The sequence below is a fragment of the Homo sapiens genome, chromosome 20 (genome assembly GCF_000001405.40).
Source record: "Homo sapiens chromosome 20, GRCh38.p14 Primary Assembly".
Taxonomy (NCBI): Eukaryota; Metazoa; Chordata; class Mammalia; order Primates; family Hominidae; genus Homo; species Homo sapiens.
This window is the reverse complement of record NC_000020.11, coordinates 33977474-34185794: the sequence shown is the minus strand read 5'-3', so window position 1 is coordinate 34185794 and position 208321 is coordinate 33977474. Positions and strand designations below refer to the sequence as shown.

Below are 208321 nucleotides of genomic sequence, written 5' to 3'. Positions count from 1 at the left end.
ACCCTCTACATTTTAGAGGAAATCTGTTTACCTGCCTTACCTCTTGCTTAGTAGACAGGATGAGGCTTGGGTTGAAGAATATATTACTCGGGCAACTCTAGAAAGGACGTGGGGTGGATACTGTAGATAGTCACAGGGATTGGTGTTTCTCTTCCTCAAATCCTAGGTTGTAATGATAAGACCAAGTGATTCTTTGACTTCAAGAATGCTTGCAATGTTCATTTCTGGGACAAGTCTCTCAGTAGGCACGACCAGAACTCCTTGTTAACATAGCCCAGCCCAGAACCTTGAAGATGGCAATGATTTTAATCTTACAGTATGGGGTGGAATAAGCTCAGCCACATATATACATGGCTTTTATATACGGCTCTTAAGAGCATAAGTAGTTGTCACAAGAACATGACATTTCCAGATCTATATTATGGATAATAATTTACGTGACTATCAACTTTTGAAGCAGGAATCGTCTCTTCTTCACGTTTATTCTCTTAAGTACATATTGCTTTGCATGTTGAAGTTGTTCATTAAATCAAATTGAATTGATTCAGTATCAAAGGACATGAAACTGAAGGAAAAAATGGAACTTAAAATTGTTGATGAGCAAGATCCGGACTGACCAAAAGAACCGAGAAGAAACCAAAGCTGAGCACTATCTTTTTTTTTTTTTTTTTTTGAGACGGAGTCTCGCTCTGTCGCCCAGGCTGGAGTGCAGTGGCGCGATCTCGGCTCACTGCAAGCTCCGCCTCCCAGGTTCACGCCATTCTCCTGCCTCAGCCTCTCGAGTAGCTGGGACTACAGGCGCCCGCTACCACGCCCGGCTAATTTTTTGTATTTTTAGTAGAGACGGGGTTTCACCGTGTTAGCCAGGATGGTCTCGATCTCCTGACCTCCTGATCCGCCCGCCTCGGCCTCCCAAAGTGCTGGGATTACAGGCGTGAGCCACCGCGCCCGGCCGAGCACTATCTTTTCTATATACCGGGCTTTGTTCATATAACTTTTATCTATGGGCTTTCATTATCTTTTAGAAAGTTATCATTGCATTGGAAGACTAGCTTAGGAATGTGTTGTTAGTAGGATAGCTGGTTAGAATAAGGGCTGGAATAGATAGTTTTATTCCTAAAGCCATCCCTAGTTACCAGAAAGTGAGACTCTTCCTCACTGATTCCCTCCATGGAGTGGGTTAAGACAACAGTGTGCCACCAGCCATTATTTTCTTTTTCTCTTCATTTTTTTAGTAGAGATGGGGTCTCATTTTGTTGCCCAGACTGGTCTTTGAACTTCTGGCCTCAAGTAATCCTCTTCCTGCCTCTGTCCCCCGACCATGCCTGGCCCCACCCGCCATTGTATATTGCCACAGGGCTGAGACTTTGGCGGAAACCCGTCTGCCTGCTTTGCCTGGGAAAAGCACTGTCCCTTAGGAGAATTTAAGTTTTAAGTCAACTTAAGGTAACAACACAGTTGTTACCTCTGCTGTGTTTTGTCCTTGGGGCTTATAGGGTATTTGCTGCAGTAGTTCATTAGTTAAAATTCTCCTTTTCCTTTTCCCTGAAGGCTTGGTTTTGCTACTTTCAGGCTTATTGGTATGATAATGAGAGCTGAAATGTAAGTGTTCCAAACTAGGGGAGAGAGAAGTAGAGAAAGTGATTTACTCTTAGAATGGATTGGGGTGTTTATAAACTGTTTTTTTTTTGTTGTTGTTGTTTGAGACAGAGTTTAGCTATTGTCGCCTAGGCTGGAGTACAATAGCATGATCTCGGCTCACTGCAACCTCAGCCTCCCGGGTTCAAGCGATTCTCATGCCTCAGCACCCCAAGTAGCTGGGATTCCAGGCACCCGCCACCACATCTGGCTAATTTTTTTATTTTTAGTAGAAACGGGGTTTCACCATATTGGCGAGGCTGCTCTCCAACTGCTGACCTCAGGTGATCTGCCTGCCTTGGCCTCCCAAAGTGCTGGGATTACAGGCGTGAGCCACTGTGCCCAGCCCAGGGTGTTTATTCACTACCAGTGGTGTTGTTTCCTCTATTAGATTTTAACTCCTGAGTTCAAGGGCTGTGTCTTATTCACCTGTGTATCCCCACTGCCTAGGGGGTCTATGGTGGTTGTTCAATAAATGCTTACTGATTGATATATAAATCAAATATAAGCAACGTTCCAAAGAGTTACAGCTGTGAAATTGGTGGTACAGGTAATAAGCACTAGAGAAGCTCAGAAGAAGAAGTCATTGTGGGCCAGAATGGTCAGAGAAGGTTCTGCAGAAGGGGTAGAAATATTTCATGAAAGAATTTGACTCTCTGGACAGAGATGGAATGGAATATGGACAGTGCACAGACTTCCAAATCATTTAAACTCTGAGAGCCTCAGTTTCTCATTGATGCAAAAAGTGTTTTTAAAATGGGAACAGTAAACCTACATCATAAGCAAAGAGTAAATGAGATAGTTATATAAAGTAATTAGCACAGAATGTGATACACACAAAAGGATTTTCTTTCCTCTGTACTTTTTCTTTTACTGACCTGTATAGTCATCCCATTGGATTTGAAAGCTTTCCTGAGTCTTCTGGAGCTCCTGGTGCCATTTCCTTCATAGCTCCAGGAGCTCTCCAGACACCAGAGGAGATATTCCTAAGCCAGGGAGGCTTTGTTCACTCTCTATGGATAAATAAGATAGATAAGCACTCTAAATACTTTTTATTGTCTATCCTTGAGCACATATGACCATGTTGGGCATAGGGACTTTGGCTAGGCAAAACATTTCCAATTTTATCTTCATTTCTACTTCACAGAACTTTATTATTAGAAGAGCTCTGGTAGGGCTCAGTGGCTCACACCTATAATTTGAGCACTTTGGGAGGCCAAAGTGGGAGAATTACTTGAGGCCATGACTTTGAGACCAGCCTGGGCAACATAATGAGACCTGCCTCTACAATTAATAAATAAATTAGCCAGACGTGGTGGCACATGCTTGTGGTCCCAGCTAGTCTGGAGGCTGAGGTGGGGAGAATTGCTTGAGCCCAGTAAGTCAAAGCTGCAGTGAGCCATGATCATGCCACTGCACTCCAGCCTGGGTGACAGAGACAGACTTTGTTTAAAAAAAAAAAAAAAAGTTCTTGGAGATAATACAGTATATAACTTTTATTTTACATATTTTTAAAAAACCAAAACAAATTTAGCCTAAAGCAATTAAGTGATTAGTTAGTGGCAGAACTGTGAAGTATAGTTGGGTGTCTTTTGATGTCTTTCCCAGTGCTCTTTCCAATATATCAGGCTATTATATACTTCTATATGTTGGAAAGTCCCATTCACTTTTCACATTTCCATCAACATTGGCAACCCAGTTTTTCGGCGAAATTCAGAGACATCCTATATGGGACCTTTGGCTTGTTTACCAAAGGACGAGGAAGATCAAGTGATTGATACAAGTTGAGAATCACTAATCTGAAAATCTGAAATGTTCCAAAAGCTGATGCTTTGTAAGTGCTGACATGAAGCTCAAAGGAAAAGCTCACTGGAGCATTTTGGCTTTTGGATTTGGGATGTTCAATCAGTTCATTGAGTTAACCATTTCTCTAAGGAGTCCTGGTTCCATGAATAATTTTTTAGGCCAGGCACGGTGGCTCATGCCTGTAATCCCAGCACTTTGGGAGGCCGAGGTGGGCAGATCACTTGAGGTCAGTTTAAGATCATCCTGGCCAACGTGGTGAAACCCCGTTTCTACAAAAATTAGCTGGGCATGGTGGTGCACGCCTTTAATCCCAGCTACTCAGCAGGCTGAGGCAGGAGAATCGCTTGAACCTGGGAGGCAGAGGTTGCAGTGAGCTGAGATCATACCACTGTACTCCAGCCTGGGTGACAGAGCAAGATTCCGTCTTGGGGGAAAAAAAAAGTAAAAAAGAAAAAAGAAAGATCTCAATAAACATTAATTGATTATGAAGGTGTGGGAATCTGGGGGCACAAATGTCAATAAATGAAAGTTTTTTTTAGGGGGAACATTTTGTAATCATTGAGGCAGGAAAATAGGGTCTAGAGGCAGGGAACATAAGGCCAATTCCCACTTCAGCTAGGACAGGAAATATCCTCTCCATAGGGCATAGGCCAAGTAAATAGCTTTGTATCTTTACTTCATCCTCTCTATTTGCATAGGGCATACCTGAAGTAACCAATAGAATCCTCTAGAGGGTATTTAAACTCCCCAAAATTCTGTAATGGGGCCCTTGAGCCCCTACGCTCGTACCTGCTCCCACACTGTGGAGTGTGTACTTTCATTTTCAATAAATCCCTTCATTCCTTCCTTGCTTTGTTTGTGCATTTTGTCCAATTCTTTATTCAAGATGCCAAGAATCTAGACACCCTCTTAAATGTGACAATCATCTTAAATGTTACATTTTTTCCCCTAGGTACAACTCTCCTAGGTATAATAATCTTACCTGTTTCTTCTGCTGAGTGTTCATGTGTGAAATAAAAAATGAGTATAAGGAACACTTTATTGAACCTGAGGGTGCTCATGGACTGTCAATATAGGGGAGAAGATATTGCTCAGAAAAATTTAAACCCTGCAAAAAGTTTGCCGGGAATGTTAATTTGAAAGTGCCCCCACCATAGAATGAGAGAGCTTTAGTGAGGAGGGCAAACAGCATCATGTAAAGTGCCCAAGATTAAGGAGAAACAGCTGGATGGCACAAACTGTTTTAATTGTGTGGAAGATAATTGGCCCAACTGGTTTGTGAAATATTAGGAAACAAAGGCACACCAGAGAAAAACAAATAATGATGCAAAACTGCTGAAGCGCAACAATGAGATTCATTTCAACCTAAATTATGCCTTAAGGCACAGTCTCTGCAAACTAGGAAAGTATTTCTTTTTTTTTTTTTTTTGAGACAGAGTCTCGCTCCATCGCCAGGCTGGAATGCAGTGGCGCAGTCTTGGCTCACTGCAACCTCTGCCTCCTGGATTCAAATGATTCTCCTGCGTCAGCCTCCCAGGTAGCGCGGATTACAGGCATGTGTCACCATACCCAGCAAATTTTTGTATTTGTAGTAGAGATGGGATTTCACCATGTTGGCCAGGCTGGTCTTGAACTCCTGACCTTCTGATCCGCCCGCCTCGGCCTCCTAGAGTGCTGGGATTACAGATGTGAGCCACCGCGCACGGCCCAGAAAATATTTCGATTGAAGTTTTCTAAACCTGCTTTGGAGCTTTAGGAAGTTGTAAATATATCAGATTTTGAAAAATGGTCTCCAATAAAACTTCAGTTCTCTTCCTTATTAGAGGATTTTATATTGTCTTGTTGTTTGATCAAATTTTCTATAAAGGCTTTGTGAGTTATAAGGTCTCTGTGACAGCTACTCAACTCTACTTGTCCAAAAGCAGCCACAAAGGTTTGTAAACAAGTGGGCACGACTGTCCAGTAATACTTTATTTACGAAAAAACGGGGTGGGCCAGATTTGGCCTGCTTGCTGATGTAGTTTACCAACCCCTGATCTATCTGATCAAACCCAAATGCTTCACTCTGGCAGAACATTTCATCATTTGTCTCTGCCGAATCTTTCATTGTTTTCAACATTTAGTCTAGTTCCAGTCCAGATGTCCTCCCATCTCCCAAGTGGTCTGCTCATTCTTGCTTTCAGAACTTTGCATATGTGGATTCCTCATCAGCCTCTTCCCTACATTCCGCCTTTTCAAGTCCTACCCATCCTTTAAGTGTCTGACTATAGCTTCTTCATGATGCCTTTACGGGTAACTCCAACAAACATCCTTTCTCCTTTTTCTCAAGCTTTTGTGACTATCCATAACTCTTAGTATAGCAAAATATTTTGAACTCACTGTGGGGCCGTAATAAATCAATAAGTTAATGGAACCAGGAAGGAACCAGGCTGGTGGAATAGGGACTTAACCTGGTTTGTAATTCCTTTAAAGGGTGTGGAAAAACCGCAGCCACTATCTTGCAACTCCAGAAATGAAAGGCATGCTGGTTGCAAGATGGCTAAGAACAGCAGAGTGTTTCCCTTGGGCACCTGAAGAGGAAAGGCCTGGCAGTGAAAAATTACTGCCACGTATTCTTAGTATACAGCACAAGCTCACTTGTACATAGATCTCTCCAACACTGTCCTATAAAACCCTCTTGCCGGGCGTGGTGGCTCACACCTGTAATCCCAGCACTTTGGGAGGCAGAGGCGGGCAGATCATGAGGTCAGGAGTTAGAGACCAGCCTGGCCAATATGGTGAAACCCCGTCTCTACTAAAAATACAAAAATCAGCCAGGTATGGTGGCGAGTGCCTGTAGTCCCAGCTACTCAGGAGGCTGAGGCATAAGAGTCGCTTGAACCCAGGAGGTGGAGGTTGCAGTGAGCCGAGATCATGCCACTGCACTCCAGCCTGGGCGACAGACCCTGGGTGACTCCGTCTCAAAAAAAAAAACAAAACAAAAAACCCTGTCACATTTCTGCCTCTTGGCAGATAGCAGCTCTCTCACTACTGCCTGTTGCTGCTATAAAGCAGCATTCCCCTAATAAATTTCCTTCTGTTTTCTTTTGTACCTTTTTTTTTTTTTTTTTTTTTTTTTTTTTTTTGAGATGGAGTCTGTTTGTGTCGCCCAGGCTGGAGTGCAGTGGCACAATCTTGGCTCGTTGCAACCTCCCCCTCCCAGGTTTAAGCGGTTCTCCTGCCTCAGCCTCCCGAGTAGCTGGGATTACAGGTGCCCGCCACCACGCCCGGCTAATTTCCGTATTTTTAGTAGAGACGGGGTTTCACTGTGTTGGCCAGGATGGTCTCAATCTCCTGACCTCGTGATCCGCCCGCCTTGGCCTCCCAAAGTGCTGGGATTACAGGCATGAGCCACCGCGCCCAGCCGCTTCTGTTATTTTATTTCTGTCTTAGTAAATTCTTTTACTACCCAGGACTGTCACTGCACACGGCACTTATTTCAGGCACTTCAGTCAATTATAGTATGACAAAACACTAGCTTATATAGATCTCTGTCTTTTTATTTTTATTAAGAGACAGGGTCTCAACCGGGAGCGGTGGTTCACGCCTGTAATCCTAGCACTTTGGGAGGCTGAGACGGGCAGATCACAAGGTCAGGAGATCGAGACCATCCTGGCTAACACGGTGAAACCCCGTCTCTACTAAAAATACAAAAAATTAGCCGGGCGTGGTGGCAGGCGCCTGTACTCCCAGCTACTCGGGAGGCTGAGGCAGGAGAATCGCTTGAACCCGGAAGGCAGAGGTTGTGGTGAGCTGAGATCGGGCCACTGCACTCCAGCCTGGGCTACAGAGCAAGACTCTGTCTCCAAAAAAAAAAGGAGAGAGACAGGGTCTCACAGCCAGGTGTGGTGGCTCATGCCTGTAATACCAGCACTTTGGGAGGCCGAGGTGGGCAGATCACTTGAGGTCAGAAATTCAAAACTAGCCTGGCCAACATGGTGAAATCTCATCTCTACTAAAAATACAAAAGTTAGCCAGGTATGGTGGCACATGCCTGTTGTCCCGGCTACTTGGGAGGCTGAGGCAGGAGAATGACTTGAATCGGGAGGCTGAAATTGTGCCATTTGCACTCCAGCCTGGGCGACAGAGTGAGAGACTCCATCTCAAAAAAAAAAAAAAAAAGAGAGAGAGAGACAGGGTCTCACTCTATCATCCAGGCTGGAGTGCGGGGTGCAATCATGGCTCATTGCAGCTTTGAATTCCTGGGCTCAAGAGATCCTCCCATCTCAGCCTCCCAAGTAGTTAGGACTATAGGCATGAGCCAATTAGCCCAGCTATTTTATTTTATTTTTTTGTAGAGATGGGGTCTCGCCCAGGCTGGTCTGAAACTCCTGGCCTCAAGCTGGTCTTAGCCTCCCAAAGTGCTGGGAACCTGGCCTCTAATTGTCTTTTTCAGGCAAATCCTGACTGGATGGCAGAAACCCACTCAGAGCTAGATTTACTGTAAAGCTAATTTAGCTTTAAAGACCTTTGCTTGCTCAGTTTTCTGTACTTAATTTTGTATCTATAATTCTATATTCTCTTACTTAAAGAGGGCCTCCAAATTTGTACACGCTCCAGGGTCCATAAGCTCTGGGCTCACCACAAGGTCTTGTACAAAGTTGGTACAGCAGAGATTGCTAACCATCCCTCAATATCCATTTTCCTTGCTGGAATGCCAATCCTTCATGTTGTTGTGTAAGGAAGAAATACACATTTATCTTGTTTAAGTCACTGGTTTTTTTTGTTTTTTGTTTTTTTTTGGTCTCTCTGTAATAGCAGCTTAGATCTTGCATCATAAGCTGGCCACAGTAAGTGCTCAATAATATTTATTAAATTAAATGTGGCCATTAACTGCTGGGCATAGTTGCACTTGTAGTCCTAGCTACTAGGGAAGCTGAGGCAGGAGGATTGCTTGAGCCCAGGAGTTTGGGACCAGCCTGGGCAAGACCCCGCCTCTAAAATTAAAAAAATTTTTAAATGTTTTAAATGTGGCCATTAATTAGGAAATTGATGCAGACCTGCTATTCAGAATCATTCAGCTCCTCACCTTCCCAAAGAATTTTTGCTACGTTTGCATTTTATAGAATATAGATAGAAAGACAGGATATATTTACATCATAAAAGAATGTGTAGTTATAACTACATTTTCTCTTTTAGAGAGGCAATTTACTTTTGGAGCAACTATATAAGGCAAATTGGAGTAGCAGATTGTATAGGTGACCACTTACTTTGTTCGCTTGGGCACAGGTTATCAATACTTTGCTTACCAACTCCTAACTCGGCCCCCTGTTGTGTGGTAGGTGAATGGGCTTAATTGTACTATTCTCTCTACTTCTGTGTGAGACTAAAATTTTCCATAATAAAATGTTTAAAAATTACTTGGAACATCTGTAAAATATTTAGATTTCTAGGCTTCTCCCGTACCCCACCCTGCCATTTGGAGATTCTAAATTAGTAAATCTGACATGGGATTCAAGAAACTGCAATGTTAATAATCTCTATTTTTGTCCAGACCCAACCCCTGGGCCTCACCCTCAACCCCATCATGCAGTTGTTCCTCAGACCACTCTCTGATAAATAATCTAATAAAATGTCTCTTTCATTTCAAGCAACGCTTTGAAATGGAGATTTTTTCATTACAGATACTTGTTATTCTGTTAGATATTTTGCTTTGATTTTAAAATAATACCCCTGCAGAGAGATCCCTCTACCCTCCAAGAATGACTGAATATGTTAGCTGTAGATCTCTCCCACTGTTCTGAAGGTAAATTGCCAAGAAATTTGTCAACTGACACATTAGAATACATCTGATTCCCTGTACCTGTTAGAAACCTTTAGGTTCAAACCAGATTTTGGGCTATTTTAATGATCTTCGCTGTACTTCTAAAATGTGTATAACCTACTCTTGAGCACTCTTCATATTTTGCCCTCCTCCTTTACTCTTGTTTTGCTACATTTTCCGGTTCCCCTCCAGAGAAAACCCCATACTCAGAATCAAAGGCAGTGATCTGTCTAGAGAGTCTAGGCAGATGGTTTTTTATAAAAGGGAAGGAAGAGCCAGTAGGAGATATTGTAGGGTATGTTTAGGAGGAGGACAGGATATATTTTGTCCTGGTTTTCAGCTCTGATTTGAAGTCTTCAGCGGATCACAGTACACTGTTTTGAATGTGAGTGGTTATTCTATGTCACAGCCTTTTCCATTCTCCTCAAGCCTTCTTTGCAGCACATGACCTTGTCTCCTACTTTAGGAAGGAAACGAAACTGCCAGTAGTAAATTCCCTTAAGCTCTATCTCCTCCACTTCTTTCTTTCAACTCACTAAAAGAGGAGTCACTCCCTGTGTTCAAGCCCCACCCTTCTACTAGACCTCTTCGTTACACCTCTTTGCCCATCTTTTCTCTCTGTCTTTTTTTTTTTTTTTTTTTTTAAACGGAGTCTCGCTCTGTCGCCAGGCTGAAGTGCAGTGGCGCAATCTGGGCTCACTGCAACCTCTGACCTCTGCCACCCAGGTTCAAGTGATTCTCCTGCCTCAGCTTCCCAAGTGGCTGGGACTACAGGCACATGCCACCATGCCCAGCTAATTTTTGTATTGTTTAATAGAGACGGGGTTTTACCGTGTTGGCCAGCATGGTCTCAATCTCTTGACCTCGTGATCCTCCTGCCTCGGCCTCCCAAAGTGCTGGGATTACAGGCATGAGCCACCATGCCCGGCCTTCTCTCTTCTATATTTACCTTCTTTGTGGAAATAGAACACTTTGGCTAAGCTCTTCAGTCTTGTTTTTTCTATTGTTCTTTTCTCCCTTCCCTCCTCCTGCCTTCCACACCCCTTCTCAAATTCCACTCTATTTCCTTTTTCAGCCCAACACTGCAGTGAAAAAGAGACAGTCTGTCGTCTTCCAGGAGCTTAGAGATTAGTGGGGGCCACAGATTAATAAACCAAGGAAGAGAAGGACATTTCCAGACAGACAATAGCATATGTAAAGGCATAGAGGCCAGAGCAGTACAGCTCTTTCCACGAACTGTACCATGTGGTTAGAGGACTGGGAACAGATGTGGAGGATAGGGTGCCGAGATTGGAGAGAGTGAAAAGGGTCACATATGCCATGCTAACAAAGCTTTACTTGCAGTGCTAAGAGCCTGGATTTTAGTCAATGGTCAGTGAAGAGTTCTCTAACAGTGGTGAAGAGGAAAAGACTGGTGGGGAATTATATTAGAGGCAGGGCAATTAGTTGGAGATTATTGTAAAAGTTCAGCTAAGAAATGAAGAGGACCTAACCTAAGGCACTGGAGATGAAGAAGATTTTTTTCTTTAACAATAGCTTTAAGCAAATTGATTATAAAGTTCCTTGGTGTCATTTTCTTCATGCTTCCCATGTAGGGTTTGTTGAACTTCTTGGGTCTATGGGTTTATAGTTTTCATCAAATTTGAAAAATTTTGGGTCTTTATCTGCTCATTACTATTTGGTCATTATTTCTTTTTTTTCTGTACCCTCCCTTCTCCTTTGGGGTCTCTAATTACACATATATTAGGCCACCTGATGTTGTCTCAAGGCTCGCTGATGTGCTCTTTTTAAAGTCTTTTTTCTCTATGTGTTTCATTTCTTATTGTTTTTATAGCTATGTCTTCAAGTTATTTAGTCTTTCCTTTGGCAATGTTTAATTTGCTGTTAATCTTATCCATTGTATTTTTCATATCAAATACCATATTTTTCATCTCTAGAAGTTAGACTTAGATCTTTTAAAATAACTTCCATGACTCTACTTATCATTTTCAATCTTTCCTCTAGCTTCTTGAACATGTGGAATACAGTTATAAGAACTGTTTTAATGTCTCTGTCTACCAATTCTATCTTCTGTATAATTCTTGATCTGTTTTATTGATTTGATTTTTCTCCTCATTATGGATCACATTTTCCTGTTTCTTTGCAGGCCTGATAACTTTTTTTGAATGTCAGACATAGTGAATTTTATCTTGTTGGGGCTGGTACTCTGAGGATTGTTCCTTCTGCTCTTTTCTGGTGCTACTTTCTCCAGCCTCAGGTAGTTTCTTCAAACTTCTGTTCTGATCAGCACTAATTTCAGGAGGGGGACTAGAGAATAGGAAACAGGGGTAAAAGTCCAGGAAGTAAGTACGCTTAACTTTCTGAATTTCTCATATTGTTAGGCTAACAGAATTAAGTCTCGCTAGGATTCTTGGTAGATCTTAAGGAAATACTGCCATGCTGTAAAAGGACTGAAAAAAGATCAAACTTTAAGAATAGGTCACAGCCTATGATGAGAAGGGTCAAAAGTCAATTCATAAATAAATGACCCAGGAAGTCCCTGGATTGTTCTCTCTACTCTAGAGTCCTTTCTTTATTTGCACGACTAGGTGCTAACTTTGTTCCAGGTCTAAAACGTTTACCTCCTAATTCTAAGGGTGATGATCTTATCAACTCTAATCCTATCTTAAGGGACCAATTTGATTTTTGTATCTCACTGTATGAGTCAGAGAAAAAAGATTTTCTTTGTACATTTGAAAAGTTATTTGTGATTAAGACGTTACTGCTAAGCCCATATTTTTGATAACTCGCCAGGGATAGATTCTATTGACAATTATGAGTGTATGATGCCTTAATTTGTAACTTTTTTTTTTGAGATGGAGTCTCAAAGTCTCCCAGGCTGGAGTGCAGTGGCACGATCTGGGCTCACTGCAAGCTCCGCCTCCCGGTTTCACGCGATTCTCCTGCCTCAGCCTCCCAAGTAGCTGGGACTACAGGCGCCTGCCACCATGTCTGGCTAATTTTTTGTATTTTTAGTAGAGACGGGGTTTCACCGTGTTAGCCAGGATGGTCTCGATCTCCTGACCTCGTGATCCGCCTGCCTCGGCCTCCCAAAGTGCTGGGATTACAGGCAATGAGCCACTGCACCCAGCCAACTTTTTATTTAAGGATGAAAGTGTGGGAAAATGTAAGCTGTTCCTGGAATATGATGAATATACTTTTCAAATCAACACACTCTTTCAGAGACGTTTTTCTTTACATAGAAGAGCAACTAGGCAGCCCTAGCACATTTTAAGAAAAGGGTTTAATAGCAGAAGCTCCAAGACTACCCCAAAGTAGTCAGATTCCAGCAAATCTTAGGAGGGAGGACAAGCCAAGGCATCTTCAAACAACAAAAACTGTAAATCAAAAAAGTGTCTAAGACAGGTCTCAATTGATTTAGAGGTTTATTGTGCAAAGGCTGAGAACACACCCAGGAAAAAGAGAAACAACTTACTACAGATCTGTGGCTTGTGTTGTCCAAAGAGGGTTTTGAGGACTTCAGTATTTAAAGGGGACGGAGCAGGCAGGAGGGGAAAGAGGAACAGCCAATTTATCTGGCACTCAGTAAATCTGCATTTTCTGTAAGATAACAAATATAGAGTAGAGGAAGAAGTCAAATATGCATTTGTTTCAGGGTGGCCAGAGGGATGATTTCTATTTTATTTTTTATTTTTTTTATTTTTTTTTTTTGAGACGGAGTCTTGCTCTGTCGCCCGGGCTGGAGTGCAGTGGCGCGATCTCGGCTCACTGGAAGCTCCGCCTCCCGGGTTCACGCCATTCTCCTGCCTCAGCCTCCCCAGTACCTGGGACTACAGGCGCCCGCCACCATGCCCGGCTATTTTTTTTTGTATTTTTTAGTAGAGACGGGGTTTCAGCGTGTTAGCCAGGATGGTCTCGTTCTCCTGACCTCGTGATCCGCCCGCCTCGGCCTCCCAAAGTGCTGGGATTACAGGCGTGAGCCACCGCGCCCAGCCTGGGATGATTTCTGTTCTTGTCTTTGTCCTCTACCTGGGAAGATAAGCGGTTAATTTACATTATTAGGGTGAGGGATATCCCCACCTGGGGATATTGGTGGCTTCTACATTGAAGTTATCTGTTTAGAAACGAAAGCAAGGCAGTTTTTTGCATGACTCAGTTCCCGAGCTTAACTTTTCCCTTTGGCATAGTGAGTTTGGGGTTCCAATATTTTCTTTTCTTTTCACAAACCCAAGCTTTCTGTTGAGCCTTCTTTTTAGAGACCATGTTTGTCCTTTAATGCCTGCCTGACTTGGCTGTAGGAGAAAGGAGGAAACTGTCAACAGCTCCGTGTTACCCTGTAGGAGGCACAAGAACGTTTGACAAATGGTTTTCCTACTTTGAAGACTAGCTGTTCTCTCCTCAGATATTTTCCAGTCAAAGTAAATTTCTACATCCCTTTAAAGAGCCGCAGCTTTTCTATAATGGAGAAAACTGGTGCCAGCTTCCAGAGAGGAAAAAGCTTAAATCTTCTAAAATCAATTATATATCAGGAGAAACGACTATGGCCTGCACTTTGAAGTGTTCTATTTCTAGGCCTTCTCCCACTTGCTTAGAAACTTTACTCCATCCAAATCTCCCCTCCAAAGCAGATGTCAGTGAGAAAGAAGGGACACAGCACAAAGATATTTTTCTGATAGTAATTCCCAGATGTGAGCTGCCCAGAATGATGAAGTGCAGCCCTGCTGTCAAATCCCAGGGCAATCATGCTCTGAGTTCTCTTGACACATGCTTTCATGCAGTTTTAGCAAAAGAGGCCTAAACGGCCAGGCGCAGTGGCTCATGCCTGTAATCCTAGCACTTTAGGAGGCCGAGGTGGGTGGATTGCCTGAGCTCAGGAGTTTCAGACCAGCCTGGGCAACACAGTGAAACCCCGTCTCTACTAAAATACAAAAAAAAAAAAAAAATCAGCGACTGGGTGCGGTGGCTCATGCCTGTAATCCCAGCACTTTGGGAAGCCGAGGCGGGCGGATCACGAGGCCAGGAGTTCGAGACCAGCCTGGCCAACATAGTGAACCCCATCTCTACTAAAAAAAAAAAATACAAAACAAAAAAAAATTATCTGGGCGTGGCAGCGTGTGCCTGTAGTCCCAGCAACTCGGGAGGCTGAGGCAGGAGAATTGCTTGAACCCGAGAAGCAGAGGTTGCAGTGTGCCAAGATCGCGCCACTGCACTCCAGAGCCCGGGTGACACAGCAAGACTCCATCTCAAAAAGAAAAAAAAAGAAAAAGGCCTAAACTTATGAACAGGTGACAGAATTCTATCCTTTTGACCACTACACTCTCGTGCTAAAATGACCTTTTCCACCCAAATCAAACATGATTTGTGGATGGGCTGTGATCTAAGGTGAGGATAATTAAAATATAACTGAGTTTTAGGTTTTTGTCCTAATGTAGTCATCCTAATATTTCAATGAAGGTGATTGAGCAACACAATATATGCAGCTCTGTGCTTGTAGGTGACATGATGAGGCATTTTTAGAAAAAGCTGTAAGGAAAGCTTGACAGGCTGAGGATGGTGTGAACAGATGGACTAAGGTGTATGACGTGGAAGGGAATGGGTAGTCTGGACATTTTTTGCAGGCAGATTTCAAAGTGGTACTTTAGTAGTTGGGGTTCAAGAGGCTCTGAAGTGGGCATTTTTAACCCAGAAGTTAGGAATAACTGTGGAATGTAGCTTGGGAAATTGCTACTTCTACCATGGCTAGAAAAGTTACAGGTGGAATTCTAGTATGGGCTGGGAATAGACAAGGAAGTTATCTGTAAATAACTGTAAAAGCACGATCTATGTGTAAACCCATGCCAAACTGAAGTAATATGATTGTGTGTATAATTAATTGTCTATGGGTTAACTAATATTGCTATAAAGAAAATGAATTCAGGCTCTTTAAAAAATCTCCTTACTATTGGTCTAGGTAATTTAGATGGCAAAGGGATGTTGTTACAGGATGTCAGCTATGAAGGATTATGGTATTAATAGTCATTAAATGTTAACTAAAGTAGCAGCAAGTAGAACACCTGGGAAACATGGGCAGAGGGAGAGAAAGGATATGTAAAGGCAGAGGAAGGAAAGCCTGGGCTTTCCCCTCAGAGGAGTGGCTGGCTGTGGTCTAGAGGTGAGTGCTCATGCCAGAAAAAAGAAAGAAGCCAGCAGATACAGAGAAGACTGGGAAGGCATGCATTCCTCTGACCCTATTGGTTTTAGGGAGCAAGTTTGGCAGGCTTCAGTTTGTTCTGCCCTGGAAAGAAGGTGAATATGGAATTTTATGGTTTGGCTTTTTGATTTTTTTTTAAACCTCTGATTCCACTATCAGAAAAAATGTAAGTTACAAAAGATGGCTGAAATGCAAATATTAAAAGAATCAGGCTGGGCACGGTGGCTCACATCTGTAATCCTAGCACTTTGGGAGGCCGAGGCAGGCAGATCACCTGAGGTCAGGAGTTCGAGACCAGCCTGGGCAACATGGCGAAACCCTGTCTCTACTGAAAATACAAAAATTAGCTGAGCATGGTGGCGCATGCGTGTAATCCCAGCTATTCAGGAGGCTGAGGCAGGAGAAACACTTGAACCTAGGAGGCAGAGGTGGCAGTGAGCTAAGATCACGCCACTGCACTCCAGCCTGGATGACAGAGGGAAACTCTGTCTCAAAAAAAAAAAAAAAAAAGATACAAAATAAGGCCGGGTGCGGTGGCTCACGCCTGTAATCCCAGCACTTTGGGAGGGCAAGACGGGCAGATCACGAGGTAAGGAGATCGAGACCATCCTGGCTAACATGGTGAAACCCCCATCTCTACTAAACACACACACACACACAAAATTAGCCAGGCATGGTGGCACGCGCCTGTAGTGCCAGCTATTTGGGAGGCTGAGGCAGGAGAATTGCTTGAACCCGGGAGGCAGAGGTTGCAGTGAGCCGAGGTCACACCACTGCACTCCAGCCTGGGTGACAGAGCGAGACTCCATCTCAGAAAAAAAAAAAAAAAAAAAAAAGCCCAGCATGGTGGCTAATACCTGTAATCCCAGCACGTTGGGAGGCCAAGGCGGGTGGATCACGAGGTCAGGAGTTCGAGACCAGCCTGGCCAACATGGCGAAACCCCGTCTGTACTAAAAATATAAAAGTTAGCTGGGCGTGGTGGTGGGCGCCTATAATCCCAGCTACTTGGGAGGCTGAGGCAAGAGAATGGTATGAACCCAGGAGGCAGAGGTTGCAGTGAGCTAAGATTGTGCCATTGCACTCCAACCTGAGCGACAAGAGAAAGACTGTCTCAAAAACATGAATAAATACATAAAATAAAAAATAAATTAAAAAAAAAGAAGCAACCTCAAATGTAGATCATTAGTCAGTCACCTAGTGTAAAGATTTGTAGACAATACCTACCTTTTCCAGTTTTGTTGAAGAAACCTGGGAGTGAAGAAAGCTAGTGGTTCTTTAGAATCTGAATTTTTTTTTTGGGGGGACAGAGTCTCACTGTGTCTCCCAGTCTGGAGTGCAGTGGCGTGGTCTTGGCTCACTGCCAGCTCCGCCTCCTGGGTTCACACCATTCTTCTGCCTCAGCCTCCCAAGTAGCTAGGACTACAGGTGCCCGCCACCACACCTGGTTAATTTTTTGTATTTTTAGTAGAGACGGGGTTTCACTGTGTTAGCCAGGATGGTCTCGATCTGCTGACCTCGTGATCCGTTTTTATTTTATTTTATTTTATTTTTATTTTTTTGAGATGGAGTTTCTCTCTTGTTGCCCAGGCTGGAGTTCAATGGAGCATTCTCAGCTCACTGCAACCTCCACCTCCTGCGTTCAAGTGATGCTCCTGCCTCAGCCTCCGGAGTAGCTGGGATTACAGGCATGCGCCACCACGCCCGGCTACTTTTGTATTTTTAATAGAGACAGGGTTTCTCCATCTTGATTGGGCTGGTCTCGAACTCCCGATCTCAGGTGATCCACCTGCCTCAGCCTCCCAAAGTGCTGGGATTACAGGCATGAGCCATTGCACCCAGCCTAGAATCTGAATTTTAAGAAAGGATCAGCAGGGCATGTTGGCTTATGCCTATAATCCCAGCACTTTTGGGAGGCCAAGGTGGGATGATTGTTTGAGACTACCTTGGGCAACACAGTGAGACTCTGTTTCTACAAAAACAAACAAACAATTAGGCATGGTGGCACAAACCTGTGGTTCCAGCTACTGGGGAGGCTGAGGCGGGAAGACTGCTTGAGCCCAGGAGTTCAAGGCTGCAGTGAGCTATGATTGTACCACTGCACCCCAGCCTGGGTGACTAAACAAGACTCTGGGTCTCTAAAGAAGGGATCAGGGCCAGGCGCAGTGGCTCATGCCTGTAATCCCAGCACTTTGGGAGGCCGAGGCGGATGGATCACAAGGTCAGGAGATCGAGACCATCCTGGCTAACACGGTGAAACCCCGTCTCTACTAAAAATACAAAAAATTAGCCGAGCGTGGTGGTGGCGGGCGCCTGTAGTCCCAGCTACTCAGGAGGCTGAGGCAGGAGAATGGCGTGACCCCGGGAGGCGGAGGTTGCGGTGAGCCGAGACTGCGCCATTGCACTCCAGCCTGGGCGACAGAGCGAGACTCTGTCTCAAAAAAAAAAAAAAGAAGGGATCAGATCAGAAAAAGTGGATGCCTCATCATTGTCTACAACTGTATTTAAAACTTATTAGCCTGGTATTCAAAGCCTTCCATAAATTAGTCTTAACCCCTCCAACCTTATTTTCCTTTACTACCCAGTCTAGACCACTGATGAGTAACTTGTAGCCCACTAGCTTCCCAATCTAATTTCAGATTCAACCTTTCAGCTGGAAGAGTCCTAGGAATTTATTTAATCTGCTATGGGGAAAATTTTCTTGTCTTACTCTGGCTTGATATATTTCTTTGGTTGGAACTTCACCATCCTTTTGTGAAAGTGTAGGCTCCACAAGGGCAGGGACTGTGTCTGTCTGGCTCACTATGCATCTCCAGTGCCTAACACAGTGTCTGACACATAGTAGATACTCAATAAACATTTATTGAATGAATGAATAAAAGAATGCCCTAAAGGCCTGGAAGACTATAAAATTGGGATGGCCAGAGAGTGAGTTGGGGATAGGAAAAGAAGTATACTAGAAAGGCAGAACAAGGGCAAAGTCTGACGTAATCTTAAGGACGATACATTCTGGGCCAGGCACGATGGCTCAAGCGTGTAATCCCAGCACTCTGGTAGGCAGAGGCAGGCAGATTACTTGAGGTCAGGAGTTCGAGACCAGCCTGGCCAATATGGCGAAACCCCCATCTCCACTAAAAATACAAAAAAATTAGCCGGACATGGTGCCTGTAATCTTGGGAGGCTGAGGTAGGAGAATCGCTTGAACCTGGGAGGTGGAGGTTGCAGTGAGCTGAGATTGCACCACTGCACGCCAGCCTGGGCAACAGGGCAAGACCCATCTCAAACAAAACAAAACAAAAAGAATGAAGAATGATACCTTCTGTTTTGTTTGTATTGCTTTTAGAGACAGGGTCTTGCTCTGTTGCCCAGGCTGGAGTGCAATGGCATGATCATGGCTCAAGGCAGCTTTGAAATCCTGGCCTGGAGGGATCCTCCTGCGTTGGCCTCCCAAAGTGCTGGGATTAAAGGAGTAAGCCACCACGCCTGGCCCAAGGATGATGCATTTTTGAGGCCTACAGGTGAGACAGCTTTGTGGGAATTTGTGGACAGAGAAAACGGTCAGAGCTAAGAAAGGGGCAGAATTAGAACAGTATTCAAAGAGGACAAATGATGGCAGGAACCCGAAGGACAGATTAAGCTGGATGAGGCTGGAGTCAGGAAACTAAGTAAAGAACCTAACACAGTCCGTGGCCATAAGAATAGACCAGAGGTAACTCATCAGAGAGACAACACAGAGGTGAAATCTATTGTTCTTATAAAGGACAGAAGAGTCAAAGGTGGCTTTAAAGTGCCTGGCTGGCCAAGTGTGGTGGCTCACGCCTGTAATCCCAGCACTTTGGGAGGCTGAGGTAGGTGGATCATGAGGTCTGGAGTTCGAGACCAGCCTGGCCAACGTGGTGAAACCCTGTCTCTACTAAAAATACAAAAATTAGCCAGGCGTGGTAGTGTTTGCCTGTAATCCCAGCTACCCAGGAGGCTGAGGCAGGGGAATTGCTTGAACCTGGGAGGTGGAGGTTGCAGTGAGCCAAGATCGCACCACTGCACTCCAGCGTGGGCGACACAGCAAGACTCCGTCTCGGAAAAAAAATAAGAAATAAAGTGCCTGGCCTAGTAAACAGCCACAGAGGTGATGATGGCAGCAGGAGTGGCAATCACAGAAACAGGGGATGCTGGAACTAGACCGGTCACCAAATCACCAGAAAAATTAACACCATAAAAAACTATAGTAGAGTGTTAAGAAAATAAAAACAATTAAACTTTAAACACTCTACCTATGAGGGCATACTAGCTGGGTGTGGTGGCTCAAGCCTGTAATCCCAGAACTTTGGGAAGCTAAAGTGAGAGGATCCCTTGAGCCCAGGAGTTTGAGACCAGCCTGGTCAACATAGTGAGACCCTGTCTCTATAAAAAAAAATTAGCTGGGCAGGGTGGCACACCCTTGTAGTCTCAAATACCGGGGAGGCTGAGGCGGGAGGATCGCTTGAGCCTGGGAGGTCAAGACTGCAGTGATCCGTGGCTGTGCCACTGCACTCCAGCCTGGGCAACAGAGCAAGACTGTGTCTCAAAAACAAAAACAAAAACAAAAACAAAAAAAGGGAGAGCTATGAATGAGGACATACTGAATAAATATGCTGGATCCTTAAGTTCGATTTTTCTCCTCTCCTCAAATCTCTTTGTCCTCACTGGGGCAGAACTAGTCCTGGCCTCAGGGGTAGCTGTTTCAACTGTTAACAGTTGTTTGAGCCTGGACACCCAAGACACTTAACAATTAGTGTCAACTCTAAGCACTTGAGACACAAAAGAAGAATTTTTTTTTTTTTTTTTTTTTACCAAGTTTTGCCTGCATAGACTCCCGAGATCTGCCACATGAGCCTGCTTTGATGAACTCCACGATGAACTCTTTCCTGTCTCAGGGCTATAAACATGGCATTTCCTCTGCCTGGACTATTCTTCCCCCATTCTTCTCAGAACTAAATCTTACTTATCCTTCAGGTTTCAGTTTCAAAGTCATTTCCTCAGCAATCCCACATCTGAAGGATTTGAGTGAGGTATGGAATTTATAGAAATGCTAATTATTATATGTAATAACAAACTCAAGCCAAAATTTTCTGGAATCATTTGTTGTAACAACAGTATTACTAACAATATGTTGACATTCACTATGCATAAATTATATTAAACAGAATAGTTCTTCCTCAAGAGACAACAATGAGAAATGAAACATGAATACAAAGTCTGAAATAGGAGACACTTGGGAAAGTCTGTTTTTCCTTTTCTAGTGTCTTTTCTAGTTTTTGCTTTTTATTTTCATGTTCCTTCTGAGGCTCTCTTTCTCTTTTTTTTTTCCTTCTTTTGTCAATGTGCTCTCTTTCCTTTGTCTTAGTGATACTAAATCTGCCCCTACAAATTCTAGCATTTATTGAAATCAAACCAAATTTTTTTCTTTTCTGGTAATCAGATCCAAATAGCCCACAGAAGAGTCATGTTTTTCTCAGATGTTGATACAACTACTACCCAACCAGCTCCTGTGACCTAGGGATCCCTTCTAGAAGAAAGAGGTACTCTAAGGCTCACATCCAGGACTCATAGCAGGCAACTCAGTAAATCATAGCCACTATTGTTCTCTGTAACAAATATCTGCTTCCCACTCCCACCTACAGACATAAAAGTATCTTTTAGGGATACCAAGTGCAATAAATAACATGTGTACAGATATTTAAAATACTTTTCATGGGCTGGGTGAGGTGGCTCATTTTATCTCTCTGAACTTCCATTTTATGATATGTAAAGTGGAGATGATAATTTCTACCATGCAAGTTTGTTAACATAATTAAATGAGATCAGGCCAGGCACGGTGGCTCATGCCTGTTATCCCAGCACTTTGGGAGGCCGAGGTGGGAGGATCGCTTGAGCCCAGGAGTTCGAGACCAGCCTGGGCAACATAATGAGATTCCGTCTCTACAAAAAATTAGCTAGGTGTGGTGGTGAGCACTTGAAGTTCCAGCTACTCAGGAGGCTGAGGTGGGAGGATCACTTGAGCCTGGGAAGTTGAGGCTGCAGAGAGCCATGATCACGCCACTGCACTCCAGCAAGATCCTGTCTCAAAAAAATAAATAAATAAAAATAAAAAATAAAAGTAGTTTTCATTCATGATGTCATTTAATTCTGTTTTTTTTTCTTTCTTTTTTTTTTTTTTGAGACGGAGTTTTGCTCTTGTTGCCCAGGCTGGAGTGCAGTGGCGCAATCTCAGCTCACTGCAACCTCTGCCTCCTGGGTCCAGGCAATTCTCCTGCCTCAGCCTCCCAAGTAGCTGGAATTACAGGCGTGCACCACCACACCCGGCTAATTTTTGTATTTTTAGTAGAGACGGGGTTTCGCCATGTTGGCCAGGCTGTTCTTGAGCTCCTGACCTCAGGTGATCCACCCACCTTGGCCTCCCAACTTGCTGGGATAACAGGTGTGAGCCACCCTGCCTGCCTGATCTCATTTAATTATTTTGACAAACTTGCATGGTAGAAATTATCATCTCCATTTTACATATCATAAAATGGAAGTTCAGAGAGATAAAATGACTTTCCCAAGGTTATTCACCCAGTAATTCCAGAACGTAGAATCCAAGTAGGGCCCAATTCCATGTTTTGTGGATTTTTTGATATAGGAGTTAAAAAGAAATTATTTAGGCAGATAGTAAGGGTGAGGAAGTCCTCGGTAAGGTTTCCCTTTTAATAAAAAGCAGCCCCCAAATAATTTATTTTCCAACAAAACGCAGACTATAAAATCAAGCTGCAGACATAAGCAAGCTGGAAGCTTGCCTGGGTGAATGCTGGCAGCTGTGACAATAGGAAAAGCCTTTCTCCCTCTTCAAAGCAAATGTGCATAAACATCCTGTATGAAATAATTCATCCTAGTGGGAAGTCATCAACCGCTCATAAGCCACTCTATCTATAGGTGATTTATATTCTAATCAGGTGTCAGAGAGTAGGCTAATTCAGGCTTTTATCATTTATTTGCCTGGGAAATTCCAAAAGACTCTAACAAGCCTTCATACCTCTTCTCTTTTCCTCCTGCAGTCCATTCTCCACACTGTTACCAGTAATGTTTTCAAGTATAGATCTGTTCTTGCCCTTCTCTACTTAAAAGTCTTCAGGCTGGGCACGATGGCTCACACCTGTAATCCCAGCAATTTGGGAGGCTGCGGTGAGTGGATTACCTGAAGTCAGGGGTTCGAGACTAGCCTGACCAACATGGCAAAAGCCCATCTCTACTAAAAATGCAACAAAATTAGCCGGGCATGGTGGTGGTTGCCTGTAATCCCAGCTGCCTGGGAGGCTGAGGCAGGAGAATTGCTTGAACCTGGCAGGTGGTGGTTTTTCTAAGCCGAGATTGCACTACTGCACTCCAGCCTGGGGGAGAGCAAGACTCTGTATTAAAAAAAAAAAAAAAAAAAAAAAAGTCTTCCATGTGAACTAGCCACAGTGGCTCATGCCTGTAATCTCAGTGCTTTGGGAGGCCAAAGTGGGAGAATTGCTTGAGCCCAGGAGTTCAAGACCAGCCTGGGCAACACAGTGAGACTCCATCCCTACAAAAAAAATTTTTTTTTAAGTCTTCTATTCGGCCGGGTGCAGTGGCTCATGCCTGTAATCCCAGCACTTTGGGAAGCCAAAGTGGGCAGATCACGAGGTCAGGAGTTCGAGACCAGCCTGGCCAACATGGTGGAACCCCATCTCTACTAAAAATACAAAAATTAGCCAGGCGTGGTGGCACGTGCCTATAATCCCAGCTACTCAGGAGGCTAAGGCAGGATAATCGCTTGAACCCGGGAGGTGGAGGTTGCAGTGAGCCAAGATTGTGCCACTGCACTCCAGCCTGGGAGACAGAGCGAGACCCCATCTCAAAAAAAAAAAAAAAATTCTTCTATTCATCTTTCCAGGGAACATATCTGATTGGTCTTAAAAAACTAGACAATTATGTAAATGGTGGCTGGAACATCTATTTTTCTACAAAACTGAAAAAATGAACCTGGTTCTAGAAGAATATACAACAAAATAAAACATATGAAGTAGTGGAAAGAAAGTCTTTGATGGCTCCTCTTACGGGCTGAATTGTTTTCCCATAAAAATCCATATGTTGAGGCCTGGCATGGTTGTTCATCCCTGTAATCCCAGCATTTTGGGAGGCCAAGGCAGGTGGATCACTTGATGTTAGGAGTTCAAGACTGGCCGGGCATGGTGGCTCACACCTGTAATCTCAGCACTTTGGGAGGGGGATGTGGGCGGATCACGAGGTCAGGAGTTTGAGACTAGCCTGGCCAACATGGTGAAACCCCATCTCTACTAAAAACACAAAAAAATTAGCTGGGTGTGGTGGTGGGTGCCTGTAATCCCAGCTACTTGGGAGGCTGAGGCAGGAGAATTGCTTGAAATCAGAAGGTGGAGGTTGCAGTGAGCCGAGATCACACCACTGCACTCCAGCCTGGGCAACAACAGCAAAACTCCATCTCAAAAAAAAAAAAAAGGAGTTCAAGACCAGCCTGGACAACATGGTGAAACCCTGTCTCTGCTAAAAAGACAAATTAGCCGGGCGCGGTGGCACACACCTGTAATCCCAGCCACTTGGGAGGCTGAGGCAGGAGAATTGCTTGAACCCAGGAGGCAGAGGTTGCAGTGAGTTGAAATCATGCCATTGCACTCCAACCTGGGTGACAGTGAGACTCTGTCTCCAAAAAAAAAAAAAAAATTCATATGTTGAAGTTTGTTGAAGTTCTATGCCCTAGTACCTTAGAATGTGCCTGCATTTGGAGACATGGTCTTTAAAGAGGTAATTAAAGATGAGGCCATGGCCAGGTATGGTGGCTCATGCCTGTAATTCCAGAAATTTGAAAGGCCAAGGCTGGAGGATTGCTTGAAGCCAGGAATTTGAGACCACTTTGGGCATCATAGTGAGACCCCATCTCCAAAAAAAATTAGAAAAATTAGCAGGGCATGGTGGTGCACACTTGTAGTCCTAGCTACTTGGGAGGCTGGCATAGGAGGATCACTTAAGCCACTAAGTCCAAGGCTGCGGTGGGCTATGATTGCCTCACTGCACTTCAGCCTGGGAAAGAGAGTGAGACCCAGTCTCAAAGAAAAAAAAGGCCCTAATCCAATATGACTTGCATCTTTATAAGAAGAGGAAATTTGGCCACAGACACATAAAGAAGGAAGACCAGGTGAAGACACAGATACAGGGAGAACACGGCCGTGGGCAAACCAAGGAGAGAAGAGAGAGGCCTCAGAAGAAACCAAACCTGCCAACACCTTGATCTCAGACTTCTAGCTTTCAGAACTATGAGAAAATAGATTTCTGTTGTTTAAGTCACCCAGTCTGCAGTACTTTGTTATGGTAGCCCTAACAGACTGATACAATTTCCCAATGTCTACAACATAAAATGCAAACTTCTTCTTTTCTTTCTTTTTTTTTTTTTTTTTTTGAGACAGAGTCTTGCTTTGTCACCCAGGCTGGAGTGCAGTGGTGTGATCTCGGCTCACTGTAACCTCAGCCTCCCAGGTTCAAGTGATTCTTGTGCCTCAGCCTCCCGAGTAGCTGGGATTACAGGTGTGCACCACCACACCCGGCTAATTTTTTTTTATTTTTTTGTTTTTTGTTTTTGAGACAGAGTTTTGCTCTTGTTGCCCAGGCTGGAGTGCAGTGGCGTGATCTCAGCTCACTGCAACCTCTACCTCCTGGGTTCAAGCAATTCTCCTGCCTGAGCCTCCTGAATAGCTGGGGTTACAGGTGCCCACGACCACGCCCAGCTAATTATTTATATTTTTAGTAGAGATGGGGTTTCACCATGTTGGTCAGGCTGGTGTTGAACTCCTGACCTCAGGTGATCCACCCACCTCGGCCTCCCAAACTGCTAGGATTACAGGCATGAGCCACTGCGCCTGGCCAATTTTTGCATTTTTTAATTTTGTATTTTAATTTCAGCCGTATCTACTATGTCCATTCTCTTCTAACCTCTAGTTTCTTCTTTATTAGGTTTATTTCAGACTCCCAATTTTGTCTAAACATGAGTGTTCCTGTCTGGCATAAGTCTAATTTATGGAGGAGGCAGGGATTCTTTCTGTCTCCCCCACCCCATTTTCCCTTACTCATTGTTCTGATTTTCTCCTGCTGTAGAAGGGCTGCCTCTATACAACCAGTGCAGAAAATTGTGGTCAGGAGTTCAAGGCCAGCCTGTATAACCTCAAGTACACATTGTCCCATTTTAGCAACCCAAGAAGAAATTTTTTTTTTCTTTCTTTTGGGAAAAGACTCTAACTAACCTTTCTGGGTCATATGCCTGCTCCTTGGACCAATTACTGTTGCCAGGGGAATGAGGAACTATGATTGTCCGGGCCTGAGACAAATTCTTCATGCTGCCCTCCCCTCTACTCCTGGCCACACATACATATACTTTGGCTAGTGGTGATGGGGTAGTAGCATCTTCCTAGACAAATTTATTAGCTATACCATACGTTAAAGTGAGTGCTGACAAAGACTTGTATACAAATGTTCACAGCAGCCTTGTATAGCTAGAAACTGGAAATGACCCAAATGTCCATCGAAAGTTGACTAGATAAACAAAGTATGGTATATAAATCTTTTTACATTAATTTTTCAAATTACTTTTTTATTTTTTAATTTTTTTGGAGATTTAGTCTTGCTCTGACACCCAGGCTAGAGTGCAGTGCCATGATCATAGCTTAGTGCGGCCTCGAACTCCTGGGGTCAAGTGATCTTCCTGCCCCAGCCTCCCAAGCTGAAGGGGGCCTACTCCTGTCTCCCAAGGTGGAGACAAGAGACTGAGAAAAGAAATAAGACACGGAGACAAAGTATAGAGCAAGAAAAGTGGGCCCAGGGGACCAGCGCTCAGCAGGTGAGGACTTGCACCAGCACTGGTCTCTGAGTTCCCTCAGTATTTATTGATCACTATCTTTACTATCTCGGCCGGGGAATGTGGCATAACTATAGGGTAATGGTGGGGAGAGGGTCAGCAGAAAAACATGTGAGCAAAAGACTCTGTGTCATAAATAAGTTTAAGGAAAGGTGCTGTGCCTGGATGTGCACGTAGGCTAGATTTATGTTTAACTTTACATAAACACCTCAGGGCAGTAAAGAGTAACAGCAGTATTGCCGCCATGATGTCTCACCTCCAGCCATAAGGAGGTTTTCTCCTATCTCAGAATAGAATGTGTGGTCGGTTTTATACCAAGTCATTCCATTCCCAGGCATGTGCAGGAGACAGATGCCTTCCTCTTAACTGCACAGAGGCCTTCCTCTTTCACTAATCCTCTACAGCATAGACCCTTTACGGGTGTCAGGCTGGGGGGCTGTAAGGTCTTTCCCTTCCCACGAGGCCATATCTCAGGCTGTCTTAGTGAGGGGAAACCTGAACAATACCCAGGCTTTCTTGGGCAGGGGTCCCTGCAGCCTTCCGCAGTGCATTGTGTCTCTGGTTAATAGAGAATGGAGAATGGCGATGACTTTCACCAAGTATACTGCCTGCAAACGCATTTTTACCAAGGCACACCCTGCACAGCCCTAGATCCATTAAACCTTGATTGAATACAGCACACGTTTTTGTGAGCACAGGGTTGGGACAAGAGTTACAGATTAACAGCATCTCAAAGCAGAACAATTTTTCTTAGTACAGATCAAAATGGAGTTTCTTTATGTCTTCCTTTTTCTACATAGACACAGTAACGATCTGATCTTTCTTTTCCCCACACCAAGCAGCTGGGAATACAGGCAGAAGCCACCACACCCGGCTAATGTTTTGTTTTGTTTTGTTTTTTTGTAGAGACAGGGTCTCGCTATGTTGCCCAGACTGCTTTCAAAACTCTCCTGCCCTCAAATTGATCCTCCCACCTTAGCCTCCTGAGTTACTGTAATGCCACCATGCCCAGTATTTGTTATATAAGTCTAATTAAACCTTAGCAAAAAACAGAATGAACTAATGTACAACAACATGGGTAAACCTCAAAAACATCATGCTGAGGGAAAGAAGCCAGACACAAGAGTATATAGTATATTATTCCATTTAATTGAAACTTTAGGAAAGACAAATCTAATTTATAGTGACAGAAATCCATAACAATTGCCTTGATATGTGTGTGTGCACTGGGGGCGGGGGGTATGGGATTGACTGAGAAGAGGCACAAGCGGAGTTTCTGAGGTAATATTGTGTCTGGAATTGGTTCCTTCCGGTGGGTTCTTGGTCTCGCTGACTTTCAAGAATGAAGCTGCGGACCCTCGTGGTGAGTGTTACAGTTCTTAAAGATGTTGTGTCTGGAGTTTGTTCAGATGTTCAGATGTGTCCAGAGTTTCTTCCTTCTGGTGGGTTCGTGGTCTTGCTGACTTCAGAAGTGAAGCCACAGACCTTCGCAGTCAGTGTTACAGCTGTTAAAGGTGGCACGTCTGGAGTTGTTTGTTCTTCCCAGTGGGTTTGTGGTCTTGCTGACTTCTGGAATGGAACCACAGACCCTCGTGGTGAGTGTTACAGCTCATAAAGGTAGTGCTAACCCAAAGAGTGAGCAGCAGCAAGATTTATTGTGAAGAGTGAAAGAACAAAGCTTCCACACTGTGGAAGGGGACCCGAACGGGTTGCCACTGATGGCTCAGGTGGCCAGCTTTTATTCCCTTATTTGGCCCTGCCCATGTCCTGCTGATTGGTCCATTTTACAGAGCGCTCATTGGTTCATTTTACAGAGTGCTGACTGGTGCGTTTACAAACCTTTAGCTAGACAGAAAAGTTCTCCAAGTCCTCACTTGATGGAGGAAGTCCAGCTGGCTTCACCTCTCAATACCCCCTCTAAACAGGACAACCCAACTGCTGTTGGGAATTGGGCAATGACCACTCTAGCTACTTCCTGCTGGATAGGGGTGAAGAAGGGGCCCTGCAGTTGTAGTGTCCTCCAGAGGGGAACTCTTTAGGCCAGTGAAAGGGCCCGCAGATTGGTCCAGGGGTCCTTGGTAGAAGTTGTTAGTTGAGCTCATTCGGGATTCCATTTGTAAGACCATCTGTAGCTTGATGGCCTCGATCCTAGAGGAAACAAATTTGACAAGGAGGTTAAAAATACAGGGCCTGAAGGCAAGTAATAGCAAGATGGCTGCCACAGGACCTAGAAAGGGGAGAAGCCACGTTGCTGAACTCCAGAGGTTGGTGTAAGAGTTTGAAAGCCATTGTCTGATTTCAGAAACCTTTTCCTGTAAACGCTGGGTGGCATCTTGTACTATCCCTGACTGGTTAGTGTAAAAACAACACTCTTCCCCTAAGAAGGTGCAGAGTCCTCCTTTCTCAGCAGTGAGGAGGTCTAGGCCTCAGTGGTTTTGGAGAGTCAATGCTATCAAAGAGTCTATTTGGGATTGTAGAGTAAGGATAGATTTCGTTTTTTCTTGCAAACTGTCTGAGAAATCCTTTGACAGTGTGTGGTAGTAGGATAATACATGTTACACTGTTAACTTTTAGCAAACTTTACTTTAGTTGAAAACCTTGTAAGTTTGGGATTTTAATTTTTCTTTGCTATTAATAAAACCTTGTTCAGTTCATATTAACTCAGAATTGGTATAGATGGCTCCTTCCTGATTCTGTAAGTACTTTAAGGTTTGGCTGAGTGCAAACAGCTCACATATTTGAGCAGACCAATTATTAGGCAATTTTCCTAATTCTGCTTCTACAAGAGTTTCCTTATCACTTACTGAATACCCATTGTGTCTTTTTCCCTTAATCGCCTGGGAGGAAACATCTATCTCCTGTCCTGAAGGGAATTCCTCCTTGGTCTGGTCAGACCTTTGTATGGTAATTAATTAAGATTTAGATCCCCTGTTAGGAAACTTGCTGGGTTAAGGATTTTTGATAGGAAGGCTATGGCTTGTCAGTGGCCTCAGTGCTTTCGGGCTATACCCTTGTTTACACTAACAACAAGATGGTATTGGAGTGTTATAGGGTTACAGAGAAGGCCTTCAATTATCAATTATAGGTTTTAACTTTACCCTGGCTTTTAAAGGAATAGGGTACACTGTTTTTTCTTTACTACTTCTATCTCTTTCTCTCTCTTTGACTCCTTTGCCTCTTCCTCTATTTCCTTCTCTCTTTCTGTCTTCCCCCACCCCTTTTCTTTCTGACTCCCTCTTTGTCTTTATCACTTCATCTCTCTCTCTCACTTTCTGTCTCTGTCTCTCTCTGTCTCTCTCTTTAACTCTCTGTTGGTCTTTCCCTGCCCCTGCCAGCCACTTATGCTGTTGTTCTCCCCTTCTCCTTCCCTTTTGTTCTCCCCTCTCACTTCCCTTCGGCAGTGTAAGACTGCCACCTCTTTGGGGTTTTGCACTGCGTGCAGTAACTCCATCTGCCACCTCTTTGGGGTTTTGCACTGTGTGCAATAACTCCATGGTTTCCTTGTGATATTTAATGGGGGTTTCCCCAGAGGTTAGAAATTCCCTTTTTTCCATATTGCAGCATAGGCATGTAGGATTAGATAAGTATACTTACTATCTGTAGAAAAGTCTCCCAATTACAACTGAAGAGGTGGGAGAAATACCTGGTTACATGCTGTCCCAGGATTCCTCAGATGGTAACAGACCTTGAGGACAGCTGTCCGGGACAGGAGATTAACACTGAGAAAGCTGCGCCAGTGTCCAGGAAGAAGTCAATTTCCTGGCCCTTAATGGTTAAACATACCTGGGGCTCAGTGAGGGTGATGACATGAGCTGGCGCTTGCCCCAGGCACCCTCAGTCCTGTTGCTGGATCATCTGGTTGGGGGCTTCTCGCCCAGAGAACCTTTGTCCTCTGGGGCAGCGTGCCTTCCAGTGATTGCCTCGGCATAGTGGACATGGGTGAGGGGGCAGCTTGTTTCTTGTTGGACAATCTTTTTTAAGGTGTCCTTGCACACCACTGATAACAAGCCCTACTGGGTGATTGACCTGCTCCATTTTCTCTCCTTTCTGAACCACCAAGGTTTGTTTGTCTGAGGGCCATGACTAAGGCTGCAGCCTTTCTCTGATCTCGCTTTTCCTTTTTGGCCTGTTCCTCTTGGTCTCTATTATAGAACGCTGAGGTTGCCAGGTTTAATAATGCCTCCAGATTTTGTTCAGGGCCCAGGGCTCACTTTTGGAGTTTTCTCTTGATATCTGTGGCTGATTGGGTAATAAACTTATCTTTTAGGATCAATTGGCCCTCGAGTGAGTCAGGCGACAGGGGAGTATATTTTCTTAAGGCCTCTCATAGCCGCTTGAGGAAGGCAGAAGGATTTTCTTAGTTTCCCTGAGTTATGGTGGACATCATTGAATAATTCATGGGCTTTTTCCTAATTCTCCTTAATCCTTCTAGAACACAGGTCAACAGATGTTTACAACTCCAGTCCCCATGATCTGAGTTGAGGTCCCAGTGGGGATCCATACAGGGGACAGCTTGCTGACCGGTAGGGAATTTGTCCCTTTCTTCAGCTGTCATTCTATCATTTACTTGACTAAGATACCAGGTATCTCCAAACTCTCAGGCTGCAGCTAAAGCCACATTCTTTTCATTAAAGGCCAGGGTTTGATCTAACAATAGCATGACATCTCTCCAAGTGAGATCGAAGGTTTGCCCTAGACCCTGTAGGACATCTATATACCTATCAGGATCATCTGAAAACTTCCCCAGCTCTGCCTTGATCTGCTTTAAATCAGAGAGGGAGAAGGGGACATGTACCCAGGTTGGGCCAAATTCCCCTCCCCCTACAGCTTGAAGGGGACATAACTGATAGCCTGGAGGTTTTTGTGGTCCCTGGGAGATTTCTTTGATTGTTTCCTTCTTGGTGGGGGAGATTAGAGGAGGATTATCATTAATAGGAAGGGGAGTTATAGGGAGGCTAGGATACGGGGGTAAGCTGAGAGGTCTTCCTGTGGGATGTAAATTGCAAGCTTTGCATAGTTGTGTATTCTCCTTCAGTGAAAAGAAAGCTTGGACATAAGGTATTTCACTCCATTTGCTTTCCCTCCTACAGAAAAGGTCAAGCTGCAGGATAGTATTGTAATTTATACTTCCCTCAGGTGGCCATTTTTCCCCATCAGAGATAGAATATTGGGGCCAAGCCATAGTGCAGAAAAAATTGAGCCACCTCTTTTTCAGGATTTGCAGGTCGAATTGGTCCCAATGGCTTAGGATGCATTTCAAGGGTGAGCCTGTTGATGCCTGAGTGTTTCCCATCTGAAAGACAAAACCACCCATGGTTTTGGTTTGTTTGTTTCTCCCCCTGCCGAAGAACCCACAACGGTCCCTGGACCCTGCTGATCAGAATAGTTGCGCTCACCGACGCAGCAGCACAAACACTAGTTTTCCTCCTAGACCACAAGGAGGACCAAGGAAAGTCGGATTTACTGGCCCTTACCAATGCATTCTTAAAAACCTGCGCCCTTGCCTGTTCTCCTAGACCACAAAAAGGACCAAGAAAAATTGGATTTAGTGGCCCTTACTGACGCATTCTCAAAAACCTGTTAGAGTCCTAAGTGTTCTCCTGTTAGTATTGGGACTTTACCCCATCCTATAAAGATGTTATGCCCCAAAAATGAAGTGGAGGGCCATACTCTGAGGGAGGGAAGGGATCTCCAGGGTTGGAAGACTGATGCCTTTTGTCCTCACTTGAACAGGAAGGATATCATTTCTGAGGCTCCCCATATCCTAGCTTCAGGAATAGCTTTTGTTAGGCCTGCTAGTCTGAGGAGGGATACTAAAATTCCAGATAAGATAGTCCCCCGCCCCCAACGGGGCTTTGGGCAAAAATTGTGTCTTTCTGATTAGTGAGCCTGGGTGCCTAAAGAAGGGAATAGAGTCCTGTAGTTTATACTAGAGATCATTCTTATAGGAGAAACTAGAAAAGCACCAGAGACAAGGAGTGGTTTTTAGAAGTGGGACTAGCCTTGGAGAAGAGAGGTGAGAGGAAGTTTGTCTGACAAGCATTAGGACCCAGGAGGCAAGGGTCAGGATAGATATGATAGATGGGCGAGTCTCGCTTGGGTGACATGACTTTGAGAGTTCCACTCATGGCTGCAGTGTCAACCGACTTGTTGTTGGGACCCCAGAGCTGAATGGCTTTCCATTCTGTCAACCCTCAGCTCAGCCCGGAAGTACAGGGAAAGCGGCAGCTGGTTCCAGGCAAACCAACGCTCCCAACTATGAAGAGTTGGGGGTTGTTAGAGAGTGCTTTCCCAGAAAGCCTGACACCCATGTCTTTAGTCTGGTGGCCGCACTAGTCGCTTTTAACTGGTTGACAGGTGCCCAGTATTTAACCCCCAAATTCTAAGGAAAAATAGGACAGAATAGCAAGTGAAAGGGGTCCAAAGGTACTCACTGCTTGGTGACTGTCCTGGTGGAGTCACCAAAATGTGTCCCATCTGGGTTGTCAAAATGTGTCCGGAATTGGTTCCTTCTGGTGGGTTCTTGGTCTTGCTGACTTCAAGAATGAAGCTGCAGACCCTCGTGCTGAGTGTTATAGTTCTTAAAGATGGTGTGTCCGGAGTTTGTTCAGATGTTCAGATGTGTCCAGAGTTTCTTCCTTCCGGTGGGTTTGTGGTCTCGCTGACTTCAGAAGTGAAGCCGAAGGCCTTCACAGCGAGTGTTACAGCTCTTAAAGGTGGCACGTCCAGAGTTGTTTGTTCCTCCCATTGGGTTCATGGTCTTGCTGACTTCAGGAATGAAGCCACAGACCCTCATGGTGAGTGTTACAGCTCATAAAGTTAGTGCAGCCCCAAAGAGTGAGCAGCAGCAAGATTTATTGTGAAGAGTGAAAGAACAAAGCTCCCACACTTTGTTCGAGTTAATTAAAAAGAAAAAGAAAATTAAAGAGAAAAAGAAAAAATTCTATAAATTGTTGTTGGTTACCTAGATGTATAAATTTGTCAAAAGTCACACTGTGGAAGGGGACCCAAGCGGGTTGCCGCTGCTGGCTCGGGTGGCCAGCTTTTATTCCCTTATTTGGCCCCACCCACATCCTGCCGATTGGTCCATTTTACAGAGCGCTGATTAGTCCATTTTACAGAGTGCTGATTGGTCCGTTTTTACAGAGCGCTGACTTATGCATTTACAAACCTTTAGCTAGACACAGAGCACTGATTGGTACATTTTTACAGTGTGCTGATTGGTGTGTTTACAAATCTTTAGCTAGACACAGAGTGCTGATTGGTGCGTTTTTACAGAGTGCTGATTGGTGTGTTTACAAACCTTTAGCTAGACAAAAAAGTTCTCCAAGTCCCCACTCAACCCCACTTGACCCAGGAAGTCCAGCTGGCTTCACTTCTCAATATAAAATTCTAGGCCAGGCATGGTGGCTCATGCCTATAACTCCAGTGCTGTGGGAGGCCAAGGAAGGAGGATTGCCTGAGTGCAAGAGATTGAGGCTGAAGTGAGCTATCATTGCACCACTGAACTCCAGCCTGGATGACAGAGCAAGACTCTGCCTCTAAAAGCAAGAAAGAAAGAAAGAAAGAAGAAAGAAAGAAAGAAGGAAAGAAGGAAGGAAGGAAGGAAGGAAGGAAGGAAGGAAGGAAGGAAGGAAAGGAAGGAAGGAAGGAAGGAAGGAATTCTAAAGATTGATCCCATAAATATGTACAATTATTAGATATCAAAGAAAAAGTAAAAAGAAAAAGAAAAAATTCTATAAATTGTTGTTGGTTACCTAGATGTATAAATTTGTCAAAAGTCACCAAGACACACTTGAAATTGGTGCATTTTATTGTATATAGATTATCCTTGATAAAGGTAATTTTAAAACATATTTATATAAGTGAGTGCTGAGGCCAGGTGCTGTGGCTCACACCTGTAATGCCAACACTTTGGGAGGCTGAGGCGGGAGGATGACTTGAGGCCAGGAGTTTGAGACCAGCCTGGGCAACATGGTGAAATCCTGTCTCTATTAAAATTTCAAAAATTAGCCGGGTGTGGTGATGCATGCCTGTAATCTCAGCTACTTGGGAGGCTGAGGTGGGAGGATGGCTTCGGCCCAGGAGGCAGAGGTTGCAGTGAGCTGAGATTGTGCCACTGCATGCCAGCCTGAGTGACAGAGCCAGGCTCTGTCTCTAAATAAATAGAGGGCTGAGATATTGTGATAATAATCATAATACTGATCTTTCAGGATAAAGTCGAATCCCTCTTTAGTTGGACTTCTAACTGGTCCTGCTGCCCCATCTCTCACTGTGTCCCTTTCCTATAATATAGTTTGGCATAGCAAATTAATTGCAGTTCCCTAAAAATTCCAACCTGTTTTCCTGCCTCTGAGTCTTTACACATGCTGCTCCCTCTGCCCATCATAGTCTACCAGGCAAACAGCTCTTCTTTTAGGACTCAGCTCTAGCACCATCTGTCCTGCCTTTTTAGATTCCTTCAGGTAGAATGTACTAACCCCTCCTTTTCTTTGCGGCATACCCTGAACATTCGATTGCACGTAGGTGGGAAAGAAGTTTCTTCCACAGAAATAAGCTTAAGGGTGTTTGAAACATTTGAAAAATTGAGATTGTGCCAAAATTCCTTAAGTGTGTACTGTGTGTCTGAAACAGTGTGAGATGTTTTCATCTCCTGGTCGGGACTATTTGTTCAGCAACATTTTGCATTTCTCAAGCATCTCAAATATTATCCCACATTTTTTAAATTATGAAGAACTTTCCTGCTCTTCATAAACTCATATGTAATTCAAGGGAAGTATGTATTTCATGTGTATTAAACCCACATGTGTTTCAAGGGAAATTTAATCCCTGTTTGATTAATTCCCTCTGTCCGTCACGGTTTTACTTTTAAGAGCTATTTGATGTTCAAGAAGCCATTAGAACCCCCATAACGTCCATTTCCGAGAAAAGTGATGTGGGTAAAATTAAGCAAAACCAAATATTAACAAAATAGTTAAGTATTAAGCAGAATCCTAATGAGGAACATTACACTATCCTGTTTTTACTTTTCAGACTCCAATAAATCAGTGATGACTGGAGAGGCCCTCACATGTTTATTGCATATTTTATCCCAAGGGACTCTGAGGAGTTGAGAGAAGGAATAGTTTAACGCCATTCTGTTTCCAGCAATATTTCAGTCTAGATTTTCTGAAAACCCTCAGCCACAAGATGCCTAAAATTGAGGACTAAAATATCGTAAACATTATTTTAAATGCATATTGCTCTCCGAAGAAAGTAAAAGTCTAGGATTGATCTCTCTCTCTTCCTCTCTCTTTGTCTCTCTCTCTCTTTCCAGAGACTAAAAATAAAGAGGGATCTAGGCCAGGCACGGTGGCTCATGCCTGTAATCCCAGCACTTTGGGAGGCCAAGGTGGGTGGATCACCTGAGGTCAGGAATTTGAGACCAGTCTGGCCAACATGGTGAAACCCCATCTCTACTAAAGATACAAAAATTAGCCAGGCGTGGTAGAGTACACCTGTAGTCCCAGCTACTCAGGAAGCTGAGGCAGGAGAATCACTTTAACCCAGGAGGCAGAGGTTACAGTGAGCTGAGATCACGCCATTGCCATTGCACTACAGCCTGGGGGACGGAGAGAGACTCCATCTTAAGAAAAAAAAAAAAAGGCGCTAAAACTGGAAGATAAACACAAATTGATCCTAATCCTATAGATAAGGGAGTGGAGAAGATTGCTTATCTCAGAAATCAAGGACCTGGTATTCTGACAGACACACAGTAATAGAAAATGAAGCAGGATATTAGAACTCAAAAGTCCAGGGAAAACTTGGACCTTAGTCAAAAAATGAACTAGTTTTTCCACCATCATAGAGAAATAATGAGGAAGTATGCCTTGTTCTGCATAAAAAATTTTTAAAAAGGCTTCCTTAAGAATGTATAACCATAGGCCCACCCTCAGGTGGATTTGAGGATCATATTTACACTAACCACATGTTTTTAGAACCTTCAAGCCAAAAAATTAAAGTAAAAAATTAGTCCTACGTTGAGGTATTTGACAAGAGCAAATACTCAATCTCTCTGGAAAGACATAGCCCCAACCCAGATCACACAAAATTCACAGAAAAAGCCCTGCCAAACATAAGCTCTTAAAAATTATAAAATGTGGCCAGGCACAGTGGCTCACACCTGTAATCCCAGCACTTTGGGAGGCCAAGGCAGGCGGTTCACAAGGTCAGGAGTTCGAGACCAGCCTGGCCAACGTGGCAAAACCCCGTCTCTACTAAAAAAAAGTATAAAAATTAGCTGGGCATGGTGGTGGGCGTCTGTAATTCCAGCTACTCGGGAGGCTGAGGCAGGAGAATTTCTTGAACCTGGGAGGTGGAGGTTGCACTGAGCCAAGATCGCGCCACCGCACTCCAGCCTGGGCGACAGAGCGAGACTCCGTCTCAAAAAAAAAAAAAAAAAAAAAAAAAGAAAATTATAAAATGCCACCATCACTACTAGCACTACTAGCCACTCCAATCTTTCTTTCTTTTTTATTTATTTATATTTTTATCCTGGGTACTTGCAACCCAGGATAACTGGAAAAGACATTAGAAAAGGTATCCGTATCATAGTTTCAAAATTCTTTTCCATAATTTAAAATCTCAAAGTCATGCTCTGTTAAATTAAGTAATACATAATCATAAAACATCTGAGTCATTTCTAGGTAAGTTAAAATACTGAAACATTAATTATTAAACATAAGTTTAAGTTTATATACTTTGACTTTTATATGGTATGGAAATAACTAATATATTTAGATGTTAATAAACAAAAATTTAAGGCTAAAAATTACAAAATGTTTTTCATCTACAAATACTAGTATACAACAGTTCAAAATTACTTACTTCCCAGGTTTTTCACCAGAAATTAGGGTTACTAAGAGTTAAAATTATAGTTAATATATGTAATGAAAACTGCTAGATATAAAAGAAACAATTCTATATAGACAGCATATAAAGAAAGAAGGATGTGTTTCTTATTTTAAAAAAAGTTAAAAAGAGGCTGGGTGCAGTGCCTCACGCCTATAATCCCAGCACTTTGGAAAGCCGAGGTGGGTGGGTCACCTGAGGTCAGGAGTTTGAGACCAGCCTGGGCAACATGGTGAAACCCATCTCTACTAAAAATAGAAAAATTAGCTGCGTGTGGTGGTGCGTGCCTGTAATCCCAGCTACTCGAGAGGCTGAAGCAAGAGACTCGCTTGAACCCAGGAGGTGGAGGTTGCAGTGAGCAAGGTTGTGCCACTGCACTCCAGCCTGGGCAACAGAGCAAGACTCCATCCCAAAAAGAAAAATAAACAAATAAAAATTTTAAAAAGAGATAGAGTAATTTTTTCTTTCACATGACAAAATACCGTGTGTGGTCAAAATGATGAAGAAGAAAGAAAGTAAATTTTTGCCCTAAGCTAGAATACTCCCACCCCACAAAAGAAATGTACAAAACTGAAGGTTTAGACAAGTTGTAAATGGTTTGGGAAAGATTAGTCTGATGAAAGAAATTTTGTGTGTGATCAAGTTAGCTAAAATTAAAAGAAAATTATTTGTAAATTTTAGTAAAAATTGAACACTAATTCAAAAGCACACTGACACAAGGCCAGAGTTGGGGTCCCTATTTGAAGCAACAGGGCGTTCTTGAACATTGATTTGCTCTTTAAGAAAAATTGTAGGGCCAGGCGCGGTGGCTCATGCCTGTAATCCCAGCACTTTGGGAGGCCGAGGCAGGCGGATCACGAGGTCAGGAGATTGAGACCATCCTGGCTAACACTGTGAAACGCCATCTCTACTAAAAAAAAATACAAAAAATTAGCCAGGCGTGGTGGTGGGTGCCTGTAGTCCCAGCTACTTGGGAGGCTGAGGCAGGAGAATGTCATGAACCCAGGAGGTGAAGCTTGCAGTGAGCCGAGATCATGCTACTGCACTCCAGCCTGGGTGACAGAGTGAGACTGTCTCAATTAAAAACAAAACAAAGCAAAACAAAAATTGTAAAACGTTTTTCTTTACCTTCCTAGTAACTGGCCTAGGAAATAGAGATTCCATTTTGTGTTTCATCAATTTCTGTGCTTTGTGCCTTTAAGATCTTTTGTCACTTTGGTTTCATTTCATAGTGACCTGTGGCCTCATTTTGATCAAGCGTTTTAAACCTTTGATATTTGACAAGCTACTCAAAATTAAATTTCAATTTTTTTTTTAATTTTTATTTTTTGGCGATGGAGTCTCACTCTGTGGCCCAGGCTGGAGTGCAGTGGCGCAATCTCGGCTCACTGCAACCTCTGCTCCTGGGTTCAAGCGATTCTCCTGCCTCAGCCTCCCGAGTAGCTGGGACTACAGGCACGCACCACTGCGCCCAGCTAGTTTTTGTATTTTTTTTTTAAAAGACAGGGTTTCACCATGTTGGCCAGGCTGGTCCTGAACTCCTGACCTCGTGATCCGCCCGCCTCGGCCTCCTAAAGTGCTGGGATTACAGGCATGAGCCACCGCGCCTGGCTCAAATTTTAAAATCAATTATTTTTTACCCAGACGTAGACATAACAGGAACCCCTAAGGTCTGAGAAAGACATATTAGGCTTATTTGGTATGCTAAAATCACACAGGAAGCATTGTCACATTTTAAAATGGTGTTTAACTTTGAGTTGTATTTATATAAATGTATTATTAATATTAAATTAATATTAATAACACATTATATATGTTAATATTAATGTGTTTCCAAATCATATCATATTTCTAAATTCTGACATGTCTTAGTATATATTATCACAGTCATAATTATGGTTATTATATTAAATTGTTTTATGCCACACAAATAACCAAATTTCTTTGCCAATTGCATCTTTAATTATGGCTACCCTAAGTTTTTGTAGTCCACAGTTATTGTCTTTTTTTTTGAAACAGGGTTTCATGGCATGATCAGGACTCACTCTCACTGCAGTCTTGACCTCCTGGGCTCATACAATCATCCTGCCTCAGTCCCCTGAGTGGCTGGGACTACAGGTGTGCACCACTATAGCCAGCTAATTTTTAAAAAAAATTTTAGTAGAGATGAGGTCTCACTATGTTGCTTAGGCTGGTCTCGAACTCCTGAGCTCAAGCGATCCCCCTACTTTGGCCTACCAAAGTGCTGGGATTACAGGCGTGAAGCACTGTACCTGGCTCACATTGTCTTAAATCCTTCTTATAATAGGCCTAAGTACCTAGCTCCTCTTTATAGTTATTCTTGTCTGCATTAACAAATGTTTTACCAGTTCTCTAACCCAGATTTTGATCACATGACACGTCTAGGTTTTTGTTTTTGTTTTTCAGAGATGGGACTCACTATACTGCCCAGGCTGGTTTCAAACTCCTAGGCTCAAGTGATCCTCCAGCCTCAGTCTCCCAAAGTGCTAGGATTACGGGCATGAGCCACCACACTCAGCCTGCTTCCAGATCTTATCCATAGACTTAACCAGTACTACCAAACGTCAATAAGAGACACTGATAAGGATCTAACAGGTGCCTGCTTGTCCTTCTCACCCTGCTTGGTCCAAATTGTTTAAACTGGCCATAAGTCTCTCAGCCACGTGAGTCCCACTGAGGGACTAGATGGACCCACCCTAGCAACAATAAGGGACATAGCATAAGTTGGTCATCAGTGCTGCCTACAACAGGTTTCAACTAAAAGGAGGAAATGTTGAATTATGCCCCCAGTTAACAGACAAGATGGACTCCTTGTGGTTCAAAAGTAAAAGCAGACCCAAGAGGCCATGGCAGGGCAAGGGAGTGCTCATGTTCTCTGTGACCTTAGAAAGCACCGCAAAACCTGGTTTTCTGCAACCAAGTCAAAGAACAATGCCTGGAAACAACTATAGCTGGGAATTTCCCAACTGACCCCCAAGAGACCACCTGGTGCCAACCAACTAACCACCTGAAACAAGCCTATTAAGAGAGACTGGTGATTTTGGGCTTAAAGGCCATCCAATCAAGACTCTGTTCCTCATTCTCCTGATTACCCTCACCTACCATGCAGGTTTTGTGTATATAATCTCTAACTCTTCACCCACCCCAAAACTTCAGAGCACATTTTCAGTTTGCATGGAAGGCTACATCTCCTTAGTCTGCAGATTGCTTTGATAGATTGATTGATTGATTGGAGACTGAGTCCCGCTCTGTTGCCCAGGCTGGAGTGCAATGGCGTGATCTCAGCTCACTGCAACCTCCGCCTCCCGGGTTCAAGCGATTCTCCTGCCTCAGGCTCCCGAGTAGCTGGTGTCAGGCCTCTGAGCCCAGGCCAGGCCATCGCATCCCCTGTGACTTGCACGTATATATCCAGATGGCCTAAAGTAACTGAAGATCCACAAAAGAAGTAAAAACAGCCTTAACTGATGACATTCCACCATTGTGATTTGTTCCTGCCCCACCCTAACTGATCAATGTACTTTGTAATCTCCCCCACCCTTAAGAAGGTTCTTTGTAATTCTCCCCACCCTTGAGAATGTACTTTGTGAGATCCACCCCTGCCCACCAGAGAAAAACCCCCTTTGACTGTAATTTTCCATTACCTTCCCAAATGCTATAAAACGGCCTCACCCCTATCTCCCTTTGCTGACTCTCTTTTCGGACTCAGCCCGCCTGCACCCAGGTGAAATAAACAGCCATGTTGCTCACACAAAGCCTGTTTGGTGGTCTCTTCACACGGACGCGCATGAAAGCTGGGATTACAGGTGTGTGCCACCAGGCCTGGCTAAGTTTTATACTTTTAGTAGTGATGGGGTTTCACCATATTGGCCAGGCTGGTCTCGAACTCCCGACCTCAGGTGATCTACCTGCCTTGGCCTCCCAGTGCTGGGATTACAGGTGTGAGCCACAGCGCCTGGCCAGCAGATTGGTTTTAGAAAATAAAGTTCTCCTTTTTCCTCTGCAGAGTTCATGGTCTTTTATTAAACATGCATAATAAAAATTGTGGAGGACTTTCATTTTTTGTTTCTGGAATGTTTCATTTTTTTTTTAGCCATTATTTCCTTCGTAACCAGAAAATATAAATTTCTATTTAAAAATACTAGGTGCTTTTTTCTTCAAGATGGCAGATTAAAAGCTTTCAGCATGCATTAGCCACTTGGAAACAACAAAACAGCACATAAAGACCAACTATGAGAGCTTTAATTCAAGAAGGAAGACAGGAATTCACTGAAATGGTAAACAATAACCCAGACCCTGGGGAGGAGAAGGTGGACAAGCAGCCTCCGTGGTGGTGTTTGGCTGATAAATGTGAGTGAAGCTCCAGTATATGACAGGGGCAGTCGGTCTCCCTCTATGACTCACCTTTCCTCTACGGATCTGTGCAACCCAGGCCACGGAAAAACACTCGTTTCTCCCAAGCCCTGGGAGACAGAGAAAGGGAAAGATACTGGGAAAAGTGCAGACAGTTTCCCAGATCTGGGGCCAAGAGGAGGATGCCATTTTTATTTTTATTTTTATTTTTTGAGACGGAGTCTCGCTCTGTTGCCCAGGCTGGAGTGCAGTGGCACTATCTCGGCTCACTGCAAGCTCCGCCTCCTGGGTTCACGCCATTCTCCTGCCTCAGCCTCCCGAGTAGCTGGAACTACAGGGGCCCGCCACCACGCCCGGCTAATTTTTTGTATTTTTTTTTTAGTAGAGACGGGGTTTCACCGTGTTAGCCAGGATGGTCTCGATCTCCTGACCTCGTGATCCGCCCGCCTCGGCCTCCCAAAGTGCTGGGATTAGAGGATGCCATTTTTAATCCAGGCTCATACAAAGCCAGACATTGTTTGGCAACCTGGCAGTGGCAGCCACAGCAGGCATTTTAGTCTCACGCTAGAGATTAGAGTGCTTGCTCTGGAATGGGGGAAGGGCCCACAGCCAGAATTGGTCACTGAGTGTGAAGAGTGCCCCAGCCATAAACACTGAATTAGGCTGTCTCCCATCATAGGACTGGAGTGAGAGGAGAGTTGCTGAAGCTGAAGTTTCTCACCAGTGGTGAGACTTGCAGCTAGGGACAGCTTTGTGACCTGGAACCAGTCTGCATGTGTCATTGCTTAGTGCCCTAACCTGCTCCCTTGGTCAGTTGGGGTATAGTGTCCCACCAGCTCCAAGAAGCAGAAGAGAGGGGCAGACCCTACGCCCCTGGAGATCTAACCCTTGGTGCAGTCCATCCCTATGGGAGGGGGAACATGGCCTGCCAAAGCCCCCCTTGGGTCACAGGAAATGCAAGCTCAGCACCAGTTGCTGAAGGCAGTACCACCAAAGCCCATAAATAGACATAGAGAGAAGGTCATCTCTCTCCCCTTACCCTTGTCCTCAGTGCACTGTTGTGGACTTGACAGTGGCTGTTCCCAACAGGGCTGGGGAGCATGGGCTTACAGAAACCACTTCTTGGGCTTCTCCGGCAGCTTCACCTTCACTGAAGGTGAATACCCTGAAGGAAAGTGCTTTTTGTGATTGACTCTCCATTGCTTCCACCCGCACACCTCCCTGATGGCTCTTACTCTTAAACACCATCTACTGGACGGCAACTGAATTATACCACTGAACAAAAGTGCATGCATCACTACAACAAATAATGTTTCAGAAAGCCACTGCATGAACTTATCTACAACCAAGGAACCTGTACAGAACCTTGGCACCCTGAAAACACCCAGAAATAAAGCCAATCAATCATAGACAACATACACCACAGTCATGCCAACAAGGGAAAAAAAGAATAAAAAATCAAGAAGCCACCAGGTGCAGTGGCTCATGCCTGTAATCCATCCTAGCACTTTGGGAGGTCGAGGCAGGTGGATCACCTGAGGTCAGGAGTTTGAGACCAGCCTGACCAACATGGCGAAGCCCCATCTCTACTAAAAATACAAAAATTAACCGGGCATGGTGGCAGGTGCCTGTAATCCCAGCTACTCGGGAGGCTGAGGCAGGAGAATTGCTTGAACTGGGGGGGTGGGGGAGGGGGGCAGAGGTTGCAGTGAGCCGAGATCACACCACTTCATTCCAACCTGGGTGAAAGAGCAAAACTCTGTCTCAAAAAAATAATAATAAATAATAATAATAATCAAGAAGCCCCATCCAAATGATAGCAAATTCAAAAAAAGGAAGTGTCAGTTCCTTCAGATGAGAAGGAACCAGGGCAAGAACTCCAGGAAAACAAAAAGCCAAAGTGTTTAGCCAAAGGACCCCATTGTGTCTCAAGCAATGGATCCTAACAGATATAGAATTTAGAATATGAATGGCAAAGAAACTCAATAAGATCAAAGAGAAAGTTGAAATCCAACACAGGGAAGTCAGAAGAACTATCAAAGATTTGAAAGATAACACAGCTGTATTAAGAATGAATGAAGCAATTTCTCGAATTAAAAATTCACTAACAGAATTTCAAAATATAGCTAGAAGCCTTAACAACACACTATACTAAGTAGAAGAAAGAATTTCAGAGCTCAAAGACTGGTCCTTTGAATCAACCCAGTCAGACAAAAATAAAGATAAAAAAATTTAAAAAAAAATGAACAAAGCCATCAATAAATATGGGATTATATAAAGTGACCAAATTTATGACTTACTGGAATTTCTGAGAGAGAAGCACAAGTAAGCAACTTGAAAAATATATTCAAGGATATAATTCAGGAAAATTTTCCCAATCTGGCTAGAGAGTTCAATATGCAGATACAAGAAATCTAGAGAATTCCTGTGAGATAGTATGCAAGATGACCATCCTCAAGGTCCATAGTCATCAGAGTATCCAGGGTTAATGTGAAAGAAAAAATCTTAAAGGCAACTAGAGAAAAGCATCATATTAGACTAAAAATGAATTTCTCAGCAAAGACTTACAAACAAAAAGAGACTGGGGGCCCATTTTTAGGATTTTTTTTTTTTTCAGGTAGAGACAGGATCTTGCTCTGTTGCCCAGGCTAGAATACAGTTGTGCAATCATAGCTCACTGCAGCCTCAAACTCCTAGGCTCAAGTGATCCTCCTACGTCAGCTTCCTTAGTTGCTGGGATGACAGGTGCATGCCACAATGCCTGGCTAATCTTTTTTAACTCTTTGTAGAGACAGGGTCTCGCTTTGTTGCCCAGACTAGTTTTGAACTCCTGGCCTCAAGCAATCCTCTTCATAAATGAAGGAGAAATAAGGTCTTTCCCAGACAAATAATTGCTATGAGAATTTGTCACCACGAGACCAGTCCTACAAGAGATGCTTAAGGGAGTTCTAACTGCAGAAACTAAAGAATGATGCTTGCTACCACAAAAGCACATAGCCCACAGACTCTGTAAAGCAATTACACAATCAAGATTATAAAGCAATTAGATAACAACACTACAATGGCAACAAAACTTAACATATCAATATTAACCTTGAAGTAAATGGTCTAAGCACTCCACTTAAAAGACATAGAGTGGCAGCCAGGTGCAGTGGCTGATACCTGTAATCCCAGCACTTTGGGAGGCCAATGTGGGCGGATTATGAGGTCAGGAGATCGAGACCATCCTGGCTAACATGGTGAAACCCCGTCTCTACTAAAAATACAAAAATTAGCAAGGTGTGGTGGCACGCACCTATAGTCCCAGCTACTCAGGAGGCTGAGGCAGGAAAATCACTTGAACCCGGGAGGCGGAGGTTGCACTGAGCTGAGATCGTGCCATTGAACTCCAGCCTGGGCAACAAGAGCGAAGCTCTGTCTCAGAAAAAAAAAAAAAAAAAAAAAAAGATATAAACTGGCAAGTTGGATTAAAAAAAACAAGATCCATCCATTTCTTCTGTCTTTAAGAGATCCATCTCACATATAATGACACCTATAGGCTCAAAGTAAAGAGACAGAGAAAGATCTATCGTCCGAATGGAAATAACAAAAAAAGCATAAGGATCGCTATTCTTGTATCAGATAGAATAGACTTTAAATGAACAACAGTAAAAAAAGACAAAGAAGGCATCACATAATGATGAAGGGTTCAATTCAACAAGAAGACCTAACTATTCTAAATATATATGCACCCAACATTGGAGCAGCCAACTTTATAGAATAATTACTTCTAGACCTAAGAAAAAACTTAGACACACAATAATAGTAGGGGACTTCAACACACGTTTGATATTATTAGCCACATCACAAAGGCAGAAAACTAACAATTGTAATAGCAGGCACATCACGTGGCAAAAGGAGGGGAGAGAGACAGAAGTTACCACACAATGTTTTTTTTTTTTTTTTTCTTCCTGAGACGGAGTCTCACTCTGTCACCCAGGCTGGAGTGCAGTGGCGCAATCTCGGCTCACTGCAACGTCCACCTCCTGGGTTCAAGCAATTCTCCTGCCTCAGCCTCCCCAGTAGCTGAGATTACAGGTGCGTGCTGCCACACCCAGCTAATTTTTATATTTTTAGTAGAGACGGGTTTCACCATGTTGGTCAGGCTGGTCTCGAACTCTTGACCTCATGATCCGCCCACCTCGGTCTCCTAAAGTGCTGGGATTACAGGCATGAGCCACCACGGCCAGCCGGCGCCACACATTTTTAAATGACCGGATGTTGTGCTATTGTGAAGACAGCACCAAACCATGAGAGATCCAACCCCATGACCCAAACACCTCCCACCAGGCCCCACCTCCAGCACTGGGGATTACAATTCAATGTAAGATTTGGCCAGGGACAAATATCCAGACAATATCAGTATCTTACAGGAAATATGATAATTTACACCTTTTATTTTCTATCTTTCCCAATACTGTTATATCACAATATATTTTATTAAATCAATATTTCATGTTAACCTTATTATGACTCTCCTATACTAATGTGGTTTACTTCTGGATCAATTAGACATATTATGATCACATTTCCTTTCTCTCTCTTTCTCTCTCTCTCCCCCTCTTTCTTTCTCTCTTTTTCTCTCCTCTTTCTCTCTTTTTCTTTCAATGGGATCTCTCTCATTCAGGCTGGTCTGGAACTCCTGAACTCAAGTGATCCTCCTACCTCAGCCTCCTGAGCAGCTGGGGTTACAGGTGCATGCCACCGTGCCCAGCTACATTTCCTTTCTTACACGATTTTTGGTTTTTCTTGGAATTAACAATTGCCTCAGTTTTTGTTTGCCAAATTTTCTGTCATTATCACTAATTCTTCCAGAATTTCCAACATAAATGTAAAAATGCCTACATTATTTTCAACATAGTCAAACATGTCAGATACTCTATCAGGTTCACTGGAAACAACCCCTAGAGCACTTCTTTCTCCAGTCTCTCTAAGTCTGCATACAGCTGTCCTCTTGGGACTTCCTTCTGCTTCCTTCCTAGGTTGATCCCACTTCCTAAAACCTATTCCCTTTGTCTTTCTTTTTTATTGATACATAATATTGGTACATATTTATGGAGTACATATGATAGTTTTTTACGTACATAGAATGTATAATGACCAATTCAGGCTATTTAGGATATCCATCATCTTCAGCATTTATCATTTCTGTGTGTTCAGAACATTTCAAGTTGTCTCTTCTAGCTATTTTGGAATACATAATATACTGTTGTTTAACTATAGTCACTTTACTCTGCTATTAAAAATCAGAACATATTCTTTCTATCTAACTGTATGTTTGTACCTATTAACCAAACTCTCTTCCTCCCCACTCACACACCCACACCCCTTTTAGCCTCTGGTAACTAACATTTTACTCTCTACTTTCATGAGATCAACTTTTTTTAGGCTCCCACATGAGTGAGAATATGTCATATTCGCCTTTCTGTGTCTAGCTTATTTCACTTAACATAATGACCTCCAATTCCATCCATGTTGCTACAAATTACATAATTTATTTATTTATTTATTTATTTTTGAGACAGGGTCTCACTCTGTCACCCAGGCTGGAGTGCAGTGGCGTGATCATAGCTCACTGCAGCCTTGACCTCCCAGGCTCAAGCGATCCTCCCATTTCAGCCTTCCAAGTAGCTTGGACTACAGGCACTCCACCATGCCCAGCTAATTTTTGAATTTTTTTGTAGAGATGGGGTTTTGCCATGTTGCCCAGGCTGGTCTCGAACTCCTGAGCTCAAGTGATCCACCCACCTTGGCCTGCCAAAGTGCTGGGATTGCAGGCATGAGCCACCATGCCCAGCCTAATTCATTCTTCGCACCCTGCATTTTTTTTTTTTTTTTTTTGAGACGGAGTCTCACTCTGTTGCCCAGGCTGGAGTGCAGTGGCGCGATCTCGGCTCCTGCAAGCTCCGCCTCCCTGGTTCCCATGCCATTCTCCTGCCTCAGCCTCCCAAGTAGCTGGGACTACAGGTGCCCGCCACCATGCCCGGCTAATTTTTTGTATTTTTAGTAGAGACGGGGTTTCACCATGTTAGCCAAGATGGTCTCGATCTCCTGACCTCGTGATCCGCCCACCTCGGCCTCCCAAAGTGCCGGGATTACAGGCGTGAGCCACTGCGCCCTGTCTCCCCACCTTTTTTTTGAACGGGCTGTTGCTCTGTTGCCCAGGCTGGAGTGCAGTGGTGCAGTCATGGCACACGGCAGCCTTGAAATTCTAGGCTCAAGTGGTCCTCCTGACTCTGTCTCCTGAGTAGCTGGGACTAAAGGCACAAGCTGCCATGCTCAGCTAATTTTTTATTTTATTTTTTGTAGAGACGTGGTCTCACTGTGTTGCCCAGGCTGGTCTCGAACTCCTGGCCTCAAACAGTCCTCCCACCTTGATCTCCTAAAGTGCTGGGATTACAGGCATGAGCCAACATGCCCAGCTTTCAGTCTTTTTTACTGCCACATAATATTCCATTATGTATATATATCACATTTTCTTTCTCAGTCATCCACTGATGGACACAAAGTTGATTCAATATCTTTGCTATTGTGAATAGTGCTGCAATAAACATATGGGTGGAGCTATCCCTTGATATACTGATGTCCTTTCCTTTGGATAAATACTCAGTAGTGAGACTGCTACCTCGCATGGTAGTTCTACTTTTAGTTTTTTTGAGAAATCTCCATACTGTTTTCCATAATGGCTGTACTAATTTACATTCCCACCAACGGTGTGTAAGTTTCCTCTTCTCTGCATCCTGACCAGCAACTGTTTTTTTTTTTTTTTTTTTTTAATCTTTTTCATAGTAGCCATTCTAACTGGGGTGAGACAATATCTCATAGTGGTTTTGATTCCCCCCCCTCTTTTTTTTTTAGACAGAGTTTCTCTCTTGTTGCCCAGGCTGGAGTACAATGAGTACAATGGCACGATCTCAGCTCACTGCAACCTCTGCTTCCTGGGTTCAAGCGACTTTCCTGCCTCAGCCTCCTGAGTAGCTGGGAGTATAGGCGTGTACCACCACGCTGGCTAATTTTGTGTTTTTAATAGAGACGGGGTTTCACTATGTTGGCCAGGCTGGTCTTGAACTCCTGACCTCAGGCCCATCTTGGCCTCCCAAAGTGCTGGGATTACAGGCATGAGCCACCAAGCCTGGCCTTGATTTGCATTTCTATGATGATTAGTAATATTGAGCATTTTTTCATATACTTGATGGCCTTTGTACGTCTTCTTTTGAGAAATGTCTGTTCAGATCCTTTGCCCGCTTTTAAAAATGGAATTGTTTTTGCTGTTGAGTTGTTTGAGTTCCATGTATATTCTGGATATTAATCCCTTGTTAGATGAATGGTTTGCAAATATTTTGTACCATTCAACAGGTTGTTTCTTCATTCTGTTGTTTCCTTTGCTGTGCAGAAACTTTTTAGTTTAAAATAGTCCCATTTGTCTATTTTTGTTTTTGTAGCCTGTGCTTTTGAGGTCTTAGTCATAAAGTCTTTGCCTAGACCCATATCCTAGAGTGTTTCCCCATGTTTTCTTCTAGTAGTTCTACAGTTTGGAGTACATTTAAGTCTTTAATGCATTTTTGAAGGGAGGCTGCCCCTCCACACCTGTGGGTATTTCTCGCAAGATGGAGACGAGCGACTGAGAAAAGAAATAAGACACGGAGACAAAGTATAGAGGAAGAAAAGTGGGCCCAGGGGACCGGCACTCAGCAAGTGAGGACCTGCACTGGCACTGGTCTCTGGTTCCCTCCATATTTATTGATCACTATCTTTACTATCTCTGCGAGGGGAGTGTGGCGGGGCTATAGGGTGAAGGTGGGGAGAGGGTCAGCAGAGGAACATGTGAGCAAAGACTCTGTCATAAATAAGTTTAAGAAAAGGTGCTGTGCCTGGATGTGCACAATCGCTAGATTTATGTTTAAGCTTACATAAACAACTCAGTGCAGTAAAGAGTAACAGAGCAGTATTGCCGCCATGATGTCTCACCTCCAGCCATAAGGTGGTTTTCTCCTGTCTCAGAATAGAATATATGGTCGGTTTTATGCTGAGACATCCAATCCCAGGGACGTGCAGGAGACAGATGCCACGCTCTTATCTCAACCGCATAGAGGCCTTCCTCTTTCACTAATCCTCCTTAGCACAGACCCTTTACGGGTGTAGGGCTGGGGGGCTGTAAGTTCTTTCCCTTCCCATGAGGCCATATCTCAGGCTGTCTCAGTCGGGGGAAACCTGGACAATACCCAGGCTTTCTTGGGCAGGGGTCCCTGCAGACTTCCACAGTGCATTGTGTCCCTGGTTAACAGAGAATGGAGAATGGCGATGACTTTCACCAATATACTGCCTGCAAACACATTTTTAACAAAGCACATCCTGCACAGCCCTCCCTTAAACCTTGAGTCAATACAGCACATGTTTTTGCGAGCACAGGGTTGGGACAAGAGTTACAGATTAACAGCATCTCAAAGCAGAACAATTTTTCTTAGTACAGATCAAAATGGAGTTTCTTTTGTCTTCCTTTTCCTAGATAGACACAGTAACAATCTGATCTCTTTTTCTTTTCCTCACACTTCCCCCTTTTCTTTTGACAAAACCGCCATCTTCATTATGGCCTGTTCTTGATGGTTACTGTCTCTTCGGAGCTGCTGGTTACACCTGTAGACTAACAACAGACAGAATAGGCACACAAGGATTAATATGAAATTTACAATAGTGGAACTTCTGAGGGTTTTAACCCAAGTGACAGGGTTAAGATTTGTGAAGCCATCAGCAGCTCCTGCGATTGCCTAAGTTCCTGGTACGAAATGTAAATGGGCTTTTGATACTTTGAAAATTTGCTCTTTTAATTTTGAAATGTCTAAAGTAAGATTATCTTCTCTTCCCTGTAGATGGCGTCTAACCATGTCCCAGTGATGCTCAGACTCATTATAGGCTCGGGGTGTAATACAAAAATCTGATGTATTCCAGTCACAGTGTAACTGAAAACGATTTCCAAGCTCATGAGCTTATCTCCCATCCAAATGACAGTTTGTCTAAGATCATTAATTGGGTTCGACAATTTTTGATCAATACCAGATTGTGAATTCCACAATCTCATAGAATTTTTTTGCCAATTGTTAACAAAGCGTACTGTCTGAACAGAAGAGTGCAATGCAACTTCTGCCGCAGCAGCCGTAGCTGTGACTGCAATTAATCCCATAATCACTGCATCAAAGTAAAAATGAATCTTTTGAATCTATTTAGAACTCCTTTTAATACTTCAGTCAAAATATGGACAGATGGCGAAGCCTCCCACGGTCGGTCCATGGACACAGGAATCCACACGCCCTCTCTTGCTCTCACTAGTAGAATACGGTGCTGCCAATTAAAAGTCGAATCAATGCTAGTAAACAATCTACAATTTTCATAGGTTATAGTTTGGGAATCTGGTTTAATAACTATGTTTCCTACAATTAGCATATAAGGGGGTTTTACACAACTTTGCAAAGGAATTGTCAGACTGGAATTTAGGTCAATAGTATAAGATGGCTTACGGTCTTTTGTTCCTATAACTTGATTTCCAGACCAAATTCCAATGTGGTGCGAGGCCACATAAGCCTCCATAATTCTAGATGTTCAGGACCAATGACAGGACTTATTATCTTTGGTCTTGTAGCAGAGATTCCTTTTTCTGCCCATTCCCAAGGGTAGGGAGATTCTAACCTTTTGTACTTATTTTTATCTAAACCTTCTCTGAAGTCACTGTTCACAGCCGGACTCACATGTGCACTGGAACAAGATTGAGTTTGTCCTGTGCAACTGCGGTAGAATTGACCTCGAGATGCCCAATCTATAATAGTTCTGAATTCATTGTTTTGTAGTATCACCGCACTATCAGCCACACATTCTTCCCAAACTAAAACTTCTGGGCTTTTTGATCCTTTGGGAATTTCCTTGGGCCAAGGCTTCCCCTTAGACTTAGATTATAATGATCTTTAATAAGAAGGGTCCTGTAAATAATTTACCTGTGGCCTGAGTGACATTCCACTCACCATGTGATAAGTAAATCTACTGGTGGTACTGACAGTAGGTACTTCTACCAACCAATTTTGGGTTTCAGGCATTAAGCATCCTTGTGCCCTCCCTAGGCAAATAGGAGTATAACGATACTCAATTGAAATATTCATCATCATTCCTTCTTCCTCGAGTTGGGCAGGGCAACGATCCTCTATGGGGCCAGGTACCCATGCACTATTATTAACATATACTTCAATAGGATTATCCATCCATGTGACTGCCCGAATTAAGGGTGGGAAAGGCACATAGGCCCAGTAGGTATAATTAGCTGCAGCTGCTCCTGCAGACATGGGGTGACTTACCACTGTTGATACAATCATCAAAGCTGCAAGCAGCATACTCTCTGGAGTTTGTGTCACCCTTGTGTTCTCTAGGCTTTTTTCAGAGAACTGTGTCAGCTTTTTCTTTTTTTTTTTGTTTTTTTTTTTTTGTTTTTTTTTTTAATTTTTATTGATCATTCTTGGGTGTTTCTCACAGAGGGGGATTTGGCAGGGTCATAGGACAATAGTGGAGGGAAGGTCAGCAGATAAACAAGTGAACAAAGGTCTCTGGTTCTCCTAGGCAGCGGCCTTCCGCAGTGTTTGTGTCCCTGGGTACTTGAGATTAGGGAGTGGTGATGATTCTTAACGAGCATGCTGCCTTCAAGCATCTGTTTAACAAAGCACATCTTGCACCACCCTTAATCCATTTAACCATGAGTGGACGCAGCACATGTTTCAGAGAGCACAGGGTTGGGGGTAAGGTCACAGATCAACAGGATCCCAAGGCAGAATAATTTTTCTTAGTACAGAACAAAATGAAAAGTCTCCCATGTCTACCTCTTTCTACACAGACACCGCAACCATCCGATTTCTCAATCTTTTCCCCACCCTTCCCCCCTTTCTATTGCACAAAGCCGCCATTGTCATCCCGGCCCGCTCTCAATGAGCTGTTGGGCACACCTCTCAGACGGGGTGGTGGCCAGGCAGAGGGGCTCCCCACCTCCCAGCAGGGGCGGCCGGGCAGAGGCGTCCCTCACCTCCCGGACGGGGCGGCTGGCCGGGCAGGGGGCTGACCCCCTCACCTCCCTCCCGGACGGGGCGGCTGGCCGGGCAGAGGGGCTCCTCACTTCCCAGTAGGGGCGGCCGGGCAGAGGTGCCCCTCACCACCCGGACGGGGCAGCTGGCCGTGCGGGGGGCTGACCCCCCCACCTCCCTCCCGGACGGGGCGGCTGGCCGGGCGGGGGACTGACCCCCCCACCTCCCTCCCGGATGGGGCGGCTGGCCGGGCAGAGGGGCTCCTCACTTCCCAGTTGGGGCAGCCAGGCAGAGGCACCCCTCACCTCCCGGATGGGGCGACTGGCCGGGCGGGGGGCCGACCCCCCCACCTCCCTCCTGGACGGGGCGGCTGGCCTGGCGGGGGCTGACCCCCACCTCCCTCCCGGAGGGCCCCCCACCTCCCTCCCGGACGGGGCAGCTGCCGGGCGGAGGCGCTCCTCACTTCCCAGAAGGGGCGCCTGCCGGGTGGAGGGGCTCCTCACTTCTCAGATGGGGCACCTGCCGGGCGGAGGGGCTCCTCACTTCTCAGACGGGGCAGCCGGGCAGAGACGCTCCTCACCTCCCAGATGGGGTGGCGGCCGGGCAGAGGTGCTCCTCACATCCCAGACGGGGCAGCGGGGCAGAGACGCTCCCCACATCTCAGACGATGGGCGGCCGGGCAGAGACGCTCCTCACTTCCTAGATGGGATGGCGGCCGGGAAGAGGCGCTCCTCACTTCCCAGACTGGGCAGCCGGGCAGAGGGGCTCCTCACATCCCAGACGATGGACGGCCAGGCAGAGACGCTCCTCACTTCCCAGACGGGGTGGCGGCCGGGCAGAGGCTGCAATCTCCGCACTTTGGGAGGCTAAGGCAGGCGGCTGGGAGGTGGAGGTTGTAGCTAGCCGAGATCACGCCACTGCACTCCAGCCTGGGCAACATTGAGCACTGAGTGAACGAGACTCCGTCTGCAATCCCGGCACCTCGGGAGGCTGAGGCTAGCAGATCACTCGCGGTTAGGAGCTGGAGACCAGCCCGGCCAACCCAGCGAAACCCCGTCTCCACCAAAAAAATACGAAAACCAGTTAGGCGTGGCGGCGCGTGCCTGCAATCCCAGGCACTCAGCAGGCTGAGGCAGGAGAATCAGGCAGGGAGGTTGCAGTGAGCCGAGATGGCAGCAGTACAGTCCAGCTTCGGCTCGGCATCAGAGGGAGACCGTGGAAAGACAGGGAGAAGGAGACCGTGGGGAGAGGGAGATGGAGACAGAGATGGAGAGGGAGGGGGAGAGGGAGAGGGAAAGGGAGAGTTCTTTTTTGTTTAACCAATTGAGTTTTGAGTGTTCTATTAGTTCTTTCAACTATGGCCTATCCTTGGGAATTATAGGGAATTCCTGTTGTATGTGTAATTTTCCACTGATTTAAGAATTTTTGGAATGTTTTACTACAGTATCCTGGCCCATTGTCAGTTTTAATTTTTTCCAGAACTCCCATGAGAGCAAAACAATATAATAAATGTCTTTTAACATGGGAAGTACTTTCTCCTGTCTCGCAAGTTGCCCATACGAAATGTGAATAAGTATCAACTGTCACATGGACAAATGATAATTTTCCAAATGAAGATACATGTGTGACATCCGTTTGCCATAACGCATTAGGACATAGACCTCTGGGATTAACTCCCGCCTCTTGAGTGGGCAGGTGTAGGACTTGACTCTGGGTGCAATGTTGTACAATATTTTTTGCCTGTTTCCATGAGATATCAAATTTATTTTTAATCCTGCTGCATTTACATGAGTCAAAGCATGAAGTTCTTGTGCTTTTATGAATGCAGATGATACCAGTAAGTCAGCTTGTTCATTTGCTTTAGTTAAAGACCCTGGTAAATTAGTGTGTGCTTCAATGTGAGTAATACAAAATGGGAAATTTCTTTTTCTCACAGTTTGTTGTAATAAGTTGAACAGCTGGTTTAACTGATCATCAATACTATATTTGATTAGGGCTGTCTCAACATCCCTTGTAGCCTGTACTACATATGCAGAATCTGATACAATATTAATAGGCTGATTAAAATCTTGTAACACTGTAATGACTGTAACCAACTCTGCTCTTTGAGCCCAGTGATATTGAGTTTCGATGACTTGTTCTTTTGGCCCAATGTAAGCTGCTTTTTCATTGCTGGAACCATTAGTAAACACCGTCAGAGCATTTTCTAAAGGTTCATGTCTGGTAATTTTAGGTAAAATCCAAGTAGTCAATTTTAAAAACTGGAAGGTTTTTGTTTTTGGGTAATGATTGTCAATAATTCCCACAAAATCAGCAAGACCAGTCTGCCATGTACAAGAATTGATAAAGGCTTGTCTAACCTGTTCCTTGTTTAAAGGAACAATGATTTTGTCTGGGTCACTTCCACACAATTTTATTATTCATAACCTTGCCTGACCAATTAATGTAGCTATTTGATGCAATGTAAAAGTCTTAATTGTACTGTGAGGAAGGAATGACCACTCCACAAGATCAGTATTTTGAACAATGATGCCTGTCAGAGAATGTGCAGTAGCAAAAATCAAAAGTTGGAGTGGGACCAAGGGATCTATTCTATTTACTTGTGCTGACCAAATTTTTTCTTCAACTAATTCAATTTCTTTTGCTGCCTCTGGGGTCAATATTCTTTTACTATTTAAGTCCGGGTCCCCTCTTAAGATAGAGAACAAATTTGACATGGCATAAGTAGGAATGCCTAAAATTGGCCAAATCCAATTAATATCTCCTAGCAATTTTTGAAAGTCATTTAATGTTTTTAATGTGTCTTTTCTTATTTCTATTTTTTGTGGTTTAATTTTTCTATTTTTTACCTGCATCTATGTTAACTGGGATTGGCGGCCCTATTTTTGCGGATCTGTTGTTGTACCCCATCAATCCACCAGGTCTTAAATTGTAAAAATTGAGAAGGTGAGAGTGATGATTTGGCCAAAATTTCCCAGTCATAAGGAATAAGTCTATTTCCATGAGCAATGGAATCTAATAATGTTCTCATATAAGGAGAATTGGGTCCATACTGTTTTACTCCCTCTTTCATGTCTTTTAGCATTTTTATAGAAAAGGACTCATATCTGGCATCAGCTTGGGGAGGGCCCTTCTCCAGGTAGTATGGGCTCTAATATTACTTGAAATTAAAACGCCTCAGTATCTCTCCTTGTTTTCTTGCCTTCTCAATAATTTCATGTAATGCACCATCCTGTCCACTAGGTGGTGGTGTAGGATTAAGTCTCATAGTGGGCAGCTGAGGCTATATCGCCGTGCGTGCCCTGTGGTGCTGGAAACGTTCCTGGCTGTCCATACTGATTTTCTGGGGGGCGGCTGATACTGAAGTTCGGCTGGCGGTCAGTATTGATAGGGTACTGGCGGTTGGGTCTTACTTTCTACCAGCTGATATTGTGAATACTGTATCTGGATTGGCATTGCTGTGATAGAGACTATCCTTTTCTATCTGATATTCTCTTGGGGTTTGTACTTGTCTAACCTGCATTTGAGGTTGTAATGTTACGGGCATCTGAACTGTGGGAGGAGGAGTTGGCCATCGTGGGTTAGACTCTGATGGCCCCAATAGTTCTAGACCTTTTCCCCCCAATTTTGATGGTTCATAATATATTACCTCCTGTAATTGGTTGTAGTCAACATTTTCCGTTGACTGAGCCATTACACTCTTCTACCCTTTTTTTCTTTTTTTTTTTTTCGAGACGGAGTCTCGCTCTGTTGCCCAGGCTGGAGTGCAGTGGTGCCATCTCGGCTCACTGCAAGCTCCGCCTCCCAGGTTCACGCCATTCTCCTGCCTCAGCCTCCCGAGTAGCTGGGACTACAGACACCTGCCACGACGCCTGGCTAAGTTTTTGTATTTTTTTAGTAAAGACAGGGTTTCACTGTGTTAGCCAGGACGGTCTCGATCTCCTGACCTTGTGATCCATCCGCCTCGGCCTCCCACAGTGCTGGGATTACAGGTGTGAGCCACTGCGCCCAGCCAGACTCATCTACCTTTTTATACTGTGAACCTTGCGTTACTTTCTTGAATTCTGTCCCTGCCTCTTCCTCACAATCTATTACACAGCTTTCAGGGGCATCAGAAACTGAAACGCTATCTTCTTCTGTTTGAAATGATTCTAAACCTATTTTAATAATGGCCCAATCATTCCATACTGTAAGTGGGATGATTTTATCCTCCCTATTTGCTTGTTTTAATTCTTTGCCAATTTTTTCCCAGTCTTTTAGATCTAACGTTCCCTATTCTGGAAACCATAGGCAGAATTGTTCTATTGTTTGAAATAGCATGATTAGATTTCTGTGGAGGCTCTAACTCCCCCTCTTCTTAAAATAACTTTAATAAAGCTGAGATAAGAGGCATATTTGCTTTCAGTTTGACCCATTCTTACCCTGGGTTTCTCTGAGTGCACAAGCTTACCACAAGGCTGATCATGGAAGTCTTCGGGAATCTCTCGTCGATTTGTCTTCAATGATCACACTCTAGCGTATCTTCACCGTAGAGAAAGGAACCCACATTGGGCACCAGATGAAGAGGGCCTGCCCCTGCACACCTGTGGGTATTTCTCGCAAGGTGGAGACGAGAGACTGAGAAAAGGAAATAAGACATAGAGACAAAGTATAGCGGAAGAAAAATGGGCCCAGGGACCGGCGCTCAGCAAGTGAGGACCTGCACCAGCGCTGGTCTCTGAGTTCCCTCAGTATTTATTGATCACTATCTTTACTATCTCAGCAAGGGGAATGTGGCGGGGCTATAGGGTGAAGGTGGGGAGAGGATCAGCAGAAGACCATGTGAGCAAAGACTCTGTGTCATGAATAAGTTTAAGAAAAGGTGCTGTGCCTGGATGTGCACAATCGCTAGATTTATGTTTAAGCTTACATAAACACCTCAGTGCAGTAAAGAGTAACAGAGCAGTATTGCCGCCATGATGTCTCATCTCCAGCCATAAGGAGGTTTTCTCCTATCTCAGTAAATAGAATGTATGGTCGGGTTTTACACCGAGACATTCCATTCCCAGGGACGTGCAGGAGACAGATGCCACACTCTTATCTCTACCGCATAGAGGCCTTCCTATTTCACTAATCTCCTTAGCACAGACCCTTTACGGGTGTCGGGCTGGGGGGCTGTAAGGTCTTTCCCTCCCCACGAGGCCATATCTCAGGCTGTCTCAGTCCGGGGAAACCTGGACAATACCCAGGCTTTCTTGGGCAGGGGTCCCTGCGGCCTTCCACAGTGCATTGTGTCCCTGATTAATAGAGAATGGAGAATGGCGATGACTTTCACAAAGCATACTGCCTGCAAACACATTTTTTTTTTTTTTTGAGAAGGAGTGTTGCGCTGTCGCCCAGGCTGGAGTGCAGTGGCACGATCTCGGCTCACTGCAAGCTCTGCCTCCTGGGTTCATGCCATTCTCCTGCCTCAGCCTCCCGAGTAGCTGGGACTACAGGCGCCTACCACCACGCCCAGCTAATTTGTTGTATTTTTAGTAGAGACGGGATTTCACCGTGTTAGCCAGGATGGTCTTGATCTCCAGACCTCGTGATCTGCCCGCCTCAGCCTCCCAAAGTGCTGGGATTACAGGTGTGATTTTTTTTTTTTTTTTTTTTTTGAGACGGAGTCTTGCTCTGTCACCCAGGCTGGAGTGCAGTGGCTCAATCTCGGCTAACTGCAAGCTCCGCCTCCCAGGTTCATGCCATTCTCCTGCCTCAGCCTCCCGAGTAGCTGGGACTACAGGGGCCCGCCACCACGCCTGGCTAATCTTTTGTATTTTTAGTACAGACAGGGTTTCACCATATTAGCCAAGATGATCTCGATCTCCTGACCTCATGATCTGCCCGCCTCGGCCTCCCAAAGTGCTGGGATTACAGGCATGAGCCACTGCGCCTGGCTGCAAAAACATTTTTAACAAAGCACATCCTGCACAGCCCTAAATCCCTTAAAACTTGAGTCAATACAGCACATGTTTTTGTGAGCACAGGGTTGGGACAAGAGTTACAGATTAACAGCATCTCAAAGCAGAACAATTTTTCTTAGTACAGATCAAAATGGAGTTTCTTTTGTCTTACTTTTTCTAGATAGACACAGTAACAGTCTGATCGCTCTTTCTTTTCCCTATACATTTTGAGTTGATTTTTTGCGTATGGTGAGAGACAGGAGTTTAGTTTCATTCTTCTGGATATGGATATCCAGTTTTCCCAACAACATTTTTCCCCAATGTATGTGCTTGGTACCTTTGTCAAAAATCAATTGGCTGTACGTGGATTTATTTCTGGGTTCTCTTTTTGTTCCCTTGGTCTGTGTTTTTATATCAATACCATGCTGTTTTGGTTATTAGAGCCTTGCAGTATATTTTAAATTCAGGTGGTGTGATGCCTCTAGCTTTGTTCTTTTTGCTTAGGATTGCTTTGACTATTTGGACTTTTTGTTCCATACAAATTTTAGGATTTTTTTTCTGTCTTTCTTGTTTTACTAGAGCAAATCCTCCAGTGCTTTCCTAAGAAAAGTTATGTGGGGATGAGGGGTAAATTTCTGATCCTTGCATGCCTAAAAATATACTTATTTATTCCTCATACTTGACTGATAATATGGCTTAGTATAGGAGTTCTAGATTGAAAACGTATTTTCTCTCAGAATTTTGAAAGCCTCCCTATATCGTCTTCTAGCCACTAATGTTACTATGGACAAAAATGCTATTCCTATTACCTGCTCTTTCATAAGTAACCTGTTGCCCTTTCCCTGCCCCCTCCTCACCTCCTATCACCAAGATTTTTGATTTTCTCTTTATCCTTTGTGTTAAAAAATTTCATGATGATGTGCCATAATGTTTTTCCTTTGTTTTGTTTTCTTTCATTATGCTGGGCACTCAGCAGGCTCTGCCACTCTGGAAACTCAGTTTCTTTGATAATTTTCTTCCATTTCTTCTGTATTTCCAGAACTCCTGTTAATCTAATGGTCGACCTTATGGATTCATCCTCTAATTATCTTTTCTCTTTTATTTTTCCATTTGTATTTCTGTTCTACTTTCTGAGAGATTTCCTCAACTTTATATATTAAGACTTATATAAATTATTTATTTTTCTATTATTATTATTTGAGAACAGGTCTTGCTGTATTGCCCAGGCTGGAGTGCAGTGGCATGATCATAGCTCACTGCAGCCTCCATCTCCTGGGCTTGAGCAGCCCTCCTGACTCAGCCTCCTAAGTAGCTGGGACCACATGCATGAGCCACCACAGCTGGCTAATTTTTTTTCTTTTTTTATTATTTATTTATTTATTTATTTATTTATTATTTTTTTGAGATGGAGTCTCGCTCTGTTGCCCAGGCTGGAGTGCAGTAGTGTGATCTCGGCTCACTGCAAGCTCTGCCTCCTGGGTTCATGTCATTCTTCCGCCTCAGCCTCCCTAGTAGCTGGGACTACACGTGTTCGCCATCATGCCCGGCTAATTTTTTGTATTTTTAGTACAGATGGGGTTTCACCATGTTAGCCAGGATGGTCTCGATCTCCTGACCTCGTGATCCGCCCGCCTCGGCCTCCCAAAGTGCTGGGATTACAGGCGTGAGCCACTGAACCAAGCCTAATTTCTCTTTTTAAAAGAATGTTTAGCAGAGAAGAGGTCTATCTAATATTGCCCTGGTTGGTCTTGAACTCCTGGCTTTAAACAATCCTTCTACCTTGGCTTCTCAAAGTGCTGGGATTACAGGCATGAGCCATAATGCCCAGCCAATTTTTCTATTATATTTTTAATTCCCCAGAGCTGTTACTTACTCTATTTTTTTTAGAGCATTTTATCTTTGCTTTATGGATGCAGTATTTTCTATTATCTCTCATAGACTGCTTATTGTTTTTTAAAAATATTTTTCTGTTCTCTTCAGTTTCTGTTCCCTTTGAGTTTCTTTTTTCTCTATTTGATGCTGTCTTTCCTGGTGGAGGTTTATCTTAAATATCTGGTGACCCTTTGTTGTCTCTTCATATTTAAGAGTGAGTCACTAAGTATTTGGAAGCTCTGTGTTAACAGGAAGTTTATCTGTAGGATGATAAAGTGGGTACCTAGGTGTTTTGTTGGGGGACCTCAAATATCAGTATGTATAGATCTTTCCTCTGGGGTTAATTAATTAAAATTAATTCCCTGATATCTTGCCTGGAGAATACAAGCCTTGCTGTCAGCATTCCTGGAATAAATTTCAGCAGGAGGACTGAGTGCGCTTCACCATTCAGCATGTAGACAATTCATCTAATCTCTGTTTTCAGTCTGAAATCCTCCTACCTTAGCCTCCCTGCTATTATATCTTTAGCTGTGCCTGGTATCTCAGTGTCTGGAACTTCTCTACCTCAATTTTGTCCCAGGGGCTGCTAGGGAGATGAAAGGGTAGTTGTCTAAGTGAGTAGGATGGAGAAAAAGACCTGGCAGTTTCACTTCCTATAAAGGCTTTCAGCCAAACCCTCTCTCTTCTGCCTCTCACATCACCTCTGATCTGCTCTGTCCCAGTCCTGACATTCTAGTGTTCTGCAGTACGAATCTGTTTGTCCCTTGTTAGTATAACCCTCAGCAAACATTTAGAATTGTTTTCTCAGCTCAGCTATGGTTTTCCATCTTCCAAAAATTTGTTGATATCCTTAATCTGCTATTGATTTCTTTCTTATTCTCTTTGTCTGTAGACTGGTAAACCTAAAAATGTTAACTCACTGTCACTTCAGTGATTTGGGGAGTGAACAGGGATAAACATATGTGTTTAATCTGTCCAAGCATAAACAGAAGTGCAAGACTGTCAAGATGTCCACTCTTTGCTCCTATTAAAAAAAGTTAGAACCAGAAAATTCATAGATATGGCTGGGCGAGGTGGCTCACGCCTGTAATCCAGCACTTTGGGAGGCCAAGGCGAGTAGATCATGAGGTCAGGAGTTCAAGATCAGCCTGGCCAAGATGATATAACCCCATTTCTACTAAAAATACAAAAATTAGCCAGGCACAGTGGCAGGCGACTGTAATCCCTCCCAGCTACTTGGGAGGCTGAGGCAGAAGAATCGCTTGAAGCTGGGGGACAGAGGTTGCAGTGAGTCAAGATTGCACCACTGCACTCCAGCCTGGGCGACAGAGTAAGACTCCGTCTCCAAAAAAAAAAAAAAAAAAAAAAAGAAAATTCATAGGTAAAATATAGATAAAATTCTACTCTCATAGGCCAATGTGGAAAAAGTAGGAGTCTGAGAGTTGCGGTACATGTGTCCAAGCCCTGTTATTATCATTTACTGGTCTGAAGCTAGGTAAGTTAAATTTTCTGACCATCTGTTTCCTCATCTGTAAAGTGGTGATAATCATCCCTAGATAGTCTATCTTACTTGTAATGATGAAGTAAAATAATTGATATAAATATATAAACATCAAATATATATCATTTATCATAAACTCTATTAGAAGTAGGCACAGTTAAATATATTTTCAGAGGCACTGTAACATAGTAGAAATAATATGGGCTTCAGATTCACACAGACTTGGGCTCAAATTCCATCTCTGTTACTCACTGGGTTATGTTGGGTAAGTGACTGACACTCTCTGAGCCTTCATTAACCTGTTTATAAAATGGGTATAATACTTTTAACCTGACAAGGCTGTTGTTGAGTATTAAATGAGATAATGCATGTAACATCTATAGGGCCTGACACTTAGTAAGTACTCAACAGATATTAATTCTTCCATGTTGGCCCCTAATTTGAGACCAGCTTTTTTTTTTTTTTTCAGGCTTAATTCAGTTTGTTTTTCTTGTATAAAAACCCTATGCTGTAGCCACAGCTGGAGCCTGGGTCCTCTGCATGGAGACTCTGGTGTGGGTCTTGACGAGGTGGTCAGTGAATTCCTGATAGGGAGACTTGGTGAATATAGTCTCCTTCCAGAGGTCGAGGGTCAGGTAGCTGTAGGTCTTAGAGATGGTGTCAAAGGTGGCCTTGGCGAAGTTGCCAGGGTGGCAGTGCAGCCCCTGGCTGAGGTGTGGCAGTCATCAATACCAGCCATCATGAGGAGCTTCTTGGGCACAGGTGCGGAGACGATGCCAGTGCCCCTGGGTGCAGGGATGAGGTGCACCAGCACAGAGCCGCAGCGGCCTGTCACCTTGCAAGGGACGGTGTGGGCTTGTCCATCTTGTTCCCCCGTAGCCTCTGCGCACGGGGACAATGGAGTGCTTGGTCAGGATGACGGACCCGCGGATGGCAGTAGCCACCTCCTTGGAGCACTTAACGCACAGACCGACGTGGCCATTGTAGTCCCCGGTGGCAACAAACGCCTTGAACCTGGTGCGCTGGCCCGCGCGGGTCTGCTTCTGCACCGGCATAATCTTCAAACCCTCTTCCTTGAGAGAGGACCCCAGAAAAAAGTCAATGGTCTCAGATTCCTTGATGGGCAGGGAGAAGAGACATCCTCCAGGTACTTGATCTTCATGTCCTTGACCAGGTGGCCCAGCTTGGTGACGGGCATCTACTCCTTATCCTCGGCCTTGCCTCTGCGAGCTCCATGGCCTCGGCTCCGGCCCAGTCCACGGCCATGACCCTGGCCCCGGATGCCACCGCCGAAACCTCCGCGGAAGCCACCGCGGTTCCCCATCCCTCCCAGGGCTTGCGGGGGCCTCCGCCCGGCCTCCGCCCGGCCTCCACCCGACCTCCGCACCCCACGCCCTGCCGCCCCCTGCACAGGCGTCATCCGCCATTTGGGGATTTGTTGAAGAAGAGCTTTTTTATACTAACATGAAAATCCTGAGCTTGTATTTCATTAGTTCATGCTAAACTACATTGATAATTAGCATCTTAGATCATAAATAGTCCTCATAAAAGTTTATTTATTTGCTGTTTTCCCAGGACCAAATTATAAGGTGAATAGCCCAAATTAAAAGGATTCCTCATACAAGACCTTTGAAGTCAACTGGCTATTGCTGAGGCATCTTTAGCATTTCATTATGAAATAAGATGTGAAACTTGTAACAAATATCAAGAGATCAGAGGCTCTGGAATATTGAGAACAACTACAACTCAAAAAATTATTTTAAACGTTTGTTTTTTTTGGTTTTTATTTGATCCTCATACAAATCTAGACTCCACAGTCTTTTTTATCCTGTTTAAAGATGAATTAACAGAAACAATGAGTAAAGAAGCTTCCTTTACTCAACTTCCTTGAGTACTTCCTTGAGTTTCAAGGAAGTCTCAAATTCCTTGAGACTGATCTATCTGTGGAAAACAACCAAGAACTCCAACCTTGGTCTTTTGTCTCCCAGTTTAGTGCTCTCTTTTTAAAAAATATGGTAAAATACAAATACCATAAAATTTATCTTTTCAACTATTTTTAAGTATATTCACATTGCTGTACAACCAATTTCCAGAACTCTTTCCATCTTGCAAAACTGGAACTCTGTACCTATTAGACAACAACTCTCTCTTCCCCCCTCTCTCCCTAGCCCCTAGCAACCGCCATTCTACTTTCTCTTTCTATGAATTTGACTATTCTAGGTACCTCAAATAAATGGGATAACACAGTATTCGTCTTTTTGTGGCTAGCTTATTTCACTAAGCATAATGTTCTTGAGGTTCATCCATATTGTGGCATGTATCAGAATTTCCTTCCTTTTTAAGGCTGAATGATATTCTATTGTATGTACACACCATATTTTGATTACCCATTCATCCACTGATGGACACCCGGGGTGCTTCTCAGGTATGAATAATGCTGTTGTGAACATGGACATAAAAATATCTCTTTGAGACACTGCTTTCAGTTTTGTTTTGTTTTTTTTTTTTTTCTGAGACAGAGCTTCGCTCTTGTTGCCCAGGCTGGAGTGTGATGGCACGATCTCAGCTCACTGCAACCTCTGCCTCCTGGGCTCAAGTGTTTCTCCTGCCTCAGCCTCCTGAGTAGCTGGGATTACAGGCGCCGGCCACCATGTCTGGCTAATTTTTTGTATTTTTAGTAGAGATGGGGTTTTACCATGTTGACCATGGCTGGTCTCAAACTCCTGACCTCAGGTGATCCGCCCACGTCAGCCTCCCAAAGTGCTGGGATTACAGGTGTGAGCTACCATGCCCAGCCCTTTCAGGTTTTTTTTTTGTTTTTTTATTTTTATTTTTTAAATATACGTAGTAATTGAATTGTTAGATTATATGGTAATTCTGTTTAAAAATGTTTGAGGAACCACCATACTCTTTTCCATAGGGCTGCACCATTTTACAGTCCTGCCAACATACACAAGCGTTCCAGTTTTTCCACATCTTGATAATATGTGTCATTTTCTGGAGGTTTTTTTTTTAATTAATAGCAATTCTACTGGGTGTAAGGTAGTATCTCATTGTGGTTTTCTTAAGAGTTTTGAAGTCTTCTGTACAGATGGCAAGATACTAAGTAACCTTGGATAACATCATCAAAAAACATTCATATTCTTTTTTTTTTAATTGATTTTTTAAAAGAGAACAGGGTCTTGCTGTCACCCAGGGTGGAGTGCAGTGGTGTGATCATAACTCACTGCAGCCTCGAACTCCTGAGCCCAAGAGATTCTCTTGCCTCAGCCTCTTGATTAGTTGGGGCCACTGGCACATGCCACCATGCCCGGCTAATTTTTTTTTAATTACTTTTTTGTAGAGACAGGGTCTCACTATGCTGTCCAGGCTGGTCTCAAACTACTGGCCTCAAGCAATCCTCCTACTGTGGCCTCCCAAAGTGTTGGGATTACAGACATGAGCCACTGCACCCAGCCTCAACAAATGTTTACTGAGCTCCTAATAGGTGCTATGCACTGTGCTGGGTACTGGGGTTATAAGTCTCTTAAGAGCAAGGGAGAAAGATGGGCAATGAATAGTGACCAAGGTGCTGAGTGTATACAAGGTACACTTAATTACTTCTTACTGAAAGTCTGCTAATCTTTCAAGAAGACTATCAGGTGCTTTTATGGCTCACGCCTGTAATCCCAGCACACTGGGAGGCCGAGGTGGGAGAATCACTCGAGGCCAGGACTTTGAGACCAGCTGGGGCAACACAGTGAGACCCCCATCTCTACAATTTTTTTTTTTAATTAGCTGGGTGTGGAGGTACTTGCCTGTAGTCCTAGCTACTTGAGAGGATAAGGCAGGAGGATTGCCTGAGCCCAGAAGTTTGAGGCTGCAGTGAGCCATGATCATGCCACTGCACTCCAGCCTAGGTGACAAAGTGAGACCCTGTCTCAAAAAAGTGAAAACAAAAACTGATCACCTCCTTTTATAGTGAATCATAAAAGGAGTATGTAAAACATATTTATTTCCTATGCTCACATCCAATTATTCCAAACAGAATACAGCTGGGAGGTTTTCCCATCCTCTCTTGGGAAGGAGGCGACATTCAAGAAGTGAAGACTGGTGCAAGTTAGTAATTAGCACTTATACCTATCGCCCCATACGGGTGCCTGCATTCACAAACATGTGCTAGGTTTTGGGAAAGCAAAGAAATATGAGTAAGGTACAGATCCCACCCTCCAGGATCTCAAAGACAGCTACAACATAATATAAGAGCTGTAATAGAAAAAAGACAAGTAGAGAGAAAGGAATCATTTTTTTCCCTTGTACAGAAATCAAAGGCTTCTTTAAAAAAGTAAAGTCTAGATCTGGATCTTAAAGGATGACAGGAGTTCATCAGATTCCGGGAACAGGAGGGAAGGACGTTCTAGAGAGGGAACAGCATGGAAAAAATGAAATGGCACAGCATGTTTATGAAATATTAAATGATTTAGTATGACTGAAACAGCATACACAATGGAGAATGGTAAGAAGGGTAGACAGTAGCATGGTGAGAGGGGCTTGGAGGCAGACTGTGGAAATCTATTCTTCTGAAGGTAACAGAGAATTAACTGATTTTTAGGCAAGGGAGCAGCTTGATTAGTGTTTTTTTCCCGGCCCCAGGAAACTCGATGGGCTAGATGGAGGATGAACTGGAGTTACAAGAGAACCAAGAAAAAGATATGGGAGAAGGAGGTCAGGGACTAACCAAATAAGATCTCAAAGACCCTTGTTTTGTTCCACAGCAGTCATTGAGGATGACTTGTTGTGAAAAATACCCAGAGCTTTTTATTTGTTACAGAGACAGGGTCTCACTATATTGCCCAGGCTGCTCTCAAACTCCTGAGTTCAAGTGATCCTCCTGCCTCAGCCTCCCAAAGTGCTGGGATTACAGGCATGAGCCACCACGCCCAGCCATTCAAAGACTCCTGGAGTAGAGCACCAGAGCTGAGGAACTCACGTATTTGGCCTCCAAAACCAGAAATCTGATTTTCCTAAAGCATGTATCATGGAACAGATACTTGAGGATTGATTCACAATAACCAAATTCATAAGAGATTGTGGTATAAAGGATAATCCTAATTTACTAATGTACATTCATTCATTCATCAAATAGTTGTAAAGAACCTACTTTGTGCGAAGCATTATTCTAAGGAACTAGGGACACAGCTGTCATTAACAATTTCCTATCCTCACAGTTACAGTCTCTGTGGAATATAACATAGAATGTATGTTTCCAGTGAGTAAAATATTTGTTTGCTGTCTAGAGCATTTCCTTCCCAGTGCAAAGGAACCAAGGATTTTAAGTCACTAATGAAAATGTTATTTGGCAAATGATCTTCTGATCATTTGAAAAAAGAGATGGTATTAAGACCCATTTCATTCAGGTCACAGGTAAGGCCTGAGCTTATCTTCGCTCTAGAACAAGTATACCTCTCTAATGACTAGCTTTTAACCATGTTCTTTGGATTCATAATTTCTCTATCCTGAACACTGCTGAATGGAATAAGCCATCCTGGCTTATTCTTCTCCTTCTGGGTTCCAAGTAAACCATTTCAATTCTAACATATTCTTTCAGATATATTATAATACAACTGAGATTAATTACGTTAGCTTTGGTCATTTTTAGTATATATGATGAAATAAAGGCTCCAACCTCAACTATTTCATTGTAAGCAATGTAATTTTGGGGACTAATGGGTTTTCAACCATTAATTCAGTAAATATTTATCAAATATTTATTTATTATTTTTTTGAGACGGAGTCTCGCTCTGTTGCCCAGGCTGGAGTGCAGTGGCTGGATCTCTGCTCACTGCAACCTCCACCTCCCGGATTTAAGCAATTCTCCTGCCTCAGCCTCCCAAGGAGCTGGGATTACAGGTGCCCACCACCATGCCCAGCTAATTTTTGTATTTTTAGTAGAGACAGGGTTTCACCATGTTGGCCAGGCTGGTCACGAACTCCTGAACTCAGGTGATCCGCCCACCTCGGCCTCCCAAAGTGCTGGGATTACAGGCATAAGCCACGGCACCCAGCCACCAAATATTTATTAAGTGACTATGATGAGTCAGGCACTCTGCTAGGTGCTGGGAATATCAGAGTTAACAAGACAGATTTTTGTATTATGTTCAAGAAATTTGCATACATTCTAGTAGTGAAGTGAGATTAAGAAAACTACAAGTATACAACAGACAAATTAAACAAATTGTGGTGAGTGTTATGAAGGAACAAGAGAAAAGCTGCAGTATCCCAAAACTGATGACAATCACCTGGACCAGGTTAGTGGCAGTGGCGAGAGAAGAGATTGTATTTGAGATCTATTTTGGACATTGAATCAACAAGACAATAGTGAATTGAATGAAGAAGTGAGGGAAAGGAAGGAATCAAGGCTAACTCCTGGGTTTTGACTTAAGCAACTGGGTAAAGAGCAGTACTCTTAACTGAGATGAGGATGACTTGCTGTGGAAAATACCCAGATTTTCTATGTGGAAAATCTTGCATTTCCACAGAAAATCTGGCTATAATCCACACAGAAAATACCAATTTCTACGTGGATTATAATTTTTATCTTAATCATGTTTTCTGTAAGTTAAATATTACCCATGAGGATGTGTGACCTTGCTTACTAAATAAAAAGAGTATTGCACTAAGAATCATGAGATCTGGGTTCTAGTTCAAGTTCTGTCACTATTTAACTTTAAGTCACATTCTCTACAGGCCTGCTATTTTATGGGTCAAGTGGAGACTGTGGAATAGTTCAAAGCCAATGAAAACATATAATTAAGCATACAATTGAAGTACTATCATCATTAGCTTACTGTTGGGCAGTTGGAGATCTGGGGTGGTATTGAGCATGGCCCAGAATGAAAAGTCCAATAGTCTTGTTTCTGTATCTCTGCTTGGTGTGTGTGTGTGTGTGTGTATTCCATAACTTGGCTTCTGTATTTATAAAACAAAATTACAGTATTTCTCTCACAGGTATTGAGAAGAAAATCCATAAGTGTCTATATGCATTGCAGATTCCTGGAGGAAAGAAGTTATGAAAATATAAATTATTTGTGTTGTTAGTAGGATCAATCTCTTGGAAAACCAGGAAAAGTTTAGCTATCGTTGCTTTGTGACTTTTGCCAGGGAATCTTGGCTTTTCCTAGAAAAGAAATTGCTACCTTGGAGGAAGCCTGAAATCTCTGAAGGAAGTCTTCTTGCACATAGCCAGTTCAGGGAGATTACACCTGGTACCATGCTGTAAGGGAAAATAAATTTTTTCATAAAAGTGGTCAAGAGTATTTGCTAAACACAGCAGCATTTCCCAAACAGGGAGTGAAGGTACAACGAGGTCTCATTAAGACTTTCTTGGCTGGGTGTGGTGGCTCACGCCTATAATCCCAGCACTTTGTGAGGCTGAGGCCGGCAGATCACGAGGTCAGGAGATCGAGACCCGTCCTGGCTAACACAGTGAAACCCCATCTCTACTAAAAATACAAAAACAATTAGCCGGGCGTGGTGTCAGGCGCCTGTAGTTCCACCTACTCAGGAGGCTGAGGCAGGAGAATGGCGTGAACCCAGTGGGTGGAGCTTGCAGTGAGCCGAGATCGAGCCACTGCACTCCAGCCTGGGCGACAGAGCAATACTCCGTCTCAAGAAAAAAAAAAAAAGACTTTCTTAGTTCTCTTAGTGTCTTCGTTAGTGTGAACTAACAAGCTAACTTCCTTGGTGTGATCTGAGTAACTTAAGTTAGTGTGAACTAACTTCTTTGGTGTGATCTGAGTAACTTATTTTTTAATTAAAAAAAATTTTTTTTTTTGTAGAGATGGATCTATGTTGCCCAGGCTAGTCCCAAACTCCTGAGCTCGAGCGATCCTCCCACCTCGGCGTCCCAAAGTGCTGGGATTACAGGTGTGAGCTACCATGTCTGGCCCACAGATCATTTCATAAGCTCCTTTTCCACTTGTCTTCTTTCATTTTTCCATTTCATTTATTTTTCCTTTATCTGTCATTTTTGTAGTTGAACAGGCTTTTCCAAAACTTAGGCCACACTGTTTCCCTCTCTTCTCTTCAAGGCATCCCACTTAAAATGATTTGGGGACTGTCATGTACCAAATGTTTCTCTCTCAAAGATCCAAAAAATGATGTACACCAGTGGTTCTCAAACAGGGGTGATTCTGTCTCTCCCAGGGGATATTTGGGAGTGTCTGGAGACATTTTTGGTTGTCACAACTAGGGGGAGGGTGCCACTGGCATTTATTATATAGAGGCTGGGATGCTGCTAAACATCTTACAATGCACAGAACAACATCCCACAACAAAGAATTATCTGGCCTGACAAAGAATTGTCTGCCAATATGTCAATAATGCTGCCATTGAGTAACTCTGGTATGCACAAATATCAGTAGCTGAAAATGACTGAGGTTTGATGGCACTAGTCCAGGCTCCTTAGGGATTCAGATTCTCAAGGTGGTAAAGGGGCAGCCACTGGCATCAGATTGTCTGGACTTGGATTCCCAGGTTACCTGTTTTGCTGGCTGTATATGGCTTCTGACTAATTATTCAGTGCCACAAAAGCAGTTTCCTCATCTGGAAAAAGGGGCTAATAAACCATCCATCTCACTAAGATGTAAGCTCCTTGGAGGCAAGGAACTGCCATGCTTAGATTAGGGACTAATATCCAGTAGAGAGTACTAGGTGTCTGTGGATTATCTCACACAGTTGTGTTGAGACCTAAAGCAGCAAATATGATTAAGTAATGTGGAACACAGTGAAAAGAGATGCAGCCCGTGATAGCAGGAAGCCGGCTGGCACTATTAACTAGGATGTGCTGCCCTGTTGAACACTAACAATTTCAGAACACCAACATCAGACAAGGCCATTCTGTGAGCACGGCGGGTCCAAACAAAAACAAAACCACTCCACAATGATGTCTGAATATAAACAAACAAAAATAAACATTGTGCCAACCACAAAAAAATGACCAGATATAAGGCCGGGCACGGTGGATCACGCCTGTAATCCCAGCACTTTGGGAGGCCAAGGTGGGCGGATCACCTGAGGTCGGGAGTTCGAGACCAGCCTGATCAACATGGAGAAACCCCGTCTCAACTAAAAACACAAAATTAGCTGGGCATGGTGGTGCATGCCTGTAATCCCAGCTACTTGGGAGACTGAGGCAGGAGAATCGCTTGAACCCAGGAAGTGAGGTTGCGGTGAGTCGAGATCGTGCCATTGTACTCCAGCCTGGGCAACAAGAGCGAAATTCCGTCTCAAAAAACAAAACAAAACAAAACAAAAAAAACAGATATGCTCCTATCTCCTATCTCTATCCTTTTTTTTTTTTTTGAGACGGAGTCTCGCTCTGTCGCCCAGAGCTCTGTCGGCTGGAGTGCAGTGGTGCGATCTCGGCTCACTGCAATCTCTGCCTCCCGAGTTCAAGTGATTCTCCTGTCTCAGCCACCTGAGTAGCTGGGATTACAGGAGCACGCCACCATGCCCCGCTAATTTTTGTATTTTTAGTACAGATGGGGTTTCACCATGTTGGTCAGGCTGGTCTCGAACTCCTGATCTCGTGATCCGCCCACCTCGCCTCCCAAAGTGCTGGGATTACAGGTGTGAGCCACCGTGCCTGGCCTTTTTTATTACTACCATTATTTTGAGATGGAGTCTAGCTCTGTCGCCAGGCTGGAGTGCAGTGGCTTGATCTTGGCTCACTGCCACCTCCGCCTCCCGGGTTCAAGCAACTCTGCTGCCTCAGCCTCCTGAGTAGCTGGGACTACAGGCGCGCACCACCACGCCTAGCTAATTTTTGTATTTTTAGTAGAGATGGGCGTTCGCCATGTTGGCGAGGATGGTCTCGATCTCTTGACCTAGTGATTCGCCCGCCTTGGCTTCTCAAAGTGCTGGGATTACAGGCGTGAGCCACCGCGCCCAGCCAGTTCTACTTTCCTATTATGTAACAATTATAGGCTGGGAACAGTGGCTCACGCCTGTAATTCCAGCTACTCGGGAGGCTGAGGCAGGAGAATCGCTTGAATTCGGGAGGCAGAGCTTTTTTTTTTTTTTTTTTTTTTTAACCAATTGCAGCTTTAGCCTCACTTGGTTCTACCTTCCCTCCTTCCTTCCTTCCCTCCCTCCCTCCTGCTTTCTTTCTTTCTTTCTCTTCTTTTTGAGACGGAGTCTCACTCTGTCACCCAGGCTGGAGTGCAGTGGCGCAAACTCGGTTCACTGAAACCTCTGCCTCCCGAATTCAAGCGATTCTCTGCCTCAGTCTCCAGAGTAGCTGGGATTATGGGCGCCTACCACCACACGCGGCAAATTTCTGTATTTTTAGTCGGGACAATGTTTCGCCATGTTGGCCAGGTTGGTCTTGAACTCCTGACCTCAGGTGATTCGCCCGCCTTGGCCTCCCAAAGTGCTGGGATTACAGGCGTGAGCCACCACGCCCGGCCAGTTCTACTTTCTTATCATGTAAGAATTATAGGCCAGGCGAGCTGGCTCACGCCTGTAATTCCGGCTACTCGGGAGGCTGAGGCAGGAGAATCGCTTGAATTCAGGAGGCAGAGCCTGCAGTGAACCGAGATCGCGCCACTGCACTCCAGCCTGGGCAACAGAGCGAGTCTCAAAAAAAAAAAAAAAAAAAAAAAAGAATTATTAAATTACCCAATCATAGAATTACCCCCACCTCCTGACTGCATCTAATCCAGAGAGAAGCTCTGCTTCCTTAAACCCTGCCCAAACCCTGTAAATTCTTTCCAACACCCTCTTCCAAAGACGTCCCGGTGTTTCCCACGGCGTACTGCCCTACTTGCAAGACCATAAACTCCACTTTGTCCAGCTACAGGAGTGTTCTCGATGGTCTTTGGCTGGAGAGCACAGCCGCAGTGAGAGCTCCCTAAAGGGTCGCTGCTGTTGTTAGGTCTCAAGGGAAATTGCGTGGCGCACCCATTCAATCAGATTTCATAAACAAGTATTCTGAGGCTCCCCGACAGCTGCCTCTTGCGTGGTTGTTTCTCCTCAGGAGATGTTATCTCTCCCGGGGGAAGACCGGGAAGATACTTTGGTTTCTGACCTCCCAAGCAGAAAACCAGCCGTCAAATTTCTTACGAAGTAAAAACCCTTAGGGAGGTGGGCGCCTCTAGCTCCAACTCAGAATTTCTCAAACACCATGACGCCCGGGGGTCATGTGGGAAACTAAAGCTCCAGCGGGTTCATATGACTCAGTGTCTAACCCACTACCCTAACCCAGGAGGAAGGGACCCCAATTCACTCTACAAGCAGCGCAAAAGAATGCTCCAAAAGGCTGAGGCAATATCAACAACCGAATGTTCTTCCGGCTGCAGCTCGCTCAGACGCCGCGCACAGGTCGCTGGGCGGCTACAGCGCAAGCGCAACCCTCTTATAAATGGACTACAAGTCCCGGCATGCCTGGCGACGCGGCGTCGCCTGGTAACTCGCGCCACACGAAGCGCGCTAGGTTGGCTCTTCTGCGCGCCTGCGCCTTGGCGAGCTCTGCGCAGGCGCATTTCCAACGCTTGGAGGAGAGGGCGGGGTGTCGTTTCCTTTCGCTGATGCAAGAGCCTAGTGCGGTGGTGGGAGAGGTATCGGCAGGGGCAGCGCTGCCGCCGGGGCCTGGGGCTGACCCGTCTGACTTCCCGTCCGTGCCGAGCCCACTCGAGCCGCAGCCATGTCTGGGGACGAGGTGAGGATCTGAGCCCGGCGTAAGGGCTAAGGATTGAGGCGAGAAGCCTAACCCACTCCAGTGTGGGAGAACGGGCCTGCGGCCTAGCAGCCGGCCGCCGCCATGTGAGGCAGCCGCGCCTAGGCGGCCCGGAGCGGCAGAGCCGGCGAGGACTCCGGAGCCGCAGGCTTGGCCGCAGCCCGCTTTCCTCAGGGCGGCAGCGCTGAGGCGGACCTCCTGCCGTGGTTGGCGTTTCCGGAATGGAGAGCACACGTTGAGTCGTCCTCCCGGAAGGGGCTCGAATGCCCGGTTAATAACCCCGAACGAGACTGGGGCTGGCGATCCCTGCATTCCTTTCTGCTGGGCACTGCCGCCCCAGCTCGCCTCACTGGGTGCCGGGGGTGCCAGGGGTGCCGCGAGGAGCCTCTCTTGGCTTGGTATAACGCCCTCGTTAAAACTTTCTAGGCTATCTTGTCGGGGCCGGTATCCCGCCCTTGTTTGCCTTCCTAGCATTGTTTTTTAAAAAGACGAGGGGGTGATGGGGTTAGAACGAGAGAAAAAGATTCTGCAGCCTCAGGAAGTGACTGACCTTCCCGGAAAGTTTCCGGGCGAGCCCCTGAGCTTCCCTTAACAGAGGGCTACCGGCGACGTGAGCGGGAAGTGCGGGCTGTGAAACTGGCTGGATCTTTTTTTACCGTGGTACTTGGATCTCAGTGAATTTCCTCAAATCCCTTTCCCTCAGATTTATCCTAGTTGATATAACGTCTAACGACTTAAAATGAAGTTGATGTTAAGTACTCCCAGTAGGTATTGCTTAACATTGGGGGAGGCCCCGTAAGTTGTTGAGAATTTCCTCAGGCAATAGGAAGCCTTGATCACAAGGGCAAAGGAATGGTCGAGAAAGGCCAGTAAATGTGCTCACAGGAAGTAGAATAATCTCCAGTTTGATTAGAGTTAAGGGGTGAACACTTGCCAAGCAGGTAATGACTAGTTCATGGAGGGCTGTGAAGACGAAGTTAAGGAATTTGGAATATATTCTGGACGGGATTCCAGTCTCTTACTTGGTTCTCACAACAGTCCTGTAAAATAGGTCTATTGTTGTGCCCATTTTAGAGATGAAAAATTTGAGTGTTACAGAGTTGTATAATGCCCATGATCAAATACTAAGTGGCTAAACCAGTAGAATTCCAGATTGACTAGGATCTTAATGGGTTAGAGAAACTGAAAGTTTGTATATGGTCCTTGGCGGTTATAGACATTGCTCTAGGCTGCTGTATTTCAAAAGTTCTGAGAGTGGCAGTGTTTCACACTTGTTTTGTTTCTACTCATTTTTCAAACTTCTCATAACCTTTGGCAAATACAGTACTTACGTGTGCAAGATTCCATGGGGTGTTATTCTGTGTATGGGTCAACTAGATGACACACAAGGTAGAAATAGGACCATCAACGTAGTGACTTGGAGGGCTAGAGGGATCAGTGGGATTAGGCTTTGAAAGAAGTGGAATATGAATGCATTACTGCTGGATGAACAGAATTTTGTGAAGCAAAGATGGCAGAACCAGCATTTCGGCATAGGACTTTGGAAGCCAATAAAGTATTAGTTTGGCCACTTAGGGGTGCCGGTCCAACTGTATTTTACAGGAAACCAGGGCCGAGGGAGATTAACTTGTCCAAGATCATGCAGAAAGTTAGTAGGACAAGAACCCTGGTCTTTGGCTTCCATTCTGCCAGGTAGAAGTTAGGAGTAGAGAGGGGTATGAAGAATAGGGTATAGGGCCTGGTTCCTGTAGTGCTGTTGACTAGGTAAGTATTTTTAGGCCATTCCTTTAACATCTGGCTACTGTACAGACTTGTGAGGATCAGATAAAACTCTGTACTTGAAAATGATTTATAAACTGCCAAGGACTTTCCCAGAGTGGAAGTAATCCTGCCTGGTGGTCAGGCTAGACAATTAAAGAGGCTGCTATTAAAAAGTAATTTTCTGTTTTATTCATATTTCTGTTTTTTTTTTTTTTTTTTTGAGATGGAATTTCGCACTGTCGCTGGACTGGAGTGCAGTGGCGTGATCTCGGCTCACCGCAACCGCCTCCTGGGTTCAAGCAATTCTCCTGCCTCAGCCTCTCCTGAGTAGCTGGGATTACAGGCGCCTGCCACCATGCCCAGCTAATTTTTTTTTTGTATTTTTAGTAGAGACGGGGTCTCACTATGTTGGTCTTGAACTCCTGACCTTCTGATTCGCCTGCCTCAGCCTCCTGAAGTGCTGGGATTACAGGCGTGAACCACCATGCCCAGCCTTCTGTTTTTGTTTTTTTTTTTTCTTGATGTATAATTGAAATAAACTGCACACATTTATTTTTAAACCTGGTAATTAAGCCAGAAACTTGCCAAAACATAACGATTTTCAACCTAGTAGAACTATGATTTTTTTTGTTTGTTTTTGTTGTTTTGTTTTTTTAGAGACAGGGTCTCGCTCTTGTTTCCCAGGCTGGAGTGCGGTGGCACAATCATAGCTCACTGTGGCCTCTGTCACCTGGGCTCAGGGGATCCTCCTGCCTCAGCCTCGCAAGTAGCTGGGACTACACGTGCATGCTCTTGCACCCGCTAATTTTTTAATTTTTGTAGAAATGAGGTCTTGCTTTGTTGCCCAAGCTTGTCTTGAACTCCTGGCCTCAAACAGTCTTCCTGCCTCAGCCTCCCAACATGGAACCATGATCTTTAAAAAGCAGAATCCTAGAAATATGGCTGCTACCTGGTAAGGGAAAAGAAAAATCCCCTACTCAATAGGCATTCAGTAATTTTCAGACTATTTGTTAAAAGCAGCATCAATATTTAATACTTGCCTACTTGCTACTAGGTCCCATTCACAAGGAGTCAGAACATTGGGTTTTCATAAAATATGGTAAGGTGTTTTTGCAAAAAGAAGCTTTAAATTAAAAAAAAAAGTATTTGATTCAAAATGGGATGTGTGTTGTGTGAAGTTAATGAAACACAAAAGAATACAAAGAAAAACAGCAGAATCTAAGCCAGGCATGGTGGCATTCACATGTAATCTCAGCTACTCAGGAGGCTGAGGCCAGGAGTTCGAGGCTGCAGTGCGCTATAATTACAATTGAGAGTAGTCACTACATTTCAGCCTGGGCAACATAGTGAGACTCCCGTCCCTAAAAAAAAAAAAAAAAATCCCACAATCCTATCACACAGAGATGGCAACACTTAGCATTTGTTCTGGTCACCTTTGGAAGGAACTTTTAGATCAATGTCTTGCTTCTCTGTGGGTTCTTTTGTGACTCACACCTGCTTCTGGGTATAGTATGACTATAAAGTTGATTTCTTGGGTAAGGTATGATCTATGAGAGGAAGCTTCTAATTTGATGAGCATCAGGGTAATTTTAGCTGGTATACCTTTTCTTTGCCCTCTCCAATCAAACGTGAGAAGTTGAAAATAGAAAATTTATGCTTTTGAAGGCTTTGTTGTGAACCTAAAATATAACTCAAGTGATCTGTAGTTTTCCATATGTGCACTGTCAACAGCTATTTGCTTTTCAAATCCAAACTAGTTTCATAAAAGAAAACCAATTTGGAGTGTAGTCAGCTTATAATTTGGAAGCTAGACATGAAAGTCTTAAAAAGCCATTTTAGTCAAGACTAACATGGCCTCATTTTTGGGGAGGTCTGCTTTGGGTGCTGCTTCGGGATCCCTGGTCCTTATTTGTAAACTGTACTTCGCAGGATGGTATGAATAAAATAAGGCAATGAGTATGTATGTTAAGTATCCAGACAGTAATTGAGAGAGATGTTAATTATTTCAGTTTATGATTCCTGGATGTTTATTATCCTTTACAAGGCTACAACCAAACTGTTTAGCTGTAGACCATAAGGTTTTTCAGGGGATAAGAAGGCACTTGTGAGGCTGTCTTCTGGTGATATCAGGATCCTTGCCATCTTCAGTCTGTCTTGATGAATAATGGTTAAAAGGCAATTAATATTCTAGGGAACTTGATGCTTGAAAAAATGCAATAAATGGATGGTAATCCCTTCCAGAACCAAATTTATAGTGTCTAGAGTTTTGTCTGTCCTTTTGCCAAGTCTCCCTATTTCTAGAATGAAGATGAAATGTAGCTACTTCCCTGTATTATTGCAGTACTCCTTGCAGTGGGGGACTCTTTCCTCTTTGCTCTTCTATCTTGGTAGGGACACTTCTTTAAGTTGGCCAGATAATGTTCTTCAGACTGACTGCATTTCAGATTTAATTATTTATACAGTTGGATCCTTGTTAAGGGAGAAAAGACTAACTTTGAAAATGCTATGCAAATACCATACTTCTCTACTGGGCAAGGACAGTAACTGTATTACCTTATTACAGACTGTAGCTTGGTTTCAGTCTAGTTCCATTAATGATCTTGGGACATAAATAAGTTTATGTTATAATCAATTTTGGGAAGCTTTTGAGAGTTTTATATGTTTGGGAAATTAGAGCACCTGAATTGATGAAATTTCAGTGATAGGAATCAAGAGAAAACCATGCTTTATGAATGGTAAAGTATTATATAAATTACAATTGCTAATATTTATCGAGTACTTACGTACCAGGCACTATGGCAAGTGTTTTACATTTACATACTTCTTTAACCCTCCCAGTAACCTTGTGTGGTTTGTTGTCATTCTGCTACTTGTCTCCATTTTACACATGAGCCGTGGAATAACACAGGTACAAGCCAGAGTCAGAATTTAAATCTAGTCAGATGGGCTCCAGACTTGTGCTTTTAAACACTTTACTATTAACGCTGTCCACAGCAGATCACTGGGCAAAATGCTGAATTTAAGCATGGTATTAATAGAATATGGAGAGAGATTGGTAAGGGGTTCAGGAAAAAAATACTTGGGATTTGAATCAGGTTCTATTTGACTTCAAAGACCCTGCACTTTCTTTTTTTTTTTCGAGACCGAGTCTTGCTCTGTCACCCAGGCTGGAGGGCAGTGGCACGATCTCGGCTCACTGCAAGCTCCACTGCCCATGTTCACACCATTCTCCTGCCTCAGCCTCCCGAGTAGCTAGGACTACAGGCACCCGCCACCTTCTGCTAATTTTTTGTATTTTTAGTAGAGACGGGGTTTTACCATGTTAGCCAGGATGGTCTTGATCTCCTGACCTCATGATCCGCCCGCCTCGGCCTCCCAAAGTACTGGGATTACAGGCGTGAGCCACCGCACCCAGCCTCCTGCGCTTTCTACTCTATCAGGTGTCTGCCCTGTATGTTGTTTAAACTATTATGTCTAGATAACTTTTCTTTCTTCAAGTGATCAGTGCAAGCAGATAGTCTACAAATTATAAATTAGTTTTTCACCTACTCTATAGTGGACATTTAGATAAGAATAAGAGAATTTTGGGGCAAGGCATGGTCCTCACACCTGTAATCCTAACACTGGGAGGCTGAAGCTGGTGGATCATTTGAGCCCAGGAGTTCAAGACCAGCTTGGGGAGCATGGTGAAACCCCATCAATACTAAAAATACAAAAAATAGCTGGGTGTGGTGGTGCACTCCTGTAATTCCAGCTACTCAGGAAATTGAGGTGGGAGGATGGTGTGAGTCTGGGAGGTCAAGGTTGGATTCAGCTGAGATCATGCCACTGCACTCCAACCTGGGCAGCAGAGCCAGACCCTGTTTCATTTAAAAAAAAAAAAAAAAAAGAACCTTTAATGTTAAACAAAAAGCAGAGTGAAATGTTGTATAGAGGTTTCTCTTACTCAGAGATTTGCTATATGAAGAGTTGCTGATGGATTTCCTTGAAGATTTGTAGTTAAAAAAAATTTTGTTTTTTTAATCAGGTCAAAAGTCTCTCAAGTCTCTGTGTAACAGCCCCAAGTTACCAGCCTTGAATAAAACATTGATACCCCTGGCCAGGTGCGGTGGCTTACACCTGTAATTCCATTGCTTTGTGTGGCCGAGGTGGGAGGATTGTTTGTGCCTGGCAGTTTGTGACCACCTGGGACAACAGAGGGAGACCCCGTCTCTACAAAATAAAAAAATTAGCTGGGCATGGTAGCACATGCTTGTGGTCCCAGCTACTTGGGGAGCTAAGATGGTAGGATCACTTGAGTCCAGGAGGTTGAGGTTGCAGTGAGCTGTGATCATGCCACTGCACTCCATCCTGGGCAACAGTGAGACCCTGTTTCAAAGAAAAAACAATACAAAAAAATTTACACCCCGCTTAGGTATTGTTTTCCTATATCTGTAAAGTGAGGGGCATAGCATAGGTTGTTGCCAAAGTCCCTTCCCTAAATTCCATGATTCATTCAAATGTCCAAATTTGCTCATGAAAGTGAAAGTGAAGTATCTGTGATACTTTACAAATTGAAAGATGTGTACATGTTTCAGTTCACCTGATGTTTAATAGTAACAAGAAGGTTGGGTGGACAATTTATTTTATTTTTTGGTAAACTCCCCTTTGGTGTTTTAATGTATCACATACTCTTTTAAGAGTATGCCTTTTGAGGATAAAGCATATTTGGAATGTGAGCATCATTAAAAACAATCATTTGGTCCCTTTTTGTTTTTTGTCTTTTAAACAGATGATTTTTGATCCTACTATGAGCAAGAAGAAAAAGAAGAAGAAGAAGCCTTTTATGTTAGATGAGGAAGGGGATACCCAAACAGAGGAAACCCAGCCTTCAGAAACAAAAGAAGTGGAGCCAGAGCCAACTGAGGACAAGGATTTGGAAGCTGATGAAGAGGACACTAGGAAAAAAGGTGCGTGGTTGATGTGAGAGAGTTACTGTTGTCATAGAAGCCCTGGTTCTATGAGCGTTTTGGCTTTTGGATATGCAGCGACCTCTCAGCCTGACAAGGCTGTTCCAGTGAAGTCAAGGCCATCAGTAGTCTGTATGCAGTGGACCTTTTTAGATTTCTGATAGGCTTGTTGCAGGGATGTTTCCATTTAATTCACAAGTTGCAAAGATGAAACCTTGCTGTTCCAGAGCTGGTTTTCCAGTTGAACCCATCAGGTCTCTTCTCTGACTTTTTAATGGTAGTTGTATTTGAGTGTGGGCAGAAAGAAATGGTACTAAGATAGGCAGTTTTGTGTCTTAGCAAGTCTGAAAATGTATATGAGAGATTAAAATTATAGCCTAAAGTATTTGGGGTTAGACACCAGCTTTAGTTACTTACCCCTGTGCTGTAACATAGACATAATTTGACTGTTAGAGAGAAATGTTTCTATAAACATTGTATGTGTCTGTTGAATATAACACTGTGCCAGGATAGAGACAACTGACATTCACTGAGCATCTGCCCTGTGCTAAGTGTCTTCTACATGTTTAAAACAAATTTGGAAAGTAACTCATTCCTGTTGTAATAAGATAAAATGGATTTGTAAATAGTTTCTTGAAAAACTTTGTAGCAGAAGGATCCTAAAATATTTCTAGTTTATAACATGGCAGGTCAAATGGAAAACTTGTTGAACAGAACCTATTATTACTCATTAATGGTAGGTAAAATTTCACTGATAACTTGTATTTACTGCACAGCTGTATTTTAATGAATGTGAAATAATTTGTTAGGCCTTTTGATGATTAGTTGATTCAATAAAATGTTGAGCTAGACAGTAGAATTTAGGTGAACAAGGCATATACTCTTAGTATTGAGTAGGGAGATAGATAAGCAAGCTGGTAATAAGTACCTCAGTTGGAGTAAGCAGAAGATACTATCCAATCACTCTGGGGATACCTAACCCAGTTGTGGGGAAAGATGGATAAGCTTAGAGAAGGCTTTGGTGGAAGTAATTTAACCAAGATCCTGTGAGATGGAGGTAAGAGGGCCCACGGGAAGGTTTGTTGGTGAGAGACCGCACGTATATTGCAGTAGGAACTGAAAGTAGTTCAGTAGGGTTAGAACCAGGGATTGAAGTGAGGAAGGCAAGAAGCAGAAGTGGAAGATTTAAAGTTGGAGAGTTGGAAATTGTGTTAGAGCTCTGACTTTGTCTTGGGAACAGTGAAGAGTGATATGGTCAGATTACTAAATAAATATTCTCAACATGGTCCCCTAACCAGATTTTTCCTATAGATCTTTGAGATGACCTACCATTTTGTTTTTCAGAACCATAACTTTTGTGGCCGGGCGCGGTGGCTCACGCCTGTAATCCCAGCACTTTGGGAGGCTGAGGCAGGCGGATCATGAAGTCAGGAGAGCGAGACCATCCTGGCTAACGTGGTGAAACCCTGTCTCTACTTAAAAAAATACAAAAAATTTGCTGGGCATGGTGGCACATGCATGTAGTCCTAGCTACTCAGGAGGCTGAGGCAGGAGAACCGCTTGAACCCAGGAGGCAGAGGTTGCAGTGAGCTGAGATTGCGCCACTGCCCTCCAGCCTTGGCGACAGAGCAAGACTCCATCTCAAAAAAAAAAAAAAGAACCATAAGTTTTGTGATTGTGGAGGGACTAATTAATAGTCAGTCTTTTCTGGTGACTTGATTAATTGCTGAACTATGTTTGTGTAACTCATAATTTGATGCTTTGCCTTTTAGTTGTTAATAATTATGCCTTGGTCTTTTTAGATGCTTCTGATGATCTAGATGACTTGAACTTCTTTAATCAAAAGAAAAAGAAGAAAAAAACTAAAAAGATATTTGATATTGATGAAGCTGAAGAAGGTGTAAAGGTAGTATTGCTTTCTTGTTGAAGGTAAAATTTGACCTCTTGCAAGGTTGCTAATGGCTGATGTTTCCCTCTCTTTGACTCATCTCTTACTAGCTTTGCTTTTGTTATTAGCACTTAATTGCCACTGGTAGCGTCATTTTCTTGGGAGTGTGTCTGACTAGGTATCTTAAAGGGATTGTGGTTCAAGGAATTTAAATTTAGGTCTTACATATTGTATTGTGTGCCATTAAGATGATCACAAATGTCCCTTGTCCTTAACTATACTGAGATTTTTGGCTGTGGAGAACTATTTCTATGAGTGAGAAATCCTTCTGAGCAAATATTCCTTTGGTTTCTTAAACTTTTGGTAACATATTGAATATATACAAATTGATATGTGTACCTCTAAGCAGCAAAGAATGAACCACAGTGGTGGTTGGTAGCTGATGACAATGTGGCCTGTAGGCAAACCAGAGCACTCAGGCTAGTTTTATGGAGTTCTCTGATCTTGTGGATACTTGAGACCCTGTGAGTCTTATTACTGAATTGATTTCTAATACAAATATCTCAAAATTCTTTTGGACAGGGAGTAAGTAACAGGTGGGCAGGAAGGTGAATAGGAGGGAGGGTAGGTGGATGGATGAAAGGGGAAGGAGCTGAAGATCTGTTTTCCTCCCTAGAGTTACCATTTTAAAGACCCTGCCTAGGAATCACTTTAGCAGAATCCACATGTCTATTTATAAAACCCAAGATAATAGCAGTACACACACTCACTCACATAGAGCGCGCACACACACAACAGCAAACATACACCAAATATCTTGTGCCCTCTACTCAAAATTTTCTTTGATAAGTAGTTTATTTGCTCAAACTCAAGTGAATAAAGTACATCCCACATGTAGCAGGAAATGTATACAGTAATTCATTGGGTTTTAGAAATAATGTCATAATTTTATGACAGTTAATTCAGTAAATAAGTATGAGTGATTACAGCAAGTCAAGCTTTTGAAGTATTGTGTGGTAATTGCTAGAGTACTGAAATGAGTAAGATATTTTTCCTGTTTGCAGAGATATTTTGGTTCAAGGATAATTTAGAATCCTTGAGAACAAGCTGGTTTTATCTGGATTCATCTTGTTCTCTCCCTGTTTGGGGATTCTCTTTTCCTTCTACTATAGGGAAATTGAGAAAAATGCTCAGATTATAATCAGAAATGGGATTTAAATATCCTGGGTAACAGGGCGACATGTAGAGATGTGCTACAGAAAGTTTTGGTTAACAAGGCTTTGTTGGTTGATTCCTCCAGTAGCTTTTATTGGAAGATTAGTTCTAAATAAGTGCTTGAATACTATTTTTGAAGGCATAACATAAGAGGATGTTAGAGGTATCCTGGTCATCAGGCAAGGCACGGACATTCACTTGAAGGGTTTTTGAGGTCTTGGGCTACTCTCCCACCTGAATTTCCAGACCATCCGAGGGCTTTTGAAAAGCCTTGAAAAATGCTTTTTGCAGACTGGACGTGCTGTCTCATGCCTGTAATCCCAGCACTTTGGGAGGCCGAGGTGGGCAGATCACCTGAGGTCAGGAGTTCAAGACCAATCTGGCCAACATGGTGAAACCCCATCTCTACTAAAAATACAAAAATTAGCTGGGTGTGGTGGTGCACACCTGTAGTCCCAGCTACTTAGGAGGCTGTGGCAGGAGAATCGCTTGAACCCAGCAGGTAGAGGTTGCAGTAAGCTGAGATAGCGCCACTGCACTCCAGCCTGGGCAACAGAGCGAGACTCTGTCTCAAAAAAAAAAAAAAAAAGAAAAATACTTTTTGCTGTTCTCCACCTTCTGCTGTGTCTTGGTGTCAATATGGAAGTAGATCTTACTGGGATAAAATAATAATAGTATAGCACTAGAAGTTGGCTAGTGTATGCTAACTTATATTCAGCATTTCTAAGTTCTTATTTATTGACTTAGAGACTAGGTGAGTATCTGGTGTCCTGTTTGTATGGTATGTAGCTAATACCATGGGCAGATTTATTTATTTACTTATTTATTTGAGACAAAGTCTCACTCTGTCGCCCAGGCTGGAGTGCAGTGGCGCAATCTCGGTTCACTGCAACCTCCGTCTCCTGGGCTCAAGCGTCCCTCAGCTTCCTGAATAGCTGGGTTTACAGGCACCCGCCACCACGCTGGGCTATTTTTGTATTTTTGGTAGAGAGGGGTTTCACCATGTTGGCCAGGCTGGTCTCAAACTCTTGACCTTAGGTGATCCGCCTGCCTTGGCCTCCCAAAGTGCTGGGATGACAGGTGTGAGCCACTGCGCCTGGCTGGCAGATTGGTCTTGATAGCCACATGTGGCACTAAGACTACACAACTGGATTTGGGATCCCGAATCTGAGCTTTATTTACTCCCAGCTATTCCAACTTTTCTGCTGGTAAGATTTCTGAAATGACTGTAGCCATTGTCCCAGGTCAGGATGTAGGCACACACAAAATAGATATTAATGAATGAGTAAGGTTGACAGCACAGTTCAGGATAGGGAGCTGGATAAGCTGGTAGAAGGAAGGAGAAATCAGAAAGCTGGAAACTGAGACTGGCCTTTTCTGCTCTTCTGGGATGTTTATGACTCATTTCTAGGTTTTAATATGCCCTGTTTACATCCATGCCTCTGGCAACTAATCTTGGGGTCAAGCTTTACTTTGTTTCCATTCCATTCCATCACTTGATCCTAATTCCCCATGGCTTCTGCCTTTCCCTCTTTGATAATGTCATCTATTGGAGTGATGCCCAAAGACCACGCCACAGACTGGTGCCAGGCTGACTGTCATATAATAAAAAATAAATATTTGTTCTTTACGTTCTTGGCTCACAACTGCTAAAATCCTTGGAATCTCCGAAGTGATAACAGGGTCTTTGGTACGCTAATGAGATTTCTGAAATGACTGTAGCCATTGTCCCAGTTCAGGATGTAGGCACACACAAAATAGATACTAATTAATGAGTAAGGGATCCCTTATCTGGGGATCTCTAGATAGCTTTAGGATGGGGGCTGGTCACCAGAAGGACAAAGCTATGATTTTAGAGGGTTGGAACTTTCAGTGGTCCCCCTGCCACCTCCAGAGAGGGAAGGTGTGGAGATTGAGCTCAGTCACCAGTGGTTAATAATGTAATCAGTTGGCCAGGTGCAGTGGCTCACACCTATAATCCCAGCACTTTGGGAGGCCCGGGCCGGTGGATCACCTGAGGTCAGGAGTTTGAGACCAGCCTGGCCAATATGGTAAAACCCCGTTTCTACCAAAAATACAAAAATTAGCTAGGTGTGGTGGCGTGCGCCTCTAGTCCCAGCTACTCAGGAGGCTGAGGTAGAAGAACCACTTGAACCCGAGAGGCGGAGGTTGCAGTGAGCCGAGATCATGCCACTGCACTCCAGCCTGAGTTACAGAGTGATACTCAGTCTCAAAATAATAATAATAAGAAGTAAATAATGTAATCAATTGGTCATACCTTTGTAATGAAACCCCTAGACATGGGTTCGGAGAGCTAACATGCTGGTGAGCACAGCAAGGTGCTAGGAGGGTGATGTCCCTGGTGTGGCAGCTCCACGCCTGCCCTCCTTGCCACCCCTCAGCTCCCACCCCCATAACTTGTCCTATGCATTGCTTATGTTTGGCTGTTTGTGAGTTGTATCCTTTATAATAAATTGGCAGTAGTAAGTACTTTCCTGAGTTCTATGAGTCGTTTTGGCAAATTATTGACTCTTGATGGCGAATGTGGGAACTTCCGAGTTTATAGCCATGTTGGACAGAAGCAGGCAGCATGGGAACCCAATACGTGGTGACTGGCATCTGAAGTGAAGGCAGTCTTGAGGAACTGAGCCCTTAAACCTGTGAAATCTGATGATAACTCTGGATAGTGTGTGTCTGAAATAAACTGGAGGACACCTAACTGGCATTGGAGGGTTGGTGTGGAAAAACACATATTTGGTGTCACCCGGAAAAATCTTTCCCAATGACTATATCAAAATCACTTAGAAACTTCTTTAAAGTACTCCTGAACCCTGTTCCTGCTGAAGATCATCAATCCGATTTAAACTTTTAAATTTTCTCAAGTGATTCTTTTTTTTTTTTTTCTTTGAGACAGAGTTTCCCTCTTGTTGCCCAGGCTGGAGTGCGGTGGCACGATCTCAACTCACTGCAACCTCTGCTTCCTGGGTTCAAGCGATTCCTCTCAAGTAGCTGGGATTACAGGTGCCTGCCACCACATCCAGCTAATTTTTGTATCTTTAGTAGGTGTGGGGTTTTACCATGTTGGCCAGGCTGGTCTTGAACTCCTGACCTCAGGGATCCACCTGCCTCGACGTCCCAAAGTGCTGGGATTACAGGTGTGAGCCAAGACGCCTGGCCTCTGCCGTGATTCTGACAGTAGCCTGGTTTGGAAATAAGGACAATAATTATAAGATCCTAAGGCTGAAGAATAAAGAGATGAATGAGGGGGAAAGATCCCACAAGTGTCTTGAAGAATTCACAGTTCAAATGGCAGAGTCTCTGTGAGCCAGTTTGGTCCATTTCTGACAGGCGTTTCTTATCTGTAACTTCAATTTTGAATATGTGATTTTTTTCCCTGCCAAAATAATGTCAGCCCACGTCATTTTTAAAAAAGAACAGGCTGGGTGTGGTGGCTCATGCCTGTAATCCCAGCATTTTGGGAGGCCAGGGCGGGAGGATCTCTTGAGGCCAGGAGTTTGAGACTAGCCTGAGCAACAAAGCAAGACCTCCTCATCTCAACAGAAAATGTAATAAAATAAATAAAAAAGAATAGTCCCAGTATCAAATGTTCAGACTCATCTCACTTTCTTAGGATCTTAAGATTGAAAGTGATGTTCAAGAACCAACTGAACCAGAGGATGACCTTGACATTATGCTTGGCAATAAAAAGAAGAAAAAGAAGAATGTTAAGTTCCCAGATGAGGATGAAATACTAGAGAAAGATGAAGGTAATGCTGAGGACTCAGCAGCACATTTAGAGGTTACTCAAGCCTTTGGCCCTGGTCTCCTTGATGGGGGTGGAGGGTGCTTTTAAAATTTTTTTCTTGCCCCTTATTTCTACTGACTGATAATGGAAGCGAAAGGAAACAGTGTTTGGCTTGATAATGGCAGTTAAAGAATTTGTTAACTGTGATTACATTAAAAACATACTGATTCAGGCTTGGGAAAATTACTATAACCGGATTTTTTTTTTTTTTTTGAGACGGAGTCTCACTCTTGTCGCCCAGGCTGAAGTGCAATGACACGATCTTGGCTCACCACAATCTCTGCCTACCGGGTTCAAGCGATTCTCCCGCCTCAGCCTCCCGAGTAGCTGGGATTACAGGCATTCGCCACCACTCTCGGCTAATTTTGTATTTTTAGTAGAGATGGGAGTTTCTCCATGTTGGTCAGGCAGGTCTCGAACTCCCAACCTCAGGTGATCCGTCCGCCTCGGCCTCCCAAAGTGCTGGGATTACAGGTGTGAGCCACAGCGCCCGGCCCCGATTTTTTAATTAAAAAAATTTTTTAAACTCGTGTTTACAGTTTTATTAGTTTCTAAATGCTATAGGGTCTTTAGAGAACTTTTGTCAGTAGATGAGTTTTATGGATGTTGATGTTTCTTAAGTGCTCAAAACAGTTGGACTTTTTCCTCTAATTATTCCAATGCATTATTTTATCTTTGATTTGTTAAATTAAGAAACATTTCAGTATGTTATCAACTCCTAATTAGAGAGGTCTCTATTAAGGGCCTTTTTTGAAAGTCATAACATCCCTGTTTCTAAGGAAAAGGGTTGTGAGCTTTGGTTTCTTTATGCTTAAGGCTGTTGTGAATGCAGCTGTGGAAGGGAAGACAGATGTCTTTGAAACTCTTCATTTCTCTAGACCCACCCCACTTTTGTATTGTAGTAGGGCCCACCCCTCATTCTTAAAATCTTTTTTATCTGTAGCTCTAGAAGATGAAGACAACAAAAAAGATGATGGTATCTCATTCAGTAATCAGACAGGCCCTGCTTGGGCAGGCTCAGAAAGAGACTACACATACGAGGAGGTAAGACAAAATCTGTTGTGAAAAGGGGCTAAGCTATTCACTAGTGCTCAAAGAAGAGCAAGATAAATCTTATTGGAACGGCCGTTGAAGTAATGACTGATGGTGGAACAGATGCAGAGAGGTCACACAGCCAGTGCACAGCAATTCCTGGTGCGCACCCGTGGGGCAGCCTGCCCAGAGTGCAGCAGTCATTGTAGTACTACTCACTGTCCCCACCTGAATTTGTGGACTGCTGAGGGCATGCAGCCCTCTAGGAATTAGGAGGGCAGTGGTGAATTAGCTAATTTAGGGCCAGGGTAGTCTGGAGTTTGCTAGTTTGGGCTTTCCTGAATCTTACTTTTCCATGTATCATGTACTTTGCCATAGAAACAACAGAATGAGTGGTTGTTCATTCATTTCACTTTGGACAAGGAGTTGCTGAGCATCTATAATGAACCAAATGCTGGTTGGGGATGAACCTCTGCCCTCAAGGAGCTCCCAGACTTGTAGTAATGCATGTGTATATTTAATCAGAAGTGAAGTATTTGCTGTTAAGCAACATGACTCAAAGGGGAACTTTATACCCCTGCAGTTACTAAGCGTATTCATGAATACCACTTTATTTTTATAGCTGCTGAATCGAGTGTTCAACATCATGAGGGAAAAGAATCCAGATATGGTTGCTGGGGAGAAAAGGAAATTTGTCATGAAACCTCCACAAGTCGTCCGAGTAGGAACCAAGAAAACTTCTTTTGTCAACTTTACAGATATCTGTAAACTGTAAGTTGGTTAATGGAGTACCTTCATCCCAAATGCCAGATTCTCATTGCAGTTTTAAGAATGTTAAATGTCCTTATTGTCGACTTTATTATAGATGGAAAGAACACACAGGTGTAGGGGTTGAGGGAGTTCACCGTTCAAGCCTGTCATTTTCTTCAATTCATAAGTCTCAGGGCTGTTTTATTTTATTAAAGATAACGGTCTTGCTTTGTCGCCCAGGCTGGAATGCAGTGGAGTGGTCATGGCTCACTGCAGCCTCAATCTCCTGGGCTTCAGCAGTTCTCCTGCTTCAGCCTCCTAAGTAGCTGAGACTACAGGTGCACACCACCATGCCCGACCAATTTAAAAAAATTTTTTTTTTTTTTTGTAGAAACGTGGGTCTTGCTGTGTTGCCCAGGAGGGCTTGTTTTATTAGTGCATTCAGAGGTGAGAGAAATCAACTCATGCTGACCCACTGAGGATGGATCCTAACTAGATGTAGTGAAGAGTGAGGAGGCTCAATGTAGTTCTCAGGAGCCTTGGGAGCCCAGGGAGTGGAAAGGCTCATCAGTTGCTCTAGGATAGGCCTGCCAAGCAAGCAGTGAGCTCAGGGAAAGTGCCTGAATTTGGGTGCCTCTTCCTTGGATGATCATTGCCAGGACACAATTGATGAGATTGTATCTTTCTTAATTACCATCACATTCTATGCCAGAGTCAGCCCTGGGTTACTGTCTGGGAATGGCTTTTCTCTGAGCTCCTCAGCTGCATGTTTTCTGGCAGTTTCCTTAGGACCACTGAGTTTATCCACTCTTTGTTCTTTAATTTCCTAAGTGCTACATGCTTGTTGTAGAAAATATGGTAAACACAAAAGAGATAATATTCACTCAAAATTTTACCACCCAGAGATAACCACTTGTTGTCATTACTTACATATATTTAAATAGTTTAGATTTTTTTGGCTAATGACAATAGTAGTATATACTCATTGTAGAAAAATTAGAAGATAAAGACATGCTAAAGAAAATGGAAAATCATCTGCAAAGTCCACCATTAAGAGGTAGATAACTGCTGGGCGCAGTAGCTCACGCCTGTAATCCCACCACTTTGGGAGGCCGAGGTGGGCGGATCACAAGGTCAGGAGTTCGAGACCAGGCTGGCCAACATAGTGAAACCCCGGCTCTACTAAAAAATACAAAAAATAAGTCAGGCGTGGTGGCACGTGCCTGTAATCCCGCTACTCGGGAGGCTGAGGCAGGAGAATCACTTGAACCTGGGAGGCAGAGGTTGCAGTGAGCTGAGATTGTGCCATTGCACACTACAGCCTGGGCAATAGTGTGAGACTCTGTCAAAAAAAAAAAAAAAAAAAAGAGGTAGCTAACTTATCATAGTTTAATATTTTTCTGTTTAGCCAGTTTTATGTACATATTTTAAAAATAAATTGCTATCATACTGGTTTTTAACCTATTTTCTCAATATATTGTGAAAGTTTTACTCATGTCATTAGTCTGAGTAAGTGTTTTAAATAGCTACACAACATATTTTAACAGTTCCATAAGTTGGACGTGGCTGCTCCCAGGTTTTTATTATCAGAGGCAAAACTTCACCGAACATCTTTATACATGTATCTTTCCAGTAGCTCAGAATAGAATCTTAAGGCAAGATGAAATTGCTGAGTTAAAAGGAATGGATATTTTTATGGCAAACATTAGCACATTGCTTTCTAGCAAGGTCGTGCCAGTTCATACTCCCGCTAGCAATGTAGGAGCTTACCTATTTTATTATATTTTTACCAGTTCTCACCTATTGCATTTTGGGGAAAAAAGCTTAAAAATTGTTGTAGTTAGCACCTGCTTGTTGGAACAAGTTCAGTGCCACAGTATAGATTTAAAAAATGAAATGAAAATATTGAATGGCATTGCTCTATATTTGTGTTTTTTATTTTATATGTGTATGTACATTTTTTTTTTTTTGTATATTGAGATATTTCTAAAAGTAGAATACACCCTTGAATGGATTTATTTAACCACTCCTCTAGTTGGTGAATATTTAAGATGTTTCCATTTTTCTGTTGTGCTACCATGGAACCCTTCTAGACATACACTTTCTTTTAATGAAAATTTTACACATGAAATATATATGGATTAACATATATATTTATTAGCCTGTTTGATAACATCCAAGTATCCATCACCTAGGTTTGGTATATGTTGAACTTTTGACACATTTGCTTCAGATTTTTTTACTTCTTTAAAAAGAAGGTTTTATGCTATTTTATGATAGTCTCAAAAACAAAAGAAAAAGGTGGTTTTATAGTTATAATTAAGGCCACCTTTGTATCTTTTCCTGGCCCCTTTTTCCTTCCCAGAGGAAGTTGTTATTCTCTGAAGTCGGTGTTGATGTTTTCCATCCTTGTTTCTAGATGCTTACGCACATGTATGTAGTCATAAAATGTAATATGGTCTTATGGGCATTGAAGTGTAAACAAGTGCTATCTGGCTCAGTTCACATCTGTAATCCTGGCACTTTGGGAAGCTGAGACAGGAGGATCATTTGAGACCATGAGTTCCATACCAGTCTGGGCAACATAGTGAGACCCCATCTCTACACAAAAACTAAAGAATTAGACAGGCATGGTGGCACACACCTGTAGTCCTAGCTACTTGGGAGGCTGAGATGGGAGGATGGCTTGAGCTCAGGAGTTTGAGGTTACAGTGAGCTATGATCATCACTGCACTCCAGCCTGGGCAATAAAACAAGACCCTGTCTCTTAACAATAAAAAAAGTGGTGTCATATACTGTATCTTTATTTCAAAGTTTAAATAAATGGTGCAGTGAAATTCACTTAATAGCTAAATAATCACAGATCAAAACAATGAACAGATTTTTTAGAAGTTTGGTGAGATTTCCATGAGAGATAAGGTTTATATATTTTGATTTTCTTTTTAGATTACATCGTCAGCCCAAACATCTCCTTGCATTTTTGTTGGCTGAATTGGGTACAAGGTAAGAAACTGTATACATTTACATACAGTACTGCTGGACATTTCATAAGAACCTTTCTTGAAAAGGATATGTAACACACTTAGAGAAAATGTTCACCTGATTATTAGAGAAACTTTTAGGCCAGTGGAGGAGTGAAATCACTTCATTTCTGTGGGAGAGCTTGGCTGCTTAGGAATAGGGCACAGAGTTGACATCTGAACAGGCCTGCTGGTGTACCAACCAGAGGACCACAGAACTGCCATGTTTAGACTTTCCTGTTACTAACTGAAACTCTTGAGTCTTTTTATGGAGCAAATATTAGATTTTTAGAGGAATTGGTTTTCTTAAAGTCAGACTTTTTTTTCCTAAATTGGTAACAGGCTGTTGAAGAAATACAGCTAGTAAGTTGATGAGTGGCACTGGAGAAACCATTGAAACCAGGATCTGTGATGAAATAGGTACTTACCTGTCTTCAGGGCTCACCTTTTGAAGGCACTGAGCAAGTCATTCCCATTCAGGAAGGCCAAGATCTCATGGACCCCATGCCAATGAGTTTGACTACTATCTGGAAGCCTAATGTCCCTTTAAAAATAAGTAATGTAGAGTAGGTCATGATAATGATGACTAATGCATATTGAGCACCTCTTTTGTGCCAAGTGCTTTTTTGGGTGCCATCTCAATTAATCTTCACAATAGTTCTATGAAGTAGAAAGTAATATTCCTATCTTCACGTTCGGAAACAGGTTCAGTAAAGTGAAGTTGTAGTTGGTCACATAGCTAGTTAGTGGCACAGTCAAGATAGATACAATCAGGTCTATCTGTCCCTGCAGCTTGATCACCTAACAGGCTTGACACCTGTGCGTCACTGGCAGTACAGAGATAATTAAGGTGTTCTCTTCCTACTCTCTTTAAACTGTTGGGATTTGCTACACTTGGTGTGGGGTTAAGGGGTAATTTACTTGACCGTGGTGGATACGTAGGCTCTGTTGTAGAAGAATTGTGGGTTTTGTTGTTTTGTTTTGTTTTTTTGAGATGGAGTCTCGCTCTGTCACCCAGGCTGGAGTGCAGTGGCACAGTCTCGGCTCACTGCAAGCCTGCTTCCCGGGTTCATGCCATTCTCCTGCCTCAGCCTCCTGAGTAGCTGGGACTACAGGCGCCCGCCACCACGCCCAGCTAATTTTTTGTATTTTTAGTAGACGAGGTTTCACCGTGTTAGCCAGGATGGTCTCGATTTCCTGACCTTGTGATCCGCCTGCCTTGGTCTCCCAAAGTGCTGGGATTACAGGCGTGAGCCACCGCACCCAGCATGTTTTAAATATAAATTTGTTACCATCGTTATTTGTAACTTGCACAAACTAATGAGGGAGCAAAAGCTAGCATTGTTTTTTCTATTGTTAGAATAATCTAGAGGTTTTGTTAGAGGTGGGATAAACTATTATAACAAGTTGTGGCCAGTAAACTTATGGTCAATGGGTTAAATGGGTTTTCGAGAAAATTCCATTTATTTTGACAGTGAATGAAAAAGAATTTCTACATCAAGCATTGCAATCACTGTAGCCTGGAGATTAAGGGTTACAATCTGTGGAGGAGGAAATTTAACCCTGCTTGACTGAATTTTGTTGTTTCACTTTATGATTTATAATTTTGAATGAATGATAATATCTAGCCTAGAGCTTTGCTTTCTCAAAAGTGCCTGTCAACAGTTTCCTATCAGTTTATCATTAAGTACCATTGACAGTTTGTGGCTTGTGATTCAACTATCCTTTTTTTTTCTTCAAACAGCTTTATTGAGATAACAGCTTACAAATTTAAAGTGTATAATCCAGGAGAGTCCCACTCGGACGTCCGTCTCTCTCGCAAGACAGAGCTATTCTTTCTCTTTTGCCTATTAAACCTCCACCCTTGGACCCCCCCCCCCCAAAAAAATAAATATATATAAATAATATATACAATCCAATGGGGTTTTTTTTTTTTTTTGAGATGGAGTTGTGCTCTGTCGCCCAGGCTGGAGTGCAGTGGCGTGGATCTTGGCTCACTGCAACCTCTGCCTCCCAGGTTCAAGCAATTCTCCTGTCTCAGCCTCCCCAGTAGCTGGGACTATAGGCGCCCACCACCACGCCTGGCTAATTTTTTTGTATTTGTAGTAGAGACGGGGTTCCACCATATTGGTCAGGCTGGTCTCGAACACCTGACCTCAGGTGATCAACTCGCCTCAGCCTCCCAAAGTGCTGGGATTACAGGCGTGAGCCACCACACCTGGCCCCAATGGTTTTTAGTATGATCACATATTAAACTTAATATGTATAACTGCTACCACAATCAATTTTAGTATATTTTTATCAACTATACTTCTAACCATGCCTGAATCAAAATATTTGGTGCTTAGAATTTTAAAAAACAAACGTAGCCCCTTTCCTGTTTTTATATTTCTAGGTCTCTCCTTTGCCTTGCTTTGTACATGGTATGATGCAGTAAAAGATTTTTTCCTTTGTTGGATGGACTGTCACATACAATGAAGGAATCAGTTTGTTTTAGACTTAAAATCAATTATAAATCTGATTGTTATCACTGGAGATTTAATTGGATTTGATGTTAGTATGGGTACATCATTAGACGCAAACTATTTAATTAAAAATAAATTTTGAGGCTGGGTGTGGTGGCCTACACCTGTAATCCCAGCAGTTTGGGAGGCCATAGTGGGAGGATCACTTGAGTCCAGTAGTTTGAGACCAGCCTGGGCAACATAGGGAGACCCCTCCATCTCTACCAAAAAAAAAAAATTAGCAGGGCACAGTGGGGAGTGCCTGTAGTCCTAGCTACTTGCTAGGCTTAGGTGGGAGGATTGCTTGAGCCTGGGAGATTGAAGGTGCAGTGAGCCATGATCACGCCACTGCACTCCAGTCTGGGCGACAGAGTGTGAGACCCTGTCTCATAAATAAATAAATTTTGGGAAACCAAGTAGTATAGCACCAGTCCTAGAGTTTATCCTATGCTACTGAATATATTTTAAGTTCATTAAGTTTAAAGGTGCTGGAATTTGGTTCCTTTAGGAAAAAACAATAATAATGGAGATATTTTTGTTTTCTTTCATAGTGGTTCTATAGATGGTAATAACCAACTTGTAATCAAAGGAAGATTCCAACAGAAACAGATAGAAAATGTCTTGAGAAGATATATCAGTAAGTGTATAATTCATTTCATTAGATCACCCTGAAATGTTCTCATGAGGCTGCAGTGTTAGAGGAAGAGCCATTTGATTGCAGTGAGCTGGGAAAAGCTGGCCTTAAAAAGATCAGAGACAAAATGATAGTGAAAGGGAGGTGGCTCTTGCCTACTAACTAGGGGTATAGATAGAAAAGGATTTGGATTTTTAAAGAAAGCCCAGCTGATTGAAGCTGCTGGTTGATTGTAGGGCTGAAGGCCAAGTCAGAGAAACTTGCCTGTGATTCAGGCCTGGCCTTGGCCCCCTTTTGTTCCTAGTTATTTAAAATTGGCATGTCTGTCAACATGTTTGAGTGGCTCTCCTCTAGACAGAAACGAGAATAAGCAAGCTGGCAGGCTTCCTTGCATCCTGGGGCATTGAGTATCAGCCCATGTTTAGTGCCGGAAGCGCCACAGCAGACAGCTTGTGTTTTCTTACCCCTCGAATAGCTGCGCTTCCCTGGTCTGGGTGCCCAGCTAAATTCTCAGCCTGGGCTTGTGGAGTTCTTTGTAGATGTATTTAAGAAGGCAGAAACTTCTCTACCTCACTGCAGCCACCAGGTAATTCTGTGTGTTGCTTTATTTGCAGAGGAATATGTCACTTGTCACACATGCCGATCACCGGACACAATCCTGCAGAAGGACACACGACTCTATTTCCTACAGTGCGAAACTTGTCATTCTAGATGTTCTGTTGCCAGTATCAAAACCGGCTTCCAGGCTGTCACGGGCAAGCGAGCACAGCTCCGTGCCAAAGCTAACTAATTTGCTAATCACTGATTTTGCAAAGCTTGTTGTGGAGATGTGGCTGGACAGGTTTGCCATCAGAGTGGATATACCGTTGTATTAAAAACAAGATAAAAAAGCTGCCAAGATTTTTGGCGAGTGGTTGGTCTGAAGTCCTTGCAAGACGCTGATGCTCAAGCTGTTGACATACTCATTGCCTACTTTAACACCTGTCAGAGAAACGTGATATGGGGTAAGGAGGTGCTTTTTTAAAATCGTTCATAGACTTCTGTAAAATGCAAGATAAATTAAAGTTATTATAACAGTGATTCTTTCAATTTGGTTTGTCCTTCAGTTTTCTTTTCTATAAATGTGCTTGGTGAAATCAGCAAGAAACCAACCATATAAAACAGTGTGTGCCGGGCTCTGACTGAGAAACTGAACAATGGCAGGCGCTTCATCTGGGCAGCCATTTTTCTTCTCTGCTTCTCTTGAGATACATAGTTAAAGTAGACACGGCCTCCCACGCGAGTGTGGTGGGACCTTGAGACTTAGGAGGATTGCCTGTTTTCAGTGTCCAGGGAATGACTCCATAGATTTGAATTCTTTTCCGTATGTGGGGATGGTTGCTACTACCTCACCGCCAAGTCCTCCCCCAGCTGTTACCACATGAGGGAATACAAGGTGCTAGGTACCCTCCTTCCTCGTTGGCCACTAAGAGGTCTTAGAAACATAGCCTGTAAATGTGTCTTGTAACTGGCACACTAAAAAAGATCCTAGTTGAGCATCTCTCTTGGTGAGGAAGCGATGTGTGTGCGGTTCAGGAAACTCCTCCAAGAGGAGGAGGAGTCCAAACAGGGATGCCAGAGGAAGCTTTCCGTTTTCCTAGCCAACTTGTGTTCTGGGTTTGAAAAAGACCCACCACAAATGCTTTTTCTATTTTCTGATTTAAAAGTCGCTTTTGAATATGACCATGAGAAACCAAGAAATGCTGCTTGTGTGGTGCTCTGCTTCCTGAGGATTTGGCTGGAAGGGGATTCTCCGCTGGCACATGGGAGAAGGCCATCTTCTGTGTCGGTGCTGTGATCTGCCTTGTTCTCACTTGCTGAGGATAAGGGCATACACGCTGCTCCTCGCTTTCTTGTTGCCCGACTTCGTACTAAGCAGCTCAGGAGCAGTCACTCAGACCCAAATGTCTTGACTGTGTTGTTTTTAATCACTGTGACCCTTAAAGTACAGGCCAAGTGTTGTCAAACACCTTGGCTAAAACAGTGGAGGGTGATGGGTAAAGCAGTAGAGGGCCCTCAACCCACACACTGGCTGAAACTGCCACCAACTGCCACGATGAACCCAACTGCTGTTTATGCCCCCATTTTCCTTTTTTTGTATCTACACCCACACGATTCCCAATGTTGGATATTTCTACATGAATAAAGCAAGGATCAGTGCCTCTTATGTAATTAACGCTCCATTGCTTTTGTGTATGTATGTGTGTTTGGGTTATTCTTTACTTAGCGGGACCCTTTAGGAGAAGGAATGATACTCTTCAGTTTGGTGACAGGTTGACAAATAGACTGGTGATTTCAACCCGTTTTTAACTTCATTCTTGAAGCAGATTCTCAGGACTGATGCAGCCCCTGTAAGAGTCCAGTTGAGATAACTGACTAAATTGGATTGAAAACCCATGAAAAATAATGGGTTGCCCTATGTTACTCAGACACAGTAGCATCAACCTCTTCTGTCTCTACTGTCTCTCACCAAACACAGCTCAGCTGAAGGAACCTTGCAATGTGGTGACAAAGCAAAGGCAATCAAGAGCCCCTTTCTAGTTTTGGAAGGGAACCAGATCATCATTTCCAAAGTGTCTTAGGAAACAACGTTGAGGACCCTTCCTAATTATGAAAAGGAAAAGGAGGGGGGTTCCATGGTAAAGAAAAGTCAGAGTAGGCTGGGCGTGGTGGGGAGGCCGAGGTGGGCGGATCACAAGGTCAGCAGTTCACGACCAGCCTGGCCAACATGGTGAAACCCTGTCTCTACTAAAAAAAAAAAAAAAAAAATTAGTTGGGCATGGTGGCTGGCGCCTATAATCTCAGCTACTTGGGAGGCTGAGGCGGGAGAATTGCTTGAACCCAGGAGGCGGAGGTTGCAGTGAGGCGAGACCCTGCCACTGCACTCCAGCCTGGGCAACAGAACAAGTCTGTCTCAAAGAAAAAAAAAGTCAAGAGTAAGTAAGTGGGTTTCATAACTGCCTGACAAGTCTTTAATATGGTGATGTGCATTTTCTTTTGTTTTTTGAGATGGAGTCTCACTTTGTCACCCAGGCTGGAGTGCAGTGGCAAGATCTCGGGTCACTGCAACCTCCGCCTCCTGGGTTCAAGTGATTCTCCTGCCTCAGCCTCCCGAATAGCCAAGATTACAGGCACCCGCCACCTTACCAGCTAATTTTTTGTGTTTTTTAATGGAGACGGGGTTTCACCATGTTGGCCGGGCTGGTCTCAAACTCCTGACCTCAAGCAATCTGCCCGCCTTGGCTTCTCAAAGTGCTGGGATTACAGGCGTGAGCCACCGTGCCTGGCCAGTGCTGTGCATTTTCATCAGCATATAGAAGACATGCAGTTGCAGCTCTACTTTTTAGAAAACCTTGATTCCATGCCCCTCACTCCCACCTACAGGAAAGTTTGAAAAGCTTTTCCCGAGGTGTCTACCTGGCTCACTCCCACACTTCCTTGGGTCCCTGCCCACTATAAAGATGGTTTCTCCAGCACACCATAATGTTAAGTGTTGAGGGCAGACACTTTTGTTCACTCATGTATCCCCAATACTGACAGCAGGCAATGCCTAGAAAGTTGTAGGTGATACGTATTTGAATGTGTTTCTTTAAAGGGAGTATAAAATATGCAGAATTTTGCACACCTCTCCCCCCACCTGACAAACATAGGATAGGTTCTGCAGAAAAAGTGCTGGGCCAGACAGTCTGGAAGAAGTGCTGCTGTGGTATGTGAGGTCCCAGCTCCGCACCTGGGCTCCCCTTCCGGATCTTTGCCCTGACAATACTGAGGCTTCGCAATTGAACAGAACGTTAAATTTTGCAATGTGTTCTTAGAAGCTGGGCTTTGTAGCAGGTGAGGTGGTCTTTTTTAATTGGGAAGATGAGATTATAATTTAAAATGTTAAATTCCCATAATCCTACCACCATATAACTTTTTAGTATCCAGACCATTTTTCCAAGTTATTACAGGCTTCATAATTTTAAAAGACTACTTAAGAGTCCATCCACATTATGCCATAGTTTGTTAAGTCAGTACCCTAATGGCAAGTGCTTGCTCATTCTTGATAATGCTGAGCATGGTCTTTGAACAGTCCACATTGGCAGTCCCCAAATGCCACTGATTATTATCCTGTATTCTCAGCTGTAAAGTGGGAAAATGTCCACTTTAAAGAGGTAATGGTAAGATAGTATGTTTAACCCAGGCCTGCCTGGCACATAGAACTATTTTCCTTTTATTGGGCTGGAATTTCAGGATCAGAATTTCCTGAGCTCAGGAATTCAAGACCAGCCTGGGCAACATGGTGAAACCCCATCTGTACCAAAAATACAAAAAAATTAGGCAGGTATGGTGGCACATGCCTGTTGTCTCAGCTACTCAGGAGGCTGGGGTGGGAGGACTGCTTGAGCCTGGGAGACAGAGGTTGCAGTGAGCCGAGAGATTGTGCCACTGCATTCCAACCTGGGTGAGACCCTGATCTCAAAATACATTTTATGTGTGTGTGTGTGTGTGTGTGTGTATGTAATAATATAATAGATGGTAAGATCTGTGATGGAAGTAGCACGTGAGAGGGCAGTTCTAATTCAGGCCAAGAAAGTGTCTTTGAGCAGGCAACTTCTGAGCTGTTATAAAGGATAACAAGGGTTAGCCAGTGGGGGAAGACAGCATTTGAGGTAGAGATAACAGCATGTGTAAAGGCACAAGCCAGACAGCACAGGTCTTTCCACAATTTATTCCACGTGGCTTGAGACATGGAGGAGGCAGATTACGGGAGGGGAGGTGTTGAGAAGGGGTCAGTCATATCTTGGACATCTTAGGATGTCATGCTAAGGGGTGTGGATCTTACCCAATGGGATGGTGATAAAACGGATAGCCGAGTAGGAAGAGCAGCAGGGAGCCTAGTTAGAGGTTACTGCAAAAGTCCAATTAAGACACAGAAAGGACCTAAGATAACCAGGGAAAAATTAACACAGAGGGAAAAATTAATGGAGCAGTGGAGGAGGTTGACACGGGCAAGTGGGGGCTGGACAGGTCCTTGTGGACATCGAAGTACAGTTATTAGATGGGCATCTGTACCTACTCCCCTGGTGTTCTTGGGAGGAAAATGAGTTAGAGGTGAAGATTATGGAGCCATGAGTGGAGTCTGAAGCCACGGATGAAGTCATCCAGGGAGCAAGTACATAGAAAAGAGGGTAGACAGATGCAGGCATATGGGTAAGAGTCAGCAAGAGACGGAGTCTTGCTCTGTCGCCCAGGCTGGAGTGCAGTGGCGCGATCTTGGCTCACTGCAAGCTCCACCTCCCAGCTTCACACCATTCTCCTGCCTCAGCCTCCCAAGTAGCTGGGACTACAAGCGCCCGCCACCACACCCGGCTAATTTTTTTGTATTTTTAGTAGAGACGGGGTTTCGCCGTGTTAGCCAGGATGGTCTCGGTCTCCTGACCTCGTGATCTGCCCGCCTTGGCCTCCCAAAGTGTTGGGATTACAGGCGTGAGCCACCGCGCCCAGCAACAAAACCTATACTCTTAACCTAGCCCCCTGAGAAGCACAGCAAGCTACTGAACCTCTGTGGGCCTGTGTCCTGGTTATCTACTGATACAACAAATCACTCCAAAAGTTAGCATCTTCAAACAACGTTTTATTATCTCTCATGGTGCTGGGCTTTGAATGGCATCAGTGAGGCAGTTCTTACTTTGTTCTCAGACGGTGGCTGGGCTGGAGTCATCTTGAAGCCTTCCTCTCTCATGTCTGACATTTGATACTGCTGTCAGCTGAACATGTACACGTGGCCTCTCTGTGTGGCCTGGGCTGCTTCACAGCATGGTGGTTGGGTCCCAAGAGCTAGAGTCCCAAGAGATAATAAGTGGAAGCTGCTAGTGCTTCAGTCTGGGACTGGGAGACTGGCAGAGCACCACCACCATCATATGCTATTGATCGGTCACAGAGTTTAGATAAAGGCGAGGATAGGATAGAGATGCCACCTTTACTTGGGGCCATGCTTTTAAACCTCATCTACAAAATCTATAGAATAGACATAACCACACAGTGGATGCCTGTTTTTGTTAGCCAAGCCTTGCTCTCCTTTTGGGGATTCTCCCCTCTGTCCCTCTATTCTCACAGGCCCTATGGCCATGCTCTACCACTTCTTGGAACCTGCCCGAAAACCAGATTTTTTCCCCTTGAGTTGGGGTCTCGCTTTGTCACCCAGGCTGGAGTGCAGCGGCAGGATCATGGCTCACCGCAGCATTAACCTCCTAGGTGCAAATGATCTCCCACTGTAGTCCCCCAAGTAGCGGGGACTACAGGCACGTGTCACCATGCCTGGCTAACCGGATTCTCGATGGCAGCTTTTGAACCCAAGTCCCCATGTCTGAAGATCCCTGGACTTTACAATTTGTGAGCCAATAAACTTCCTCCCACTAAGCAGGACTGAATTCAGTTTCTGTAACTTGTAACCAGAAGTCCTTACTACACCTACTGAGGGTGGTTGTGGAGATTAAGTAAATGTAAAATGTGCTTTTTAACAGCAGGTGTTCAGGAAATGGTTTACTGTTATGGAGGAAGTTTATTATGAAGAATCTGGCTACTGGTGGAGGGATTTTGATTTGCCTAAAACCTCAATCAATCAATGATCTGGTTGGGATGAAAACCAAGGATGCCTGGCTCAGAATCTTTTGCTCTGCTTTGCCTTCTCTATTTCTGTGGTCTTGTCAGACAGGCCTACTGCATATAACATCCTATGGGGCAGGTTATGACCTTACGGGTCAACCTGGCCAGGGATGGCAAATACCTGACGCTCACGTGCCCACACTTGAATTCCATGCTCATAAGAGAAACTGCCAAACTATCATGTCAGTATTTCCAAACAGTCTGAAAATTGCTGCAGATCCTCAAAAGGCACTCCAGGCAGCTGCTACTAAAAGTTCTGAGTTGGCAAGTGAAATGAGTCCTGAGGTAGATTTTTTAAATATGGCCATATTTTGAAGCTCCTCCTGTTAAGAAGAATTTGGGCTTAGCCATGTGACTTACTTTGGCCAAAAGATACGTCATAGCAATATCCTCAAGAGCACTCGCATACTGGGCTTGTCTTCTCTTGCGGTTTTTGGAACTCAGCCATGATGTCTAGAATCCTGGGTCAGCCTGCTAGATGCTGGAACGTGTGGCCCAGTTGCCCAGCCAACCACCTGACAGGCGGGCGAGGCCATCTGAGACCAGCCAGTCCCCAGCTGATCTGCCAGCTCACTTCAGCCACACGAGGGCCCAGATGAGATAAGAACCACCACACTGAACACAGCCCAAACTGCCAAGCCACTCACTCAGGAGCTAATAAATGTTTATTAAGGCTACTAAATTTGGGGGTGGTTTGTTATACAACAGTCAGTAACTGAACAAAGGCCCATTTACTATCCCTGATCCAGATCAACCTCTCATTTTACAGCTGAGGAAACTGAGACCTGGTAAGGAAAAAGACTTGCCCAGGGTCATCAACCTGGCTGGCAGCAACAGGGGGAAAGTCCCAGGCCTCTTAGCTCACAATCCAGTATACCCACTGGCTGCTCTATTCTTTCAAGATGGCTGTGAGGATCACAAATGAGGCTTTCAATCTGAAAACATCTAAAGACTGATCCTTTAGGCAGAATCCGGTACCACATTTATCACCATCTCCTTCTGGAGTTTTCAGATGTTAGAAAAATGACAACTGTTGCGCAGCGGAATGGATGTTTTTGCTGCCCCGACTCAGAGGAAGGGCATGTGTATGCACTGTTAGAAGCCAACCTCCCACCCAAGGGCCTGGCTGTGTGCTTTCCCAGGGGCTGGAGCATCCAGGGGCTTTTCTGGAGTTCCAGGATGGGACTCTCGTTCTCCCTGTCCAGCATATGACCCGGTGCCAGCATGACCAGGCAAAGCCTTATGGGCCAAGGTGAGTAGAGCTGATGCCTGCTACCCTTGAAGGTATCTTCCCTGCTTTTCTCACGGTTCTCCAAGCCTGGCATACTAAGGAAGCCTATGGTCACAAGCCCATGATCAACCTGACCCTCAAGCTCTGAAACGTTGAGTTCCTCAGTAAAGCATGCTTGGGTAGGACCTGCAGCAGGCATATAGCACTAGGCTCTGGGGGCAGTGCCTAGTGCTATTGTGCCCTCAGTGTGAGGTTCATTCAGCTCTAAATCCCATTCTTTGGACTTTGCCCAAGTTCCAATCCAGGCTAGCAGCTGTCCCCCATGTTTCACAGATGGGGACACCAAGAGCTAAGGGCAGTAATGACTTGCCAGGGTATTGAAATGGGTCTGTTATAGCTGGCTCTCGCCTTCTGGGCAAGGAAAGATGTGGGTACATGGATGGGTGAAGTATGTTCCACTGAGAGCTCTTCAGGGAGATGAGGCACTCCTTGCAGACCTAGCCCCTTCCTCTGTACACCCTCTTCAGCTCTCCAAATAGAAGCCTTTTGATTTGACTAAGCTGGGCCAAGGCCCAGCCCAATTCCAAGGGGCCTGTTTCTCACCCCATGCCTGCATCTCATGGCCTCAGGGCCTCAGCCTCCACCATGGGCTCTTGACAAATCTCTACTCTCTCCCTGCTGCCCAGGGTCCATGGCAAGCAAATATATGGGGACCGTGATCCCCCTGGGGCAGCTAATACTCAGGCAATGGCCAAGCATGGATTGGGGCTTTTGGCTCAGGTATGAAGCCAGAACTCTGGCCACCTTGGGGCTGGCCTAGTCAGGCCCCAGCAGAGCTTGGGAATATCAAAGCACAGAGCTACACTGGGGCCTCAGAGTGCTCGCCTGCCCAGGATGACAGGCAGGAGGGCTGCTCAGTGAGAGAGACTTCCCGGTGGAGTTTGAGCACTGCCCAAAGCCTCCACCCTCTACCAAAACATGGAGCCAAAGCCCAGGAGGAAGCTTCCCTGGAGGCTGTAGACCGGGTTGGTTTGAAATGGGGAGTTTTCAATAAGGATTCCAGCAGATCTGCAAACTTTGATCAACACGTAAAGATGGAGGGAAAACCTAAAGCCCTTTTTGATGATGGGATTGAATTTTTCTGTGTTGGGGGAAGGCTTCCAGAGGAGAGAACAGGCAATTAAAGAGCAGTCGGAGGGTCTGGGAGACTTCTCAGAGGTGGCGACACCACAGCAGCAGCTTCGTCCTGAGCGGCTATTTCCCAGGTAGAGAAAGTAGGAGCAGGAGGAGTACGTGCCAGGCCTGGAACAAAGCCTATTTCTGGGTGCTGCCCTCCCACAGCTCCATACCAACGAGACCAGCCTAAGTGGCCACATATGAATCCCGCAGTTCACTGGACCAGGGTAGGTACTTGTAACCTATGAGTGATTAGGAAAAAAAATTACAGTGGCAGTCGATTCTCTCTTGGGAACTTGAACATGGGGAAAATGGATCCATTCATTGTGGGGAATGAAGGGGGAAGTAGGTGACATTAGCAGTACACAATGAGCATGTATAAGCAGCACACGTTTGAAGGAACCCGGCTGATTGTTAGAGAACAAATGTCTAGACGGGTGGCCCAAGACAGGGGCAGACAGGCTGCGTGTCTCCGGATGCAAACTTCCTACTGATTGCTGTCACTGGAGTACGCTCTATTCCTTGCTACCAAACCTGCCCGGAGTGTGAAGAACTTGTGTGTTTTGTGAGACTGAGATGTAGGGTTTGTGTCAGGGGCAGGAAAGGGGTGGTGACAAGAAACAGGAGAGGCTGGAGTAAGCAGGATCTTACACCCTACATTCAGGAGGTAGGGTTTTGTCCTGATGATGAAGAGTCAGTAAAGGGATTTTAGGCAGGGAAGGGATACGTTTCAGAAAGACTGCGTGGCTGCTGGGAGATGGTACAGGGCAGAGGCAGAAGACTGGGAGGCTGGTGGGAGGACAACGTCCAAATGAAAAAATTATAGTGTCCTAAGCCAGAAGAGAGAAGGTAGAGACTGGCAGACTCTAGAATCCTTTTAAGAGCTGGGAAAGACCAGACTTAGAAGCTGGGGAAAGAGATAAGGTCTTGACCTACTATGGGGTAAACCAAGTGGGTCACAACTGCTTGACACTTCAGCCAGCAAGATGCTCATGGGCCAGCATATCCAACCCTCCCCAGTGGCCCCACTGGCCATTTTAATCACCACTGAGGACACTAAGGTCCAGATGGATCAGTATTAGGCACCCTAGACCAGCTTTTTGGTTGGCAGAGGGGCCGGGATATCTTCATGAGAAAACACAAACCATCCCATCTCAGAACAGGTTGGGATCCAATCTCTTTATTGTCAGGGTCCCCTCCCTGTGGCCCCCCGCCAAACCTATAGAAAAAACCCAAGCCTGGGAGTGTCCTGGGGAGGGGAGGTAGTATGGGGAAACCCCTGTGCTCTACCCTCTGGCCTGGGCAGTGCAGACAGGGAGGGCTCATGGGGAAGGAGTAGGCCAGTAACTCCACCTGCAGAGGACATGGCACTGGCTGGGATGCGTTGGGGGAGGAGGCGCCTGCTGCCAGCTTTCCTCTGGTACCCGCTGGGGGGTGGCATCCAGGGTTGGGTGCCCGGCTTGAGGCCTGGGGCAGCGATGCCCTTCACCTGCTGGTGGCCATTGCTCCTGTCAGGCTGAGAAAGAGAGAGAGAGAAAGAAGAGACTAAGGCTGAGAGGAAGAGACCCTGTTGCTGATAAAAGGGGTAGGGAAGAAAGGGTGGAATGATGTCTGGAGACAGAGAGATTCTTGCACTCTGGCTGTGGCCTCATAATTTCCTGGCCATGTAACCTTGGGCAAGTCTCACCCGCTCTCTGAACCTCCATTTCCTCACCTGAGCCCATATAACTCACCTGTGAACTATTTTAACAAGCTTTGGAAAGCACCAGGCACAAAGGGGTGTAGCAGGATGGCTGGATATGGAGGTTTGTTTGCATCCCAGGCAAAACAAACCAAGAAGTTCCAAAAGAAGACTGCATATGTACAATTTTCTAAAGCTCTTCTGGAAGCCTTTGCTGGTGGGATATCTTACTACAGCATAAATGTGTCATCTATCCAGACACCTCCCTGGAAACACTAGTGTTTGAGACCTTCCTCCACCCAAGCCACCCCAAGGGAATGGGTCAGAGAGTAGTAGGCACAGCCAGGTGTGGCCTGGCTTTCCTTTAAGGTAGGGCAGAGTAGATGGTAAACAGTGGCCAGAGAGTGGGCTTTGAAGCCACACACCACTGGGCTGAAATCCAGGCTCCACCAACTACTACCTTATCTCCCTGCACCCTTTAGTGTCTGTTTCCACATCTATTATATTGGTACAATCATCAGCTTGTGGGATTGAAGATGAACTCAGAGAAAGCAGGTGCAGCTCCTGTCACACAGGGCATTTCCTCCCCATGAAAGAATCAAATCCCAGCCCCTAAGCCTGACACATACGGCCCTTCACAATCATCACCCTCTGACAATAAGCAGAGTCCTCTACCAACTAGGGGGGCACTGCAGCCACAGGAGGCTCTTGGCCTCACCACATACCAAGGACTGTCACAGCTCTGTATGGCTAAGGCCATTCCCCTGGTGTGGAACATTGCTCCCTCAATCACTAGCAGGCTCAGCTACACATCATCTCTTCCATGACCTGGCCTCGCTCTATTGTTATCCTGCTCACACTAGGTGGTAATGGCTTATGTCTTCCTCTACCAGACTAGGAGCTCCTCAAGGGCAGAGACAGGCAACATGGCTGAGTGTGCTGAGGGAAGGAACCCTTGCTAGGTGGGCCCGCCTGGCCCATCTACGGCACCTGCTTCCTCAGCATGGCAAGCCCCAAGCATGAAGGGGTGTGACGGGATGGCTAGATATGGAGGGGACTTCATTCTTGGGTATAGTCAGTGCTACTTGGCCAGGTATGCTTCGTGACACTTCCTGCCCAATCCAGGGAAAAGGCACAACCTCCACTTCACTGATTCCCCACCCTCTGCCCATCAGGACAGGACCCCTGTACCTGCTTACTGCAAGGCCCCATCATCCGCGTCTGTGTCCTGGCTGTGTTCCTGATAGGGAGGAGGTAAGAGAGACCACACATCACTCATTGCCAGCTCTGAGTCCTGCCCTGAGCCATTTGTCCAGAAAAACTTCATGGTCCAGAGGGCATCTAGAGGACACAGTCAGAAGACGCAGGAACAGCCAAGGGGAATGACTATGGGACCAGCCAACAAAGCTGGCTTGGGAACTTGGAAGGGTGGTCTGAGGACCCCACACAGGCCAGTGAAGGGTGTTCTGGGAGTGGCAGGAGCCCCATTTCTGTGCAGAGAGCCTGCACTGGAGAAGGCTGAAAGCCTTATAGACTGGTGAGCTCCCCATCTCTGGGGGCATCCAAGTCTTTGTTAGGGCCTTTATGGACACTGCTATGCCTGAGAAAATAAGATGAAGGATCAGGCTACGCTCAAAGGAGAGATGAGCTAGCATAAGGCAGACCTCCTAACCGTCATGGCCATGAGCCCATCTGTTCTCACGATAGAACCCAGCAGTGCTGAAAAGGAGAAAGCTGCAGATCCAGCAAGTCAGTCTGGACTCCAACCCTGGCTCAGTCCCTACGAGCTGATGCCCTGAGCATGCCACTCAGCCTTTCTGAGCCTCGATTTCCTCACAGGGTAAAATGTGGGAACAGAATACTCTGCATAGTACAGGGCTCTTGTTAAGGTTATGTGAAGTTAGAGAGTATGATCTGGGTCTTGGTGCTCAATGAGCGCTCATTAAGTAAATGAGCAGCAAGTGTACAACCCATATCCCACAGACTCAGAGTTTGGTCCACCCTCCCACTCAACATAAGCTCCTTGTCAAATGGCCTGCCGGCCTCAGCCTGAATAGTTCTAGTAACAGGCGGGGAGCTCACCCCCTTATGAGACAGCTTTTGCTTCATGCTTAAGCAGCAATGGCTTTTAGAAAAACCCACCTCCTGGCTGTGGCCTCCACAAGCCACCCCAGCCCTGCTCTGAAGCTCTGCAGGCCGTGTGTGCTCCCTTATGTCCGAATCTCCCATTCTCCAACTCATGTGGAAACCGGAGGCCAGAATGTGCCCGCATTTGGGGGAGGTCTGCCCTAGGCCTCAGTGGGACTTCTGATGGTGTCTGAGATAGGCAAGTGCCCCCTGCTCATTCTTCCCTCTTTCCCCCAGGACCAGAACCCCTGGGAAGGAGAGAACAGGAAGTTCACAGTGGGGGCAACCAGCTCAGGCTGCCCATTCCCCTGTTGGCCTCCTGAGAGTAGGAGCACAGTCGAGTCCCAGTCGTGCCCCTGGCCAGGCCCTCACCAGCTCTTCCTCGCTGTGTGTCAGGAGCCCTTCCTCATCGCCGTCGTCTCGGGTCCGTGCTTCCCCCTGGGGCAGGCCTGCCTCAGAAGTTGTGTTCTCTTGGGGGGCTGGTGGCCGGCTGCTGCCACCGCCACCGCCACCACCACTGCCACCGCCACCGCTGCCACCACCACCGCCGCCGCCGCCGGCGCCACCTCCATCACCCTTCTTCTTGCCATCTTGAGGGGAAGGGGTGGAGGAGGGGAGAATAAAACTCAGCCTGGGGTAGCTGTCTAGGGCAGCACCTTAGCGGAAGCTGGCCTCAGCATGGTGAGTGCAGGTGGTCCAGGATCTGCAGGGCCACCCTAGCTCCTCTCTCCCATGTACTATTTCCCCATGCTCTGCCCTGTGCCCTGGTCATGGAGGTGGGTGAGAATCCTCAGAGGCTGACCTGGATTGGCCTTTTGCTCCGCAGCGATCTGCTCCAAGCGGCTCAGCAGGGCATCGATATTGGACTTGATCTGTGTCAGCTCCGTCTTGATGGCCTGCAGCTCACTGCTCTTTACTGGGAGTGGAGGGGGGACAGGGCTGTCACCTAGGGGGCTGGAGGCTTGACACTAGCACAAAACCTCAGCCCTGTTCTTTCAACCAGGAAAGCAGTTATTTTTTGTTTTGTTTTGTTTTTTCCCTGCTTAGGAAAAAGGTCTCCTCCTTAGACTACCTGGCGTCCATCCCTACAGTGACAGCACACACTTCTGAACCTGGCTATCTTTTCTCCTGATCTCTCAACTCTGAAAGGGACCAAAGACAGACAGGAGCACAGGTGTGTATGTGTGGTGTGCTCTTCTGTGTGCACCTGAGCAAGAACATGTGTCTTTTGGAATCTGAATTCCTGGGTGATTAGTTAAGCAGCATGTGTGTACCAGAGTGAATGTGGAGTAATGGGCCTGGGTAGACCTGTCCTTATCCTTACTAGAGGAAAGATGGCACCATTTCTTCACTGGGCACCATATCCAGCACTGGACTCTCTGTGCCCAACACAACCCCTCCTCCTAAAACATCAGCTGTTTCCTCTTAGAAATGCATGAAAATACTTGGCTGTGTTAGAGCAGCAGAACTGTGGAAGACTTGTTGTTTTATCTATGTTCCAATGTAAAAAATGTGATTCTATTATTTTGCTAATGATAAAAATGCAAATTACTTAGGAATATGATACAGTCACTCACACTTGATCTTGGCTGAGCTGGTGGTGACAGCTGTGGAGCGGGCAAAGAGCTTGACAGGTACGTTAGTTTTGACACGCCGGACCAAAGGGACTGTGACCCGGGGTCGCTTCACAGGGACCGCCCTGGGCACTGGCACGGGCGACAGACGGCCCCGGTAGTCGAAGAGCCTGTGAGGGCAGATGGGCCAGAGGCTGCAGCATGGCTTGTGGCCACCAGGGCGGTATTGCAGCTCCGGCTACAAACGTGTGTGGCTGGTGAGGGGCTGGGAGGCCTGCACTACACACCTCTGCTGGCTCCTAGCAAGCCCTGGAGTGAAGAGGAAGGGCTTGCCGGACCCTGATGGCTGTTGGGATCCTCACTACCTCACTACAACCTCTCCAACCATCCAGGCCCAGTAAGGGCAGGCAAGGCATCAGGTGGTAGCAGTTATACCCCATTCAAAAGAGGAGACATCCCTAGGTCCCCTGGCACCCAGGCCTGCTCTATTACATGACCTGGCTTCTGCTTGGTCAACTGCCACCCCAACCTCTGCTCAGAGTTTGCAAATCTCAAAGCAGCACAAATCCCCAGCTAGGAATAGAGAGGTATGGGAGTGGGGGTCAACTGAGCCTACCTGAGCCTCAGTTTCCCCATATGCCAAATGAGGATGGCTATCCACATTCAGTGTCCACCCAAGGGCACAGCATGAAAGAATTCGGTTAAAAACACACTTTAGAACGTGTAATAGATGAAAGGTCAGGGTACTGAGACCCTCAATTCACGAACCCATGACCTCAGAGGCATAAGACTGAACTCTAAGCCCTTTCCTTACTTGACCTCCTTAATCACCACATCCTTCGTGCTCCATTCCAGAGACAAAGGCCAGGGGCTTGGTAGAGTATCAAGGTTGGGCAGCTCAATCAGACCCCCCCAGGGCTCCCAGGCTGTGCACTGCCCCCAACCAAAGTCATCTCCAAGCCCTCTCTAGGAGGGCTTCCTTTCCAGCTGACCAGGCAGAAACTCAGTAGGCTGAGAAGTGGTCTCTCTGACATCTGTTGCTGCCACCTTTTTCAGGGAATCGCAGCCCAGGGGGTAAACTTTGGGTCAATTTTCCTGACAACGGCCAGGAAACCTGCCATCACTGGGCAAAAGCCCCATTCCTTGGGGCTCCTTTGTTCAGGGAGCCCCTTCCTGGAGGTGGTGATGGCTGCAGATGGAGAGTCTCTGGGAATGGATCCGATCCCAGACCCTGCATTTCTGCCCCCAAGGGGAGGGAACGGCTCTGGCCTTGGTCAGAATCACTGAACCACAGAATCCCAGAGCTGGAGGAGCCTGGAGAGATCACTTGGTGCAAGCCCATTTCACAAACTGGGAAGGGAATTTGCCCAAGATCACATAATCCATTCAGTGGCAGAGCTGAGATTAGCATCTAAATCTTCTGACCCCCAGGCTAAGACACTTTCCACTACACCACACTGTCTCCTGAAACGACTCACAGGGGCGGGGTGGGGATGGGGGCGGACGACTCATGCTCAGAGAGGCACTGTTCTTCTTGGGCTGCCTGGGGTGGGCTAAGCTGGACAGAGGGAGAGAAGCAGGGAGGAGGAGAGATTTGAGTTAGTATCTACCATGATTTCTACTCAAGAATGTGGCTAGTGCTGTTGTAGTGGGAGCCCACAGCCTCTGGGCTGGAGTCTGGGTAGGGCTTGGGAGTGCAGGGTAGACCACAGCCCGCCAGGGACTAATTAGACTTCCAAATGGCTGCTGGCCTCTTGTCTCTAAATATAAACCCAAGAAGCTTAGACTGAGCTCTGGGGCTCCTACCAGCTGCTTGGGCACCTCACAGAGGGAAGGGCTCAAACTCCCTGCAACCAGCGCTGTACCCTGTTGTGTATTCCAACTAGCCACACTTACATAGCTCTTGGCTGTACGGTCTCCTTGAGCCTCACCCAAGGACAAGAAGGAAAAAGGGCAGTTAGCATGGCAGACAGTGTTGTATGGTGGTAGGAGCTCTGGCCTGAGCACCTGCAGCACAGGACCCCAGTCTCAGCTCTGCTACCGACTGGTGGAGCAACCCCAGGCAAACCTCTGGGTTTTGGTTCTCATTTGGAGAACTCAGTGGGCTGCACCAACAATCTCTCAAGACCCTTCCAGCTTGGCTGTTTCATGCCTGGGCACGCCCCTCCCCTGCTCACCTGTCGTAGAAGTCGTCCCGGTAGTAATCATAGTCAAAGATGTAGCCACTGGGGAAACAAAGGGGAGAGGGCTGGAGCTTAGGGACGGCCACTCAGCCCACTTTCCACAGGCCCTCATCTCCAGACACCTCCCCAAGTTCTAGATTCAGCACACTGTCACACCAGCATTTACTCCCTCTGTGGAAAGAGAGAGTCATCCCACCAGACAGACAGACAGTCAGACAGCCCCACCTGTATATGGCAGATGCTGCTCTCTTTAGCCCCTTGGGTCTGTCAGGCTTAGGCTCTCCAGCCATGTTGATGTCTGTGTGGAGGGAGAAGGCAGAGTTGGAATGCTAACATGACAGTGTGCCCACACACATCAACCTCATGCACACGCACAGCAATTCATGTGCTTACACGGTATACACATGGATTCTGCTCACTGATGGTGCCAACAAAGGTCTTCATACATCTAATCTTCAAACATTAGATTCATATCCAGGTATCACATGGATATGCCTGTTTATATGTCCATACACTTTCAGATCCATCCAGGCATGCTCATAAACATGTCCTCCCCCCCGCCCCACCACACACACACGTCGAATATTCCTATATGCATTCTCAAATACACTCATGTAAATGCGTAACACATCAGGTACATGGGAACGCATACACAGAGCCACACTCACACATACATTCACATATCCAGGTAAGAAACTCACACACAGGTAACGTGTATTCTCAAGTACACTCAGTATAGACAACTACCCACATGCAAATGAGCCAATGCACATTCACATGGATGTTCTACCAAACACCTTCATGCCTAGAATAGTCCTTACTACATGAAAAGGTCTCAATAAATACCTGGTAAATGAATATATGTATATCTGCTGACACATTCAAATATGTTCTCTCTCTCACACACACACACACACACACACACACACACTACATCTATACATACAAGGGTTGTGTCCACATATCTCCACATGTTCAGTCAATCCATATACTTCTTGTTCAGGAAAAAACACATACAGATACCCCTTTTCAAACATACACATATACACAGGAGTAAATGCACATGCATGAACACTGTACATACTTCAAGAGAGACCACTAGCATAGTCATATCACATGGACATGACACCAAAACCAAGCGTATTCACACTGTCCTTGTGCTCTCAGGCCCTCCTGCTCGCTCTCAGAAAGGGTTCTAACCTAAGTCATCTGTACCCGGTGTAACAGGCTGTTCTAGGCCACTCTGTTCTCTTTCTCTGGAGAATCTGCATTTTAACTGGAACTGTAAAGCCTGTCACTAAGAAGCTCTGAGAAAGCAGAGACAGGTCAGAAGTGTTTTCCAGAGGCTTCTAAAATTCTTCCCTATAGGGATTAATTTTATAACTATTTAAAACTTAAACATAGCTTATAAATTTATAAAATCTCAGAGCAGTGGTAGCGGTGAGAGAAAGAGAGAAGGGGGTTGAGAACTGGATAGTGATAGCAGCTATTCTAGAGAATACTAGGAGAATATAGTGAAGAGAGGCTTACCCAGGGTCTGCCCGGCCAGCACCCGCCCATTCTCTCCCAGCACAGCTGCCCGGGCATGGCGCTCATTGGAGTACTGAACAAAGGCATAGCCCTTGTGCACAGAACAGCCGGCCACACGGCCATACTTAGAGAAGATGGTCTCCACATCTGATTTCTTCACCAGAGCTGTGTTGAGGTTTCCAATGAAGACTCGAGAGTTGATGGACTTGGGGTCATTCTTGTTGGTTACATTGCTTGCCTGAAGCTTCAAGGACATGGTGCCCACCTGAAGAAAAAGAGCCTCGGTGAAGCTGGGTCCCTGGGCTGGGCTCAAGGACTGCCCACGGCCCATATCCTGGATAAATGAATTGCCTCTTACCTTCCTTAACCCTTATAGCATCCAGCCTACCTGTTCCTGCATCTTGTTTTCTTGTCATATTACCAAGAGTTGCCACATATTGGCTGCTGACCTCATGCCAGGTGCTTTACATACATTCCCTCATTTGTTACTCACATGATATGCAGAACCACAACATTTTACAAGGGAGAAATCTCACATTCAGAGAGACCACAATGTTAGTGAATGGCAGGGCTGGGATCTGACCCCCTGATCTGCTTGACTCTAATTCTTTTGAGTCTACTCCTTTAATGCTCATCTCAAATGTTATCCCATTCAGGATCTAAATTTGAAGATCTTCAATGTAGAACCATGGTCACATGGTATTTGCAAGTGATGTTTACTCTAGACCACCACCATATGATGAAAATTGCAGGGGCCGGGCATGGTGGCTCACAACTGTAATCCCAGCACTTTGGAGGCCGAGACGGGTGCATCACCTAAGGTCAGGAGTTCGAAACCAGCCTGGCCAACATGGCGAAACCCCGTCTCTACTAAAAATACAAAAAATTAGCCAGGCGTGGTGGCGGGTACCTGTAATCCCAGCTACTCGGGAGGCTGAGGCAGGAAAATTGCTTGAACCCAGGAGGTGGAGGTTGCAGTAAGCCACTGCACTCCAGCCTGGGCGACAGAGCCAGACTCTGTCTAAAAAAAAAAAAGAAAAGAAAAGAAAACTGCTTAGTCTGATCCAGACACAGACCTGTCTGAATTGCTACCAACCATTTTGAAAAGGGTATGCTAGCTAAGCCCGATAATGGTTTGAATTTGTGTCCCCGCCCAAATCTCATGTCTAATTGTAATCCCCAGTGCTGGAGGTGGGGCCTGGTGGGAGGTGACTGGATCATGGTGACTGAAATCATGCATTTCCCCCTTGGTGCTGCTCTCATGATAGTGAGTGACTGCTCGTGAGATCTGGTGTTTAGACGTGTGTAGCACCTCCCACTGTCTCTTTTCCTCCTGCCCTGGCCATATGAAGACGTGTCTACTTCCCCGTCGCCTTCCACTATGATTGTAAATTTCCTGAGGCCTCCCAAGAAGCAGAAGCCTGTACGGCCTGCAGAACTGTGAACCAATTAAACTTTTCATTATAAATTACCCAGTCTCAGGTATTTCTTTATAACAGTGCAAGAATGGACTAACACAAAGCCTCACCAGGCACTCGCTGTGGCTAAGGGTGGTATACAATACTGAATAATCCCAAGATCCCACAAGTTAATGTCATGATTACTCATATTTTACCAGAAACTGATTGACAAGTTCATTAACTTACTAGTAATGAGCATTCGAACACAGGTCAGTCTGTCACTAAAGTCTATTTCTTTCAACTTTATCATTTTGCTTCCCAGAGCTAAAGCCAATTTAGATACCACAGAAAGTCAGCACATTCACCTGAGAATTATTTTTAATAAATTTATTTTTTAGTTACCCATATTAATACTAACTCGTTCAAATTTTGTTCTGTTTGGCTTAGAGATGAGACTGCACCTACCCTTTGCTCTCTATATTCTGGCCAGGTCTTTTACCCCAAAGGGCTGTACAAATTTTTCCCGTACAGTTTACGGCTGGGCATAGGCTCCAAGAGGAAAGGGGAAAGGAGAGAAGCTCAATTTCAGTAGGAAAAGCCTCAAGTTAAGCCTTGGCAGTTCCCGGCCCAGTCTTCTGCTCATTGGTACAGGTTGATGCCACTCCCTTTTGGAACCCTCCTATCTCAGTAACCTAACCTTAAGGCCATTTCAGGTGATAAAAGACTCCAAATAGCATATATAAAAACTTTCATCAGTCTGCCAACCTATTTACCTAATATTTTGGGGGGACTTCTTTTCAGTGAACTGGAAAAGATACATCTGTATCTCTTATCCCACTAGGGGATAAGAGACTCTTTTTCTCTTAAATCCTCCCAGCCTGGAAGCTGGCACGTTCTGACCAGCAGGTGGTACTGTTTACAAGGGAATCATAGGCTGGACGTGAGCCCAACTTGGGAAGAAACTGCTCCCAGGGTTAGGCTTAAAGTGAACCCAATGGATATACTAGAGTCAGCAGTGCATTATCTCAGATAAAGGAAAGGGGCTGAGAGGGTCCCATCACTGCTACTGATGAAGGGGCTGGTGCCAGCTTTGGAACTGACTTGGAAAGAGACAGACTCTTGTTACTCAGTTTGCCTTTGGTTCCACTCATCTACACTTATCAGGCAGTGAGGGACACAAAGGTAGTAACACACTGTGCATACGAGGCAGGAAATGCTCAATACATGTTTTTCCCATGGGCTTGCCATTCCTCACAGTTCTCGCTGACAGTCCCTCTCCTACATGGATGACAAGCCATTCAAGGGTTAATTCCTTGTCTATCCACGGGTATACAAGAAGTTAATAGGGCCCCTGTGTGGGCATCAGATGATTCTCTCCTAGGTGGTTCAGCTCAAAGTGCTATAGTTTTGGCCTAGGGAGAAGCCACCTGCTTTGGCTAGAGGGAGTCAACCAAGCCTGGGGTGTGGATAGAGATACAAAGAGTGACCTCTACTGGGAGCCACAAGCACCACTGAGCAGGAAGCATTTGCTGAACAGCTGTTCGTGGTATTGTGACGAGATCAGGACTCACCTTGACTGGTGAGCCAAGTTTTTAAGGTTTGGCCCTGCCAGTCTTTTCTCTCATTCCTTGGGGTTTGGAATGATGTACATAAAAGGACTTTGCAAACCCTAAAGCCCTTCACAAGATCTTGTAATTACACTGGCTTGCACCTCTTTATTCCAATACTGCCATCTGCGAACCCCATTCTAGATGAGGGTAAAGGTCACAGTGGAACACATTCTGTATAATGCCAAGGAGGGGCAGCCAGAAGCCATGGCATATGAAGATCAGTTTTCTGATCTGTAGAGGAGAGACTTGGGAAGTGTATGTATGTGGTTGCAAATGCTGCTCTGGGTGAGAAATCTGCAGTTAAAAGGAGAAATGCTCACCTATGGCATGCGCTAGGTACCCAACCTCTTGAGCTCCTCGTCTAAACAGCCCCCTATCCACTTTCATGCCCTGTACACTCCTTTGGAAAGTGGGATGTGCTACAGTTGTGTGGACTCCCTCAGCCCAAGGAGACAGGTATCTGTGGGGGTGTGCAAAGGCTTGAGTGACCACACACATGTTGATGAGGCTCCTCTAAGTGAGGGATAGAGGTGGGAAAGGGAATGAAAAGGAGGTAGAGCCAGGCTAGGTCTCCCTGAACTGCCAGGTTCAAGTACAGAATCCTAATGAGTCCAAGAATTCTAAATTAAGACATGGTATTCCAGGTTGTTGGGAACATCACAATTTATTAGCTTCATTCAGAACCTTCAAATGTTTAAACATATGGTACATGGGTCTCTATTTGTACTCTTATTACTCTGCCCTGCAAATGTTATAGGGCAGGCCTGACAAAACTCGGGGCACAGTAAGTGTTCAATCAATGTTAGGGAGGGAGTGGTTAAACATATGTCCCAGGAGGTGGTCAGAAGGTCTAGCTGTGGGCTGCCTTAAGTGGTTAGGACCACTAGGGCAGAGGTCCCAGATACCATTTTCTAATCTTTCAACCAAACACCCACTTCCACAGACCAACTCAATCCCTCCCACCCAATTCTTCCTATGCTTTTCAAGGTACCCCCTAGCTTAGAGTGGCAGCCCTAGAAAATATTGACATCCATTCAGCAGGAGCTACTTCACTTGGTAAGCTATTTCCTGCCCTGGGCCAAGCTCTGCCTCACAGATTAGCTGTGTAATTGAGAGCAAGGTGTCTGCAGCCCCCAGGGGTCCTAGGTTTAGCAATGAGCTGAGGAGAGGTGGGTAGAAGGATTGTTCTTGGTGGCTGGGGGAAAGGAGAGAAGCAAATTTATTCCTAGAGACTTCTGCAATGTCAGATGAGCAGAGACCTGTGTGCACATGGAGCTTATAAATGCTCTTACTCGGAAGAACAGAAGAGAAGTTTTACCCACAGTAAAAACTTGGCCAGGATGCTACAGCTAGTGAGTAGCAGAGACAAGATTACCCCATGGGTCTTCTGACGCTAAGTCTAGGGTCCTTATATTCCATTTTTCATTTGGGGCTGGTAAGAGACAGGCCCCCAGGACACTGAGGAGCTGGGAGAGAGCACAGTGTCTCAAAAAAAAAAAAAAAAGAAAAAAGAAAAAAGCTACGTTTGAGAAAACTGGGGACTGGCTCCCCAATAAGTGCCTTCACCTTTACCTGCAGGAGAAACAATTGCTGCATAAAAGCTGGGCCTTTTAAGCTAATTAAAATCCACTAGTGAAACAGGCTTTGAAATGCAATTTACGGCTCAAAGGGATGGGCCTGCTTCTCCAGGCTAGTAAGAGTAGAAGAAATGTGGCAAAAACAAATTCAACAAAAAACAAGCCTGAACATGGAGAAAAGTGGCAGGGGTTTGCAAAGGTAGAAAAGCCCTAAAAGGTACCTCTGATCTTTGGGTAAATGAGACACCCAGAGAGCCGTCACAGTAACAACAGCCACTGGCTGGGCACAGTGGCTCACGCCCATAATCCCAGCACTTTGGGAGGCCAAGGCAGGTGGATCACTTGAGGTTAGGAGTTCAGGACCAGCCTAGCTAACATGGTGAAACCCCGTCTCTACTTTAAAAAAAAAAAAATTAGCCGGGCATGGTGGCAGATGTCTGTAATCCCAGCTACTTGGGAGGCTGAGGCAGGAGAACTGTTTGATCACCGCCACTGCACTCCAGCCTAGGCGACAGAGCGAGACTTTCCGTCAAAAAAAGAAAAAAAGAAAAGGACGGCCACTAATTACTGAATGCTGCACAGTATTACAGTATTTAACCCTCACAACAGCCCTGTGAGGAGGTGTTTGACATAGGGAAACTGAGATAGGTTCAGAGAAGCAAGGTAACTGGTTAATAGAGCAAAGCCAGAACTGGAATCAGGACCTCAAAAACAGGCACCTGCAGGGGCAAGATTGCACATGGCACAGGGATGCCTTGGGTTCTGACTTCCCTGGCAAGATTATGTTACCTTGAGTCAGCCACACACGCTCTCCTTGGTCCTCACCCTTTCCCTTTTCTACTACAATTCCTCACAGTTGTACAGAATTTTAGTGAACAAAGCCAGTTTATATCTCTTATGGTATGAATGTGCCTCCTCCACCAAATCTGTGTGTTGAAACCTAATCCCTAATGTGATGGTATTAGGAAGTGGGGCTTTGGGAGTGATGAGGTCCCAAAGGGAAGGGAAAGACCTCAAGAATGAGTTTAATACCTTTAAAAAAAAAAAGAGCCCCAGGCCAGGAAGTGGCTCACGCAAGTAATCCCAGCACTTTGGGAAGCCAAGATGGGAGGATCCTTTGAGGCCTGGAGTTGGAGACCAGCCTAGGCTACATCATGAGACCCCATCTCTACAAAATAAACAAATAAGAGGCCCAGAGAGCTACTTTGTGTCTTCTATCATGTGCGAACACAGTGAAAAGATGGTTGTCCATGAAACTGTAAGAGGGCTCTCACCAGACATCTGTTGCCCAGGCTGGAGTACAATGGCACGATCTTGGCTCACTGCAACCTCCGCTTCCCGGGTTCAAGCAATTCTTCTGCCTCAGCCTCCTGAGTAGCTGGTACTACAGGTGCCCGCCACCACAGCCAGCTAATTTTTGTATTTTTAGTAGAGACGGGGTTTCACCATGCTAGTCAGGCTGGTCTCGAACTCCTGATCCACCCTCCTTTGCTTCCCAAACTGCTGGGATTACAGGCATAAGCCACTGCACCCATCCCGCCCCATTTTATAAATGAAAAAAAAAAAAAAAAAAAGAGGATCAGCAAAGATAAGTGACTTACTTAAGGTCAACCAGCTGGTGAGGGGAGTGTAGCTAGGGGTCCTGAATCAAGGCTTCTTACTCGACACTCTCCATTCCACTGTCTCAATGGCTGTCTTAACACTCTAAAACTCTGCCATGTCACCCCTCATGTGCTCCAAATCCTATCAGATCAAGTCTAGTCTCAGGCACTCAGAGAACTCTGTAAATCCTCCCCAGCACTAAATCTCTTCCTCCTGAAATACTCATTTCAAGGGAGGAGCTGCTGCTTTAGGTCTTGATGCCCCCAATGCTATTTATAGTCTCTGTCTTGGTTCAGTCCTGCTGGACCCCTCTGGCCTTATTCTCCTGCATGGGGATGAGGGTCACAGCAGCCTGTGGCCAGCTCTCTGCCCTTAGATAACCCTGGGGACATCCGGGTGGTTCAGAAGGAAAACAGCTACTAGTGATGGGAAGACTATTTCTGGAGAAAGTCAAGCAATTAGACTCATCAGTGTCCAGGGCCTCCTTGGTCCAGAGGCTCCTGCTTTTACCAGGCGGCCAGGGATGACAGAACATCTATTAATCTCATTAAACTGGCCAAGCCCTGGTTCATTAGCAGTGCCCAAATGATTGTTACTGGCCAGACAGGACTAATTTCCCAAGGAATGCTCTTTAGTTCCTGACCATTCCCACTCTCATGAGTCAGCTCCCTGCATGTCAAACAGCAAAAGCTCCTGGATGGGTGAAGTGTAAGCAGTGCAGGCTACAGGTCCAGAAGGCTTGGCCTTGGCTCTGCTGTTCTTAGTCATGTGACCTGCAACAAGTCATTTAACTTCCCTAGGCCTTCTTGTCTTTAATCCGAAAACAGAAATAATCTCTTCCCTGATTACCTTTCAGGTCTGATACAAGAATCAAATAGGCTAATTGATGTGAAAGCGCTCTGTTGCATCTGTAATGTACTATCAAAGAATATGGATTATGCCAATTTCTATTATTACCCACTTCCTATCTCCTTCACTCACTTAACAAACATTTCTTGAGTGTCCTCCTCTGTGCTGGCACTGTGGAGATGCTGGGAAACACCGTGCTCACCAGTCTTCTGCTCTACTTGCTTTTCAAGAAGCCCCCTCTCTGGGAACCTGTTTTTTAAAAACGATTTCTTAGTAACAAAGGACAAATGCACATGAAATAGCAAAAATAGCTCAGGCCCTAGAGTCCGACAGGACTGAGTTCCAATCCGAGACCTATCACTTGAAACTGTAACTGTGGCCATATCCTTTCACTTGCTGGGCCTCAGAGTCCTCAACTGCAAAACGGAAATTATACCAACCTCCCAGAATTAGGATAAGAACTGGAGATAATATGAGTAAAGTGCTAGTATAATGGGTGGGACTAGCAGGTATTAAGAAACTGGATAACCCAAATGCTCTATGAAAACAGATGAACCTAGCCTGGCACTCTAGCTCCTCCACATCCCAGCCCTAAGATGGTATGTTCTTTACTATGTCATCTCCCTGTGCATCACACTTTGCCTGAGAGTAAGGGAGTTGGGGGTAGGGAGTAGGGAGCCTATGCATGCTCTCCCTTGTCCTAGTATCTGCAACCAAACCTAGAAACTTCACAAAGGTGTCCCTGCCCCATTCCTGTCAAACCACTACTGAATGGGGCTGGGAGAGGACGGAACCACCAGCCAAGAGGGGTTCCAGCTTTGCTGAGTCATTCTCACCCCTCAACTGTACTGCGCGGTCCTATACTACTGACATTGGTATCCATATCTAATGGGCCCTGAGAGGATACCCCAAAGCAGAAACAGAAGGCAGGCCTCAGTTATCTCCCCATAGCATGCTCTGGGTATATAATCCCACCCTCCCTGCATCTTGAACACTAACTCTACTCTTGTCTGTGGCCTTAGGCTGAGGCTTACCATCTGCGACAAGCTCCCCTTCATAGTTCCAGGAAGGGGACAAGTTAAGGAGGGATGGGTAGGTAACTTATGCCTATAATCCCCGATACTGAGTTAGAATTGAAGACCTACAAATGATTGTCAACCTCTTTATTTTTTGCCAAATAAGTCATCCAAACACAGACTTATCCATCTGATTGTAATTATAAATATCCAAACACGGAGCTAATTATGGGCCAGGTATTATCAAATAACTAACTAACCAATCATTTATTTATTTATTTATCCAGCGGTTGGTCTGGGACCTCAAGCAAATCCCAATCCAGCAGGCGACATCTACCATGGCCACAAGGCACACGTGCCCTGAGATGGTCTACTCCCCAAGCAAAGTAGTCTGAGAGATCAGAGAAGGGGTAGGAGCAGCACGGAAGGCTCTACCAAAAGGGAGAGTGTTTAAGAGGAATTCCCATTGGGTAGTGACACCAGAAGAGGCCTGGCAGGAGGGAGGAACAATATACAAAATGTATCCCTTTCTCCTCTTTGATCCCCTTATTCTCCTCTTCCTCCTGTACATAGAGCTGGAAATAGAAGTTTGAAATACAAGAATGTCTTCACTGCTGTCTCCTGCTTCCCTGGATAGATGCATACTTATTCTTGCCTTGAGGGAGAACAAAAAGGGAACATACAATTTAATATGTAGAACTTTATACCAGGCACTGAGTTGAAAGCTTTACAGGCATAATCTCTTGTAATCCTGATCACAATCTAATGAGATATGTAGTATCATCTGCACTCTACAGATACAACTGAGACTCAGAAACAGCTTAATTTGTCTACAGTCACATTAAGTTGCATGCTTTGGACCGAAAGACCCAAGGGCTTGTCTGATTCTAAAGCCTGTGTTATTCCCATTCCACTAGATTGCTCCCACTGAGCCCCCATCCACAGGAAGAATGGTCTTGGCTTTGCTGACATGCCATATGACCTAGGTTTTAAACCATGTGACCACAAAAGGTACTCCAGGCCCAAACATGTGATCATGATAACCATCATCAATACTTGTGGAGTACTTACATCCCAGGAACTGCACTAAGCCTTCTGCTATGAGATAGTGATGATACATGTTGTGACCATTTCACATACGATGAAACCAAAGCTTGGTGTCTGGTCTTGCTCAAGCCAGGAAATGACAGAGGTAGGATGAATATGTGCGAGACCAGAGCTGGTCTCATAATCTTGGCCCAGAATGGCTTCAAAACTGGGCATGCCCTGTATCTGCCTGGAGGTCAGTTTCTTCCTCTACCTCCTAACACTGATCCTTTGAGCATAAACTCACAGGGCCTAGCTGAAGGCATACTCTCAAGTCCAAGAGCCAATCAGCACTTGCTGTGAGCTTTGGGGATGGCCCCCGCCCCATTCCTATGCCTTAAGAGTTGGCTCCTCACACTGATAATGTGGCAAGATTAGTCACTGCTTGCTGTTGGTTGATTATAGCTATTCTGTTCTGTAAATGAAGTTTAAAAGTCATCAAAGGGTTTGTCAGCTGTGACTTATGAGCCTCTTTCCCACAGGGAAGTCAGGCAGTGACAAATGCCCCTCTTGTTTTGCCATCCATTACAAGTTGGAAGGTGCCATGTTCCAATTACTGGAAACCCCGATGGAGCTCAAGGAAAACCCTGCTCCAGGCTATGGCCATTACTCAGGCCTGGCAGGGCTGCCATAGGCCCAGGCCCAACTGGGTAGGAATGGAATAAGAGTGTTCTTCTGATTTTGTGAGCAGGCCCCTTCTACCCCTTAATTTGTGTTATCCCTGGTGGTTTATCCTAGTCACATTTCACAGACAAATAAAAACATAGGTATCATGTGGGCTGTCTGAAAGTATGCAGGATCAAGACTGCTTATGACAGGCAGACATAAGGAAATAAGGTCATGCTGTCCTATGAACTAGGTAGAAAATATGATGTTGAGGAAGGGTGGGGAAGGCAGAGAATAAAGTATGTAGGATGTTCAGAGAAAGTAGAGAGTAAAAGGAGCCTTACAGATCCTCTAGAGTAACCAATGGCCTCAGTACTGAATACTCATTATATGCCAGGCCTATCTAGCTAGGTGCTGTGGAACCAGAGATGAATAAAGTCCCTGGTTCCTAGGATATGCCAGGCCTATCTAGCTAGGTGCTGTGGAACCAGAGATGAATAAAGTCCCTGGTTCCTAGGATATGCTGCATGATCTAGGGAATAAAAACCTAGGTCATGTGGCATATCCTTGAGGGTAAATAAGAAAAATTAAGTCTCAGAGAAAGGGACTTGCCCAAGGTAACAAAGTAAGTTAGGGTCAGTGATAGAAAAAGAAAGCAGATCTTTACCATTAGTGATACAGAGAAAGTACAGTGACAAGGGAGCCCTCATGTGGAACAGGCTCCTTACACAGAACATGCCACATAACTCCCATTCAAATTCTACCTACTTGCTTACTTACCACACCTTTGACCTCTGGCAAGTCCTATAACCTATCCAAAGTTTCAGAAAACTTACTACAGAATTGTGGAGAAGATTAAATAATACACATACAGTGCATAGCAGTAGGCCAATCTTAAGTACTCAAAATATTATTTACCATCAAATAATCCCCAAAACAGTACTCTGAGGCAGGTATTATTAATCTCATAATCAAAAGACTTAGGTTATTTTTCACACTGTCACACTAACTAAATAAGTCAGTACTTCTCAAAACTATTTGTGGTGAAGAACCAGTTTTTTTCTTTTGTTTTGCTTTTTAAACTTCACTTTGAGTAACACAGCTCTAAGCCACTCTTGCCCAACTGTGAACTTCTATGAAACCAAAGCAAAGAAAACATGAAGTTTACTTCATTTCTTTCCAAGTCCTTCAGCCTGATTGTTTTTAGACATTGGTGTCAGACTAATTTACAAAAAACTATCCAATTTTTTTCCTTTTCTTGTCTCTCTCTTAAGAGAGAAGGGGATAGGGAGACTAAGGACTTGCCACCAAACACTTCTAATGGTGCTTTATCTTGGTCTCTGCTCTACGTCATGCTACATCCTGCAAGGGAAGACAATCTAGGCTTAATGGGGGGCTGGAACCACTTTCCTGAAGCCTGGGGGTATATTCCTGAAGAGTCTGGTATTCCAGACCCTCTCTCCATACTTTGACAAACACCAGGAAACCAGCCAGGAAGGTCAAAGGGAGAAGAAAAGGTTTTCTCATTTTCTGTCTTTTATCATGGCTGTTTACAAACCAGTCTTCTCTCTCCATCTAGGGAGCTGAGAGGAATGGACACCAGATTCATTCCTGAATGCTACTGTACTTACCTAAGACTATGACTGGGCAAATTGAGTAGCTCTTAACCAGTGCTCAAAGGCACAATTAGTGCACCTTCAATCTTCCATGTGCGTCGTCAAATTTTCATCAGTGTACAAAACTGCTTTTTGCTTTGAGCTTATGTAGTGTTTTCTTTCAGCATAACTCAGAGCTGAGTGGGTCATATGACACAGTATACAGAGAGGTAAAGCTTGCTGTGTGTAGGAGTTAAATACATGGCTTGACATCAAGCAGGAGCCAAAGCCTGAATCCTTACTCCTGTGTGACAGGACATGGAATGTCGTCAGGAGATACCTGAAACCAAATGCCTTCACTCTGTTACTGAACTGGCTGACATGACCTTTTGGGAAGTGTCTATCTTACCTGTAAGATGGAAATAGCAATACATATCTCTAGGGTTGTTAGAGGATAAAATAATTCATGTAAGCATTCAGAATAGTGTCCAGCACATCAGAAAGCATGCGAATATATTAGCTCCTGCTGCTACAGGTTAAGTATTCCTTATCCAAATGCTTGGGACAAGAAGCATTTCAGATTATAGATTTTGGAATATCTGCAGATACTTAACTGGCTGAGCATCCCTAATCTGAAATGCTCCAATGAGCGTTTCCTTTGAATGTGATGTTGGCACTCAGAAAGTTTCCAATTTTGGAGAATTTTGGATTTTCAACTTACGGATGCTCAACCTCAATTATTATTGTTGTTGTTGGAACCTGCAATAACTTTTCCATGTGAGTATAAAAGAGAAGGTGGTCAGTTCTAATGGAATATTAACCTAGAGCTGAACTGTGATCAAGGAAAAAAATACTATCACGGTGGATGCGATAAAGTCTCTTCAAGTGTCTCACCAAAACTCTAGTATTTGGAAATGTGCCTTGAACATAAAAGGAAAGACAAGAGTAGGTACTTATTAAGTGCTGAATGAATAAATAAATGAGCATATGGAACAATGCAGCTGCCAGAGCTCATAAGGAATACAACTTGAGAAATTAGGTGGAAGAGGACGCTAAGCAAAGGTTCCCACCAAGGCCTCCTTGTGCTTTGAGGACCCTCTAGAGCAGATTGGGCTCCCCTGCTGGGCAACAGGGCCCCAAGGGCTGATATTTCAAGAAGCCCTCAGTTGCTCACTATTTGGTATCTCTGATGGAACTCCTACATTCTGTGGCTGAGTAAGGGTGCAGAAGGCTGTGCCGTGGTAGTGCATCCTGTTCTCATCTCCCAACCTGTATGACAGGGAGGCTTAACTCCTACCACAACAGGCATAGCTCTAAGTTAAAATAGTAATGGGGGCTTATTAGCTTTGGATTTCTCCTTGCCTGTAGAGCGCTGGGGCCTGAATCCCGTGTCTACTAGCTGTATGACCTGGAAAGGCACTTGACTTTTCTGAGGTTCACAGTTCCCCACCTGTAAAATGGGGATAAAAATCCCTGTAACACAGGTTGTTGTGAGGGTCAAAGGAGATAACATGCTCTGTTACCTGACATGTGCCACGTAAGCATAGACAGGAATACTCCCAGGATGGACAGCTGCTGCAGGTCTTCCTAGACAGAGGCACCCAAGCAGGAAGCCAGCAGGCTGGAAGCAAGGGCTGGATGGTGCACAATTCAGCACTCCAGCCAAGTACTGTGTCCCTCAGGTATCAGGGCAGTTGATTAAAATCCTTTCATGCAGAATCAGTATTTTCCTCATTACAACAATCCTTCTCCTTGAACACACTGAGTGGCACCCCTCACAGCCCCAAAGGCTTGACCCTATAAGACAGCATATGCATCAACATATATCTTAAATTTCCCACATTCAGACAGGGGAAGGAAGGAACGGGTGACCTCTCTCCAGGGTGCTGATCCAAACATAACTTAGGGCTCTAAGCATCATCTCCCACAGTGTCACATGTTTGGTCTACAGGGGACCACTGAGAATGATGCCACAGTTGTAGCCACTCTGCCTTTGTCTCCCTGGTAACAACATTAACTCCACAAACATTACTAAGCATCTGCTTCCTGTGTGATCAATCAAGTGTGCCCCTGCCACCTCCTGTTTAAAATCCTTCAAGGGCTTCCCACCATAAAGAATCAAGTTCAAATCCTTTAATGTGGCTTACAAGACTCTTCATGAGTTAAGGCTACCAAATCTATACACAACAATCCTCTGAGTGGTTATATGTCATTCACTTTATAAATGAGTAAACCCTAGTGGGTTTAAATCCAGGATCAGCACTTACTAGTTGTGTGACCTTGGACATCTCATTAAACTCATTGAGCCAATGTTCTCTATTAGGCAAACCCTAGTGCAGAGAGTAAACCCTAGCGCAGAGAACATGCCTAAGGTCAGAGAGTGAACATGTCAATGTGAAATGGGTTCTTCCGAAGGGATGAGTATCATACTCCAAAGGATAGACTCAAGTTCAAAATCACCTTTTCTTGGATTAGTCATTGAGAAGTATGGGGATAGGGCATTGTATGGTTCAGGTGAACCGTTCCTTTCAGAGAGCAGCTTAGACACTGTCCCTTGTTTGAAGCTGCCACCCTGACCCCTCTCTCACTCCCACAGCAGCAGCATCATTAATAAACTTGGTGTAATGAACAAAATGTTCATTAGCATGTAATACGGTATACATATGCACGCTTATGTCCAAGATGCCCTGCTACCATAAGCTAAGCATCAAACGAAAGCCAACCAATGAACCCCTGCAACTTCACAAAAAACAGCCCTCAAAACGACAGGTATAACACACCCAATGCCTAGTGAACTTCTAAACTCATCAATTCAACTGATCATGACAGAAGCAGCTTTGGTATCTATGGTCTTTCCCCCTTGTCATTGTCTTAGAAAGAATTAACCCTTCCCGGCCCCCTTCCCCTCAAAAAGGAGGCACTACACTAAACAAGCTTCTACACTGCAACTGGTTAAAAGAAAAAAAAAAAGTTTCTCCAAAACTGTAATAGGTGTCTCAGCTGCAGGAGAAAGGGCATGGCTTTGGACAGAGACAGAACAAGGTTTAAATCCAGGATCAGCCACTTACTAGCTGTGTGACCTTGGACATCTCATTAAACTCCATGAACCAATGTTCTCTATTAGGCATATACATTTCCCCCACATACTGTTATTCACCACGCCCTCCTCATTTGGCCTCAATATTTTTAGAATGTAGCCCCCCTCTCTCCATTCTTATTACCATTCTTTAAATAATCCTCTACTGTCACCACAGCAATATTACCATATCATTTCTTTGTTTAAAATGGGTAAGATCAGAGGTTGTTTTTTTTTTTTTTTTTTTGAGACGGAGTCTCGCTCTGTCGCCCAGGCTGGAGTGCAGTGGCGCCATCTCGGCTCACTGTAAGCTCCGCCTCCCAGGTTCATGCCATTCTCCTGCCTCAGCCTCCAGAGTAGCTGGGACTACAGGCGCCCGCCACCATGCCCAGCTAATTTTTTGTATTTTCAGTAGAGACAGGGTTTCACCGTGTTAGCCAGGATGGTCTCGATCTCCTGACCTCGTGATCCGCCCGCCTCAGCCTCCCAAAGTGCTGGGATTACAGGCGTGAGCCACCACACCTGGCTGGTTTATTATTTTAAAATTCTTAACCAATAATTTGGGTAAGAATTTGTGCTATTATATTGAGTATGTTTATTATATGAAATTACCATATGAAATCATCTAACCCCCACCCCTCTATGGGACATAACTGTTAGCATGTTCATGTATTTCCTTCCAGTGTTTTTCTTGCACATTATGTTTGGATTACATGGTTAGATAACTCAACTCTGTAGCCTAATTTTTTCAATTAGCATTATAACACATTTATTATATATATTATAGCATATTTGTCCTTACTGCCGCATAGTTTTCGGTAAGCATCATTTTTTACACTACTGCTTTAAAAGCTCGTGGTTTTCCCTGAGTAGATTTATCATAGTTTAGATTGGTGGTCTTTTAGGCTTTTTCCAATTTCTCACTATTATAAACAATAGCATCTGAGGGAAAGCTTATTGTATAAACTAGACTATTTCCTTAGGACAGACTCCCAGAAGTGGAATGACTGGTCAAATATATGAACATTTTATTGGCTCTGGCAACACATTGCTTAACTGCTTTCCAAAAGAGTTACACCAATTTACACTGTTATCTCCAATGAATGCCACTTTCATGGCAACCTCGCAGCACCATGTATTACCATATTGGGCAGGTGGTGGGGTAGGGAGAGTAGAGGTGAATTAGTAGGGAAAATCAAATCCTCATTACTGTTTTCATGTACATGTGAAGATGTATAGTCTACTGTGTTTACTAGCTTTTGAGTCTACAAAGTTTTGAGTGCCATGAAGTTACTGTAGGTTCCTAGGTAGAGGAATAACATGCTAAAAAGATTTACTCATTTATCAAAAAATCATTTATTGTTCACCTATTACTGCCAGACACTGTATAAAACTACAGAGGTTAATAAAGTACAATCTCCCCCCTGGAAGAATTTATAGTCCAGTCAGTGGTGAAAACCTCAAGAAAACCAGAACCTATGTTTCATCTTGATGAGGTCTATGACAGGAGCAACTAGGAACTTGGAGGCATGTCAATTACCTAAGGGACAGAAAGAAAGGGAGACGACTCAGACAAGAAGAGTCAACAGTAAGTTCCAATCTTGTCCTGAAGGATGAGTTGAAGTTAACCCACACACAGGTAAGAGAGTACATTTAAGAGGAAATAGCATAAGGAAAGTTACAGAAGTTTGACAGAGATCCCACATTTAATGAATAATATGATGTATTGTGGTTTGCCCAGAGTCTAGGATGTAACAAGAAATGATGCCGATGATACTAGAGTGCCTAGCCGAGATCAGATCAGAAAGGGCTTTGTGGACACTGAAGAGTGAGCCATCACCCGTTCTGATGTTGTACGCAGCCCAGTGCTCAGTAAGGAGGCACTTGTAAGTCCCTATAGCTTCTGAGCATCTGAACCACCAATCCAACCCCTGAGCAGAGCATCCCATCTTGTGCCAAACCCTTTTTGTCTCATGTATTAGTCTCCTCTCCTCAAGCAACATAGAGATTTTTGGGCACATTGCTAGACATGTGATGGAAGCACCAATAGTGCCCATGGATCCATTAACTGGAGGTAATATATGCAATAAGACATACTGCTACTTTCTACATTAATAACAGTGACTTTAATGATGTCAAAGATATTAACAAGTTTATTATTTTAACAATCAATATAATAGCAAGGCATTCTTGCCCTGCTAGTTGTGGTATGAGCCGTTGGGCAGTGGGGTCTGATGTGCTGGCTAAGATCCACCTGAGGAGATTGTATTAAAATACTCTGTTTCAGTGTCATCTCTCCTCCCAGACTGACTGTGAATTCCTGGACAGCAGGGACCACAATCTATTTCATCTTGGCATCCCCACTGGCATCAGAACAGGCTCTAGCCCAGAGTGGGTGCTTAGGGAGTATCTGCTGAATTGAACTCCAGCAGAGCCACATACCACAGCCCCCATGCCCCACCCCTGCTTCCTTCCTTATCTATGCTGTTTAAGATACAAAGCGGCAGGCTGCACAGATGCTAAAGCCAGGAAAAGTTGGAGAGAGACAGGAAGGCAGTATCTTTGCAACAGCCCAATCCACCCCAGCATTTAGGAAAGAATGTAATATAAATGATCATTATATTAATTGCTTATTACATGGAAGATACATTGCTAAGTATTTAAATTCTCATCCTTACAACTCTTTGAGGTAAGAATTATATCAAGGTCACAATGGCTCTTTTTGGGGTTGTTTTAGGAAAATGACTCTGGAATCAGACTACCTGGGGTTCAAATCCCAGCTCTGCTATACGTTGGCTGTATGATCCTGGGTAAATGATTTAACCTCTCTGTGCCTGGTTTTCTCATTTGTAAAAATGGGAATAATATTACAGTACTTTCTCCATAAGGCTGTTGTGAGAATTCAATGAGATAATGTTAAGATAATGCAAGTTAAGTGCTCAGGAATTTTCTAAATGAAAATGGTATTACTATTGCCCCCATTTAACAGATAGCTCAAAATATCATACTCAACATTGAGTAAGGTTAAGAGGGAGACCGCTTCATCAATAAAGTACAACTGGAACCAATTTCTTTCTTTCTTTCTTTTTTTTTTTTTTGAGACAGTCTCATTCTGTCACCCAGGCTGGAGTGTGACCTCAGCTCACTGCAACCTCCACCTCCCAGGTTCAAGCGATTCTTGTGCCTCAGCCCCCCAAGTAGCTGGGATGCCAGGCATACACCATCACGCCTGGCTAATTTTTGTATTTTTAGTAGAGACAAAGTTTCACCACATTGGTCAGGCTGGTCTCGAACGCCTGACCTCAAGTGATCCACCTGCCTCAGCCTCCCGAAGTGCTGGGATTACAGGCTTGAGCCACCATGCCCAGCCTGCAACCAATTTCTGATCTGGCAGTGGTGGCTGGGGCCAGGAGTTTTCTGAGTACAAACCCACTGATGTGACGTCCCTGTAGAAAACTCTTCGGGAAAGCTTTTGTATCCCACCCCGTAGGCAGATCCAGCCACTCACTCCTCTGGACCCAGATACTCTCTGCTGACCTCTACTGCAACATCTGCTGCACTTTTGTATTTACACATCTGTCTCCCTCCATTAAATTCTGAACTCCTTGAAGGCAGAGACTATTTTATTAATCTTTGCAATCCCAGCCTCCAGCACTATACTAGCAACCAGTGAAATTTCTGCTAGTGAACAGGTGAAAGAATCCTAGGTGGGCGTTTTTCAGTAAATGGTTTCCCAAGGTACATGATACAACAACTCCTTAACAGTGAACCGTGTAGCTGATGTTTGTGAGATGAGCTCAAATTCCTCATCCATCAGCAGAATAGAAGGAGATGTAAGACACTGATGAGAAAGAAAATAAAGGAGAAGGCAGAGTGAGAAGCTGGGGGTCACTGGCATCATTGTTCAGTATACTACAGGGAGCAAAGGCAACAAAAGCTTGAGTCTGCAGCCCAGAGACTACTGAATCTGGGCTTTCTGTAGTGGGTAGTATGTATAAGGACAGCAGCAAAGGCCAGAAAATGCCATCCTTGTCAGCAATATCAATAGTGACAGAGATTCAGCCCTCCCTCTCTTTATTATCTGGTCACCCTGAGATGAAGCCCAACCACTGGCCCCACCAAGCTATCTTAATGGAAAGAATACTGGGCAAAGAGTTAGGAGACCATAAGTTAATCCCTGAGAATGTACTAAAATTTTCAATTAATAAATATTTCTTGGCTAGGCATGGTGGCTCACGCCTGTAATCCTAATACTTTGGGAGGCCAAAGCAGGAGGACTGCTTGAGCTCAGGAGTTCAAGACCAGTCTGGGCAATATAGTGGGAGCCTGTCTCTAAAAACAATTAAAAATTAGCCGGGCATGGTGGTACATGTTTATAGTCCCAGTTACTTGGGAGGCTGAGGTGGGAGGACTGCTTGAGCCCAGAAGGTTGGACCTGCAGTGAGCCATGACTGTGCCATTGCACTATAGCCTGGGTGACACAGCGAGGCCTTGTCTCAAAAAAAAAAAAAAAAAAAAAAAAAAAAAAAATTATTGAACATCTACTAAATGTTGGCCTTGCACTAGGCACTTGTGAAAAGGGTCTATCACTAATTTGCCGTCAAACCCTGGACAAGTCACCATCTCTTTTCTGAACCTTAACGTCCTCATATGATACATGGAAAAGAACCTCTATGTCACGGGATTGTGTTGTGATCAGATGTGCTTTGAACAATCTACCATATAAACTTGCAAATTTAAAGGTGATATTTTTGGGCTGGATGTGGTGGCTCACACCTGTAATCCCAGCACTTTGGGAGGCCGAGGCAGGCGGATCACCTGAGGTCAGGAGTTCGAGATCAGCCTGGCCAACAGAGTGAAAAAAAAAAAAAGTTTCTTTTTAAACTTGATTTGATCTTAACTAGAGGGCTTAGTAAAATGCAAGGATAGCCCCACTAAATGCCAAAGCCAACTTCCTCTGCCACTGTCTGGATAGAAATCCAGCAGAACATTCCTACCCCCTCAATTTTGTGATGGAGACGGTGACAGAGGAGCAGAAACTTACACATTCTCTTCAAACCCCTCTCAGGATCTTTTTTATATTACTGGTGTCAGAGCTTAGTTCTTAGTAGGAGCTGGACTGTGGGGACTGTGGGCCTACTGGATGAGTCCCCCAGATATAACTCAAATTTCTTACAGCAGGAAGAACAGAGTTCGACTTTGCACGGTAAGGGCACCTTTCCAGTTACTGAGATAATTACTTGACCCCTGGTCCTTCAACTGTTTGGAAACATCTGATGGCCATTAAGCCTGTTGTTTCCTCATTTTCCTGCCTACTGGGATAAACACATCAAAACAGAAAGCTTGATGCTCTAACAATGCTCTCTGATTAGTGGTTTGCAGGATCCTCTGTAATTTTAGGATTTGCTGGCTAGAAAAGGAACAATAGTGGAGTACAAATTATGGTGTGGCCTAGGAAAAAGTTAGGCACCCTGAGATTTAGACTTGGTTCTGCCATGGGCTGTAGACCTTGGTTAGAGACCTTAAGCTTCCCTCATCTTAAAAATTAAAGAACTGGACTGAGTCAGTTACATGAAATCTTCCACGGAAAACCAGGGTTCCTCAAGATGTTAATGAGAGTTCCTCAAAAAAGGGGCTCCAAGGTTAAATAAGAAGAGGAAATTTGGCATATTGCACTCTCAACTCGTTCCCAAGAGACACACACAATAAGGGTCTGCAAAGGCAGCGGTAAAGAAATTTACTTATTAGCATTATTCAATCTGATGTTTCCCAAATTATTAACATCTCTTCTGAGGAAGACACAATTTGAGGAAGACACACTGGGACAGATCTCTAGGGTCCCTGTCAGCTCTAACCTACTGTGATTTGCATCAGGAGTACTTAGCCAGTGCCTGGAGCACCCTGCTTCCCTTCTTATCCAGTTCTCTTAACCTAGTGAGGCATTTAAATGATACTCTGGTTAATGAGAATTTATTATATGTAGTCCATTTTACTGTAGTGAAAGTATCAGGCTGGGCGCAGTGGCTCACGCCTGTAATCCCAGCACTTTGGGAGGCCAAGGCACCTGGATCACGAGGTCAGGAGATGGAGACCATCCTGGCAAACACGGTGAAAACCCGTCTCTACTAAACAACAACAACAACAAAAAAAATTAGCCAGGTGTGGTGGCAGGCGCCTGTAGCCCCAGCTACTGGGGAGGCTGAGGCAGGAGAATGGCATGAACCCAGGGGGCGGAGCTTGCAGTGAGCGGAGATCACGCCACTGCACTCCAGCCTGGGCAACAGAGCGAGACTCTGTCTCAAAAACAAAAAAAAAGTATCAAATTTCAAAGACTCAGAGTGCAATATACTGAAAACGCTATCCTATGAGATAGGATACCTGCAGTTACTAAGCTCCTAACACATGTTCTGTACTGTGCTAGCATTTTCCATTAATTATATCATTAAATCCATACACAACCATAAGGAGTAGACATTGTTATCCTCGTATTACAGAGAAGGAAACTGAGCTCAGAGAGGCCAAGTAACTTGCCAAAGGTCACACAACTAGAAAGTGGCGAGCACCAGATTTCAAACCCAGGAGTACTCATTTTCCAAATCTTGGTTCTGTTTTGGGCTCTGCCACCATGACTATCAGATGGTCCCTAACTCTCTTTAAAGCTTCCTGGGCCTTAGTTTCCTCAACTGTCAAGTGGGAATAGTAATCCTTACACTGCTTCCCTCACAGAGTTGCTCTAAGGTTCAAAAGCAGTAACACGTATGAAAGGGGTCTGTAATATATAAAGATGTGAATATTAGGGGCATTTGAAACATCATGAATAAACGTTGCTATTTCTGTTCATGAATTTTAAGCTGTTTGTTCTTGCAAGGTTCCCAGTCATCCCTTCCCAAATAGTGCTCCTTAAAATTTTCATCAGGATTTTGAATAAACAGGAAATATGTCCATTTCTCTCAGTATTGATTACTCTCTAGGCTGTCTGACAGACTCACACTAAATTGCCAATCTGCTTCTTAGGAGTCAGGAGTGAAAACATCAGAGTGGGTGAGAGCCTGGTGGGAGGCCTGTGAGCTGGGAGTTATCTGAATAGAGATAGCATACTGGCTGTGGGGCTAGACTCCTCACCATCATCTTGGAACATGGCTGGGAAATAGGTCCAAAGGGTCATTTGGACAGCAGATCCCAGCAGCCTCTGTATGAGATCTGTCCAGGAGACTAACCCCATTATATGGGATGGCAAGAGGGGGAGGTGACTGGAAATGAGAAATGGGACCAGGCTGACCAGCTACACTCTCAGATAGAGACTACCCTGACAAGGGCCTAGGCACAGACACAGAAGTAGTTGGGTGCAGGGCTCTCAATTCATCCTTCAACCCTGCCTGATATCACATCCTCATAACCCACATTGCTGTGGCCATCTGCTCCCTCTAGTTTCTGGCAGATTAAGGCCAAAAACAACAGCAAAGCATTTTTGGATCAAGGTCCTGCCTGGGGACAGAGAAGTAAATAATACAAGTCCCTGTTCTTAAGTAAGGCACTAGACCAAGACGGTTTGAGCCTAACTAGAGGCTCTCTTGCATAGCAAAGTCTCTGGCACATGGGTTATATTCAAGAATTGTTTGAACCGAACTGAATCAAAGGAACCTACATTCTGCAAGTTAAGAGCACCTGTTTGGTGTCAGGAGCCCAAGACTTCTAGATTCAATCCTGGTTCTGACATGTACAATTCAGGGACTCTGGACCTCAGTTTGCCCATCTGTAAAGTGCACTTTGTCTACCCCACAAGTTGCTATGAGTAGCCAATGAAGTAGTGGCTCAGTAAATGGCACTCTGTAAATGGCATGAGATGGAACAGCAGGAGCTGATGGGAGCACGGGCGCACATGATCTTAAAAGTTTAGAGTCCAGCCTGAAGAAGACCTGAAATAAGCTCCTTTCTTTCTCCCCAGTCAGCTTAGATCTGCTTTTCAAACACAGCAGACATTCTCTGCATTTCTGGTGACTGTGAAAAGGGGAAGGGGATAATTTGCCACTAAGTAGGGGATAGAAAGAAAGGTTGCCATCTTTATACTTTTCAAAATAAGAGCACGGGATTTGGATTTATAATCCTAACTTTTGTTAATCAAAAGCTGTGAAACTATGAACAAGCCTCAACCTCTCTCAGTTTCCTCATCTGTACATTGTGGGGAAATTTCCTAAGTCATAAGATTGCAGTTAAGGTTCAATGAATTAATGATGTCAAAAGTGTTTTGAAATCCACAAAATGCCAAACAAACGCCAATCATTACAAAGTTGTCTGTCTTCTCATCAGTTTACCAGCTACATAGGACAGTGGTTATTTACCATTTGACAGGTGAGATCATCAAAGCCCAGAGAAAGTGCTTAAAGTAACACACAGCTCAATTCTGACTTCTTACAGCAGAGGTAACTGTTCCTTTACTACAGGGGTTCTTAATTAGCCTGCTTGCCTCATTAAACTGACAGATCTCTGAGGGAGGGGACTACATACATCTTACACATTTTTGTACCCCAGTGCCCATCATGGCACACCTAAAAGATGTGAAGTGTTACTAGAATGATGACTAACATATTGGTAGCAGAAACATATCTAGAACTCAGGACTCCTAATCCCAGATCCAGGGTTCTTTACAACCATACAGTGGCCCAAACCTCATAGACTCGGCTTGCCTTAACATCTCATCTCTTCCTCAATTCTCCACTCTAGCAAGATTCAACTTTCCCTTCAGAGCCTGGCTTTCATAGATGCCAAAGCCAGGCTCTGAAGGGAAAGCTGAATCTGGCTTTCATAGATGCCAGTTCCTCAGCCATAACCTTCCTCATCTCTCCTTGCTGAGCTAATTCCTATCCATCTCTCAGACTTGGAGGCCTTTCTAATCTCTCCTAATACTGGGTCAGGTATTTACTTTCCTCCATGGCTGTTTTGTTTATCACAGAGTCCTGGCACACAGAATGTGTTAAAAGTATCTGTTGAAGGCTGAATGAATGAAACACTGGGTGTAGAAATCCAAAGGTGATGCAGAGAAAATTTTTTTTTTTTTTTTTTGAGACGGAGTCTCGCTGTCTCCCAGGCTAGAGTGCAGTGGTGCGATCTCGGCTCACTGCAAGCTCTGCCTCCAGGGTTCACGCCATTCTCCTGCCTCAGCTTCCCGAGTAGCTGGGACTACAGGCGCCCGCCACCACGCCCGGCTAATTTTTTGTATTTTTAGTGGAGATGGAGTTTCACCGTGTTAGCCAGGATGGTCTTGATCTCCTGACCTCGTGATCCACCTGCCTCAGCCTCCCAAAGTGCTGGGATTACAGGCGTGAGCCACCACGCCCGGCCGCAGAGAAAATATTCTTGACCTGGAAGTCATGCAGCCTGACTGATTCTAATTCTAACTCCACTACTAATGCGTTTCGTGATCTTGAGCAAGTCCCAGTTCTTCTTTGGACCATCTATAAATGAGTTACACAGTATGATCTCAGAAGGTCCCTCCATTGTTAAAAGCATATGAGACTTAGACTCATGTGAAGTCCTAGGGATGAGGAGATTCCAAAGCCAGCTATATGCTCCATAGCATAGGAGACCCAACACTCTCATCCCCCCAGGAGCACGAGAGACACACGACTCTGCTGTCAGGAGCCTCCCAGCCCATTGGTTTACTTAATTCCTCTTGATGAAGTGCCAAGAATAAATCGTAGGTGAGCAGCAGAGCATTTTAACGAGTCCAGAGCCTAATGAATCTTTTCCTTCCTGTGTCAATTAGAATTTCAAAGCTAGGATCCCCAAGGACCAATTTATTGGGAACAGAGAGAAGAAGCCTTTTGTTCATCAGCAGCTGCCTGAGCTACCTGCTCTGCTCCTGTATCTCTGCTGTGTAACAATCCTGCTTACTCAGATATAACATCTGGCACAATAAAGCCTGGCCTGGAGGCTCCTTCTTGCCCAACATTTCTGGGGTCTGAACTTGAGGAAGGAAACAAGGGTCCAGGGTATTTCTGAGGGCAAAGGTGGGGTTGGGGGTTGGTCAGGGAATCAGAGCAGTGCTGACGTTGCTGCTATCTCCTAGGGATACTGGCCTTCAAAGAGCTAACAGCCACAGATCACCAGGCTACTCACCCAACTAAGTATCTGGTACTGTGTGGCACCTATTTACCTGTTATTTTAAATCCTCACAACCTCAAAAGCAGATATCAACCACATCATTTTAGAGAAAAGGAAAAAGAGGATCTGAGAGCTAAAGGATCAGCCTAAGGAACACAATTATTACAGTAAATGGCAGAGAAGGATTTGAACTCAGGTCTGTGCGACTCCGAAGACTAAAGCTCTATCAAACCAATACAACTCTGCCAGGAGCTGATGTCTTGAATGGCAGAGATGGCCCATGGTCAGCCATAGACACATTAGGCATTTGCCACCAACACACTGTCTTTTGCCCGGGCACATGCAAGAGTGGCTGCGCATCACCAGTCCTTCCATTCAATGGAGCTGGCAATCCTCCATCCCTAGAAGATAATCCAAGCAGAGTCACCATCAACACTGCCCCCTGCTCCTACCCCAGAAACCTTTTATTTGTGAGGAATTTCCAATTCTTGATCTAATGGCTCCCATGCACCCAGTTCTCCACCTCCCATACTGTCCGCTCTAAGTCACACAGGGCCAGCCCAGGTACTACTGCTCTGTATTCAACAAAGACACATTTTCCAAGGTCAGCAGATTAGCAAGTCAGGTTTCCAAATGTAACTAGTGTTGAATTTTAGGGCTCTAGTGTGAAAAACACATTAAGAATAGAGGTCAAGGCCAGGCATGGTGGCTCACACCTGTAATCCCCCCACTTTGGGAGGCCGAGGTGGGAGGATCACCTGAGGTCAGTAGTTCGAAACCAGCCTGACCAACATGGAGAAACCCCATCTCTACTAAAAATACAAAATTAGTCAGGCATGGTGGCACATGCCTATAATCCCAGCTACTCAGGAGGCTGAGGCAGGAGAATTGCTTCAACCCAAGAGGTGGAGGCTGCAGTGAGCCGAGGTCACACCATTGCACTCCAGCCTGGGCAACAAGAGCGAAACTCCATCTCAAAAAAAAAAAAAAAAAAAAAAAGAGTGGAGGTCCAGTGACTTGTCCAAGTTTACACAGCTAGAAAATCACAGAGCAACAACTGGAACACAGGTATATACTGAATCCTAACCTGGCCTCTATCTACACACAACAAGAATAACAAATATATAAAAAATGAGATCAGTGCTTTTTAAAAATTAACTTTTTATTTGGAGACAACTATGGAATCACTTGCAGTGGTAAGTCCTTTTAAAAGCACTGGACACTTAGCAAAGTGCCGGTCACACAGAAACCCTCCCAAGAAATGTTACCTATTAAGTATTACGAAAAAGGCAAAGGGCATTCAGAAGGCACCTTTGAGGAGGAGTGAATAAGAGTTTCTCTTTACCCAATGCTTAAAGTATGTACACATACAATACCTTAAATAATCCTTCCAATGACCCCATGAAGCAGGTGTTAATAGCCTCATTTACAAACAGGAAAACCACTCCCAGAAGTCAAGTTACTTGTCTAAGATTTCTTTGGTCCCAGCATGTGCCAAAGCTGGGATTCAAATCCAACTATATCCAACTCCAAACTTTATCCTCTTTCCACATTGCTTCTTTGGAGATAAGACTGGGGCTGGGCTTCAAAGACAAGCCTCCTGGATACAGACCTGTGGTTAAGAGCAGGCTGCCAGTTCAGGTGTGGAAATAATAGCATGAGCAAGGATGCAGAGTTAGCAACATGTCTTTGCAGAGGGTAGTAGTTCAAAGACACCGGCCTGAATCAAACAGTAAATTCACATGACAAAGACCAAACAAAAAGCTAAAGTGAGGGCAGGTGGCATGGGGTCCTGGAATGCTGCTAGCTGCTTGTGTCAATTACATGGGTCACAACTTGATTCCCTTCCGCTGGAAACTGTAAGAAAAGGGGAACGGCACACAGAAAATGAAGAGCCAGACACCAGACGGCAAGAGAACTGGGGAAAAGAAATCAAGTTTTACTCCTAACTAGGTAAGTAGCCTTGAGCAGGCCAATTTCCCTCTGTGGATTTCTAATACCAGGGATTTAACTAAAAGATGTCCAAGGACCACTCTAGCCATGACCTTCCAGAAATCACTCTATTACCAAATCATGTGAGCAAATGTAGGTCTGAGAAATGGGAGAGAGCTACATGAGGGAGAAGAAAATGAAGGTATTAAATGGGATTCAAGTTAATATTGGCCAAAAGACAGAAGATGGCAGAGAGCAAAGGAAGGGAGCCTGAACCAGAACGTTCCCAATCCTGGCCTGGCTCATAACTTGCTGTGTGATCCTGGCTACATGCCAACTTCATTTCCTCATCAGCCCAATGGACCTCGGGGCCCTATGTTCTGGCCTCAGCTGCCCACTCTCCAACCTTATCTCCTGCCTCTTTCCTCTTTACTGCTGCTACTCCAGCCACACTGGCTGCCTTCTAATTATTCTACAAACATGCTCTTGCATCAGGGCCTTTTCACCTGCCCTTCTCTCAGCTGGTAATGATCTTCCTCCTTAGAGAGGTCTACTCTGGCCACTTTTTAACATTTTACTCCTGCTTATCTTTCTTCATAATGCATATAGAATTACATAATTGATTTACTAATTTTTTCATTGTTTTCCCCATTAAAATAAGTTCTACGCTGGGCACAGTGGCTCATACCTGTAATCCCAACATTTTGGGAGGCCTCCGAGGCAGGAGGATCGCTTAAGCCCAAGATGTTGAGACCATCCTAGGCAACGTAGGGAGACCCTGGCTCTACAAAAAAAAATTTTTAATTAGCTAGGTGTGGTGGTGCATGCCTGTAGTCCCAGCTACTCAGGAGGCTGAGGTGGGAGGATTGCTTAAGCTCAGGTCAAGGCTGCAGTGAGCCACGATCATGCCACTGCACTCCAGCCTGGGTGACAGAGTGAAACCCTGTCTCAATAAATAAATAAATAACAAGTTCCATGAAGGCAGTCCTTGTTTTGTTCATTACTGTATCCCAGTTCTATGGGCAGTATCAGACATCTGTTGAATGGATAACTGAATGTATGTAAGTATAAACACTGTCCCTAAGGTCCCTTCCAATGCTGGCTTTCTGTGACTAACTTACGGGCTTGTGGAACTGGGGAACATCTCAGGAGCTCCAAGCCTAGGTAAGCTTAGGTCCAATCTGTCCTTCTGGCTTCAATTTTTGATATTTGCTTGGCCTCAATGGTTCTTCAAATGTTAACACACGTCAGGTGTGGTGGCTCACGCCTGTAATCCCAGCTTCGGGAGGCCGAGGCAGGCGGATCACCTGAGGTCGGCCGATCACCTAAAGTGAGGAGTTCAAGACCAGCCTGACCAACATGGAGAAACTCCGCCTCTACCAAAAATACGAAATTAGCCGGGTGTGGTGGTGCATGCCTGTAATCCCAGCTACTAGGGAGGCTGAGGCAGAAGAATCACTTGAACCTAGGAGGTTGCAGTGAGCCAAAATCACGCCATTGCCATTCCGGTCTGGGCAATAAGAGAAAAACCCCATCTCGGAAAAAAAAAAAAAGTAACGCACATACCAACACACAGCTACATACTCGTACAAATAGACAAATATATATCACCTAATTAATCAATTATTGTTGCATGCTATGTGTAAAACACAGTACATACACAATAGCCTCCAATATTATGTCCTTCAGAGTTTGACCCTAACTTACTTTGGTAACTTTAACCCTAACCACAGTCCTATTCCTGAACTCTTATACTCTGGCTACAATGGACTGTTTTCCCTTCTCTGAAACACCCACATAAGCTTCTGTGCCTCTGTCCTCACTGGTCTTTCTGCTTGGAAGTTACAGTCTCCCCTTCATAATTACCAAATGCCTCATCTTTGAAGTCCAACTCAAATATTACCTCTTCTGGGAGGTATTCCTTCATCTCTCAGGTAGTGGTCCCCTCCAAGCTCCTAAAGCACTCTCTCCAGGTTTCCATTCAGAGTGATTATCGCTCTAGCCTACTTACTTTACCTTCCTGTCCTTCTTCATCAACTACAGGCTCCAAAAGCCTTAACCATGTGTTTGGCTACTCCTTATTCCTAAGACTTACTTCTGTGCCGAGCACAAAGTTTTATCAAATTAAATCTTAACATGGCCCCACAACAAAGAATCCTTCCTAACCTTCATACTGTCCCAAAGATGGTTTCTCTAATATTCCTACCCACTAGTATGAACCCCCATGGAACAGGGTATGAGGAGACGATTGGAGAAAGGACTGGAAAGAAAAGGGCAAAAGTCTTTGCAGAACCTCAAATATCATTCTAAGAAGATTAGATTTTAGAGGTTTCATGAGCAAGGAAGTCACAGGAATAAGATCTGTGTCTTAAAAGCTATGGAGAGAGAAAAGGTTATATTTCAGGGTAAAGACTGGACATGGAGTGGCAAGTGAGTTGATAATTAAAACGCTGCCAGAGACAGATTATTAAGATCTGGCCTTGGGTGGTAGCAGTGGGGATGGAAAGATGGACAAAACATGTTCAGAGACAAAACCACATAATGAAAGCAGCTGCCTATTCTGAGTAGAACTGGCTCTGCACATAAAATAAACTTCCTCCAAATGGAACTCTGTAACCTCTTTGCATCCAAGATGGTCCTGAGGGTGAGACCACAAGGAAGAAAAGAGCCTCCTTGAGCAGGGGAAGAAAAAGAAGCAAGTCTAGGATTAGCAAAGGCCAAATCCCAGGCCACTGAGCAGGGCTGCAAGGAGAGTGAGCTCAAGATCTTGTTGATGGCTGCTGACTGCAGAAACCTTAGTAAAGAGGTCACATCTGTTCCCTGAGCAGAAAGCTGCCTTCCTGGGTTGGGATGGCTCTAGCTGGCTTTAACACAAGAGGTTCTGATCATTTTTAGTGATTGTATGTTAAGGAAAATTATCCAAAATTTGGAAGGCAAAAAGATGATTGTGTGACCACTTAAAAGTCATGTTAGACACATTGTTTACTATGAACTAAGTCATCTGACACTCTTGGGAAATGGAATTTTGTTATTCTTCACAAACGATTAGGGCCCAAATGTTTTAAAACTCTGCAGTAAGAGGTTAATGTGTAAAAAACTAAGAAGGTATATACCTTTAATACGCAGATAAAATATTTCCAAAGGTTATATTTTCATTAGGGTACTAACCAAAACAATTTTATTTCAGCAATCCTTCTTTCATTAACAATCTAAATCTGATTTCTCAGCTATTCTACTTCTGCTGGTTTCCACATTAATCAGTTAAACAAAACCTGACACATGCTCACTCTATGTATGAAAATTATGCCCTGACGAGGTACACACATTCACAAGCCTGCCTACCTCACAGGAACCAGATGTCATGAGGCAAGAGAAGCCTGACACCCAGGCACAGGATGCCAGTCAAGTGTTAGAAGTGGTCACTTAACGAAATGACATAATGACATACAGCTCAGGGTAGTAAAAAGGACACCAGGCAGAGAGTCAGGGCACCTGCCACTAATTCACTCTGTGACCTTGGCACATTACTCTCCTTTGCTGGGCTTCAATTTAACAATGATAAAATGGGAGAGTTGGTTCAGGTCAGTGTCGTTTTACGAACTGTGATCCTGGGAACCCTGGAAGTTTAAGGCAGCTGCCTCGGCGGGAGCGGGGATCGTCTTTGTTTGGTAAGGGTAGTGGGGAGGCTGAGCTACTAGGCCTCTTGCTGCTGCTTCAGCCAAAGCAGCTCTGTTTGGTTGTTTTTGTTTATGTTTGTTTTTTGAGACGGCATCTCGCTCTGTTGCCCAGGCTGGACTGCAGTGGCTTGATCTCCCCTCACTGCAACCTCCACCCGCCGGGATGGCAATCCCGCGCTCAAGCAATCCTCCCATCTCAGCCTCCTGAATAGCTGGGATTACAGACCCATGCCACCATGCCTAGCTAATTTTTGTATTTTAGTAGAGACAGGGTTTCACCATGTTGGCCAGGCTGGTCTCAAACTCCTCACCTCAAATGATCCACCCGCCTCAGCCTCCCAAAGTGCTGGCAATTACAGGCATGAGCCACTGCACCCAGCCAGAAGCTCTGTTCTGGATGTTACATGTTTTAAAAAAAGGGTTACTATGTAAACTTGATGATTGTCAATTAAGGTCCCTTCCCACTCTGATATCCTAAAATTCCATGATTTTATGGCAATTGATCCTGGGGAAAATACAGAAACAAAAAATATCTCCTATCACCCTGTGCCTAAAAATAACACCCTATAAGGGGTTGAAATAAGTCCCTAGCAATTGAGTATGAATGAGTGAGGAGGGGGACAAGAGGGCAGAGGAAGGCTGAGAAAAAGACAGAGACTAAGGGCCTGCTCCTTTTGCAAGTGGAGACTGGGTACGCCCAACGCCAGAGAGAAAACCCTCTCAGGGAAGACTTAGCCTCACTGGCATTATCAAGACTAAAGATTTGGACTCTAGCCCCTGGCTCTGTCACATAAAGGCAGATTCCTTCAGTTTCTTCACAGTACGGTTTCTTGAAGGTAAACTGCTTTGCAAACTGTTGAGTACAGATTTGAGAACCTATCAGAACAATCTTAGTCCTAAAATCTTTTGTGTGTGCATGTCTCCACTCCTGCCAGGTCCCTGGAGGAGACTTATCACGGTTGAGGAGTACAGACCCTTTCCCTTTCCTTCCCTGTACTTTGGAGTTGGTCATACAAGTAGGGGTTATTGCTTGAAATACTCTCTCTATTCAACTTTGAAAAGGACAAATATACTTTTCACTAGGGACTCTGTTCCATGATCACGATGGAAACATAGCTTCTAACTCAGTGCTTGGATCTCTGGGCTCTATATCTGAGTTCTAGAGAAGTTGGTTTGAGGCACAGAGTGCAGAAACTCTCAGGAAAATACACTGAAGGCATGGAAGACATTCCTATTACACTCAGGGCACCAAACGCCTATTCTTGGGTACTCCCAAACACTCTACCCTCCTGGAAGGGCCGTGGCCAGAGGACAGGGAGGCAGTATGATACTCAGGAAACAGCTTACCTTACAGCTTAGTCAATGGGGTCAGGACTCAGTTCAAACTCTAGCTCTTTCAGAGACTAGATATGTGGCTTCAGTAAATTCATTCACTTCACTGAGCCTCAGCTTTCCCCTTTGGAGCTATTAATAGCTTAATGAGTTATAAAGATTAAGGGAGATAATCTATTTAAAGTACCTGTCACAATACCTGGCACACAGTATGCACACAATAAATGTTACTTCTACTCAAGAGGGAAAGGACAAACTAGCAAAAGTCTGAACGTGATTCACATGATAGGTAGGGAAGACTCGGGGATGAACCCCAGCCAGCAGCAGATCAGAGCTGTGAGTGGCTCGGAATGGGAATAGGCTGATTTGGAGAGTCTGTTGTGCTATTCTAAGAGCATCTGGATCCTGTACCAGCCAAAGCAAATCAAACAGGAGTGCTTATGGAGCGCTTGTTTCTAAAACAAGTACGGGCTGTGTTATTGACACGTGCCACAGGGGAATTGAGAGGGCTGTTGGCGGAGATGTTAAAAAAGCTGACATGCTTTCAGTTCCAATCTTTGCTACCATATCCATATGGGCACAACTGACCTTGGCTCTAGAGGGGAAAAAAACTCTGGAATGAGACACAAGAGATCTGGATTCGGGTGTGAACCTGAACCTGAACAGGTGACTTCACCTCTTGGGCCTCAGTTTTTTCTTTCCTCTTCTAAATAATTCTCTGTGTGCTGAATCTATTATCATTATTGCACTTTTTTTTTTTTGAGATGGGGTCTCACTCTGTCGCCCAGGCTGGAGTGCAGTGGTGGGATCTCTGCTCACTGCAACCTCCGCCTCCTGGGTTCAAGCGATTCTCCTGCCTCAGCCTCCCAAGTAGCTAGGATTACTGGCACACGCCACCATGCCCAACTAATTTTTGTATTTTTAGTAGAGACGGGGTTTCACCACGTTGGCCAGGACGGTCTCAATCTCTTGACCTCGTGATCCTTCCTCCTTGGCCTCCCAAAGTGCTGGGATTACAGGCATGAGCCACCGCGCCCAGCCCATTATTGCACTTTTAAATGATGGTGATATGGTTCAGAAAGATTAAGCTAGTACTGGCAGGAATCTGAATTGGGGGTCATTTGTCAAGCCTGTAGTCTTTCTTCTCTGTTGCATTATCTCTCAATGTTAAATGAGGGAGTAGGATCAGGTGAACCAAGGCATTTCTAGATGCAAATTGAATGGCCTGAAATCATAGTTTCAGGAGCATTCTAAATACTCTAGGGCTAGACAAAGCCTGGCTGGTTAAAAAGCCTTCTCATAAATGAAATCCTCAGTACCAAAGGCAAAAGCTAGAGTACAAACACAAGAGCCAGAAAAAAGGGGCCAATGAAATTTCAGAAAGCCCTGAAGAGGCACTTGGAGAATACAATGCCTAACTCATTTTTACAGATGGGGATATGGAGGATGCAAAGAGAAATAGCTTGACTGGGAACACCCAATGAGTGGGTGATAGAGCACAATCTGGGTCCTATGTCTCATGGTCCCTCTCTCACACTTGCTAGCTACTCAGTTTCCAACCTTCTAGGCCATTATGATCTTCTCTTTGACATTTATTTTCCAAATGCTGGGTGACAGGCAGGTCACTGCCCCTGCAGCATACTCCCAGCCACTTCTAACACCTTACTATAGATAGCGGCTTTTTGTTTTTAACTGTTCCTGCTGCAGGCTTAAGCAGGACCGAAGTTGAGACTTCTCTTAGGTCCCTGTTGACTCTTTAATCTCCTTGGACCACAGACCAATGCGCCTTTGGAGACACAGAACAGGAAGAAACATCAGCAATTACAGACCAACTTTCTACCTCATTCCCTGTTTGTAGAACTGAGGAAAAAGAGGCCCAGGTATAAAATGCTTTCCCAGGTTTGAGTCAGTAGAACAAGGTTAAGAGCCTGGATCGCCACACTCTCCTACTTCAATCTGACACTCAACACATGGTATCAGAATTTATTCCAATCACTAGTGATTGAACGCCAAGCCAGGCCAGGTATTTTCTTCATCTACTAGCAACACAATCACTATATAAAGTAGGCATTATTATTCCCATTTTGTATATGAGCAAACTACAGCTCAGAGAAGTTAGTCACACAGAAAATAAATGTCAGATCAAGGACCCAAATCTTGGTATTAAGAATACACACAATGGTGGGAAAGATGCAGTTACTTCATCTTCCTAAAGACCAGTTATACCACAGATATCTTTTATCTTTTACCTCTTGCCCTATGTACTCAGAATTGTTGACTCTTGACAGTTTACGTTAATTGGGGATATGGGAGGTGGCAATGAGGGGAAGGATGGATAGTGGAGACTCAAATAATACAATGACAGATAATTCCAAAGAAGCAATTTCTGCTTTGTGTTAATGGGGTAAAGTAGCTTTTGAGCACCCCCCAATCTGTCCCATTCAATAAGACCCCTTTATTCATCTCTCACTCATCTCAAGGTTCTAGAACCACCAACGCTCACAGACCTTGGTTTCTTAAGCTGTTGTTATCCAGCTTAGATTTTGCTCTCTTGGCCATGTTCTCAGGCTCAGGACCCTGTCTCACTGCCACAGCCAAAATCCCTAGAACTGCCTTCCAGTTAATCTAACCTACAGGTCCCTCTCCTGTTTGGCTGTTCTTCTGCTCTGGCCTGCTGCTCCAAAGGGACAAAAGGATCTTCTTTAGTTTTAATGAAAACTGGGGAAGGAAGCAGGGGAACCCGGGACCTCATAGAGCCCAGAGCCCTTTGCATGCAATTCCTTTCCCCCAAGCAAGCTGGAGGTTATTGCTTTGCTATGACAGCAATCCTCAAGCAAGCCAGCTGTTTCTGGAACCAAAGTAATAAAATATGGCCAAAATCCTTGGGTGGAGAGTGAATAGGAACAGCTGTTTCTTACATGAGCTGCTCTGGCAGCCTCCCCCACAGATACCCGCTCCTGCATAGAATTCTCTAGGAGCCATCTGATGATTACACTGGCAGACAATGAGTCTCCTGCCCTTTCTAAGCTATCAGGTCCACTCTGGTCAAACATTCATCCCCATACCCTGAAGGACAATGATGCACTGCTACTGCTCCTAGACCTTCTCAGACTCTATCCCAGGTCCCTATCACTGTAATTACTAACATTAATAGTCTTGTACATTTGTACACTATCCAATGGTTTTATATAGCACTTATCTGAAATGTGCTTTACACAGTACGCTGGGTAGAAACTATTATTCCTTGTTTATAGATGAGGAAACTAAAGGCCACAAGTAAGTCACCAGCAAGCCAGGCATTGCTCAGAGCCCCTCCTATCTCAATGTTACCTATGGCATCTGCACTGTAAGCCTTATTTAATGGAATCAAATCTCTGCTTAGAATTTCAGTTGTAACAGGCAAAAGAGGTGTTCAGAATGGTCCCCCAAAAGCCACTGTGAAGCCTCTGAAGTCCATGAGGCGGGCAGCGGTCTCTTCTAGCTCTGTATCAGGCAACCTTCTGCAGAAGCCTGGGAGGCCCTGGCTTGCCATGTGTCACCTGACTTCCTGCTACACCACCCCCGTATGTCTTACTCAAAGCTCAGCCTGCCCAGTGCTGATTTGGGGCAGGCAGGAGCCAGGCTGCCGAGCACTATGGGTCTAGCCCTAGCACCCTCTCTACTGGTAACACATATACATTGTAGGCCACTTGTCTTCCCTATTGTTTCTGAATCAGGCCCCCTCTGAAGTTTGATACTTCTCCAGAGGCTACTGTATCAGAAGGAGCAAACTGATAGTCCACTGGTATAGTCAAGCCTGAAGAATTGTTTGGTTTGGGGTGTATCCTGCCTCAAAAATCAATGAACGAATCCTTAAGAAACTAGAAAAGAGCAAACTAGACCCAAAGCAGCAGAAATTAGAAAATAATAAAAACAATAAACAAAATAAATAAAACAGAAAATAATAAAAAATCAATGGAAAAGAAAAACAATGAAACCAAAAGTTGGTTCTTTGAAAACACCAGCAAAATCAACAAACCTGTATCTAGACTGACCAAGAAAAAAAAAGACACAAATTACCAACAAATTAGACAACTTGGGTGAAATGGAAACATTCCTAAAAATACACAAATTATCAAAAGTGACTCAAAAAGAAAGAGAAAATCTAAGTAGATTTAACAAGTAAGACATTTGAATTAGTAATTTTAAACTCTTCCAACAAAGACAAGCCCAGGCCCATGTGGCTTCACTGATGAATTCTATCAAACAATTAAAGAAGAAATAATACCAATCCTTTACAAACTCTTTCAGAAATCAGAGGAGGAGGGAACACATCAATTCATTCCATGAGGCCACCCTAATGCCAAAAGCAGATAAAGACCTAAGAAAACTACAGAACAATATTCCCCAGCAAATCAAATCTAACTCCATATAAAAAGGATTATACACTACAACCATGTGGGATTTATTCTAGGAATGTGAAGTTGATTTAATATCTGAAAATCAATTAATGTAATGTCAATGTAGAATAAAGAACAAAGACCATAAAATCAACAAAATCCAACAGTCATCCATAATGAAACCTCTCAATAAACTAGGAATAAAAGGGAACTTCCTTAGCCTGAAAGATGGAATACTTTCCTCCTAAAATTGGGAACAAAGTAAGGAAGGCTGTCTGCTCTTATCAATTCTATTCAACGCTGTACTAGAGATCCCAGCTGGTACAATTAGGCAGGGGAATTTTTTTTTTTTTAATGGATGTCAGATTATGTCATTCCTCTATTCAAAACTCTCCAATGTCTTCCTATTTAACTCAGAATAAAGCTCTCCATGATCTGGTCCCTGTCTACCCTTGTGACTTCTCCATATTCCTATCTCCCCCTTCGTTTACTCCATCTGTAGCCACACTGGCCTCCTTTCGTTCCTTAGAATCAAGAAGCACGCTCTATGCCTAGAAAGTTATTCCCCCAAAGATACACATAGCTCACTACTCCAGTTCTTGCATATTTCTGCACAAATTTTATTTTCTGAGAGGCCTTCTTTAATAATCCAGTGTCTCCCTATTCCCTTACCCTGCTATTTTTCTTCAGATTTATTCATTTATCTGCTTTCCTCTACTAGAACGTAAACTACAGAGAGAAAACTATTTTATTCACTGCTACACCTCAAACACTTGAAACTGTGCCTGGTATATGACAGACACTCCAATACTCACTGAATGAATGAATAAATGTGTATCTTTAAAAAGAAAAACGTATATAGGAGAATGAACAAAAAGGAGGAGTGGGGGACTACTAGCTCAAGAGGCTGAGGAGGACCAGGGTTTTAGGTCGTGGGGAAAGAGCCAATGTAGGATATCATAAAAAAACTTGGTTTTCTGAAGCCAGATTCTTCTGGGTTCTAAGCTTAGCTCTTCTGATCACTGCCTACACGTCCCTCTCTAACTCTCAAGTAATTTATAAAATAAGAATATCACCACCTACCTGCCAAGTTGCTATGAAAATGAAATATATTTATGTAGAGCATTCAGTATAGTGCCTGATAATATATAGTAGATACTATAAATAATTAACATTTTCTGATAACTCTAGCCTTCGAGAGGAACCCAAAACTACCACAGAAATTACCCAGCCCCACCCTCATCTTACTGAGGGACACCGATGTTTGTGGAGGTGCTGCTCCTAAATTAAGTGGCCTCCAGACTGTTTTTTTTTTTTTTTTTTTTTTTTTTTTTTTTTTTGAGATGGAGTCTCGCTCTGTCGCCCAGGCTGGAGTAGAGTGGCGCAATCTCAGCTCACTGCAAGCTCTGCCTCCCGGGTTCACACCATTCTTCTGCCTCAGCCTCCCAAGTAGCTGGGACTACAGACACCCGCCACCACACCTGGCTAATTTTTTGTATTTTTCAGTAGAGACGGGGTTTCACCGTGTTAGCCAGGATGGTCTCGATCTCCTGACCTTGTGATCCACCTGACTCGGCCTCCCAAAGTGCTGGGATTACAGGCGTGAGCCACCGCACCCGGCCCAGACTGTTGTTTTAACTTCTTCTTTCACCCCTCCCCTTTCAGTCAGCTTTCAGCTCTCACCCCTAGATGGTATTAATATAGCAGCTCTTCTCCCTTTTTTGATATTCTTCTTTTAATCTTATGGGGTTTTAGAAACCAAATGCTAAACTTGTTACAACAACACATAAAAATAAGAATAAATTAGCACTGTGCAAATACTTAAGGATGACAATGCTTTACTTCCCTCTTGTTTTTCAGTTGGACTCTGGAAAAATGAGGCTGTTAGATAAATAAGCTATTATATGGGTAGCTTATCATATATAAATGTATATATTACACACTTATTTACGTGGAATCATTCATATTTTAAAAGTTAATAGTGGAGCTTTTTCACAGGGCAGTTGTTACAGGAAGCATATAAGATCCAAGCTTGGCACCCAGGCCAGGGAAAGGCCAGAAGCTGTAGAACTTTAGATTAACAAGGCAAAAAGAAGTGGCAGCAAGAGCCTGGATATTCAGAGTAGGAGGGAAGGTAGGGGTCAAAACCCTCTGTGCACTCTCAGGCAGACAGAAGAACAGAATGTCCATTGTTAAAACACAGTGCGAAGAGAATGGCCCCCATCGTTGGTGAAGGGGGAGAACAAGATGGTAGAAAAACTGGAATGACCATGGCCTCCATAAAATGTGAGGCTACAGCACAAGAGCCTTTTTCACTAGCAGTAAGCAGAGGCAGGCAGGGAACCTAGGGCCAAAAGAGGAATAGCCTTCTTCAAGAGATGACAGCAGGGAACAAGGCAACATCTCAGTGGAGTGCTGACTCCTGTTGGGATGGGCTCTTGGGAACTGCTGTAGTATCCTATACCACGGTTCATGAGTGCACTCAAACCTGCACTCTGCAGCACACATATTGCAAATCGTGGCTGCCTGTGCTACCTGGCTTTGTCATCTCTGCCCTGGAATCCCTTTCCTTATGGAAAGACTAAGCTATGGGTAGGGCCCACAAAAGAAAGGAGAGGAGGAGAAGGGCACAGAAGAAGATTTACAGTGAAAATTTCCAAAGGAAAACCCTCCCGTTTACTTTTGGGGAATGGGGCGGCAAACAGGTCAGGGACTGGGACGCTACAGATACTGCTATATTTTGGATGGTGGACTCCTCCAAACCTCTTGCTGAAATCTGATCCCCAATGTTTAAGGCGGGACCTAATGGGAGGTTTGGATCGTTGGGGGCAGATCCCTCATGAATAGATTAATCCCCTCCCTGGAAGGAGGGTAGGGGAAGTGAGTGAATTCTCACTCTCTTTGTTCCAGTAAGAGATGGTTGTTAAGAAGAGCCTGGCATCTCCCCTCTCCCTTTCTTACCATCTGATTTCTACCCACAGCAGTTCCCTTTCCACCACAGTAGAAGCAGCCTAAGGCCCTCACTGGGTGCAGACACCCAATCTTGAACTTTTCCAGACATTCGAATTGTGAGACAAATAAACCTTTTCTCTTTATAAATTACTCAGCCTCAGGTACTCCTTTATAACAACATAAAACGAGCTAAGACAGACACTTAAAATGCTTTCTTCTCACTTTCTTGTTTCGTTCATGCTGCTTTACAATTCACAAAGTTTTCCAACTTGCATTTCTCATTTGATTCTCTGTAACATACCTGCATGGTAGGAGTACACACATGAGACGTGAGGGGACAGGGAGGCACTCCAACTTTACAAATAGGGAAATGAAGACTGTCCAAGGGCACATGTTGAGAGAGAAGATAAAAACCTAGGTTTCTCAACTTCAAGCCAGCACTCAGGTCCTTACCCTGTACTGGCCCAAGTGTTTATGAGATCCCATGTGTTACAGACGTATTCTTCTTCTTGTGGTCACTTTTAGCCTGGGCCTCTGCCTGCTTGAAGGTTCTTCCTATCTTTCAGTCTAGTAGTCCCCCTCACTAGAAATACCACTGCTCAGAGGGACCCCTAACTCCTACCTGCCCTGTTCAGCCCCTCAACTGAATCTCCTTTCTGAATCCCTAAGTAAGTAGGCCTTCTTGAACTTTATAAGAAAAATCAGAATTAGAGAGGGAGATTAACAGCCCAAGGAAGGTCAGGTCTGGAAGAACAATGGTATTTATGGTCAGACTGACCTGGGTTCTAACATCAACTTTATAGATTCCCAGGTGTAAACCCTGGGCAAATTATTTCAGTTCCTGAGCCTCAATTTCCTCATCTATAAAATGAGGTTTCAGAGCAGGCTGTGGTGGTACACATCTGTAATTCCAGCTACTCGGGAGGCTGAGGCAGGAGGACCACTTGAATCACACGAGCCCAGGAGTTTGAGACCAGCCTGGGCAACACAGTGAGACCTGTCTCCCAAAAACAAAAATAAAACCCCCCCCAACACACAAAAAGGGATTTTGTCTAGATTGAGATCAGTAACATAGTAAGTTCTTAATGCGTTGATTTTCCTTCCTTCTCACCATCTGTCAGCTTCCCCTGACATCCACTTCATAAAACCCTAATCACTCCACTCTCACCATTATTCATACGACATTTTGCAGAATGGAAGAAACTACAGGATTTTCTGGAGCTGACCTATGAGCTTGGCAGATCACAGTAAAAACTAAAGCTAAGAAAGTCTCTACGGGGCCGGGCGCGGTGGCTCACGCTTGTAATCCCAACACTTTGGAAGGCCGAGGCAGGCAGATCACCTGAGGTCGGGAGTTCGAGACCAGTCTGACCAACGTGGAGAAACCCCGTCTCTACTAAAAAATACAAAATTAGCCAGGCATGGCGGTGCATGCCTGTAATCCTAGCTACTCAGGAGGCTGAGGCAGGAGAATTGCTTGAACCCGGGAGGCGGAGGTTGCATTGAGCCGAGATCGTGCCATTGCACTGCAGTCTGGGCAACAAGAGCGAAACTCCATCTCAAAAAACAAGTCTCTAAGGGCTGTGAGGTCATGTTAAAGAGCTTGTGAGAGGACAGGTATAGCCGCCAGGTCCCAGGATAGCCCCCCACCTGCCACATCCCAGCAGAAAGCAGCTAGCAGAAGCAAGAAGGAAGCAGACCTGCTCTGCCTTATTCATGGCAAATGATCTCAGACATTCTTGTGGCAATTCTAGGAGAGCAGTCTCAACCCTCCCAGTTCAGAAGGTTACCTGTGCAACATCCAATCTTTTAGACATGGAGTAGGAAGATAATCACTTGTAAGTTATCTGTACTAAAGGTAAAAACAATCCCCAAACGAGTTACCCTCCATGTTGGCCCAAGCTTGCCCAGAGCTTTCCCAGGCAACCTCACTCACCAGTAACAATGATGAGCTTAGCCAGCTGTTTCCTCCTTTGGGTTACAGGGTCAGCACCACCTGCCTCTGGGAATAGGGCTCACCTACAATAGAGAGAGAAGTCCATTAGGGGTGCTGCTCAGAACAGGCAGCAGGCATTCAAAATTCCTGCCCTCACACATTTTGCATCCTAGCAAAAGACAGGTCAATTATTTACAGTATATAATTTCAAGTAGTGCTAAGTGCCATAAAGAAAAATAAGGCACGCCTGGCGCGGTGGCTCATGCCTGTAATCTCAGCACTTTGGGAGGCCGAGGGGGATGGATCACCTGAAGTCAGGAGTTCAAGACGAGCCCGGCCAACATGGTGAAACCCTGTCTCTACTAAAAATACAAAAAAAAAAAAAAAAAAAAATTAGCCAGGCATGGTGGTGGGCGCCTGTAACCCCAGCTACTTGGGAGGCTGAAGCAGGAGAATCGCTTGAACCTGGGAGGCGGAGGTTCCAGTGAGCGAGATCGTGCCACTGCACTACAGCCTGGGTGACAAGAGTGAGAATCCATCTCAAAAAAAGGGGGGGAGGAAGGGGAGGGAAGGGGAGGGAAAGGGAGAGGGAGGGAAGGGAAGCAAAGCAAGGTAAGGAAATAAAGAATGACAAAAGGTAAGGGTGAAGTCTATTTTAGATAAAATGGTCAGGGAGGGGCCTCTACAAAGGGTCACATCCAGAGAGATTTGAATGAAGTCTGGGGTAAGACATGAAAAGATCTGAGGGAAGAGTGTTCCAGGGAGAGAATAGCAAGTACAAAGGCCCTGAGGCCTTGGTATGTTTAAGGAACAAGAAGACTAATAATATAGCTAGAGTGGAGTCATAAGGAGAATGAGGTACATACAAGAGACACAAGAAGGAATTTGTTCTGTATTTTACATATGAGAAAACTAAGGCTCAGAGACTAGGTTACTTGCGCAAGATCAAAATAAGTCAAGTGGTAAAACTGGGAGTCAAACTCAGGTCTTCTGGACAACTCTAACTCTGTCTCACTTGTGGCCCAGGCTCCTCCAGGCTTAGATCACCTGGATTCTAGCTGAGACAAACTTTCAAGGACTCTGAGATTTATTTCACATTTCTGTGCTCAGCTCCCTCCTCTGCTGGGTGAGGATGGTGAAGAAGAGAAATCCCTATATATTCGTTCCCAGGAATGTGGAATGGAATAGAGCAGACTCTAGAATAAGAATAGCAGCACATACCAGGCACTGATGTAAACCTTTTATTTGTATTAACTCATTTAATCTTTACAACAATCTTGTAAGGTTGGTATGTTATTTTACTAATGGAGAAATTGAGGCACAGAGAAATTAAGTACATTTGCCCATTGCACAGCTAACAAGATGGTGGAGCTGGGATTTGAACCCAGAAGTCCAACTCCAGGGCTTGCCCTCTTAATCTCACATTATATATAACAATTCTCAAAAACAGAAGGCAGGAAACATGTTCTCTTGTTCTAGTTTACATGGCTCAGAGTTCCCCACCCATCTACACCCAAGCCTGACATCCTCTCCATATACTTGCAGTCCAGGCTTTTTACTGAATACAAGTTGAATGGCTCCTGAGTCCTTCAGCCAGGTGGTTCCAGAGGCTTCTCTAATCTCTAGCTACTGTAATCTCAAAGCTATAATAACAACGGCCATTTAATAGGCATTTACCGCACAGTTGGAAACAGACTAGGTACTGGCCTAAGCACTGTTTTATTTCAGAGGGAATGAAAGTTGCTCCAAGTCATGAGTGAAGGGATTGAGGGTGCGGGGGGCCTCCAGGTCTGGAACAAAGCAGCAAGCACAAGGAACCAAAGGATCTCTGCAGCTCTGGATCAAAAGACAAAGGCAGAGGCACCAGGGAGTCAAGAATGGACACCTCCAATCAACAAGTCAACCAACTCAATTCATCTTCTATTTCCCAGCCTCCATGATTCAGAGAATGGCATAACCATTCTCCGGGGTACTTAGACTCCAAATATTCATGCTCTCAACCCCTCTTTCTCTCTCTTCCCCATTCCCACAACTGCCAAATCCTTGTGGGTTTTTTTTTTCTCCCCCTCTAAGAGTTCTACATCCAAATCATCTCCCTCCCTCCCTCCCTCCCTCCCTCCCTCCCTTTCCTCCCTCCCTCCCTCCTTTCTTCCTTTCTTTATGTTTTGCAACAGAGTCTCACTCTGTCACCCAGGCTGGAATATCCTGGCGCGATCTTGGCTCACTGCAACCCCCGGCCCCCCGGGTTCAAGCGATTCTCCTGCCTCAGTCTCCTGAGTAGCTGCGATTACAGGTGCCGGCCACCATGCCCAGCTAATTTTGTATTTTTAGTAAAGACGGGGTTTCTTCATGTTAGTCAGGCTGGTCTCAAGCTCCCAACCTCAGGTGATCCACCTGCCTTGGCCTCTCAAAGAATTCTTTATTCCCTACTATGTCAACTTCCTCTTGGTTCAGGATCACATTATCTCTTGCTTGCACTGCTGGCATATTTCTTGAAACTTACTGACATTACAAAGGCAGACTTACAGGAGTCTCTTCCCTGGTCTCTGTTTCACTAGTCTCCCCTACCCCTCCTATTCCAATCCATTAGACCCACACAGCCAGACTAATGGTCCTAATGACACTTCCCTGCTCAAAAAAAGTCATGGCTCCCAGTCACCTCAGCCTTGCTCTTAGGTATGCCAGTATCTGGTCATCATCCGCCTTACTTCTACCGTGGGCTTTCCAGCTCTCATATTTTTGGTCCACACTGTTGTCTCACTGGAATTGCCCTTCTTCATTTACACACATTCAAACCCTTCTTAATTTTCAAGGCCTAGTGAATCTATGACGTAATCCTGAACCCTTTTCTTGCCACTCTCTCTGCCATGTTTTTTTTTTTTTTTTTTTTTTTTTTTTTGAGATGGAGTCTCTCGCTCTGTCACCCATGCTGGAGTGCAGTGACACGATCTAGGCTCACTGCAAGCTCCGCCTCCCGGGTTCACACCATTCTCCTGCCTCAGCCTCCTGAGTAGCTGGGACTACAGGTGCCTGCCACCACGCCTGGCTAATTTTTTGTATTTTTAGTACAGACGGGGTTTCACCGTGTTAGCCAGGATGGTCTCGATCTCCTGACCTCATGATCCGCCCGCCTCGGCCTCCCAAATCTGCCAAGTTCTTGAAACATCTCCGGCTTGTGGGTATATTCATTTCTGCACTCACCATCAGCTAAGGCCTCAGGAATACAGTACCCCTGTTCCCCTTCTTCCTTGTAGAAATTCCTACTACTTCTGAAGAATGGAGACCTAGTCAGTTATAAGATTTCTTTTTTTTTTTTTTTAAGATAGGGTCTTGCTCTGTTGCCCAGGCTGGAGTGCAGTAGTGCAATCTCAGCTCACTGCAACCTCCGCCTCCTGGTTTCAAGCGATTCTCCTGTCTCAGCCACTCAAGTAGCTAGGATTACAGGCACGTGCCACCACGTCTGGCTAATTTTTGTGTTTTTAGTGGAGACGGAGTTTCACCATGTTGGCCAGGCTAGTCTCCTGACCTCAAGTTATCTGCTTGCCTTGGCCTCCCAAAGTGCTGGGATCACAGGTGTGAGCCACCACGCCCAGCCAGTTATAAGATTTCTGTTTCTATTCCTCCTACTTAGTCTGGATCTACCTCCCAATAAGAGACCTGAGTTCTAATCTGCATCTCAGATTCCCCATCTGCAAAATGGGAATTCCTATACTGCCAACACAAGGATTTTATAATCACATGTTTTTATCAATGTGGTAACAGGTGAGGAAAAGGGCAGAGTTAGGATGGGAGAGTCCCAGCCAGGTCTTTTATGGTTCTTCTTGTAAGCTGAATAACAGAGTACATACATGAACCTTCTATCTAATTAGTCAAAAAATATTTCCTGATACTAGCTGTACTGGTTGGCTTTGCTGTGTAAACAGCTCTGAATAAGGGGTTATGGAGGATGCACAGATGATTGAGAACAGTCCTTATCCTTAGGCACTTGGCATTCAGGATGGGACTATGATGTCCCACAAAAAATTACTAATAATAGGCAGGATCTAACAGTTCAAAGAATGTTATGTATTGTGGAAGTGAAGAAACAAATCAGTCTGACCTGGGTTTGTCTCAGAAGCTTCACAGAAGAAGCAAAGATTTAAGCCAGGCCTTGATGCAAGGTGACAGAAAGACATGGGCTGCTACTATGCCTCAGGCACACGGCTGGGTGTTAAACTGTTAATCCTTATGATACCCTGTGAAGTAGGTGATGACATGTCCATTTTACAACCAAGGTAACTGAAGACAGGTGAGGCTAAGTGTGCCATTCAAGGTCAAACAGCTAGTAAGCAACAAAGCTAGCATTTGAACCCAGGTCTGCTTTACTTTACTCCAGAGCCTGTGTACTCTCATGATCTGCCTTACTTATTACACAGCAACATGAAAGAAGACCAGAAAAACTAAAGTTCTTTCTAACCTCAAAATTCAATCATTGAACGGGGGATGTGGAGGGAGTGGGGGTTGTGTGCTCACTGCTGCTATGTCTTCTCCGTAAGATTGTGACCTTATGGCAGGATTAGGGTCTTATGAACTGTCATATGGGTCTTGGGTCATGTAGGATTAGGGTCTTACGAACTACCTGCCAGGCTCTGTGTCAGCCTAAGTATCTGTGAGTAAATAAAGGAATAAACAAAACCTGCCCGGCAACTCTTATTCTGAGGACTAGAAGTCCAAAATCTCAAGCTCCATATTCAGAGTCTCAGCCCCAGTATGAATATCAACCGAATATCTACTAATCTGTTGGCTTAAGGTGTCCTTTTCCCATTCTTGTTTTCACAAGTCAAGGGAGATGTAAGGAGTGCAAAGGCAGGGAGCAGAGAAAAGAGGATGGGAAAGGGGTGAAGGGAGAACAGGTAAGGAAGGAGACACCTGAGCAGGTTTAAAATGTCTCAGGTTTAGAGGCCAAGGCGGGCGGATCACGAGATCAGGAGATAGAGACCATCCTGGCTAACACGGTGAAACCCCGTCTCTACTAAAAATACAAAAAAAAAAAAATTAGCTGGGCATGGCTGGCGGGCGCCTGTAGTCCCAGCTACTCAGGAGGCTGAGGCAGGAGAATGGCGTGAACCCGGGAGGCGGAGCTTGCAGTGAGCCGAGAACACGCCACTGCACTCCAGCATGGGCGACAGAGCGAGACTCCGCCTCAATAAATAAATAAATAAATAAATAAATAAATAAATAAATAAATAAAATGTCTGAGGTCTAGACTTTGGAAAAGATCTTTTTCCTTCCGATACCAGAACCAAGGACTTTTATTTAAAAGAGAAGCAGCAGGAATTCCTCTTTGTAAATGTTAAATGAAGGGAGTTTGCTTGTCCAAACTCCAAACTAAATGTGTCAATAGGAGGTAAAGTGAAACACTTATCGACAAGTTGCTCAGGGCTCCAACCCTCAGCCCTCACTATTGCCCTGCCCCAGCCCAACCTCTGCCAGGTTTAAGCTGAAGCCTGCAGAGGTCAGAAGACAAGCAGGTTCTTCCTCTTGTCACAGCTTCCTCCTCTACCAGCATTACTCCAGGCTAACAAGCCTTGGGAGTATATCGTTCCTTGTGGCTAAGGGGTTACTGACATCCTCTGGACCTTTCTCCAGTAGCTCCCCATCATGAAAGCTTTGTTGAAAAACCTTCCTTATCCCCACCCCCCACAAAAAAAAAAAAAAAAAAAAAACAACCAGGAATCTACTGCTGGAAGCTAGGGAAAGGAGCCAGGAAGTGAATGAAGAGTGAAAATTATGGGAAGCCTGGGTGTGGACATCAAAGGGTGGGGAATCAAGCAAACGGTCTGGGACAAGAGAAAGGGAGCATTCCCTGGGGACCGAAGACGATTTTAACAGAGGAAATAATCTCCTACATTTGTAAAACAATTTTTTTTTTTTTTTTTAAAATAGCATGTCCCTACAGAACTCTTGTTGTTTAGAATAAGCAAGCTCCAGGGCCTGCAGGAAGACTGACCGAAAGGTGTTGGGCCAGGTGAGGTGGCTCACGCCTGTTATCCCAGCACTTTGGGAAGCTGAGGTGGGCGGATCACCTGAGGTCAGGAGTTCGACACCAGCCTAGCTAACACGGCTAAACTCCGTCTCTACTAAAAATACAAAAATTAGCTGGGTGTGGTGTGGTGGTGCATGCCTGTAGTCCCAGCTACTCCAGAGGCTGAGGCAGAAAAACTTGAACCCGGGCAGCGGAGGATGCAGTGAGCTGTGTTTGCACTACTGCACTCCAGCCTGGGCAACAGACTGAGATTGTCTTAAAAAAAAAAAAGAGAGAGAGAGAGAGACGTGTTGCTGAAGGGTTATCTTCCTCAGGAGAGAGGAAGAGAAAGGGAAGCTGCGTTCTCTAGGCCTCTGGGGTGGCAACCAAGGCACCAGTGAGCAGCCACGGGAGATAATCTCAGCCTAATGGCTCCAGGCTCCCTCAGGCAGGGCTCCCCTGAAGGCAGCCTCCAACGCATTTCTGCTAGAGTCAGCACTTCAGGGCTCACAACCGACCACACACAGGGAGTAAAAGACTGGCACAGGGCAAAGGCACAGGGCAAATAGCCCTTGTCCCACAAGCCAACTTGCCAATCTATTTGACAGTTGGGTTCCAGCTCCCCCTAACCCCTCAGCCTCAAAACTGCCTCAACCCTTCTGTAAGGCTTGCTTATCCCAGCCTTTACTAAACCCCATGGTCTTGCAGTTCTCCCAGACTCCTCCCCTCACAAGGATACCTGACCTTGACTCTTGTGACTGGCTCTACTGTATGGTTGCCTATGCCCAGGCATAATAAAACTACTGGCTGTGTTGCTGTGGGGGTAAAAAAAATGACCTCACAACATAATAAAAAATGCAGCCAGGACACAAAATGGGTCAGTAAAACCCTCCCATACTCCCAAACAAAGACAGGTGTCAGGATGCCCAGTGTATCAAAAAGTAGGCCCTAGAGGACAGCTGGTTTCTTAATGACAGGTGACATTAGGGGTCTTGAGCCCAACCCATGTTCACGTATGAGAACATAATGCATGCCATAAATAGATGAAACTCAATCTAGGCAGTCTCCAAGCTGCCTGGAGGAACGTCCACAGAATACAACAGATGTGCAAGACAATCATTCTTGCCTCTGCATTTTCTGGGCAGCTAACAGCATTTCTCCTTTCTCAGCTGAAGCTATCTCTAGTTTTCCCCTCCTCCTTCCCTAGAAGATCCAACCCTGCAGGAATTATCAAGGGAGGCACGAGTAATTACTGTTTTCTTTTCTCCATGCTAATGAGACAGTTGGATGGTTCCCCTTCCCCCTCTTGAGCTGGAAGTGAGAATCTAAAGCTTTATAATCAGTAACCAACACACCAAAGCTCCGACCAGACACTGCTCTGTGCAACTGAGACTGTGTAGAAAATGGCTTTCATGCCCCTGATGAGACCAGAGTTGGAAGGGCTCAACCATTTTATAAAAAGGGAGGTAAGACCAGAGCAGGGAGGGGAATCTGTCCAAAGTCACAGAGGGAAGTCAGTGGCAGGGCCAGAACCAGTCTCCTTATTCCCAATCAGGCCACCTCTCACCTCACTCAGACCATGTTGGCCAGGCTGGTCTCGAACTCCTGATAATCTCAGGTGATCCGCCCGCCTTGGACTCCCAAAGTGCTGGGATTACAGGCGTGAGCCACCACACCCAGCCTGTCATTGGTTTTTGAATACCTATTCAAAAACTGATATGTAAGCTTGAAATTTGCAGTTCCAGCCTCCACACTGAGGTCCCCTCCAAAGTTATTCTATACTGTATTAAGTCTGAGTGAGGTGAGAGGTGGCCTGATTGGGAATAAGGAGACTGGTTCTGGCCCTATTATACCATAGACTGACTGTGGGGCTCTTGTGATACTCCAGCATATGATCAGTGCTGACCATAAGGCTTCACTTTCTAGAGTGCACAAAATTAGGTGCTTTATTCTATAAATGGGGTTAGCTCCACATGAGAGCCCCTGCCTTAGTCACCCGCTTAAGACTTCAGACCCCCACCCCCTCGAACTAAAGCCCAACTCAAAATCCAAGGACAGGCCTCCCCACCAATGGCCATTGTCCAGAGACTGCTTGCCAGCCTGGATGTCCACTTGGGTTTGCTGCTCTCTCCACCCCTCTGTAAGGAAGGCAGCATATAGTAGAAACAATTAGCAGATAGACCTAGGTTTAAGCCATGGCTCTCCCACCAAAACTGGGTATCCTTGGTGCTTTGACCACCGTTCACTTGCCTGTCTCTTCTACCACTCTTCCCTACTTGGGAGCAAGAAATATTCAGTTGTTTTCCTGTATCCACAATGAGTCAGTCACTGTCTACCAAATGATACTCTCTAAAACTTAAGTCCTCACATTTGTAAAATGGTGATTAAATCACCTACCTCAGAATAGTGAAGATAAATGAGGGGAAAAAATTACGTAAACTGCCTAGACTAGTGCCTGGCCCTTCTTCCTCTACTGTATCTTGGATTCCCAGGGCCAAAAGTTTGTCTGTACTGAACTACACAGCCCATCCTGGAGACATCATGCCTTGCTGACGGGGTCTGTTCCACTCTAGCAGTCAGACTGACTGCCAGTTCCTGGAACTCTACCAATAAAAACAGATACGACTACTCTCCTCACAGGTGAAGGTAGTGAATTTCAAGCAAATGATCTTTGAGCATATACTAATATTCTAGATTGAAAAGAGAGGGGAACTTTGGGGGAAAAAATGCTATGCTATGAAGCTGGAGGCTTAGAGAAGAAATCCCAAGTCCCAAAAAGTGGCTGAAGATAATCTGCACTGGAGCCTACAGAAGGGCCAGAGACATGAAATGAATTGCCTTTGGTCACATAGGAAGCTGAAGGCAGAAATGAGCTTAAAACTCACCACTGTGGTCTCCCTAGATGGTACTTTTTCCGTCCTTCAGGGCAGATGCACAGTGCTGAAGGAAAAAGGAAGTGAGGCATAGGAGGCTCAGTAGAGTGGCAGGGAGAGGCACATAGGGACATCAAGTGGCACTTACAAAGTTTCTGTTTGGTAAAGGTGACTGAGGGATAAAGCCAGCCTTTAGTTTCGTAGGGGCCTTATGTGCTCTGGCAGTTGAGGGGCAGAAACAAGTTCAAACTGGCCAGAACAAGTGTCAACAGTTATGGAGGGGAAAGGTATAGGGTGTCTCAAAGTATCATAAGCCCCTCCACCCACAACATCAGCTGCTTTGAGTGATCAAAACCTTCTGCCTACCCATCCCCAACTTCTCAACTCATACTATGATCCAGATTTTCTACGGTATCTGTCTTTTCCACTAGAGGGCCCTCAAACTTAAAAACTAGGGGTGAGGTATAAGGTATAGAGAAGAGAATAAGAGCTTTGTCCAGGCTGTGCATGGTGGCTCCCATCTATAAACCCAGCAGTTTGGCAGGCCGAGACAGGAGACCACCTGAGCCCAGGAGTTCGAGACCAGCATGGGCAGCCAAGTGAGACATTGTCTTTATTAAAAAAAAAAAAAAAGAAAGAAAGAAAGAAAGAAAAAAGGAAAGAAAGAGAAGGCTGAGTGTGGTGGCTCATGCCTGTAATCCCAGCACTTTGGGAGGCCAAGGTGGAAGGATCACTTTGGGAGGCCAGGAGTTGAGGACCAGCCTGGGCAACAGAGCAAGACCCGTCTCTATTTAAAAAAAAATTTTTTTTTAATAATAAAAAAACTTAAAAGAACAAATTAAAAAAAATTTTTTTAATAATAAAAAAATTTAAAAGAACAAATTTTTTAAAAAGAGTTCCGTCTCCTGAGGAAGATCTGACTGATGAGTCTTTTCTTTATTCTACTCACCATATTCTACTTATTATATTCACCCGAACTTCTGAGTTAAGTGACTGGCCCAAGGTCACGCAGCTAATAAAGGCAAATCAGGACTTGCCTGTGTATCAAGTATCCTTTTATGGCCATGACTGCTATGGTTTGAATGTGTCTCCTAAAGCTCATGTGTTGGAAACTTAATCCCCAAAGCAACAATGTTGAGACAGGGGACTCTGAGAGGCAACATTAGTGCATGAGGGCTCTGCCTTCATGAATGGATTAATGTCATTACTGCAGGAAAGTGTCTGCTATCTTGAGAGTGGGTTTATTATAAAAGTGAGTTCAGCCCTCCCACTCTCTCTCACCATGTGATGCCTTCTGCCAGGTTTTTATGCAGCAACGTGGCCCTCACCAGATGCGGGCGGCCCCTTGATCTTGGACTTCCCAGCCTCCAGAAGCATGAGCCAAACAAACTTCTATTGTTTGTAAATGACTCAGTCTATGGTATTCTGTTACAGCAGCACAAAATGGACTAAGACGGTGACTTTCAGCCTGGCACAGTGGCTCATGCCTGTAAATCCCAGCACTTTGGGAGGTCCAGGCAGGTAGATCACTTGAGGTCAGGAGTTCAAGACCAGCCTGGCCAACATGGCAAAACCCCATCTCTACTAACAATACAAAAATTAGCCAGGCGTGGTGGTGCACGCCTGTAATCCCAGCTACTTGGGAAGCTGAGGCACAAGAATCGCTTGAACCCCGGAGGCGGAGGTTGCAGTGAGCCAAGATTGCACCACTGCACTCCAGCCTGGGTGACTGAGTGAGACTCTGTCTCAAAAAAAATAAACTAATTAAAAAAAAAAAAGAAAAAGACAATGACTTTCAGCAAATTTGATTTTTATAGTTTTGAGCGGTAGGTAGGACAGGTGTTCTCTACTAAATCATGTCCCTTCTTCAAACACCTGCAATCCATTTCAGGCCTAGTTCTGACATTTATCTTCTCTTACAGAACTTGCATAACTACCTTCTTTCTTACAGGTCAGCAAACTTTTTCTGTATAGGATCAGATAGTAATTAGGCTTTGTGGGCTACCATAGTCTGCGTGGTATTCAACTCTGCCACTGTAGTGCAAAAGCAATCATGGATGAACAAATGAGTGTGGCTGTGTTCCAGTAAAACTTTACAAAAGAGGCAATGGGCTAGATTTGCCCCACCAGTTTGCTGACATGTTCTAACTAATCTGTCTCCAATCACCTGTTGACTAATCCATTATTCCTACCACAGTCCTGTAACCTCAGTGGATCCCCTTTGCCTACAGGATGGTTTAAACTCTACCCTTATTCATCCTCTACCACATCCTTTTCCTGCACACTGCACTCCAATCACACTGAGTTGTAATTTGGCAGCTTCTACCATTCCTCATGCTGTTCCCTAACATCCTCAATGACTTTCTCCATCCCTTTGCCAATATTATCTACTCAGAGACAAGTCCAAATGCCAACACCTGGGAGAAGTCTTTGCCAATGATTCCTCCCCTCACCCCCATGGGAGTTAATCCTTCCTCATGTTCCCTGACTAGCCTCCTTCCCAGGTAATCTGTCCAGCACATCCTCCACTTACATGTGTTACGGTGAACCTTCACATGCCTATCTAATTTACTGGGAGTTCTTGAAAAACAGGAACTGTGTTTCATATGTCTATACACTATTTTCAGAACCTGGTACACAGTGGGCACTCAAGCTTCCTTTTTTTTTGAGACAGAGTCTTGCTCTGTTGCCCAGGCTGGAATGCAGTGGCGGGATCTCGGCTCACTGCAAGCTCCGCCTCCCGGGTTCACGCCATTCTCCTGCCTCAGCCTCCCAAGTAGCTGGGACTACAGGCGCCCACCACTACGCCCGGCTAATTTTTTGTATTTTTAGTAGAGACGGGGTTTCACCGTTTTAGCCGGGATGGTCTCGATCTCCTGACCTCGTGATCCGCCCGCCTCGGCCTCCCAAAGTGCTGGGATTACAGGCGTGAGCCACCGCGCCCGGCCAAGCTTCCTATCTACCGAATAAAGCTTGCTCTGTCTTACATAATTTGTATGTGTATGGTTGTCCCTCACCCACCACTACCTCCCCACTCCCCCAGAATTCTAAGTTTCTCAAGAGCAGGGACTGTGTCTTACTCAACTCTGTGTCCCTTGCAGTACCTAACAGAGCACCCAGTGTCTGCCTACTGAACAGGCTTCTAAGCTGAGTAGATTACTAGAACATGGGGATCTTCGGTTCTAGCAGAAATGTGAGACGACCCACAGCATCAAAGAATCCTTCAGTCTGCTTTATGGGCTTGCCCCTACCTCCCATCCCATCATGTTTTCGGGTCTGGCCAGGTAACCACTTAAAGCAGAGGCCAAGACCAGGCATCTCACTAGGTTGCTCTCACCTGTGCTGAGTTAAAGGAACTGGAGCTATGTGAAGAGCAGAAGGATCCTTTTTTTTTTTCTTTTGAGACAGAGTCTCGCTGTGTCGCCCAGGCTGGAGTGCAAGATGCATGATCTCGACTCACTGCAACCTCCACCTCTCGGGTTCAAGCAATTCTCCTGCCTTAGTCTCCCGAGTAGCCGGGATTACAGGTGCCCACCACCAGGCCTGGCTAATTTTTAAAATATTTTTAGTAAAGACAGGGTTTCACCAACTTGGCCAGGCTGCTCTTGAACTCCTGACCTCAAGTGATCCACCCGCCTCGACCTCCTGAAGTGGTGGGATTACAGGCGTGAGCCACTGCGCCCGGCCGAGGGATCCTATTTTTAGACCTCCTTGTCCCTGGGCTCAAACTGTATCCTAAATACTAGCCCTAAACTGACCCCCAATCCGTATTTAGCCCTAGACCAGAAGACAGCCTTCTAACAAGTACAGATCCTTGGTTCCCCAAGGCAGGTGATTTCACTGAGGGAAAGGCTGCAGTTCAACCTCAACTGAAGAAAAAACTCAAAGGTATGTAGTAAGGATCATTAGGAGCTCCATCTCCGGATGCAAAGGAACCTCTATTGAGATTAGGGGTCCTGGGCAAACCTGTAGTCCACAAGTACAGCTATCCTACCTTGGGGCATTTGTGGGGTGGAAGACTAAATTGCTAATGGAAAAAACAAAACAAACACCAAAAGAAATTTTCTTCTAAACCCAGAACAGAACAACATTCCATCTGGGTAAGTGAGCTTGTCACAGGCAAGGGGTACTTAGCATATCTTCCATTCCAGGATTACGGCTGTCAAGTTTTAATTAGGGTAATTAGAGTTAAAAATGTAATTTCATTTCAGGGGTATTTTGAACAGATTCCATTAATTTCTTTCTGTAAAAGAACACAGAAAGGAGGGGCAGGCTGTGTGAAGCAGAAGATTTTGCCATGAGAGAAGCAAGGTTATTTGCCTGGGCCAGACGAACTTTCAAACCAATGCCAAGAACCACAACACCTCTGCAGGTCTGGCCCAGAGGACAGAGGACTGCTGCTCTTCAGGCTTCCTCCCTTCTCCCCCACAGAAGTCTAGAAATAAGTTTCAGTTGGTACTTGCTAATAAATCAATCTTCTCCTCCCTACCTGCTGCACCTGCATTACTGCCATCCAATGGCTACTACTACAACCTTAAATCTGGCAAAGGATAAGGGCTCAGAGCAGTCCATCTGTTTTGCTACACGTTAGGTACTGCTCTAATGCCCACCCCTTTACCAGTAATTCCTGGACACATCTTTATGCTTTTGTTTGTGCTGGTTCCCTGGTCTGGAGTGCCCTTCCTGGCTTAACTCTTACCCTTCATTCTTCCTTCAAAACACAGATCATAATTACATCCCCTAGGAGAACCCCCATTCATGCCTTTGGAATCTCAGAATTCCTTATAAACTCTTCTATCAAGGAACATACATTATACTGTGGTTTGTATCTTTGTCTGACTCTGATGCTAGATTGTGAGGTCATCTAAGAATCCCTAGCACTAGCACAAGCCCTGACACACAGGAGACACTCAACAAGTATCTGTTGAATGACCAACTATAGGAGGAATTTGGTCTGACCACACTGGCTGCTGAGCATGTTAAGCCTGCAGGTTCTCCAATGCATCCAGTTATGAATCCCTTCCCTCTCCTTGCACAAGGCCAGTTCAGAAACCTGACTCTGCACTCCGTAGAGGAGAAAACCTTCCCATTGATCCCAAATGATGATTGATCTCTCCCATTAGAGCCTGCTCACCCCTTAGGGAACTTGGAAAGGAGATGAGAAAGCAAGAGAAAGTAAAAGCAAGCAGAGCATCCCTCTCCACCCCCTGCACCTGCCTTACCACAGGTTTTAAAGAATTTCCTCCAGTCTTTGAACAGCTCCAGGGAGACAGCCTGAGCTCCCGTTCAGTCTGTAGAAGGGTAAGTAAGAGAGGGCCCTGGTAGAAAACAGTTCATCAGATTGGAATCGGTGTTGCAAATGCTCAGAAATGTATTAATAGCATAGTACAATAGAGATTATGCTATATGACAATGGGCAGCCAAGTCACTTCATTTTGACTTTTCTGAGCTTCAGTTTCCTTTCCTTCCTATGCCAGTAGGTTGCAAGGAGAAATAAACACAATGAGGCTCAGTATTTAACACTTAGTAGGTATTCAATAAGTGATTTTTCCATCTGAAGAGGGGGCCTATACGATGTACCTAGCATCACATTAGGTAAGAGTTTATAAAGGTGAGGAAAACACATCAAATAGGGATACAAGTTAACCATTTCCCCGTTTGTTCAGGGTAGCCCTGCCTGCTGGTCCCCAGGGGAGGTGGGCTACACCAGCAGAACTGTTGTATTGACAAGTGTAACCAGATCCATTTCACGGTAATCATTCTCCCTACCTAGGAGCACTGCTCCAGCCTCCTCCCAGGCTCCCCAGGCCTGGCTACAGGCCCATATTGATCCATTTCTAATTAGGAGCTGTGTCAGTGCTTCTGGCAGAAGGTCAGGGCCTGGGCTGCCTCGCTGGCCTCTGGCCAAATGCCCTAAAATGCCCCGCCCCAGGCAGACCCAGAGAACGGACACTATGAGGTAGAAAAAGATCCCAGACTAAACTCATCATAAAGCAGCATGAAATTTTAGAACTGAAAGGGTCCTTTATGAGTATAGGTTTTTAATATTTCAGTGGAGAAAGCTGATGTCCAGAAAAGAAACTTGTCCAAGGTGGTATCAGAAGATAATGCATATCTTTTTACTTCTAGTTCTTTCTCTAGATAAGTGTTTCCCAACCTGGCTACACAACAGAAGGACTCAAGGAATTCATTAAAAACATCAGTTTCTATGCCTGACCCCAGAGATTCTGATTTGGAACACATGCAGTAGCTTTGGCTTTCTTGTGCTAAGTATGGGGATCACCTTCCAATAGCAGTGAACTCAGGTTCAAACTCACCTTGGGTCATAAACAGTAACATTCAGAGGTAGCCCACTATTGTCTGATCCAGTCCTCCCCTACCCCCATCATTATACTAGCGGCCTGAATCCAAAGGATCTATCATAAATGGTTCCAACTTCCTAACAGTCTGCTAGCTTGGCTGTCAGCAAAGAACATTTCCTTTCAAAACTAGTCTGAAACTAAAATGTCTGTTATGAAGATACAGAAACCTAAGGGGTGGTGGTGACAGCACCTGGGTATAAAGAAATGTGGAGGATGCTGTGGTACTCGGTGTGTGGCATCTGGCACGGGCAGAGATTATGTGGGCATGTGTGGAGGGGAGGACTTGTGCGCAGATGTAAGGGAGTGAACAGTGTGGTGTCTGAGTTAGGCTTGCAGATACTTTGGTAGCACACACAATTCTGGGTATCTGGGTAGAAGACAGTGGGACAGGGGTGTAAGAGGGTAAATGTGTGCACATACGGGAGGAGGAGGAATAGATGGCTTGAAAGTGTAAGGGAGATACTTTGTGTATAGAAGAGAGGACATACATGCACATCAATTGTGTGTGTGTGTGTGTGTGCACATGTTGCAAAGCATTGAGCCTGTAGGGATGGGGAAAAGTAGGTGTCTGCCTCTGTGTGGCCTATACACCTGTATGCATGAGAAAACAGATCCATGAACATTCCTGACTCATCTAGCCCTGGCTTTGCCTGAAGGCTCCTACCACTCAAGGGCAAACCTATCTGCAGAAATTTCTCATTAAAATTGACATTTTGACAACTACGAAAAATAAAATGATAATGACACCCCCAGCACTGTGGGAGGTTAAAAAAAAAAAAGTCTATGCCAATAAAACACAAGAGACAGATGAGAAGCAATTATGCCTCAATTACTTCTCAGCTTCACAAGGGGAGGTGTTATTTGGAGTTAAACATTGTATGGCTGATTCACATCTCCACCCAAAGACTTGGATTTCTTGGGTTACCTAGGAAAAGTGCAAAAAAGAAGTAGGTAGAGAAAGGTAAATAAAGTTTTTTGCTTTTTTGTTTTTTTATGAAGGACTGGAGAAAGGGGGAGATTTAAAAAAAAAGGGGGAAATATTGAGAAGAAACAAAAAATAAAAGGCAAAAAGGACAAAAGAGGTAGGAAGAAGGGAAGGAAAGAATAGGAAGAAAAGTAAATATCCTTTAGGCTGGCCCACAGAGATTTAGCACACATTTGGCAGAAATTCTGAATAAGGGGGACAGGTGGATTAGTAGGTAGGGCCTGGCTTCCGTACTTCCTCATTACTTTTACTCCTACCATTCCTTCCATCTAGAATGTTCTTCCCACCATCTCTGCCAACTGAACTCCTGAATCTTTAAGGACAAGCTCAAATGCTACCAGCTTCTAGAAGCTTCCAAGATTTCTTCCAGTTAGTTCTCTCTCAAGAATTCCAGTAAATTTCCAGAGCACTTTGTCACATTTCTTTTTTTGACTTTGAAAAAATCTGATTTTATTTTCTGAATCATAAAGAAGTATTTCATGTTAAATTTAGACTGTTTAGCTTTCCACTGATATCTCAAGATACTTTCCAGATATTAACAGTACTCAGAACTGTGTAAAGGTTAACAACCAATACCATGTTTTAAAGAAAAAAGTTTAAATGTAAGACTAATGTCTTGGGGACATTACTAAATGTATTTCTAAGAAACCCTTCTCAAAGGTCAAAGTATTGGCAATTCTAATTTTAAAATTTTTAATTTTTAATTATTGGAAATTTAAGTAACAATAGTTTCAAGAGCTAAGAATCAGACTGCTTTTTAAAACAGAATTTTTTTTCCCTGAGGGATTCATACTTGACAACAACTCCAGTTAAACATAATACTCCACCCAAATCCCAAATTTAAATGCATTATTTCACCTTGGAATAGTAAAATTATAAAATGGAATTTCTAAATTATAATACATATACATAATCCACCACTTTAACTGTCACGTTTACCCGCAGAATTATGAAATCAAAAACAAACTCTACATTCAAGAGACAAATGATAAATGCTCTTTCATTGTTTTAAGCATCCATTCCATTCTTTGTTGTTTTCTACTCCCATATTTTAAAATTATGACCAAAGGACCAAAGGCCAAGTCAATCCCATTTCCCTGAATCCAACTGCCAGTAGGTACTGGCCCTACATACGCGTCCTTTAACAAGCCCCGTTCTCAAAAGGCTGGGGGTATTTATATAAGAACTTATTCCAAAGTGACTCTAAGATCCACGTTCCCAAGATCTAGTACGGGCTACTCATGTGTTCTGAGGCATGTCCAGCATGCACGCAAACTTAATCTGTTCAAATTGAGGTAAAACAGACAAAAAACACTTAATATTAACAGAAGCTACATAATTAAAACTAACCTTTTGCTGCTTATTTAAGCTAATTATGTATTCTTGCAAAACAGAGACCCTCAAGTCAATAATTTTTTATTTTAGTCACCCCCAAATTAAGCCTCTTCTTTAAAGCGCACTGTCATATTTCATCTGTAGCACTCAACACCAAACTATACTATAAGTATCAATGCATACACATTTCCATCATTCATTTTGTAAGTACTATTTGTGCCAAGCCTATTTCAGAGACACAAGGGAAATAGAGATAAGTAGCACACTATCCCCTGGCCTATACTGTCTCGATCCAATGAATGAGAGAGGATTTGGGTGTGACACAGCACTAGAGTACAACTACAGCAGTCCTAGAAGTCAAAGGGCCTGCTATAAATCCTGTATTTTATTTGATCAAAATTAATTCTGCTTCTGTAGTGATCAGGGAAAGCTTCCCTGAGGAAGTGGCATTGGAATTGATATGAAAGATAAACAGGAGTCTGTCAGGTAAAGGGGATAAGAAGATAAGGGGATTTCTACTTAGGGGAAATACAGATGCTGCTCAATTTACAACAGGGTTACATCCCAATAAGCCCCTTGTAAGCTGAAAATACTGTAAGTCGAAATGCCTTTTTTTTTTTTTTTTTTTTTTTGAGACAAGGTCTCGTTCTGATGCCTAAGCTGGAGTATAGTAACACAATCAAGGCTTACTACAGCCTCAACCTCCTAGGCTCAAGCGATCTTCCCACCCCAGCCTCCCAAGTAGCTGCTGAGACTACAGGAATGCCCCATTATGCGAGCTAGTTTTTTTTTTTATTTTGTTTGTTTGTTTGTTTTAAAAAAGAGATGAAGTCTATGTTGCCCAGGCTGGGAAAATGCATTTAATACACCTAACTTACCAAACACCCTAGTTTAGTTTAGCCTACCTTGAATATGCGCAGAACATTAACACTAGCCTTCAGGTGAGCAAAATCAACTAACACAAAGCCTATTTTATAATACAGTGTTGAATATCTCACATAATTTATTGAATACTTTACTGAAAGTGAAAACAGACTAGCTGTATGAGTAGTCCAAGTACCGTTTCTACTGAATGCATATCACTTTTGTAACCAACATAAAGTCAAAAAATCAGTAAGTCAAACTGTAAACCAGGGACTATCTGTAGTCAAAACAAAGTCATGATACAGCCTGGCACATCCAGGGAACCTTCTACTGGGCAGAAACACAGGGAAACAGTGGGTATTAAGCACTATGCTGCTGACAAAAGGCAGCAAAGTGATATGGCACCAGACTGCATGAGCCTTGCGGCCAAGGCCAGAGTTTAGATTTTATCCTTTATGACTTGGGGTGGGAATGGAGAAGAAGAGGGGACAGTTTCAAGATGTCTAGTCTCCCTATTTTAGATGCCCTACTTTTTACTGCAAGTCCCCTTTAAAAACACAGAAAACAGGTTCAATCCCAAGCTCTGCGCACTGCAGTAGCATTACAAGAATTTCTCAAGAAGGGCAACAGTGAGGAAAAAAACAAAGGATGGCGGGTGGGGGAGGATGCAGAAGAAAGGGTAAGTAGGGCTCAAAAAGAAAGGAGGCGGAGGAAAGGAAAAAGAAGAGAAAGAGAAGAGGCAAGCAAGGCACAACGAGGGATAGATCTATCTCGGCCCTGAGGCTTCTTTTTGCTGAGCTGTCTTCTACATCTTTCTAGGCAAAAAAAATAAAATAAGGTCAATCTGATGCTAGTGACAGAAATAGACCCTTTGCACCAAGAAGAGGCTCAGCACATTACCACCTGCCACGGCAACCTTCCGCCACCTCATGATGATAGGGCTGCACCAAGAAGCCTTAGCCCAGCTCTCCCAACCACCTCAGGCTATGGCAGAAGCCACTGCCCCATGGCCCAAGAGTGTGTGAGGCAGGAAAACCAAACAAAGGTCAGGAGTTTGAAGCGGGGCCTGCCCAGGACCCATAGCTGCTTCTTTTCTTTTTCTTTTTTTTTTTTTTTGAGACAGGGTCTCACTCTGTCGCCCAGGCTGAAGTGCAGTGGCGCAAGCTCGGCTTACTGCAGCCTCCGCCTCCTGGGTTCAAACGATTCTCATGCCTAAGCCTCCCAAGTAGCTGGGACTACAGGCGTGCGCCACTACACCCGGCTAATTTTTATATTTTTGGTAGAGATGGGGTTTCATCATGTTGGCCAGGCTAGTCTTGAACTCCTGACCTCAAGCGATCTGCCTGCCTTGGCCTCCCAAAGTGCTGGGATTACAGGCATGAACCACCGTGTCTGGCCCCATGGCTGCTTCTTAAGGGTCCTACAAGAAAGCTCTGGTTTCTTCTCTGGACCTTAGTTTCATCTGCAAAACAAGGGGAGTCAACGAGAAGGGATATGGTAGCCTGTGAGTTATAGAAGCTGTTTCCTACAGAGGATGTTTAATGTGGGAATTTGTTCTAATCAAGTCTCTAGCTTTATTCTTTCCACTCCTGCTTATGGTTAGTTTCAAATCTGAAGGAGCCAGACTCAGAATAGGAGATATCCCTGACACCACCACCTATCTTGGCCCCATCCAAAGTCTAGTTACTGCTCAGACCTGTATTTTATCTCATAGGTCACAAGCAGATGTTTAGGCCCAAGGATATGTTTTTGTCTGATATGTAAAAATTTACTTAAAAACCTCTGAGTTAACTGCCAACATTCAAAATCAGATCTCACTTTTAAAAAAATTAGATTTCTAGCTGCTCTTAAAAATGTCAGAGGTCTGGCGATGCCAGACCCACCCTGGGGTAGAAGTCAAAGGGCCTGCTATAATCCTGTAACTTATTTGATGCTTTCTCACTTTATCTCAAGAATTCATGCTAATTTATCATTCATTCCATAAAAATATTTAAAGTTAAAAGCAAACTTTAAATTACCAGTTATAATATTTAATCCAACTCTGAAAAAATAAGTATACTGACACTTCAGGAAGATGTATGTTTTATCCTGTGATTTCATGTATCATCTACTATGCAGCCATGTGTTCCAGTTTGAGAACCCCCCCCCCACCCAGTTTATTCATTCACTCAAAAAATACTTAGATCCTATGCCAGGCTCTGGGAAAACACTCATCAACAAGACAGACATGGTTTCCGCCTTCATAGAGCTCACAGTTCAGCCGAGATATAATGAAAAAAGTCATGCAGAATAGGAGGCACAGAGAGATACTAAGCTGAGGATCCAGAGTTTATTCCACAAACACAGCAATCCCTTAGGCAAGTTGCTTAACCTCTCCAGACCTATAAGAGGAAGAGGTTTAATCAGGCAGTTGCTGCTGAAAGGTCCTTTCAGCTAAAAATTCTACTTAGCATCACAAGAACTTAGCTTACTACGCTTTTTGAGTTCCTAACACTTACTAGCTTCCTCTCTTTATCTGGAAAATCAGGATCAGTTGTCATGGAAATTACCACAGTACTCCACATACTGGATGATGTTTCAGTAATCACAAGAAGTCAAAGGGAACCAGCAGGTGACTTTCTGGGTGATTCTTTTGCCTACTTTCAGGCCTGGTGCAGTGGCTCAGGCCTGTAATCCCAGCACTTTGGGAGGCCAAGGCGGGAGGATGGCTTGAGCCCAGGAGTTCAAGACCCCAGCCTAGTTTGTAAAAGAGCAAGACCCTATCCCTACAAAATAAAAAAATAAAAACAACAGGACATGGTGGTGCGTGCCTGTAGTCCCAGCTACTCAGGAGACTGAGGTGGGAGAACCACCTGAGCCCGGGAGGTAGAGGGTGCAGTGAGCTGAGATTACGCCACTGCATTCCAGTTTGGGCAACAGAGTGCCACTGGAAGAAAAAAAGACCAGGTACCAACTCATAAGTAAAACGGTTTTGATTCTGAATTAATGTCCATGGTTTCCTTCATGACACATCAGACTCACTTCCACTCTACCTTACAAATATATAATAGGGATTGCAAAAAATGCCAACTTGACAAGGACATGATCCACTGAGCCTTGACTAGTTTGCTGTCCATATGAAGTCCTAAGATAGGCCGAGACAGATTTATCAGCCAATAAGGGCACCAAAAGTTCCCAGTAAAATGAAGATAATTCACTTAGTCGCAGGGGATTCACCAGCACCTTAACTAGGTAAAGTCTCTTCAATATTAGAGTTCCTTCTAGAGCTGGGCTGGACCTTGGTGGCAAGCAGGTAGCAAAAATGAATTGACCAAGTGTTTCCCAAAAAAAGTGCTATACTCTGGTGATAAACGGCAACTGACACTGGGCTTGAGTATCAAAGAAACAACAGGAAATGGTGTGGCTTTGACAAACTTGAGAACAAATATGCTGTCTAAAGAAGCCAGTCAATAAGGAAGCAGAATGTGGAAAAAAGTAGAGAAATGAAGAACATGAAGTTGTAAACTCAAAGCTTCTGCCAAATTTGGCCGAAGCTCCAAAGAGTTGCCCAAAGATCCAAGCCATGTCTCTTTGCTTCAGTTTACAAGCTTCTAAAGCATGGACTAGCCAGTGTACAAGGAGTCACAATATAACAACCCTGGTAGAGGCTGGGGCGTGGTGGCTCACACCTATAATCCTGGCACTTTGGGAGGCTGAAGCGGGCAGATCACAAGGTCAGGAGTTCGAGATCAGCCTGGCCAAATTGGTGAAACTCTGTCTCTACTAAAAATACAAAATTAGCCAGGCATGGTGGCGCGCACCTGTAGTCCCAGCTAGTTGGGAGACTGAGACAGGAGAATTACTTGAACCCGGGAGGCAGAGGTTGCAGTGAGCTGAGATCATGCCACTGACTCCAGCTTGGGTGACAGAGCGAGACTCCGTCTCAAAAACAAAACAAAACAAAAAAAAACCACACACACACCAAAACAAAACAAAACAAATCCCTGGTAGAGGACTCAAGGAGAAGACAGGCCTACCCCCACTCTTATAAATGGAAAAATTGCTCATGGTCAGCGTCAGGCTCTAGCCTCTGCTACTTTCTCAAAAATCTTCCTCCTTTTTCATGAGAAACCAGTCACCTTCATAGCCCCATGCCAGGACCTCTCATCTCACACATACATACTATCTCCACTGAAAGGCAGTCCTAATCTCCCCAGGCTTTTATTCCACTCAAAATAAAAATAGAGGCTAGGTGCAATGGCTCACACATAATCCCAACACTTTCGGAGGCCAAGGTAGCAGAACTGCTTGAGCCAGGAGTGTGAGACCAGCCTGGGTAACAAAGTAATAACTCATCTCTACAAAAAAATTTAAAAAACACTTGGGTGTAGTGGCATGTCTCTGTCATTCCAGCTACTCAGGAGACTGAGGCGTGAGGATAGCTTAAGCCTAAGAGTTTGAGGCTGCAGTGAGCTATGATTGTGCCACTGCACTCCAGCCTGGGTAACAGAGCAAGACCCTGTCTCAATTTAAAAAACAATGACACCACTACTGCAGGCCAAACAAAATATGTACACAGGCCAGATACAGCCCAAGGGGCTACCAGTATGTGACCTCTGATCTAGAGGATAAGACTGAACAGATCTGGAACAGAAAGGATTTAAGAGTGCCCCAAGGACTTCCCAATGAGGATGAAAGTTCAGCAGCTTGGTTCCCCTAAATGGAATACCTTTAAAATTCTGCTCCCTGAACATCACAACTAAAAGTTCCTTGTCTTTGCAAAAGAGCAAAATTACCCCCATTACAGTCAGATGCCGTTGGGAGTGAACAGTACAACGCTAAATATATGTTCTCCCCTGATGCAGGATGGCATTCCCCATGCTTCATTCCATCATTATTCTATGTTCCCCAGATTCCTTCAGCATCTCCATAAAAGCAATAACACCTTTGCCAAACACAAGAGAAAAAAAAGAGTAGCTGCCCTTGAAATAGTAACTCAATCCAAAGAAAAGTTTATTGCTGGAAGAACTTTTATTTACCAAAACTTCCATACTAGACTTACAGCAGGGAGAATACAACAAAAATGGTTTGTAGGAAAAGGTACCAGGCAACAGTGAATAGCATGGCACAGAAAACAGCAAGACAGGATGACAGGGAGGCAGGAAACTCTTAAGGGAGATTAAGGATCCCATAGTCCCACAATGACCTTGTCTGAAATAGCATATGGTCTTGCAGTCCCTGATTGACTATATGCTCCTTGAAGACAGTCTTACTCATATGGGTATTATCCACACCATCTAGTACCACACCATAACATGGTAGGCACTCAAATGGTCACAAAGAAGCTAAGGCCCAGGGAACTTTTTTTTTTTTTTTTTTTTTGAGACGGAGTTTCGCTCTTATTGCCCAGGCTGGAGTGCAATGGTGCGATCTTGGCTCACTGCAACCTCTGCCACCTGGGTTCAAGTGATTCTCCTGCCTCAGCTTCCCAAGTAGCTGAGATTATAGGCGCCCACCACCACGCCCAGCTAATTTTTTGTATTTTAGTAGAGATGGGGTTTCACCATATTGGTCAGGCTGGTCTCGAACTCCTGACCTCAGGTGATCCACCCTCCTTGGCCTCCCGAAGTGCTGGGATTATAGGCGTGAGCCACTGCACCTGGCTTTTGTTTTGTTTTTTTTGAGATGGAGTCTCGCTCCGTCACCAAGGCTGGAGTGCAGTGGCATGATCTTGGCTCACTGCAACCTCTGCCTCCCAGGTTCAAGCGATTCTCCTGCCTCAGCCTCCTGAGTAGCTGGGACTACAGGCGCCCGCCACCATGCCCAGCTAATTTTTTGTATTTTTAGTAGAGACGGACTTTCACCATGTTGGCCAGGATGGTCTTGATCTCTTGACCTCGTGATCCGCCTGCCTTGGCCTCCCAAAGTGCTGGGATTACAGGTGTGCCCGGCTGACCCAGAGAACTTAAAATGATTTGCCTAAGCTCACAGAGTGGTTTAGTGATGAAGGAACAAAAGCTTTGCAGACAAGTAGGCCTGTGTTCAAATCCAGGCGGGGCCTTGGACAAGCCACCCGACCTCTCTCAGTCTGTTTTCTTACCTACAAAATAAGAACAATACCTATTTTTGCAGGGTTGTCATGAGGGTTAAGAGAAATTGTCCTTAACCAACAACTTACAGAAAATACAGAGGACAAAGAGACACAGAAAACACACCATAGGAATGCAATGAGCAAAATCCAGAACATGGAAAAATCTATAGAAAAAAACATCCAGCTTCTTCAACAAATAATGGGGGGGATAACTACACTCATGCATCACTTAGCAACGGGGATACATTCTGAGAAATGCATCATTAGGCGATTTCATCCCTGTGCAAACACCAGTGTGCACTTACACAGTCCTGGGTGGTATAGCCTACTACACACCTAGACTATATAGCATAGGCTGTATAGTTGCTCCTAGGCTACAAACCTATACAGCATGTTACTGTGTTGAATACTGTAGGCAACTGTAACATAATGATAAGGATTTGTGCACCTAAATATACAATGGGTACAGTAAAAAAAAAATGGTATTACAATCATATTAGACCACTGTCATATCTGTGGCCCATCACTGGCTGAAACATCTCTATGCAGCATGTGACTGTAGGAGGGACCATACAAATTAAACGAGACTTGAAGACTTAAGAACCATGTGTGGACTTTATATGAATCCTGAATCAAACTATCAAAATAAGGTTGTGACATTTACAAAACAATCGAACATTTGAACACGATCATCTGGATTTTGATTTTACTGAGGAACTGTTACACTTTATAAAGATGGTAATGGCATTATAATTGTTTTTAGAAGTCATCTTTTAGAGACACACTGTGAAATATTTAAGGACAAAATATGATAGCTGAGATTTTCTTCAAAGCACAAAATGAAGAAAAGTAGGTAGGGGTATAAATGAAACAAGACTGACAATGAATTGCTAACTGTTGAAGCCAAGTGATGGGTAAATCATATTTCATTAACCTATTCGATTTTGTGTATGTTTGAAATTTTCCATATTAAAAATAAAGAGGAATTGGTTAGGTTTCAATCCTAGCCAACTCCATCTATCATATCAGCAGCGTGACCACGGCATATCTTTCTTTTGTTTGTTTATAGCATCTTTATTCATAATTGACAAAATTTGGAAGCAACCAATGACACCTTCAATAGGTGGATAAACTGTGGCACATCCAGACAATGAAATATTATTCAGCATTAAACAGAAATGAGCTATCAAAACATAAAAAGACATGGAAGAAACTTAAATGGATATTACTAAGTGAAAGAGGCAAATCTGAAAAGGCTACATACTGTATGATTCCAACTGTATGACGTTCTGCAAAGACGTATCTGTGAAGACTATAAAAAGACCAGTGGTTGCCCACGGCATATCTCTTAACCTCCCTTTGTCTCAGTTTCCAATCTGTATGATCACGATCAATACAACCTACTTCTTAGGGTTGAGGTGAGAATGAAATAATATTTTATATGTATAAAAGGCTTCGCACATAGTAACCTTCAGTAAATATTAGCTCTATTAGTATAAACAAAAGGTACCAAGTATGATATCTCAACACAGTGGACACTCAATATCACTAATATGCAAGGCTGTGTTAACATTTAAAACCCAGGTCAGATTTTTTTTTTTTTTGAGAAAGAGTCTCACTCTGTCACCAGGCTGGAGCGCAGTGGCACGATCTTGGCTCATTACAACCTCCAACTCCCTGGTTCAAGTGATTCTCCTGCTTCAGCCTCCCCAGTAGCTGGGATTACAGGCACGCGCCACCACGCCCAGCTAATTTTGCTATTTTTAGTAGAGACGGGGTTTCACTACTCCGTCAGGATGGTCTCGATCTCCTGACCTCATGATCTGCCTGCCTCAGCCTCCCAAAGTGTCAGGATTACAGGCCATGAGCCACTGCACCCAGCCCATCAGATTTTTAAATCAACTACTCGACTAGTCTCCTCGAGAGGGGGCCTAGAAATTCTCTAGTGAATGTCCCTAGTGGCATCTCTAGCACCCTGTCTATCTTGACAAACACCCCGCGACCTGACACAGGATCAGAAGCTGACTAATGTTTAACATGAAAATGCTGCTCTCTGGAAGGAGGCAGGGCCACCCTATTTTCCCCAACCAGGTAATTTAAGGTACATTTTCTAATATTTGCTGACAGAACAAAGAGGAAAGGCTCTAAGACATGATCAATGTTCATGCCAACCTTCAAAGTGATTTGGTAAAACTACACAAAATAAACACCCAGCTAGGGTCCACCGGCAGGATAAAAGCTGACAAAGAAATGGCAATTTTTCCCTGAGCAAATATACAACTAATAGATGAGCTCTGAGAGACTAAGTTCTTTAGGTTTTAGTATTCCCTCCCCAACCATTTTAAGAAGAAAAACTCTCTTTTGATATACTTCAGGTATGACTGTTTACTGGATTAATTTCTTTCTTGAAATGATGTAAGTATAAGCAAAGAGCTCATTCTCATCCTTTTATCCAGTTTAAATACAAATTGGCTTCATAACGACATGACCTTGTTCTGCTCTGAGAGGCTATGAGAAGGTATCACCCATCTCCAAAGTGTGGGACACTTCCACCACCTGCTCATTAGCAGGAATATGGATACTACTCGGTCTAGTCATTCATCTGTGCCTCTACTCAAGTTGTTCCCATTGCACAGAATGTTCTCCATCTCTGCAGCCTAATCACCTGTGACCATTCTTTCTGGAAAAGGGGGGAAGGGAAGCACATCGGTTGAGAAAAGATAACTGGGTGTTGCTTCTGCATAGTATGGGAGATAAGGTACAGACATGGCAATATTGATTGGTATTTCATAATCTGTAAGTACAACCAGACAGAATATTAGAAATTAAAATGGTCCTGGACAACAGATGGTCATTATCCTTATCCTACAAAGTCCAGCACAAATACTCACTGGTCCACAAATGTTCCTTGGGAACTCCCCCTCTGCCCCTCCTCCATGTACAAAGGAAGCAATCTCTTCCCCTTCTGAACTTCCCAATCATTGTACCCCTTTATGGTACTTGCTATGTGAGAATTCATAGTATGGTTCTTAAAATTCATATCTATAACTACTAACCAGAATGGCTTCAAATGAAAAAGATAGACAATGCCAAGTATTTACAACAACACAGAACAACAGCAATTTTCTCATCACTAACCATGTAACCTGGTAGACCTTTTAAAACTGTTTGGAGGCCGGGCACGGTGGCTCACGCCTGTAATCCCAGCACTTTGGGAGGCGGAGGCGGGCGGATCACGAGGTCAGGAGATCGAGACCATCCCGGCTAAAACGGTGAAACCCTGTCTCTACTAAAAATACAAAAAATTAGCCAGGCGTAGTGGCGGGCGCCTGTAGTCCCAGCTACTTGGGAGGCTGAGGCAGGAGAATGGCGTGAACCCGGGAGGCGGAGCTTGCAGTGAGCCGAGATCCCGCCACTGCACTCCAGCCTGGGCGACAGAGCGAGACTCCGTCTCAAAAAAAAAAAAAAAAAAAAAAACTGTTTGGCATATTTACCAAAGGTAAACATATGCCTAACCTAGGACTTACAGTATGAGGTTAGAGAACACTTACTCACTGTTCCCGCTGAACAGTTCACCTCCAGTCTTTTGCTCCATCATTGCCCCTGTCCAGATGCTTTCATCACACTTTTTCCCAATCCCAGAGACCAGCTGAGATCACTCTCCCTGCTCCCTACAAAGAGATCGATCTCCCCTCTTAAGGAAAATTCTGCCACTTACCTATTACCACTGACAAATGACTGATGGATTCTTCACATATAAATTGTCTCATGTGATTTTACAACGTTCTAATTTGCTCCTCACAATACCATTGTGAGGAAGGCAAGATATGGAGTGTTAACCCCACTTCACAGATGAGAAAATGGAACTTCAAAGAGAGAGAAGATGACATCTCCAGTTTACATGGCCTTATTATTCCAGACCCCACAGGCAATGCTAAATTGTTGGAAGAAATCGGGAGCACAACACAGCATCCCAAGTAATATTTCTCTCTGAAGGGTAGGAAAGAGGGAAGAGCCCTTCAAAACCAGGAGAGCCTCAATGTGCCCACCATTTCCATTTACTAGGGCTCCTTGCTGCAAAGTGTTCAAAGGCGGCTGGCAGTGGCAATGGGCTTCACGAACTACAATATAAACACAATTATCAAATCACAGACTGATCAAATGCCAGAAACCACACCTCAGATAATTCCACCTGCATACAAAATAGAGCTATTTTATTTCAAAATAGAGCATAATAAAACTTAAAATAATTCAACATGAAACTTAATTTTCTTCATTTCTACATAAGAAGCGAGACAATACCAAATCTTCCTGAAGCCAGCCAGAGAACTGTGTGGGTGTCCAGATGCAGATATCTGGACACCTAAACCTGAAAGGAAATGTTGTCCCCTACTCTAATATTCTTGACTTTACACACTGGGTGTTGGACACCTTAGCAACAGAGGATAAATATCTGTAAAAAACAGAAGGGAGAGAAGGGAATGCCAAAAAAATAAAGTCTACACACTGGAAGTCAGATTATCAAACTGGTCTCCTTGTCTACTGATACAGCCACCAATTATGTTATTTTCCGTTTGAACCCTCAATCCAAATATATGAGCCAGGGCGGCAGGCTGGATTTGCTTTACTTATCTGTCTTCCTCTCAAGACTGAAAGTAATTTGTGGACAGGAATTATGTCTTGTTGGTTTTTATGTTTTCCATAAGAAGAACATATAGGAGGTACTCCAAATTCCTGGAACGAATGGTTGAGATTAGGGATGGAAGGCTGTTGGGACTCCCAAGCATAAATAATCATGCCACGGCAACTAAGTAACTTCCTCTGAACCCTAATTTTAGTAAGGGTTGATTTTAATTGGTGTAAGAATCAATTAGGGTGAATCTTTAAAGTCTGAAGAGAAGTTATTCTTGTGCTCAACTGATTCACGCACAGCCCTCATTATTACTTTGGCAGCAGCACCATTCCTCAGTACCACCTTACAGGTATCCGCAAAAACAAAATTCCAAAGCCTTAAATTAATGCTTCAGGTAAAAAGGAAACGACGTGGTCAGGCGCGGCTGCTCACGCCTGTAATCCCAGCACTTTGAGAGGCCGAGGTGGGCAGATCACCAGGTCAGGAGATCGAGACCATCCTGGCGAACACTGTGAAACCCCGTCTCTACTAAAAATACAAAAAAATTAGCCGGGCGTGGTGGTGGGCACCTGCAGTCCCAGCTACTCAGGAGGCTGAGGCAGGAGAATGGCATGAACCCGGGAGGCAGAGCTTGCAGTGAGCGGAGATCATGCCACTGCACTCCAGCCTGAGCAACAGAGCGAGACTCCGTCTCAAAAAAAAAGGAAACAACATTCGATTTCTCAGTATAGTGTGGTCATATCTCTTACCAAAAAAACCCAAATCTAGATAAATGAAGTTATGGAAATGACCCTTTTAAATCTACTGCTGGGCTTGCTTTCACTAACACAAAGAATTTCAAAGGAAACTAGACAAATAGATCAAGAGACACCATGTAAGCAGTACCGTTAACTAAGCTTATTAAAATCCTTAATAAAATAAACAGGAGACAGCTAAATACCAGATAAATGCCTCTGGAATGAAGAAAATCTGGCCAATAACATTAAGCTTCCAAACCTGGCATTCTAAAAGAGAATATTTACTTGGAATAAAGCAATGAGTCTTACCTTGACAAATAACAGAGCTATTCAGTCTCTACAGATGGCACTTCAAGGGCCAGGTAACCTCAGTAGAGGCATCTACTCCATAAGCTAAAGCTCTTAGGAAATGCAAGTTTCTGGTCTAGTGTTTTTCCATTATTACCATTGTGTGAAAATCTTAAAATGTTTTTTATTTTTCCTTTATTATGTGATTTTAAACAGTTTGCTACATATTTTAATGTAATTTTTTTATAGTCTTGGACTCCAAGTTTGTCCCATGAGGCTACAGCTCCAAGTTTATAATGGAACTCAGCATACAATTTGATAAATTCATCTCACAAGCAATTTTTCAGCAATCTGTCCACTCTAAAAAGCAATATCCATCTGTTTATATACTGAAAGGTATCTTTTGTGAACCCAGAATTTAACCCTCTGAGATACTCTCAATACTTTAGCAAAGCCCTTTCTCCTTCCAGAGATAAATTCTCAAGCCACTTCCACAAAACTGTAAAAAGGTAGAAATATCACTCAAGATTATCTAGTCCAATTCCCTTGTTTCACAGACAGGAAGACAGAGATCCCACAGAATATTAGATAATTACAATTAACATGGGTTTGGCAAGCAACAAAAGCCCACTGACTGCTATTTTCCCCAGTCAAACTCATTGGTGTGTTGGGAAGATAGCCAGATTTGCACTTTAGTTAGTAGAGCACTCCCTAGGAAACTCAAGTATGTACCCTCTAAGAAACCCAAGTATTCAGCCACAACCCCCTACCCCAACCCCAGAATAGAGAACAGGGGGCAGTGGATGTCTTAAATGGCTCTTCTGGAGATGGAGACTAGAGCCCAGGGACAATATCCCATCTTTCCTTCCTTCCTCCCAGGAGGTACAGGACATTGATTACCATGAAAGCCATTATGAAATGACAGAAGACACTAACACTGAGGAAATAAGGCAAGGCTGTGGAAACAAAAGATGACCAACATTAATACTTGGCCAGATACCTGCTTCTACTTATTCGTTCGAAGAGAGGGGAGAAGTGAGAGAGACAGGGACCTCCAACCCTTTTTCTGTCCCTACCTCCCCACCCCCACTCTTTGGGCCTTTATAGAATTTCAGGGACCCCCCCAGATGATTTTATGAGGAAACAGGGCTATAAAAAGAAAGGACCTTAGTCCAGCCCACACACTGACCAAACGATGCTCAGGCTAGTGACAAGACTTCCTATTTATTCCACTGCACTCTGTCTCTATTCCTAAGGGTCTGTGAGCTGCACCCTGAGCACAATTTCCTTACAGTACCCAGGGGGAAGTTGTAGGACAAGCAGGTTAACATTACGGCTGTCATTTTCTCCCTTCCAGCTATATAGACATGAAGCCAAAATTGAATAAGACCAAGACACTCAAGTGAAAACCTTGCTATCTCCACCCCTACTATATCCCCTCACCAATGCCAAACTAAGAAGGGGGAGAAGAAGAAAGAAATACCTCTCCTAGAGATATATTATCTAAACCACCACCTAGAATCATAAAATGTAATTGCTAGAAGGGACCTTATGGGTCATCTAGTCATTATTCAGATGAATAAACCTAGACACGTGCCACCCGAGAAAAAGACTGGAGCACACAGTGGGGTCTCCTGACTCCTATCCCTAATAGAAACCCTTCCGGGTCCCTCTCCATCCTGTCCTACCCTGCCCTGCCCCATCCACCCTCTCCCCAGGCCACCGCTGTATCCAAGCTACTGAGACTTCTGCCCTTCTGGATCATGAGCTCCTTAGGATACGTTTTACTTATCTTTGTTTTCCCAGTGCCTAGCAGAGAGTAAGCAGAGAAGTGGCTTCGGCTTAGAGAGGGACTTAGGAATACACTAGTACACGAAAAGACCAGTGCCAAAGGATGTAGCCTGGATAAAATGTAAACTTTTCTTGGCTTAACGTAAGCAGTTTCCAGGCTGTGCCACACCCGGATGTCTAGGATTGAATATCTCCTCTCTTCCTAAACTAATGTTTGCATCATCCAGTTTAGCCAGGAACATGACCAGTTGTGCCATACTCTCACTCTCTCCCTTTCAGACCTGACACAAAGAACTAGAATCCATAACCAGAGGTAAGTGAAAGCATATGTAAGGAGACCCTGCATAAGAAACCCTACCCCCTCCCTTACGTGCTCCTTCTTCTCCTGTGTCCTCACCTCAATAAACAGCACCCATTTACAAAACTGCACCAGGTAGAAACCAGATGTCATCCCGATTCCTTCCTTACCCTCCACACCAATAATCTTTGTCTCATCACTCAATTCCACCTTTTTTCTTTCCTTTTTTTTTTTTTTTTTTGAGATGGAGTCTCACACCCAGGCTGGAGTGCAGTGGTTCGATCTCAGCTCACTGCAACCTCCACCTCCCAGGTTCAAGTGATTCTCCTGCCTTAGCCTCCCACATAGCTGGGATTACAGGTGCCTGCCACCACACCCGACTAATTTTTTTTTTATTTTTAGTAGAGACGGGGTTTCACCACGTTGGCCAGGCTAGTCTCAAACTCCTGACCTCAGGTGATCCACCCACCTCAGCCTCCCAAAGTGCTAGGACTACAAACGTGAGCCACCACGCCCAGCAATTCCATCTTTTTTCTGCACACACTCTTGCACACGCTCTCCCACAACCTTCATTTGAAACACCATCACCTCTTGCCAACCTCCTAACTGGTCTCTCTGCCCACAGTGTTCTAGCTCTCCAGTCCGCTCCTGAACAGGCAGCCAGAGATATCCTTCCAAAATGCACATTGAATCATGGCCCCCTCACCTCCGGATGAAGTCCAAACTCCTCAACACAGGCAAGAAGGCCCTTTCCTGACTTGGCCTCTGCTCTGCCTACCTTGAAAGTCTCCTGTCTGGCCATATCCACCCACCTCAAGCATTATGCTCCACCCAAGAATCCTGAGAAATTTGTTTAGCTCTCTTGGCCCGTTTCCTTCAACTACAGAATGGGAATAGTAACAGTACGTACTTTCGGGATGGTCTTAACCTATTATCACCATTTCTGAACTTACTGTTCCTTCTACCTAGAACAGTCTTATCTCTGCCTCTTCCCTGACTCCCCAGATCTCTTCTTTTCCTGGCTTATGTCTGTTCTCTTGAGGGCTAGGCTTAACCAACTTCTCCTCCTAAAAAGCCTTCCCTGACCTTCCAATGCTGGGTTAGGCATCATTTTTCTGTGCTCTCCTGGTGTCTGTCCCTGTGACAACACTTCTCACACTGCCTGTTTCCTTGCCTATCTTTCCCACTACGCTATACAAACCCAAATCCCTAAGCGTAGCACCAGGTCTAACAGAGGCTCATTAATTCTTCAGTGAATGAAAAACTTTCCAAAAATGAGGTATCCAAAGAAAGACAATCTCAACAAGTAACCAACTCAAATGTCAGCCAGGTGGCTGGTCTAAATGACTGTAAGGTCCCTCAACTACAAGATTCTATTCAATAAATTCAACACACTGACCTCATGGGTCATATTTGTTTGAACTTTAATATGCAGGCAATGTTGGGGCCATCAGATTTTTAAGGAGAGTGTGACATGACCAGACACATGATCATGTGTTTGTTACCCTATTAACCATCTCTGAGACACTGCCTCTCCCAACCCCCAGTTGTTATCAGGACAATATTCCAACCATCTTCATAAACATGAAGAGCCCACTCCCCTAAATGGACCAACACAGAAAACGGTCAAAGGGCATTTTGAAAGGCTATATGCAGCATCTAACTCCATCTTAACCAACTGCAAGCAGTGAGTATCCATAAACATCCTCCAAGAACCCAAAAGCTAATCCCTCCTGTGTGCCTCTATGGAAAAAGGGGGAAGAAAGAGGGAACATTTCATAAAGGTGATCTACTTAATCATTCTGAGTAGTTTTGATCCAAGCTGCTGTCACTGCACTGTTATTCCTGATAACTGCAGCCCAATATCCCCAAACCCTGGACTGTCAGAAGGGCAGGTGCAAACAAGGTGAGGGTGGGGAGTTATCTCGGTTCTATTTTAAGGGTGTAATAGCCTGGCGTGGTGGCTCATGCCTGTAATCCCAGCACTTTGGAAGGCCAAGACAGGAGGATCACCTGAGGTTCAGGAGTTCGAAGCCAGCCTGGCCAACGTGGTGAAACCCTATCTGTACTAAAAATACAAAAATTACCCAGGCGTGATGGTGCATGCCTGTAGTCCCAGCTACTCGGGAGGCTGAGGCAAGAGATCCCTTGAACCCAGGAGGTTGAGGTTGCAGGGAGCCAAGATCGTGCCACCGCAATCCAGCCTGGGCGACGGAGTGAGACTCCGTCTCCAAAAAAAACAGGGTATAAGGTCTCTTCTGCAGATACTGGGGGGCCAGCAGAGATTCAAAACAGGCTTCAGTGATACAGAACATCAACCTAAGGGGGAGAAAAGTAGGTCTTACTCAGAGAGGCCTGGGTTCCTGCCCTGGAGCTGCATGCCACATCTCTGCTGCAGGTGAGGACTAATAATTTTGCATTTACAATGCACTCTGAGACTAAAGAAGACACTAAGTGTGCCAGCTTTGCAGGCACAAAAGGACAAATATTGCATGATTCCACTTACATGAGGTTCCTAGAGTAGTCAAATTCACAGAAAGTAGAACGATAGTTTTCAGGGGCTGGAGGGAGGAGGGAAGGGGGAGTTAGTTTAATGGGTACAGAATTTCAGTTGGGGAAGATAATGGACAGTGATGATGGTTGCATAACCATGCGAATGTATTTAATGTCACATAAATGTACACTTTGAAACGGTTAAATGGTAAATTTTATGTTATATATATTTTACCACAATTTTTTTTTTAAAAAAAGCATGCCAGCTTTAAGGTTATACTGTCTGCAGTCTGAATACTGCCATGGCCACTTACCAGTTACATGACCCTGAGGCAGGTAATGTAACCTCTCTAAGCCTGTTTCTTCTATAAAACAGGGATAATAATAGTACTTAATTCATAGGTTGCTCTAAGAATTAGTAATATAGTCCATAAAGTCCTCAGTCCATTGACTGGTGGTACACGTTAAGTACTTAATAAATTTAGCTATTATTACTACCACTATAAAGCACTTTCATAGCCATTTTCTTAACAATCCCCACAACAACCCTATGAGTTTACAGATAAGGAAACTGAGGCTCAGAGAGCCACAATGAGTGGCTCAGTTTATGATGTCAAATCAAATCCTCTGCTCCAGAGAGGTGTCTTGTCCTCACTACTTACTCATTCTGTCATCTAAGGCAAGTGCTATGCTGTGTCTCCATTCCCTCACAGTAAAAAAAGAGACATAAACCAAGCTCTGCAAACTACCTCACAGAAATGGATTAGAAATTAAATCAGATAATGGTTATGGAAGAGTATATAAGCCATAAACACATAAAACCGAAGTGGTGACTTACGAGAACTAGTACACCTGTGCTTAAACCTGGCCTCCTCTTAATACTAACCATAAGGCACAGAAAGGGGTGGGGACTATAAAACTTCCTTGGGATTTCCAATTACTCAGGATTCCTGACCTTAAGACCTGAATAAGTGGTTTCGTGCCCTTTTAAGAAGTGGCAAGGTATGGGAGAAATAAAAATATTACTGGATTAGGAGGAAGAAGACTGGAAATTTTAGTTCTCACTCTGACACTAAGGCAGTCTGAATTCAGACAACTTACTTCCCCTTTCCAAGGTTCAGTTAACAGGGAAGCGGGGAAAGGCAGATATGAAAAAGTTGGACCAGATGGTAAGACCCCTTTCAGCTCCCACATAGGACTCGTAAATCCAGAATCCTGGCCAGGCACCACAGACGTACCAGACTCCAAAGAACTAATGTGAACATCAAGAGACTCCTCAAGACCTGGCCCAGAAACTCCCTTGCCTGATTTTTAGACACTCCCTCCAACCGGATCACATTGAAAAACTGGAACATTTGCCAAAGTTAATTTTAGTTCACTTTAACCACTCTGGGCCTTATCTGAAAATAGGAGTAATATTTGTTTGAAGGCAGATGACTTGAGCTACTCCCCCTAACCCCCATCAAACTAGGATCGATAAATCTAAACACAGAGAACCTGCAAGGTCTGGGAGGAGGAACACACCACACACAAACTAAAGGGTGGATCCCACCGTTTACAGTCTCAAAGCTTCCTTGAGCCAAAACCCCAGGGAATTTGAGTTGTGTCTGAGACCTGGAGTCTGCATCCATCAACTTCTAACTGCCGCAACACTAGCAAGGAATTCATCCAAACCTTTCCCTTTAGAACTATGGTAACCCCAGAATGGGATTTCATCCACAGTATAGTGGACAACGGCCCAGAAGTCAGGGAAAACCCAGAGTTATGCCCCTAATTAAATGGTGTGACCCAAGGCTAGGTAAAAATACCCTCTGCACTAAGAGATGATACATGCTCACACCAGGAAATATTAATAAATAATAGGTACTGGCACCACTCCTTTGCACTTCTGTGGCTACTGTGACTTGGAGAAAATTACTTGACCCCTCTGCGCCTTAATTTCTGCTTTTGTAAATGAGGATAAACCAGAAGGCCGTTGTGAACATTAAATGAAATAAGGCTTGGGAAGTTCCTGGGTGAAGTCTCATTAAATGTTCCCTGTCGGTGTTAAACACTTCTTTCACATATTAGTTCCCTCCCTGAATCCACGAACACCCCGCAAAGCGAGTTTCCTTCTTTCCCCCCATGTCACCGAGAGGCAAACTAAGACTCGGCCGCCAAGGAGGCTGAGTGAAACGCGGATACGGCCCCAGTTCGAGGGCCCGTTGTTGTTTCTCTCCGAGCCCAAGGCGTGCAAAGAGCCCAGAAGAGGCGGGAGCCGAGGCAGGACAAGCTCTGCGCGCCTCCGGGAGCCCGTAGACCCAGTCCGGGTTAGGAGAGCCGGAAGCAGCCGCGGCCGGGCCCGCCTGCGGCCTCCCCGGAGCAGCCTCCGTTCCCCTCCCTCCGCCCCTCGCCGGGCGGGGCGGGGCACGAGCACAAAAGACTCCAACTTCCGAGCGGGCGCGGGCCCACCCAGCCAACTACTGGCCCAGACTTGGCCCGCGGAGAGAGCAGACAGGGAACGCCGGGAGCAGGACCGGGCGCGGAGGGCTGGGGCCGGGGACCCGGGGCGGCGGGTCCGAGTGGGAGAAAGGAGCGGCGGAGGGGGCCTAGAGTTACTCGGGCTCCCGGGACTCCCCGAAGGGCAGAAATAAGTTTCTAAAAATAGGCAGCGGCCTGCCGGAAGAAGTGAGTGAACGGAAAGGCACAAAGCACACACCCTCCCCGCACCCCTAAGGAGACGCCCGCAGTCCCCACTCACCCGCGCCGAGAGGTCTGGAGGAAGCCGCGCGGCTGGGAAGGAGGCGGTACTGCCGCACTCGGGGACGTAAGGGAGGGAGGAAAAGGGCGGCTGCGGCGGGAAGAGGCTGGGCACACGCGCGGGAGTCGTCGTCGTCGCCGTCGCCGCCGCTACCGCCCCCTCAGCTTCTCTGGGTTCCGCTGCCCCGAGCTGGCGCCGCTCGCGCGCCCCGCCGCACTGACAGCGGCGCGAGCCCCGCAACCGCGAGCCCTGCCCTCGGCCGGCACCACTGAGGCGCGCGGGGGTGGGGGCACCCGGAGCGGCTCCCCGCAGCTCGGCTCCGCCCGCCGCTCCGGCCCTGGTTCCGGGCTCTCCTCCTTCTCTGTCTCCTGGGAAGGACACGGTGACACGAGCACGAGGAGTCTGCAGCCCCGCCCAGAAACAGCCCGGCTTCCCAGGCGCATGGGCTCTCCCCACCCTCTCAGCCTGGCTTTGGAAAGGTCCAGAGCTTCGGCGGGGACGGGAGGAAGGCGGGGCCAGGGTGGGGCCTGAAAGGGAGGAGGGACTGAGACGCGGCTTGGGGAGGCGGGGCTGGGGCGGGAAGAGGGCAGCTTGCACAGGTTTGGAGCCGAAGTAGGGGCGGAGCTAAGATGGTGATGAGGCCCTGGGAAGAGGGTCGCCGGACCAGTGGGGAAGGCCGTGCAGGAGATGGAGAGCCGGGAACCAGGACAGCGCTTGAAAGGAGATGCTGTGGGCGGGGCTAAATGGAGAATCGCCCAGAGGGCGGAGCCACGGGTGGAGGGAGGCGGGGCTGAAGAGAAGCTTAGAGTGGGAGGAAGATGGAAGCGGGCCTGAAGGAGGCGGGCCCGGAAGCAGGGAGGGGAGGAGGGGCCCCGGGGGTGGCTACTCTGGGCGGGTGCCGGAAGGAGGCGTGCCCCAAGGAAGGACTGAGGGGTGGTGCTTGAGGTGGGCGGGGCCTGGAGATGGCGCTCAAATCTGCAGGCTGTGGGCGGTGCAGGAGGGATCCGGAAGAGACGAGGCAGGAAGAAACTCCTGGTCCTTTCGCTTTTAAGGAACGTGCCACCTAGACAAGGTGAGGGTCGCTCTTCGCTGCCTAATCTGGGACTGGGCGGAGAGGCCGCGCTAAGGGTGATCTCCGAAAAAGATGCAGGAGATGTTTTATAACTTGATCCAGGTGCTAGTCCTCTCTCCTACACATTTCTCCTGTCGGGATTTCTCACTTTCAGTGTTCCAGCCTCCGGTGAACCAGTCTTCCTAGTGAGAGCACGAGAAGCCCGTTGTCCTTCATTCCTCAGCTATGGATTTCCCTGAAAGTTGAGAACTGACCATATTCTCGATGCCTCCTCCGACCTGTGATTTCATGACTCACATCGCTTCCCCAGAACCTGCTTAACAGACGGGATTCCTGAGAATGGAGCAGAGTTTGAATTCAGAGTCCTGGCTTTGCCATACCAGCAGTTATAATTGTCCTTCTGTTGTTTGATGACCTCCCTGCCCTGCTTCAAAAGGAAGAGAAATCAAAGAGTTGACGACCCTGAGCGCAAGGCCTGGGACGTTCTTCCCCAAACTCGCTTTAATATCACCTTCTCAAAAGAACTCTTCCCTGAACACCTTGTCTCAAGATGTTCTCTAGTTTGTCTTCTTGTTCTGTCATTTATTTGTCTGTTCATTGTTTGTGTGTTTTTTGAGGCGGAGTCTAGCTCTGTCGCCTAGGCTGGAGTGCAGTGGCACGATCTCGGCTCTCTGCAACCTCTGCCTCCTGGGTTCAAAGCGATTCTTGTACCTCAGCCTCCCAAGTAGCTGGGATTACAGGCGTGTACCACCATGCCCGGCTAATTTTTGTATTTTCAGTGGATACGGGGTTTCATCATGTTGGCCAAGCTGGGCTCTAACTCCTGACCTCAGGGGATCTGCATTTGAGGATAAACCCTGTCTTGGCTCCTCCCTGACGGGGGTGAGAAGTAGCCCTCCTGGAATTGCCTCAAAGCCCCCGGTTATCACCAGTGTTCTCGGTTGCAAATTACGAAACATAAATAAACTCAGACTAACAGATGCAGCAAAGGAATTTATCAGGAAGGAATGGGGAGCTCCCAGAACTGATGGGAAGGCTGGAGAACCAGGCTCAGAAAATGCACTGAAGTGGTGAGCGCAGAGGCTTGAATGTTGCCAGGACTCTCCTCCCAGTCCTTTATCTCTTCTCTCTGTATGCGAGCTTTTCTCCTCAAGGCTAGGCACCTGGCTGCAGCAGCGCTCACCACTCACAACTCTCACCCGTTCCACCGGAGAGAGACTGAGGATTTCTGCTTCTGGTCTGAAGGACAAAATTTTAGGGAAAAACTTTGATTGGTCCAACATAGGTAAGTCCCCGTCCCTAGACCAATCATCTATGGGTGGAAAACCAGGTGCTGTGACTGGCCCAACTTAAGCCAGGTGCCATTCTCTAACCAATACTGTGAATAAGGAAGTGGGACGTACAGGGAGATGGCAGCCCCATCGGAACCATATGGTCAGAGAAAGATGCATTTCCCAAAAGATGGAGTTCATGCTCTGGGGCAGATTGAATAATAGATTTTCACTACACCTGCCCCAGAGTTACCCCCAACCAATACATTACTTACTGCCCAACTCTCATCATTCCTTCTCTGCTCAAAACCCTTCAATGGGCTGGGCGCGGTAACTCACGCCTGTAATCCCAGTACTTTGGGAGACCGAGGTGGGGGGGATTACTTGAGGTCAGGAGTTCAAGACCGGCCTGGGCAACATGGTGAAACCCCATCTCTACTAAAAATATAAAAATTAACCGGGCGTGGTGGCAGGCACCTGTAATCCCAGCTACTCAGGAGGCTGAGGTGGGGTAATCGCTTGAACCTGGGAGGTGGAGGTTGCAGTGAGCCGAGATCATGCCACTGCACTCCAGCCTGAGACACAGAGAGAGACTCCGCCTCAAAAACAGAAAAACAAAAAACAACCTTCAATAGCCTCCCATTGCCATGTCATCAGCATGGATCAAAAACTCAAATGTCATGCCGGGCACAGTGGCTCATTCCTTTAATCCCAGAATTCTGGGAGGCTGAGGCAGGAGGATTGCTTGAACCCAGGAGTTTGAGACCAGCTTGGGCAACATAGTGAGACCCTGTCTCTACAAAAAAAAAAATTTTAATTAGCTGGCATGGTAGCATGTGCCTGTACTTCCAGCTACTTGGGAGGCTGAGGCCAGAGGATCACTTGAGCCCAGGAGGCCAAGGCTACAGTGAGACATGCTCACACCACTGCATCCAGCCTAGGCAACAGAGTGAGACCCTTCTCAAAACAAATAACAACAACAGCAAACCCTCAGGTGTCTACAGGGGCTAGAAAGAAGGTTAGGCATGAGACAATAGGGAGTGGAGAGCACTGTCATGAACTGGAGGATGTGTGTTGCATACTGTTCCTAGAATGCAGGTGCTGAGATGTAGGATTCTTCAAGAGAGCCCCCAAATCTGGATTTTCATATAAAATCTCCCAATTTCTAAATGTTGGCTCAACTATTTTTAAAAACCCTGTGCAAGCCAAATGAATTATGTCTGCAGGCCAATTACTGTAGGCTGTGGTCTAAAAATGAGCAATCTCTGACCTTTATAGGATAAAGCCTATAATCACACACCCACCTTTGGGGTCTGTCATCTATTACTACGTAAGAAATCATCCCGAAAATGTAGTGACTTAAAACAACAATGATTTGTTACTTCTCACAATTTTATAGAATGACCAGGTGGTTCTTCTGCTCCATGTGGTGTTGGCTGGGAAAAGCTTCCTCCTGTCTCCACCTCCACATGTTCTATTTCCTTTTCAAGCCCAACTGCCAATGGCGCCTCCACCCTGAAGCCTGCCTCATCTCCTGTGCCACACACATTGCCACTGGCCAAGTCTAAATGAGATGCCGTGCTCTCCAAGCTTTGTTGCTCTTTATGTATAACTATTAGAGCACACATTTAGCTCACCTAGAGAATGGAGGTCTGCCTTGTCCATCTTTATTTCCTTCTGGCACAGTCACACAGGAAAGCCCCATGGGTGCTGTCAGATTGGATTGAACTGAGCTGACTCTTGGAGATATTTAGTCAAACTTGCCCATTTTACAGATGGAGAAATGACAACTGGAGAGGGGAGTTCTACTGGAGAGGGGAGTTCACACATATACACTGAAAGCTGCCCATCAAAAGAGTTGCAGAACCAGGACTACAGCCCTTGCATCTTGACTGCCAGTACGATGCAGGTTAAACTCTGTGTTTGATGCTTGTTGATGTGGACGTCTGGAACTTGAATAGAAGACATTTCTTATTTCAGATGCATCCATTAGCAGGTCTTAGCCAGGAGCCAGGCCCTTGCAAGTATATATTGCAAGTAATTGATGACATTGGAGCCAGAAATCGAATGAACCGGGCCCAGTTCAATCCACTTACTGGACAAGCTCCTCAAGCACTCTAAGCCCCAATTTCCTCCTCTGTAAAGTGGGCATAAATTACATTTACCTTGAGGGTTGCTGTGAAGGCTAGAAATAATATATGTAATGTCCCCTGATACACAGAAGGTGCTCAAGAAATAGTAAGCTCTTCTAATGATTGTTATTGATGGCAAAGATGATGAAAAAACAAATGCTCTGACTTCTCAAAGGAGAGAGAATCATCCCTGAGGATTGTGTCTTGGAGAACATAAATCCATATTTTCTCTTTCCTGAACAAATTCCCTCTGGAAGGGCACAAAGGGAACAAATTCCCTTGTTAGGAAGGAAGGAAGGGAAGGAAGGATGGAAAACAAGAGCAAGGAAGGGTTGGCAGGTTGTGACTGTCTACCTCTCCCTGAGGCTTGCTCTGCTACACCCACCCCAAACTCTGGTCCATCCCATTTCCATGCTGAGATCAGGCCACACACAGAAGTGTTGGTGTCAGACCACCAGCTTTGAGCCATCCCTGGGAATCCCCAGGATACTGGATAGCAGATTTGGAGCATACAGTTCCCACCCACTGTGACTGACGGCTAGGGAGCTCAAGGTTATGGAGGAAGCTCTCATAAGTCAATGCAAGTTTGTGTGTCTCCCGTTCCTCACTGGCTTAGCCCTCAGAGCCCTTGTCCCTGCTTTCTGCCTTGCAACTAGGTCTTCACATTAGTGTTTTATCAAACAAAAGACAGGCTGACATCTTTAAAGTATGGTCTTTATTAAGTAGGGAGCAAATCATTCCACACCTTCCCTCCCAATACCTCCCTCACCAGTGACTTCAAGCCTTCAAACAAGAGGGGACACCTCTCCCCACTTCCCAGTGACCTTTCTCCGCCCCTCATTGCATCCATGAGTGACACCACTGAGATCAGATGCAGTGATGTTAATTGAAATGGACATTAAGGGCTCACTTGCTCAAGCAGAAGCACATTAGAAGAAATATAAACGAGGAAGACATTGGGTCAGTAACATTTGTTCTAATGAGAATAACCATCTCTAGAGCATCTTGTTCAAAAAGGATTGAGTGCCCAGGAAACAACAGATACATGAGGCCTTCCACCCCCACCCCACCCCCAATACTCAGAAGTGTCACACATACTTGCAGAGACTTTTCAATCATCCTTGCTTCAATCATGATTCCCCAGGTGCATTTCTGTGGGTGTCACCCAGCACATTCCCCCTCGTGTTCTTCATCTGTTTCTCCAAATCTACTTCTCCATATTATTTTAAGAGTTTGTGACCAGATGTTGGTAACATGTGGTCCCAGATGTTCTTATTTGCTATACCTCAGGAATTCTTGACTAAGTGACCCAAGAGCTTCTCAACTTTGGATCCAATAAGGGGAACCTAAGGCTAAAAGAATCCCATCTGGAGTAGAGAGGAAGATACCCAATTACCCAATTTTTTTGTTTGTTTTTGTTTGTTTTCTGAGACAGAGTCTCTCTCTGTCACCCAAGCTGGAGTGCTGTGGTGCGGTCATAGCTCACTGCAGCATTGAACTCCTGAGCTAAGCAGTCCTTCTGCCTCAGCCTTCCGAGTGGCTGGGACTATAGGCATGTACCACCATGCCCAGCTAATTTTTAAAAAAAGTTTTTGTAAAGACAGGGTCTCCTTATGTTGCAAAGGCTGGTCTTGAACTCCTGGGCTCAAGAGGTCTTCCCACCTCAGCCTCCCAAAGTGCTGGGATTACAGGCATGAGCCACCACATCTAGCCCAAGTTTCTGCATAAAGAACATGAAGGTTTTCCTTAGATCATGCTTTACATGGCACATCATGTCTTTATGGTTATTAGTGGGCAGTTGCAAGGTATAGATACCATTTTTGTCTATGCTGTATCATCTCCCAATATTCTTAACAGCATCTGACTTAAAAAAATTTTTTTTTTGAGACAAGGTCTTCCTCTGTCACCCAGTATGGAGTGCAGTGCTGCAATCATGGCTCACTGCAGCCTCAACTTCCCAGGCTCAGGTGATCCTCCCACCTCAGCCTCCAGAGTAGCTGGGACCACAGGTCGTGCCACCATGCCCAGCTAATTTTTGTATTTTTTTGTAGAGACAGGGTTTTGCCATGTTCCTCAGGCTGGTCCCTAACTCCTAAGCTCGAGCAATCTGCCCGTCCCAGACTCCCTGTAAGTGCTTGGATTACAGGCATGAGCCATTGTGCCTGGCCAGCATCTGATTTTTCTGTGAGCCTCTACTCCTATTCTTGGTCCAGGCCATAAAGAGTATGGAAACTAAAGTCTGACTGCCTAGGTTTGAATATTGGCTCTGCCATTGACCAGCTATGTGAACCTGGAAAAATTCCTAACCTCTCTGTGCCTCATATAAGAAATGTGGAGAATAGTATCTACCTCATGGAGTTTTTGGGTTATATGAGTTAATTCAGATAAAATGTTTAAAAGAGTGACTGGCACATAGTAAACACCCCCCAAATGTCATCTAGTATTAATATTATTACTATTAGTTCAGAAGGGGCTGACTTCATTCCCCCTGGCCCTGGTGATGGCACCTGACCCAGGCCTGGCCAATCAGGACATTCTGTCCCCCTGTCCACCATGGAGTCCTTCTCCATGGTCAGTCATACCAGTCATTTGGATTGGCACTGTGGGCTGTGATCTAATGTGAACTCTGAAAGCCTGGTCATGCTGGGCCAAAGCTGCAAAGTAAAGGTAAACATCAAATCTGGGCTGGTTCATCAGGAGAGAACATTCTGAGTAGGGAGACCTGGGGACTATCCAGTTTCACCTTGCAGGTGAAGGCCCACTCTCCCTACTCTAGCCGTTAGTTAGACCCCATGAAAATAATTGCAGTAGACTGTTAATTTGATGGCTTCCAGTGAACCATGCTTCTGGCATTCATACTCTTATGTAGTCCCCTCCCACATTGATTCTGGACTTTGCCATATTGATGCAGGGCAGGTAAGCCCCAGAATTGGGGCTTAGCCCGAGAAGGTTCTTCACTTCATCCAGGAAAGAATTCAAGGGCAAACAGGTGGTGGTAGATGCCAACATTTTTTTTTTTTTTTTGAGACGGAGTCTTACTCTGTCATCAGGCTGGAGTGCAGTGGCACGATCTCTGCTCACTGCAACCTCCGACTCCCTGGTTCAAATGATTCTGCCTCAGCCTCCCGAGTAGCTGGGATTACAGGCAGACACCACCATGCCCAGCTAATTTTTGAATTTTAGTAGAGATGGGGTTTCCCCACGTTGGTCAGGATGGTCTCGATCTCCTGACTTCATGATTCACCCACCTCAGACTCCCAAAGTGCTGGGATTACAGGTGTGAGCCACTGTGCCCAGCCTAGATGGCAACTTTTATTGGAGCAGCAGTGTCCAACAGCAGCAGAGGTACTGCTCCTTGTGGAACAGGACTACCCCCTAGGCAGCATGCCCAGAGTAGCAGCTCAGGGGTAATTCTGTCGTCATATTTATACCCACTTTTAATTACATGCAAATTAAGGGGCAGGTTATTCAGAATTTTCTGGACAAAGGATGATACTTCCAGGCCATTGCCATGGAAAGGGGTGGTAACTTTTAGGTGTTGCCATCACTGTGGTAAACTGACGTGGTGTTGCTGGGTATGTCTCATGGAGAGGTGCTTTCACTGCTTCCCTGTTCACCTAGTCTTCAATCTGGTCCAGAGTTTCAGCCCCATCTCTGGAGTTGAGTCCTGCCTTCTCCCTCAATGTGACAAATGTTGGCCAATGGTATATCGCAGTTGTGATGCAAGCAGAGGCTTGGTAAATGCCTGCATACTGGGGTTTGTCCTCTTGGAATGCTCATTTGTGGGAGCCCTGAACAACTATGTAAGAAGTCTGGCTACCCTGCTGGAGAGAACACATGGTGGGAAGAGACTAAAATTATGTGAAGAGAGTCAGGCCAGCCATCCCAGCTTCTCTGCTGAGCCCCGCCATCAGCCAACCTGCCAGCTGAATGCAACCGTAAGAGTGATCACCAGCAAGATCACTAGAAAAACCACCTAACTGAGCCCACCCTGGATTGAACAATCATAAACAAATAAAATGGTTATTGTTTTAAATCACAAAGTTTTGGGGTTACATAGCAATCGAAACAACAATCATGTTCAATAACATTTCCTAGCTCCACAGAGTTCTGAGAGCTCTCCCACATCTAAGAGATTAGGATTGTTATTAGCCCCATTTTACAGATGGGGAAGCTGAGGCCCAAAGATGGGAAGCAACAGCCCAGTCAAGCAGAGACAGAGCTGTCACATTCATACACTTCTGAGTGAGCTCCTTTCACCGCACCTCCCACTGCAGTAGCTCCTGTCTAGTTGAAGAAACTTATAAAGAGCAGCAGAGAGTGGTGAGGTATAGGAGCACTGGACTGGGATTGACAATAGCCTGGCTTTAAGTTGGCCATTATTTGTCTGTATGTGCTTAGACAACTCAAACCACTTCCCTCCCTGAGCCCATCTTTCCAGCTGTTCAGTGAGGGGGGAAGCAAACTGAAATGCTCGCAGAGGCCAGGTAGATAACACAGACAAGGGAAGCAGGTCAGGTGAGGACTACGGTGGCTGAGCCCATGCCCTTCTAAGCGGGGGCGGTCACTACCCAGCTTCAACCAACTGTTACCATATGGAATCGGGGCCCATTGTAGCTAGATCACCTGATTTGTTTCTTTTCCTTGGAGAGACAGGAAATGTAGGTTATGATGTTAAATTTCCCAACATTAAAATGTTATATACAGCTCAGGAAAAGCAGGGAAAAGAAAAAGAAATGTTATGAATTTATTTGAATTTTTAAAAAATAAACAGCCATTCAAACCTACAGGCTGCTGGTTTGAAACCCTGGATCAGATTATTTCAAAATTTCCTGCTAGAGTTTATGCCGACATCAAAGAAGGATGCCTACCGGTCCCAGCCCTGCCCTACGCACACAGAGCGGTTCCATCTATCTCCCCATCCCAACTCACAGAGCCTGAACACCAGAGAGGCCTTGGGTGTGGCTACCATCTTTCTCTCTGAGGACTCTCATCTCCAGCCCTACCACCCCTCTGGCTACAAGGAATGGGGTGCAGAGGCCCAGTTTCGAATGCCTAAAGTTGCTGGGGCTTCAAAGGAGGGCCAAAAGTGGAAAAGAAGTAACACCCATTAAGCAACTACTGTGGGCCAGGTGTGATGGTGGATTGCAACATTATGTAATAGCAAAGGGTCTCATGACTATGAGGACATAAGGGATTGGAGGAGTGCTGTTCATCCCTGGTCATAATGAGCCTTGGAGACAGACATGCAGTGCAGCGAGGGACGGCCCAGCTATTATTGATACTAATTAAAAGGCCATTAAATTGAAGGGGCACATACAGCCCTTCCGTCACCAGCCAGTGCTCTGACAGTCTCACCATTTTCTGTGAGGCCAGCGCAGCTCGTGTGGGGCACAGAGCACAACCCTTCACCCCCGACTCTCCACTAAAGCACTTAATTGTCTGAGAAAAAATACCAACACTCCCCCAGCTCTGGGAGAAGCTGCAATACACTAATTGAAATTCAACGGCTTGGATCTCGGGAGGGAAATGGCCACTCGTAGGGAAATATGGAAGCATACATTCATTCAATAAATCATTAGTCTGCATCTTTTATGTGCCTAGTACTGTGCTACATGCAATGAATATGGCAATGATCAAAGCAGATAAAGGGCCCCCCAAATATAATCATGGAGATTATGGAAGGTGCAAAAAATGCATAGTTCTTATTTTCTTTCTCCTTTTTTCTTTCTTTCTTTCTTTCTTTTTTTTTTTTTTTTTTTTGGACAGAGTCTTTCTCTGTCTTCCAGGCTGGAGTGCAGTGGCACAATCATAGCTCACTGCAGCCTCAACCCTCTGGGCCTAAGTGATCCTCCCACCTCAGTCTCCTGAGTAGCCTTTATTTTCTATAAGTGGTCAATTTTTTCTTGTGCTTCCTTCATTTTCTTAGAGAGAAAAACATAAATCTGATTACTAACTGTAGCCGAGTCTCTTCCAGTTTAAAAGGCTCATGAAGGAGTATTTCATACTATTTGAGTAAAAGGTTCATCTTCGTTTCCTCCCACCTCTTCCTCCCTCAAGAAGGCCTGGGTGTCAGCCAGACCACACATGGATCCTTGAGCCATCCTATGGGAATATGACCTGAGAGGCCCTTCCCATTGACTCAGCAGCGGGATGGAGAAACCCCAGCATATCATGGTTTCGTGGACTGAAAATCCATCCGGGGTCATCTGCTGGGGTCCTGCCTGTGCCTCCTCAACACTCAGAGTCCCTAAGGTGATGACTGCAGCTATGACCCTGCTGAGAGCTTTCTCCTGATGCCAGGGCACACTTGGCCCACTCACTGGACAAGACAGAAGTACTGGAGATGTTGTACTCACAGAAATGTTGTTCAGCCAATGACAGGGAATTGATGATGATGTTAGTATCCTCTCCCCTTGTACTGGATAAACCTGAGTGTTCTTGTGTCCGGGAGGTCCCCAGTGGGATTGAGCTCCAGTTGTCCACAGAGGGGAATTTCTTCATCACACCTGATTTCTTGGCAGCCTTTTCCTCCCTGTGTCACTCCCTAATCTGTTAACGGTGTTCCCTGGGATCATCCCCCAAATAAACTACCTGGCCTTGCATTCTTGTCCCAAGGTGTGCAACTGAGAGAACCCTAAAACATCACCCATTTAACTTTTTTTTTTTTTTTTCTGAGACAGACTCTCACTGTTGCCCAGGCTAGAGTGCAGTGGTGCGATCTCGGCTCACTGCAGCCTCCGCCTCCTGGGTTCAAGCGATTCTTGTGCCTCAGCCTCCTGAGTAGCTGGGATTACAGGTGCCCACCACCACGCCCAGCTAATTTTTGTATTTTTAGTAGAGACAGGTTTCCGCCGTGTTGGCCAGGCTGGTCTAGAACTCCTGACCTCAGGTGATCCACCCGCCTCGGCCTCCCAAAGTGCTGAAATTACAGGCGTGAGCCACCACACCTGGCTTTTAATTTTATAAGCCCCACTTACTGACCCACAGGGACCAAACCCTGCTGTATGGGAGGAACTTCCAGATCCCCTTCCTCCCATTGATGGGCCTCCTAAGGCACAGATGAAGAGAGAGGGCTTGCTACCAACTTGATAGTTCTCATAAGAATCTCCATAGCTCATACAAATTAAAGTGGTTTCATAGTTCCCAATGATGTCCCTGGTGGCCATGTCGGTGCGTCCCACCTTTGTTGTGGAAATGGAACCATAGTGATTGGTCCGTGCCATGAGCGTGTCATTCAAGCTAGGCCAATTAGAGATATCTCCTGGAACTTTTTACACCAAAACTAATGGAGAGATGTTCTCTGAACTCCAAGAGTTGCTAAAGCTGGAAGGCTGTGATTCTGGAGTGGCCAGAGTCCATCTTCCCCTCCCCGTGGAGAAGTCTGCCTGTGACTGGTAAGAATGGCTCCAACAGGCAAAGAGCAGCAGAGAAAAGAGAGAACAGCCTGGTGGCCTTTGGGTGTCTGAATCCAGTCATCTGGGGTATTGGCTCCACCGGGTGCTGTCCATGGTTTGTGTATGTGAAACAATGAATTACCCTTTCTTGCTCAAAGTAGTTACAGTTCGGTTTCTGTCACTTCCAACAAAAAATCTTTGATGAATACAGATATCCCCAGCAATGGAAAAGATGAGGAGATTTCAGGTGGCCTCCCAGGCAGTGGATGTTCACAGCTGGGACAAGACTGGGGGGCTACAAAAATGGCTGCCAATAGCTGGTCTTTAAGCATGTAACAAATACCTTCCAGGGACTCCTAGGGATACACATGTCCCCTGATATTCTCTCTCTCTTTCTGTCTCTCTCTTACACACACACACACACACACACACAACACCAGGGATAAAGAAAAAATACCTTTAAGGAAAAGATATTACCATAACAACATTCTTAGTCAGGTACTGTATTGTTTAACCTCTTTGTAAAGCTCATTCCTTAAGTATGTTCTTTTCAACTCTACAAGGCAGCAAAGAAAATAGATGTTTTAGCTATTGTTCTCTTATTCACGCTCTTCTTTCGGAATCGTTCCTAAATTAATTACCTTTTATAACCTTATATAACCATAAAAACTATAGTCATTCTTTATGAGGAATTGCACAATACATATCTCTCAAACAGAAGTTCTCGTGCGCATGTAAAAGCTTGAACATAAAGTGCTGGGGTCTTTGTCAAGTCCTCCAGGAGCAGATCCTAGTGTAGCGGGCAGATGTAGGAGCTAAGAGGCATAAACTCCGAGTCAATGTTTTGTTTCTTCTTTATTATTTGGGAAGAAATATTGCTTAATTGAAATAAAATGAGTGTAAATTTTTCTATAGCCCCATTCTGAGAGGTGAGGGAGGAACTATCATGTGAATATTCATTATTTGAGAATTAATTGTACTTTGGTACTTTGGAGTTGAAGGGAGAACACGAAGAAGACTTTGCAAAAAGGGTGTGAGGCCCCATGCGAGTGAAAAATAGTAGGAAGAGAAACCATGGGCTTTTGATAGAAAGTAGATTCCATCGTTGTCAGGAACGTTTCCTCCTTCCCCTCCACCTCCATGGATGGAGTATACTTCCTCACCCCTTGACTTCGGGCTTGGCCCTGAGACTTGCTTTGGCCAATGGAATAGCACCAGACATAAAACAAATGAGCTTGGAATATGCCTGCACAGCTAGGCAAACTCTCCTACAATTCCATCATCTCCAAGAGTTAAATATGTTCTGGTTAGCCCACTGGTTCCAGGAAGAGGATGGGAGTCACGTGCAGCAGAGCCACCCAGCCTACTTATGGAGTGAAGCAGAGCCACCAGCTGATCAGGAAACTTGTAATCCCAGTGCTTACTGTCATATGCCACTGAGAGTTTGAGGTTGATTGTTATGTGGCATTGCTAGAGCAGTAACTAATTGACAGAAGCTGTTAGTGTGATTTCCCTTGAATGTGCAAACTGAAGAAGCTCAGCATCGTTTGGATTATTGTACTAATAAAAGTAAAGCTGAAGTGAGCAAATCATTCGCCTTTTATTATTACTGATTAAAGTGGAGTCAAGGTGAACCCCTTAACATCCCTCCTTCTGCTTTGCTGACATTATGCTATGCTTTCAGGAGTTGGGAAGGGAGTGGTGGAGTTTTAGCTCTGGGACCTCACAGCACTCCCTAGCCTATCTGGCCTAGGCCATGCAGCTTGTGATCGGGATATCCATGAGCTCTGAGCATCCCTGCATGTTCTTGCTGGTGCACCAGGAAGGCAAGACCCTGATTGCCCTTTACTCAGGCCATTTCTCAGGGTTGTGTTTGCAGAAAACAACCTTGAGGGATGAAGTCATGTCTTCAAAGGGAAGGTTTGTGACTGCTCACTGTAAAAGCAATAGTTTCTCTTAGCTCAGTATTCCTCTCCTGTGACACAACTCTGTGTGAGCAGGCCCACCTGCATCACATCCTCAGGACTTCAGAGGTTTGGGGAATCAGGGTAAGCCTGAAGTCAGCATCTACTTTCTCTGTAAGTAATACAGTTTCTTATCTCTGACCCAGGAGTCTATGTCTTCTGCCAGCATTCAGGAAATAATCTAGCTGATGAGTTTGTAAGTAGGGTAAAATCTCAGACCCTTCACAGTTCCTGATGTGGGTCACCTCCCATGAATGTTAACTGTCTCATGCACTGCACGGGAACTCTGTCTGCGAACTCCTTCAGAGAGAGGGTGTCCTGGGGCAACATGCAATGACAACCTGGGGAAGGGAACCTCATACATTCTCAAATGTAAAAGTTAGGAGAAACCTTTGTGATCAGAAGAAAGCTTAATGCAGTAATTCCTAGAAGGTGGGATATGTCCCTGGTGAGCCACAAGATGATTTAAAATGATATATGGGAAAGCATGATTTAAAATTTTCATAGCAATTGTTTCTACTATGCGTTACAAAAATACTCTTTTTTCTCCTTAAAGACATATTTAAACCAAAAGAATAGATTAACTTAAAAATATAAGTAAACAAGACTACAGTGTAAGACTGTGATTAACTGCGAGTAAGGACAAAAATGCTCTTTACAGTGATTTCAACCATAAGAACCAAATGTAATTATCTCATACAATTGAAAGTCCGTATGTTCCAGTTATCTATTGTGTATAACAAACCATCTGACTTAGTGATATAAAACAAAAACAACTGTATTCTGGTCACAGATTATGAGGATCAGGAATTCACACAGGGCACCATAGGGATAATTTATTTCTGCTCCATGATGTTTAGGGCCTTATTGAGGAAGACTCCCAGGGTTGAGGACTAGAATCATCTGAAGACTTCTGTGCTCACCTGTCTGGTGCCTGGGCTGGGATGACTCAAAGGTTGGGCACAGTGGGGACTGTAGATCACAATACCTACACATAGCTTCTCCGTGTGGCTTGGGCTTCCTCCTAGCATGACAGCCACAGGGTAGTTAAACTCCTTACATAGTGGCTCAGGAACCTGTGAGTAAGTATTTCAGTGAACAAGGCAGCAGCTGCATGGTATTTTACGACTCAGCCTCTGAAATCACACTGCATCATTTCTGCTATACTCTTTCTTGTTGTTGTTGTTGTTGTTGTTAATGAAGAAAAGATTTATTTAGTAATTACTACCTGCCCAGAAATTGTTCTGTGAATTTCACATACAACTCATCTAATCTTCACAATGATCCTATGAGGTATTTATGATTATCCTCATTATACAGAGGTGGAAAAGGAGGTATAGAGCCGTAAAGGTCATATTGTGCCACAGGTCACAATTAGCAAGTGGTAGAGCCAGGGTGTGAACATTAGGTAGGTGGGATTTCTGTTGTACTCTGTTGGTCAAAACAGAAGCCCATCCAGGTTCAAAAGGAAGGCACATGACACCACCCTTTTATGGGAAGAATGTCAAAAAATTTACTGGGCTAGCAAAAACTTAAATTTCCAAAAGACCTGCAGGTAGTGGCTTTAAATATATCTTTTTGTTGCCTCCGCCTCCTGAGTAGCTGAGATTACAATTTTTGTATTTTTAGTAGAGACGGGGTTTCACCATGTTGGCCAGGCTGGTCTCGAACTCCTGGCCTCAGGTGATCTGCCCTCCTCGGCCTCCCAAAGTGCTGGGATTACAGGTGCGCATCACTGCGCTCAGCCTTAAATATATCATTTTGAAAAAAAAGAAAATAGAGATTTCTATACTTAAGATGCTGCCTGATACCCTCACAAGTGTTCAGTAAACTTGCTTGTTATTATTACTTGAACTAAGTCTTTTTTTTTTACATGTATACCAATATAGAGAGAGACACAAGTATCATTGCACACAGATGCAATATCATACATACAATGCTGTTTCTTTTAAAAACTACAGTGTGGCTCTCTCTTCATATCTGTGTCTATAAAATTACTTCCTTTTAAAATATTTTTATTATGGAAAATTTCAAGTATATACAAAAGCAGAGGAAATAATATATCAAATTCCCATTTGCCCATCATCCAACTTCAGTGTTTATCAATTTATGGCTAGTCTCTACCTACACTCATTTCTTTATTCCCACATTATTTTGAAGCAAATCTCAGAAATCACATTTTTTCATTCATAAACATTTTAGTATGTGTCAGAGCTATCTTTCTTTTTTTAATGACAAAAGCAATACCTGGTTGTTACTTAAAAACACTAATGTTACAGACACAGATAACATGGAAAATAAATATTCCTTGCTATGGTTTGAATGTCCCTTCCAAAACTCATGTTGAAATTTATTTACCAATGTGATGGTATTGGGTAGTGGGGCCTTTAAGAGGTGACTAGGTCATGAGGGCTTGAGGGAGTGGGTTAATTTTCATGGGAGTGGGCTCCTGATAAAAGAAAGAGTTTAGCCCGATATCCTCTCTCTGTCTTGTGCACTAGCTTCCACCTTCTGCCCTTCCACCATGGGAAGACCCTCACCAGATGCTAATGCAATGTTCTTGGACTTCCCAGCCTCCAGAACGATGAGCCAAATAAACTTCTGTTCTTTATAGATTACCTAGCCTGTGGTGTTCTGTTATAGTAGCAGAAAACAGACTAAGACATCTTTCACAGCCACAATCTCTAGACATAACTGCTTTCTTTCTTTTTTTCTCTTTTGAGACAGGATCTTGCTCTGTCACCTAGGCTAGAGTGCAGTGGTATGATCAGGGCTTACTGCAGCCTCACCTGCCTGGATTCAAGCAATTCTCCCTCATCAGC

General features: G+C 44.7%; 2 protein-coding genes, 1 long non-coding RNA gene, 1 other non-coding gene and 1 pseudogene across 15 annotated transcripts, besides 22 other annotated features; 2 read left to right on the top strand and 3 right to left on the bottom strand.

The window, feature by feature from the left end:
- Nucleotides 30969-31896: an enhancer, noted in NCBI's record as "OCT4-NANOG hESC enhancer chr20:32741705-32742632 (GRCh37/hg19 assembly coordinates)". NCBI's record gives its function as "activates a minimal SCP1, AML or CMV promoter by ChIP-STARR-seq in naive and primed H9 embryonic stem cells {active_cell/tissue: H9 hESC(naive and primed)}" and the evidence as "EXISTENCE:reporter gene assay evidence [ECO:0000049][PMID:30033119]".
- Nucleotides 41886-42386: an enhancer, noted in NCBI's record as "H3K27ac hESC enhancer chr20:32731215-32731715 (GRCh37/hg19 assembly coordinates)". NCBI's record gives its function as "activates a minimal SCP1, AML or CMV promoter by ChIP-STARR-seq in naive H9 embryonic stem cells {active_cell/tissue: H9 hESC(naive)}" and the evidence as "EXISTENCE:reporter gene assay evidence [ECO:0000049][PMID:30033119]".
- Nucleotides 55798-56092: an enhancer, noted in NCBI's record as "tiled region #7536; HepG2 Activating DNase unmatched - State 4:PromP". NCBI's record gives its function as "activates a minimal TATA promoter and a strong SV40 promoter by Sharpr-MPRA in HepG2 cells {active_cell/tissue: HepG2}" and the evidence as "EXISTENCE:reporter gene assay evidence [ECO:0000049][PMID:27701403]".
- Nucleotides 61032-61101: a silencer, noted in NCBI's record as "silent region_12832". NCBI's record gives its function as "represses an Ori minimal core promoter by ATAC-STARR-seq in GM12878 lymphoblastoid cells {active_cell/tissue: GM12878}" and the evidence as "EXISTENCE:reporter gene assay evidence [ECO:0000049][PMID:35858748]".
- Nucleotides 62468-63449, bottom strand: RPS2P1 (ribosomal protein S2 pseudogene 1; annotated as a pseudogene).
- Nucleotides 73231-73290: an enhancer, noted in NCBI's record as "active region_17755". NCBI's record gives its function as "activates an Ori minimal core promoter by ATAC-STARR-seq in GM12878 lymphoblastoid cells {active_cell/tissue: GM12878}" and the evidence as "EXISTENCE:reporter gene assay evidence [ECO:0000049][PMID:35858748]".
- Nucleotides 73287-73948: an enhancer, noted in NCBI's record as "NANOG-H3K27ac-H3K4me1 hESC enhancer chr20:32699653-32700314 (GRCh37/hg19 assembly coordinates)". NCBI's record gives its function as "activates a minimal SCP1, AML or CMV promoter by ChIP-STARR-seq in primed H9 embryonic stem cells {active_cell/tissue: H9 hESC(primed)}" and the evidence as "EXISTENCE:reporter gene assay evidence [ECO:0000049][PMID:30033119]".
- Nucleotides 73311-73720: an enhancer, noted in NCBI's record as "active region_17754". NCBI's record gives its function as "activates an Ori minimal core promoter by ATAC-STARR-seq in GM12878 lymphoblastoid cells {active_cell/tissue: GM12878}" and the evidence as "EXISTENCE:reporter gene assay evidence [ECO:0000049][PMID:35858748]".
- EIF2S2 (eukaryotic translation initiation factor 2 subunit beta) lies at nt 73552-97486 on the top strand. 4 transcript variants are annotated; one of them, NM_001316363.2, is made up of 9 exons: nt 73552-73699; nt 80250-80427; nt 82230-82333; nt 87171-87297; nt 88279-88379; nt 88990-89138; nt 92064-92120; nt 95193-95278; nt 95890-97486. In NM_001316363.2, the coding sequence occupies exons 1-9, from the start codon at nt 73685-73687 to the stop codon at nt 96063-96065; spliced, it is 993 nt and encodes a 330-aa protein (NP_001303292.1). In that variant the 5' UTR covers nt 73552-73684; the 3' UTR covers nt 96066-97486. The 4 variants fall into 4 exon arrangements, with proteins under 4 accessions (NP_001303292.1, NP_003899.2, XP_016883607.1 ...); NM_003908.5 differs by having other exon boundaries at nt 87162-87297; XM_017028118.2 differs by having other exon boundaries at nt 73552-74115; nt 87162-87297.
- Nucleotides 73949-74611: an enhancer, noted in NCBI's record as "NANOG-H3K27ac-H3K4me1 hESC enhancer chr20:32698990-32699652 (GRCh37/hg19 assembly coordinates)". NCBI's record gives its function as "activates a minimal SCP1, AML or CMV promoter by ChIP-STARR-seq in primed H9 embryonic stem cells {active_cell/tissue: H9 hESC(primed)}" and the evidence as "EXISTENCE:reporter gene assay evidence [ECO:0000049][PMID:30033119]".
- A 3424-nt stretch (nt 97487-100910) lies between the features above and the next one.
- RALY (RALY heterogeneous nuclear ribonucleoprotein) lies at nt 100911-191884 on the bottom strand. Of its 8 annotated transcripts, none has more exons than XM_011528695.4 (11): nt 191664-191884; nt 154191-154273; nt 120635-120751; nt 113465-113729; nt 112160-112232; nt 111929-111976; nt 109755-109921; nt 108980-109093; nt 108550-108767; nt 107242-107290; nt 100911-105885 (listed from the first exon to the last, which is right to left on the bottom strand). In XM_011528695.4, exons 4-10 carry the CDS (start codon nt 113718-113720, stop codon nt 107246-107248), a joined length of 921 nt encoding a protein of 306 aa, XP_011526997.1. In that variant the 5' UTR covers nt 113721-113729; nt 120635-120751; nt 154191-154273; nt 191664-191884; the 3' UTR covers nt 100911-105885; nt 107242-107245. The 8 variants fall into 8 exon arrangements, with proteins under 8 accessions (XP_011526997.1, XP_047295971.1, NP_057951.1 ...); XM_047440015.1 differs by lacking the exon at nt 191664-191884 and adding an exon at nt 168290-168380; NM_016732.3 differs by lacking the exon at nt 120635-120751.
- Nucleotides 108196-109395: an enhancer, noted in NCBI's record as "CDK7 strongly-dependent group 2 enhancer chr20:32664206-32665405 (GRCh37/hg19 assembly coordinates)". NCBI's record gives its function as "activates an origin of replication core promoter dependent on BRD2, BRD4, P300/CBP, MED14 and CDK7 cofactors, with strong dependence on CDK7, by STARR-seq in HCT116 cells {active_cell/tissue: HCT116}" and the evidence as "EXISTENCE:reporter gene assay evidence [ECO:0000049][PMID:35650434]".
- Nucleotides 136605-136676, bottom strand: MIR4755 (microRNA 4755). The gene has a single exon (NR_039911.1). It is a non-coding gene; the product is annotated as a microRNA 4755 (primary transcript).
- Nucleotides 139177-139985: an enhancer, noted in NCBI's record as "OCT4-NANOG hESC enhancer chr20:32633616-32634424 (GRCh37/hg19 assembly coordinates)". NCBI's record gives its function as "activates a minimal SCP1, AML or CMV promoter by ChIP-STARR-seq in primed H9 embryonic stem cells {active_cell/tissue: H9 hESC(primed)}" and the evidence as "EXISTENCE:reporter gene assay evidence [ECO:0000049][PMID:30033119]".
- Nucleotides 160438-160732: a silencer, noted in NCBI's record as "tiled region #13564; K562 Repressive DNase matched - State 14:Gen5'". NCBI's record gives its function as "represses a minimal TATA promoter and a strong SV40 promoter by Sharpr-MPRA in K562 cells {active_cell/tissue: K562}" and the evidence as "EXISTENCE:reporter gene assay evidence [ECO:0000049][PMID:27701403]".
- Nucleotides 174784-175461: an enhancer, noted in NCBI's record as "OCT4-NANOG hESC enhancer chr20:32598140-32598817 (GRCh37/hg19 assembly coordinates)". NCBI's record gives its function as "activates a minimal SCP1, AML or CMV promoter by ChIP-STARR-seq in naive H9 embryonic stem cells {active_cell/tissue: H9 hESC(naive)}" and the evidence as "EXISTENCE:reporter gene assay evidence [ECO:0000049][PMID:30033119]".
- Nucleotides 175038-175332: a silencer, noted in NCBI's record as "tiled region #607; HepG2 Repressive non-DNase unmatched - State 25:Art". NCBI's record gives its function as "represses a minimal TATA promoter and a strong SV40 promoter by Sharpr-MPRA in HepG2 cells {active_cell/tissue: HepG2}" and the evidence as "EXISTENCE:reporter gene assay evidence [ECO:0000049][PMID:27701403]".
- Nucleotides 186504-187004: an enhancer, noted in NCBI's record as "H3K4me1 hESC enhancer chr20:32586597-32587097 (GRCh37/hg19 assembly coordinates)". NCBI's record gives its function as "activates a minimal SCP1, AML or CMV promoter by ChIP-STARR-seq in naive H9 embryonic stem cells {active_cell/tissue: H9 hESC(naive)}" and the evidence as "EXISTENCE:reporter gene assay evidence [ECO:0000049][PMID:30033119]".
- Nucleotides 191164-191493: a silencer, noted in NCBI's record as "silent region_12831". NCBI's record gives its function as "represses an Ori minimal core promoter by ATAC-STARR-seq in GM12878 lymphoblastoid cells {active_cell/tissue: GM12878}" and the evidence as "EXISTENCE:reporter gene assay evidence [ECO:0000049][PMID:35858748]".
- Nucleotides 191428-193307, top strand: RALY-AS1 (RALY antisense RNA 1). Of its 2 annotated transcripts, NR_109885.1 has the most exons (3): nt 191428-191590; nt 192645-192735; nt 192890-193307. It is a non-coding gene; the product is annotated as an RALY antisense RNA 1 (long non-coding RNA). The 2 variants fall into 2 exon arrangements; NR_109886.1 differs by lacking the exon at nt 192645-192735.
- Nucleotides 191714-191763: a silencer, noted in NCBI's record as "silent region_12830". NCBI's record gives its function as "represses an Ori minimal core promoter by ATAC-STARR-seq in GM12878 lymphoblastoid cells {active_cell/tissue: GM12878}" and the evidence as "EXISTENCE:reporter gene assay evidence [ECO:0000049][PMID:35858748]".
- Nucleotides 191824-191953: a silencer, noted in NCBI's record as "silent region_12829". NCBI's record gives its function as "represses an Ori minimal core promoter by ATAC-STARR-seq in GM12878 lymphoblastoid cells {active_cell/tissue: GM12878}" and the evidence as "EXISTENCE:reporter gene assay evidence [ECO:0000049][PMID:35858748]".
- Nucleotides 192134-192243: a silencer, noted in NCBI's record as "silent region_12828". NCBI's record gives its function as "represses an Ori minimal core promoter by ATAC-STARR-seq in GM12878 lymphoblastoid cells {active_cell/tissue: GM12878}" and the evidence as "EXISTENCE:reporter gene assay evidence [ECO:0000049][PMID:35858748]".
- Nucleotides 192414-192663: a silencer, noted in NCBI's record as "silent region_12827". NCBI's record gives its function as "represses an Ori minimal core promoter by ATAC-STARR-seq in GM12878 lymphoblastoid cells {active_cell/tissue: GM12878}" and the evidence as "EXISTENCE:reporter gene assay evidence [ECO:0000049][PMID:35858748]".
- Nucleotides 192414-192983: a biological region, named in NCBI's record as "H3K27ac hESC enhancer GRCh37_chr20:32580634-32581160".
- Nucleotides 192441-192967: an enhancer, noted in NCBI's record as "H3K27ac hESC enhancer chr20:32580634-32581160 (GRCh37/hg19 assembly coordinates)". NCBI's record gives its function as "activates a minimal SCP1, AML or CMV promoter by ChIP-STARR-seq in naive H9 embryonic stem cells {active_cell/tissue: H9 hESC(naive)}" and the evidence as "EXISTENCE:reporter gene assay evidence [ECO:0000049][PMID:30033119]".
- Nucleotides 192904-192983: an enhancer, noted in NCBI's record as "active region_17753". NCBI's record gives its function as "activates an Ori minimal core promoter by ATAC-STARR-seq in GM12878 lymphoblastoid cells {active_cell/tissue: GM12878}" and the evidence as "EXISTENCE:reporter gene assay evidence [ECO:0000049][PMID:35858748]".
- Nucleotides 193308-208321: the final 15014 nt, after the last annotated feature.

What these genes read in the sequence shown, in the direction of transcription:
- EIF2S2 (NM_003908.5), top strand. An exon ending in TTTACAGATATCTGTAAACT is followed by an intron (nt 89,139 to 92,063) that starts GTAAGTTGGTTA and finishes TTTTCTTTTTAG; the next exon opens with ATTACATCGTCAGCCCAAAC. An exon ending in TTGGCTGAATTGGGTACAAG is followed by an intron (nt 92,121 to 95,192) that starts GTAAGAAACTGT and finishes TTTCTTTCATAG; the next exon opens with TGGTTCTATAGATGGTAATA.
- RALY (XM_011528695.4), bottom strand. Translation starts at nt 113,720, where the DNA reads ATGTCCTTGAAGCTTCAGGCAAGCAATGTAACCAACAAGAATGACCCC. An exon ending in GCAGCATCTGCCATATACAG is followed by an intron (nt 111,977 to 112,159) that starts GTGGGGCTGTCT and finishes TTGTTTCCCCAG; the next exon opens with TGGCTACATCTTTGACTATG. An exon ending in CGGGACGACTTCTACGACAG is followed by an intron (nt 109,922 to 111,928) that starts GTGAGCAGGGGA and finishes CTGCCCTCACAG; the next exon opens with GCTCTTCGACTACCGGGGCC.